General features: G+C 39.4%; 1 protein-coding gene and 1 non-coding gene across 2 annotated transcripts; both read left to right on the forward strand.

The window, feature by feature from the left end:
* The first annotated feature begins 39234 nt into the window (after positions 1-39234).
* Positions 39235-190380, forward strand: kek6 (kekkon 6). Its single transcript, XM_083136087.1, has 2 exons — positions 39235-40027; positions 182710-190380. The coding sequence occupies exon 2, from the start codon at positions 182880-182882 to the stop codon at positions 185064-185066; it is 2187 nt and encodes a 728-aa protein (XP_082992213.1). The 5' UTR covers positions 39235-40027; positions 182710-182879; the 3' UTR covers positions 185067-190380.
* Positions 190381-274561: 84181 nt separating this feature from the next.
* On the forward strand, positions 274562-274636 carry TRNAT-UGU (transfer RNA threonine (anticodon UGU)). The gene has a single exon. It is a non-coding gene; the product is annotated as a tRNA-Thr (tRNA).
* Positions 274637-288358: the final 13722 nt, after the last annotated feature.

Below are 288358 nucleotides of genomic sequence, written 5' to 3' on the forward strand. Positions count from 1 at the left end.
TTCTGCACACTGTGTATGAGACGAAAGCTGTGTAGTGTGGAATGTCGAAAAAGCTGTCAGATGCCACATACTTCACATCTGAACTGGTGGGAGACATTGGCATTGACCCCAGGCAAAATTGGTGGGGGGGTTGAGGGTCGAGAAACACATTGTAGTCGGGAAACGTTTTATTGACATGTTACAGTTCGTATGCTACATACTACACAACACCCCATACCAGAACACTGCACACCAAGATCTGTCGGTAAGACAAACAGGTTCACAAGAATGCTCAAAATGTCCGCCATGTGCACGGAAGCATGCAGCAACTCGCCGTTGCATACACTCCCGGATGCACTCGTGAATGCCTGGAGAATTCCGTATCATATCACATCCGTCCAGAATACGGACACGTAGTGTCTCAGCATCGTACACCGGTGTTGCATACACAAGAGCCTTTAAATGACCCCTCAAATAAAAGTCTAGTGGGTTGAGGTCTGGAGAGTGTGGAGGCCACAGAATGTGTCCACCCCTACCAATCCACCTACCACGGAAATATCAATGCAGAAACCGACGAACATTGACACCGAAATGGGCAGGAGCTGTGCCATGCATGAAGTACACGTGTCGTCGTATATCGAGTACCACTTGTTCCAATAGCACAGGTAAGATGTCCCGTAAGAATGCTTTGTATGTCCGTTAGTTAAGCCTGTGTGGGAACACACGGGGCCCCCAAGTAATCACCCACAATGCCAGCCCAGACATTGATCGTGAACCTGTGTTGATGACGTGATTGCACAATCGCATGCAGATTCGCGTCAGCCCATACATGCTGATTGTGGAAGGAGGCCTCATCAGTAAACAGCACAGTTGCACTGAAGTCAGGGTTTGCACATTGCTGGCGAAACCATTTACAGAACACTACTCGTGCGGGGAAATCGGCTGCTGACAGTGCCTGCATGCATTGTAAATGGTATGGGTACAACCGGTTGTCAGTAAACACTCTCCAGATAGTCATGTGGTCCACATTACGTCTGGTTGCTAATTGTCTTGTGCTGACACTCGGTTCACCTTCAACTGCATGCAGAATCGCCTCCTCCTTATGTGTTGTCTTCGTCCTTCTCTGCCTCCTCCTGTCACGTGTGGCAGGCGTGAGTGTTCCTTGTTCGCTCAGACGACGATGTATTGCCTGAAACATTCTTCTGTCTGGGCACTGTCGTTCTAGATATCTCAAACGGTACAAACGCTGAGCACGACTACTAATGCCATCTGCTGACCCATACATGAAATGGGCATCGGCCAATTCTGCATTTGAATACCTGTACACTTCACTGTACCTGCACCCACGTCCGTGATGAACACACAACAACTGACAGTACTTCCTCGATGCTGGCCAGGCAAGCAGTGACGTAATTCGCATGGCAAGCTCACTAAGTCTTCCTTTTCACACGGGAAGCCACTTGTGGTGAACCGCCGAACTGACGAGTTGTACCTTCCCCTCCCCCGTACGTTCATCCGGGGTTCACCAAAACGTCTACTACATTACATGCGGACTGCGTGTTCTGGTATGGGGTGTTGTGTAGTATGTAGCATACAAACTGTAACGTGTCAATAAAGCGTTTCCTGACTATGATGTGTTTCTCGACCCTCCCCCCCCTAATTTCACCCGAGGTCAACGCCAATGTCTCCCACCATGTTTTCCGCTAGTTAAGATGTGGGGTATGTGGCATCTGACAGCTTTTTCGACATTCCACATTTAACCGCTTTCACCTCATACACAGTGTGCAGCGTTTTCGAAAATGCGCTCTCATGCGTCAATGACGCTTTTCCGGACCCATGTTCATATAACATTATTTCATCCATCGTCTCCATGTAAGGAACATGTCCCCCAAGTATTGATATATATTTATGTTACACCCTGTATATTGTTCATAGTAATTACAAAGTTAATCCATTAGAGGTATATGTAAGTCTGTAACGGTTGCATATATCCAGGACATATTGGAGAGTTTATTATGTCAAAAATAGGCGCCAAACAGAAAAAGAGGACAGTTGTTCGCCTTAATGACTTCTGTGCTGTGATATGCAGTATGTGTTGTTTATTTAAAGACACAGACAAAACTGAGACTTACCCTTTGAGACCAAGTTGAAATGACAGAAGTTAATAAATTGAGAATGATATGACAGAGATTCTGCCATGTCTTATCTCGTGTCTATGCCATCCATATTATACAAGTACAGTAGAACCTTGTTAATCTGGACTACAGCGCCTTGAATAACGTAGTGTGGAAAACGACCCAAGAAACTGGTTCCCCGAGACGATGACAAGTAGATGGCAGTGCGATCGACCCAGGTGCTAATTTTGTTATGAAAGTAATGCGGCTTAGTTAGTTTTTGGAATATATTGTGTAGATTTGTTTGTCTAGAAAGGCGGTAAGTGAATTGATGGAAACAGTTATATTTGTGGAGTGATTTGCAGTCACGAATGGTATTAATTTGGAAAGAAAAGTAAAATAAAATTAATAAATAAATAGCATTCGTAACACAAGAAGAAACATCGCAAAGTGATTCCGGACGTCAGTTGTTGGATTGTGTACTAGAGTTTTATTTCTCTATGTTATTAGAATATAAATAGTATCCTGAGAGATATTTCATACCGAGGCGACAAACCACAAGTGTCGCTTTGAAGCGAGCAGTCCGTAACCAATGCAGCCTTTCGAACCGAAGGGACACAAGCTCTGACTGCACCGTTTCCTCAAGGAGATTTTACACCAAAGCGACACGCAACAAACGATACGGGGATTTCACACCAAAGCGACACGGGTCCTTCGGTCCAAGGCAACTTTCATACCGAAGCGACACATGTTGCTTGGAAACGAGCCAATCAAGAGTAACATTTCACATCGTAGCGGCATGACGGGAAGCACAGGCCAGCGTTCAGTTGGTGAAATCCTCAATCGATAAGTGTCACATGCCGCTTGCCGCTTTGGTGCCCAATCTCTCCAAAGCAAGACACTCATTGCATCGCGCATGCGCGAACAACAAACGACGGCAACATGTTGCAAGCTATTGAGGAAATGGCCCAGTTTGAGCGACGCACACGCGACAAAGCGACACGTGTGGCTTATCGTGTCGCCTAGATCTGTTGTTGTAATGTGCGGTTTATCATGTCGCCTATCTGTTGTTCGCAAGCAATGCTTGCTAATAGACTGAAGGCACCATGTCGCTTGTCACTTAGTTGGGAACTCCCCCTGTAGCGCGTAGCTTCGGTCTGAGCACCCTTCCTTTAAGGAGCTTTCCGACCGAAGTAACAAGTAGCACGCGAATACGCCATATGAACGTGTCGTTTGCTGTTTGGACCCTCATGTGCAATGAATGCTATTTTACAGTCTGGAAGTATGTGTGACAGTGTGAACATCTCGTGTCGCTTGTCCCATTGGTTTGAAAGTTGCCTTACACTCATGTCGATGGCACTAAGAAAGTTTTGTGCGGTTCCCCTTGTCGTTTCATGCAATCATCATTATCATCATCGCCGCGATTAGTTTAAAGCGGAAGAAAAGATACAGTAAATATCAAAAATACAAATGCTTCAGTGTGTATATCTTTAAAAGAAATGATGATAATAATAATGAACCTAATTCATACACAAAAATTTAGTTGCCAAGAACATTCCAAGCGTATTTTTTCTCCCGTATTATTAACGAAAGTATGACGATAACAGGACGTGGTCGGCTGTCTAGAATGTTCGTTAATATCTTCGCGACCACTGTACCAAATATCATAGCAATTATCACATTCATAGAAATGCTTCATGAAAAAGAATCAGACGTTGCAGCGAAAACTCCATTTACTTCCATTATAAGCAGTCGAACACCAAGCACCGGGGTCAACACCAGCGCCTCTAGCGGATCATTTTCGAGTGGAACCAACCAGAGAGCGCAGAACCATGCCGTTTTCCACACTACGTTATTCTAGGCGCTGTAATCTGGACTAATGGGGGGACAAGTTGACCGGTTTGACGAAATTCTGGATTAACTGAAATAACCTAAAAGCACAGTAGAAAGTGTATTAAAACTCCGTTTATAGCAACAAACATTTATTATGGTGTATTTAAATGGCATAGGCCTAAGTCCACTATACAGTACAGTAAAATGTAAAGCAATACAATGGAGTCCGTTACGGAGCAATATGACGAATACGATTGTTGACTTCTAGCCACATTTAAAACCTTGCATTCTGCTTCCCCCCCCCCCCCCTTTGCCTGGCTGGATTAAGCGAAGTCCGGCTTATTGGGGTCCAGTGGCGAAGCGTCCTAATATATTTGTCTATTACGGATTATTTTATTACTTATAATTTCATTAAACGACGCTTAATAAATAAAAACTGAAATTCTAGGTCTTCCGATAATTTCCGCAAGTTTGCAACCCTGCCTGGAACCGTATCTGCGCATTCAGCGAGGCCCGCCTGAGACTGAGAGTGCCTCAGCTGGTCCCATAACAACCTATTTAATTCTTGCGGGAAAACATAATTTCAGGGGCGCATTCGCCTGTAACGTACACGGAGAGGCCGGCCTCCGACTTCATCCGAAGAGTGCCGATCGTGTACGAGCGCGTGGCGAAGCAGGCAGTGGACGCACAGAGCTTGTTGAAGCAACGTTTCCATGGAAGATTCAGAGCTGTGCCGGGAGCGGAGCACACCCAGCTGCTAACACGTCGCGAAAATGTATTGCTAACACCTCTAAACCTGGCCTCCTAACCTATCAACGTAGGCATGATTAGAATTCTAACTGCTATTGCATGTAAGTTGGTTACCAGTATTAAGTTTGGTGCTTTCAGCTTTTTTGAAAAACCGCTTTTCGCGAAGTGTTAGCTGCTGCATGTGCCCCACACCAATCTCGATTCAGGGAGGGAAAGTATTTTATTTCTTTGAGGAAAGGGATATTGAGACGAAATTTCCTTTCATGATTAGTGACATAACTGAAAACGCGCTACTTGTAAAAGGGGTCAAAGTACAGTGCAAACGTATTGAGAATATCCACTTTACTTAAAATTTTCTGGTCTGGACACAGAAAGGTGTCCGTGTTCTCATTTAGCATTTCATCATTTTCTAAATCGTATTATAATTTTTTAAAAAAGTCGAGTGTTGTTATATGCATAAAAGAGTTAAAAATAAATAATTGAATGATGGATTTAGTTTATTTTACTTGGCTTTCTGCCATTTTTGTCTAATTGGGAAGATGAGGATGAGCGATGATATGATGACAATGACGAAGAGACGCTCACAAAGAACACCCATGCCCAGGCAGGGATTCGAACCTGAGGCCCTTGTCGTAGCACGCTGTTATAACCAATCCGCCGCGGAGGTCGGCATTAAAAAGAAATAAATACTAAGTGACGGTCAAGTGATCCATTTCTTTAATGCGAGAAACATTTACAATACTGTTATTGTAGTAGCAAATAATTTTTACAAGCAGCTTTAATATAACAAATGTAAGAGGCTAAGGCCTGACAAAACGGCTTTTTCATTTGGTGACTCGTGGTCAGAATATCGAGTCCCATCGTCACTGTTTTCTGACCGAGACAGAAGCGCCTTTATTCTCAGATATCTAATCGAGACTAGATTAAAATAGAGTCTGAACCAATGCCTCCAGAGGGAATCGAACCTTCTACTTCTTGATTATAAGGCGACAGGCTTAATCACTACATTATCCTTTACAATCCCTATCCCGGCTTTTTCGAACAGCAGTAGACGAGATTTAGGTAATGTGTTATCTTTTATTTTCTAGGGGCTATATTTTAACATACTACTTTAAAAAAAAAAAAATTCACAGCTCCCCTTCCCCCACAATCCCTGCTCTGTCCTGTGCCTACCCTTCCAGAGAGAGCACGCTTCGCCACTGTTGGGGTGTCTGGATTAACGAGGTGTTACTGTACTTCAAGGTTGCCACGTGTGTTGAATAAGACCTAGCATTGCACCTCCAAAAGTTGGATTCCTGATTGAGACATGGATTTTCCATAGTGCTTGATATTTTCATCACAAATCATCTTTTCAGTACTTTCACAATTAATATTGAATGGAAAAAAATGCAATAAAATTGATTGATTGATTAAAATTGTGGTACTTAGGCTATCTGTCCCCATCACATGTATGGGGCCAAACCCTTTACCATAAGAAAATCAATACATGGCTCTCAGGACAAATCTCCTTAACCCTGTTAATAACTGAGGCTGTAAAGGGGTACTCGGCACATACATGGGAAAAACACAGAATAACACCCAGCTCTACAAGGATTATACTAGCTGTACATACAGGCACCAGAGCCTTGTTGGCCTGCAAGACTGCAGCTACTGGAGTGTACTACGTGGAAGTGAGGTTGACTCTTGAGTGCCTTCTTGAAAGGTCGCTCCTTACTCTTGCACCCTTGGAATAAAATTACGAAGTACGCGTACCTTTACCATAGAGTCTGATTACTTGATAGTCCTGCTTGAATAGCACATGCTATGAAGTTACTTCGAATTGTGAAGGGACAGATTTGAATCCTGTCAACTGCAACAGGTTCGTGGAAAGTTATTCTTCCCACCTCCAAAACAATACAATAGTTACATTTGTAACATGAATATTTCACAAATGCAAACTCATTGTCAAGAAATACTAAAAAATATTTTATATGTTTGTTGCTATTGCCTAAAAAGGAGTAGAAGGTATGAATTTAATGGAAGGTTTCCCATTTGTTATTCAGATTGTAACTCTTGCACAAAAAGTTTTGAGAAGTTCATGTATATAGCTCAGATACTGTATATTTAAATATTTAAGGAAAATTTAAATATTAATTCCATAAAGATGGCTAACTTTCTTGCAGAATGAAAATTCCAGGCTAATAAGTTTCAGCAGGGGTGCCCATCCCCCCAAAGACTCTGGATACAGGCCCTCCCAAATTCGTTCATCATAATTCCCCCCAATTATTTTTATAAATATACAGTACCTGATTTTAATTTAGATGAACTAGCCTGTCAAGTGGTGCACAGTTATATCTTAAAATGTTGTAAATTTTTGACACGCACAAAGCTAGCACGTTGATTGGTTAGATAATTTGAAATGTCAAAATAAATTATTCATAAGCAGTGTTTTTGGACGGGGAAGAAATGTTGAAAAGCCTACAACTTAGTGATAAGTAGAGCCCGGATTTATAAGCACAATCAAACAGTAAAATAAGCAAGTTAATAAGCACAAAAAATGAAAATAATAAGCACCAAAATAAGCATAAACAAATACAGGAAAATCTGAAAAAATATTTGTTTATTAGATCTATTACCTTATTCAAAGCTGTTACAGTATGTAAGGAAGGTCATCCTGAGATGTTATTGTATGAAGCTCCTGCATCTGTCAGTGAAGAATGATTTGTACAGTGAAAATGTTCTTTCCACATCGCATGACATCACAGGCCGGCCGCGGTGGCTCAGTCGGTAACGCGTCTGACTACCATGCTAAAGGTCCCGGGTTCGATCCCCGGCCGGTTCAAATCCGGGAACTTTTCTAACGTTGGAAGCGGCCCCGGCGCCCACCCAGAGCCTGAGAGAAACCCTCGGGGGTAAAGGCGATCAGGGGCGTGGTGCTGATCACATCACCCCCACTCACGACCGGATCAAGAAAGTGTGGGGCGTTACCCCCTATACGCCTTCAAGGCGTGGTGCTAAGCACAGGGGAGCACTTTACTTTTTTTTACTTGTATGACATCACAGGCGCATGTGAAAAAACACCACAGTTCTTATTCGGTGAATTCCTCTTCAATGTCTGTTTCTTCACCAGAAATCTTTTTATAAATTTGAACCGGGATTTTTCAGTAATACCTGACTGATCTTGTCGGACACAATTTTAGCAACACTGAGTTTCTGAAGACAACGTTACTGAAATTTCATCAATCAGAGAAAGAGAATGTTGCAATGTATTATTTCGAGCTTTCAACTGTGTTATAATATCAGGTAATTTGGAAAAATGATTATGGATGGACTTTATCTTTTCTTGGATGCCGTTTCTCCCGTGCGGCTATTTAGAAGCATTGATCTCGTCGTCCCGATGCCATCGTGTGATTGAAATATGGCAGATTTGGGTAAAATATGCTATTTTAAACCAAAATCATAAAATAAGCAAGCATAACCGTTTCCTGCAGAAATAAGCATTTATAAGCACTTTCAACCTTAGTTAAATAGCTCATCGAGATCAAGGTATGTAATACGAAGTATAACCTTTCTTCTTACCATTAGAAGTCTGGAAAAGAATATGCATTTCGCTTATAAATCCGGGCACTAGTGATAAGATAGAAAAATCTAACTGAGCACCCCACTGGCGTACGCAAGGCTTTTTGGAATTGTAAATTGTATATTACATAGCTGCTTTCTGCGAGGAGACAGGACACAGTATAAAATATTTCGTTAATATATATTTTTTTACCTTCGTTTTAAATCTTGTTCAAATCAAAAATGGTAATCGGGGGTCGTTTTAATCTCTTTTATCATTTTGACTTCTACTGATTTCATTTGAAAAATTTGATTTTTTCAAAATTTCGGAAGGAGCTACAGTATTATCAGCCAGTGGGCACACCAAATATACGTGCTGCAGTTGTCTTAAAAAAACAAACAAAAAAAAACTGGTTTGCTCGTATGACTAATTCAATTATTGTTTCATCCATAGAACCGTAAACAGTGAAATTAGAATTTGGTGCCTCCTGCAACAAATTCTCCTCACATGCTAGAGTATTTCAGTCAAAATTATCAGAATTGTATCTCAAGTGCAAAATTCACTTCCTGTGACAAGTTACAAATGCACATTTTAAATTATATATTTTTCTGTCGTATCAGGTTATTTACAATGTGTTACTATGCAGTATATTTAGTACAATTATTACAGCACAAGGTATAGACAATACAGTAGTATTTCTAACAGAACCACATCGTTAAAATGATGCACCTATAGGTGGAAATCGCACGGGCACAGTCCTATGAATAGGCTGGATGGGGAATAAATTTGAAGCAAAATTCGGGCAATTTTCCCATTTCGATGCTCGATCTGTTGAAGCACTTTTTGGACTGTAGGGACAGCGATCTATTCACCTATTCATCTCCTGAAAATGTATGAAGATATTCAAAATTATCATCGTATGCAAATACGAAGGATTATTAAAAGTAATATTATTATTCAACACCAAGAATATTGTTCGTGTCAGGTAATGCAGCAGCCGACCTTGGTCGCAGAGTGGTTAGCACAGCGCACTACGCCGCCAGAGGTCCCGGGCTGGGCATGAGTGTTCTTTACGAGTGTCCCTTCATCAATGAGAACAACTACACCATTACATAGTGATGCAAAACTTAATCGGCTCCAGCTGCCGGAATACACAAATCAATCGTCGGCGCGAGCAAAAAATTACATCAATAACCACTATGCAACAAATAATACTACTTCACGCTGTTTTAAGTCCACTTTATGCACAGTAAGGCTATCGGGACTGGACCTACAGTTTAAAGTGGGATCCGAACCACTTGTGCCTCCACCGGGTATCGAACCCGGGAACCCTTGATTACAAGGCAATGACGCTACCACTGCGCCATGGGGGAGGCCACTACTTCACGCGCACGACCTTGCAATATAAAATACGCTTTCCACAATTAAAAAAGGACTCATCAGTCAAGTATTGACAAGTTAAATGGCGCGACGGGGCGGTCGGTTACACAAAAAATAGAGCACACTTTGACAATTTATACTAAATCATAAAGTAATGAAATGGAGCTTCTAACCCTGAATGCAGACAATTAAATTAGAACATCTGAACCTGCAATGACCCATTTTTATAACAATACCAAAAAATTAACAGACACGGAAGTAGAAGTTGAACGCGATAAGCTCAATCGCTGCATGGGTGGTCTTTAATTTGCACGGGTGTTAATTAATTTGCACGGGTTTTAATTAATTTGCACGTATTTAGAACTAATTCGCATGTACTTAGAGTACTTTACATTTATGTATTTGCATGTTTATAACTTTTTATGAATATATATTTATTTATTTTATGAAAAATATGTATATAAAAGGTAATTAGAGGTACTAAACGGTATGCATATGTTTTTATATTCATTACTGCAAAGTATGTAATGTATAAAATGTTAATATTAATGTTTATAATATTGAAAATAAGAGTTTATGGTTTATGAACCGCTATGAACGGTGGTAATGGTACGAAAGAACACGGTCCCGGTACTCGAACCCGCGATATGTAACGGTATTAATTAGTACTATGTAATAATGTATGTTATTGTAATAATGTATGTTATGAAACACGGTGGTTTCACACGCTAGACAGAATACTGTCTCCGAATCTCGACTCGGCGGTGAAGGTAGACGAGAAAGGAATTTAGGGAGTGTGCGTTCAAGGTCAAATGACGTCAGAACGTCAAAACAAAGGAAGAACCTGATTGACCAATCAGAGAACGCGTCGGTAGGTTTTCAGAACCGGTTTTTTCAAGGTTAACCAGTACGCAAGAACAGGGGAAAGCTATGCAATACTGTAGGGCAGGGGAGGGATTCAATCAGACAACAAAGGATGTCTGAGAATGCGCAGCAAGGGTCAAATCTCTGAAGCTATGCGGTTTCCGCCGCCAATTAATATTCCGCTCAGGTTTGCCTCCAAGGCACAGGACGCTTTAGCGCAGGTTTTTTTATCTGTACTATGAAGAAGGGAGAGCTATTAGGGACGGGGCCTACAGTTTTCACCATTTGCTTTTATCACGGGGTAACGAACCTAGGACCCTTTGATTATTGATTTAGGTAGTAAATGTATGTTACTGTGTGCTATTTAACTTAATTTTGAGTTTATTTTTTACCAAACTTTGACTTTATGTCAAACATTTTCACAGCTTATCCTTATCTTTACCTAAATAACACTATTTGTACTATTCAGGCAGCACTTTTATTAAATTTTGGACTCACAAAGACATTTTTTTCAACGTTTAACTTATTATTTTACAACTTTATATTAATTTTTTACCAAAATAACACTATTTGTACTAATCAGGCAACATTTTTTATTAAATTTTGGACTCACAAAGACATTTTTTCAACTTTTAACTTATTATTTTACAACTTTATGTTAATTTTTACCAAAATAACACTATTTGTACTATTCAGGCAACATTTTTTATTAAATTTTGTATTTACAAAGAGATTTTTTCAACTTTTAATTTATTATTTACAAGTTTATGCCTATTTTTTACTCAAATAACACAATTCTATCTGTTCAGGAAAGACTTTTAGTTACATTTTCGACACACAAAGTGTGTGTTCTCAACTTCTATCTGTTTATTTCACAAGTTTAGGCTTATTATTACCAAAATAACACAATTCAATCTGTTCAGGAAAGACTTTTAGTTATATTTTCGACACACAGAGTGTGTGATCTCAATTTCTATCTGTTTATTTCACAAGTTTAGGCTTATTATTACCAAAATAATACAATTGAATCTGTTCAGGAAAGACTTTTAGTCGCATTTTCGACACACAGAGTGTGTGATCTCAACTTCTATCTGTTTATTTCACAAGTTTAGGCTTATTATTACCAAAATAATACAATTCAATCTGTTCAGGAAAGACTTTTAGTCGCATTTTCGACACACAAAGTGTGTGTTCTCAACTTCTATCTGTTTATTTCACAAGTTTAGGCTTATTATTACCAAAATAATACAATTCAATCTGTTCAGGAAAGACTTTTAGTCGCATTTTCGACACACAAAGTGTGTGTTCTCAACTTCTATCTGTTTATTTCACAAGTTTAGGCTTATTATTACTCAAATAACACAATTCTATCTGTTCAGGAAAGATTTTTAGTTACATTTTCGACACACAAAGTGTGTGTTCTCAACTTTTATTTGTTTAATTTACAAGTTTAGCCTAATATTTACTCAAATGACACTATTTATATTATTCAGGCACCATTTTTATTACATTTTGGACTCTCAAAGACACACACACACACACACACACACACAGAGAGAGAGAGAGAGAGAGAGAGAGAGAGAGAGAGAGAGAGAGAGAGAGAGAGAGATTTTTTCCAAGTTTACAGGATTATTCTCTAGTTTACTCAAATAACACAATTTAGATGTGTTTTGAATTATATTTTGGATGCAAAAGTATGTTTTGACAAGTTCTACCCTTTTATTTTACAAGTTTAGGCTTATTATTACTCAAATAACACAATTTAATCCAGTCAGGAAGGATTTGTTATTATATTCTGGATGCACAAAGAGAGGTTTTCAACTTTTTTATTGATTTTTTGCAGGGTATGTATTAATTTTTATTTATTTTGTTTTGTATCATATATACATTTACAAATTTTTAACTTAGAGTTTAGTATTTATTTAATTTTTTTCAAAAACATTAAAAAAAGTACTTTTAGCTAAAATGTAAGCCACAGAATATATTATTATTATTATTATTATTAGGGTTTACTGATTTCCACTATGCTATTTTTGGTTCTGTATTTCTATATGTATTTATTTAGGGCAGGTTACGCCTGCCACGTAGGAAAGTTTGTTTATTTTAGAGTTTGCTGAGTATTTTGTTACTGCTATACTAGGTAAAAGTTTTCTAAATATACCAGATAGAGCTCTATATACTTTTGTTTTTTTTGCTATTTTGGAGATGATGCGATCAGCACCACTCTCCATCTGCTTTTTATTTTATGTACCCAATATTATTTTGAGGCTTAGTGAATTCTAGAGCCTATTTATGCAGGAGAGAGGACTTGAAAATTTTGATCTCAGACAACCCACAACTATTTGTCAGAGTATTTTAAAGGATATTTTATACTTATTATGTGCCACTAGAATATCAAAGCTTGCTTAATTTTTATGTCTGTAACGCTGTTATTGTATTTCTAGCTAAGGCTTACTGGATAAAGTACACGAAATGTTTAACATTTCAACTATTTGCTTTTATACGAGGGCAATTTTTTAGTGTAACGAAAATTATGATGTGTCTATAAAGACTGAAATCCCTTTACCGATGGGTCCATAACTGGACGCTTACCAACATTGTTTCTTTTTTAAATATAACCATTTATCAATATATTGACAATTCACAGGACAAGACGAAGTTCAAAGACAACTGACTATATGGACCATAGGTTCACTTGCTAAACTTTTTTCTATGCTAGAAGAATAATTTAGCCTTATAGCCTTTTTTAAGGTATTTTTGAAGTATTACTGGTTTTTTGGGTGCATCAACACTTGGGTTATTTCCATTTGGTTTATTATACGAAACTACAATCACTATCTGAACACTGAAATTCTATGATTGAAACTAAAAGCTCAGGCTGTAACTAGGGACTTAGTATGTATATCGATAATTTATAGGACAACACGATCTTTACAAAGGATTATAGGTGACGTAGGACCACACGCCAGAGGTTTGTTAATCTTCAAGAAGCATTTACAGCTAATATTACGAGGAAATGAGGTTGATTTTTTACTGTTTCACAAGAATGCTATTTTTTATACACCCAATATTTGCTTTTTCAAGTAACTACATGTACCAGAAGTACTTACAGGCCAACTCTAACTAGACTTCGATTTATATAAATGTGGCAAGAACTATATTTCTGAGGAAGTACGCAAAAGCAGATTACCCGATTAAAGTATCTGAAAAACAGATTTTTCTATGTAAGTATATTTTTTTTGACTGGATTATTTAACAGATCAAACAGGAGGACTGCAAAATTCATTAAATGTAGTTCTATAGTATAGGTGGTTTCAGAGATATAAAAAAAACAAATATAAGATTTCGCTTTTTTTTGCTTCTGAGGCTAATCGCGACGCTAAGGGTAAATGGCGAGGAAATGTAACGGAGGACAAACAGTCCCATATGGGCTGCATGTAAGTTAATACCACAGAGATATTACAGTAGGTGTAGGTTCTACCACCAGAACTTTTCTATCATAATAATACTGGTTATGCTGTACTGTTAGCTAAAGATGCTGATATTTGAGAAACTTAAAACTTTACTCACGACTTACTGTTGCACAAGATCCGATGACAAAATTTAAAAATTGTAATCGGCCAGACAGGGATTCGAACCCTGGACAGATAGGTTAAAAGCCTAACGCTATACCAACTAAGCTCTCTGGCACAAGGTATTATTTTTTTGAAAAGTTAGTTATGTTAAGAAATATATTGAAACACTTGAGAACACTCTTGGTCTGGTTCGACAGAGAAGGAGACAACATTTCCAAATTTTTACAGACTGGGTGTATTTTTCCACTATAGAGGCCTTCACTATATGTAATTCGAAACGCTAAAGTTCAGCTAGCTTCCAAAATTGAGGTAAAGATTGTGTTTGGCGAGATTAACAAGTTACAATTATATCCAGTTACGGACAAATAAAGCTAAAACTCTCAGATTTACTGTACTAGGCAAGTTTTAGTAACATTTTCTTCACTTTAGTACAAATACCAAAGAAATAGGTATATTTTATTTATAATTTGACAAAATGTACTAGTATTTAATTCACAAAGTTAGGTAAAAAACAGTATTTTTAAAAAATATTGTTACTGCCTTCAAATTTTATGTTATTTAGCCACTAACAACTGGTTTACACTGTTTGGCATCCTTTAAATAGGAAAAGAAGGAATTATTTGTTTAGTATTTTTACTACTTTATATTTATTTAAGAAAACAATTCTACAGTTTAACTTAATTTTAACAAATTGTTACTAATTTATATATCAAAGTTATGTTATTTAGAGTGTATGAAGGCGTATAAAGTTAATATTTGTACTTATCAGTGCAACTAACAATTATATTTTACACACAAAAGATGATGTTTACAGTTAAATTATTTGAATCAGAGAATAATATTTTACAGTAATTGATTCATTCAGCACTAGTCAGTACCTTTATGCATCAGAAAGTATTTTTAATTTTCTATTACGCATGCTATTTTGGGCTATTTTTAAAATGTATTTCTAAGGCAAACTGGTTTAATTTTCTGCTTATAATGCAAAGTTGACATAGTTTTCGCACAATTCATTGTACAATTTGTTATATTCTCTACTTACAATCCAAATATTATGCTTATTTAATGTATAACTAACTAACTCTCTAGCCTTCTTAAACCCGAAAGTTCATGGCTGCAGCAACACATGCCTTTCATCTGTCCCTGTCCTGAGGAAGATCTATATACTCCTTTCCTTCCCCACCAATTTCCTTTAGGTCCATCTCTACATTATCCCTCCATCTTTGTTTTGGTCTTCCTATTGGTCTTTTACCATCAGGTTTCCCATCAAGAATCCTGTATATTTTTCTTTCCTCTCCCATTTGTACCATATGATCTACACACCTAAGTCTTCTTGATTTAATCATTCTAATAATATCTGGACATGAATACAAATTATGTACTTCTAAATTATGTAACCTTCTCCATTCATCTGTCCCCTCATCTGTTTTAGGCCCAAATATTTTCCTAAGGATCTTATTTTCAAATACTCTCAATTTATGTTTTTTTTTTCAATGTAAGGGACCAAGTTTGTTTACTGTATTTAACTTTTATTTTTTGTAATTAACAAAAATTAAAAGCTTATACTGTAGTTATTATATTTTTTTCTATCAGCTTATTTTGAAATTAATATTATTAGGTATAGTCTTTGATTTATAACTATATTGCTTTTTTATCAATTTATCTAAGAGTACACGCAGACAAACATATGTGTACACAATTTTATGTACATAGATATGCCTTTTTTTCAATATTTTAGTATGAATATTGCACTTTAGCTATTCAACAAGGGTAGGAAAGGTAGGATTTCTGATAATTTGTTGCAGGATTTTGTTTTCCAAGTATAGATGAGAACTGAGCTGGGAGACTGTTTTGAACCTTTTCATTAGAGTTTGCATGTGAACTGTATGCAAATTGAGCACTATTGACTGTGCATGCTTCTAAGTTTTGCTGTTATTTTACATCAAGTCTGTGAGTCTGTAGACAGTTTTCCCTTTTCAAGTAGTTTTTATTGATTGTATTTGTATATGTTTTGGGGACTTAGCAGTTTTATGTTATGAGGCACTTTGTTGTAGAATATTTTTACCGGATTGTTTTGAGATATTGAGTGTCTGCTGTTTTACTTGTAATTATTTTCCTTCTTGTGTTGTGTATTTGACTATATTTTGTCCAACTTCGTAGTATTTAGAATAATTGTTATTGACTTGTAGATGTAGGGAGTAATAATCCTTTGCAAGATGCTCTATACTTTAGTCTGAACATTATTCTTAGTGTTCACTTTTGAAGCCTTAGTATTCTGGTAGTATTATTAATGTAGAGGTAAATTAGGCTGAAATGTAGGCATTTTTCTGATACATTATACTCACTTAGTTGTTTCAGCAGGTAGAAGTTGCATGATGGTTTACTGCTGATGATGTTAATTTGCTCTTCTTATGTACTACGTATGATGTAGCTTACTTGAGTAATTGGTATTTTCTACTGAAAAAAGGATTGCTTGTCTATTTTATTTCTATGTTGTTGAGTTTGTCCATAAGCAACCCATGTTTTTTACTCTATCCTATGTCTTGGAAGAATCTAGATATATTGTGTTTGCAGTTTTATGTTTCTCTAAGGTTTCAGCTATGTAGTTTTTTAAACTGTGCTATGGGTGTGACTATTGATTTCTCTTTCTGATTTGGTTTCTGTGTATTCCTCTTGCTGCTTGAATTTGACTTAGGTTGTTTGCTTTTTTTCTTAGATCTTTATTTGTTTATTTGTTCAGTATTTTTTATTTTTTAATATTCTATTACATAAAAAATTCAAAGTACATTGTTAAAGTCAAAGTGTGTTAAAAATCAATTTTTCAAAGTTAAAGTTTTAAAAATACAATTTTCTAAAATTAAAAGTTATAATAGTATATTTTTGTTAGTAGAAGTTTTTATACTAGAGTAAATTCTTTTGTTGTTAAAGAAAAATGTGTTAGTTAATGTAAAATTAAAGTAATTAAAAATCAATTTTTCAAAGTTAAAGTTTTAAAAATACAATTTTCTAAAATTAAAAGTTATAATAGTACATTTTTGCTAGTAGAAGTTTTTATACTAGAGTAAATTCTTTTGTTGTTAAAGAAAAATGTGTTAGTTAATGTAAAATTAAAGTAATTAAAATTCAAAAAAATAAAAAATACTGAACAAATAAACAAATAAAGATCTAAGAAAAAAAGCAAACAACCTAAGTCAAATTCAAGCAGCAAGAGGAATACACAGAAACCAAATCAGAAAGAGAAATCAATAGTCACACCCATAGCACAGTTTAAAAAACTACATAGCTGAAACCTTAGAGAAACATAAAACTGCAAACACAATATATCTAGATTCTTCCAAGACATAGGATAGAGTAAAAAACATGGGTTGCTTATGGACAAACTCAACAACATAGAAATAAAATAGACAAGCAATCCTTTTTTCAGTAGAAAATACCAATTACTCAAGTAAGCTACATCATACGTAGTACATAAGAAGAGCAAATTAACATCATCAGCAGTAAACCATCATGCAACTTCTACCTGCTGAAACAACTAAGTGAGTATAATGTATCAGAAAAATGCCTACATTTCAGCCTAATTTACCTCTACATTAATAATACTACCAGAATACTAAGGCTTCAAAAGTGAACACTAAGAATAATGTTCAGACTAAAGTATAGAGCATCTTGCAAAGGATTATTACTCCCTACATCTACAAGTCAATAACAATTATTCTAAATACTTCGAAGTTGGACAAAATATAGTCAAATACACAACACAAGAAGGAAAATAATTACAAGTAAAACAGCAGACACTCAATATCTCAAAACAATCCGGTAAAAATATTCTACAACAAAGTGCCTCATAACATAAAACTGCTAAGTCCCCAAAACATATACAAATACAATCAATAAAAACTACTTGAAAAGGGAAAACTGTCTACAGACTCACAGACTTGATGTAAAATAACAGCAAAACTTAGAAGCATGCACAGTCAATAGTGCTCAATTTGCATACAGTTCACATGCAAACTCTAATGAAAAGGTTCAAAACAGTCTCCCAGCTCAGTTCTCATCTATACTTGGAAAACAAAATCCTGCAACAAATTATCAGAAATCCTACCTTTCCTACCCTTGTTGAATAGCTAAAGTGCAATATTCATACTAAAATATTGAAAAAAAGGCATATCTATGTACATAAAATTGTGTACACATATGTTTGTCTGCGTGTACTCTTAGATAAATTGATAAAAAAGCAATATAGTTATAAATCAAAGACTATACCTAATAATATTAATTTCAAAATAAGCTGATAGAAAAAAATATAATAACTACAGTATAAGCTTTTAATTTTTGTTAATTACAAAAAATAAAAGTTAAATACAGTAAACAAACTTGGTCCCTTACATTAAAAAAAAAAACATAAATTGAGAGTATTTGAAAATAAGATCCTTAGGAAAATATTTGGGCCTAAAACAGATGAGGGGACAGATGAATGGAGAAGGTTACATAATTTAGAAGTACATAATTTGTATTCATGTCCAGATATTATTAGAATGATTAAATCAAGAAGACTTAGGTGTGTAGATCATATGGTACAAATGGGAGAGGAAAGAAAAATATACAGGATTCTTGATGGGAAACCTGATGGTAAAAGACCAATAGGAAGACCAAAACAAAGATGGAGGGATAATGTAGAGATGGACCTAAAGGAAATTGGTGGGGAAGGAAAGGAGTATATAGATCTTCCTCAGGACAGGGACAGATGAAAGGCATGTGTTGCTGCAGCCATGAACTTTCGGGTTTAAGAAGGCTAGAGAGTTAGTTAGTTATACATTAAATAAGCATAATATTTGGATTGTAAGTAGAGAATATAACAAATTGTACAATGAATTGTGCGAAAACTATGTCAACTTTGCATTATAAGCAGAAAATTAAACCAGTTTGCCTTAGAAATACATTTTAAAAATAGCCCAAAATAGCATGCGTAATAGAAAATTAAAAATACTTTCTGATGCATAAAGGTACTGACTAGTGCTGAATGAATCAATTACTGTAAAATATTATTCTCTGATTCAAATAATTTAACTGTAAACATCATCTTTTGTGTGTAAAATATAATTGTTAGTTGCACTGATAAGTACAAATATTAACTTTATACGCCTTCATACACTCTAAATAACATAACTTTGATATATAAATTAGTAACAATTTGTTAAAATTAAGTTAAACTGTAGAATTGTTTTCTTAAATAAATATAAAGTAGTAAAAATACTAAACAAATAATTCCTTCTTTTCCTATTTAAAGGATGCCAAACAGTGTAAACCAGTTGTTAGTGGCTAAATAACATAAAATTTGAAGGCAGTAACAATATTTTTTAAAAATACTGTTTTTTACCTAACTTTGTGAATTAAATACTAGTACATTTTGTCAAATTATAAATAAAATATACCTATTTCTTTGGTATTTGTACTAAAGTGAAGAAAATGTTACTAAAACTTGCCTAGTACAGTAAATCTGAGAGTTTTAGCTTTATTTGTCCGTAACTGGATATAATTGTAACTTGTTAATCTCGCCAAACACAATCTTTACCTCAATTTTGGAAGCTAGCTGAACTTTAGCGTTTCGAATTACATATAGTGAAGGCCTCTATAGTGGAAAAATACACCCAGTCTGTAAAAATTTGGAAATGTTGTCTCCTTCTCTGTCGAACCAGACCAAGAGTGTTCTCAAGTGTTTCAATATATTTCTTAACATAACTAACTTTTCAAAAAAATAATACCTTGTGCCAGAGAGCTTAGTTGGTATAGCGTTAGGCTTTTAACCTATCTGTCCAGGGTTCGAATCCCTGTCTGGCCGATTACAATTTTTAAATTTTGTCATCGGATCTTGTGCAACAGTAAGTCGTGAGTAAAGTTTTAAGTTTCTCAAATATCAGCATCTTTAGCTAACAGTACAGCATAACCAGTATTATTATGATAGAAAAGTTCTGGTGGTAGAACCTACACCTACTGTAATATCTCTGTGGTATTAACTTACATGCAGCCCATATGGGACTGTTTGTCCTCCGTTACATTTCCTCGCCATTTACCCTTAGCGTCGCGATTAGCCTCAGAAGCAAAAAAAAGCGAAATCTTATATTTGTTTTTTTTATATCTCTGAAACCACCTATACTATAGAACTACATTTAATGAATTTTGCAGTCCTCCTGTTTGATCTGTTAAATAATCCAGTCAAAAAAAATATACTTACATAGAAAAATCTGTTTTTCAGATACTTTAATCGGGTAATCTGCTTTTGCGTACTTCCTCAGAAATATAGTTCTTGCCACATTTATATAAATCGAAGTCTAGTTAGAGTTGGCCTGTAAGTACTTCTGGTACATGTAGTTACTTGAAAAAGCAAATATTGGGTGTATAAAAAATAGCATTCTTGTGAAACAGTAAAAAATCAACCTCATTTCCTCGTAATATTAGCTGTAAATGCTTCTTGAAGATTAACAAACCTCTGGCGTGTGGTCCTACGTCACCTATAATCCTTTGTAAAGATCGTGTTGTCCTATAAATTATCGATATACATACTAAGTCCCTAGTTACAGCCTGAGCTTTTAGTTTCAATCATAGAATTTCAGTGTTCAGATAGTGATTGTAGTTTCGTATAATAAACCAAATGGAAATAACCCAAGTGTTGATGCACCCAAAAAACCAGTAATACTTCAAAAATACCTTAAAAAAGGCTATAAGGCTAAATTATTCTTCTAGCATAGAAAAAAGTTTAGCAAGTGAACCTATGGTCCATATAGTCAGTTGTCTTTGAACTTCGTCTTGTCCTGTGAATTGTCAATATATTGATAAATGGTTATATTTAAAAAAGAAACAATGTTGGTAAGCGTCCAGTTATGGACCCATCGGTAAAGGGATTTCAGTCTTTATAGACACATCATAATTTTCGTTACACTAAAAAATTGCCCTCGTATAAAAGCAAATAGTTGAAATGTTAAACATTTCGTGTACTTTATCCAGTAAGCCTTAGCTAGAAATACAATAACAGCGTTACAGACATAAAAATTAAGCAAGCTTTGATATTCTAGTGGCACATAATAAGTATAAAATATCCTTTAAAATACTCTGACAAATAGTTGTGGGTTGTCTGAGATCAAAATTTTCAAGTCCTCTCTCCTGCATAAATAGGCTCTAGAATTCACTAAGCCTCAAAATAATATTGGGTACATAAAATAAAAAGCAGATGGAGAGTGGTGCTGATCGCATCATCTCCAAAATAGCAAAAAAAACAAAAGTATATAGAGCTCTATCTGGTATATTTAGAAAACTTTTACCTAGTATAGCAGTAACAAAATACTCAGCAAACTCTAAAATAAACAAACTTTCCTACGTGGCAGGCGTAACCTGCCCTAAATAAATACATATAGAAATACAGAACCAAAAATAGCATAGTGGAAATCAGTAAACCCTAATAATAATAATAATAATAATATATTCTGTGGCTTACATTTTAGCTAAAAGTACTTTTTTTAGTGTTTTTGAAAAAAATTAAATAAATACTAAACTCTAAGTTAAAAATTTGTAAATGTATATATGATACAAAACAAAATAAATAAAAATTAATACATACCCTGCAAAAAATCAATAAAAAAGTTGAAAACCTCTCTTTGTGCATCCAGAATATAATAACAAATCCTTCCTGACTGGATTAAATTGTGTTATTTGAGTAATAATAAGCCTAAACTTGTAAAATAAAAGGGTAGAACTTGTCAAAACATACTTTTGCATCCAAAATATAATTCAAAACACATCTAAATTGTGTTATTTGAGTAAACTAGAGAATAATCCTGTAAACTTGGAAAAAATCTCTCTCTCTCTCTCTCTCTCACTCTCTCTCTCTCTCTCTCTCTCTCTCTCTCTCTCTCTCTCTCTGTGTGTGTGTGTGTGTGTGTGTGTGTCTTTGAGAGTCCAAAATGTAATAAAAATGGTGCCTGAATAATATAAATAGTGTCATTTGAGTAAATATTAGGCTAAACTTGTAAATTAAACAAATAAAAGTTGAGAACACACACTTTGTGTGTCGAAAATGTAACTAAAAATCTTTCCTGAACAGATAGAATTGTGTTATTTGAGTAATAATAAGCCTAAACTTGTGAAATAAACAGATAGAAGTTGAGAACACACACTTTGTGTGTCGAAAATGCGACTAAAAGTCTTTCCTGAACAGATTGAATTGTATTATTTTGGTAATAATAAGCCTAAACTTGTGAAATAAACAGATAGAAGTTGAGATCACACACTCTGTGTGTCGAAAATGCGACTAAAAGTCTTTCCTGAACAGATTCAATTGTATTATTTTGGTAATAATAAGCCTAAACTTGTGAAATAAACAGATAGAAATTGAGATCACACACTCTGTGTGTCGAAAATATAACTAAAAGTCTTTCCTGAACAGATTGAATTGTGTTATTTTGGTAATAATAAGCCTAAACTTGTGAAATAAACAGATAGAAGTTGAGAACACACACTTTGTGTGTCGAAAATGTAACTAAAAGTCTTTCCTGAACAGATAGAATTGTGTTATTTGAGTAAAAAATAGGCATAAACTTGTAAATAATAAATTAAAAGTTGAAAAAATCTCTTTGTAAATACAAAATTTAATAAAAAATGTTGCCTGAATAGTACAAATAGTGTTATTTTGGTAAAAATTAACATAAAGTTCTAAAATAATAAGTTAAAAGTTGAAAAAATGTCTTTGTGAGTCCAAAATTTAATAAAAAATGTTGCCTGATTAGTACAAATAGTGTTATTTTGGTAAAAAATTAATATAAAGTTGTAAAATAATAAGTTAAACGTTGAAAAAAATGTCTTTGTGAGTCCAAAATTTAATAAAAGTGCTGCCTGAATAGTACAAATAGTGTTATTTAGGTAAAAATAAGGATAAGCTGTGAAAATGTTTGACATAAAGTCAAAGTTTGGTAAAAAATAAACTCAAAATTAAGTTAAATAGCACACAGTAACATACATTTACTACCTAAATCAATAATCAAAGGGTCCTAGGTTCGTTACCCCGTGATAAAAGCAAATGGTGAAAACTGTAGGCCCCGTCCCTAATAGCTCTCCCTTCTTCATAGTACAGATAAAAAAAACCTGCGCTAAAGCGTCCTGTGCCTTGGAGGCAAACCTGAGCGGAATATTAATTGGCGGCGGAAACCGCATAGCTTCAGAGATTTGACCCTTGCTGCGCATTCTCAGACATCCTTTGTTGTCTGATTGAATCCCTCCCCTGCCCTACAGTATTGCATAGCTTTCCCCTGTTCTTGCGTACTGGTTAACCTTGAAAAAACCGGTTCTGAAAACCTACCGACGCGTTCTCTGATTGGTCAATCAGGTTCTTCCTTTGTTTTGACGTTCTGACGTCATTTGACCTTGAACGCACACTCCCTAAATTCCTTTCTCGTCTACCTTCACCGCCGAGTCGAGATTCGGAGACAGTATTCTGTCTAGCGTGTGAAACCACCGTGTTTCATAACATACATTATTACAATAACATACATTATTACATAGTACTAATTAATACCGTTACATATCGCGGGTTCGAGTACCGGGACCGTGTTCTTTCGTACCATTACCACCGTTCATAGCGGTTCATAAACCATAAACTCTTATTTTCAATATTATAAACATTAATATTAACATTTTATACATTACATACTTTGCAGTAATGAATATAAAAACATATGCATACCGTTTAGTACCTCTAATTACCTTTTATATACATATTTTTCATAAAATAAATAAATATATATTCATAAAAAGTTATAAACATGCAAATATATAAATGTAAAGTACTCTAAGTACATGCGAATTAGTTCTAAATACGTGCAAATTAATTAAAACCCGTGCAAATTAATTAACACCCGTGCAAATTAAAGACCACCCATGCAGCGATTGAGCTTATCGCGTTCAACTTCTACTCACGGAAGTTAGGTTCGGGGTTTCTGAGTCACTTTGCAAATAAGTGAGACTTCGGCGTTAACAGTACGGTGTTGATACTAACAATGCACGTTTACATGGACATAGACCCTCTGAAGAATACTCTACCGGACTCTGCTACATTGCGTGGTCATTCATCTCTCCTGGACGCGGGACTTGCACACGGCTCCTTTGTAGCGAAATTGTTCTCCGAGGTCGATCGCGACGATATGGTGTACTTGCACCTCCTCAGTACTTCGGGCGTTCCTCTTGTCACTAGCGTCGGATGTACGTGGTCACGCGCCGGTCCGGAATCTCTCTAGTGTCGGGCATCAATTGGACGTCGATCTGGAATCATCTCTCTCTGGTAACGGGCTTCGATTGGGCGTCGATCTGGAGTCGTCCTTCCCTCTCTCTCTCTCTCTCTCTCTCTCTCTCTCTCTCTCTCTCTCTCTGGTAACGGGCTTCGGTTGGAACGTCGATCTGGAAACGTCCTTCGGGCATTGGGCAGTGTTTGGTGTTGGCTGGCTGGCTTCATCGGAAGATGGCGATGCATCGTTGCGGGGTCAGGGAAGTCGTGCCCTTCTCTACCTCCTTTAGCCGCCCATGATTATGTAGTCCACGCTTGGCAAAAGCAAATCACCGCGTAATACTTCACCAAAATAAGGCGCACACAGGTAACTCTCTATCTGCAATTCGCTCCCGGTACGCAAGAAAACAAAGTCCACGGACACAAAACAATAATCACGCGAGAGTGTAGCGCGGAGATGGTCTCTCTATGAAATCCGGGTAAATACTGTGTCTGGAATCGTAGTACTACATATTTATAAGAGATTCAAATTCGTCCGTTGAAAAGCACGCTAAAGTGGCTTGGCTTCGGTTTCCGAGGAGATGGAAATGACCTCTGTCCATTGTCTTGAAACGCGGTCACCAACGCGTCCTCGATCCTTGCAGGCTTGGGCTCCAGCTAATTTTCCTGGTCATCCGTGAAGAATGGGTTCGCCCACCCGCTGTGACTTCTAGCCCGGTCTCGACGAAAATAATCCTTCCATTTCTCCGTGTTGGTTCAAATATGTCATGTTCTAAGCCGAAATGACAGTTCGGTTGTCACTCAAGAAAAACCCGTCTCCCAACTCCCGACGCCTGGCTCGGATACAAATTTATCCACAAAATAAAATCAAACCTCACACTTTTATATTTGAACATAAAATGAATCAATAAACAAAAAATAATTTATATCGAACTGCGTTTCACATGTCACTGGATACCGTGACAACACTCTATGCTAACCACTCCAGCACGGTGGTTGGCTCATTAGCCTTGTGAAAAAAGTTATCGATTTGTAACCAAGAGCTGGTGTTTTGAGTCCACTTTATGTACAGTAAGGCTAATCGGGACTGGACCTACAGCTTACAGTGGGATCCGAACTTCTATGTGCCTCCACCGGGTATCGAACCCGGAACCCATTGATTACAAGGCGACGACGCTACCACTGCGCCATCGGGAGGCCCTTGTAATCTTGAGGTACCAGGTTTTATTCCCTGTGGTTCAGATTCCATTTTAAACCGTAGGTCCACTTCCGTTTAGCGTATCTGAGCACAATGTGGACCTTAAAGAAAACTTTACTGTCACGAGTCCCTAGAGCTTTAGGCCAGTGTCACTTTTTGTTTGTTGGGTTGCATGCATGCGTACAGGATAAACTTCAAGCGCTTATAGTGCTCCCAGGATGTGCTTTCGTGGTAAAGTTTGTTGTAAAACGTTGCATGTTGTTTGCATTTACCGCTGCACAACGTTTGCTGAATGTATGTTTCAACAGCCAGTACACACACACACAGCGTATAGAAACCATGTTTTTTCCCCCGGGTTGGGGGGGGGATGGCTACTGACTGCCTGTTTCTCTTGCCGTTAACTGAACTCGCCGCACTTGGCTAAATAAATGAAATATCACAAATTTGAAATCTGAATGAGAAAAAAAAACGTCAACAAACTTTTAGTTATCACTCCCTCAAGTTGCTGGCACCATTGTCAGATTTTTTTTTAAAGTTGGGATTTATTCAAATATTGGTCCTATTTCAGCAAACTTCATGTTACAACGATAAACATTAGTTTTGCTGAGGCCACAGAAACATAGCCTACGTGCCGATTCATTTCCATTTCTCGGACCTCAAAGTAAATAATACAGAGGAAAAAATAAGATGCGTCATTTATTATTATACACAAACTTATAAAACAAGATACCTTTAGTTTGATTAATTACATAAAAAACACAACATTGAATCATATTTCGGCCACAAGTCACGATCGGATTCTATTTATATTGCATGAACGTCTTATTCGCAAAATAAATCGAACAGGTGACTAAAGTTGATTTGCTATTTTACTCACGTGAGTGCTATTACGTCGAATCTATTGGCGGGAAGAGATCATAGCCGTGTCTATTGGACTTCAAGTACAGTAGTACAGGCCCGTACCCAGGGGAGAGGCCATGCCCCTCCTCAATCCATGAAATATTTAAATATGAGCCTATAAAAAGCTACAAAAATGGCGTCGACGATGTTGCAAATTTGTAAAAAATTCAATTTTGTTCTTACATAAATGAATGTGTTTGTTGTGTAGAAGTCTGTAGTCTGCAATATTGGATAGTTTAAGTTTTATAATCATTGATGCAAGGCTACCAGACATCCGATTTAGCGATTTAGTCGGGACGGTTCATTACTTTTAATCCCTGTCCCGAGTTTTGTCGAATTGCAGTCGTGATGCGAAAATGTCTCTTCTTTTTGTTAACACACATTTAGACATGTTCTTTATGTAATAATAATAGATAATACGCAACATTAAATTTATCAATATATTATTTTTTAAACAGAATTATCATGACTTTTCAATGGCGCAGGTGTAAAAAAAAAAGGAAAAGTGCTCCCCTGTGCTTAGCACTACGCCGTGAAGACGTATAGGGGGTGTAGGGGTAACGCCCACACTTTCTTGATCCGGTCGTAAGTGGGGGTGATGTGATCCGCCTTTACTCCCCAGGGTTTCCCCCAGGTACCAATGTCATTCGACGCTGGGTGGGCGCCGGGGCCGCTTCAAACGTTACAAACGTTCCCAGATTTGAACCGGCCAGGGATCGAACCAGGGATCTTTAGTATGGTACTCATACGCGTTACCGACTGAGCCACCGCAGGTGTAAGAAAATTAAAGGAAATTTGAAAACACAGTAAAACCTCGTCAATCCGGACTAATGGGGGATAAGTTAACCCGTTAAACAAATGTCCGGATTAACTTATATAATCTAAAAGAACAGTGGAAAGTGCATTAAACGTCGTTTATAGCAACAAAACACGTTTATTATGATGTATTTAAAGGACATAGGCATAAATATACTATACAGTACAGCTGTGGCGTACGCAAGGGGGGTTACCGGATTTATCCCCCCCCCCTTGAGCTTTTGAAATATTATAAAAAATAATGTGGAAAAAATGAAAATGGCCAATTTATCACAGTCAAATATCTGCAACAATACTACTACTACTACTACTACTACTACTACTACTACTACTAATAATAATAATAATAATAATTTGAATTATTATTCCCATGCAGCATTCCAAACACACGCGTCTTTAAGAGTGAATGCCTTGACTTGAGAATAAACACGAATTGTTGAAAATAAAATATGAGGGCAACTATGATTTAAAAGAGAAAAAAAGTTGTTTTGTACCTCAGCTGCAGCAATGTTCAATGAACATGTATTCTTTTCTCTGAGCAATGAGAATTAACTAAAGAAAATTCTTGGTTCGTTGTAAGCGGCTAATGCAGACAGAGGCTAGGCCGACAAGAATACATAGTCACCAGTCCACCCATGGAATTTCTGAATTCGAACGACAATAAGCTGAACTATTGTAAAATGTTTTGTTGGTAAGAATAGCAAGAAAATCCAGATGTGAATTATCGTACATGTGCATGGTAGACTTTGAGGGCGGTATTGGCGCGTTTCTCATAAATCTTTGCAATGTCGTTTGGGATCCGTCGATATGTCAAAACAATCTAAGTTCAATTTTACAAATTATTTTGCAAAAATTCCCGCTGTGATTCTCTCGAGAATTGTGAAAATTTCTTGCTTCGTCGCTGTGTGTCGACGTTATTGAGATATTATACTGATTTCGCAACCCCTTGAGAACTCTCAAGTGATGCTGCATCTACATCCACATTACTATATAAATAATGTTGAAGAAGTGCTTTGTGAATCACCTAGAAGTGATAAATGTGTTGGAATGTCTTTAAACTTACTTTTGAAAGCAAGAATAGACTCAGTGGAATTTAGCAACATGTATTCTACATCGCACCTCATCATCATCCTGGATCAGTTCCATAGGAAAAGGTAATGTAAATTTCCTCCTGCATATAGAACCGTGCCACGAAGGCACATGTATGGGTGGGGTCCCACACATTCTCGATCTCGGCTATTTTGGAGGTAATGTGATCAGCATCACACTCCGGCAGCCTCACAGGCTGTTGGCCTCCAACCAATTTCGGGAATCGAAGCCGGATCTCCCGAGTGGTTGTCAGACGCCCTATCGACCAGACCAAACGAAACAAAGAAACAAAAAAAAAAATGCTCCTAGAATTTGTTAAAATCGAAAGACTAGAAAGTAATATCGTTCTATTACTTTTATAAATATATTTATGTAGTATATTTCATCAGTGGTTGACTTGCCTTTTCTTTGGGAAATTCTCTTGTTGACTTCTAGCCACATTTAGCTAGCATTCTGCTTTTTTCCCCCCTTTTGCCTGTCCGGATTAAGCGAAGTCCGGATTAAAGAGGTTTTACTGTATTGTTAATGTACAGAACACAGAACTACTTGAATACTTCAGAGAATTGAATGTAAACAATAAGCACTAACCTGTACGCTGTGTGACACATTTGTCTGTAAGCGACTGTGACTGTGAGCTTGATTGTTGGGATGAGGGAAGGGGTGAATTTTTTCTGTTACTTTGGACCACAAGTTGCAACCCTACAATTGTACGTTTATCTCTAGCGTAATATTGTCATAGTATTGGTCAGGGGGTGTTCGTTCGATGGCGCAGATCGTATGCGCAGTTGTCCGTGGATGCATGACGTCATCGTCGAAACGCTCGGCACGGAAAAGGCTGGTTCCTTATGCAAATATTGAGATATTTGACAACGAATATCTTCTAAAATATAGTAGCAGGGGAAAAGTTACAATTTTTACTGTTAAGATTCATTCTTCCTAATCAATTTATCACAAAGTTGATTCAAATGTGTAAAATGGTTTTCAAGAAATCGTGTTACGAAGGAACCCCTGTTTTGTTCTCTCCAGGCTTCTAATGTAAGGGAGATTTAACTTAAGCGCGTTGGATTTATTTTTGCTCTATGTTTTGAAATAAGATTATTTTGTTCTTGTCAACTGAAATCATGCCTAAATGCTATGGAAAGCTGTGAAAACTATTATCAGAAAACTAACGGAAGAAATCTATGATATAAAAAATGCGGAATTGCCCATTTTTGTGAAAAAGGCATTGTGCGAGATCTAAAATCAGAACTTTTTAATATTGTATGTAAATGTAAGGGTGTAATAAACGTGACTGCTTCCCAGGCACCTATCTAAGGGGGGCTTAGGGGGCTCTAGCCCCCCCCAAAGTTTTCGGTTTACACGAGATAAATTGAGATTTTTTGTTTCTTGTGGTGTCAAATAAAATAATGTGACGTTAATTTAAGGAGATAAATAATTATCGAGGCAAGACGGAGAATATTCTATAACCCTGTTATTGGTAACAGCTCGTATCCAAGGTGGGAATCAGGGGGCTCAAGCCCTCCTTCAGAAAATTTTCAGTTTAAGCTAGATAAAAATAGGTTTTTGGCTTTTTGAATAATATGATGATAATTTGAGAGAGATAATTATCTAGGCAAGATGGAGAATATTCTATAAGCCTGTTATTGTTAATAGCGCGTATTCAAGGTAGGGATCAAGTGGCTCAAAGCCCCCCCCCGCTCCCCAAGGAAATTTTTCAGTTTACACTGATAAAATTAGGTTTTTGACTTCTTGAATAATGTGACGATAATTTAAGGAGAGGAATAATTACACTGAGGAACAAATTAAAACTTTTTGTTTTGCCGCTTCATGAAAATAGGTGATCTTTAATAAATCGGGTGCGCTGATTTAAAAAATCATAACAAAAATGCTGTATCACGTACCATTTCTGGCGGAAACCATTTTGAAAAATTTTCACCTCACATTAGAAGAAGGGTAAAATATAGCATATTGCTCCAAACTTTAATGTGATAGTGTGAATTTTAGTAATACATTGGGTTCATAGAATACCAAATATGATTGTAAATGATGTAGTTATGACATGCACTAAAATTTGCAGTTGCAGTAAAATAGTAATGATTAAAGAAAACAGTAAAAGTAACGCACCTTCAAAACGTATTTCTGTATGATTTCCGCTTGTAGCAGGCGTGTTGAACATCTGAGACTGTGCTCCAGCAGTAAACTGTTTTCCATTTCTGCGATTTGTTGGTGAAAGAGCTCACCCTGCTCGTCACTCACTGCACCCAGATTAGAGGGGAAAAGTGTAAATGGGAACACAGAAAGTGTACCTTGAAAGACATATTGTACCTCATTTTTTGTATGTTGCCAGCAAACGTTCTACAAGTTCAGAGTAATTGTGAGCCCTGTGGTTGCTAAGGAAATTGCGACACACACCCTTGAACGCACCCCATGCTGCTTTCTCACATTCACTTCACAGTTCTTCAAAATTGGGATCGTTCATTACCTCCCGGATTGGAGGGCCAACAAATATCCCATCTTTATTTTAGCATCGCTTACACCAGGAAATTTGCTTCGTAAGTACTCAAACCCTTTTCCTTTTTTGTTCATGGCCTTCACAAAGTTCTTCATTAACCCCAAGTTGATGTGCAGTGGGAGGGGGGGAGTAACACGTTGTTAGCGTCGATAAGAGGTTTGTGAGAGACACTTTTCTCTCCAGGTGTGCAACACTTTCTGGGAGGCCAGTGTTTAGTTTTGTAATGCATGTCCTTTGCTCTGCTGTCCCATAGACAGAGAAAACAACAGAATTTCGTGAAACCTGATTGCATCCCCAAAATAATTCCCAGTAACTTCAGATCAGCACAGATTTTCCGCTGGTGTTTGTCGTAGCTAACACTTGTGAGAATCAAAGCAATGTTTTCATATGTTTCCTTCAATTCACTCGCATGAGCAACTGGCACTCAAGGTTTCTCATTTCCATTATTCAGAAGGACCGCCTTCAAGCTAGTTTTTGACGCATCGATGAACAACCTCCATTCGCCTGATTTATAGTTTTCTCCTAACTCCTGCATTAATCCAGTGACATTGTTGCAGTATACCAGGGACCCATTCATAGAAAAAAAGGAAGAAAATATTAGTTGACGTTTTCTGAATGTAATACTTATCCCTGGTTCCAGCAGGTTCCACCCTTGCAGTCTTGAACCCAGCAGTTCCGCTTCTTTCTATGTAAGGTTCAAATCACGTATTAAATCATTTAATTCTGGCTGGGTGATAAGATGCTGTGTCTTCTGTGACTCTTGAAAGTCAGGATCATGTCCAAGAGAAGATATCGGTTCATGTGAGGAAGTTTATGTTTCCTCTTCCAAAGACCATTCCAATGGTGGCTTTGGAACAGGTAATGTCTTATCATGTTGCACTGGTCTTATCGCAGAAGATAAATTTGGACACTGTAGGATTTTTTGAATTTTCTTGAAAATCCCGTTACATTAGTTAAACAGAAGTAACAATCAGTAACGTGATCTTGAGGTTCGCGCCATACCATGGGAACAACGAAGGGCATGGATAGATGGGTACCATGCAGGGGGTGCTCGTTCGGCTGCGCAGATCGTATGCGCAGTTGTCCGTGGATACATGACGTCATCGGCGAGAAGCTCGGCACGGAAAAGGCTGGTTCCTTATGCAAATATTGAGATATTTGACAACGAATATCTTCTAAAATATAGTAGCAGGGGAAAAGTTACAACTTTTACTGTTAAGATTCATCCTTTCTAATCAATTTATCACAAAGTTGATTCAAATGTGTAAAATGGTTTTCAAGAAATCGTGTTACGAAGGAACCCCTGTTTTGTTCTCTCCAGGCTTCCAATGTAAGGGAGTTTTAACTTAAGCGCGTTGGATTTCTTTTTGCTGTATGTTTTAAAATAAGATTATTTTGTTCTTGTCAACTGAATTCATGCCTAAATGCTATGGGAAGCTGTGAAAACTATTATCAGAAAACTAACGGAAGAAATCTAAAATATCACAGCCTTTCCAGTCGGTAATTGCGTAAGTAAACGAAAAGACAAGATTGTTATAAAAAATGCGGGATTGCCCATTTTTGTGAAAAAGGCATTGTGCGAGATCTAAAATCAGAACTTTTTAATATTTCATGTAAATGTAAGGGTGTAATAAACGTGACTGCTTCCCGTAAAATATCACTGCACTCTCCACGTTTCTCTTCTGTCTTTTCTTTGGCGCCGTCAATAGCTTCAACACGTTATTTATATATATATATATATATATATATTTGTCACATATTTGTTTTAATTAGTATTCTGCTCGTTCCGCCACCTGAACGCAGCAGCTAGGGTTCAAAGGGCAGTGCAGTTACACCAGAAGAAGGCTCGGAAATGGCAGGCTTTAGAAGTTAACTCATCCAAATTAAATTAAAACAAGTATGTGCTCTCTCTAAATTTAAATCATAGTTCACAAATAATTTGATTAAAAGTTTTAAAAGAATCTGTTTTATTTAATAACGTATTAATTGGTGCATTCTTCTCCAGCATAGCTATAGGCAGTGACCACACTACAGGGGTGGGGGAGGAACGCCCCCCTATTCTCGTTCGACAATTTCTCTCTCTCTCTTATCTGCCCCCAGTAAAACGACAAAAATTAATAAATGAATGAATGCACTTTTAGCCAAAATATGCATTTTTGTGTCGTATGTAACGGAATAATAAACATGATTGCCCCGGAAAAATACGATTTACCCCTGCATCTTTTCTATTGCGTCGTCACTAGCTACAACATACTTATTTTGATTTCTATTGTTCCCACATATTTATTTTAATTTTAGTATTGTGAATCATATTCCACTGTGTTACCTCACGTAGCCACTCCCCCCTTCCCCCCACACACATGTACGATTTCAGTTGTAAGTTTTAGACTAAGCTTGTCAAATGTACACTTATATCTTTCTATTCTTGAGCCATTTAAAAAGAATCATTTCGCCCCTTCTTCTGGACGATGTTTTTCCACTGGAAGCCCCTTTGCAGATCGAGATCCGGGGCTATAGCCTTCCCAAGCCACCGTTCCCTCCAAATACTGTCCTGGCCTCATGAAAGAAAAATATATGTATTTATACGAAATTTGACTTGGCAGTTTCTTTTTTCGAACATGCATAAGTTTTAAATTTTAATAGCTTATAAATTTACACTAGCAATTTTGAGTAAAGGTTTTGCGTAACCCTAAAAGTACATTTAGAGACTGCAAGGTCAATTCTCGATATTTCAGATATATTAATAATTTTCATCAGAACGTCCAGTAATAATTATTTGTTACTTCAATAACCTCTTCGCAAATGTTTCTCGCATATTAAAACATAGATGCCATTTTATGTTTATTTCCTTGTAATGCTGACCTCCGTGGCGAAGTGGTTAACACAACGCTGCCAAGGACCCCCAGGTTCGAATCCCCGCCCGGGCATGGGTCTACTTTCCTTTCATCAATTTCATCATATCATCACGCATCCTCATCTTTGCGATTAGCCATATGTGACAGATAAGCGAAGTAAAATAAACTAAGTCTATTAATCAATTATGTTTTTAAACTCTTTAATTCTTTAGAATGCCACGTTTTTGTTAAAATTTAAATCGATTTGTAAAATGACGAAATTCTAAAGGAGAACACGCAACTTTCTTTGTAGCGCATCGGTCAGAAAGTTTCAGGAATGTGGATATTCAAAATACATTTTTTCACATGTACTTTGCCCCCTTTTAAATGTAGCGCGTTTTCAATTATGTTACTAATCATTAAAAGGATGCCTCAATACCATCTTGGAGGATGAAAATTAATATTTTCCCCCTCCTAAAAGTAATAATATACTTTCGCTCTCTGAATCTCCCATATAAATGCTAGGGGCCGTCTGCTTCAGCCGAGCTCAATGGCAGGCTTTAGAAGTTAACTCATCCAAATTAAATTAAAACAAGTATGTGCTCTCTCTAAATTTAAATCATAGTTCACAAATAATTTGATTAAAAGTTTTAAAAGTATCTGTTTTATTTAATAACGTATTAATTGGTGCATTCTTCTCCAGCATAGCTATAGGCAGTGACCACACTACAGGGGGGGCAGGAACGCCCCCCTATTCTCGTTCGACAATTTCTCTCTTATCTGCCCCAGTAAAACGACAAAAATAGATAAATTAATGAATTATTACCATCAATTTTAGCCAAAATATGCATTTTTGTGTCGTATGTAACTGAATAATAAACATGATTGCCCCGGGAAAATATGATTTACCCCTCCATATTTACTATTGCGACGTCACTAGCTACAACATATTTTGATTTCTATTGTTCCCACATATTTATTTTAATTTTAGTATTGTGAATCATATTTCACTATGTTACCTCACGTAGACACCCCCCACCCCCCCACACACACTTACGATTTCAATTTTAAGTTTTAGACTAAACTTGTCAAATGTCCACTTCTATCTTTGTATTCTTGAGACATTTAAAAAAATCATTTCGTCCCTTCTTCTGGACTATTTCATAGCAATGTTTTCCCACTGGAAGCCCCTTTGCAGATCGAGATCCGGGGCTATAGCCTTCCCAAGCCACCGTCCCCTCCAAATACTCTCTTGGCCTCATGAAAGAAAAATATATGTATTTCTACGAAATATTAATTTGACTTGGCAGTTTCTCTTTTCGAACATGCATAAGTTTTAAATTTTAATAGCTTATAAATTTACACTAGCAATTTTGAGTAAAGGTTTTGCGTAACGCTAAAAGTACATTTATAGACTTCAAGGTCAACTCTCGATATTTCAGATATATTAATAATTTTCATCACAATGTCTTGTAATAATTATTTGTTTTCAATATCCTCCTCGCAAATGTTTCTCGCATATTAAAACATAGATGCCATTTTCTGTTTATTTCCTTGTAATGCTGACCTCCGTGGCGAAATGATTAGTACAACGCTTTACGATGCCAAGGGCCCCCCAGGTTTGAATCCCCGCCCGGGCATGGGTTTACTTTCCTTTCTTCAATTTCATCATATCATCACGCATCCTCATCTTTGCGATTAGCCATATGTGACAGATAAGCGAAGTAAAATAAACTAAGTCAATTAATCAATTATTTTTTAAAACTCTTTAATTCTTCTTTAGCATGCCACGTTTTTTTGTTAAAATTATATTACGATTTGTAAAATGACGAAATTCTAAAGGAGAACACGCAACTTTCTTTGTAGCGCATCGGTCAGAAAGTTTCAGGAATATGGATTTTCAAAATACATTTTTTCACATGTACTTTGCCCCTTTTTAAAAGTAGCGCGTTTTCAATTATGTTACTAATCATTAAAAGGATGCCTCAATACCATCTTGGAGGATGACAATTATCATTTTCCCCCTCCTAAAAGTAATAATATACTTTCGCTCTCTGAATCTCCCATATAAATGCTAGGGGACGTCTGCTTCAGCCGAGCTCACCTCTTCTCCGGTGACGTCACGCGTTCGTGCAAGATCGGCAATCTTCGGATGGCTTTACCTAATCTCTCTGTACCTTGAGTATTGGTGGTCACATCTATACTCCAACAGCATTTCTCCGTGGCGGAGTGGTAGAAGCTCCCATCGATATCCAAAGTATCCCCAAAAGGTTTTTGTTTTATAAGGACATCGCTTTACAGGTATGCTACCAGTTATTACGACATGAGACAATTACACCATCTGTTAAAAAGTTGTATAGTAAAATCAATAGTTCAAAGAACACAGTACCACGAATAGTCAGGGATTTCAATACACATAATTGGCCACAAATATGGGAAAATGTCTCCGCCAAACACCTTTCAAAAGCTGGCCAATCAATATGGTACAAAGTGGTTCATCGTGTTATACAGTAGTGACAAGAGATAGGACATACCAATATGGAATCAGTGACTCTCCTAACTGTATATCATGCAACGTGCCAGACTCTTTAGCCCACAGGATAACGAAGTGTCGAAACTCCTCCACGGCATGTAACAAATTGAGAACAATGCTCAGTCGTATATGCCGCACCTCATTAACAAAGTTTACGGATACAGATATAGTTTTTCCTGATTTCAATTTTTTTCCACCAACAAAACAACGAACAGTACAATGGTTGATCACTGCATACTTATTATATATATTTCACAATGACGAGAGCAGTTTTCAGAAACAATTCAGTATCTTCTTGCAAGAACAATACGCAAAAATTCCTCTCCAAGCAAGGAAGAAACGGTATGCAAATTTCTTATTAGTGCTTTATACTTAATTTAGGTCAAACAAAAATGTAAAGGTTAACCAGATAGAAATACAAATTGTAATAGCAGTAATACACTTATGTCAACAACAATGTAATTCCATAACTTGTATATCAGAATGAGACAATAAAAAAAAAAGAGTGGTTAGCAAAGGGGGCTGCGACGCAAGGGGTTCCTTCCTGGTTCGAATCTCAGCCTGGGCATAGGTGTTGTGAGTGTGTACCTTCATCAATTTCATCCAAACCACTGTATCATCTTTTTTAGATGATAATTAACCTTTCATTACCATAAGAATATTCACAAACCATCTTATTAATTCACGCTCTGACCATTATTTGAGACACACCTGTATATAGTACAGCACTCGAGAATGTTTGTTAAGTATTTCGCTGTTTTCATGCACACAGCACCTCATTCGAAAATTCACATGCAAAATGAACTAAGGTTATGATATTGGTATAGGGGTGGCGGCGTGATGTTCGTTTAATAATGTACCGTTCCTATCTACCTGGTTTTATTGATCTGTAACCCTTTTACGAGGACAAGCGGCATGTTTTTCTTTTTCCCAGAGACACGGAATAGTTATTGCATGGAGTTTCCACACTGCAGATAGCATCATATTAACAGTGTTGCCAATGCTGAAGACAAAATTACACTAAGAGACACTCCATCCATCGGGCTTTAAAGCTTTAGTGGCAACATTTTGAATTCGAAAATTTCTTATCTCAAATTTCTCCATTTCATAACGGTAGTCAACGGCATCAAATTAATGATTCTCTGTTTTTCTTGAATGAGTGTTGTATATTATCCTTAATAATATTTTTACCCACTTACAGAAATAAATCATAGACAATTAAATACGAGGAATATGGGGAAAGGGAAGCTATTGATGTACTTTCTGTATTTTTAGTTATTTTAGGGTGACTAGATATTCTGAAACGAACAGCAGGACATCTCTGGATGCGTACGGGGGGGGGGGGGGGATGCAGCTATAATTAAAAGAGCACAGGTCAAGTGCACTCGCTCCCCTCTTCCCTCTTTGGCAAAGGAAAAGTCATGCTGTTTACATGTCTCCTGAATATTACACAATTATTTTTAAGCTGCAGAAAAACAGCAAATAGAGACACACAGAAAATATATTTTAAAAGAGTTGGTTGACACTGGCACGACATGCCAGACGAGGGGTGCCCACAGGGGAGTTTTATGGCGCAGGTTGCGCCATCGAGTTTTTTTTGGGGGGATTTTTTCCCTTCAAATATTATAAAATTCAACATTTATATCTTTTCCAAAATATATGTAAAAATTTTACACCTTAAATGCACCATATTTAATCCTTTAGATGAAGAAATGAAAGTGTTTAGGGCATTATCGAAGGGGAGATATTGAACTCGTACATATTAGGCCTCACGTGGGTCCTGTGGCGGATTCTGAATTAAACTTTGGGGGGGGGGGGCAGTATCCAACTCTAGGTCTTAGATTATGGTGAATACTTTAGTTAGAGGGGGATTGAGCATTAAATTGAAGGGGGTATCCAATTTTTGTGTATTACTATTGTCTTAGACTGTTGCGGGAATTCTGGTGTGGAGACTGAGAATTAATTTTTTTGGAGGAGGCAATATCCACTCTTCAATATTAACAGTGAGTCTAAAATTGGCATGACAATTTTGGTGGTATAGGATTGAGTATGAAATTTAAAGGGGGAGATTTCTCTTGATAAAGTGTTAAATCTTAGATTGTCAAGGGATTTCTGTAGTAGAGAGAGAGAGGGAGTTCGAACATTACATTTTGGAGACTGTATTTAGCGATAAGGCATCCACACGTTTTCGACCCCGAATGTGCCAAAGGAAAAGCTGGAAAGGGAAAGGACTAACGATCTCGGGATCTTAAGGAAGTATTGACACCCCATTAAATTAATATTCTTTAAAGGCTGCAAAGAAATGGATGTAAAAATTTCCCTGTTAGCTTCGCTCGCAATAATTTGTCGCTACGATGTGTATTTGGCGCTTTAATGAGATGAATATCAAGTTTTTATACTAAAGCTGCATTACAAGACAAGCGATATTATCGATTGATTTCGTGTTTTAAGTTCACTTTATGCACTCTAAGGCTAATCGGTACTGAACCTACAGTTTAAAGTGGGATCCACGCGATAATCTCGATTATGATGAACGATTTTAGGGGTCGTCTTGAGTGATGGCACCCCTGTTTAGGGAGGAGGGGGAGATCAATTATAATGTTCAGTAAAGCTAAGAAAAAGTTACTTTCGGTAGACACGCTGTCGTAATTAAATATTTTGTGGGGATTACGATGCGGTTTAAGGGCGCGAATGATATGATTGGGGGGGATGTGCCATTGGCCTTGGTGGGGGGGGGGGATGGGCATACCTGTGCCAGACCACCAGGGTTTGGGTCCTGGTCGAGCCTGCATTTGTACCTCACACATGAACATATTTTTACAACCACATTATGATCGTCATTACCATTAGCTTAACTGTCAAACAAACAAACCAACTGTATTGTTGAGAAAGCGGCGCAATTCTATCTCTGTTGGCAATGCTGTATTTAGCTCGAGAATAACCTGTGCTGCAACTTTGCGGCGGCACATCGAACTAACTTGGGAGCGGAGGAGGCTGCCGGTAGACAGCGCCACTGTCCGCGTGCGGAGAACGTTGTGCAGTTGCGGACGTACTTCGAACCGGCCCACGTGTCGGCTTCGCTACTCTCTTTCCGTAGCCCACCCAGTCTGACCCTAACCCCTCGACTTACTGCAGTGGATCCCTGAACTATGGCGGGATCGCGAAATATCGCCTCTTTCAGTTCGCGAAACTCCTTAATACCAGATAGAAACAGGGAATGATAAGCAACATGGGAGTGGATCCAGCCTAAAAAAAATCTGATTTGCGATACCATGGAAGTGAAGTGTTCTGTGTTTTTTGGCCTAATAGTACCAGACGTGTGATACACACAAGCCAGTGCATGTGTTTTTTCGTCCTGGGGCCTATAACCAGTTGTTTTTTTCAGTGCAATTTTTATTTTTGTGGCATTCAACACACTGATAATATTTACGTGTAAACGTAAGTCGTGAGTTCGCAGTTAATAAATGAAAAGTAACGTACGTTCTCGCAAGTGTTTTTCGAAGTTGTTTTCGAAAAATGAGTATGCTCCTTATGTCATTTTTTGATTTTTTGGTGGAGAAAAGTATGATTTTTATAGGATATACTTGATCCCTAATGAAAACAACATAGTCGGATTAAACGAAACAGCAATTTTGTGTTTGAAAAGTGTTTAAGTGAAAAGTGATGCACAGAAAAATGATATAATTTTCATTTTTTCTTCCATGCATAGTGAATACTATCTTCAGACTACGACAACCAAGATTCATGTTCTTTTTGTTGAATTACAACTTACAAATGATGCTCTGAAGAAGAAACTATTACACAGCATAATATCGTTCGAAAACAATCAAACCTCATTAAGAAAGGTAAGATTTTGTAGTTCATACAGCACGTTAGAATAATGAAAATGTAACGTACATTGCACATTTATAGAAGTCATTTTAGTTTGTTCGCACGAATGTTAACAAAATTAATGTTCTATATTCTATTTACGAGTATGGATTATTATCGGAACGAGACCTACAATTAAATAAGTAGGTTAGGATTCATTAACATTAATATAAATATTACCTGTCATATTGTACTACGCGAACACTTTTTGTAGCGAGCACACCCCTTTCTCCGTTGCAAAGATCTTGCATTATCTAAATGTGCAAGGGCAATAAAGATCACTGCTTGGAGGGAAACAGGTTTAATGCCCTTGCACCAAAAAATTAAGACGAGTAGGCAACTTGTAGAAAGTATATTACACTTCAAACTCTCCTGTTGAGTTTGCGTTCAGAAGGCAGTTCTTACTAGAACATTTTTGGAGAGAGATCTGAATGCTCAGTTATAAAGAGATTAATTAAGCATTGAACATGTGTTCATATGCTTCTTTAAAGTTCACGTTGTGCTCAAATAGGCTAATGTGACTTGATAAAATGGACTAATGAATGAATCACTGTGCAATGTGCCTCCACTGGAAATTGAAAAATGCTAGCCACTACACTCTCGGTAAAGTACACGCTTTATTTTGTCATACAGTATAGACCAAAAAGAAATGCAACCACAATACATAGACATGTATGTTCACACAATTGTCAGCCGCGAATCTACCGACTTCTGAAAAATAAAATTACAATTTCTTCATTTGTATAAAGTCTCTAGTTTTGTTCTAGCTCATAAATTTGCAAGTTCTGAATTAAAAATGAACTTAAATATATTCGTTACCTTACAAAAGTAACACATAACCGTCACAACTGGTGCTATATTTTCGATAACGTCATACTAACGCGAATGGCGAAAAAGTTAGCGTCTGCAACGTGGTTTGAACACGCTACCGCTCTAAAATTTAGTCAGTTTGTCCACTTTATGCTCTTATAGGTACACAGTTTAAAGTGGACTGTGTAAAGTTGCTGAACTGAGAAAGAAACTCAGGAACCTTTGATTACAAGGCGACAGCTTTAGCCACTCCGCTGTCGGACAGGTCGTGCGAGACCTCTCGAACCACAAGCGACAGCGTTAACCTAAAATGTGATTAACATACGTAACTGGTTTGATTGATTGATTTGCTTTATTTTACTTCACTTTTTGGCTAATTTGCGAAGATGGGGATGAGTGATGATGTGATGAAATTGATGCCCAGGCTGGGATTCGATCCCGGAACCCCTGGCGTCGTGGCGCGATGTTCAATACGTAATTGGCGTAGGAGCATACACACTAACGAATCTGGTCGAGAACAAGTTGTGCTCACGAGTATTCACGTCTCGTCTCTCTGAAAGATGAAAACTGACACTACTCCTGAAGTTTTTCCGCTCGGGTACTCGCTTCAAGTTGAGTTAGCTCCTCGGGACAGCGGGAATGGGCAACGTGAGCGAACTCCTTGACCGCAAGGGAATCGAACCACGGTCTCCCGCCTGAGCCATCGCGTTTTCGCCCTTGTCGATATTCGGGCTGGGAGTATCTTTTCAAGAAGATACACGTTCTTGTACGCAAACCATTTTCCGATAATATGAAGGTTACTCACAGTGTAACCAGGTTCGATTTTCTGTGTTTTCCCAGCACTGTTAGTTACTGGAATAAGTAACAGACTTACATCGGGATAGACAAGCAAAGGCGGATATGAGAGTCGATAAGCTGATCACGCGACACTCAATAAGAACCACATAGGTTTGTTATAAACACCCATCTGTTCGGAATTCTGTGCCGGATTGGATTTGTATTTGTTCTTTTTTAGACTAATCGCGACGATGAGAATGAGTGATAATTAGATTCAATTTATGAAAGGACACACACGAACTCAGAAACGTTTATGCCAAGGACGGGACGTGAATCCGAAATATTCGGTGACGCGACCAATCAAAGCATTCGACAGAGCTGGGTCTAAACGTGGTTACGCTAAAAGAGATTAGCGTCGTCGCCTTGTAATCAAGGGGTCCCGGTTTTGATACCCGGTGGAGGCACATACTGGTTCGGATTCCACTTTAAACTGTAGGTCGAATCCCGATTAGACTTACTGTGCAAAAAAACTCAAACTCAAAAGTGATTAGCCCAAGCTTTCCTATTCTCTTACCGCTCACGTACACAACACAGAACCTTCCTGTCCGGTGTACGTAAGAACGTTTTCGTGTCGTGGTGAAGTATAAATCCCGCCTTTATAGTGTTGACCCTCTCTGTGCGGTAGTTGATAAATAACTAATTACTCTTGATATCATTGTTAATTAGATATCGATTAGATGAACATAATATAGTTACTACGTGATTGAGCAACACGCTTTTGACGTCTCAGTGACGGAGTGCGTTCAGTGATAGACAGCTCGACACAAAATGTTCTGGGTTTGGATCCTACAATAAGGCAGGTGTGTATTTTTCCTCACGATTCATCCTCATCGTCGCGATTAGCCAAATGTGGCAGAAAAGCGACGCCAAGCATCAAGAAAGATTAAAAAATACCAATGCGCTTTCGAAAATAAAATATAAATAGTACAATCTGATATGCAGGCTATTATTCCACCTCTCTAGTTGTACAGCACAAGAAATTAGGGAGTTCAAAAGGTCTATTATGATGTAATAAAACGTACACTCGCCTACTTAATAATGCCGCAAGTCACTTCTTTATACATCATTCTTGTCAAAGGTGCAGTTCGACCGACGTTATTCAATTGTTTTTAAGTAGAATTTTCTATTTCTTCGTGTGATTAGTCTTTAATTATTCTTAGTGATAGTTTTTCTAATTAATAAGTAAAGGTTTGAGTGAAACATTTCAATGCCGGTTTCGGGACGGTTGTTGATCGCACCCGAATCCGAAACGATGGTGCAACACTGTTCCGGACCACGAACAAGCCACAAACGATCCCTAGCTGTCTATTTCAACAGACATTTCTCAACTTGGAAATGTAAGTAATAATATTAATAATAACAAAAAGCTATGCTTGGAAACATTCAATGCACCAAAACAAAATTTTGATGACTGTTTTAAGTGAGTTATAGATCTTATCCGCTTAAAAATAAATATAGTAAGTAGGCTATGTTAAAACTGAAAATTTGTTAATTTTCGCCTCTCCAAATGGTGCAACAGCCTTTTTGAAAGACAAAGCCTGCAAAACGGGTTTTCATTATGCGATGCGTGGTTAGCGCATCGAATAACGTCACCGGTGTTTTCTGGTTTTCGGGACAGGAGACCGCTACTTCTTTTGAAGTACCTTTAGCCTCCATGATGCTGGATCAACGCCGACATTTTTGGGCAATCGAGCTCGCGATCGTTCGTACCAAAGACGAGAGCGCTAAGCATTCGGCCACACGGTTAATCTATGACAATTTTAGCTTAGCTAAAAAGAATCTAGAATCCGCTCCAAGTCAGGACCATTTCCGAGAAATAGTAAACGAATCCCGGCGACAATTTCCGGACTCGAATCCGGATGACGTCTTAAAGATGGAGCTCAGTATCGGCATGGCATGCAACTGTGTTATGCTCCTTAACTTGTATGGAATTTGTGCACATCATTTCCTTGTAGTCTTACCGCTGATGACATTCGTTTTACAATTTTGGTTGAATTAATGTCAATGACAAGGCTGGTACAATCACAGCGACGCATCCAAGATGCATTTATAACTCAGCCTTGTAGTTTAATACGCAGGATTGCGTCACAGCGACAGCATTTGAAGTTTCAGACACAGTGGCGTACATACACAACACGCACGCAACAATATTTGCATAGGATATTTACCCCTACAAAAAAAAAACAAAAAAAAAAAACTTCAATGTACTGATTACAACAAATCTGTGCTAAATGCGTCTAGGAAATGTGACCGAATATACACTTCACGACTGCACATTAATATAATTTACGCACCAAAAAGTAGCCTACTGCATTGTGTGCGTTGCCATACCTCCTCGGTTGCCAAGTCTGCACACATCACCACCGAAGTTTCAGGGTTCGAGTCCTCCTGGCCTGGTTTGTTTCAGGGCCACTTTAACGATTTCACCTAATCATCATTTACCCTCATCGTTACAATTAGCTTCATATGGTAGAGACATGCCGTAAAATAAGTATAGTACAAATATTCAATTATGTTCTCATTATACTATAATGTAACATGCGATCTACAAACCTCATACATCATTGTCAAATTCGCTCCGCAAAATTATTGGTAATATGAGTATATTTTCATGCTGTAAACCTCAGGTGGCTTCGAGAATACATTTCTGTTATTTTTGTTATTTATGTTTTAAAAATCCTTAATTTGCTTTGCTTTTCTGCTACTTTTGGCTAATCACTACGATGGAGATGAATGGCGAGATTGTGAGCCGACCAATCAACGCGCTCGACCGTTAAGGCGGCGCAATTAAGTCTCGTTCGAGATTTCGGGAAATATTTCGGCTTGCTTCGCTATAAAACAGGAAACAAAGGGTATGAAAATGTTTTTCACTTACCCCAGAACTCACAGAAAGATCATTAAGAAGAGGGAGCTCGTTTAATTTGTTCCGTTCATCTATCTTTTTAACAAAATGAAACTGTCTTTCAAGAATGTGTTACTCAAGGAATTAATATTTAATTCTTCTGAAACACACTCCATTTTCTCTCCCTTCATTCACTCATATTTATTCGGGAAACACGAGAGCTTATACACCCGCATTCATCTCTCACTCTTCTTTTTCATCATCATCTTCTTCTTATGGTCCTGTCACTGCCACTGCTGCTGCTGCTACGACTACTAGGTCGCTTCGGTGGCCAAGGACGTCGAGTGGTCGACTCAAAATGTTGCCAATAAAGATTTTACCTTCTTGTCCTGCCCTTCATCAGTTTCACGTAATTATCATTACATTCCAATTGTCGAGATTAGCCAAAAGTGTCAGAGAAGCGATGTGAAATGAGGAAAGTGTTAAATATTTCCACTTTTATAATTGTACCGATTCTTCCTTATATTCCTGGTATTTATCAGTCACTGATTCGCATGTTCTTTTTCTTGCTATCCTTCTCTCTATCTCCCTCTCACCCCTTTTCATATTAGAATTGAGCAATTTCGTTTACAGGATTTCTTACCATATCGCCTGGAGGTCTAAAATAGCTTTGCCTGCATATTGATACAAATATAAGTCAATTTGATCAATCATCCTTCCGAAACGAGACAATTCATCAGTAAATGCTGCTGGGACTGTTTGAAACTGTGCGCTCGCATAATTTTTGACCTGTGGACCATTCAACAATTTGACCAGCGACCTATTTCCGCAGAATTACACTCATCTCCTCGGACCTTCTAGTGTTCTTAGCTTAGCTCCGACAAGCCTCGAGAATGCCATACTCGGTCTTTCTTTGGGTTGTATTATAATGATTGTTTTTCTTTTCTTTTTAAACCCAATACTAGCAGGCTTTCTTGTTCATTAACCATTATCCAAATCTGCACAACTTTTACATTTCAACCAACTCTAGTAAAAATTCTGAGATATTCCACAAGATATAGCTGTATTTGTACATTACAGTGCGAAGTTCTCGGGTATTCAAAGTTCTTCGGTAAAGAATTCGCAGAAACAAAGCTAAATAAGCAGGTTTGGCGAGAAATTTTGTACCACAACTTTCGTGTAAGAATTCTCGAGTGTTCTTTGTCAAGATTACTACTTTTCATATTCTGTATTTTGTCTGTTATCTAAACATTCCTCATGACTAGAGACCGGATGTTTAGGCACTAAAAACATATAAAATAGGCAGGCAAATAAGCACTTATAATTTTCAAAATAGGCAGTAAAGTAGGCATTAAAATACAAATATTCAATAAAAAAGGCAATGAAATTTAACTCAAAATAATGAAGATAGACATACAAAAAGAAATAGGTGTTTAAATAATATAGAAACATACCTGTACATTCTTTATAGTTGCTTAAAATAAACCAGGAGCTCATCATTAGAGACAGCAGTCCAATATTGTACTTAATAAATCACTGCAAACAGGAATTACGTCAGTCCAAAAATTTCCATTGTATAATTACTACACACAATAGTCTGACAAAAGAAATTGTTGGCTACTTCGAACCAGTACGCAGATTATTTAATATACACTTTATCACTGCACACAGGGTTATTTCAGTTAAAAAATTTACACTATATATTCCACACAGCAGTTCGGACTAAGAAACTGTTTAAATGCATTTTAAGTTTGTACTGTTCGGTTTGGCAGTCTCTGAATAAGAAGCACTAATTGTGGTTGCACGTCACAGCAAGGTATTTCTTCAGGTGATCAACCGACAAGTTATGTCTGCAATCGGACAACACATTTTTTAGAATCGAAAAAGATCTTTCAAACTCCACAGATGTTACCGAAGCATACTTAAAGCACGCGAGAACATTTGGATCTAACTCAGTTTGTATATTTTCACCTTTCAGAACTTGTTGAATTGCCCTTAATTTGTCCAAGTCCTTATTAGCTTCAATAACTCGTTGTTCTTTTTAAATTTCTTGGAAGCATCGGGAACTAATCCTGGGAACAGGAAATTGTATGGACAGAGTTTAGTCATGTCTCAATTTTAAAGAAAATGCCTAAAATAGGCAATATCTGGCATTTATGAAATAATATAAGCAATATCGTATGAAATAGGAAAAAAATAAATTGCCTTTAAATGAAGCTAATCCCTCCCCCCTGGCCTTCGCAACATTTGTTTTCATCATATCTCTAACAGGAAAGAATAGGCATTTTGCCTAACATCCGGTCTCTACTCATGCCTGACACTTCAACAGTGAGTTCATCTGTCTAGTATCTACTTGCGAATCAATTATTGCAGTCCGTTGTGAAATGGATAACATTCAATTCGATTAAATTCAGTATCACTTCGTTGCAGTAACTTATTTAAGGGGAGGGATTACATATCGTACCCAAATATTTTATAACTTTAAAGGAAATGCACAAAAATATTAATTTAGACATCCATTTAATATTTTTTCAAATATATTTTTGAAACTATACTTACGAAATATGAATTAATACAACTTTGTTGCGAAGTGGTAAGAAAACTTTACTATTCTTCCTAAAGAAGGGGAGGAAGACTTAGCCAGTGGATAGAGATTTATTGAAAAATAATGCCTCAATAAAAATTAATGGAAGTACCTCAACGCTAGTACTAACAAAACCTAGAAAATCAAACAAGCGATTCGTAAATTTGTTTAACATGTGTCATTATTAAAGTAAACAGTTTGCATGTTTTCGTGCTGAATGACAGTGCAGCGGTTACAGTTCTTATGCTAATGTTCCATTAAGATTTATTTTTATGTTTACAGATTAGAGCTAATTTAATTGTTTCAAAATTTGGAGTGAGTGTTGACTAAGAGCAATGGAAATGTTTATTTTGATTGTTAGTTAATACGAATAAAAAGAGTCGTACATGAAAATTTTCTGAAACCATTCTCACCGCCAAGCCTGAAAATCCACGATTAAATCGTGCAATATGTGGGTGGCAAATTAGAGAGGCTAAAAATGCCTTACTAATAGTTTCGTCGCCTGTTAAACTATTGCTAATATATAGACAATAGAGAAAGCAAACCACATGAAGATTCACGTCGAATGCTCTAGGAGGAATTGTAAGGAGAAATAGTTGTCAGAATTTTGAATATTATAGCGGTTTTTCGACAAGAGAGGAAATTTCACTGTCGTCGGGCAAAGGTCCAGTCGCCTTAAGGAAGAAGTGAGGGAAGGATAGAAGCGATGTGCAGAGGATGTAGTGATTCGGAGTCGAGGGATGGCGAAGGGTCTAGAGTGGATGCCAGCCTTCTCCGAGAGCTCTTGAGCCATGGGGTGAAGTATTAGCAAATAGTGGTCCGAGAGAGTCCCTATATTTCCTGTCAGTTTCGTTACTTAAGCCTCCCCGATGGCGCAGTGGTAGCGTCGTCGCCTTGTAATCAAGAGGTCCCGGGTTCGATACCCGGTGGAGGCACATAGTAGTTCGGGTCCCACTTTAAACTGTATGTCCAGTCCCGATTAGCCTTACTGTGCATAAAGTGGACTTAAAACACCAAACCAACCAACCAACAAGTTTCGTTCCTTGAGCCCAAAAAACGTATCCTGAATTTATAGCTTTAAAACTTTTAGAGTTGCTGAGAAAATTTTGAATGGTAAATATATTCATGTTCTACACCTTTGAATTGATGGTCTCTGGCTCATATTCCACAATGAAAGTTTCCGCAATGGTATATTTCACCTGTGATTGGAGTAATTAGGGCCCCTGTGTAGATAAATGGTTAATGCTCTTGCCTTCGGTGCGAGCGGTCCCGGGATCGATTCACGGTGGGAACTTCCAAAATTTCTGCGCTTACTTAGCGTCAAGAAGCCGCGGTAGTTCAGTCGTTAGGGCGTCTGACTACGATGCGAGACCCGGGTTCGATCCCCGGCGGGGGAGAACCGGGAATTTTCCACCTGTTCAAGCGGCTCCGACGCCCACCCAGCGTCGTATAAAGTGGTTACCTGGAGGAAATTCTGGGGGATAAAGGCGGCCAGGGGCGTGGTGCTGGTCACATCACCCCCACCTTCGGCCGTGATCAAGAAAGTGTGGGGCCCTATCCCCAGACCCCCTATACGCCTTCATGGCGTGGCGCAAAGCACAGGGGAGCACTTTACCTTTTACTTTACTTATTTACCTAGCATCGAGGGGACAATTAAGGAGCTACTTGAAAAGATGAAGTAACGGGTTCGGTTCTCGAAAGCAAGAAAACATCGGCGATAGGACCACGTGTCACCCAATGAAAAGTCCGCTCTGGCAGGCCCCAGGCCTTAGCGGCTGTTGCACAATGGTGGAGTAATACTTAAAATTACAGTTTGAGCAACGAATCTGTTCTAGTTCTGTAAAGAATCGAGCCAACCTTTGAATGTGACAGTCGGCAATATTTCGCTCTGAACGTAGAGAGGCATGCCTTATCTTTAAAGCTCTAAAAAGGCATTTTCTCACTGGCGCTATCCTTTCTATGATAGTGCTACACACATCCACCAAATTTCGTACCCCCATCATCTCTGCAAAGGTACGAAACGTTTGGATAACCTTTAATTATACTTTCATATCCAAACATTTCGCAGCGCGTTGATACATGGGGAATTCGGCATTTCCGGACTTATCAGTATGAAAGTTGCGATTTATAACTCGCGGTTGGCAAAAGGGTGAGATGGTCCCCCGATTCCCAGAAGTGAAGCATGTGGTTCGAATTCAACTTTAAAATCTAGGTTCAGTATCTGTCTGTTGTGCATAAATTGACAAAAATTTTGCCCAAAGGAATGATTTCTTGTACTTATGATCGTTACTGTGTAACAGCTAGGCTACAGTTAGAATTATAACGTGTACACTCATGGGCAGTAAAAATCAGGTGCCTGGATCCTGGAATATTCGCTTCTCTTAATAGCGTTATGTGCAGTGTTCGAAAAATCTTCATCAGAGCTAGGCGCCAGGAAACCACCTACTAGCATACTATAAGAAGTTGAGCATCACCGTATTCAAAACATTGCTAAATCATGTGAGAAAGCAGAAAAGTAGGGGGTGGGGGACAAAGAGTAAAGAATAGTTACTGATTCTATGAAATGTTGACAACGTTGATAAAAAAATCATAACACCATTAAGCCTTGTTTCCATGACATGAAAATCTCAATATGCTCACCAAAGCAGAAATTTATTTTATTTTAAAACATAAACTAAATGTAACGTTTCAACCTTCTAGCAAGGTCTTTTGTACTTGGTACAGAGTCTGAAGAAGACCATGCTAGAAGGTTGAAACGCTACGTTTATTTTATGTTTTAAAATAAAATAAATGTCTGCCTTGGACAGCATATTTAGTTTTTCAAAAAAGTAATTTGATAACTTACGCTGTACTGCAATTTCAACTTAGAATCTTCAAAATTTCGTACATGCAAACTTAAAAAACGGCAATATTACAGCAAAAGATCACAGTCGCCAGGCTGAAATTTTTAGTCGCCGTGGCGACTGGGATTTTTTGAGCCCTGGGTATCTGTGTTGCCTACCTCGACGGCTATGGCCGAACATTCTAGTGAAGACTTGCTATTGAAGTTTGTTCATCGCATGGGGGTTGGAGGTATGGACTCCACACAGCCGGGATCCCAGCCGTTGTGGAGGCGATGTGAGCAGCAGCCACGTTTACCATCAGATAACCATTTAATTAAAAACTCAGCGAACAAGGGACCCGCTTTACGAATGGACATATTCTGAGAAATCCCCACCTGAAATTACACACCCGAGGAATCGAACCCAGGTCTCCCGTGTGGCAGTCAAACGCCATGCCGACTGGACCACAGGCTCTTTTTTATTCTCTATGACCGTACATGGAAAATAAAATGAGTACGTCCTGAACTAGTACATGTAACTAGCATGCCTAACCCTGTTGCATTTGCACCACTAAGACACGTGGATTGTTGTCGTCGATGCGCTTTCGTCGAATGCTGTTGTGGAGGGAAGGATTACCTATAGGGAGAAAATTAGTTCCCTATGGCTAGCTACTTTTGACGGAATAACGATTTGATTTGCTATTTATCGCCGCTTTTCTGCCCCTTTTGGCTAATCGCGACGATGAGGATGGGCGATGATACGATAAATTTGATGAAGGAAAGCTCGTAAAGAACACTCATGCACAGGTAGAGACGTAGCGTGCTAACCACTCAGCCACGGAGGTCGGCTGAAGGAATCCGCACGCACCCAAAAAAGAATCTCCAAGCACAGGGTCAATGGCAATGTACTGTATGTGTCCGTACTAGTGCACTCGGATCGTGATAATGAAATAAAATTAAGTTGCGCATAACGGGATTAAAAATTATTTCGAGAATAATCTGGAACGAGGAAGCCGAAAAGTCAAGAGAGGAAACCCGGCAGAGCGAGATGGATTTTACCTCACGCACCCTTTTCTCCCTGCTCCCGCCGGGCTGCTCAATCTCAAATCCGCGTCTCATTTCCTGCAGAAACCAACTCATCGTACCTCATATGCCACATCATTAACGTCGCCTTTTTCGTCGGCACGGCACCGGAAAGAATTCAATTGGATTTTCTTGCGTAACTATCGGGTAGGAACTTTCGTGATTTTTTCCCCTTACTTTCTGTTTGCAGAGGAAAGAAAGGCGGCGGGTTTAGGGTCTGACGACCGAACTCCCGATTTCAGGTCCAGGGTCGAAATATATCCTAAAGGCAGCACTACACATTTCAGAGCATTCTCAGGATTGGACGTTTTCCTTCCCTTGGTCAGACCCAGCTCTGGGCAACGCGACGTATTTGTGAAAGAGCGCTCTCGTATGCACGCATGGACGTGAGAAGCGGTACTTTGGCGTTGTAAGAGGGACAGAAAGGAGGAGTGAACGAGGCAGTCGGTCGCGTTCGTGCAGTGGGAACCTCTCGCCATCTGATTTATGAGTAACATTGCAGTGTGACATTGTAATCATGGCAGGAGAAACTGGAGGTGTTTCCATGAAAAGGATGGAGCCTGCCTCACCCCTGCTCTGGTGGTTACGTGCCGTGAGGTGCAGCGTGCATTGCCCAGGCTTGAAGTCTCCCCCCTCTTCTCCCCTTCTTACTCTTTTTCTATCTTACGCTTTATTACACCCTTATTTTATATTTCTCTTTGTCTCTTTCTCTCTATCGGTTTTTCTCTATCTTTCTCTCTCTCACATTTATCTTTCTTCATTTTCTCTCACTTTTATTTATCTTTCTTCCTCTCTCACACTTTCCTCTTTCTTCTCTCTCTCTCTCATACACACACACTTTTATCTTTCTTTCTCTCTCTCTCTTTCACTTTCATCTTCCTTTTCTCTCTCTGACTTTTTATCATTCTCACTATCTCTCTCCCCCACTACGCTCCTTTGTACAAATAATGAATGTGCTGACATGGTCATAATTTCAGCCACGTTTGGCTAATCGCGACCATGCGGATGAGTGATGGTATGATGAAATTGACGAAGGGACAGTCACAAAAAACACGTTTGACCAGACCGGGATTCGAACCCGGTAGCTCTGGCTTCGTAGCGCGCTGTGCTAACCACTCCGCCACAGAGGCCGGCGGAAATGCTTTGCGAAAGAACAGAAGTGTCTCTCTCATGTAGTTATTAAACAGTGTCCACCATTCTGCATCGAGGACTTGCATTACTTGCGCAAAAACGCATAACGAGAAAAACTATGACGCTTTGATATCGCGTACAAAGAAATTGCTCAGATGACCAGTAAAGTGTATCAAGTAGACCGGCGTGCAAGAACGGAAGCACAACTCTCGCCCGGACACCATAACGCTCAGACGACTCCAGCAGGAAGCTTCCCGCTCTAATAACTTTCACAAGGAAATCGGAGCAGTGGGTGGGTGCATGTGTGCGCGTGATGTTGCGTGTGTGTTCAGTGAGGGAGTGGATGGAGGAGAAGTAATGAGGAAGAAATGCAAAGGAGAGATATAGTGATTGCACCAGAGAAAAAATAATAGGATGCTGATAGGACAGTAACAATTAACGCATCACTAAATAACATTAAAAATGCTTATTTGGGTTAAAATAATATATATTTATTGTTTCCTGGGGTATTCGCCTCCCCTGTTCCTCCCTCGTGTCTACACTGAACAAGAGAGAGGAGAGAAAAGGGGAAATAGAAAACGTAAGACAAAAATAGTAAGAGCGGAGAGAGAGAGGGAATGATAAAAAGTGAGAGCGAGCGAGAGAGAGATGAAAAGTATGTGTGTGTGTGTGTGTGTGTGTGTGTGTGTGTGTGTGTGTGAGAGAGAGAGAGAGAGAGAGAGAGAGAGAGAGAGAAATAAATAAAAAATGAGAATACTTAAGAGTGCAAGAAAGTGAGTAAGATTGGAGAGAGGTAGAGAGAATGATAAAAAGTGAGGGCGAGAGAGAAACAGAGCAACAGAAAACGTGAACGTAAGAGAGTGCAAGAAGGAGAGTAAAAAGGAAAGAGAGAGAGAGAGAGAGAGAGAGAGAGAGAGAGAGAGAGAGAGAGAGATAAAATCATAAAAAAATGAGAGAAAAGACAAAAAGTTAGATAGGGCAAGATAAAAGTGTGCGTTTTGGTGCGAGAGAGAAAGATAAAAAGTGACAGAGAGAGAAAGAAGGAAGGATAAAAAGTGTGTGTGTGTGTGTGTGTGAGAGAGAAAGAGAGAGAGAGGGAGAGAGAAAGAAAGATGAAAGTGTGTTTGTGGATGAGAAGGAAAGAAAAATGAGTTAGAGAGAGAGAGAGAGAGAGAGAGAGAGAAAGTGAGGTAGAGAGAAAGATAAATAATAAGAGCGAGGGGGATAGAAGGATAATATGTGTGTGTGTGTGAAAGAGAGAAACCGAAAGAGGAAAATATAAAATGAGAGTATACGAGAGTTTAAGAAAGAGAGAGGAAGAGCTGAGAGAGAGAGAGAGAGAGAGAGAGAGAGAGATAGAAATGAAGAATAATAAAAAGTGTGCGACAGAAAGAGAAACGGACAGAAAGTGAGAGGGTATAAGAGAGTAAGAAAGAAAAATAAAAAGGAGGGAGAAATGGATTGAGATAGAAGAGAGTGATAGAAAAAAAGAAAAGGGAGGGAGAAAAGAGAATGTGCGAAACGTTTGTGCGTAAGCGTGTGGCAGTGTGTGTGACCTCTTCATAGATCCATATGAATATGTGGATCCATATTTGTTGCTATGCAATAATGAAACACGGTGCAAAATATTTCTGTACTCTATCAGATATGCTGAAACTTAACTTATTGGCCTGTTGGTTGCCATATCCTACCAACTACCTTCGGTAATGCGTGGACAGAGGATCGAATCCCCATCACAGCTGCTATTTTGCTTTCTATACCGCCAAGATTACACCGAAGTAGCTCTGCAATTGACCTCGCAGTGCTGGGAGTCGACGCCGATTTATTCAGGTTTCCATTGGGAATCGAAGCAAGTGAGTGTGCCTTTCGGCTACAAGGGAAACCACTTAGACGTGCATCTTTCCCAATGACGAAGATTTTTAAGTACATGTCTTCATGAATATTTTAAGGCGTTTTCGAGCTTTTTCAGATTATTGTAGGAACTTGGGCCTTTTTGGGGAAGAGAATTTCAGATTATTCACATAACACACCCACCTACACACCCACACACACACACACACTCACGCACATATATGAATGCTAATTTAAGGATTGTATGCCTACCTTATCCTACGATCCTATGCTTATATAGATACAAATGAGGGCTTTCTAATGGCGTATTGGTAACACTGTCTCATGGAACCGTCTGGTTCGATGTTGGTGGAGGCACCTATTGGTTCAGATCACACTGTAAACTGTAGGTCCAGTCAAAATTAGCCTATCTGTGTATAAAGTGTGGACTTAAATCTCAAAACTCCAATATTGTTACAAAGTTTGAAAGTCGTAATGAAATCCCTTGCAAAACGACTTATGAACTCTCATTCTCTATCGATGGGAGTGTTAATTCAAAAAAATTGATGCAGGAGGTCAAAATCGTTTTGTGACAGGTTTAGGTAAATAGATGTGTATTACTACCACAATCTGTACGACTGGCACATTTTAAAAAGTAACGGGATTCTATCGTTCTGTCGTATTCAGGATTTAGATGCCCCTGCACATAGCGGTCATTAAAATGTTTTTAAGCCCAGGCGTGGCTTCGGTGCTGACTCAGCCATAATAATTTTAAATAACCAGTCAGATACAGTACCCGGTTATAACACACATACCATATGAACCTGGACATAGAGGTATATTCAAGACTATGTTCAGTTGAGGCTCGGCCGGACCATTGGCCGACGTCAGGGAAGCTTTTTGGAACTTTCCTGTCCTTTCGAAAAACCGCTATAATATCCCAAAATGTGAAAAAATTACATATTCTTAGAATTCCTTCTAGATCACTCACGTGAATCTTCTTGTATTTCGCTTTTGCTGTTGCCTAGATATTCTCAATAGTTTGGTGACTACTTGAGTCTATTAAACTACTGATGTCTAGCCAACTACGAAAGCAAAACTCAGGAAGATTCACGTGAAAGCTCTAGATATAATTCGGTAAAATTTTCGTATCCCCAAAACGTATTTCTTCAATTTTACAGGAGAAAGTACTTACCGAACTGACTTTCCATACATTTTTGAAAGGTCGTGAAAGTGTTTTTTTCCATCGGTTAATTAATTTCGCCGGTAAATCATGTATTTTTGAAGATTAATGTCTCTCCAATGCACGAAAGCTGTTGCTCTCTGATGATGTAACTCCCGGTCAGTGTTTCCAACCACACCGTTGTTTTCCAAGAACATGACAATTTGGAAGATGACAATTTTAACTATGTTTGCCTAACCTAACCGAATCTAACCTAACCTTGCCGTGCATGGTTCGTGGGGCTATTTATGAATGGTTCGTGAGGCTATCCGTGAATGGTTCGTAGAGCTATCCGTGCATGGTTCGTGGGTCTATTTATGAATGGTTTGTGTGGCTACGTGCATGGTTCGTGGGGCTATCCGTGCATGGTTCGTGGGTCTATCCGTGCATGGTTCGTGCGGTTTTCGAAACTGGAAAAAAATACAAAATAAGTAACACGAAAGTAGGTATTTTTTGATGAAGAAGGTTGCAACACTGCATAACCACTGATCATGGACAACGCTAGTCAAGATTTCTCCGCCATATTGCGTGTAACGCAAGCGAAAACGAACAAACAAGAATTACTCGATATGTCGAAAATTGAGATTATTTGCGTGAAAAAAAAAAACGAAATGGCACCTTCAAGAATCCTTAGGAATGCAGAATACGTAAGTACCAATGTGAAAAAGAAGAAGAAAAAGGAATTTCAGACGTTTGGCGGATACTGAAATTTTAATTAGAATTATAAGCATATGTATTTTTTTGAGATTTTGGTATATCACACCGGTTATTCGTAAGAAGAAAAAACAAACAAAAAAAAACATATGCCCTGGCGTTGGCCAAAGGTCCAGCCGAGCCTTAAGGATCGAACACAGACTGTCTGCCTCGAGTCCAGTCGCCTTACCTCCCAAGTCTAACCCCTTCCTTGTTTATTCCGCTCCATTCCCGCCCTCTCTGGCGGCGTCGGTTGTTGTATGAAGCGATTCTTATGCAGGGTGAACACGAAGACCGTAGCCGATTCTTTTTCGGCGGGTTCCAGTGAAATGGCCCGAGCGTTATGGATCGCCTGTTAAATTATTTTTATCTTCCTCAAGAAGCGGTCACGTTTGCGCTTTTAAACCTTGCGGAAAACTGGCGGAATGGCTAAGGAACATCGTAACGGCGCTGAGAGCAAGCTCCGGGCGCGCCGGATCGTAAATTCACCCGTTGAAACCCCGGAGAGGATGAAGGAAACGGTACAAGCAGGCTGCAGCCCGATAGCTTGGATTTGCGAACCAGCTCATCAACGCAAGATTTTTTTTCCAGATAAATGTCTTCTTCTCTTTGACAAAGTCCTCCCTCCGACACTTTTTAAAAACTTTGTATTCGGATGATGCTTTCCGGATTTATTCCGCATTGTCTGAGTGCAGTAAAACTCTTGCGTAGCTGAATGTTAAGCGCTTGCTGCAATCACGGCGGCGGTACCGGATTCGATACCCCGTAAGAACCACATTTTTTTATTATTATTGGGAAGGAACGGTATCGGGACGAGACGAAAAGAGACTTGTCACAGTCGTGATCCGTGAACGAGAAAGCATATCTTGTTCTTCTATCGATCTGCAAATGCCTGTCTTGTTCTCAGTATCGTCTCGATTCGCAAATTCTGCCCCATTCTCAGTCTAGTCTCCATTTGGAAATTCCTGCCTCGTTCTCAGTCTAATCTCCATTTGGAAATTCCTGTCTCGTTCTCAGTCTAATCTCCATTTGGAAATTCCTGTCTCGTTCTCAGTCTAGTCCCCATTTGGAAATTCCTGCCTCGTTCTTAGTCTAGTCTCCATTTGGAAATTCCTACCTCGTTCTGAGTCTAGTTTCCATTTGGAAATTCCTGTCTCGTTCTCAGTCTAGTCTCCACTTGGAAATTCCTGCCTCGTTCTCAGTCTAGTCTCCATTTGGAAATTCCTGTCTCGTTCTCAGTCTAGTCTCCATTTGGAAATTCATGCCTCATTCTCAGTCTAGTTTCCATTCGGAAATTCCTACCTCGTTCTGAGTTTAGTATCCATTTGGAAATTCCTGCCTCATTCTCAGTCTAGTCTCCATTTGGAAATTCCTACTTCGTTCTGAGTCTAATCTCCATTTGAAAATTCCTGCCTCGTTCTCAGTCTACACTCCATTTGGAAATTCCTGTGTCATTCTCAGTCTAGTTTCCATTTGGAAATTCCTGTCTCGTTCTCAGTCTAATCTCCATTTGGAAATTCCTGTCTCGTTCTCAATCTAGTCTCCATTTGGAAAATCGTGCCTAATTCTCAGTCTAGTCTCTATTTGGAAATTCCTGCCTCATTCTCAGTCTAGTCTCCATTTGGAAATTCCTACCTCGTTCTGAGTCTAATCTCCATTTAGAAATTCCTGTCTCGTTCTCGGTCTAGTCTCCATTTGGAAATTCCTGTCTCGTTCTCAGTCTAGTCTCCATTTGGAAATTCCTACCTCGTTCTGAGTCTAGTATCCATTTGGAAATTCCTACCTCGTTCTGAATCTAGTATCCATTTGGAAATTCCTGCCTCATTCTCAGTGTAGTCTCCATTTGGAAATTCCTGTCTCGTTCTCGGTCTAGTCTCCATTTGGAAATTCCTGCCTCGTTCTTAGTCTAGTCTCCATTTGAAAATTCCTGCCTCGTTCTGAGTCTAGTATCCATTTGGAAATTCCTACCTCGTTCTGAGTCTAGTATCCATTTGGAAATTCCTACCTCGTTCTGAGTCTAGTCTCCATTTGGAAATTCCTGCCTCGTTCTTAGTCTAGTCTCCATTTGGAAATTCCTACCTCGTTCTGAGTCTAGTATCCATTTGGAAATTCCTACCTCGTTCTGAGTCTAGTCTCCATTTGAAAATTCCTGTCTCGTTCACATGGCCATCTCGAGTCGCAAATTCCTGCCTCATTTTCAATGTCGTCTCCAATTGCAAATGCTTCAAATTTTAGATCCACTCGCGAGATGCATAAGTTTGTCTCATTGCAAACCTCTTATCAAGATTTAAATGCCTGTATCGTTCTCAGTCTCGTTGCGTCAGAATTTTGTCAAGAGATTTTTCTGATTGGAAAACATACCAACAAAACATCACCACTAAGGCCGGCCCTGTTTACCAGGCTTCTATCTTTGCATTTCGTTATTTTATTACCTATCTCCTTACTTACCTTTAGAGCCGAGGCTGTAAAGGGGCTCTCACCAGATATAAGGACAACATACAGCCCTATACTGACTGTAGATTCAGACGCCAGAGCTTCGTAGCCCTACAACATGTGCAGTTACTGGGGTGTACTATACTCTATTCCTGGAATATGTGGAGCAAGGCCGCGCATAAGAGCAGAGAAGGGTAGAAATCAAATGGGCAGTATATGTTGCTGCAAAGGCTGGTAACCGCAGTCGCTCTTCCCCCTCCACGCAATCCCGTTCACTCTCGCGTGATCATTGGTCGAGGCGTCTTGAGTCACTGCTTGCGCAGACACTTGTTTTCGTTAGATCACCCCAGAGATTCCCGGGATAGAGTATACGTTAAAGTGAGATTAACTTCTAAGTGCCTTCTGCGAAGGTTATCCCGGGTCCGAATCCCGCTCTTGGTGGTCTTTGTGAGTGTCCCTTCGTCAATCTCATCATATCGTTACTCATTCTCATCTTCGCCATTAGCCAAAATTAGCACAAAAGCTAAGTCAAATGAACTAAATAAGAAAAGTATATCTTAGCATAAAGTGGGCTTAAAAGAAAGATATTTGCGATCAGTCGGATCGAAGATTAGACTATGTAGGTTAAAAGATTGCGGAAAATATTCACCCATATCCTCATTCATTTTCCAGTGCTGAACGTGCCCGGATAGGTACCGAGTGCCGTCTCGTAGCTTATTGAGCACGCTCCCAGCTGGCAGATTTGAATCCTCGTTTCGGTGCCATGATGCAGTGATCTGTCCACTGAGGCGGACTATCTTCCATTCGCGGAAGCTTCGGCTGCAAACACCGGTCGTCAGTCCCCCTGAACACTCATTAGCGGCGACATTAATGCAATTAGTCCGTTCTGCACCTGGTGGGCAATCGGTGAGGCGTGTAGTTGCTCGCCTGCTCCGCCATCGGCAATACCCGACGCTTCGTTCGGATGCGTTCAACACCTCTCGCGTGCAAAAAAAGACACACATATGGTAAAATATGGAATTTATACGATTAGTTTACTGCTTGGGTACTATATTCAGTAAAGACAGCGCGTGTACACGTACGTATGGGGACAGATATGCATCCTGAGTGACTTACGGCTGTTCGAAATTGCTGTCGGAAAATAAGATTACTCGCTTAAACTTTTTCTCTAAACCCTGATTCGTTCACAATGGAGCCGGGGCAAGCTTGTATACGTTCATAAGCTCCCGCATGGCTAAATGGTTAGCGCTCTCGCATTTGGTGCGAGCGGTTCTGGGTTCGAGTCCCGATGCGAATGCCCGAATGTCTATATTGACCCAACAACTGGGGAGCTACTTGAAAAGAGGTAGTGGGCTCCAGTATCGGAAGCCAGAAAACAGAGGCAATGGGACTCAATGTACTGATCACGCATAACCCAATGAAAAAGCTGTTTGGATAGTCTTGGCCTTAAAAGGATATTGCTCCATGGAGTTTTTTGATACGGCTTGTGTGTGATCATAGTGATCTTAGTTTTAGTAATGAGTCCTATATTTTATATTATTTTCTTCAATTAGATGTAGCAGAGTGGTTAGCACAGCGCGATACGACGCCAGGGGTCCCGGGTTCATATGACGCCCCGGACAAGGATGTTCTTGTGAGTTCCCCTTCATAAATCCAATCATATTATCACTTATCCTCATCGTCGCGATTAGTCAAAAGTGGCAGACAACCAATGCTAAATAAAAATTTAAAAAATGAAAACAATGCTGTGTCCAAGGAAGAGTATTATTGCCACCAATATGCTTTTGGCAATGATGGTGTAGTCACTAACGCCTTCACCTTGTAATCGAGGGGTCCTGGGTTCTATTCTCGGCGGTGGCACATAGTACAGTGATTCAGATACCACCTTAAATTGTATGCCCATTCCCGATTAGCTTATCAGAACATAAAGTAGTCCCGAAGCAAATTTTGACTTCGACAATTGTGAAATATGATTTCTTCGGTTATGTCACATTACATGTTACAATTCGCAGTGCTCGCCTAAGTGGTCGATCATATCGACTGTTGGCTTAGAATGTACTGGGTTCCAATTCCGGGCAGGATTCTTCTACATCGTGTCAGACTCACCCGTAGTTATGAAAGTTATTGTGTATATTTTGAAAAAGCAAAGTTCTTGAAGTTATAAAATTAAAAATGGAACTCACATTAATTTCTCCTTCACTATAGTTAAGCTGCACCCTTCAGAGTATGCAACCCTACATATTTTAGTGTAGTTAGGGTTGCTGTTTTTTAAGAACGCGATTGAGGATCTCGTGTTTCTGTATTTGGACACCTGATGCTTTAATGTACTACTTTCTAGCGAATATGCACATTTTGAATTTTGAAATATACATTTTTACTTTCCCTTTATAAGTGATCTTCAATTTTTTCAAACTTTTTTTTTGAGGTGGAGAAGGGCCAATTTTTCATTACCAACAAGCCCCGTACCTTATTTGGCACATTCATTAGAATAGGAGTAAATTATAATATTAATTTGTCAAAGTCTATACATGCTGATACAATAATTCCAAGTATTTTCTAAAGTAATAATTTGTGACAGAAAATTTTTGCTGATTTTATAGACCTGTCATACCAACTTCTCAATACTGGCCCTATCATGTGAAGAAATAAGTTCGAAATATGTTTGTAAATGAATATCGATTCTGTAATTGGAAAGAAAACTGCTTCAGGATTACGTGTAACTGCCAAATACGAAACGACAAATAAAATATGGACTCCAATAGATGGGAAACTTTCGTTCTTAATATAGTGCAAATAAAACTACGAAATGTTCCACAGTATATTAAATTTCTCGATTAACTTACTGATTGTTGTACTGCAAATCATAGTATAGTAATCAGAACGTAAGGGAAAGAGGGAGAGATGAAAGTAGAGAGACAGAGAAAGAGAGAGAATGAAAGAGAGAGAATGAAAGATAGAAAGATAGGGTGAAGGATATATATTTAGAGAGTTCAAAGTATAGAGGCAGAGATATAATGGGAGAGAGAGAGAGAGAGAGAGAGAGAGAGAGAGAAATAAGATAGATATTCTTCAATTGGTGCGTTCTCTGGCCATAGGCTGAAGATCCCTGCTTTAAAACGTCACTCATACTTTTTTATCGGTAGAACATCATATCTCACGTCTTTGTTTAAACCTTGAAACGTTTTGTGCACTTTTCCCGCTACCTAAAATATATCTTCAACACAACCGCGACATCTTTGATTCCCCTTACTCCCTCTGGAACCTCATCATACGCTCCTTCACTTTTCCATCCCGTCTGCATACTTTCCTCTCCTCGACAGAGCACAGTAAAACATTGCTCCGGCTTAGAAATGACGTTTGAGATTTCCTAGTCTCTCGAAAGTTTAAAGCTTACATTTCGTCTTTGTTGGAACGTCCATGGTATTCGTCTCTTTCCAAAGACGACATCCCAACGCTTCGTTTGCATTCCAGTCGCCCTGCGAAGTCAATTATATCCTAAATAATGATGATCGATTTCAAGGAATTTCGAAACTGGTAACTCGGTTGTCTTTTACGCAGACCGTGAATGGTAAAGAACGACGATGCACAGGCTTTGTTGGTTGAGATGCTGTAACTTGGTTACTGGGGCATCTTGCACAGAGAGGGGGAATTTTAATTACAAAACTCTGGAGGGAGCTTCTTTCGCTAGAAGAATCCAAAGATTCCCCAGAAGCCATTCGTTAAACTGAAGAAACTTTGAGAACTGGTAAGGAAAGGCGAAAATGCAAGATGGGTCGGAAATTTAGGTTGGATTTTTAACTTCTTTGATGTTGGGCATTTCTCTGCAAGACTCAAAAAGCGTTGATTTTGGCCCTCTGCAGTGACTACTGGCCCTTCGCTTTGATTAAAGGGTCGCTGATACATCGCGTGATGAACGGTTCTCCTTATCAGAGGATGTTTTACGGCGGCATCTAATCAAAGGAGCTGCTGACTGCCTAATGGACCCTGCACGGACGCTTTCGTTTTCTCTCAATTTTAGCGTTTCCTTTCAGCATGGGCGTTGGCTCCAGTTGTGAAACGTTTACACAGTCTTATTACAGAGCCTTCATTACCACTGGCGTGCTCGGGATTTTCTAAGGGGGGTGGGGTTACGTATATTTTTGCCATCCTTTCCTTCCTTTGACGTTAAGTTTGTCAGAAATACTGGGCCAAAGGGGGTTATGACCTCCACTTTCCCTTGGACACGCCACTGTTCATTACACTGAAGGAACGCTGCTTTCACCTTAGATCAGACGTGTATCTATATTTTAAATACTATGCCTTTTCTGATCTCTTTAACTTTCTAAGGAGCTATGAAATACATTAATCGTAAATATTGTCAGAATCCCCCCCCCCAGCCGTTTCATTCCCTTGTAGAAGTTTACTTAAATTATTCAAATTTCAATCAATTTTGTACTTACGTTGATTTTTGATTGATTGATCTTCGGATGAGAGATAGCCTCGCTCCATCTTCGGATGAGAGAAGTTACGCTCCGTTTTCGGACGAGAGAAGTGGTCTTGGTCTAGCTAAGAACACGCTCCACTTTCGAGTGAGAGAAGTGACTATCAGTTTTCCTTTACCCTTATTTCCCACTTCATTCATTCTTTTAGTACCCCATCTCTTTAATCAGACTCGAATGTTTACCTCCAGCTTATGAATTTTAGGAAACCTTAATTGGAATATTATTTTAGGAGATAGTTTAGTAATGGGTTGGTTTTCAAATGTATTATGGTAATTTGAGTACGGACTAAGTTTATCAATTGTGTTGTACTTTTCTTTTGTAACCGTACTTTAAACTCATAACCTTTCTGTAATGGTCTAAGTTTCATTCTAAAACTTGTTGATGAATAAAGTTTGATATGTTAAAGCAAACCCTGGTGTAATCACTGTATCGCTCTGGCTTAATCTTTGGTGGGCCTTACAACGTGCAACATACACCCGAACCCTGAGTGTAAATGGAATCTCATGCCCCGACTAGTTAAAAGGTTAGCATTATAGGTAAACTTGAGACGACGGTAGTGAGAGAGTATGCCTGTCGGACCGAAGAGCAAGTAATTGACGCTCTCAACGTGGGCTGCCTTTTTAAAGACTGTTTCAAGTAATATGGCATCCAGAACGTGGTCCGGCATGTTTCAAGGATAGAAACAATACACATTTAGAGAAGTGAAGGTTTGTTGTTCTTCGTTGTGGAAGGCCATCACCTCATCGCGGCTAACCTCCGAATGTAGCCACCCATCATTGTATAGTCCCAACGCCCCCGACATCTGCTTCCATTAAACTTTCGTAAGTTGCCTACCGCAACAAGTTTTACCCATTGTGTGCTAACTTAACCAGCAGAAGGGCATGCACACTCAAAGCATCTCAGGCCAGAATGAAAACACGAAGCACTTTTTTGAAGGTGAACATATAAACATCTACATTTATTCCTAAAACATGCCAGCAATAAGTACAATGGGTCTGTTAAAATAAAACAGTTTTTGTAATCAGTCAGACCCCTAGGCAATGCATTGACTCGGCCACAAAATAATTACAATTTTAGAATATAAAGAGGTTGACTGACCTATATGTGGTCTGCCGGATGGCGTAGTGGTAACGTCATCACCTTATAATCAAGGGTTCCCGGGTTCGATACCTAGTGGAGGCACGGAGTGGCTTGGAGTGGCACGGAGTCCACTTTATACTGTAGGTTCAGTCCCGGTTACCCTCTCTGTGCATAAACTGGACTTAAAATCAAACTCAATGTCGTGAAAGTTGACCTATATTAACATCATCATCAAGTTTGGGAGTTCTTCCCTTATTCTTCGGAATACTGAACAGAATATGCTAGTTTCTAAGTTCAGAGTATGCAAATTTGACCTCGATTGTATATGACCTCCAGTAAATGTTAACGCTCTTACATCACAGATATCAGTGTGCGTACCCATCAGATTAGTATTGTGTTTACAAAATGTATCTGTTTAAAATCAAGGAAGTTCTCGTTTGCTATTTCTATGACATCAAAAGATTTTCTAACACTCAGTGTTTTTTTTTTTTTAGACTACTCCAATCATGTTGAATGACAACAAAATCCTTCACTTTCAGGAATTTTCTCTTTTTCTCAATTTTCTCTTTTTGTCTGCCGGCCCCGTGACGGCGTAGTTAGCACATGGCGCTACGACGCCAGGTGTCCCGGGTTCGAATCCCGGCCTGGGCATGGATGTTTGTGAGTGTCCATTCATCAATTTCATCATATCATCACTCATCCCCATCTTCACAAATTAGCCAAAACTGGCACAAAAAACGAAGTAAAATAAAGCAAATCAATCAATCAATCTCTTTTTGACTTTCCATTCACCAATCTGCCCTTATCTTTTCTTCTGTCTTTGTTTTTTTTTCTATTTGGACACTAACACTAAAAGATCCAGCTGCTCCACCAGCACCTCTGAATTCCATATCAGCCATAGTTCCTTACCACAAGATTTAGAAACAGAACCTTTGATTTGCTCTTGGCTAGATCCGTAACCAATTAGAGTGCTTCTTAACATTGTGGATCCCGGGCTTGAATTCCGCCCTGGGTATAGGTGTTCTTTGTGAGTGTTCCTTAATCATTTTCATCATATTATCTAACTCTCTAACCATCTTAAACCCGAAGGTTTATGGCTACAGCAATACAAGACTTCCATCTGCCCCTATCCTGGGCAAGACGAATCCAATCTTTTCCATCCTTACCGCGGGTTCGATTACCGGTGGAGGCACATAGTGGTTCGGATCCCACTTTAAACTGTAGGTCCAGCCAGTCCTGATTAGCCTTACTGTGCATAAAGTGGACTTAAAACACCAAACCAATCAATTTTCCATCCTTACCGATTTCCTTTAGGTCCGTCTCAACGTTGTCCCTACATCTTCGTCTTGGCCTTCCTACAGATCTCTTAACATCGGGTTTCCCAATAATAATCCTATGAACTCTTCTTTCCTCTGGCATGGCCTGCCCACCTAAATCTTCTTGATTTAATTATTCTAATAATATCTGGACATGTTCACACGTTTAGAGCAGTGAAAGTTTGTTATTCTTCGTTGTGGAAGGCCATCCCTCATTGCAGCTAACCTCCAAATGTAGTCACCCATCATTGTACATACAGTCCCATATACATTATGAATCATCATATCATCATTCATCCTTGTGTTTGCGATTAGCCAAAGTGGCAGAAAAGTGAAGTAAAATATACTAAATCAATTAGTCAATAAATCCTTTCACTGTGAAGAGGACTGGGCCCTTTTTGAATTCAGACCATCTTTGACCTCCCGATATCTGGTACAGATCATAACAGAATAGACGTCATTGGTCATATCCCAAAAACATTGTAGTTTGAACACTTTTCCAACATTAGCACGAATATATTTTTTTCTCCGAAGAGTGGGGTAGATCCTTCTAGTATAAACCCTTCAATTAGAAATATAATGTTCATAAAGTGACAGAAATAAAATACATTTATTACAAAATTGTTCAACTGTATGTGAGTCTGGAAATGTGCACAAATTTCTGTGGAGTACTTTGTATTTCCAACCAAACATCACCCTGCTGTGGGGCATATGTACATTTTGAAACCACAAAAGGAGGATCCAAGAAGAGGAATTTTTCCCACAATCTCCCGACAAATATCACCCTGATGTGCACAGATATAGGATCGACAAAGCAACGCTTAAATGTCTCACTGCTTATGAGCTGATGACGTCAAATCCCACCAGCTTTCTACATTATTGGCTACGGACGTCACTGCCCATCAGGTAATGTGAGCTTGACTAAGTAGATTTGCGATATGTGACCCTTTCACTTTGACCCCAGTTGAGAACGGCTTTTTCCTATGTAGGATTTTGTTGTATTCTTCCAACTGTAATGCGTTTCCACTGCATATATTTCTGCTAGTAAAAGACTTAGCTTTTGTTTGGACTTTCATAATGTGAAGAAGTTACTCTGAAACGAAAAATATTATGTACTTTATGATGAAATATTTAGAAAATGATTGCAACGAGAGTTTGTTTGGAAGGAAGGATAAAAAAAAAACAGATCGTCTTTTTGTTAAGTAATGTATAGTTATAGTTAAAAAGTTGATCGATGCATAAAATCCAATATGGCTAACGTTTTTCAAAATGGTGGATTTAAGTTAAAGTCTTTAATTGATTGATTGATTAATTTGGTTTATTTTACTTTTTTTGTCACAATTTCCAGGAGGGGTCGACAAACCAGCTCAACCCTCCTTCCGACGCCCATGATGTGATATAATTTCCCTGTCTTACTGAAAAGTTCTTACTAATATGCAACAACATTGCTTGAAATTTTCCCTGCCAAAAAACTAGAAAGAAGTCCTTAGGCAGCAGCAAACGGAGGTGATGCATCCGGCTTAAATCCATGGCAGAAAATAAATTACCTCTTTTTCCAAACCCGCCGACTAAATTCGTCCTCCCTCGGTGTAGATAAATTCAATTTGACAATCCTCCCAGTTTGTATTCGAAAGCTTTATTTTGGATAGCCGCGGGGCGACTGTATTGATTCTACCAGTCCTACACGCCCAACTTTCCTTCTTCTCCTTCGAACTCGAGATGTTAGTGATGACTTGATTCCCCCTCTATATGTGCGGAATGGGGCGCAGCACTTGGGGCATAAATGGTGGTTGAGTGAGGCGAGGGGGGATACGAAATCAGACCTAACAATAACATCTTGCTTTTAAGGGGTCCCCTCCCTCTTATTTTGGGAGCCGCCGAGCGCTGAGAAGCTACAACTGGACTTAATGGAGATTCTGTCACTTCAGACAGACGTTGTCTATTTAAATGAAGTAAGGATTTTTCTAGCTATAGCAAGAGGGGATGAGGTGTAGTCAGGAATTCTCTTGGTTAAACTCTGTTTATGAAATTTAGCTATTATGATTCTCGGCAGCGGATTTTGTTGCTGCAAACGGTTATGCGCCTGTCTTGCATATTGTGTCGTTTCTATACAGTTGAATATGAAAATGCGAGCCTCGAGGTCAACCGTCATCGTGCTTCCTTCTTCACCCCTTGCCCGGGCGTTGTCGCCAGTGATGCCAACCGTAGGGACATGTCCCTACGCGTAGGGACTTTTCACTATATTTTGCCCGCGTAGGGACAGATTTTGCCAAATGAGGGAAAACGTAGGGACTGTTTTCAATGTTGGAAAATAACTCTACAAATGCTTTGTTCCAGAGCAAACGTAATTTAATTAGAGTCAGAGATTAATAAGAATGCTCTGCCGAAATTTTATGAAACCGGAATCATTTGCTGACATGACCCACTTGTATCCTTCTGAACATGAAAATGAATGGATTAGTTTACCTGGATACTTTAGCGAGGAGGAGATAAAGGAACTAACTAAGAAATCTCCATCAGAGTTTTGAAACATGTTATCGGTTATCAAGAACTTTGAAGGCAAGTTCTTTTTTGAGAACATTTCCACTCTCGCGAAAATAGTGCTAACATTACCACATTCTAACGCGGAAACGGAAATAATATTTTCAATGTTAAGTGATACAAGAACCAAAAAGAGAAATAAAATGGGACCAGAATAGTTAAATTCTCTGCAAGAAATACACCATCACCAACCAACATCTATCTCTTCACAGCAGCAGAAAATAACATAATCAACAGTAAACGACTCAACGTTATTCATAAATTGTGGAATCATCGAGCAGAAAGATTTGGTCAGAAAAGTGTATATTTTATCTTCTGTTTTGCAAGTTCATGAGGGATGGTTTTTTAGTCGCTTTACTTGGCGTAGGGACATTTGGTCAGTTGCAGGTACATTTTGACTACCTCTGTAGGGAAATTGCCGAAAAGTGGTTGTCAACATTGGTTGTCGGATTTGTAGCTTCGTCTCAACACGAACGGTTGTTTGATGTCAGTGAGTCTGTAAAGTTGGCTGTTGTTATTACCAGTAGTAGACGAGTCGGTGTTGCACAGCGTAACCAACTAAACGTGTGAGTGCAGAGAGAGAGAGTCGAACAGTGTCGCGAAATAGACCGGGCCTACTCTGTCCCAGGCGTAACGGTAGAGAAGAGAAGAAAGTCAGTGGGCGGAGCAAAGCAGTGCGCGCTGCTGCAAATAGTTGGTAACTGCAGACGCGTTTTCCCCTCCATGCACCCACTTTCGCTTGCTCCAAAGACTCCTTGGACAGAGAATATGAAAAATATGACATCATTCCGGAGCCGTGATGGCTACTTTTCTGATACTGTCTTTCATATCTAATTGTAATGGTCAAATTATATGTCAAAGTAGCTGGTCTCCGTGGCGCAGTAGCCTCCCCGATGGCGCAGTGGTAGCGTCGTTGCCTTGTAATCAAGGGGTCCCGGGTTCGATACCCGGTGGCGGCACATAGTGGTTCGGATTCCACTTTAAAACTGCAGGTCCAGTCCCGATTAGCCTTACTGTGCATAAAGTGAACTTAAAACAGCAAATCAATCAATCAATCTATCAATCAATCCGTGGCGCAGTGGTTAACGTCAGGGGTTCGAATCCCGACCTGGGCATGGGTGTTCTTTGTAAGTGTCCCTTCATAAATGTCATCATATCATCACTCATCCCCATCATCGCGATTAGCCAAAAGTGGTAGAAATGCGAAGAAAAACAAACTAAATCAAATCAAATATGTTAATGTAAAGACAATCACAGTTTTCTTTCCGTGTGTTCCCTCCACCTATATAGCTAGTATTACAAAACTCAATTTGTATATAGTAAATAGCTTATTGTTTTGCATTGGACCATGTGCAAACATTTTTGCTTGAGAGAATATTGGCACAATGCTGGAAAAAAGTAATTCTGCGCTATAAATGTGGTACAGTATATGGTATTGACGATGGGAACCGAAATTTCCTTTTGTGTGTGTTGAAGTAGGGGAGGAGACGTTCTCGACACACCTCATAAACTCACGCCTTGTGTTATTGTACGGGAGCAGTCACCTGAAGACTAGGAAGTGATACTGTCTGGAAACGTAGCTGGCGACACCTGGAGGGGAAATAGACTATAGACAATTTCCAAACGCACGATAAGTGTCCCTTTTTACCTGAAATTGCGTCATAATGTAGTTTCTAACAGAAAAGACAGAAAAAAGCGGCCTTTATGTCATCCTACGCAGTGGTTTCGAAGAGCGCGTGTGGGGGAGGGGGAGGAAGTGGGAAAGATTCCAGTAGGAACTTCTCCAGCAATAAAAGCGAGGAAACTTGTGAAGCATCTTCGCTTTAACAGTTCGCGGTTCAATAGCCGGGCCTGAAGTCGAAGTCATTGATGTTCCTCCTCCACCCCCTGTCCTCCCCCTCTTCCCCGCTCCGCCTGAGGAGACGCGTGGGAGGTGCTTTCCTCTGCGGTGAATGCCGCTAGAAGCAAGACCAACCTAAAAAGCCTCCATCAGGACGGGAAGGTGGGTTGGGATGGTGATAATATTGAGCCGAAGGTTTTCCCTCTGAATTCCTTAACTGCTACGTATACGTTACATTAATCTTCTGTACATAATGCCAGTTGGCTTTCGCATTCCTTGCAGCGTTAGTGAGTCTGTGGACGTAAAGCAAATTTTATCGACTCCCCTCCTTTTTTTAGAGCAACGTAGGCCGATTTCACACTGAAGAATTAATTACCTTCACCACTAACCATACCTGTCCACCGAAGTGGCACGAGTAACTTCATCACCATCTTTTCTCACCAAAGTGACTGATACGTCACCACAAACTACACCCAGTCATCGAATTGGCACGAGATACTTCACCACAAACTACACCCAGTCACTGAAGGGGCACGAGATACTTCACCACAAACTACACCCAGTCACCGAAGTGGCACGATATACTTCACCACAAACTACACAGTCACCGAAGTGGAACGATATACTACACCACAAACTACACGGTCACCGAAGTGGAACGATATACTACAGCACAAACTACACCCAGTTACCGAAGTGGCACGAGATACTTCACCACAAACTACACCGTTACCGAAGTGGCACGAGATACTTCACCACAAACTACACCGTTACCGAAGTGGCACGAGATACTTCACCACAAACTAGACCCACATGCCAAAGTAGCACGAGATACTTAACCACAAAATACACCCAACCACCGAAGTCGTGTGTGATATTTCACCACAAACTACTCGTACCGAAGTGACAAGTTACACCCACCTCTCTCTCTCCACTTTCTTCTTCAGTCTGTTAGAAGCCACTCGCGGCACCTACTCAAGAAACAGATCGAGGTGACATGACTCACAGAATAGAAAGAAACAGCCCGGTGCGAGGAATATCCAAGCGATACGTTCAGCGTGTCGATGTGAAACGTTCCATTTGTTTCTTAAGGTTCGTTTCAAGGTGGTATGTCGCACTGATAACAATCTAAGTGAGAAAGTTTCGCTTAAGTTTCGATTGGATGTGTTGAATTTAAATGACAAATTGCGTAGAGTGCGAGTACTGGGTTCGAGTACGGAGTAACCCAATCTATGCAACTTTATAATTTTGGGAAATTATATTAAACTTCCGTACATACATTTAGACGTATGGATGTAAAATTTCAGTGATCAACAAAGTTTATGACTACGAAAGCGACCTAAAACTTCCTAGAATGTCTTTGAGGGTAATCAAATCAGAGAGGAGGCTCCTTTATAATATGCAGTAAGTTGTGGTTGATATAATTTAAGTCGCCTGTTTTGCTGACCGCTCAGAGAAGAGATGAAACCTTTTTGAGAATGGAATGGGGTGTCCGCGGCCTTAGTTAAAGCCACCATCCCAGGTTGTACCTTCAGTGAACGAGCAAAACCAAGGAAAAAGCTCTGTAGGGATGGTGGGCTCCCGAATGTATTCTCAAGTATTGTAACCACCATCACACATATGCTAATACGTGTTCATGTGTAGACCGTGTACAACACACGAGCCGTTAAGGCGAATGAAATGGAGAGAGGAATGAGATGAAAGAGGGAACAGATGCTGTGGAGAACCGTGGACCAGATGCGAGATCTTTGACCTGACTACTAATGCTCATGTGCAGTGCGCAATGAGCCGAGTAACAACCGCCGTCCTCGGTGGCCCTCCATGCGAACGGACCTAGGATACACTGTTAACAGTAGCCATTCGGAATTCACGCTTAACCTAGAGAACCAAGCAAAGAGAATTCTAGGAGGATCATGCGGCAGAGAGCTAGCAAGGGAGATAGAGAGAGAGAGAGAGAGAGAAAGAGAGAGAGAGAGAGAGAGAAAGAGAGAGAGAGAGAGAGAAAGAGAGAGAGAGAGGTTGGAAGAGAGATCATATCCGCATGGGATGTACGTGAGATGAATAGGAGTTGAGAGGCAAGACAGGACAGCAACCAGATGTGAATCCTGTTTTTGATAACCCTGTTCCTACGTCAGACAGGGAGATGAAGGAAAAGAAAATTGTTGATCTATGCCAAGATGGGATGCTGGAGCTGTGGTTATGGCATATTGTTACCAAGGTTACTGGTGCTTATAGAGAAAAGGTTCCTAATATGAGATTCGGTAGCGCCGTCCCCTTGTAATCAAGGGGTCCCGGGTTCGAGACCCGGTGGAGGTACAAGTGGTTCGGATCTCACTTTAAACTGTAGGTCCAGTCCTGATTAGCCTTGCTGTGCACAAAGTGGACTTAAAACACCAAATCAACCAACCAACCTAATATTAGATTCAGTTTTTTTAAAATTAATACGTAGCCGATAAGGAAATAAATGTATTTTTGGAATGTCAGCACTGTACACCATCTTTAGGAGATACTTCACAACAAACTACACCCAGTCACCGAAGTGGCTTAATAATGAATTCATTATTTTATATTACCGTAAAGCACTAGAAGAAAATAAGAAAAGGTCATTTTTCTTAAAGTATTCTAATATGAGAGAGTCCAAAAAGTTTCTAATAGCCTACTGGCTAATACTGTGTGATAGATAAGATAAAGTCCCCCTTGCATATAGCAACGTGCCATGAAGGCACATTTAGGGGGTAGGGCACCACACATTCTCGATAACGGCCATTTTGGAGGTTATGTGATCAGCACCACGCTCCGGCCGCGTTTACCCCCCAGGGTTGCCTCCAGGTATCCATTGATTTGAGGCTGGGTGAGCCCCAGAGCCGATTTATGCGGGGACAAGGCCGGAAAAATTCCGACCTCAGATCAACCACCCAGCTGAATGAATTTTATTAAGTCAATAGTCTTTTTGTACTTGTTACGCTTCAATTTGCAGTACTCAGGGCACAAAATTATATTTTTCCACACAAAGTCTTCATGAGCCCAGCAAGTTCACTAGGTGCAAACGCTACATAAAATTTGAAATCGACGTATTTTAAAACTACCCTCTGCCCACTCCGGACGGCTGCAAACTGACTTCTTTGTTTTCACCGTAGCCTGCACAACGGCTGAGGACGTGGTTCATATAGTCTACGGCATAATCCAACCCTTACCTTGGCCAGAATCAAGGTGTCTCATATTAGAGAACTATAGCATATTACGCACCTTTCCTCTATCCGCAACCCTTTCCGTGACAGTCCAATGATGAAAGCTTGTTGGATTATTTAATTAGTGTCGCTTAATTGCATATTCACGAGAAAATTGCTTCTGGTAGGAACTTGCTGAAGAGCAAACTTAAATCCGTACCCTATTCTGGAAAATTACGTTGCATCGTGCATAACCCCTTGATTCATCACCTGGCTTGTCTTTCAAGAAAGTAATGTCAGTTATAGTAATTTTAGGGTATATTTTGAATATTCTTTGGAAACCTTTCTTTCTCCTAGCTGACTTATTGGGTTGGCCACGACAGGGAGATGAGAAGATATGGGTTAAAAGCATAGGCGTGCGCAGACCCTCTGATTAGGGGGCAAAACCATGATGAGAGAAACCTAATTGTTTTGTTGTAATATGCTGGTGGGTACTAATCAAAGGCGTATGTCCGGACCCACCAAAAATTCTATTAGAATGAACTCCTGCAATCTTACGAAAATATCCCATGCTACAATGTAACGGGTGAACCACAAGAATCTAGATGATATCCTGCTAGATTTGCTGCTTGGGCTTGGACTAGTAGTGAGGTACTTTGTCACCAACTAGTTTTCTACTCACACGATGCTCGTTATTGGTAGACTTTTGTACCCACAACCAACACTCAAAATCCACAGATAAAAGAACAGATTTTCTGGCTTTTCCTTGCTAAATTCTTCATGTGACCAAACGTTCGCTTTGATTGGTTGTTACTACAGCGTCGAGCAGAGAAACAAGTTGCAATTAAAACATGACCTTGTCGCCAAAACTAGCCTTGCAGCCAACCTAGCAACTAACATTTCTGTCATGGTGCGCAGTCTAGCCCCAAGAGCATTCCAATAGGAAATCCAGTCCCGTGTGATTGGACTTTTAGTCCTCTTTCAATTGGTATGAGTTTTGAACACCTACACTAAGCCACTGACACAAACCTGTGCTGCGAGATTTTGCTCAACATAAGGCTACATCAGATAATCTAATGGATCGCTCTTAGAGAACACCCTTTCACACGAGCAACTTGTCAAAGGAAAAACAGGAAACATCTCCAGCACCTTACACAAATTTGTATATGTTGCAGTTGAAGTAGTATCAGACTCACTCAACCACCTAAGCCATTCCCCAGGAAATCGATTTTCACTTGCAGAGCTCTTTAGAGGAAGAGTCAGACTACAAGCCACCACTATGATGGACTTATTCTTTATTACAAGAATTCCTACTTACGTGACACCAATGTTCTCTGCCCCTCTTTATTTCCCCTGTCTGTGGTCCAGAGTCTGCACATAATTTACTAATTTTCCATGTATGAGCAATTTATTATGCAGCCATCTAGAGGCAACACAACTAACGAATAAAGTTTGTGGGAGTGTCAATAACACGAAATTTGCTACAGTAATCCTAATTAAATAGAAAATAATTAATCCCCCCCGTAGGTGCTTGGAACTTTTTATGGGCGTAAACATATTTCATTTTTCTTCAAGAGAGTAATTTTGTTTAATAATGGCGATAAGATTCCGATATGCTAATCAGTAGGGAGACATATTTATGGTAAATAAAAACTGAGGAGAGCGGTAAATAAAATGTTAGATCAGCGGTATATACCAGCGGTGGAAAAAAAAATTGGCACACACTTTTTCATCATGAGAGGAAACAACATACAAAAGCTATAAATTGATAAACTACTTCATTTTTATATACTATACACATACACAACTACTTAGCTGTCCAACCAAAAATGAAACATCAACACAAAATCACTTCATTTCTAAATTGCATATCTCAAGTGATTTATTCATTGTATGTTTTTAAAGGATATCCTTGCTGTCCATGAAATAAAATAATCACTACTGCACATACACAAATACATGTTGAAAATCAAATGATGATAAACACAATTCATTCATGACTGAACACAAATGACACCATTGTTTCCCTTGATGTGTTGGAACAGACTAATCTAATCGCTGCTACAGCTAGCACGTTTAATGAAACTGGAAGTTGAGTAGACATTCGGGGGAAGAAAGGAATGCAGCTAAACAGGGAGCGAAGTTTTCGAACTGAGATTATGTGCATGGGAAATCCCAATTTGCAGTGTCTTACTGATGTGATCGAAGATAAAACGTTCTTCAGCTGCAAGTGGTAGGAAACTTTAGGCAAACGTTTCTTTACAAATCGACAGTTTGCGCGCACAACCTCGATTGCCGGTCTTTGCGTGTTTTCTACTTAATTTATTATTAATTTTCGCGAAAATTCAATGTCCCTACTTAATCAGTAAGTGAAAGTATTTGGGGGGGTCAAGTGCCTTCCCTTGCCCCCCTTGCCACCCCATGCGCACGCCTATGGTTGAAAGGGACAAGGAAATACGAGGAAGCAGGAATGGCCTCTGTTAAAGATGCAATTCCAGCATTTGCCCGGGGAAACTGAAGAAAAGTAAAAAAAAGTCAAGATTGTTGGCTGAAGAATTTGAACGTACTACCTCCTCATTACCAGCCAGTCTCCTTCACCACTCACCTAGATTCGTTCCGAATAGCAAAAGAATGGGGACGGAACATAGATGAAATGTATTTATTTGTTATGGTGTAAAGACCCGTCCACTGACAATTTATCACATTTGTGCTGCTGGGAAAGACCTGAGAATCACAAATTCGACCTTTACGCGCGCGTTTCTCCATCTCTGCCATTCACTCCTTTCCATTCTCGTCTATGTGCAACACAGCCTGTTCTTTCAAAACTGTACAAGGGAGAGTCAAATTAAAACCTTCATTTGTTTTTGTTTCTTATATAGTACATTTCTGTATGAAGGGTTGCACAAGTTTGCTGCATTTTAGCACAGATCTATTGTTGATCTAAATATATTTTCAACTTTGAGTTAGTGCCTATACATCTTAAGAAGAATAAATCTTTGGGATCTACTTGCAGTCACTTATGAGTAGGGAGCGGAAGTTGATGACCTAAAAAAATAGGTATATGACCTATAGAATGTCCTAAAAAAATGGGAAAAAATGACGTAAAAATGCAAGAAATGACCATTAAATTTGTTAGTTTCAGGTTAAATACTGAAATGAAAAGGAAATTAAACAAAATGCAATCTTGCTTTAAAAAAAGCACCAAATGATACCACATACACATTCAATTAAAGTATGCAACGAGGATTTCCAATGGAAACAACCGAATAATTTTAAAACAATTTAATGAAGAAGTCGTTTCCCCCGACACAACAAAGACTGTCACCAGTTCAGCATTTTTTTGCTCGTAAATTGCAATCCTGAGAGATATATATAGGCCTATGATCATCTTGGTGAAAAGACTCAAGAAGATTACCAAAATGAAAGAAGTGACAAAATATGACGAAACAATACACCGAATATTGCGAAAAATGACGGAAAAATGCCGAAAATCGGGGGAAATTACTTAAATCCTGAAAATTGACAAAAAAAAAAAATGCAAAAAGAGTACTTTAAAATTACCTTTTTTTGGGTTCCAGTTGAAGTGTAATATTGTGTACATTTAATGGGCATCGTGTCCGATGTGTCAGAAAAAATATGAAATTTCATCAACTTCCACTCCCTACTTATGAGCCACTGCGAAGGCCTTTCCAGCCATCTGCCTGCGAACTGAGGGCATTGTCGAACTTTCTTCTCCATTAGTAAAGTTGCTGGTGTGGTAAGCATGCACAGAGATATTAAATTTTCATTTGCAAGAGAAATTTCTGTAAGTTTTAGGCTGACAGAGGGCAAGAAACCACTCCTCTTCACTGCTGCAAGTGTGGAGAAGAGGCGCCATCTTTGAAATGTCGAAAATGGCGTTTTGATTAGTGTTTCAGCCTTGAGGTCGTTTTGTACATAACAATTGATACCTCATTTACAATTCAATTGTATACAGTCTGTCCAACTATTTTTATTGGACTTTCAAGGTTTTAATTTGACTCTCTTAGTACTTTATATTACTAAAAATACGTTCAATTTTTCTCTTTTGAGACACCCTGTCTATTACTTTACAACATTTACAATGTTTACCTGCAATCACAGAGGCCATTTCGAAACAATCCCATAAACGAGTATATCATAGAAACAGATTTCGGCGTACAGAGATTAATTCTGAGTGACACTATATCAGGAACCATGCTGTATTTATGCTCCTGTAGCATTTTGAAAGCAAAGCACGCACAACGTGCCTTATCAACAGATTTTTAATTACATTCCGTCCAATCTCTTTTTTTCTTAATTCTCTTCGGATTCAAATTCCAATTTCTCTCTCTCTCTCTCTTTAACATTGGCATATTGGGTCGGGCTCCAGTCGCAATCAAAGTTCGAAATTACGTTCGAGTAAATTGGTTGCAATAAAAAAGGCAATATAATGCCTGTTACTGCACCGAGAAAATAATAATAATAAAAAAAAGGGTCAGTGGTAAATTTACGGCCCTGTACACTCAGTAAAATTGGAAGTTCAAACCTATTACACCCCCTACTGAGCTATTGCAAGTGACTCTTAACACGGAAGCGGTGTGTAAACATGTTTGGGATTTTGCAAAAATTCCGAATCAATTGCGCAAATCCTTATGATGTGATTTCGATCACGTTGTCGCTTAAACTGCAAAAAAATGTTCTTTGGAAAGCTTTTCGCTTCTTGGTTCATATCTTAATCATGCATTGGGTGGCCATAATTAAAGTTTACCTGCTCAGAACCCTCTGGATGAAACTTGGTGATGAAAAAAATAGTTTAAATTTTCATCACCAGGTGGAAATGTGGTGTTGAAATAACAACCATAAGTTCGACATGCACAACTTTATTTTTAGTTTATGTCAGTACAGAAGTGTTCAGAGTGCACTCCGTCAATGTGAATGACCCTTTCGAAGCCAGAGACAGCGCGATCAACGATTTAAGAGCAGGATCTAACTCACTGCGCCCAATATTTCAACGCCACATTTCCACCTGGTGGTGAAAAGTTGAACTATTTTTTCTCGTCATCATTCGCTTCTCCATGGTCTTCACAGACTCTCTACCAAGTTTCACCGAAATGCGTTGCTTCAAAAGGGCTTCGGGGGGGGGGGCTTTGAGTAGGGGAAATTACATTATAACTACTTGGTAGCCTATTTTGATGTGTGCATGTATCCTTCGCATAAGTGCTCGAAGCCTAAGGAGGTAGTTTGTAGATGCTTCATGTAATGTTTTTATTAAAAATCATCAAAACTTCCTAAAAGTCAAGCTACATATACCGTATTTGCTCGATCCTAAACGTTGTCTCGGAATCAATGGAGCAAAGCTGAGGATAACGGTAGAGTAGGGGAGATAACGAGTGGGCGGAGCAAAGCAGTACACGCTGCTGCAAACGGCTGTTAGCTGCAGCCGCGTTGCCCTCTCCTTTCCTTATCACGCGTTCATTAGTCGAGTCCCCTCAAGTCACTACTTTCGCAGAGGACTTGTTCTCGTTCTCTTGCTCCACAGATTCCCGGAACAGTGTAATAGAATCTTATTTGGGTCAGATTTCGTCTCCAAATTCAAGGTACGCAGTATATTCTATTTGCATGCATCTGTAAGCCTATTTGTAATGTAATTAGCTTAACAAGGATTTGCGTTATACACTGTCAATTTCCGCCGTCATCCAAGTATCGTAATAAAATGACCACAACTTGTTTAAAAAAATTAACGTCCATTACATAATTTTTGTTATTCAGTTTTCAGAAATACATTTATAGTGCCATGCAACTGTAATTTATATTCATTATTTATCTTCATGCATGATAGCAAGAAATTTGAATTAAAAAAATGGTAGCATCGCGTTTCTGTAATACCGTTTTTTACGGTTATAAATTGTAAATTTTTACGGCAGGTAAAGTCTACACTACTAAAATCTGAAGTTATGTTCATGTATGTAAATGAGTGTAAATGTACCGTTATATATAAGAAGCCTATTGTACAAATCATGTTATGCTTTCTGTATTTTATTGTAAAGTATCATATGTAAAAGCACAGATAAAGGTATATACACAATACACCTTAGTTATCTGTGGTAAAAGTCATCTTGCCCGATATTCCTAACCAGGCTTATAAGATTGCGCATGTGCCTAGGGCATTTTAGTGACTAATTTAAACATTACAACGACTGCGTTAACACCTAGCTTACTCGTATTCTTCTAACACAACAACAAAAACTAATTTCAGTAGCGACTTAGAACATATTATGGAGACGAACTCTTTATCATGGCGAGAGCTAACAAAACACATCTAAGCCTTGTATTAAAGTTGGGGCTGTAAATGAAAATCTACCACACAGATGGACAAGGCAAAAAAGTGAAAGCACACATTGTGTTATTCTGACTGAGTCCAGGCGGCAGAATCATTAGCCTACTTAAATTCAGTTTTCAGGCCTTACTACCTAATACAGAAAACCATTTGACGGTCTTTCATAAAGATATCCTTTACATCCAGGAGACTGAAATTTACACAGTGGTTCAAAGTTAAATCAAACATTAGTTTATGCTAATTAATACAAATAAGGGCCTCCTTGATGGCGCAGTGGTAGCGTCCTCGGCTTGTAATCAAGGAGTCTCGTGTTCGATACCCGGTGGAGGTACATTACATAGTGGTTCGGATCCCACTTTAAACTGTAGGTCCAGTCCCGATTAGCCTTACTGTGCACAAAGTGGACTTAAAAACACCAAATCAATTTATACAAATAAATAGCTTAGAGACTGCTTAATTTTTCATTACTATGTAGAGGGGAAACTTTCTTGATAAAAATATACAAGATATATTTCTTTAAAACCCAAATATTTGCCTTCTTCAAAACAAACAGGTAACCGCAGGTATCTACATATCGATTCAGCTGAACTTCTTTTCGAGTGTTGTAGCCTCCTATCCCAGATGGCGCAGTGGTAGCGTCGTCGCTTTGTAATCAAGGGGTCCCGAGTTCGATACCTGATGGACGCACATAGTGGTTCGGATCCTCCTTTAAACTGTAGGTCCAGCACCGATTAGCCTTACTGTGCATAAAATGGACTTTAAACACAACTCAATCAATCAACGTTCGCGTGTTGTGCTCACTGCGTCTCTCCCGCACTTCCAATTCGAATGTAAAATATCGAAAAATGTAACTCACATTGCTTCTAAGCTTTACTTTATAGCATTCAGCGTCCATCTCTTCAACTTTACTTCTAAGCAAGTCAACAGTCGAAACTTGTAATTGAGAAAAAGAGTTAAAATTGCTTGAAAGTGAATTTCCAGTTTCACATCTCCAGCCAAGAATTAAATGAAACAATAAAAAGAAAGATTAGTTTGCAAAATTCACTTGGTTAATGTGTACTAATTCTTCACATCGATTGATAAGAATTTATATATGTAATCTTCTGCATAAAAACAATCATTATTTTAATAACAAAAATTGTGCACATGTGACTTTAGCAATTGCTCTCCGAATGAAAGATTCATTCTTTCATATGTAACCTTCATATTTCTTTATTCAGTTTTCATCATCCCTTTGACATTTTCCTTTACGGTATTTTGACTTTTCTCCATTTCATCTATATTTTGTTTCCACTTGCAATACATTTCGGATATATTACTTTTTTTCCCTTATGCAAGCAGAAACTAGCAGTCCGTTCTACACGCACACAAAAAATGACTCGGAGAAGTTTAATTAAAACCGATCGATTGGATGCATACAGCCAGAAAAACAAGAGAAGAGAAAACAAGAGCTCACTAAATATAGATTTCACAACGAATGCAATATCGCTTTGTACACACAGTGTGTTCAATATACAAATAGAAATCACAACTGTCCCGGGAATAAGATGACAACTTCCAGGAACATTCTGAGGTCTCTCTAACTGCAAGAAAGTCAGTCGTACCTAGGTTTCCTGTTAGGGCAGTGGCTAACGCTGTGCCGGGTTCGATTCTCTTATTCGACTTTCGACTGTAGATCCATTTACGATTAATCTTATCTGAGCGTAAAATGGACTTAAACATTATTTTTTTGACAAAGGCGTAGTTTTATATGGTCGCAGTGGCACGCGAGGTCTCTACTGAAAACGCTTATAACGACAAGGAAAACAAGACAATAGCGCTTAAAATACACAGGAACTAATTTATACTAAGGCATTCCTAAAACCGAAGGTTTATTGCTGCAGTAACATATACCTTTCATTTCTCCCTACCGGGCTTCCCCGCTGGCGTAGTGATAACGTCGACTTATATTCAAAAGGTTCCGGGTTCGATTCCTGGTGAAGGCATATAGAGGCTCAGATCCCTCTTTAAACTGTGTGTCCAGTATCGATTAGCCTTCCTGTGCATGAACCGGACATAAAAGCAAACACAGGGCAAGATCAATTTACTCATGACCATCCTTATAAATTTCCTTCAGGTACATCTTCATATTGTCATTCAATCTTTATCTTGGACTTCCCGCAGGCCTCTTTCCATCAGGACTTGTCCACTAAATTCTTCTTGATGAAGATCAGGGGATGAATGTAGATTATGCACATCAGTATTATGTATCCTTCTCCACCATAATACACAGTGTTAAATGTTTAACCACCTTTTTTTTTTTGCGAGCAGTGGCGTGCCCAGGATTTTCGAAAGGTGGGGGGTTACGTATACTTTTTTTTTAAGGTAGTAAGTCATTTTGCCAACTTTTTCTCCCTTAGACGTTCGTTTTTTAATAATACTGGGCCAAAAGGAGGGGGTTATGACTCCCACCAACCCCCCTTAGGCACGTCACTGCGCACGAGCAAAGTAATAAGGTACGTCCACAGACGACTGTGGAAAGCTAGGAACACAACCGACCGTATGAACCACAAGACATTTCGTGTTGCATAAGTTTCAGGCATTGAAACTCCTCAAATGCACAGCAGAGGGAAACAATTTAACTGCGAGCATTAGGTATCGCTTGGTACTCAGAAGTAGCAGAACTGTGAACTGGTCTCAGCACCTCTCAATGATAGACGGGCAGCGCAGAAAAACGATTCTTGTTTTTGTTTAGTCCTTTCCATGTTCAGAAACCTAGAGCTATCATTGAAGACCCTCAACAGGATCTAGAAGACCACGATACGGTCATCCATATTATGTGACATCCCAGCGTGACACACCACAGCCAGATCCAACCTGCATAAACTACGGGTCTGAGGCACATCCAGTTGCTGAATCACTAAAACTAATTGCTATGAGCTCTAAACCTGGTCCACCTAACCTAACCACATATGCATTAGTAGAACTAAGCGGAATTGTACAGGGAGGTCACAAAGTGGGCGTACCCCCCTTTCCCCGTATTTTCGACACTACGATGGTTATGGCTGAATGCTGGATATGAACACATACCTGATGGTTTAAGTGTCCGGAACATCGGAACGGAGACAATATTTTCCGTAGCACGGCCGAACTCTGTGCCATATGTTGGCACACTTCGCGACGTTAGTGTGAATAAGACCATTTTCAGGGCGGTGACGTTCACCTGCGTACGAGCCGAAGGGCCTCCAAGAAGTCCCAAAGGTGGTTAATCAATGACACAGGTATGTGTTCATATCAAGTAATCCAACTATTACCATCGTAGTGTTGAAAATAAAGGAGGGAGGTTACGCCCACTTTGTGATCACCTTGTAGCGTATGTTAGGAGCGCCAGGTTTAGAGTTCTCAACCACGTAGCTAGATATTTTGACGCCCTAGCCAAACTTGTGCTTTGGTTCCCCACGCACTACCAAGCACCGACATTTTAAGTGCGTCCTTCGGTATTTTCTTCTTATGTCACGATTTGTGATACGTATTTACATCACACAAATTTTGAAATGAGGAAACAAAGAAAAAACATTACAAATAATATAGGTTATTTTATAAAGACTTGTATTTTGCATTTCTGATTAAAAAAAGTTTTACATATTTAAGAAAATTTCAGTTATGTTTTAGTTTAGTGTCTGAAGAACATCTTTGAAGAGGCACTATTACTACTGCTTTGGGAAACAGAAAATGCCAGCAGTGTGTTTCCAGAATATAAGCGTACAAATAAAAGAAGAAAGGGGGTTAAGAAGAGTAATTAAAATATATATTATTTTCGGTGTGCTGCATGTTCTCAGCAGGTAAAAAAATATTCAACTCTCCAAAAAAAATAACATCGTTACAAACTATGTATTATACTTTATTGTAAGTAAAATTTACAAAATATTTGTAAAACCCGACACATCTCAGAAAGATAAAAAGAACCATTGGTCGCATATTCTGACTACGTTTTCTTTATATAAAAAAAAGAATGACACCATCTGCCCACGGTGCGTAATCCTCCAGCCCACATCCCCTTAGCCTACCCCTCGCTGCAGGCCTGAACCACTGGAAGACACCACATTTGGCAACACTGCACTTCTCCTGACTGTACATAAACTGTTCATTACCGTACACAGCGTGAAATTCCTCGTGTGTGCAGCGTGGATGCAGCTCAGATTAAACGAGCTCCGAATTCACACACGCTCCCGCACGTCGCAGGAATTAGTGCGAACGTGGAAAGGGGTAGGCGGAGAGGGGAGGGGGTGGATGTGGGCGCTGTTACGGATGCAGGCTACGGCCGAGATGAGCCCGGCTTCACAACCCAAACGGATCGATGTACGGCACCGCAATAGGACAACGACTGTGGGACGTGCCAAGAACAGGGAGAATTAGAAACGCATCGGAGATCAATAGAGTATATTTTGTCACACGTGTGCAATATCCTCAGCCCACGAGTTCTCCCCTGTGATGAATGGGAATGTTGAAGCCCAAGGAATATTGGTCGTATCTTGATTGTGAGTTATTGGTCTCGACGACGCTGCGGTATAGCGTAAATCAAAAGTTCCGTATCGCTGTGTTCGGTTTTTCTTGTCTACCGTCTCTCTCTCTCTCGCTTTCTCGGTGGGTTACGATTACGTCTTGCCGTATCTTCGTCGTGGCATGCAGTCGTCGGAGGGTGAACATGGTGAGATTCTCGAGCGATGGTTTATATCGACGGGGAATCGGCTTATTATAGACGGGCGGATACGAACCCTAAAACAGACCGGCAAGTAGACACCAGAAGACGAACTGTGGCACTTTTCAATCCAGCCGCTTCAATCCAGGAAGGGGGGCAATAAACTTCACGGGGGGGATGTCATAGGCATCAAGTTATAATACCAATACCATTTTTAAATCGCCCTTTATGATATGTAATTAAGTGTAATAATTAACTATCATTTTAAGAATGAAATTATGAGAATCAATAATATACAGGGTGACGCATATTGTATCTACCAATTTCAAATGACGAAGGAAAGACTGAGTTCTTCTGGTAACTTTATATCGTAGAGTTCCACCAAGTAGAACGCGGAAATCGAACGAAGGGATGTTGCTCACCCTCACCAATTGTAGCCCTTGATGGTAGAGACGGCACTGAAAGGGCGAGGTGTGAATACCTAACTTAGCATTTAATAATCAATGTAAAACCCATGCTTTAGATTTAAACACGTCTGACTGAGCAATGAGAATAGCAGATGAGCGTGAAGGTGTAACCCCTGCTCGGTAATGAATCAAACTATAGCTCTAGCTCCTCCAGATGATTTCCAACAAAATACCTCGTGCTACTCCCCCTCAACTGGTTTTGTTCCTTTCGCCGACCTTCACTTACTTCTCTAAAGGTAAACGTCATTGCCGTTTCCTGCGTGAAGCTCTTTATTCAAGAACATTCTAGGAGCAAGTCCTAGCAGGTTCTTTATTCGTTACCGGGCGGGGAATGTTACGATATGGTTATGAAATAAAAATATGGGCATGTAATACAGTGTATAATGTGGACAATACAGACATCAATACACCTTGAAAATAACGTCCTCTAAATGTCATCCTTCTGATTGGATGCACTGTTGGAGGCGATGCGGGACGACGCGCGTTTCAACATATCCTGCGAAATATCCCGTATTTCACGGCGACTAACGGTTCACAACATTACCCGTAGCTCTCCAATCTCTAACCCACCTGAGAATGTCTCTGCAAGAGATGCATGACAATCATGCCGCAGAGTCCGGTGCCTGTTTTGATGAAGGCTTCCACCGCCACAATCCGCGTCTTCAACGGCCAACGCTCCATGGTATACTAATTGCCAGACTCCCAACTCTCCACGGATTCAAATGTGCCATACATGCGCATGTGCATTCTGGCAGGGTTGCCAACTCAAATTGGTGGATGCAATATGAGCCACCCTGTATTAATATAGCATCCAATAATTTACATTTACAGCAATCTGAGGCGTTTAGGCTTTCTACAGCATATCTGTGGATGACGTCATCAATGAAACTTTCTGTGGGTTTCTCGTCCCCCTCAGTTGACACCTTCACGCGAGCTTGAAGCGTACCCTGATCCATCATATTCCTTAATTTAGCATTTTACAAAACTGACGATAAATTAAATGTTTTCATTATTTTGACTTTTAATTGTAAATAGGACTGAATCAGTGCATATTACGATAAATCATTAAAATAGTACGTTCAATGTTAAATAATGGTGAATGAATGAAAGCCAGAATGAACATCGTTGCCAGATTTCTTAGCTAGTGTCCGAATGCTCTGCATAGTTACTGAGTATTTTTGGGGGAGATTTTTTAATTTCCCGGGATTCCCCCCCTCCGGGGCACCATCTGAATTCATCACTGAACTGTGGACACAGAAAGAGAAGGGAATCGGACATTGATATAAGAGAAGGAGGTAGTAAAATATGAAATATGTACCAAGTGTGGAAATGTGGGCATTAGGGCGTCTGACTGTCACTCGAGAGACGCGGGTACGATACCCGGGATGGGGTGGTTTTCAGGTGGGAATTTTTCAGGCAATGTCCGTGCTTGGAGTGGCTCTGGGTTTCACCCAGCCAACAATAAACTGGTACCTGGAGCACCCATGTAATTCCGATATCGATTTGCCTATTCGACGCTAACGTAAAATCTGGCTTTTCCGTTTCTTTCGTCCTCCTTCCCTTGTTATATTTTAATCTCTTTCTTTCTCTATATTGGTTTCTACATTTCTCTCTCTCTCTCTGACTGTCTCTCTTATCTTTTTTCTCTCTCCCTATGAGAGAAATAGGGAAATGTGAGCGAGGGAGGGGGAGAGATAAAAACCGGAAGGGAAGACTGGGACACATAAGAGCTCACACTCAGGGGTCCCGGGTTCGAATTTTGACTTGGGCATGGGTCTTTGTGAGTTTTCCTTCATCAATTTTATCATATCATCACTCATCCTCATCTTCGCGATTAGCCAAAAAGTGGCTGAAAAAAAATAAATCAATTAATCAAACAGAACCCACACACGAAAAACCGGGGTACTGTATGATCAGAACACCAAGAGACCGGAACACACAAGGACTGGACGCAAATAACAGTTCCGAGAGAGAGAGAGAGAGAGATAGATAGATAGATAGATAGATAGGGAGAGAGAGAGAGAGAGAGAGAGAGAGAGAGTGAGAGTGAGTCAGTCAGTCTTGTAATTGTCCCCAGTGTGAGGCAGTTTTGTTGCAATAATTAAGTAAAATGAATTGACAAATGCCACTTAACGCATGGATATATTAACAATTTAACTACAATCATCATAGTAATGAATAACAAGACATCAATAAAGTATGTGTAACCGAATTTTCTTCATTCCTTTCGGATTATGCATAACACAAAATAGCAGAATACAATTGCAAAATGTCTTTCAATTAAAGAACTGTTGCAGTGTTTTCTGTCTGTTCTTCTTCTCCTCTCTTTCTCTCCCTTTGTGTCACACACACACTCTCTTCCTCTTTTTCCGATGCTTTGTTGCTTCTATCTTTCCCCCTGTCTGAAACACACACATTCTCCCTCTTTTCCCCATGATTTCTCGCTTCTCTCTTTCCCTCTGTCTGAGATCACACACTCTCTCTTCCTCTTTTCCCCATGCTTTCTCGCTTCTCTCTATCCCTCTGTCTGAGACACACACACACTCTATCTTCCTCTTTTCCCCATGATTTCTCGCTTCTTTCTTTCCCTCTGTCTGACACACACACACACACACACTCTTCCTCTTTTCCCCATGATTTCTCGCTTCTCTTTCTCCCTGTCTGAGACACACACACACACACACTCTTCCTCTTTTTTTCACTCTATCCCCCCTCTCTCCCTTAGATATAGAGAGAGACACACACATTCTACCTCTCTCTGTCTGTCTCCTTTATCTTCTTCACTCGCTCTTTCTTCTTCAGAGAGAGAGAGAGAGAGAGAGAGAGAGAGAGAGAGAGAGAGAGAGAGAGAGAGACTCCCGTCTACCCATGTAATTGCCGCTACCACTATTAGGCGTGACCGCGTGGTCCTTTGGTAACTCGAACATCGTCCCTCGCCTCCTCCCGCTTTGAAGCCAGGCACCTCACCGCACGGCCAACCGCGTCCGCTACACCTTTCCAACAATGGGCACGCCCTCCGGTGACAGGGGAATGCAAACAGAAAGATAATTCATTTTCGGAACCCGAACGACCATGGCGATCCAATACAGTGAGAAGCGCCGCACATTGGTTGTGACAAACGCGAACCCAATGAAGAAGAAAATATCTCCCGGATGATCGATTCCGCACAATTGTGTCCGATTTGCATGATGGGAACAACAAAACCCGGACTTTCAATCCACATCAATTGACACTCTTCCTATTTGCACACCGAAGAGTGGAATATTCGAGTGGGCCCCCGGAAAACAAAGGCACAAGTCATTGCAAATCAAAATAGCCCCCCAACCCTCCTTTTATTTGCACGTAACAGTTGGTTGCCAATTTGACGCTTCATAAATATACATGGAGTGTAGCCGTCATGCACTGGGCATTGAAAATGTCTTATCGCTATTTAATGGCAAAATGGCCCAGTATTCATTGTTGTGAAACGGGGCATGAAATTATACTAATTGCAGGAAAGGAGGAATGAATATTATATCTATGCAAGCAGGTTCTTTATTGCAGGGTAAAAGAATAACAACTTAAAAAGTTAAAAAAACCAACTAAGTAGGCAACACTTCTTCACATTGCGGGACGCCAAACACGGCTCTTGAGCACACAGTGTTGCAAGGTGTTAGGAACATTTTTGCTAACATAAATGTTACGTAAATGTTTCCAAAAATCTTCTAGCCTTTTTAAACCCGAAGGTTTATGGCTGCAGCGACACAACCCTTCCATCTGTCCCTATCCTGGGCAAGATCGATCCAATCTTTTCCATTCTTACCGATTCCCTTTAGGTCCATCTCAACGTTGTTCCCCCATCATCGTCTTGGCCTTCCTACATATCTCTTACCATCATGTTCCCCAACAGAAACCCTGTAAACTCTTGTTTCCTCTCCTATTCGTGCCACATGACCTTCCCACCTAAGTCTTCTTGATTTAATTATTCTAATAATAAAAATCTAGCATTTTTTAAAGCAGAGAGTACTTAACACGAAAGCATTTCATGTAACATTTCGGTTAACATTTGCGATTCGATGCGAAGTGTGCAGAAGACATTACATAAGGGTCTGGTGTGGGACGCATCCAGCTTCCACCAAGCGCCAAAACGAAATGCTAGTAGCTCTAAACCTGCCTCTCCTAACCTAAACACATATGCATTATTAGACCTAAACGGAATTGTTAGGAGGGCTGGGTTTAGAGCTCTTAGCATTTAGTTTTGGCATTTGTTGCAAGTTGGGTGTGCTCCGCACGAGACAATTGTTTCATGTCATTGCAGGTATTAGTGGCAGACCATGGCCCAACGTCTAACCGTGCATGAAATTTTGTTCATGGCATTGTATCCACGTGGGACAATCTTAATTACCTTATCTTCATGCAAGATGGGGCCCCACCTCATTTTGCAATTCCTGTTAGTGAGTGGTTGGACACCCATTTTCCTTGACGTTGGTTGGGTCGTCGTGGCCCCCATGAATGACCAGCTAGGAGTCCCGACCTAACACCCTGCGACTTCTTTCTTTGGGATGGGCAAGAGAACAGGTCTGTCGCACCAAACCACAAACTGTTGATGCTTTAGAGGAGCGAATTCATGAAGTTCTCACGAACGTACCACCGGAGTACCTTGCAAAGACTATCGCACTGATGGACAATGGTGGTGCTCATGTTGATTTTTAAATTTGCATACAAATTGTACCATTGTAAGAAACAACATATCCAAATTTCATGGAAATCAAATAACAAATAAAAAAGTTATGCACAATTTACAATATGGAGTTACTTCTCATCCACCCTATACAGCACGAAAGGCTGATCGAACTACACAGTTTTCATTTAATTAATAAATTTAAAGAAAAGGAAATGTAATTTAAGAGAGGAAATTAATGAGATATCGTATAAACAAACAAAAAATCTCCATGTTTTTTGTAACATTAAGTAATTTGAACTTGAATTTAAAATATTGGGTGCGTCAGCACTTAGGCTATTTTGAACCCGTCACATTATAAGGGGTCCAGCCCCTTACCATAACTAAATTAGCATGATTGCAATGTCGTGTTACTAAAATACTAAAATATTCTGACTTTCGTTAAAAGCTGAGGCTGTAAAGGGGCACTCAGCACACACAAGGACAAAAAAACAGGACAAGCCACACAAAATTATACTGGCCATAGTGCCAGTCGCCAGAGCCTCGTTCGTCTGCAAAATGCAGTCCAGTGTGTACTGCGTGGAAGTGAGGTTGACATTTGAATGTACTACATGGAAGGTCGGTCACCCCTTACACCCCGTACCATTAAGTAACCACGAACCCCATCTATATATTGAGATATCTCTATCTATGATCCCGTGCTCGGTTTTTACAATGGATGATAGTCCGCGAACAACTTCCCCCACAATTCATTGCGCGAAATCACCCCCGATGTTATGGTTCCATAAGCGTTTCGAAGCGCGTTGTAAACACACTTGATAAGCATTGCGCTTACAATATTTGTGGCAGTAATTCAAGCTACAGATATAACGAATCTCAATCTATTCCTTTGCATTTTCCTTAGTCTAGTAATAACCAGTGTGTCTAAAAAGATACCACATTTAGTAGAGGCTACCTTCAGTGCCGGTGTTGGAGGGGAACAGCGGGATATCCCAGTACACCAGGTCACCTCCTACCAAGCAAGAACAAGAAAAAACAGATGAATTGCCTAAATATAGAATTTTGGTATGATATTTAGAGGTATATTAAATATGACTCCCCCATAAAATATTTCCGTCCTCTCTCTGCCTACCAAACGACTGTGGTGGCGACAGAAAAAAAATGAATGCGGAAGCAGAAGGGAAGGGTTTCTTTTTTTGGGGGGGGGGGGGCAGATTTGATATACCTCTACATACCATAGGAAAAATGCATATTTGAACAATTGGCGATCCCCAGTTAAGAGTACAGTCTGGGGCTTTTCACGACAGTGTTGCCATATGATGAGCAGCAGAAGGTTCCAAGATGCATTGAACGTCTGCTGCAGCACCCACCGAAACAAAAGTTAGGAAACCACGGTTACTAGTTAGTACAAGAGCATATACAGTACTCCAAGAATAATCAATGGCGCTAAAAAGAACCGCCAATTTTGAAAGCTGAACCTCATTCCAAAGTCCAATCGTTCATTGCCTTTTCGCAGCTTCAAGAATCATTCAAAACAAGGAAGCACACAGACACAATAAACGGCTTGACACCTACGGGAGCCTATTGACGAATTTTACCTTGACATTCTCCGCCCCCTTTACTCTTCCCAACATGTTTGTAGCGTGTTGCAACAAACAGCAGGCTGTTCTATCTAACCCCCCACATAGCGAGAAACAAGAAACGAATATCTTTGTAAGAAGATTTGGATTGTAAGGGTCGAAAATTATAACCTTACATTACCTACACTTACTGCTTATTTATTATTTTCTCTTCGAATGTTAACGACTTTTCTTTCTGACAAAGTCACACTTATTTGGGGAGTGATGACCTCAAAACTAAAAGCCCGTAAGGTCCCATACTGAACTCTCAAGCTGCGATCGACTTCAATAGAATAATTTGTTTATCTAACTTTCCTTTTTTGTTTGGCTGTCCCTTGCCCCCCTCCTGGTATTGCTGCTGCCCCAGTAATTTTTTTCTAACTTCTCTGGTTATTTTTTTGTTTATGGTTAAAAAAAAGTTTTTTGTTAATTAAAAGCATGCAGTTTTCTGTGTAACAATGTATTGTTTATTTTTACAAACTAGGAATGTGTTTTCATATCAATCAACATTTCCTCATGGATCATGTATTTGTTCTAGACACAAAATAATTTACACTAAATTTTAGATAACTCGCATGGTTTAATACAGTAAATATAGTTTTTCTTATAATTGCAGCATTCACTCCTCATCTACACCATTTAATTATCTAAACAAGGTTCAACCATTTATTATTTATTTATTTATTTATTTGTCTCTTATTTATTTGTGGCGGAGATTAATGCTCATGCCTTTTCTTACACTCAACCACATACAAAATGTTCATAATATACAACATATTCATAAATTGATTCATATATAAACATTAAAAATAACGATCATACAAATACCTTTCATGTCAAACCAACCGCGGTAAAAATATGTAATTCTAAGAAATACATAAAACATATTAATATATATACATGTACACACACTCATACATAGGTTTATATACATAACAGGCCACTACAAATATTTATTAAACATGTATTAATTACTTGACAAAAACAAAAAAATCACTCCATAAAACTTTATCTTCATCTTCTTTTGAAGATACCTAGGGAAATTGATTTTCTCATTTCATGTGAAAGTGCATTCCAGTCCCTAACCCCTGATACAGTAAAAGAGTTACTAAAAAATTCAGTTTTGTGACTTTTAATTGTTAGAACATTGGAACTTTGGGATCGTGTGTATGATATATCTGGGTTTCCTAACGGAAGCAATCTGTCGGTGAGATATAAAGGACTTCCTATAAAAATTCAGAGAAGAGGAAGAGGAAGGGATTATCTTCGAAGTGAAATGTAAAGAATGTCAGAGTGTGTACATAGGAGAAACGAAAAAGAGGCTGAAAGACAAGTTGAAACAACATAGGGATGATGCACGACTTAAGAGAGAGAGAAATGCGATATTTAAACACACGAGAGAAACAGGACATGACATAGAGTGGGATAAGGCTAAGCAGATAGGAAGGGAGAAGAGGATGCTAGTGAGAAAATGGAAGGAAGCCAAGGAAATAGAGAAGAAAGGTGAAGAAGACACAATGAACTGGAATGGGGGACTGAAGTTAAACAAAGAATGGAAGAAGGTGTTAGAAAGAGTGGAAAGGACAGGAGAGAAAGAGGAGAGAAGAAGGAAGAAGAATGAAGGAAAAAGAGCGTGAGATAAAAGAGTCCAACCACATTCTATGTGGAAGTTAATATGTTTAGCCTTTTAGGTGAAAGTACAGTTGACAAGGGAGAGCCACTTGCTTGAATGTTCCCGAACAACTTTCTAATAGTCTGGAGGGGAGTTATGTTTGTGTATATAAATCGTCCTGTTTTTGTATCTTGTTACATTTGTACTTGGTGCAGAGTCTGAAGAAGACCTTGCTATAAGGTTGAAACGTTACGTTTAATTTATGTTTTATAATAACATTAAATTACTGCCTTGGTCAGCATATTGATTAACTTATATAGCAACACTAGTTTTCTGTACCTCCGTCTTTCTTTCATTTTAATCCAGCCTAATTTATTATAATATTCAGTTAAGTGGTCATACTTCTTAAGGTTAAATGATACGATATATCTTATGCATGAATTCTGAATTTTTTGAATTCTCATTGCCAGCATTTCATTGCAATCAGCATATACACTATCGCAATAGTCAAGATGTGAGAGGACCAAAGCTTGTACAAGTCGTTCTTTAATAACAGGAGGAAGAAATGTTTTTGATTTTTATAATAGATGTAAGGAGGCATAGGCTTTCTTACATATATTATTAATGTGTTCAGACCAGATCAGGTTTGTATCTATAATCACCCATAGATTATTTAAAGATTTAGAAAATGGTATGCATGCACCGTTTAGTTGTACAGTTGGCATATTAGCCGAATTTATACGTGCTAAAAGCTGACGTGATGCAATTAATATGCATTGTGATTTATTGGAATTTATATATAACCCATGACGGGCAGCCCAATTATTAATAATTGTCAGTTCCATGTTCATCAGCTCAATTCCACGTGATAAATTCGACAATGAACTTGATATATAACACTGAAAATCATCAGCATACATGATGTGTAAGATTTCTTATGGTTATTGTTATATCGTTTACATACATTGAAAATAACAATGGACCCAATACACTACCCTGAGGAACACCAGAGTCTAAAGATTTCCAGTCAGATTTCCCAGACGATGATGCAACGCATTGACTTCTACCAGATAAGTACGATTTAACCTAATCAACTGCACCCAAAGAAAAATTAAAGTAGTATCCAAGTTTACTCAAAAGTATATCATGATCCACAGTCTGAAAGGCTTTACTAAAATCCAGTAACACTAATATAGGTATTTGGCGGTTATCCATCGCTTCACGGATATCATCTGTCACATGAACGTCGATAACAATCTATCAATCTACATGAATGAATTGTCATACATCTCACTGGACAAATTTCACAACAATGCTGTTACAAAATTAGCTATTGTCTAATTGAAAGAAAAATGGTTTAAAATGGTCGAAATTGACACTATGTCCCCAGATAAATGCATGCGTAAAATTGTAACAATGCACTTGAAATAGTTAGATCGATCCACATGCATAGATTATAGAAAAAAAAATGGAATTCCCAACAATGCAGCAGAAAACAAACCTATTATTAGCCGAGAAACAAAACGAGAAAACCAATTTTACGAGCTAATGCGATTATCTCGCTGTTTTGACAAGGTATTAAAACAATTTTAACGTCTGTTTATAAGCAGGCTCTCAATTTACATTGTGTAATAGAAATTAATATCTTTTTCACGGCTTTTAAAATCTACTGGGATTAATGAATGAATTACGAGGAAAGCCTGTCTAATTCATTGACATGCAATTACAATCCAAGCGATCACTCTTTTGTTTTTGGCAACAAAATCAGCTTCGCGTCCGTAAACATTTTAATTGTTGTTCGGTCAGCCGACATATACATCGGCATTCTTTGGTTTACACAATCGTGTCTAAGCTAGCATATAAAACTGAGGTAAATATGCAAAGGGCTTGCTTCTGCTAAAGATTAAAATAGTAATTTTGTAACTGTTGAAACCGTAATCAGCAATTTAAAGAGGGGGGAGCAATCTCTGTTCCCCCTAAAGCAGCTCAATGGGGTACATCAAGGCCCCCTCCCAGTCTCAACTCTCATTTAGAGTGAGTGATTTGTTGTTTTAAGTCCACTTTCGGCACAGAATGTCTAATCGGGACTGGACCTATACCCTGTCCTAGATATATCTGGAGCAGGCGAACGAAAACAAGTCTCCCCTGCGCAAGTAGTGACGCGAGACAGTCCCACCAATGAACACGTGAGAGGGAACTCGATTTCGTGGAGAGGGGAAAGCGACAGCAGTCACTAGCCTTCGCAGCAATGTGTACTGCTTTGCTCTGCCCACTCGATTTCCTCCACGGCCTTGCTCCAGAGTTAGCTGGGACAGGGTATACCTTTATACACTTTAAAGTGGGATGCGAACCACTGTGCCATCCATGTGCCTCCACCGGGTATCGAACTCGGGATCCCTTGATTACAAGGCGACGACGTTACCACTACACCATCGGGGAGGCCCTCTCATTTAGAGTTTTTGAATATTTTAATGGAATAATATATATATATATATATATATATATATATATATATATATATATATATATATATAAGTATACCAAGTTTTCTATTCCGAAGTCATATATTCCTTCAATAGATAATCTCAGTGAGGTTACCTATACGCAGGGCCGGATGAAGACGAATTTGGACATGTTAAGATTTTTTTTTCAGGTTAATATAGCAAAAGAAAACTGTTCAGCTTTCGGAAAATTCTCGTCTGTTTTCATCTGGGCCTATTTCAGGAATAGGCCTAATGCTGCAGCATCAATTGCACCCGCCTTAATCCGGCCCTGCTCATACGATATATAAAGCTGATCGGGGTAGCGCCTGAGGTAGGCAATACCAACTAGAGAATTGAGTAAGCAAACGAGGAAAATGTTTTTTGTAAACTTATTTTGAAAACAGAAATTTTTGGTGCAACGGGTAATCGAACCCTGTTCTTCCACGTGACAATGAGAATCCATTATTATTATTAGCATTTAACATTTTTTTAGAATTAGGGCCTCCTCGATGGGCAGTGGTAGCGTCGTCGTCTTATAATCAAGAGGTCTCGGGTTCGATTCCCGGTGGAGGCACATAGTAGTTCGGATTCCACTTTAAACTGTAGGTCCAGTCCCGATTAGGCTAACTGTGCAATCCAATCCAATTATTGAGAATTATCCATTGCCTATATTTCAATCACACTATCACTTCGTTTCGAGAGAGCATTTCTTAATGGATAATCTGCAATAAAGATAGCACGATAATACCATATTTCATTGCATCATCGTTGCAAATGTTATGGCAATTTTGATTTGCAAAAAGTGGGATACGAGCATTATTTATTTATTTATTATTATTTTTTATAACAACAGTTGTGCTGGTACCACCGGTACTTAAATTTCATTTATTAGTATGTCAACCGTCTTTGGTGCAAAATTAGGATGTGCAGAATACTCGTGAATATACGTCAAGATTGAATATTGCAAAATCGAGGCACATAATTTCTTCCCGACAGTTTAGCGAACATTTTACCGGCCTGAAGAAAAAAAATAATACTTTAGTTTTTATTGATTTGTGCATTATAGTCGAAATATTACACTTGAAAAAATTTACTACATTTTTGCGGAGTACATATTTACAAAATTTAATCGTCTGTGTCCGAAGATCATACGCCGCTATCATTGGTTTAGTTATCTGACGCGCCGATGCGACGATTACGCGATGAAAGGTTATAGGGAGGGCCATTCCATGTGAAATCAACAAATGAAGAGGCACTTTTCAACCTCACATATTTTGATTAATTTGAAATTGGGCACACTGAAAGGGTCACATAAGCTACGAGAATATGCAAAGTTGTGGACCCATATCTTTTGTTATTCCTAAATTACAGTGTTGCAAACTATGTGATTTTGACAATTGAGGACTAAAAGTGGTAAACGTTGTAAGTGCCAAAAGCGAAAGTATAGGGAAATCGCATCGTTCAGCACACTAGCCCGTACGAACGTTCACACTAGTGCCTTTTTACACGTCCTTTGAACTACTTAGAGGGCTATCAGCCACATTTCACAGTTTAACGTGGAAAACGGTGTTTGAATTCTTGTGGCACTTACAGCGTTTACCAATTTCAGTATTCAATTTCTTCCAACATCTTGTTAAATTTAAATTGCAATATTTCGGCAATCGGGGAACCTACGAAAGTGATTCGGACGGCGTTGGAAAGGTCTTGAAGGGCTCTTTCACATGAGATATTGCATGCCTACGTCAAGGTTAAAGAACAATTGAAGGTGGTGTAAAGAAAACTTTGGTAGCCATTTTCTCTAAAACCGGTCTTTTAATGATTTTTTTCCAAAAATTTATATGTCGTACATACACTATTATTCAATAGCTGTATAAAATTTGAAAATGGGACTGCAATGGGATGTGGTGTTATGTTAGATTTAGGGTAGAGTAGGTTAGGTAATGCTTGATAACATATTTTGATAAAGAAATTCCTGATATTCAAAAGTAAAAGTCTAACAGAAATGAAATACAATATTGTTTGAATTAACGTACATGAATCTAATGTTTAAATTCGTAGTTATTATAAATACAGGGTGATTCAAAAGTCCATTCCCAAAGGTAACTCCGTTATTAGTGTACATAGCAAAAAAAGTAAGTGTTTGAATGTTCAACGTATCATGCACCGTTTAGGCTGTACACTGGTGTATGTATGACATATATTTTTTTTTAAAAAAAAAGAATTAAAATACCGGTTTTAGAGAAAATGTCTACCAAAGTTTTCTTTACACCACCTTCAATTGTTTTTTATCCTGACATAGGCATACTACATTTCGTGTGAAAGAGCCCTTTAAGACCTTTCTAACGCCGTCCGATTCACTTCTATTGGTGCCATAATTGCTGAAATATTGCAATTTAAAGTTAACAAGATGTTGGAAAAAATGATCAAAATCACATAGTTTTCAACAATGTAATTTCGGAAATACAAAAGATATGTATCTACAACTTTGCATATTCTCCTACCTCAGGAGGCTCTTCCAGTATGCCTAATTTCAAATGAATCAAAAAATGTAAGGTTGAGGACCTTGTTGATTTCACATGGAATGACCCTACAGATATAAACCAATGTTTGGACTGAAAAAAAGGGTGCGACAATTACACGGTGAAATAGGATAATAAAAGACCATTGTCATTAAGATTCAAACAGCTCATATCAGACGTGAACGATGGAATTGTGGTCAGTTCGAGCTAAGAAACTTGAAATAAACTGTTGCTCGACTCTGTGAAAAGGAAACGATTTGCCTGGCGATAGGGGGGAAATCCATTTTTATTGTTTTTAATCATCCAATCGAGAAACTCTTGCCTGTTGCCAACTACGGCTCTTTACCGTTTGTCTTGTAAACGCCCTTGTTCGTGCTTTACGCCACACGAGCAAACGTCACAACTTAACCGTGACATAAACACAAGCATCTTGTAAAACGTTCGTCGAACTTTTATTTTGGGTCATGATGTCAAGAGCATACAAGTCTCAAATTGGTAATTCTGTTCCGCTAGGATAAGAAGTCCACAAGGCACGACGGTATCCGAAGATTCCCAAACCGTGAGAAAGTTCCTGTCCACAAAATGTCTACGCTAATTAAAAGAGTGGAATGCATTTTGCAATGTATATTTCGTGCTGATCTCGCACGATAAATCGTCGTTTTACCAGCCGTTGGCCTTCTTTATCGCTTCCGATCGTGGTTGGCAAGGGGGCGTTCGGCTCAACATGGCGGGCACGATATATGTCGACAAACCCATCTTCCACATAAACACCCCGGCGTGCATCAGAGATTAAAGGCAAAGTTGTACGCGGGGTAACACGCGACGTGGCAGGGTATGGCGTGCAGTCAATTAGCCTAAGAACTGATTGGTTGCTGAGATAGTGAGCGGTTCCGAGTGTTTGTGCGGTTGACCACGTGTGGCGCTCCAAGCAAAGGATACATGGTTGAGGAGCTTCTGGAGTCGCTGGCCAATACTACCAAAAAGACACGTCTTCACTCGAGTCCTCGGCGACACCAACCTCACATATATGGAGAACTGGGGAAAAGGATTTCTCAACCGTGGGACTTAGTCCCCGGTCTCACGTGACAGCTATCACGGTTCCCACACGAACTCTAAATGTATTTTTCCTGATATTCTTGATTGATTTATTTGATTTATTTTACTTCCCATTTCTACCACATTTGGCTAATCACAAAGATTAGATGGCGATAAAGATGAAATCGATGAATGGACGACACAATAAGAGCCCCTTAGGGGATTAACCCTCCGTCCCCCGCATCCTCGTAGTACCACAAACGTCCCGCGCGCGGGACTCAGTGCCACCCTATCAAAACCAACGTTACTTACATGAATTGTAGATGCAAATCGATGTTGAATTGCACTACCACTTACTGAAAATCAGGCGAAATATGTATGAACATAAACATGTCTAATTCGAAAATTTTTATTAGCTATTAAAGGAAATAAATAAGAGAAAGTATCTCATAGAATAACAAGCTTACACTCTTGAAGCAAATTCACCAAAACATTATTCTAAAAATAATAAAAAAAATGAAAAATAATGAAGGAACTAAAAAAAGAATTCACTGTTGACAAAATTTTCGAAGAATTTTTGAAACGAGTTGAAATCGTACAACTTATATGGACCAAGAAAGGAAATATTTGTTCCAAACTTCTCACTAACAAAATCTTACTGACTCGCAGAAAACGCAATGAACGTCTGAAACACAACTCGAAGAAATTTCCAAAATATTTTTAAAATGTTCAACTTTCAATATTTTTCTCCTGCTTTTTCAGATCTACGTAAAAAAACCCAACATACTGACTAATAAAACCAACTGAATGTTATCAATTTTCAATATCGTTATTTTGACAAAACTGTTATTTCGTATGGACACTGCAATGGTTCTGCATACAAATAATTTGCATTTCTAACAACGTAGTGTCGTTAATTTTTTTTTTTGCTGCACATCCATGGCTGGCGCGCCATAATTTAGGGTTCCCGCGCCCAGCACGGAGTGCCACCTGAGGGGAAGTAATCACTTTAGAGGTGTGCAAGCAACTGAAAGCACACCAGAAAAAAGGCGCAAACGCCTCTGTGTTTTCGCGGGAATAGTGTAGATAGGTTTCCTAGTTCTTTCCTGCCATTATTGCGCAATATTTAAAAAAAGGCCGTGTGGGTTAAGAAGGGACTGGCCGTGAGCCTTGCTAGTCTACAAAATACAGTCCAGGGTGTAATACGTGGAAGGGGGCGGGGGTTAACATTTGGGTCTCTCCTTGATACGAGATTTCTACGACTTTTCCAGAATACTCAATACCCAGCACATTACGATTTAAAATTTATTTTACAGTGCCTTTCTCCAATTTCCCTCATAGTTATGCCATACTCATTTTCTATGTTATCATCATTAGAGATGGGACAGCTTAGTCAGTACTCTGTGTGTTTTGGCCGTTATAGGCATATCAGTGTATCGGTAATATTACCAATCAAGTATATTTATAAATATTCTGTAATTTAGTACAATATTCCGCAATTTTATTACTATTTTTATGTGCATGTACATTTTTTGAAAATCTTGTCTACTGTTTTCAGTGGTTTTAAAACATCTACTGTGTTCAGATTAACGAACAGAAATAAATAAAAATTATTAAAATGGAAGAATGAAATGTAATATTTACAGCCACCATCTTTAGCTAAACACTCTGCATACATATTAATCATAATACTGCTCTAGAGATAGCTGGGACAGAGTGTAGCGTTCCTTTTCTGTCACTTTTGAATAATCGCGACGATGAGGATGAGTGATGAGATGAAATTGATAAGGGACACTCACGAAAAAACCCATGCACTGGCCGGAATTCGACCTCGGGACCCCTGCCATCGTAGCGCGTTGTGTAACGACTCCGAGGTCGGCCATTGAATTTAAATGGAAACCTTAAAAACAATAATCATTGTAAGTTTACTGCAAATCGTTATACATTTTAGGAACATTTTGTCTTCAATTTGAATTTAAAATATACCGCCAGGGTGCGCGATGCCTAGAATTTACAAGCCTCTTATGTTTTTAAAAGTAAGAATACAAAAAAACTTTTTCGATTGTTACTAAAAATTTCACGATGACTACAGCATTATTTATATAATTATGTGACGGTTATGAATATGCTAATTAGTATAATGTATGTACTAACTTTGAAGGAACATGAATCAATTGTTTGATGATTCGTGACTAAGATATATTTCAGTTACGAGTTTTTATAAGAAGTTATTTGCAATCGTAGTTATTCTACTGTACATGTACAGTCATCGGCAATACAAATGGGACACCTAGATCCTGAAATACTCGCTTCCCTGCAAGGCGTTATGTGTGTTGCCTAACTCGACGACGGAGGTTGAAGTTACCATTGGAAATTTGCTATAAAAACCCTCTTATCGCCGTAGAGTTAGGCAACACACATAACTCCTTGCAGAGAAGCAAGTGTTTCAGTTCTAGGTGTCCCATTCTTATTGCCGCTGACTGTACATTAGGTCTACTGAAGGTGATCAGTAGGAAACCATTAAGTCTCGGTAGATTTACGAGAGACACAGTAGAGTACAGTTGATAACAATAGATTCTGTCTACTGTAACCGGTAGAAATTTTCAGCACGGAAGACTGCACATCTCTGAAAACTCTCCATTTCATAGCAATCTTTGAAATCACTTTCTGTGAAAAATTGCGAGTACATTTTATCCAAATTCACGGTCATGAATCTCTGAGAACACTAAAAATCACAGTCAGGAGTCGTGGAGGAGAAAGAGGAGAAGCATGAATCGTGTAGAGTTTACATCATCACAGAAAACTCACAGAAGTTACATTTCGGTTACGAACGGCACATAAAGTGCTGCGTTTCCGCTCCACAGCGTGAACATCTTTTGCACGTCCGACTTCAAAGCGTTTCCGCCAGATGTAGTATTTCAGTGCGAGCTACTCCATTCTGTTAGGATAATCCCGTCAAATGCTAACTCGGGGGCTTAGGAAGGCAAAACTGTTTCCAGAGTTAAAATATGACCGGGGGCATTCTTCGCCAGCTTGACGCAAATTGGCAAAAACTGTCTTTTGCGCGGGATTGTTCTTTATGAGGCGAGGTCTCTCGAAAAGATAAAATGAGGACACCCTGTCACTGTTCAGATTCGGTGTAATTTCAAGCGGGATATCTGAGCTTGTTTACCTGTTGCGTACAGCGATGACGCAGTGGTAGCGTCGTCGCCTTGTAATGAAGGGGTCCTAGGTTCGATACCCGGTATAGGCACAAAGTCATTCGGATCCCACTTTAAACTGTAGGTCCAGTCCTGATTAGCTTTACTGTAAGTCAATCAATCAAACAAGCCTACAGCGTACCCTGTTCCCTAATTTCAATGATTCATTCTTTCTCTCAAATGCTCTTGTAATGATTCCATGTAAGGCTTAAAATTGATATTTGTTATTTATACCCTGTGCAAAGTATTTCTGGTGCATGGTCACGCATGGCGGCAGAGAAGGGGGGAATCGAGCGGGCAGAGCGAAGTAATATACGCTGCTGCGAAGGCTGTTAACTGCGGTCGCTTTCCACGCAATCCTGTTCCTCTCACGTGTTCATTGGTGGGGCCGTCTCGCGTCACTACTTGCGCAGAAACTTGTTTTCGTTTGCCTGCTCAAGAGATAGCTGGGACAGAGTGTAGCGTTTCTTTTCTGTCACTTTTGGATAATCGCGACGATGAGGATGAATGATGAGATGAAATTGATAAGGGACACTCACAAAAACACGCATGCACAGGCCGGAATTCGACCCCGGGATCCCTGCCGTTGAATTTAAATGGAAACCTTAAAAACAAGAATCATTGTAAGTTTACTGCAAATCGTATACATTTTAGGAACATTTTGTCTTCAATTTGAGTTCTTACCGCCAGGGAGCGCGATGCCTAGAATTTACAAGCCTCTTATGTTTTAAAAAGTAAAAATACAAAATACTTTTCCGTTTGTTACTGGAAATTTCACAATGACTACAGCATTATTTATATAATTATGTAACGGTTATGAATATGCTAATTAGTAGAATATATGGGTAATACTTCCGTATAGTGGAAACGGATTTCTTAATTTGTACAGAAGAAACTACTTACGGAAATCACTTTCTGTATCATCGTTTAAGTTCCTCAATGTGTTTTCTTTCGCCGTGTAATATTTTTTAGCGTGAAATCTTTTTGTTTCTATAAAAATATCTCTCCGACTAGCAATTCCTGTTGCTTCCATTTGCTTCTATACGTCAAGGATGGTCCGTGCGTTTCATGACGTAACCCCCTGTGAATGTTTCCAAACACGCCTTTTTGTTGCAAGATTTTTTATTTTTCGAAAATTCAAACTATGCTTGCCTAACCTAACCGAACCTAACCTAATCTTACCGGAAATTGTTTGTGGGGCTAACGCCAATGATTTTTGGGGCTAACGTGAATGGTTTGTGAAGCTAACGTCAATGGTTCGTGGGGCTAACGTCGATGCTTTGTGAGGCTAACGAGGTATTAGCATAACCACTGCATACACACTCCAAATTGACAAAACACTGCCACAACGCGCGATGAACCAGTACGCTATCGCCACATTGTGTGTTACAGAACCGGAAAAAGGAAAAACAGTGAGTACTCGTAAATTAAAAAAATAGACATTATTTTCGTTAGAAATTCATTATTACACCTAAAGAAATGTTCCGCAATGTAGAATTGTACGTTAGCAATGTAAAAATGTGCGAAAGAAATGATTTCTAGGTGTTTCCACTATGCGGAAGTAGTACCAACTTTCAAGGAACATGAACCAATTGTTTGATGATTCGTGACTAAAACATATTTCAGTTAGGAGTTTTTATAAATAAAAACTGGATCATTAGCAATTTCCCATCAATTGGAGTAGCCTATACAATATACGGCCAGGAAGCACGATGCCCCGAGTAAACAGTATTTACAAACATTTTATATTTTCAAAAGTGAAAATACGAAAAAAAGTTTCCGTTTTTCATTAAAAATTTCACGGTAATGGCAACATTACTTATATTATTTATGAATATTGTATCCAAATTAGTATGACATTTGTACTACAATCTGTCCCGGCAATCTCTGGAGCAAGCGAACGAAAATAAGTCTTCTGCGCAAGTAGGCACTCGAGAGCTCGACCAATGAACGTGTTAGAGGGGAAGTGAGTGCATGGAGGGGAACAAGCGGCTGCAGCTACAAGCCGTGTGCAACAGAGCGCACTGCTTTGTTCCTTCCACTCGCTTGCTCCCCTTCTCTGACGTTACGAACGACCTTGCTCCATAGATTCCCGAGATAGAGCGTAACGTAGAAGGAAAATGAGTAAATTGGGTGATTATTCGTGACTATAGTACCAGTTATGAGTTTGTATGAAGGAAATTGCGTTCTTGGTGTTTTTGGAGATGTGTGTACTTGTTAAAAGTGGAGATGATGTCATTGAGATAGTAGCAATGAAACCTTCATTATAGATAAATTATTAAATATTTCTGAAAAAATAGCATACTTGCAATAAATCAGAATTGTATATTTTCTTTTAGCTGTTTTTCGAATTCTCTGTGCGCTCGGTCGCCGAGATAAATAAATAATCATTAATAAAATATATTTTAAGACAGGCTTAGGAAATTCTGTAATCCTACCACCATAAATACATTGCAGAAACGATCATCGAAAATAACATGACTATCATGCACAGAAGAAGGTTGTACCAAAATATTTACTCAGTGGATAGTCAATATTTGGTGCTACACGTGCTGTTCCAACACGGAGGTTGTTTGTAGCCATATTTAGCAATGTTGCCATGTCTAGAATGCCAAATGATCGTATTCTGGATGAGAAATGCGATGAGAAATCTATACGAGTAGGTTTGAGTTTGGTTTGGTTTGAGTTGGTGTTTTAAGTCCACTTTATGCACAGTAAGGCTAATCGGGACTGGACCTACAGTTTAAAGTGGGATCCGAACCACTTGTGCCTCCACCGGGTATCGAACCCGGGACCCCTTGATTACAAGGTAATGACGCTACCACTGCGCCATGGGAGAGGCCCACGAGTAGGTTTGAAAGTAAAATACTATAATACTATATTTGAAGAAGGATTAGAAAACGAACTTTAAAAATACATTACAAATTTGGCGACTAGAACTATACTCTGTCCCGGGAATATGTGAAGCAAGCCAACGAGAATTAGTTCTCTGCGCAAGTAGTGCCAGTCGACAAATGAACGCGTGAGAGGGGAAGTAAGTAGATGGAGGCGAAACGCGGCTGCAGCTACCAGAAGTTTGCAGCAGCGTACACTGTTTTGTTCCGCCGATGGATCTAACTTTTGACCTACTGTTTTGGGAGGGGAGGGACTTGGTGCTTAACTCCGGGGGGGGGGGGGGTGAGAATACAAAAGTTTTCCATCTCGTAAGAATAGCATCCAGGGATATTTGCTAAATAACAGTTACATTTGCGAAATTACAAATATTACTCGCCGGACCCTGTGGCCGAGTGGTGTCAACCTCTGTGGCGAAGCAGTTAGCAGAGCGCGTTACAACGCCAGGGGTTCCGGGTTCGAGTCCCGGCCAAGGCATGGGTATTTGTGATTGTCTGTCCTGAGGAGTCCTGAAATAGAAATGAGAATGAAATGCTATGAGTGAATGAAGTGTGATAGGGGAAGCTTCCGCATAGGGGCTTTCCTTTTAAAAAGAAGAAAAGTGGTTAGCACATCGCGCTGCGACTCCAAGTGTCCCGGGTTCGAATTCCGATAGGGCTTGATTGTTTGTGAATGTCCATTCGTCAATTTCATCATTTCTTCACTCATCCCCATCTTCGCAAATTAGTCAAGAGGCACAAAACGCGAAATAAAATAAACAAAATCAATCAATCAATCAATCAAATATTACTCTCTATTTTTATTTTGTTCCTCAGGTCTCTTGAGGATAACAAAATTGCCCCTAACTTGTAAATATTAATAAGCCTGAATTTTTTTGGGGGGAGGGGTAAGTGCCCCTTTGCCCTCGCCAACTGATACCTATGGCTACGTTCACCCGCTTTCTTCTCTGTCGTTATGCGCGGCTTTGCTCACATACTCTTGGGGCAGCACATGTAGCTACATTTTAATTACATTTGCTAAAATACAGTTTACAGTGGTTATATACTGCGAAAAGTGGAGCAATGTACACCCAACAGCAAAAAAAAAACATTATGCGAATTGTCCATGACCATTTTAATTCGATCTTTCTTACGCAATGTAATGATAATGAATTGAAATAAGAGCTTCAATATTCAGAGGATAATATCTGCTTCGAATCAACAGAATTTCGTTTGTTTAAACAACACAGGATGTAGAATAATAAAGTAATGAAGGTAGCGATGGACAACTTGCCTACTATTATCTTTGCCGTTGACTGTACGTTTCACGGGTTGAATTATCTGCGTGATTGGACGGTTAAAGCAGAACTTGCGATCGAAAAGTTAGTACGAGTATTGACGTACGATCATTGCCGTGGAGTTAGCCAACACACATAACGCATCGCAGAGATGCCAGTATTTCAGGATCTGAGCATCCAATTTTTATTGCCGTTGACTGTACATAGTGTGAACTGAAACTGTTTTACCATCGGGATACGAAAAGGCATTCATACTGGCGAGAATAGCCATGAACTAGAAAACGAAATAAGGACACACTGAATGATGCGTGCTCACACATAGATAACGCGAACGTGGCAAGGTGAACAATAAATTTAATGCGACCATAAACAATAAAATACAATTCGGAGCATGACCTCGTGGTCTGCAACTCTGTGAATTAAAAACGGAATAAACATGCATGGGAGTCATTAGAAAAGCGCAAAGGAAAACTGATAAAAGTGTAAGAGGCATAACGACTCGTGGCAAACATAGAACGATGATTGCGAAAGTTTATTGATGTCAATAAAGGAAAGGTCCTAGAAAAACTAAGCAATACAATACTTTTCTTTGCAACGGTGTTTATATCAGATAATAACTCTGATGGTGAGTGAATATATATTTTTTGCTTCTTCCACTTAACGGTTAATGTCACGAAGTGTTCAGCTTACGTTCCGAGAGGAGACTTAAATCTATCCTCCTCAGGCGAACTGATTTATTATTCCTGTAATCGGAATAGAACCATACATATTTATTTGCCTCCAACAGAGAAAAATCTCCAATTACAGGAAAGCTTACATATTCTATTCAAATAATGAACATATAACAGTGTAGAGTACATACAAACACACGCACACACACACACACACCAGGGTGCGAAATCATTTAAGACTGGTGGGGGGGAGAAAGATTTTAATCTACAAACCCCCTCCCCACAAACATGCATATAAATTATATCATATACATATTTATAATGTTTTTAAAAGTATAAATAAATTACTAAATTAAATACTAAATCAAAAATATATTATTAATTACCCAAAAATAAATAAATTTGTTACTTTTAAATATATCAGATATTATAAAGTAGCATATGCGTCCTTTATTAACTGGTTAATTTATTAATTATGAATTACTTGAAGTGGTTTTATTATGTGTAAGTTTTTGCTTTATGTTAATATAAATTAATTAGATTTCATAGTTATTATTGTTTTGCATTCTTGTTTTACTTTTATTGTGCATATTGATGCAGATTTGTTAATGATCTCTTGAGAGAGAGAAAAAGCATTGAACACTCACAACTACACTAATTTGTGTATGTTTTCGATATTATTCTTAGTACAGTATATTTGAAATTAAAAGTAAAATTTGAAATAATTGTTTATCTTCTGTTTGTTGTAACAAGAACTCTGCCCCCGAAAATTTTTTGTGTTTTTTTGAGGCCAAGATTATTGTTGGGGGAAAATCCCCCCACCCGAGGATTTCGCACCCTGACATACACACAAACACATTTATACACACAAGATAATAAGTAAAGTAAAATATATACAACTGCAGGAATGGAACATATATACGTACATCTATATATACATACGAAATTTATTCATAATATTGAAAGGAAATAGTTAATAAAAAATATTTACCGTATATATAACATACGTAGTCACTATAGATAAATACCAAGAGAAGAATAAGAAAAATAGAAGGTTTGAAAATATAATAATGGAAAATAATGCACAGTAGAATGAACTCACATGTATCTAGTATGTTTCAAAAATTGATCTTAATGATCATATGTACGTGTGTGTATATGAACTTGAAAAGAGTAACGGACAAATAATACTATATATTCATGCTTCATTCTTAGTACCCGTTTGTCACCGCATAATCGTCGCACCCTGTATTTTTTTTCAGTACAAAAATTGGTTTATAACTTTTCATCGCGTAATCGTTGCATAGAACGAAATCAATGGTAGTTGCGGAGACAGAAGATTTACGGTTAACGCCCACTGAGACGCGGCAGCAGTACGCCCAATACAGGGAAACGCGCGAAACCGAAGCGCGGAATTTCCGTGCCAGAAGTCTGCACGTTGCGTTCTGTTGCCGCGTCTCAGTGGGTGTTAAGCTTAAGTTTGGCAAGTCCGTGATCCGTGACACCGTAGATAATTTTCTCAAGTGTAATATTTTGACTGTAATGCAGAAATCAAAAACAAATAATGTGTTAACTTTTTTTTGGACCGGAAATAATGTTCGCTAACTGTTACGAAGAAATAATGTGCGTCGATTTAGACTATTCAATTTTAAGTTAGTATTGCACACAAGACAGCTTACTTAGTAATAAATTATCTTTAATTACCAGTAATAGCGGCGCAATTTTTGTTAAAGTAAAAAGCTTCACATAATTGTCGCACCCCGCTTTTTTGCAAAGAAAGACAATAAATAAAAATGGCATAGGAATCTGCGACGATTTTACTGTGAAATGCGATATTAGTATTAGGTAAGGTTTTTCGGCCCGGGTTTGAACCCGCAACTTCTCACCCTCTTTGCACGTTCCTGAGTATAGTAATCATCGCTATGTAATCTAACACAATTTGGTTACTATCCTAAATCTTGTTACATAATTCATTGTGATATCAATGTGTACAGCAAGCGTCAAAAGTAGTAATTTCAGTGTTTATCCTGAAAGATAAGCAACCCAAATTACACAACAGTGAATCACATTGCATACCACATAAAGCTGACTGCATCTGTGAGATGTGTGAATGTGTGCGCGCGTGGTTGATGGAGCTTTTCTTTCCCGATGTAAAACGCACCATTCACCATCAGGGAACAGAGGAAGTTACGCCAAAATCCAACCATGTTTATCAAATTTGCTTGCGTCGACTGCATCTACATAAGCGTACAGAGCTTGGTTGCCCTTTGGATAAATCGATCCCGTGTTAATGATTGAAAGCGTTTTTCATTTATTAACAACTGCACGCGCATTATTGAATAGAGGAGGCTGATTGGCTTGACTGGCGTTGTGGCGGTGACATTGTGTTGCATCACGGTAGTAAAATATTGCTCTTATTTGCCCTGGGGCACGGGAAACAAGGCAGTGTTGAACAACGGCATATTTAAATACATATATGAATGCTGGTGCGTGCGCGTGTCAGATGATGGAACGTCAAAAACATGCAAACATAACCAGCTTTAGAAATTCAACTGGGATGTAATTTTGATTTTGTTATTTCCAGCAGCGAAAGTTATGATTTTGCACGAGCTCTTGATGAAAAATGAGTTTTTCACGTTGAGCCACGAGGTGGAAAACTCAGAACTTCCGCTGTTTCAAATGTCTAAGCGACGTGAGATTTCCGGGATTGGTTTTAGTGAGATTTGTCCTTGTAGAGAACAAACGTTTGGCGACAGAGTTTTGTTTATAATTAGAATCGTCATGTCATTTGTGCATTGTTGTGTACCCAATGAACAGCTTTTCACTTCTACCTCCATTCTATCAGATATTGTAGTACCAGCTTCAGTTAGCTAATCTTGAGCAATAGGCTATATTCAGTCATGTATTAAAGATCCTTTTCCAAAAAATATAAATATGCTGACCAAGGCAGTAATTTATTTTATTAAAAACATAAACTAAACGTAACGTTTCAACCTTCTAGCAAGGTCTTCATCAGACTCTGTATCAAGTACAAAAGTAACAAGATACCAAAAACAGGGCATTATATATACACAAAACATTACTCCCTCCAGACTATTAGAAAGTTGTTTTGGAACTTTCTAGCAGGTGGCTTTCACTATTGTGAACTGAACTTTCACCTAAAAGGCTAAAAATATATGCTTCCATATAGAATGTGGTTGGGCTTGAGTGCAATCGCAGAATAAACATAATGCATAATAATAGTGCTGTTCTTAATAAGCGCACATCACTAGCGTGTGCAACCCCAACCACATTCTATATGGAAGCATATATTTTTAGCCTTTTAGGTGAAAGTTCAGTTCACAATAGTGAAAGCCACCTGCTAGAAAGTTCCAAAACAACTTTCTAATAGTCTGGAGGGAGTAATGTTTTGTGTATATATAATGCCCTGTTTTTGGTATCTTGTTACTTTTGTACTTGATACAGAGTCTGATGAAGACCTTGCTAGAAGGTTGAAACGTTACGTTTAGTTTATGTTTTTAATAAAATAAATTACTGCCTTGGTCAGCATATTTATATTTTTTCATAATCATGGAAACAAGGCTTAATGGTGTTTTAATCCTTTTTCAGTATTTTATCCCCAGCTTTATATGCTTTTTGTACTCCCATCCATATTACACTTTCATAGTTTTCCGTTCAAACATTTTACACTGCTCTAATTCACTTGCCATTCTTTTCTTTCTTGCTACTTTTATTATAATCTGTGTTTCTGCCAACAACAACATATGATTCCTACATATGTAATTTTATACACCATGGCCGTACATAAGGGGAGGGTTTAACGGGTCCAAACCCCTATCATTGGCTTAGAAAACAAATTTGTATTAATTACATAATCAAATCAACAATTGCCTCCCCGATGGCGCAGTGGTTGCGAATCACGTAGTGATTCGGATTCCACTTTAAACTGTAGGTCAAGTCCTAATTAGCCTTACTGTGCATAAAGTGGACTTAAAAACACCAAATCAAATCAAATCCACAATTATCTCATTGTATTACTTGGAACAAACTTTAAAAAAATTATTGGTTTATGATGGATGGTCACATCTTCATCAATAATGCAATTTTCTTCAAAACCTGAGCATGTTTCAGATTTGTTACGAACAAAGTCCCCTGTAATTGTCAATAAATTGTATGTAGCCTGAAAAAGTGAGAATTCAGACATATTTTGATGGATTTTTCAAAAGTCGAAAACAGAAATATGAGTGCAATCGCACAATAAACATAATGCATAATAATAGTGCTGTTCTTAATAAGCGCACATCACTAGCGTGCGCAATTTTTTTCTTCGGAGGAGACTGGGATTGTAAAGGCGGATAGTACATATGCGGGAGGGATACACAATAAAGTATTTCGTAATTTCCAAAGTTGTTCAGAGACAAAAATGGCATTCGGGGGGTCATTTTAAGGAGTTTTTGCATTTATCATTTCGGTTTTCCCGAGGTCTTTACTGCTTTCATTTGAAAATTTTAATTTTCTCAAAATCTCGGAGACGGCTGTAGCCCCATCAACTCCCCTCTACGTACGCCAGTAATTTTTTTTATTTGAGATTGTTTAAAAGGAAATATATTATTGATTAATTGTAAACTGTTTAAAAATAATAGTAATAATAATTAGTAACTATTTTCAAATATATTCATTAACATCAAATAATAGTTATTACTAGGGAACGGAACTTTATGTGCTAAAAACTCAGAAATATATTTTTTTATGTGTCATAAATGTTAAAAATATGTGATAAAAACAGGAAAATATGTAACAAAAATAAAAAAGAAACATTTCGTAACAAAAACAAAATATTACATGCATTTTAAACACCTGAAACCAGTTTCTAAATGCTTACCTCTTAGCGAGCTATTTTTTGGGAAGAGTTGCAGTGGATCACAATAGTTTTTATCAAATTCTCTATTGTAAATCTGTGACGATTATCTCTAAAAAGCATCTTACATTGTGAGAAAGATCGCTCCACGTCACAAGAAACAATTCTTGCATATTTGAAGCACGAAATGCCACTAACGCTGAAGTTTTCCAAAGCTTCCTCTTCCTCTACTTCACCTTCCAAAACACGTGCAATTTGACACAAAGCTTGAAAACCTTGGTTTTTCCCAAACATTACTGTACATTTAGACATTAGCACTTGTGCGTTAGATCCAGTGGGGGTAATATTTTCCCCCAATAGGATCGTAGGCGGGCACCAGAAGTCTGCCAGCGAGCGTGTTCAAAGAAAAAACAAACCCAACACTCTCGATACGAAAGAGGTGCGGAGAATGAACATTTTTCCTTCGAGGATTTCGAGGTAGCTGAAGTCAAGGAGCGATTTTTTTGTATTTAAAATGAAAATTTGCAAAATATGTATTTACATACGGAAAACTGGAAAATATGTGTTTTTATGTAAAATAAAATTTGCTGTGTTGGCATATAAGGCTATGATCAGAATTTTGGCAAAAACGAGGGGTCTATATTATCACAGAAAAACATTTATTTACCTAAAGTTCCGTTTCATAGTTATTACTATTATTCTTAATAGTCTATAACTATTAAAGATTTACTATCGTTGCGATGTTGAAACTTGAACCCCACACTTTATTTCTCTATATGTACGGCCATAGTCCACACATCTTCACTCCGTTGGTGCATAACTCCTTCTATAATGCTAGCAGAAGAGTCAATGGAGAAGATTCGACAAGAAATGAACTCTAAAACAGTTAAGGATCGGTTTCCTTGGAAGCAAACGAGGGTGCACAAGAAAATGGTACTGCTCAATATTAGTCTCGACACGCACTGTGCCAATTCCGATCCCTGATTTCCATATGTCCCCCGGCTGTACCCTCTGTTGATCTTCGTTTTACAGGCCCCTTTCGGGCGAGGAACAGCTGTCGACAAGACGACTGCCAGGAGGACGAGATAATTCTTGCGAGCTCTGATTGTTTCCGTTCTCAGTTCGCTTGGATGGGGTGCGGAGGATTCAGGAACACCTGTGGTTGTTGACGTTGCGCATATGCTGATTATAGCCCCCTTGGCACTGTAGTTGGAACGTGGTGCTTCGGAACCATAGGTGTGCGTCGAGCATATGTGATGCATGTTGAATTTTTCATGATTAACACAGAAGCTGGGGGAGGAAAGGATACAACAAGAGATAAGAATATGGAAGGCGAGAACTACATACCATGATGGGGAGAGAGAGAGAGAGATAGATAGATAGAGAGAGAGAGAGAGAGAGAGAGAGAGAGAGAGAGAGAGAGAGGTAGGTAGGGAAGAGAGAAAAGAATGGACAAGTGAGAAGAGAGAGGGGGAGAGAGTGCCTATGAGAGAGAGAGTGAGAGGAGAGAACGCCTATAAGAAAGAAAGATGAGAGAGAAAGAGAGGGAAGAGAGAGAGAGAGAGAGTGAGGGAGTGCCTATGAGAGAGAGAGGTAGACTGGAGAGAGAGAGAGAGAGGATCGAGAAAGGGAGGGGGAGAGAGAGGGAGAGAAGAGAAAGATGGATAGATCGGGAAGAGAGAAATGAGAGAAGAGAGAGTAAATGAGGGAGAGCGAGAGAGAAAGAGATAGTGAGAGATAGGGAAGAGAGAGAGAGAGAGAGAGAGAGAGAGATGGCGACACAAGATGAGCTTTATTGGAAGTCTCTATCTCATTTTACTAAAACATGAAAGTTTTAAATTGCCGTAATTTGGAAAAGTATGTATTTTTCTCGCACAACATTTACGTGCATACTCAGGAGACATGAGAGAACAAATATTGCAAATTTGGTCAAAATCGAAAGTGGAGGGAGTGAGGCAGATTGTCCATGATTTGTACAAGGACAGACCCACACACATGCATACATTAATTTGTCGCCAGAATATAATTTATTCATATATTCTAATAAAGAATAATCGTACATACTTACGGTTCTATTTACAATTGAGCCCTTCATGAATATAAATTAGACAGTTTGTTATAGCGTTGAGATACATGATGCAGCGAATGAACGCCCATGGAGATCGTGTGAACCAAAAAGTACGGGTTATCTTGTCGATACTCGTGTACTGTGCCAGTTCGGAGGCTGAGTGCGTTAAATGGACGGCTTTCGATGTCACCACCGGAAGTCCTCATCGTCTCGATTCTCCTAAAATGTGGCAAAAGTGCGACGTAAAGATACAAATACGTGTGTACCATGATCAGCAGCACTCTCCATCTCGCCCGACGAGTTCCGAGTTCGAACCTTGGAAGGGGCGAGGATGTTTCTCTCATCTGCTGCACCCACCAAAGGATAAAGAGAAAGGCCACTGAGCAGCCGTGAAAAAATCTAGTTAGACATTGACTAAATGGGCTCTGAGCCTCTCCCAGGTACCCTGGGCGGTTAAGGAGACCGAAGCGTGGTGCTGATCACATATGCTCCAGCATGATCGAGATCGAGTTTGTTTTTATACAGAATAGGTAATCGGTACTGGACCTCCAGTTTAAAGTAGGATCCGAAGCACCGGGTATCGACGACGTTACCACTAGTCCATCGGGGAGGCCTCTATGTTCGAGAATGTGCTTTCATGACTCAATGTAATGCACAGAGGATAGCTTTACCTATTTTTAAAACCATGTAATTAACAGGACCTGGGATCAATTTTCGATGATGACCTCCGTGGTGGAGTGGTTAGCACAGCGCGCTACGACATCAGGAGTCTCGGGTTCGAATTACGGCTTGGGCATGGGTGTTCTTTGTGAGTGCCCCTTCATCAATTTCATCGTATCATAACTCGTCCTCATGGTCGCTGTTAGCCAAAAAGTTTCAGATAATAAACGTTAAATAATAATAATAATAATAAACAATTCTCAATACACCTTATAATCAAAGGGATCCGGGTTCGATACTCCTGTGGAGGCACATTGAAAAGTGGTACGGATCAAACTATAAATTGTAGGTCGAGTCCCGATTAGCTTACATGTAGATAAAGCGGACTTAAAACAAAAATTCAATTCAATTGGTATGGGGCTACAGCTCCATTTCAATTATCCTGAAAGTTAGACACCCTACTGCGCAGCCGCACCACAGCTGCACCCCCCTCTTCTCCCCCATTGCACAGACCGATAAGAAATAAACCATAAAACGCACCTTCGCCTGTTGCATCATATCAACCGCATTGTGTGCGTGTACCGTTCGATCTCAGGCACTCAAAAAATGTTACAAGAGAAAGAATATTGACATCTGATATTTGAGTGGTCCCTTGTCGCTTTTGCCTCTTCTCTGCCCCTCCCACCGGTCCCCCCGAAGTTGCCCCCCCTTCCCTTCGCATCCTCCTCGAGGCTGTGGAACTGTTTCCGAGAAAGTTCGTGAGTTGTTATGGCTCGTAAATCTAAAATGACGTTTATGCTCGGCCCGGAGCACGAAATCTATTCCGTACCATTGGTGTGTTGGCAATACTGCTTCGGAAACTCTCTCCAAAATGACGTAAGGCATCTCTATTACAGGACCTGTACATTAGGTAAAAAGTTTCTCCTCGCAGGGGCAAATTTGGCGTACACAAGTACTTGGGTAAACTTTCCTGAGTATGTTAGCACTAAAACATGCTAATGCCATCCTCCACAGTTGGTAACTTTCCTTCCTCTCCCTAGCCCCATTGGGCAAGATTCATCTCTTCGAAGATTTTTTTGGAAACAATTTCTCGAAGTTGAGTTGTTGCGTATTATCAAGAAAAGAACCTCATGCGAGTTCAGCTGAACAGTACACTCACTGGCAATAAAAATGGGATACCTAGATCCTGAAATATTCGCTTCCCTGTGTGGCGATAAGCGGATTTTAATAACACACTTTCAATGGCAACTTCTACCATTGCCTTAGAGTTAGGCGATACACATAACGCCTTGCATGGAAGCGAATGTGTAAGGATCTAGGTGTCCCATTTTTATTGCCGCTGACTGTACATAATGATGAGTTCTGGTCAAAATATGCTAAATGGTTTCTGGAAAATTTGTCACTTTCGAAAATAAAAATACGATTAATTCATGAAGATCTACAGGGTGTTCATAAAGTCCCGGTATCATTATAAAAAGACATAGGTCGGAAACTACATGCAATAGAACAATGCTGTTGATTGCAAAATGTGCTACCATTCTCCACGTTTATATGCCATACACCTTAATGTGTAAGGCGGTAATCCATTTCTGCCCATACACGCCCCAGCATATCACCAGTAACAGTTAGGATACTCTCCGTTATTCTTCTTCGAACAGTAGCAATATCTAGAACAGGAATGCGGTAAACACAATCTTTGACATACCCCCAGAAGAAATCCAAGGGTGTGATATCAGGAGAGCGTGGTAGCCAGGGAATAGGTCCATCACGGCCTATCCACCTGCCAGGGAAATGCCTATCCAGAAGACCTCGAACATCATTGGACCAATGAGGGGGTGCCCCACCTTGATGAAAAATTATGGTTGGCATATAAACGTGGAGAGTTGTAGCTCATTTCGCAAAAAACAGCATTGTTCTATGGCATGTAGTTTCCGACCTCTTGTCTTTTTGTAATGGTGCCGGAACTTTATGAACACTCTGTATATCTTGGGGGCTCCTGCGTAGGCATATGATTACCGTATAGCCTTTGGTGCGAGCTGTCACGGGTTCGATTCTTGGTGTGAGTCCCTAAAATTTCGACGCTGACCCAGCGTTGTGAGGACAACTGGGGAGCTACTTGAGAAGTAGAAGTAGCAGGCTTTAGTCTCGAAAGCCAGAAAACAGTGGCGACGGGACTCGATGCGCTGACCACGCGTCACCTAATGAAAAGTCGTTCTGGCAGGCCATGGCCATTAGAAGGATGTTGCGTCATGAAGTTTAGTTTATTTTCATATACCCTGGCATTGTCAGAAGACAATTATTGAATTCTTATTTTTAATATTAAGGCACTCACGGGGCGATACTTTACCCAATTTACCTCCTCACTTATTCTCTTTCACAGTGGCGGCGATTAGGGGGGGACAAGGGGTGCAGTTGGCCCCCTACTTTCTTGCCACTATGCTAAACCTTATCTACCAAGAGAAAGTAAACTTCTTTTGGCCCCCACCCCCAGTTTTGGAACCCAATCGTCGCCACTGCTCTTTCTCACGTTCTTTCCCGTGTTTTCACATTTACGAATATTTACGTTTTTACAGCCATTCTGATCTTAATTTAGAGCGTTTCTCCATTTGCTACTGTCTTCATCTCTCTGTCGATATTATAATTTACATTATTAGAGATATGTCTAATGTACTACATTCTGGGCCTATTAATATGAACATTTTCCTTCTATTACTAATTGAAAACCTATCTGTTGATTGCCGCACACGGTTGATCAACAAGCTTACTAGAAATCATGAGCAAGTAGGTTATAAATATATATATATATATATTTTTTTTACAATTTCAGCTTCATCAACAACTTTCTTGGAAAACATTATAAGAAATTTTACCTATACTCTATCCCGGGAATCTTTGGAGCAAGGGCGCGCATAAGGGTAGGGAAGGGCAGAGCGAAGCAGTACACACTGCTGCAAGGGCTGGTGGCTGCAGTTATTTTCCCCCTCCAAGCAATCCTATTCCCTCGCACTTGTTCATTGTTCTCGAGTCACTACTTGCGCAGAGACTTGCTTTCGTTCGCTCGCTCCAGAGATTCTATAGACAGAGTATAAATATCTCCCGACTTCCGTGGAGGAGTGGATAGCATATCGCGCTGCGATGCCAGGGCTCCTGGGTTTGAATTTCGACTTGGGCATGGTGTTCTTTGTGAGTGTCCCTTCATCAATTTCATCATATCATCACTCATTATGATCGTTGCGATTAGCTGAAAGTGTCAGAAAAGCGACCTTAATAACAAAAATCAAATCAAATAAATACGAATTAACTGGATCTCGGTGCTTTAATGTTCAACACTGTTATGTATGTTCGTGTGTCTTTTATCTAATTGAAGTGTGATAAGTAGACCTCACAATTTAGTTTTTTAACCTATTTTTTCCTGTACAGATATGTAAGAAATAATACGTTATGTCAGCGTTTAGTTAAAATACGAAACGACTGATGAAGTTTTATAGTGCCTAAAGAAAACTATTTTGCTTGTTAGAACCTGTTTTAGGTTTATGCGCCTAAATCAAGCATTTTTTTAAGGATTTTATATATAAAGGTTTTACAGGATTTTTATGTCACGCAGAGGCATTTGCTTTGTTTGATCATGAAAAATAATAATGACGAACGTGTTTAAAACGTACTCTCTGTCGATTTCCCTTCCTCCAAGTCCATGGTGATTTTTCAAAGCTCTAAACAAAGCACAATGTCTAGTGCTACCGTTACCTGTACAATCCAAAGTGGTCTGATCTGTGTGGTCTTGCTCACTTTCGCGTCACTTTGGTGCTTTGTGGCATTCACGCCTTGCAAACTAACATTTTAGCATTGAAGTTTGCACCACTGACTATGTTTTTGTTGAAAGATTATTTTCAGCATATAAGATGATCCTCAACGACAAAATTGAGGAGTTTGACTGCGGATAACATTTTGCCTAAATATACGGCGAAGAGTGGATTTAAATAGCAAATTTCCAATGGTAAATTCTGTCATCGCCATAGGGTTAGGCAACACACATAACGTTATGCGAGATAGTGCGTATTTCAGGATATAGGTGTCCCATTTTCATTGCCGGTGACTATACCTAATCAGCATTTTTCAGGAATTTGGAACATTTTAAGTTTTTTTGAACCTACTTCAAGATTTTTCGAGCCAAACTTAAGATATTTAGGACCTATTTTAGGATTTTTAGAACCCAGTTTAGGGTTTTTCGAATCTATTTTAGAATTTTTAGAGCCTATTTTAGTAGCCTAAAAGCACACTTTTTAGAACCTAAGAATCCGAGGTCTAGTTAAAAGGCACCCAAACGTCAACCTCTTTTCAACATCGTACATTCTGGAAACTGCATCCTTCCAGGCCAATGTGGTCCAGTAGTCAGAATAACCGTCTCTGGAGTTGTGTGTCCCTATAGAACAGCTTATACAAAAAAACACAGAGATGTAAATTTTCAAATATATATATATTTTACTTTCTTGTTTTATGCAAGCTTTACTGGAGTTAAAAAATCAATATATTCTTAGGAACATGCCTGACTTAAAAAGAGTCATTCAACTGATGTATTGGAGTGCATCTCGACTGAAAGGAATCCTCTCTTGAATCAAATGATGCACTTTGGCGTTTCTTTCATGACATACAAAAATGCACCCAAATGCATCAAATGTGAATCGGATTCTTTAAAGAAGCCATAAAACACACTTTAGTGCATCAATCGATGCATTCTGGTGCATCAATTGATATGATGCGTTTAATTTTCTGTGTGTACTATGATGGCGCACTTCGTCGTTCATGTAGAGCTTGGCTTTTATATGCGAGAGGTGACTAACACAGAAATGAATGGCAAGACACAACACTTGAGTTTTAAACCCATAGAAACTGGATCAGCATGGCTAACGAAAAGGTACACCTGTCTCTGTATGGTAGCTGAGTTGTGCAAAGAATCGTTATGGTCGTGACTGTACAACAGAGTCGGACTCGCGACTCGCTCCAATACGTTCTTCCTATGGATCGTACATCTGCCTCTCTCCCTGACTGCTCGCAACCTGCTGACCAATGACCTCTCTGCTCCCAGATATTTATCCCGATCGAATATACTAATAATTCCGAATAAGTTACCTGTAGTCTCTTCCTTGATTGCAATTATTTACACCTGTTTTCAACGATGGCGATCAAGGAAACTCGGCAATGTCTGACAAGGCATTCCTCAGATGTTTTTAGATATTTCCTGTCTGGAAAAGTGATGGCTAAATGTATGGGATTTGGAGTTCTTTGTACTTAATATTTTCGATGATTTTATAGACTGTTACGATATTTACGAAAGCGTGTGCATTTTAGTGCATATTTAATAACATTTTGACGCCATCTTGAAGGTATTGCTTTCCTTTTTGCTTTAATTAATATGTATACTTTTCTATTTGTATGTCCTGGGAAAACGATTACATCAGGAGATTAAAAAATAAAAACTAACTCTATAGCCTTCTTAAACCTGAAAGTTTATGGCTGCAGTAACACAAGCCTTCTATCTGTTCCTATCCTGGGCAAGACCAATCCAATCTTTTCCATCCTTACTGATTTCCTTTACGTCCATCTCAACATTATCCCTCCATCTTCGACTTGGCATTCCTACAGGTCTCTTACCATCAGGTTTCCCAGCAAGAATCCTGTAAACTCTTCTTTCCTCTACCATTGAAATTTAAATTCTAAATTAACTCTTTAAACATTTTTATCCACTTCATCACCAATTATAATTCTCATGGCTATTATAGAGTAGAAATACGCGACGTAAATCTCTTGAGATTGACAAGACACAATAAATGACATCCTTTCAGCACTGCCCGAAGGGACGTTCTTACCGATATACATCTCCACCGCGTCCAGCAACTTTCCTCGCCGAACTTTTCCCCTTTTCACGAAGATATTTTCCTCAACTTTCCGCTCGTCTGGGGCATATCCGGATAAAGCTTGGGAGTCGAGATTTGTCAGCTACGTAAGACGATTACGAAGCCTCTTGGGGGGAAAGACCGGAGCGGGACAGAAAGTCCGTGGGTGTCGAACGGACAGGCGAGGGATAGAGCGTCATTGACGATGCTGAGGGTGGCATTCATTATTCCTACACTTCCTGGGGACGCTTGAAAACGCTACGAGGATGTAGGAGGAGAGGGTTGAAACTTGCAACTGCAATGAATATAACAGAACTGAGCATTCTGAAAAAAAATTCAAGACTGGTTAAAAGAAGTAGAGTTGCTGTTTGTGATCGCGTTCTAAGGGTGAGGGAGGGGGGGGGGGAGGGTCGATGCTTTGACAGAGAAAACAAAATCAGCAACTTAGGCCGTGTCCGAAAGTTGCAACAGAGCTTCCGGGTTCGAATCCCGGCCTGGGCACGGATCTTTGTGAGTGTCCATTCATCAATTCTATCACATCATCATTCATCCCCATCTTCGCAAATTAGCCAAAAGTGACACAAGAAGCGAAGTAAAATAAAGCAAATCAATCAATCAAGCAACCGAAGGGTGCAAGGCCGGACTTGAATCGAACATACCCCGAGAATGATCTTGCAGTGCGGTCTTGAAGTCGTGAACTGGAAGTGAAAGTCTTTGGAATTACACTTCGACTGCAGCGCCAAACACGATCAGTAGATAGAACTGAGGATACGTTGTTTTTCCCGAGTTTTGAACAATTGTTTCTCACTAAAGACTAAAGAAATGACATAGCGCAAATTGTTCTTATGTGTAAAATATGCTGGATTTCCACTTCCCTGATTTCAAACTAATGAACAACAAGTCCACGAGTCAAGTACTCAAGCCTGCAACGATGCGTGCTCCGCGCTGTGGTCTCGATTGCTTGTTTAATTGGCGCTTTCGAACTGCACTAGGTGACGTACCTAAGAGCAGTGACAGGGGTGTAAGGGGTGACCCTTTTCGAAGACACCCAAATGTCAACATCCCTTCCACGTAGTACACCTTGGACTGCATTTGGAAGATTAGCGAGGCTCTGTTATCAGTACGCACGGCCAGTATAATCCTCCGTGGGGGTCGTGTTGTGTCGTCTCTAAATGTTTTTAATTGTACTTTCATCCATTTCATCTCACATCATTCATCATCTTCGCGATTAACCAAAAATGGTACCTCCCTGAATAGGCCCTGATGTAGTGCAGTGGGTAGGGCGCCTGACTTCTACGCGAGAGGCTCTGATTCGATTCTCGGAGTGGGTAACCCTGCAGGAAGCGGCTCTGGTATTCACACAGACTCTAATAAATGTGAACCTGAGTGGTACAATCCGGGGGAAGGGTAGAAACGGCCTGAGCGTGGTGCTGATCACATCACCTCTACGAAATGGCCGAGGTTATGAAGATATAAAGTTCACCCCTTGTTGCAATGTGCTTACTTAAATAGTATGGAAAAATGCGCTTTTGGACTAAGGAGCACATATTTATCTAGTTTTTCTGGTTTGCCTGAGGGGAGCTGAGGGGCTGGGGGCGTCTAACCGTCTTTGGCGCAGTCACTGCTTAAGAGCTTGGCAAGTTTCCATAGGTCTAAATGCAATCATTTTGCATGACATATGATATTGTTCTTAACAAATACGGATATAATAAAAATGGAAAATAGAATAAGCTGATATGCAACGTAATAAACGAACCTAACTATATGAGATAAATATGCAAATAAGAAAAAACTTCAAGATAAACACAATAACGAATATGGAAGAATGAAGGAAGTAAGAATATCTGCAATGGAAAATAACAATGAAGAAAGACTTAGTGATATAAATCACACCAGAAAGACTGAGAACTAAAAGGGACATGAACATAGAATGGGAAATCGATGGAAAGGAGAGAAAAAGGAAGCTCCGAATTATTCCGCTTTCGATTGATCGCAGTTTGTAAATATCTCTTTATTTTTTAAAAAATATTTTTATTGGGCTGCGAGAAAATTCCTCACGAATACGGTTTATAGGGAGACCTCATGCAACACGCAATCCAGTTTTGTTAATATTGATGCATGCTTCATTTCACGATATGTTTCGCCACGATAGAAACACATGCGTACGGAGGAGAAAGGGATCGATACTGTCAACATGTCTACTCCTGGGGTATTTACAATGTATGCTTTAAACACCATTTTGATTCATGACAACACATATTCCATTACATTGTTCCTAAGTTAGTTACCATGGTGAAGGACTTAAGAATAATACGAAGTACGTCACCGCTAAGAGTTTTGAGTTGTTTTTTTATGTCAACTTTATGCACGGAAAGGCTAATTGGGACTGGGCCTACAGTTTAAAGTGGGATCCGAACCACTACGCGCTTCCACCGGGTATTCAACTAGGGGCTCCTTGATTACAAGGCGGCGATAATACCACTACGCCATCGGGGCGGCCTCGAGGAACCATCATGTTACTCCACTGGAGTACGATTTTTTTCGGAGGGGGCTGGAATTGTAGAAGTGTATATCACATATCTACTTTCAATGTAGAGGTGGTACAAATAATAAAATATTTAGCAAATACTGTTTTTAGCTTTCGTTTTTAGTTGTTCAAAAACAAGAAATATTAATGGGGGGTCACCTTAAGAGGGAATTGCATTTACCACTTCGGCTTTTCCGGAGTTCGTTACTGCATTTATTTGATTTTTTTTTTATATCTCAAAATTTCTAGAGACACCCAAATGTCAACCTCCCTTCCACGTAGTACATCCTGGACTGAATTTTGCAGACTAACGAGGCTCCGGCGTCTGGACTCAAGGCCAGTCTATTCCTCCGTGGGGCTCTTCTTCTGTCGTCCATATGTTTGTGATTGTCCTTTCATCTATTTCATCTTTTCATCATTCATCCTCATCTTCACGATTAGCAAAAAGTGGCAGAAAGCAAAGTAAAACAAACCAGATCAATCAATAAACGAATCAAAATTTCGGTAGGCGTTGCAGCTCCATCAGCTCCCCCTGCGTTGTTAGAGGAATATATCCTAATGTGGCTTTCTGTGTATTATAACCAGCAGAAGGCATCATAGAGAAGATAGGACATGGAGTGCTGCGGAGAGAAGATTTCGCTCGAGCGCCAAATAGTTCGCACGGACGACGCTAGATAGCGTACCGAATCGAGAGCTTCTTTGCTCGAGCGAAAAAAACGCTCGAACAGGCAAAACGAGCGGTATTCACTCGAAGCCTGTTAGTACATGTATAACCGAAATTTGTCTGTGGTAGTGGACCCTCAAATATGGATCGTGAAGTGAAAGAAAGACGCAGTGAAATTGAAACTTATGTAAACATAGTCTTGTGGGGAAGAAACTACAAAGGCGGACATATCACATGTGTCTACGATTATTGCCACATTAAAATGTATACGCTCGAGGGTGGGAGACTCGAACGAGCACGAGCGAGCGATAGTGGTCCCATCAGGTCATATATATCATATAATAGGACATATCAGATAGCTTACACAGGCCTCCTATGGCGTATTGGTGACATCTTCACCTTTTAATCAAGGGTCCCGGGTTTGATACTCAGCTCTGGCACTCGTTGTTTCGGATTCCACTGTAAACTGTAGGTCCATTTCCATTTCGCCGAACTGTGCATGAATTTGACTTAAAACTAAAAAAACTCAAACTCGGAGAGCTAGCTTAGAGTAGCTAGCTTAGAGCTAGCTTAGAGTAACAATGTGAATAAATGAATGATGAAGGATTTGAGTAGAGAGCAGAAGTTGAAAAAGAGTAAAGGAAACTTCGGGCTTAGGAAAAGAGTAGAAAAGTTTTATCTGAGAGGGTTCAGATCTTGAGGAGGAAGGATAAGGAACGGAAAATGGTACAAAATCGAACTCTTGAGATAAGATTGTGAATGAGGAAGTACTTTGAAGATTTGGTGACAGAAGGAGCGCAGTACTCTTGTGAGAAGGAGAGCTGGAAAAGAAGTGATTTTTTAGTAGACTTATTGGCTCTCTGCTCTCGCATTGTACGGTTTTCCTCTTCACGATGACCCAATCACTTGGATCCCAATAGTAAGATTTTCGAATTTCAAATTACGAGATCAAATAAAATCAATTTCCTGCATTAAAACCGTTAAATGTCAATGTAAACAGTTCTATTTCATGAAAATAAAACTTTCAGTTTGAATCCTTGTAGTTAGCTAATCCAAATTATATTCAGATATACCAGATTGAATATCATCCCGGGATGTAGCTTCCTGAAGAGCAAATGGAGAGTTACTTGCGAGCAATATATTACTGCGTTGATTTTACTTATATTGCATAACCTGAATTTGAACATGTTTTACGTATGGTAGAAAGTAAATTAACTAATCAATGTCTGTACGGGTCAAAAACGACAAGGAAGATAAAGAAATACGTATACATGAAATTGAAAGTAATATTAGAGGTTTTTGACCTCAATTTTCTACGTCATAATTCAAATGATGTTCCCGGGTTCACGTTCAAATTCAGGTTATGCAGTATAAGTAAACGAACGCAGAAAAATGTTGCTCGCAAGTAACTTTCCATTTGCTCTTCAGGAAACTGCATCCCGGGATGATATTCAATCTGGTATATCTGAATATAATTTGGATTACCTAACTACAATGATTCAAATTGAAAGTTTTAATTTCATGACATAGAACTGTTTACATTGACATTTAACGTTTTTAATGCTGGAAATTAATTCTATTTGATCTCGTATTTTGAAGTTCGAAAATCTTGCTATTGGGATCCAAGTGATTGGGTCATCGTGGAGAGGAAAACCTTACTGCGAAAGCAGTGTCAATATTTAATGTTGTGGAAGTTTTTGAGAATGAAACAAGGGAGGAGAGTTACAGACATGGTCATACACAAAAAACTCGAAGTGCATCAAGTCAAAACTGGTCATCCACAATTATACATAATTTTGGTTCCCTTGAAATTGCATGTCTGAACTTCTCAATTGATGCATCTTAGTGCATCACACCGAACAACAGTTCAACAAAGTACTTTTCATATGCATTTCTGTGTGTAATTTGATGCACAAAAGTGCATCTTTAGTAGTCTATGAACTTTAATGCAATGTGTCAATTGGACAGATTTTGTGTTTAGGGAGCACGAGAGGAGGAGGACATTTTTGTCTGCGGCGAATGCAAGAGAAGAAAACAAATGACTATCCACTTTAGTTCTTGAATTGATCGCGGTGTTTCTCATCTCGGTATGACCGTACCTGATTCGAAGACACCTGAAAGATCACAGGCTTTCAGAACAACGAATTTTCATTCTCTCGAACCAATCACACATGCACCAGCGGATGGAGGCGGGGGGGGGGGGAGACGAGACTCCATGGCGACTGCGAAGATCTCCATCCTCTGTTCTCTGCGTCCAAGTGCTTCCTACAGATGTGGAGCAAGGTATTTTCTCGACGTTATAGATTTTCTGTCTCATTTTCGAGCTTTCCCGGCCGACACCCTATTTCGGCTTTTGGTGTTCTTCCTGCCGACGTTACGTCAGCCTTCCCGAGGCCAATTGGCCCCGGTCTCCCGTGGGACGCATTTTGCCAGGACCTGCCTCTGACAATTACGGGAGATTCCTTTAAGTTGACGGAGCATTGGACGGGAGCATTCTTCAAAGCGGCTCTGTATACGGCAGTAGACGACGCAGCGTTTAGAGTTCCCTGTATAGCAAGAAGCAGTGTCACCAATTTCATATCTTCCTTTATTTTTGGGTTGGAGCGTGAGTACGATAAACCGTAAACATACGTTTTTGCGTTATTTTCTTTTTCGACTATACTCTGTCGACTTTCGTGGCGGAGTGATTAGCATAGCGCGCTACTACGCCAAGGGTCTCGCGTTCGATTCCAGACTTAGCCATGGGTATTCTTTGTGAGAGTCCCTTCATCAGTTTTCGTCATATCATCACTCATTCTCATCGTCGCGATTAGCCGAAAGTGGCTGAATCAAAATCGACTATACTCTCTCTCGGGAATCTATGGAGCAAGTTTCTGCGCAAGTATTGACTCAACACTGCTCGACCAATGAACGCGTGAGGGGAAGTGAGTGCATGGAGAGGAATACGCGGATGCAGCTGCCAGTCGTTTGCAGCAGCGGGCACTGCGTTGTTCCGCCCCCTCGCTTTCTCCCCCTCCTCTGCCGTTATGTGCGGCCTTGTTCCACAGATTTCCGAGACAGAGTGTAATATCCAAAGAGGAATATATGTACAGTCACCAGCACTGAAAATGAAACACATACTTCTTGAAGCACTTACATTCTTTTGTGATGTTATGTGTGTTGCCTAACCCTACAGCGATGAAGTACTTCAATGGTAAATTCCGCCGGAACAGTCACGCCATGCATGGAAGCGAATATTTAAGGATCTAGGTATCCCATTTTTATTGGCGATGACTGTACATTAAGAGTTTTTGAAAATAAACTTTTGAGAATACAACCAAATCAATCTATAAAAAAACAGAAACTGCAGGAAGAGTAGAAGAATAAAAAAATCACATTGGCTGGCCAGTGCTAGAGTACTTGAAAATGTGCATCGTGAAAAATGCAGTGAAATGAAGACAATAGCAGAAAACAGGCATAAAGGGAGAAATACAGCAATGTATACGCATAAACCATTTCCACAGCCTGTTTTCCGTAAAAACATAGACACTGGAAACACAGGAACAAAAGAATAAAGATGAAGAAAAGAAGGAAAATATGAGGTGAGCAGGGAAATAACGTGAGGAGAGGGTTAAAATTTTTCAAGATAAAAATTAAAGTCTGAACAAACAAACCTTAAGGTTGGGCATTTTAAGAGGACCACTTAAAATGAACTTTAAAAACACTTCGCCAAAGTTCTTTGGAGGTAGGGAGTAAAAGACAGGGGCGGAGATAGGCACAAAGTTCGGGGAGTGGAGAGAGACAATCTGAGCTCTGAGAACGTCAGGTTCAAAGAATATGCTGTTATATAGTTCACAACTACCCTCACAACTACCCTGTTTTACTCAAATTGGGGACAAACCACCGCATTAGAAAAAAAGAAGCGCGGCTAACTTGTTTAAGGAGACGCTGCGGTGTGCACAAGGTGCATAATTGATAGCCTCCGGTAGATGGGGTTAGTAGCGGATTTCAAGTCCTGACGCAGAGTATGCCGAGTCCCATAACCGTGTTTTCCCCAAACATCCCTCACTCCAGAAGGGATGCTGTTTGTTCTTGCAAATAATGTATTGATTTTTCATACGGCCTAGAAGGCAAAGGTTGGAGATGGATGTGGGGCGAGGGGGGACTGGGGGGAGGAAACCCGATGTTATATATTTTCCCCTCCAAAGTGCGGTGAGGGTCTCCTCCGTACGTTTTTTGTTTTCTTAGGGAAGGATGCAAAGAAGTGGTTCAGCCTTCGTCTGTTACGCTGCTTGATCATATTAAAAGATTGAATTCTGCGTGCTCTAGGGGAGGGGAGTAGGAGGGGTAGACAAATAAGGTCTCGGGAAAGTGGGTCAATTTTCCTCAGACTTCATATCCGAGCGTCATTTAAAGCCAAGTTGGACCCGATCTTCTTTGCCGAGAGGGAGAAGAAAAGCACAAAAACATCCCTTGAGTTTTATGGGGTTCCTGTCAAGTGTTCGCCATTTAAATGTAAAAAAAATATAGGAGTTCAGAATGCAAGTACTATTTGCAATTTCCGCTGCTCTCGCCAAATAATATTTCTGAGTCGGTTCTTCAAAAATGTTTATATGCTCTAGTTACACTGCGGGAGCTACGGTGGTGCAGTCGGTAGAGCGTCTGACTGCCACGCGGAAAATTCGGGTTTGATTTCTGGGGTAGGCGGCTAACCGAGATCGTGAATGTGTGGAACCCCTACCACCAGCTCCCTCCTGTGTTCCTTTATGGCATGTTGCAATGTGGAGGGAAAGTCTTTACCTAAGTTGTCCTGTAAGTTATGCACCCACAGAGAAACTAGAGTATATAATTAGCATGCGTTCCATATGTGTTCATTTTGAAGTAGCACAAAATGCATATATCGTTGACGCCGAAGTAAGTGTTTGGATGGACGAGTATAAAGTTGACGAGCACTTTTCTGCACCAATGCGAATGCACCTAGTAGTATCTCTCATTATAATGCATTTGATGCTCAGTTTCATGCAACTTTGCTGAGTCCAAATGTGTGAAAAGTTTATTTTAACTCCACTCTGTGCACAGATGGGCTAATCGGGACTGGATCTAGAATCTAAAGTTGAATAACTGTATCGAACTCGGGACCTTTAATTGCAAGACGACAGCCTTACCACTAAATCATCGGTGAGACCCGCTCCAGGCCATAGAGTCGGAGCCACAACGTGTAATCCGTTTTAGAGTTCTTAGCAAATACAGTACCTTTGAAAAATAGATATTGATGTCCAATCCATTTTATGAGCAAAGGAATGGGGCTATAAGGTTTCAAGAGGGTCGAAATCATTGAAATATTCGAACTGGAGTCCCGAGCGGAAATTGAGAATTAGAATTAGAGCCACGCTTTCGGCAGTAACGTTTCAGTACCTTATTTGAAGAAGAAAAAACAAAAAAAAAAAAACAGCATTTCTATTACTTTTCATCGCTTATCTGCCTGTCTGTGATAATTATAACGACGTGGACGAGTGATAATTTGGAAGGAAAGATGGAAAGAAACCATTAAAGAAGGAAGAAAAGAAGGAAGCAAGAGTAAATGATGGTTTGACAAGCAGGAAGAAACTTCAATACCATATCTAGGATCTGAAACTGTAACCTTTTATGCTGTCATTTCGTCAATGAGGATGTTAAGTACAAAAATCCATTTGATAAGTTCTTACATTGCATTATACGAGATATCGACAGATCTTGTGATTTGTCGTTATACACGTGTATATTCTCAGAGATCATTCGCAATATTATTTGTTTGTGTTATGAGGAAGGATAGGCTACATTGTATGGTTTAACAAGATGACAACGAAATGAGCGGAGGGACACTTTACGTACATGTTGCTATTGTAGAGAATTTCGCATTCATACCCATGTTTCACAGCGCATTATGCCTCGAGTCTTTGTGATAAGAATTTTTCAGTGTGTTACGTAGGCATCCACTAATTTTCAATCGCGTCATTCACCATGCTCTGAGCTCTTTAGTCTTTACACAGAGAAGCCATTATGAATATGAATGGTCGGCACGGCACAGCACAGCACGGCACGGCTCTTTTCGGAACAGCACGGCACGACTCTGCTCGGGACAGCACCGCACGGCTCTGCTCGGAACGGCACGGCACGATTCTACTCGGCACAGCACGGCACGACTCTGCTCGGAACAGCACCGCACGGCTCTGCTCGGAACAGCACGGCACGACTCTGCTCGGCACAGCACGGCACGGCTATGCTCGGAACAGCACGGCACGGCTATGCTCGGAACAGCACGGCACGGCTCTGCTCGGAACGGCACGGCACGGCTCTGCTCAGAACGGCAAACCTCGGCTCGACGTAATCGACAAACCAGCATCGATCTAAATGATTTTAAGGAAAGAAAGTGTGCCTAACCGAGACTGGCGATAGTAATGCTTTACTTCCCATTTGTTATTTCCTTTAAATCATTTTGACCGATGTCGCTATGTGCTGTGGGGTGACCTTTCATAATGGATTTCCTGTTTGACCTTAAAATATATAATTTAAAACGAGAGTATTAGGTAACAATAATAATAATAATAATAGATAATAATAATAATAATATTCGCAAGAGCGTTACATTTGCTGCAGCCCGAGTTTGGAAAGTTGGTGTTCACAGCATACCCTCCCAGCCTTATTTCGTCAGACGAATCCATTGAGCGATGTATTTTCAGGCCCTTAGCCGACATATTTACTCAGAAAGTCGACGAAAATGTCACGGAAAATTGTGGTCCCCATCTAAGTCAGTACTAAATTATAAACCCTCCTATATATATATATAAAAAAAAACATTTAAAAATTCCACAAGGAGCAAGTTAGACAAGTGACATATAACATGATTAATAAGTTGAAAATACATAGAAGGCTCCGTACCAAACCTTGGAGGGTTCACCTATGAACAAAAATAGTGAGTGCATATGAAGCAGATTACATACATATAGTAAAGAGGCGTCTTCTTGATAAATATTACATAGTAGTTGAAGAGGCACTGAATCTTGAAAACATTGACACATTACACAACGATGTTCTTGAAACACCGCACGTAGTGTTATAAATCATTTGGTTTATAAGTGTCTGGCTCACTTTTTCTTGAGGGGAAGCACCAAGGGAAGGAGTGACGAGAGTTTTTTTTTTTTTTTTTTTTTTTTTTTTTTTTTTTTTAAGGGGAGTCGAACCATGAGGTAGTAGGTCCAAAGTCCGAATTTCTAGAGAGAGCGGCGCTGCCTCTGTAGTGCGGGTTGAAGTCGTGGACAGCTTCACTGGTACTGAGACATCACTGTAATTTGAGAAGGAACATATTAACAGAGTATAGATTCTTACATACATTATTATTCCACAATACTCTCGTAGATAGGGGGTTCCCTGGGGGCTTCATATGTGGGAGCCCTCATCGGAACGGTCCGCGGAACAGACTTCCGAGCTCTCAGAGTTCGCCGGTGAACTCGCCACCATATCCACAAGATGAGTGTAAATAAGGCACATGATATTAAGGTCAACCAAACATAAACGATCACATCTATGTGTGAGACAGAATGGTTCATGTTACCACGTTGGTGATTGATTTTGCAGGCAGGTGTGTTCTGTAGCTCAATAGGACATTCATAGTTAGATCTGTTAGTCAAATTATAGTCTACCCAATGAATGGGCAAGATTTGGGAGATCTGTGCTTTGGTCGGGTCAGGAAGTATACAAGGGAATTGGGCATTGAAACAAGAGTGCATTATACATAGATTGCATTGGCAACCTAATTGAATAACGAGAGTACCAAAGAGGTTTTGACGTTGGAAACTAAAGAGTATGCTCTCGCACTTGACGTTGATGTCGACGTCAGAAGGCGATAACAATAGATATGTGGATACGTTGAACAGTATTGGGGTAGTGAATTTAGGATTAGTAGTGCAAGTTAAGGGGCAATATTGAACATGTCCCTTGACATCATTTAATATAGTTGATAGGAGGCATTTGTTACGAACAGTATACATGTCTCGAAAAGGGGTTATAAAGCACAGTGTGTCTTGAGAAATAGCGCAGAGTGGATTATAGAGACTTTTATCCTTTACGTTGTAAACGACATGAGTAGGAGAAATAGCTACTTGACAAGTTTTGTCATAGTACTGAAAGGGTAGAGGGTTGAGATGGTATGTAACTAATGTGGCATGTTTATGCACTAGAGGAACTTTAAACGCCAGCAAGGTTGTAGTGGTACTGATTGTACATTCGACAATGGGGATGTTATAATATTGGCCTAGATTGATGAGGGGAATCGCTAAGGTGTAGTTGAAGTTAATGATCTTTTGATTTAGGTGGGTGAGATGTTGTCCCAACAATTGAAAGGATAGTAACGCAGGATGCAGGACTTTATTTTGGCAGGTTGATACTAGAAGATGAAATATTTCCGGTAAGTCCTTTAATGTCCAGTTACGAATATTTATCCAATCTCTGGCAGGAAATTTTTGGATCCTATGTTGTATTTCAGTTATATCTGGCTCTCTTAAGAAGAGTGTTCTTAAATGTGTCTTCTTGGCCCTGAAGTAACTCCAACCTTGTAATGAGGGATCAGTGTTAATAGAAGTATTTCCCAATGTATTGGGTAAGTTTTCCCAATCTAAATAAATTGATGTTATTGGATTATATTGAAAGCGATAGATTAGAGGTACGGAAGTTTCATACAGAATAGGGGAATCGACTTGATTAAGATGAAACCCAGAAGTAATAAAAGTTCTTATTGTTAATCCGTCAGCTTTTGATGTCATCCCTAATGTTACTGCGAACAGAACGGTTAGTCATGCCGTCATTGTGAGATGTACAGGATTGCGTCTCGGGTTATGTCTACGTGGTAAGGGTGTAGGTACTGTCCTTGAGTTATTAGGGAGGTGAATTCTAGGGATTTCGTCATTAATAAAAAGAACAGGGTTACTGTGAGCGTATGTGAGTCTATGAGGAGTTGGATTTGTCTTATTACCACAATTTACATAACGTTTAGCTAGCCAGAATATTAGCACACTAAACAGTAAGAAGACTAATGACATAAGGATGTAAAAAAAAATGTCGTCTAAGAGTTCTATAGCGGGGTCTAGGGCGGTAGTATTCTGAATTTGACTAAGAGCTATGAGTTGGGTAGCTTGCAAGCGATATTTTCGTATTGTCCATCCAATTAGAATGGTAAGCCCTATGTTCCAAATTATTAATAAAGATGTTTTGTAGTGGTGTTTTCCTGTAAGAGGGGGTAAAGCAGTCGTATCGATATTTTCTAAGATATCATTATATACGTCAGTATTTTCGGTTTGGGTAGAGATTTTTAAGAAAGGGATTTTCTCGGGCCATGTAGTATCCAGGCAGTCATTTAAATGTTTAAATTCGGCAGCCTTTGTTCCGGTAAATAATACATCGATTTTCATAGTGGGAATTTTTCCCCAAGATGCAGGCAAAATGTGATAAATTTCCATATTATCCTTTGATTGGCTAGAACAAGGGAAGGTTCTAGGGATGAAAGTCTCACTAGTTACTGACAGGGAACAATGACATGGTAAAGTGATCTCTAGTGCTCCGGGTTCGTTAGCGTAAGTGGTGAAGTTAAATATCTCGTTGTTACATTCTCCTGTTATCTCATGCGGTGGATTAGTAATGACGTAGTGGTCTTGAGCTATTTCCGTGATTATGACGTTAGTTCCGTCGTAGCACTGAAACATACAGTGCCCTGCTAGCTCTTGAATCGTTGCGCCTTGTCTTATCTTTTGTGCACAGGAGTTTCCAAGTGTGGCATCGTGGCCATAACGAGGTATGTAGCACATAGGGGAGTTATGGGGGTCACAAGTTGATAGAAATGTTCCTGATAAGAGCCTTATGGATGCGGAACTTGTTGCCGAAAATAAAGGTGGGTGAATAATACTGCATGTGCTGTTTCCCCATCTAAAGGGAACTGTTAGAAATTCTTCTAATACAGGGTTTTCACCAATTTTAATAATAGGGATCTTCAAAGTAACAGCAATTTTTCTTGATGAAAACAAACAGTGGGCCAGTGGCATAGTGTAATATTTCATAAGTTGGGCCGAAGGAATAGCTAATTGATAACCATGTTTCTCTAGAGTGAATTGTAGCCGTTTTAAGTCTCTTTTGAGGATCTGAGGTTTAATTAAATTCAATGGAATTTTGTTTGTGAAACATGCTGTCCTTAACTCGTGCAATTCGGTGTTTCTTGTGTTTAATATTACTATTTGATGCAAAATTACTGAACGCAAGGCAATTAAGTGTAATTTATAGATGGTTACTTCTTCTTGCTTGGTGAGTTCTGAAAGAGTGTTTTTAAATGACGTTCGTAGGATATTTATCTGATTTTCCATCTCTACAAGTGTATTATTAGTCTGAGATACTATGTCGTGAATCTGAGCCTTTAGTAAGTGTACTGTTTGATGTTCTCCCTTCAAGCTCGAAGTGATTTTATAGATTTCTGAATTTAAGGTGCGTTCATTTACTAGGACGTCTTGGAATTGCTGCTGGCTGATGATTCCACAGCACCAATTCGCAAAATCTCCTATAAAATTAAGTCCTAGTCCTCTTTTTGTCTTAGCATAGTCGTCAATTGGGACAGGAAAATCCATCCATGTCGTATTTAAGTGTTCTTGTAGTAATTTCTGGTAAGTACTTACCAATTGTTCTAGTGCGTTAAATACCTGGTCTTCATTTCTGTCTGCTACCTGATTGAATTTCTCTCCATTGGTTAGTTCACTCAGCGTCTTGTCCAAGGTAAGTGAAGGTGTTATTTCCTGCGTGTACGTCAAGGGTACACTGCCTTCGTAGAGGGTTACCCTAGGAAGTTTCTTCCAGTAGGCTCCTGGCATGAGCCTAATTGTAGGGCTGGACCATGCCCATCCCAGCAACATGAACAGAGATATTAATCTCATTATTGGGTCTGAAACTAAAAAGAGTTTGAGTGCCACTATTCTCATTAATTAGCTCCCCCACAAGAGTGCTTCGCCCCGAAGCCAGTGGGATTATAACCTAAACTAGTAATGAATGAACATACAACCAAAATAACAAAAACATATGGCATGACATAGATAATATGAAATTAATATAAGCTAAAAAAAAAATATATATATATATATAAGAAAAAGATTGCAATATACTAGCTGTACATCGTAGTCTTAGTCGTTGGGTTTATTCTTCGAAGAGACCCACTCGAGGTTCCAAGTAGAGGGGCCAAAAGTGCAATGTGCCCCCGAGGTCGTCAAATTATGTATGAAGGGTCCATAAATCTCCAGCGGCGACAATCATCATCTGGACGTGGAGTCGCAAGGTCTGGGAGAAATGGAAAAGCCAGTCTTCTCGGGATTGGAGAGAGTTAAGGCATCCTAGTCCAGCTCGTAAGAACGAGACAACGTCAAAAATTGTAAAGAAAAAATTAGGAGAATCCCGAGGTAAGACAAGATCCATAACATTGGTCCCAAGATCCACATAACTGTTGAAAGGTGCGACAAACGCAGTGGGTAATTCATGATTTAGAAAGTTAAAAATTAAGACCTCTGTCTCCTCGTCAAAGTCAGGTGGGGTCAAAGCTAATTGTATATCTACTGCATCAGTCATATCGACAGAATACGGGAATGGAAGAATATCCGTCAAGTCCGTAGACTCGAACTCGAAAGTGGAAGAGATGACCTCAACCTCTTCATCTAAGTCCATCATTTCCGAAGGAGATCTTGGAAATGGTATTGTGGACATATCAGATATACTGATAGCGTCATCGTCACTAAGGGTACTGTCCTGTGGAAGATCCATGTTAATACGCGTAGAAATCTAGCGTTTTGTTAGAGACCTGGAAATCACAGTCGAATGTCCAGTCTAGGTTATACCTGTCGTGGCAACGTTGCACAAAATTATGCAGTCTCCCAAAAGCAGCAATTAAAAATTCTTCTTTCTCAGTAAAAGTTGCACTGCAAGCATTTACATATTTTACAAAAAGCAGTAATTCAGTATGGACAACTTCTTCGCATACAGAATCACGTATATTGCCAACTGCTGGAATATTGAAAATATCTGATCCTAATCTCTCAGTCCATAAATCGACGTTAATGGCCATTATAAAATATCTATTAATATACTGTATTTATTTGTCACGTTCATGAAGTCAGTAATTCCTTAGTTCGTTAGATCATAAGTGCATTATTTAATTCTTTCATGCGGTCATGAGTTTATATGTTGATTTGGTCTTTCGTTTCCCGGGGATTCAATTCGCGATGAGCGAACTGTACAACACACGTGACTGGCAACCGTTCAGGACGCTGCTTGACTTAAAAATTCGTCCAACTGCTTCATAAATTCCAATATTTCTAGATTGGTCTTATTCTCAGTATTAATGGGGAATTGCCTGTAAATTCCCGCCTTGATGTGCATACGCACGAAACATCTAACGGCGTCCGTGCATTCACGAAAAAATTTGTCTGCTGTTTGTGTCTGGTAAAGTTGTAACATATATTGATTTATTTTTGCGACCTTTGTCGGTTCTAGAACTAGTGTGGCGGGTACGTTTAATTGAGATGCTATTTCGTCAACTACAGCCTGAAATTGAGGTCCTTGTGCTGTGATCGGCAATTCTATGTTGTCTACTACAATGTTCGCGTACGACATTAGATTGTTGAGGACAATGCCCCTATGATGACGGCGTTGGTGTATAAAAATAGGATATATAAAACGCAACCCGAATTACGCACTGGTTGATTTAGATAATATCTTTACGACTCGTTCACTTGGTTATGCAAGCGAAAGCAATATGCATAGCTGCAAAAAAAATGAATAATGCTGTAAGGCAACCAATGGTGAAGGCCAAGGCTCAGTTGTAGATATCGGCACGCGCAGAAAAAAAATGGAATTTTAATCCATACCTTTCAATGTCTAATTTTATGGTTTGCTTGGTTTCCAATTACGTATCAAGGGATCGAAGTCGAATCTGCAAGGAAATAATAATAATGCAATTTTGTCATGGAGAAAAAAAAAATAAGACAAGAATGTTGAAGTGTCATTTTTTTTATAAACTTTTAATTGTGGGAGCCGCTTAGAAGCAAAACTCCGTTTGTGAGCGGGAAGTTGATAAGATAAGCCGTCGGCTGCAGTCCGGCGACGAGGGAAGAGTGTGAATGCGGAACTGGGGGCACGTTGCCTCCCGTATTCAAGAGCGGATGCAGAGAACGAATGTGTTATATGCTGGTGGTTTGTCGACAATAAGTTCCGTTTGTCTGTCCGTTCCATTTTATATATATACAGGGCGATTCACCAAAAAAAAAAGGGACTAATTTGTAAAGGAAGAAGGAGGTGATAGCTCATGGGTTAATGGTTGAATTTGTAGTCTTTTTACACAGTACCGTGTGCACTTGTGTCTAATCTGTATGATGTGGCCCACGAGGCCAAAATTTCTTTAATCTTGATATGTTGACACGTAGAACCTTGTTGCCTTTGAGTTTTTCAACGTCATAAACATTACTACCTCTAACTCGGATGATTTTGAAAGGTCCTTCGAATTTTCTGCGTAATTTATCCGGAAAACCTTTCTTCTTAGCGGGCATGAAAACCATAACTAAGTCATTGACCTGGTAAGAAGGGGACACTCTAGTTGCATCAAAGCGTTGCTTTCCTTGTTGGTGACGTTTTTCGTGCATTTCCCTTGTGATTTTCTGCACTGATTTTAGATGTTCACGGAAGTTTTCGGAAAAAGGATCTATGGGGTTTGCATTCAAACCGATTTCTAGGGGAAACTGGGGTTTCCGCCCAAACAGTATCTCATATGGGGACATCCCTATACCTTCTAGGGGACTGCAGTTATAAGCGTAGACACAGAGGTTGAGATAAGGTACCCAATCATTTTGATGTTTATTAATGTACTTGCTGATCATGGTGGCCATAGTGTGATTTAATTTCTCAGCCTTTCCGTTGGTTTGTGGGTGGTATCCGCTTGTATTTAGATGTTTGATTTTGAGTTCTTTGAGTACATTTTCCACGAGGGTTGCTTGATATATGGACCCACGGTCAGTCAAGATGGACTTAATTGGTCCGTAAACAGTGTAAATTCTGTTTATAAAAAATTTCGCCACTGCCTTGGCGGAAATGCTCTTCAAGGGTTGTGCTACGACCCAGGATGATAACATATCGATTGCAAAAATAATGAATTTGAACCCTTGAGATGAGCTGATTGGTCCAAAGACGTCACTAGCCCAGTTTTCGCAAATATTGCCTAAAGGAATAGGGTGTAAAAACCCTTGTTTCCTTCCCGTTGGTGAATTCTTTTCCTGGCATAATGGGCATGACCGTACGTATTGTAACACATCTTGCCGTGCTGTTTTCCAGTAGTACCTTTCGTAAACTTTCTTCAGGCACTTTTGCTGTCCTGTATGACCTCCAGTGTAGGCGGAGTCATGGATGTCGGATAATACGTCAGCAATCATGTTATCAGGTATTACTAAGAGTTTACGATCCTTATTTGTGCGATATAATACTCCATGTTCTAGTACAAAATATCGCACAGATAAATGATTTGGGTCCTTCTCCTTTAATTCAATTAATGCTTTAATTTCTGGGTCTTGCATTTGGCGTGTTCTTACGTCTTTTTGTCTATCGTTGATTGGATGTCTTGTTTCTTCGTCGATCAAGTCAACAATATCTCCAAAGTCGATGTTATCTCTTTCCTCATCGGTAAGCTCTGATGATGGGGCTCTACTCAAACAATCGGGGATACAGTGGAGTCGACCTGGTCGGTGTTTGATAGTAAAACGGAACTGGGAAAGACGGATCGCCCATCTTGCAAGACGACCATTCAAATCGCGAGCTGTGCGGAGCCAGCAAGCCCCGGAACTATCAACTACTGCTGTAAAAAAAGTGTCAGTGAGATATTGCCTATAATGTAAAATGGAAAATACTAGGCAATACACCTCTTTTTCACAGATGCTGTAGTTGACCTGTGCACCTGTAAACAGTCGTGAGCAGTAACTTATCGGCTTAATTATGGTTTTCTCGCTATTAAGAGGGTCTTCAACAGTGTGACAAAGTACTGAGCCAAACCCTAATGTCGATGAGTCGCAATGTAATTCTATGGGCAATTTGGGATCGAAGTGATGAAGTACAGGGGCTGTCGTTAGGCATTCCTTGAGTTTATTGAATGCAGCAAGCTCTGTCTCTCCTATGTGAAATTTAATTCCTTTTCTAGTGAGATCAGTCAGTGGTTTTGCTATCAGACTGAAATTTCTGATAAATCTCCTGAAATAATTGCAACATCCTATGAACGATCGTACAGCCTTCACCGTCATGGGGACAGGAAGATCTATTATAGCACTGACTTTCTTAGGGTCAACCGCTACTCCGTTTCTTCCAATGATATGTCCTAAGATTTCTGTTTCTGGAAAACCGAACCTACATTTGGAAGGCTTTGCCTTTAAGTTTGACCTTTCAAGGGCGGCAAACATTCGATCAAGTCTTTCGAGATGTTGAGGCCAGTTTTCACTAAATATTATAATGTCATCAAGGAATACACAGAGACTATTCCACTTAAGTCCAGCAAATACCTTATCCACGCACCTTTGAAAAGCAGCAGGAGCGATTTTAAGGCCGAAAGGTAAGCGTTTAAACTGAAAGAGACCACTATCTGTTACGAAGGCTGTTTTATGTCTATCCTCCTCTGCTATTTCCAGTTGAAAATATGCAGAAAAAAGATCACAATGTGAAATATATTTCACTCCACTCAAATAATGTATAATATCTGAAATAAGTGGAATAGGGTATACCTGGTCAATTATTTTCTCATTTAAAGAACGATAGTCGATACAGAGCCTTGTACTACCTTCTTTTTTACTTACAAGCAGGATAGGAGAACCATACGAAGATTCACTCTCCTCTATAATGTCTAATTTTAACATTTTTTGAATTTCTTCATTTATAAACTCGCGTTGTTTTGGGGACACCCTGTATGGTGTTCGACGTACTGGTGTATCGTCGGAAAGTGGTATTGTAACCTTGTAGACATTTGTAACTCCTAGCTGCTCAGGAGATGCAGCGAAACAGTGTTTATATTTCTCCAATAGCTGTAATAGTTCCTGACGTTGTTGTTGAGTTAGGTCAGGTGAAATTCCTACGTCTGTCTCTAGGTTAAATTCTTTGCTAACCGCTTGAAAGGAAGTTTTCAAATCTTCGTCCCGTATCGCGTCTACTTGGTGATATAAAGGCGTATCAGGTCCTGACGAGATATTTAGTACTTCATGCAAAATTCCAACCACAAATTTTGCTGGAAAAGTGACAGGAAAATGGTTCATGTTAATAATTGGAATTACGTTCGTCGTACTGGTGTTCAAAAGTAGTCGCGGAATGAGGCAACGAAATTTGTCGTAAACTCCTTCATGAACCTCAAAAATATAATCCCGCTGAGGTGGGACAAAAGGTGAAAAACAAATGTAAAGTCCGGTATAGCGATAAGGTTCTAAAATAATTGTCTGAGCCGAAGAGACCTTCAATTTCCTGTTGACCGAGTTCCGACTGTGCTCTTCCTCAGTATCGTTAGCGAAAGGAAGTTGAGTCAAGATATCGCTATCAGTTGTGTCAATGGTATTATGCAGCAATGCATTCCGGTCTCCATAAGGATTCTCGACCGTCATATTAGCTTCCCTGTGTGTCGGGGGGACTTGGTCTTTCTGAATGCATTTACTTTGGACTTCGTCGCGGTTAGCCTTGGTGCAAAAAGTAACGAATTTCTTAGGAGGTACAAATGTAACCGGTACTTCGATAGTACTACGCAAAAAAACGTTTTTTGGGGTCTGTTCGCAAGCTGGAGCACCTTTCAGCGAGCTTTTTGTTTTATGTCCGATGTTAAAACACCCACCTTCTGACTCTAAAGTTATATTAGTGCCGTGCATTTTGTTGTTAATCGCACGCTCCGATTCTGATTGGGGATACCCATGGTGTTCCTGCGTGAAGTAAACAAATTTTGCTGATTTCCTGCGCAGCTGCAAACCTCTTGGAGACAGTGAGTGTACAAATTGATTGAAGAAATCTGCTCCGAGAATGATACGGTTACGTAAAGAACTGTTTGTACATACTGCAAATGGCATTGTAATTTTATGCCTTCCTATCCAATAATAAAATTTGCATACTGGAGTGCATTTTGAAGCAACTCCCGCTAAGGTTGTTAACGTAACTGTACCTGTTTTCCTACTATGCAGAGAAAGTGTTGGGGGAATCAAACCTATGTACATAAGACTACAAGTACTTCCTGTATCTATGAGAGCTGAAACATTTTTGTTAAATATTCTGACGTTGATTGTAGGGCGATTTCGCAAATCATTGTTATCGTCCTGAAGATATGATGAACATGTTACAGAGTCTATAGGTTTGTCAATAAGGGGATTTTGATGACTTGGGCGTAAACGACCCCTGGACCGTTTCCCCATTATTCGTTTGGGTTTTCCTGATATGGAGATGGTGACCGGCGCCGTTGCGTGTTTGGAAATTGACTTCGTGGAAAAGACTGTTGATTACGTTCCCCAAAGTTTCGTCCTCTGTTTGAAAATTGGCCCCTTCCTCTTCCTGAAGGGTACGAACCACGATTAGGACAAGTGTAACTGTAGTGATGTGGGGATCCGCAAGAATAGCATCGCCTATCGGTAGTGCGTCCATTTCGCGGTGTGGGACGTCCTCTGAATGATGCTCTGCCTCTGGCCTGATTATTTCCCCGTGAAGAATTTGAGTCTCGACTGTCCCATGACTGTTGTTGTTTGGGTGAACGTTCCTGATCTAAAGTGTTCACATATCTAGTTTGATTTCCCGACCTAGCCTGGGAAGTCTGAGGCTGCTCGTAATGACCTTTTACTACTTGGGCGTAAGTTCGCTCAGCGAGGTTCGCTTGACGCTTAGCACGCTCTAGAAGACGTAAATTGGATAAAAGGTCTTCGAGAGTTTGTGACTTCATTGTAACTAAAGTTTCTGCATCGCGAGCATGCAATCCATTGCATACGAAATTGATTTTTCCTTCAATATTCATGTTTGGGTCAGCTCGTTGGCACAATTTGAGAATATCATAGAAATAGTTCTCGATTGATTCGGTGGGGTTTTTCTTTCGCGCTGCAAGCTCCAGATAGGCTTGACCTACTGGCAAAAGAGGTTGAAATGCCTTTGTGAGGGTTTCCTCTATTTGGGAGAATCGTTCTAGGCCCTCTAGTGAAGTGTGATTTAAGTCCCAATACGCTAGCGCACTTTTCTTGAGGTAAGCAGGCAAAAACACAATTTTCTGCGTATCTGTCCATCCCAGGATTATAGCAACTCTGTTGTACGTTTTGAAAAAGTCTGTAATGTTTTCCCCTGGATCTGCACTAAATACGTCTGGTTGTATGGAGGGCACTCTAGGGTGAGATTGCATAGTTTGTGTGAAAATCTCATTTGGATGCGGTTGGTCCGGCATAGTGAGGCCTCGATCGCAATCACTAGGGAGTGGTGTATGTATAGCTTCGTCAGCACAAGAGGGTAAGTGGCACCTCACGGAATCTGATAGGAGGGGTTTTTGATCACCAGAAGCCTGTTGACGTGTTACAACCATGTAATTGGGCAATGACGATCACAGATAGTCCTTTTTAGCAATAGAGGATTACTCCAAAGGACAATCATGGACTTTATACAGCTTCGAAGAATGAGAAAAAGTACAAAAAGAGAGCATCCAATATCTTTGAACCTTACTGAATCGACAGAAGCGAGGGAAAAGGATCAAAGCGCACCTCCACCATTAAATGTAACTGTTACTGCCTGGCAGACACAGTTACTCGGGAGTGTGACTCAGAAGAGGTTTTTAAGATGTGGATTGACACTCGCTTTTCTACGATTCAGAATATTTATTCTAAAACTAAGCCTAAGGATTACATTTTATGCACTCTTAATATTAACTAAATATATATGTAAGACCTGACTTAGAAGAGTAATCTAAGGCGCCAACAACAGACAAATAAAGTCCTTCATACCTTTTGGTCTAGCCACAGCCAACGATCTCTCGATAGGTCAGCAGTTCCCCGTGCCTGCAATCCTCAGACACAACAGGATCTTTATTTTATGTTTAAGTGGTTTTTATAGTATTATCTGTCTACTCGTCAAGCTGCCCTACCGTGTGGCCTTCCTAGAGCTTCCTTATCATTGTGACTATTTTCGCCTAAGTTCATTTATTGGCACGTGGACTCACTTGGTCAGTTGGCAACCTTTCAGCTTGTTGGCAGCTGTCAGGCAAGGCCGACCTTTGGAATGTTTCCAATGTCACACGTGTCTTTGTAGACCTTGTTCAGTGCCAAGTCTTGGCACTAGCCCAATGCTAAGTCACAGGTTCCGTTCTCTTGGCTGTAAACACTTCCTATTTACGACCTTTCACATTGCAGAGCAGCTGACAAGAGACACGTCATATGTTGTTGATTATTGGAAGGGTTAGGTATCTGTTGGCATCGAGCCAACCGCTGGCTGTTGCTCATGTGCTCGTTACAATTGAACAGTAATTGAATTTGAATTTGACTCCGGCAGGTGGTTCTGTCACGGCCCCATTCAAGTGATGTCATACCCCGACATGGCTTGCATTGTGGTTCCTTGAAACACTCAACGTGCGACTCGAACTGTAGTCGTTTCCTTCTCATTACATCGAGTAACAAGGTTGTGCAACTTGGCTCCAGCCAAGCAAATTCCTTAGTTTGACTTTCTCTACTACTATTGTTTAAAGCGGTGCTCATTCAACGTACTCCTTACTCACTTTTCTTTACTATTTCAGCTGCTTGTTGCCAGCACTGATTTTTTCCTTTATTCTCTCCATCTCATTCTATCGTACCGGTACCAGCATTCCTATACTTATTCTCCATTCGTATTTCATCCCCTCAGTCTAGCCTATTGCTCACCACACAATCCACTATCAAGGTCCCACGAAGCCCTAGCTCCAAAGTTTCTTTCAAAGTACACTTGATATATATATTTTTTGGAAATGTATACCTTTTATGAAGGCAATCCATCGAACAACAATGTGTTCGTATCCCGGGTGATAAAAGTTGGATGGAAAAAAATCGTAGCTGTAATATTCAAGTGCTCTTGAATTTACAATTGGTAAGACATTAAAAACTTTTCTGCGGTTAGAGATTTAAGGTACGAATTTGTGGTTCTAAAACGTGAGAAATAATTATTTTTATGTACTAAGACAGTTATAGTAGCCTGCACCTTTTCTAAACGTGGTATGTATGTATTTGTCGCATAGAGTTTCTTCGCAAAACATACGAAAGTTGTTTTTCTGATTGTATCAGCTGAAATAAACACTTTAAACAAATTTGCACACTGAGCAGACAATTTGGAGTGTCCTGGAGAAAAAGTCGAAATGCAGCTTGCTACACCTGTGACACGACCGCAGCTATCAAACTATATTACGTCGCGCAGATTAGCTCTGGATATACAAATTGTCACATGCTGACCACCACAGGTGCCAATCCAATAAACTGAACCGCAACTGACCATTGTTACAGGTGTCCCCATTTGCTCTGATTTAACTAAATTTTATTCACCAGGATCTGTGAACCTAAAGAAAACAATTAAAATAAGTATTCGTTACTAAGCAAATATTAAGGAACTTGTAAGAAAAATTGAAAAATATGAGTGTTAATGTGGAATAACATCACCAAAGCCGCCCGCAGATTTTTTCTCTGGGGGGGGGGGCAGTAGTGCTTAAAGTGGGTCAAACGTGGGATAATGCTTCCCCCCAGTTAAGTTCCCATGAACTAGGATAATTTGAATAGGCACATAATGTGCTGTCTTTCACGGCACCCCTCGTCTATGTATTCACTCTACAATTTCAAAATTTCAATTAGATGAAGCCTTTCCAGGTATCTCAGGTCCACTTCCCCCCCTGCCCCACCCCCTGCGCTCGCCCCTTGATCATCACCGAACTCCTTGGGTCCCGGCCTGAGCATGGGTGTTCTTTGTGAGTCTCATCAATCATCATTATCGTCGCGATTAGCCACAAGAGGCAGAAAAGGGAAGTAAAATAATGAAACTTCAAAGAAACCTATCAGGTTCATAAGTTTTAATAGAAAACTAGGGGTTTCTCTGATGGCGTAGTGGTAACGTCGTCGCCTTGAACTCAAAGGGTCCCGGGTTCGATACTCGGTGGAGGCACATTGCACAGTGGTTCGGATCCTACTTTAAACTGTAGGCCTAGTCCAGATTAGCCATTCTGTGCATCAAGTGGATTCAAAACAACAACAATTCATCGAAATCTAGAAGAAAGACTTCGAGCTCTGCTAAACACTTTTTCCTGTTTTTTTGAATATTCTATCTCAGTTAAGTTGCTATTACTAATTATATTTCCAACAACATATCTATTATTGAGAGTCCCAATGATACCACGTATGTTGATAATTTGAAAAGCAGAAACCATCATTTTTTTTACGACCATGCCGAGTCGCATTTACGATTGACAAACGTACTCTTTTTAATAATAATATGCAGTAACTTGTATGAAAATAACAGTCGATGGGATATAACAGCTATCGGTACATCTACACGCTCTTTCAAGTTCAGATATAGGACTAGAACACAGGACCAAACGACGCAGCAAAATCGAGTTAGGATGGATCCACAATGTTGTTAGTTGGCGATAGTCATTTTTTTCCTCGATCTGTCTGGACCCATTGGGCTAAAAGGGATAAAAAGAATAGTGTATCGATTCCTACTTGTCATTGGAAATGAAATTAAAGCCCTTTAAAAAGCGGATTTCTACATCGTTGAATTCAGCGATAAGGGAGCTTTGCACAGAGGGTCTTCTCTTTGTTATAATTCGGTCCTCCAATTGCTCTCCTGAAGCGACCAAGGCTATGCAACGACAAAGAAGGATTATTCACAAAAATGGAAATGGCTTGATATTTTTTTCCTCGTTACATCCTCCCTTTGAAATAGGTACCCAACTTCCATCAAATACGCTACACGGTACAGCAGTGATTATATTTTGCTACCTGTTTTTTCAACTCTTTATTACGCGAAATAACCCAAGCTGCATGAACTTTCGTAACATAGGGAGATGTAGTTCCTTCTGTTGCTATATGGTTAGTATTGTAAATTCATCCGATTAATATAAAGGGTAACCATATTTCTAAATCTCTAAGGCAGGGGTTCCCAAACTTTTTCGTTTCAAGGCGCCAGTTGTGTTTCAAGATTTTTCCGCTGCGTCCCAATCAGAATGTAGGCCTATCTAACACTTGCAACGCTCTGTTAGCGTGGTTAGGTTGCTTGCCTTAAGTTAAAAAATAAACACATATTTCAAATTCAGAAACATTTGTACATGTAAAAAGAACGAAATAAGCACATATTTGGAACAATCATATCTAAAATCGCCCGACCCTGTGGCCGAGCGGTTAGCACATCGCGCTGCGACGCCAAGGGTCCCGGGTTCGAATCCTGGTCGGGCTTGGTTGTTTGTGAATGTCCATTCATCAATTTCATCCTTTCATCACTCATCCTCATCTTCGCAAATTAGCCAAGAGGCACAAAACGCGAAGTAAAATAAACTAAATCAATCAATCAATCATATCTAAAATCATGTGTTCAGTAACAAGTCAGTGTCATTTCAGTGAAAATATTGGAACATTTCGCGGCGCCCCTGCAAGCCCCAGGGCGCCGCGGCGCACACTTTGGGAACCACTGCTCTAAGGTTAAATACTAAATTGACTGATTTCGTTTATTTTTGCTTTTATGTCACTTTTGGCTAATTTGCGAAGATGAGGTTGAGTGATGATGGCATGATGAATTTCAGGAATGGACACTCACAAACATTCATGCCCAGGCCGGGATTCAAACCCGGTTTCCCTTGCGTCGTAGCGCGGTGTGCTAGCCACCACGGGGCCGGCTTAAATTCTTAATGAGGTGGGTGTTATATATAGGGTGATTCTACGTTATGTAGAGATAACTTGAATATATAACGGAATTTGATTTCGCCAATGCTATCTGTTGTCACTGAATGTGCAGAGTAAACTAATGTCCACAACTGCCCATGATCTTAGAAAAGGGGAGGGGGGTATGTATACTTTTTAGTAGCCTTTATGTTGTCATCATTTCCTGCCTTTGACGTTCTTTTTTAGGAATATTGGGCCAAAGGGAAGTATACAACCCCCACCAATACCCCTTTGGCACGCCACTGGCCCACAATGTATAAATTGGCACATATTTAGTTAACAACAGGATTGAGTTGGTGTTTTAAGTTCACTCTATGCACTGTAAGGCTAATTGGGACTGGACATACAGTTTAAAGTTGGATCCGAACCACTATGTGCCTTCACCGGGTATCGAAACCGGCACCGCTTGATTACAAGGCGACGACGCTATTGGGGAGGCCAGTTCACAAGATGAATTGCGTGTACATTGAGTTTTATTAGTTAAATCTACGTAAGGATAATGACATTGGTTTTTGGTATTTGGAAATTTCTGAAATTTTTCCCCTCGGAAATCGCGATATTAGGGTGAATAAGAAGAAAACGAATGACAGTCACAAGTGAACGCTCATGTTCACATCGGGAATCGAATATTGAACCTCTGGTGACGAGATTGTGAATCGGCCACTCAACGTACTCAGCCATCTAGGAGGTAAATCTTTCTTTTATATGCGTAAGTGTAATACCTTAGTATGCACCGTTCGCCTCCTACGACCACTGGAGAAAATGCCTTCCATCGAAGACAGAAGAACTTGATAAATCGACTCATGTCCAGCCTCTTGTCGGACTCATGCGATACCCGTTAAAAATTCCATTGTGTTGCATTGTAGCAATGAATGCTTCGATGTCACTCGCATATTAAGCATGGTATGTGGTGAGGATGATTTTCGCAGGCTGGGTGAACCCCAGAGCCACTCAAGCTGAAGCTTGCACGGAGCAGTTCCACTGTTTCCTCCTCTACTTATTGTTGGTTGTTGACTTCCTCTTAAGATACACCCCTTCCCTTAAATCCGGAGTAACACTGGCGTAGGGGGGAAGGCGATGGGGCTACAGCCCCTCCTGAAATTTTGAAAAATCAAAATTTTCAAAAGAAAGCAGTAAAGAACACGAGAAAATCCAAAGTGATAAATGAAACCCCGATTACAATTTCTTTGTTTTTGAACAACATGTAAGGCGAAGGTTAAAAATTTTAATTTGAAATATTTTATATTGTATCCCCTTCCCTCTAGAAATCAGCTATGTAATATTCACCTTCACAATTCCAGCCAACCCCCCCCGGAAAATAATCCTACGTACACCAGCAGTTGACGCTTTCGTTTTGGGTGCAGTCGGTTCTGGGTTCGATTCCCGGTTGGAGTCACTAAAATTTGGGTGTTGACCCAGCGACGTGAGGACAGTGCGACAGTGCCAGAAAAACCACGGGTCGCTCAATGAAAATGAGGCTGGCAAAGCCCGGGCCCTCATATGGCTATATATATATATATATATATATATATATATATATATATATATATATATATATGTGTGTGTGTGTGTGTGTGTGTGTGTAAAACTATATAAACGGGCCAAAATATGTACTATTGGTAAACTATTGCTATACAAGTTTATGCCTTATTTCATTTATCTATCCCATGGTCTTCGTGCACGCTTTTCCTCCCCTCCCTCAATTTCTCGACTAGCAACAGCTGTTTGTAATTCCAAACTCTTCCTATATCGAGACGTAATCGTATTTGGAGCGATTTCCAAACCTCCTGCGATGAAGGTTGACATACTCGATCACTTATCCTTGTCACGGAGTAATCAAACGGGGAATCTCCCTCATAGAGGAAGCAGGAAAACCTGTTTCCGACGTTGGCTTTCGGCCCCCACCACTAGGGTGCCTCGCGGTCGGTTTGGTGGTTGTTCGCCGGCGTTGACAGCCAGGAATTCCCTTGCAATGTAGTCCGTGACTATTTGAAGATTTCGCAGTGAAATTCCCCATCACGTAAGATGCGTGATAACTAAATCTCTGTGCAAGACAACCTAAATTTCTTTATGGTATGACCGACTAACTCAATTATTTCTTTGTCGTCGTATGATTTATTTTTTGTAGATTCAATTGATTCTTATGTAAAAATTATCACAAAAAATATAGCAATTTAGCCATTAACGTACTACAACTCAAGACTATTAGAAGGAAGGCTGGGGCCATACCTGATCACGTGGTCCTTGACGTAAGGCGTGACGTAACGGGCGGACAGATCGCTCCGCGCCACGGTTTCGCAGCGGAATCAATGCAGAAATTATGAACAAAAAAGAGCCGTCATTATTCCCAGAAGCTAGCTGGGACTGAATATACATGTTCACTTAGGATCCGAGATAATGTATGTCTTCAGAATTGGATTATACAGCTATTAACATATGTATTGAATCGGTAGTTTTTAGGTCGTGACATTTCTCTCTGAAACCTAAAGTTTCATGTAAAATTGAAGTTAATATGCCTGGTCATGCGTTTTGTTAAATAAAGAAAGGCAGAAAGCCAAAATTATGGATAAGTTGAATATGTAAAAGAAAACAACCTCATCTATTGCTCTCTTTTAGTAGTGAGAGAGGAGCTGTTTTCACTTAACTTCTTCAAATTTGGTAACTTTGCTTCGACTATTGATATTTATTTCATCATTAATTTTCCTTATTCAGATTACAGTTGTGAGTCTTATGAATCTTTGAACTACACAGGGAGGAATGTGAGGAATTTCCGTGTGTATTATGTCACAAACACTTTAAACAACTTTCGACTGAACGAAAACTTGAGACATAGAACTGAAGAAAGTCGAGGCTCACTTTATATATATATATATATATATATATATATATATATATATATATATATATATATATAATCAGTGGGATGTCGAACAGGGGTGCCAACAGGCGGGTATGTGAAAGCTGGTTGCGTCCACTTAACTTTGGGGGGGGGGGGGGGCGATTGTGATGAAAATTTGACTGAATAAATAATAGAACAATGGAGGATGGAAGTTGAACTACGTTGTCATTTAAGCATCACTCGTATATAAATAGCAAGTTGTGTATTTCCAAGGGAATTATAACAGTTACTATGTATTATTAGTGTTGTTAACGAGACTAGACACGAGAAGAGATGGAATTTTCACGCGACGAGACATACCAGTGTCGCCTCTCGGCAATACGGTATATCTATTTGAGGTGCACAATATCCAGCTATTACATATTAAACCTTAAATTTTTATCATGAATTCTGATGTGGAATTACCCTTGGTTGGGGAAGTTTCCAACTCTGTAGTAAGGAAATTGAGCACTAGGATGGGAGATAGCCAAGTCTTGAGTATTAATTACTGTTGCGCTTAGACTGTTGTGGGAATTTTGGTGTGGCGATTGAAAATTAAATTATTTGGAGGAGGTCGAGATTCAACTCTTCAATACCAACAGTGAACCTAAAATTGACATAGGAATCTTGGTGGGGCAGGATATTAAATTGGGGATATATGCTTGCAGTTTTTATCTTACTATACCCGTGAGAGCGTTTATTATAAATTACAATATTATTATAAATTACAATATTATTATTTTTTATTCTAATAATTGTAACCCAATTGAAGTGTATGGTAACCTGATGTTGTGTAATGAGACTACTGGTATCGCAATCCACTAACAAGTCTTGTTAGATGCGATGAGTTCAGTTATATATTGTCACCCGCTGTTTTTATTTTTTCATCGGAGATTACGACACGTCGCAGCACCTCACTGAAGGCATTGTAAACTGCAGCACCCCACAACCCACCAGGGTGAGAAATCATTGAAAACTGGTTAGGGGGAGAAACTTCTTAACCTAAAACCCCCCTCCCCACAAACATATGTGTGAATTATACGATGTACATATTTTTCAATGTTATTAAAAGTAAAAATAAATTACTCAATTAAAATAATTATTGTGATTATTAATTAGAAATTAATTTGTTACTTTCATACATATCAGATAGTGTAAAGCAGCTAACTAATTCCTTTACTAACCGGTTAAAGATGTTAATAAATTATGGCAGTTGAAGTGGTTTTATTATGTGTAAGTTTTTGTTTACTTTGTGCACTACGTTAATATAAATCAATTAGATTTCATAGTTATTATTGTTTTGCATTCTTGTTTTACTTTTATTGTGCGTATTGATGTAGATTTGTTAGTGATCTCTTGAGAGAGAAAGCATTCAACACTCACAGCCACACTAATTTGTGTGTGTTTTCGATATTATTCTTAGTAAAGTATATTTGAAATTAAAAGTAATTGCTTATCTTTTCTTTGTTATAACAAAAACTGTCCCCCCCCTCGGGAAATTTTTGGTGGGGGGATTTTTGAGGCCAAGATTATTGGTGGGGGAAATCCCCCTCGTCCACTCCAAGATTTCGCACCCTGAACCCAACAATCCAGAAATACAAGAAAAAAGGAGCGAACAGAACAAAACAGATCAGCCCTTCCACATTTCGGTAAGACTGCAGAATATGGGCTGCTTAGGAGGAACGCGGTTCATAATTTTTTGGTAATGTTTTCTAGTTAGTAATCGGGAAAAGTAAGCTTGAAGGTGCGGAAATTTTTTTTCTTTGAAAAAAACGAGAAATACGTATCCAGGTTGGTGCTCTTGGAAGGAAAAAGTGACATGGTGGCACACATTCCTGCCCAAATCTAGTGAAAGCAAAAAATGCCTACGTTGTTAGGTAGCTAGGTTTAGTTCTCTTAGCCTGAATATTAATTTTTCATTGTATTTATGCTATTGGAACCCAACCTAACAGGCCTAACCTAACCTTGTAGTAAGCATTCCTCGTCTGAAATAATGAAAGAAACTGTGCGTGTGTGGGTGGAATCGGGGGCGACAAATCAACTCGAATTCAGCGAAACAAAGGGTCTCACTTATCGCACAACACTTGTGCAACCTTGTGTTCTGACGTCACTGGAAAAAGCATTTTCATTTTAGGCAAGCTTGGTTTAGTTGTCTTAGCCCAAAGAATAATTTTTCATTGTATTTATGCTAATGGAACCTAACCTAACAGGCCTAAAATAACCTCGTAGGCATTCCTCATCTGACGTCGGAACACAAGGTAGCAAAACTCTTGTGCGGAGAGGAAGACCCCGAAACAAATGACAGCAACTGTGCGTAAACAATATGGACGCGAACGAATGGAGAAATGCATTGCTTTTAGCAGCAGGAAAAACCTTTTTTACGCGCAATAATATAATAGTAATCGGAAGAGTAACACCGGAAAATGGAAGTAGAAGGTACGTACTTTCAGGGGATATAAATTTTGTTCGTCTATTTAGAGGAAAAAAGCAGCCCATGTTCTGCAGTGAGACCCACATTTCTTTCCGTATGGGGTAAAGACTCAGCTGGGTTTTGTCCGCCCATGACGTCACACCCGCGGCAGTCGCGAAAAGAGGCGTGTCTGACCCCAGCCTTTCCTTCTAGTAGTCTTGACTACAACTCTCTCGAGCCCAGTGGTTCTCAAACTGTGATACGCGTACACCCATGGGTACAGAAACGACTTTGCAACGTCCCCCGGTTGTACACCAGTCATCACAAAGTTAGTCCGCTACTCCTTTAGTCGGGAACATGAGAATCTGCAAATCAGCAGGGCTTGCTGGGTAGAAAAGAAACACAACACTGTTTTCAAAGTTAAAACTCAGTTTTATAATCGCGTATATTTCATAATCACTTACCAGTAAAACACTAGAACATTCAATACTAACGTTGGTCAATTCCCTCACATATAGCGAAAGTCAAAGAACATAATTAATTGCTTACTTTCAACTTATCGGCAAGAAGAAAACTCGGAAACCCAAAATCTATACTTGAATTCCCTCCGTTTCCAAGTTCTTATTGATTCTTTACCTTCACCTGTTTTTCAATCTCAGTCTGTCGTCAGGTGAGAAACATTCAGGTTGGTTCACTTCCTCTGCTGAGATGAGAAAGTGACGTCAACACGAACAGATTTTGACGTATTTATAAACATATATATAAGTTCCAACTACAACTCTATCAATCTAACTATAATTGTCTGTGACAATTTGCACATTATTTGAAGTAACAAGCCTTTTAAAAATCTTAACTTCTTACAAATATAAAACCTTCAACTCTCAGGTTCGTTACAACTTGAAGGGGTTTCGCGATCAGCTTGGAAGAGAAATGTTGAGAAATCCCACATGACAACATTTGTGCTGCAGGTCTGTAGAGCAGACTTCATAGCTTTAACGCTCAACAGGGGAAAAAACGGGCTGATTCTCTCACTGATATTCTTGTCTTTGTTTCATATGTTTTGAAATAAAATACTCTTTGAAATCTATAATAGACTAAATTTGGAGCCGAATAACGGCTTGAAAGTTTCAAGTCCACGACCGGACATGTGTCAGGCTATGCAGGCACTTCCTTTTCACTAGAAACGCTGAGGATTTACAATAAAAACTCCAAAATTTTTCTTGACAGTTTGTTTACAAACTTATATTTGTTCCTTACTTTTCTCATTAATTCTGGAAAGATATGTGAAAATTAAACTTCTTAGCATACAGGTGTTTCACATTTTTATTTTTGTAACTAATCATAAAGATTGAAAACGTAGGAACACTCAATAATAATAAACATAGGATTCTAATGTTTATTTGCTTACCATCTTTCCACGTACAGCCCGAATGCCATTTTCCTTCATTGCAGACACGCCTCTAACATATCAAAAACACCCTACCAATCAGGCAGCCAAAGACATCCCCCAAAATTCAATATTCGAAGAAAACCTATGTGAGAAAGAAGTTTTAGAACAGCTGGTCTAACCCATACTGTTGACCGCTCGGCGGAGACTTTGGTTACATTTATAAGGAAATGGTCATTTGCAACAAATGGTTCGAATCTCTGGTTTCTAGGAACTCGGAGCAAGGATGATATGCTCATAGTAGGCAGATTATATGATTTTGGTTACAAGCCGGTAAGCAACGAAAAGATGGTGTCTTACATTCGCTTCTGATGATTTTCTTGAGAATAGTAAATTTGTTCTACACCTAGTTCTCCATGCGTGCTACAAATTTACAGGAAAATTATTTTGTAGTATTAATTTGGGATAATTTTTAATCTTGTTTGGGGGAGCCACAGTTGCAACTGGTGGGGCCAGAGCGCCCCTTGTTCCTCCCCTAACGACGTCCCTTGTCGTCGGTGAGATTAATGAATGAAAAGCCAAATTTTCTATTCAACATTTGATATATGGGATCTCATCGTGAATTGAATGGTAACATTAGCGATATTCCCTTCATTTTATTGTTGTGAAATAGAGAAACTCTTTTGGGGGAAGGACACAAAATAGAAACATTTTTCTGATTCTAACTCCAGGAAAAATGACTGCCGCACTGCCAGAAGTTAACATGAAATTTACAGAATTCTGCAGTTGCAACTTAACAGTTTGCCTGTTAATTTACAAGAACGGTACCGAACCGTTTTTTTTTATTTGAATATTTTATCCTGCATAATGAATATCAAATAAAGTCTCGTGTACCCTAAATGTACGAGGGGAGGTCAGTAAATAGATCACAAACTGATGCGGAAAGCTGAAAATAGTGGTGAGATCTTTCTAAAGATGTCATTAGGTGGCAGTACAATCCTGCTTGATGATATTCAGTTAGTAGTCGCTATATAGCAGACGCACTTATGGGCAGCTAAGTTCAAAAATGGCGACCGTATTCGAGGAGTATGAGTGAGAAGAGCAGCGTGCCACTTGTGCGTTTTTTGTGAGCAAAAGTACTTCCAGCAAAGGGTATTCACAAGGAAATGTTTCCTGTTTGCGGTGAGAAGTGTTTGTCGCGTAAAGCAGTGCACGCACAACTGAGTCAGTAAGGACAGAAGGACAGTCCAACGTTTCGCGGATGATGATGTTGAACGTGAGGTGCGAATGTAGCTGGGAAAGCAGCACAGATACTTTTATGCAACAGGTTTTGGGGCACTGATAAAGCGATGGGATAAGTGCATCAGTGTTGAGAGAGATTATGTTGAAAACTAAAAACGGTTTTCAAGTCAGTATCTCACATAGTATTTTTTAAATAAACGTTTGTGACCTACTTACTGACTTACCCTCGTATTTTGAAACTGAATCATTAAAATTGCATTAATTAGAGTAACTCAGTAATGACCGTTAATACTTTAGAAACGGTCATGGTCTTTTTTTTTACGGTAATTGGTTCACAACTGAAATTGACGGTCTTAGACCGTGAACGTTTTACAGCGTTCTGCAATGTCCCGAAAGAGAAGATAAGTTTTCAACAGCTCTGATAATATAATCAACCACTCATCTACGAGTATATATCTCCAGGGGTGGGAGGGGGGGGGTGAATGCATTCCATCTACTTGTTCCCTTAGCTATTATTGGATCGAAATATTCCCTTCATTTCCACAACCTTAGCAATCCCCATCCATACATGGCCGACTTGACAGTTGACAGGCAGATAGGCAGGCAAGACTACAAGAACTAACACTGTAAAATAATAAGCATAATTTAGCGATCCTCACAGATCTCGGGCGAGATCCGAAAATGCATATCTCTGAAACCGCGAAGATGGAGAGTGTGTTGGGAGTCTAGTTTCGAGCACGGTTAATATCGCCGGAATAACATGTAATTTACTTCAAGTGTAGAGAGACTCCATTGATACTGTCACGAAGCTATTACTGGGAGTCGCAAAACAACTTCCAGACAAGAGTATTAATTTAGACAGACGCTGGAGACAAAATGAGCGAATTAATTGCCGAGAATTCCATGTCTTCATAGAAGACTTAAGAGACAGAGAGAGAGAGAGAGAGAGAGAGAGAGAGAGAGAGAGAGAGAGAGAGAGCGAGCGAGCGAGAGAGAGAGACAGAGAGAGAGAGAGAGAGAGAGAGAGAAAACTTAGGGAGAAGAGACAGTGTAAAATAGGGCTCAGCAAGTCACTAATTACTGTTCACCACTGGAAGATGTTTTCGAGACTCGAGTAAGGATCGTTTCCATATAGCAATTGTACACAGTCAAAAGTTGCGATTACTATTTTGAATGAGTAATTGTAATGCAGTTACATTCTAACTCTAAACAACCATGGTGGAGTATTTTCTGACGACACGCAACGTAAGCTAGTTACATAATATCTTGCCAGACAGTTTATGCTCTTTACTAGCCTTTCATGCATTCTCATTCTCCAAGAGCTTTCAAGGGGTCTGCAAGGTGTGTTATAACTAGACCTCGGATTCTTAGGTTCTAAAAAGTGTGCTTTTAGGCTACTAAAATAGGCTCTAAAAATTCTAAAATAGGTTCGAGAAACCCTAAAATGGGTTCTAAAAATCCTAAAATAGGTCCTAAAAATCTTAAATTAGGCTCGAAAAATCTTGAAGTAGGTTCAAAAAAACTTAAAATAGTTCAAAATTCCTGAAAAATGCTGATTAGGTATAGTCACCGGCAATGAAAATGGGACACCTATATCCTGAAATACGCATAACGTTATGTGTGTTGCCTAACCCTATGGCGATGACAGAACTTATTATTGGAAATTTGCTATTTAAATCCACTCTTCGCCGTATATTTAGGCAAAATGTTATCCGCAGTCAAACTCCTCAATTTTGTCGTTGAGGATCATCTTACATGCTGAAAATAATATTTCAACAAAAACATAGTCAGTGGTGCAAACTTCAATGCTAAAATGTTAGTTTGCAAGGCGTGAATTCCACAAAGCACCAAAGTGACGCGAAAGTGAGCAAGACCACACAGATCAGACCACTTTGGATTGTACAGGTAACGGTAGCACTAGACATTTTGATTTGCTTAGAGCTTTGAAAATTCACCATTGACTTGGAGGAAGGGAAATCGACAAAGAGTACGTTTCAAACACGTTCGTCATTGAATTTTTTCGTGACCAAACAAAGCAAATGCCTCTGTGTGACATAAAAATTCTGTAAAACCTTTAAAATATATATAAAAACCTTTAAAAATGCTTGATTTAGGCACAAAAAAACTAAAATAGGTTCTAACAAGCAAAATAGGTATTTTTAGGCACTATAAAACTTTATCAGTTGTTGCGTTTTTTAACAAAACGCTGACATAACTTATTATTTCTTACATACCTGTAAAGGAAACAAAAAATAGGTTAAAATCCTAAAATCCGAGGTATAGCTTATAACCAAAAAATTAATGAAAGTCGAACATTTTTTAAAAAAAAGTGTTTATTTTCACATTTTTTCATCTGAACTGAAAATGTATTTAATTAGCTAGAAAAATCCGTTTAGTATTTGAAAAAGCCGGTTCGTTTAGGAAAAAAAATAACTTTAAAATATTATCTTCTGTTTCAGCACCACTGAAAAATATTTGAACTTTGTAGGACTTTTTTTTATGGTAAACACTAGTAAGCTGAAGTACATATGTAAATTGTTATCGGTATACTCCATTAACAGGAGAATAAGATTAATAATTAATAGATTTTGAAAAATATACATTTTAAAAAAATATATTTGGGGTCTATAGTAGGTAACTTATTTCAGCCATGATAGTTAAGGGTTAAGATTAGCAACTGAAATTCAATCTTGGTCAACCTCCCCGTTTTTGTGGAAGAGCGCTCTCGTGGAGTGTAGCACGAGCAGTGGCATTGTAGTGTTGTAAGAGGGGGCGGGAGGCTTCGTCAGTCGCGTTCCTGTATTGGGAAGACCTTTCGTCATCTAAATCGTGAGTAAGAATGCATTGCAATCATGGAGGAAGAAACATTCCAGACAGCCCAGATAGAAAGCTTGTTCTGTCAAGTGAAGAAGCTTGCATCAGGCTTGAATAAAGGCAACTAGTTACCGCGTGTCAAAGTTACCCCAAGCTTGTCACAGAAACAAACTTGCAGCATGCTTGTATCAAGCTTGCCGTATCCAACTGGCTTTGTCAAGCTACAAGCAAGCTACCTGAAGCTTGCCACAAACTTCCGTGCTATCTAAGAGGAGGTGGTTTCGTGGAAAAGAAGGGCCCCTTCCCCCGCGAATGGCTCCCCCACCCCGTCTCTGCTGCTTACTGGCCTTGAGGTGCAGTGTGCAGGCGGGGATCTCGCACCGCACGGAGCTCTCGCTGGTCTCCACAATCGCACGCGAGTTGCTTAAGCGTGCTGTAATTGAAATTCTCTTGCTTTTTAATCGTCACGATAAAGGAACGAACGACAGGTATTATAGACAAAATCCAAGATATCCGCCTTAATGTTTCTCTACATTTGTATTCTGCGAATGTCTCCACTTTTGGTTGCATCAGATCCGGTGGAAAATTTAGAATTCAATCCTCAGATCCATCTCGCATCCCTACAAAAGGCCTCGAGATGGAAACAAAATCCAATCAGTTTTCTCGCAGACATCCAGTACGAAACTGAAAAAAAAACATACCCTTTCACAGTCAGCAGACGGGAAACCAAAATAATGACATATAGTCTCAGTGCAATTTTTATTATATGAAAAGATTCTGAACTAAGAAACTTTGACTGAATTGAATTAGGTTATTTTTTACGTTGCTTTTCTTCTACTTTTTGGCTAATTGCAATCACAAGAATGAGCGAAGATGTGTCAAAATTGATGAAGGGACACTCACAAAAGAACACCCATGCCTTCCATTCATTATCCTTCCACTGAAAGAACGAAGTCAATGCAAAACAAAACTATATGACTTGAGAAAAGTTGTTGTGTACCAATTGGCTAATTCGTAACTCAGATTTCCATAGATATACAGGGTAATTCAAAATGATCCATCCGATTTTAAATTACCATTATTAGGTATTTACATCTCAACAATCGCAAGTGATACACACATAACAGGAAAAACTCATAATACATATTTCATACCACTTTGCTAGATGCTACCACTGACTATGTGGTTCTTCCAACATGCCGGTAAACGGAAATAACGAGGGAAAATCCCTTGTGCGGGGTCTGTTGGCCTACCAGGCCACCCGATATTACTCTGTGTGACTTTTATTATTGGGCTACATTAAAGATGCCCACAACTATGGACGAACTAAATAATCACATTCTTACTGTCTTGGTGCTACAACTGACATGCTGGGGTGGCACGAACTGGACTATCTTCTCGACGTTGCTTGTGGTACTAAGGGAAGTTACAGAGACCTTACAAGGTATGATATGAAATTTTATGACTTTTCTTTTATATTGACGTATCACTCTGCATTGCGACGTTGCAAATCGGATCGATCATTTTGTATTACCTCGTATTATGCTTATAATTCATAAAATTTGGAGACGCAATTTAACCGTAGCACCTTAATTGATTGGCGCAGCTTTATCACACGCGAAACGTCCATCATCGTGAACAACCAATACGAATTCTCAGAAGTTATGTTCCATTTGCATTGAGTCATACGCTAATCCACTAATCAGAACTGTTGATTTTTTTTGTACCGACTGACTGATATTGTGTTGTGGAGTATCGTTGCCTTGGCTCCTATATGATGATTTGCCCCTTTTCTTGGCGTTGGGGTATTATCTGATTGTCTCTAACCTCTAGGCCTGTCGCTTGAGGTGGTTTCTATAGGAGCTTCCTTTAAGCTTCCTTTTTAAAAATAGACTGTAGTGTTATAACAAGTCACCTTGATTTGTGTATAGGACAGCCTACTCATTATTATTACAGATTAAAGCTTTTTTATGCGTAAGTGTGCTAATATATTGACTACAAAATTATTTCGTTTTGAATTGTGCACAACGTAAATACTTTTCCGGGCCTACTCATAATAATATCACACACAAACAAATTAAATATTAGGCACAGAATTAACATAATCGCAATAATCTCTAAATATATGAATTAGTCAATAGTGCTGCCACCTTTTTGTACCACAGCGTCCACGTGACGACCATCCATCACTTTCTGCAATGACGATTTTGTAAAGCAGGGTATTCATATGGAGTAGTTATTTATGCAAGCAGCGAAGAAAGAGACTGTCACGTCATGCAGTCACGTGAACGAAAGACAAAAGTGCGTTACGTGTTCGAGATGGGGGGTGCCCCCGTTTCTCCTCATTACGGAATGTTTGTAAAAATAGACGCAAACAAGCACAGCGATATGCAAATGCGCTTCATGGTGCCATCCGCGTGTCACAATTTTTCTCATATAATTTGCATGATATTCGGCGGCTGGGAGTGAAGAAATGAATAACATTATTTCGCATCCTCCACGCCACGCCACTTCGCAAGGCTAATGAATGCGACAATTACCCCGTTCCTGGCGCCTTCTGACGTGGTAAATACGCATTTATGTATGGGACAACGCTGGCAACCACGTTAAAATGAATACACCGGAGTCATTTTTATTTCCTGTAACGTAGTACCTTCTCTCTCCACTAGATGACACTTGCGCGCGCGCAATTTTTTTCTATTATTTTCTTTAAAAAAGACCAGTGTGCGCCTGTGCGTGTACGGCTTTTAATTGATTAATGGGAAAACTAAGGCCGGAAACGTGGCAAAGTTCCAAAACAAAAGATTACATTCCTGGACCCTGGAACGACTGAATACTCTCGCGTATAAGATCGTTAGCGACGACAAAAAGCGCTTAGCTTTTGTTTCATATTCTCCTTGCAACACTGTTTCTTTGATGTTTAAAATACGCATGTGCATTAATTAAAACGCCTGTTATTTTTCTTCTGCGCAAGTAATGTAGCAAATCTTTACTCACCTCAAACTTTCATTTTCAAAGTTTCATTTTGTGCAATGTTCCAGTAAGTTACTAAAATCACTGTTTAAATCTCTACATCAATCCTGTATGCTACGTTGTGAACAATTGTTGAACCACAATTTCTATCAACGTGATATTAAAAAACCAATAAACGTAATGATAGTTATTACATTTTGGCGACGTTGCGTTAAACTTCACTAATCCCTTCTTTTGACACTTGAAAATAGAAGACTTTGAGTCCAAGATTGAAGAAAAGAAAACTGTCTTGTAGATTAATGAGATTTTAAAGTGCTGTCATCGCAGATAGGCCTAGAGGAGAATTGATTGCAAGGGAAGTACCGAAAAGGAACGTAGTGGAACAAATGGGTTCCTTTGATCTCAACACACAACAACCGGAGACAATATTCCCTTTTGGGAAGTGATTCAAGTTTCTTATTATTTCTCCGGAAGAACTCTTGACATCCCAATTCTGATTCCTTTTTTCGTTTATATACACATGGATGTATGGCATCCTTGAATTTCAATGCAGTACTATGATGTTTGTCGAAAGCTTCTTTTCTTCAAAGAAATCTATTTGAATTGAGAGGGTTGTCGCAAGAAGAGCCTATCCAAGGATGTTCAGCACAGATACAGGACTACGTCCACACTTCATTATTTAATTTATCTATTGCAGTTTTTATCAGTCCACCACAGTTGTTACAATTAAATGATAGCAGAGACTTCTGTCTTGTCCTATATTCAGGAATCTTGTTAGCAATAGCTCTCAAGAAATAGCCACTATCAGAGAGCATTTCCTGCACAAATACACGTATTTGTTTCTATCTTTTTCTTAAATAGAGTTTGTAAATTAAGAGATTCCAACCACTACTCACAATTACATGTTACATAACTGACACAAGTATTGAGAAGAAGAGGAAGTAAATGTACAGATAGACTGTGTTGGTATGGATTGTGTTTTGTCAATGTAATTGTTTTAGAAATTGTAATATGGAGTTGTAATAATGTTGAAGATACCGTTTTTGCCAAAATAACGATTAGTACAAGAACGACTTTGAGTTTTTATCAGCAGTAATCTGTTAAATAGTTTCTCGATTGATTTTATTTTTTCCGTATGACAGTGAGCTGAAGAGCTCACTATATTTTTTCTCTTTGTTGCAGCCAATGAGAGCTTGAAAAATTGGACCAAAACGTCAAACAATCAACTGACTACCTCTGCACCAGTGGACGTAAGAGTCCATTGTTTAAAACAACTTACGTCTGACTACCATGCGAGAGACCTGAGTTCGATCCCGGCGGGGAGAACCGGAATTTTTCCACCTGTTCAAGCGGCTCCGGCGCCCACCCAGCGTCGTATAAAGTGGATACCTAGAGGAAACTGTGGGAGGAGGGGGGTAAAAGCAGCCAGGGTCGTGGTGCTGATCACATCACCCCAGCCTTCGGCCGTGATCAAGAAATTGTGGGGCTCTAACTCCACAACCCCTATCCGACTGTACAGTTGTAACATGTAAATCCCTGAAAGTTTTCGATTTGTTAAGATAATAATAATAACAACAACAAAACTGAGTTCTTTTCAGTACATGTAAACCTGAAACCAATTAGGAAGATAGTGGGCAACGTATCAACGAAATTATTGTCACTAGCTTCATAAAAAAAATAATTATGGACTAAAACTGACGCATCTTGCGCTTCATCTGGTGTACTTTAGAGGCCTCGAGCTTTGAAAGCAGAAGCGACTGCCGCAAGAAGATTAAAGTGTACGTGGAAGAGAGTGTCGGAAGAACCAGAGAGAGAAGGGGGCGCTCTTGGTGAAAGCCCCTGGAGCTTCCAAGTCCAGAAAGGCGAATCGATACCTTTCTCCAGCAAATATAGGAGACATTTTCAATTACGTCTTTTAATCTTCTCCAGTTTCCTTTTTAACTCAGTGAGCGTAAAGTAATTGAACTTTGCGCCTCCCCCACTTCCAATCCTGGACCCTTCTACTTTTTTTTTTCAGGATCCCAAAATTGCTAATGTAATAAAATGACGTTCATATAGTTGATGGAGAAGACGACTGGAAAGGGGAAAAAAAGTTACTAATTTTATTGAGGGGGTGGAAAAAAGACTGCCTTATCATTATATATAATTTCCTTTTTTTTAATTTCGAAAAATTGGGAAAGGGTTGAGAGGAAGAAAGAGAGAGAGAGAAAGGAAGTTTGCTTTCTAAGGGCAACCGCGCGGAACTTTCACCTCGTTCTTTGTTCTCGCGTAGCCAATAACGTGAGAGACAAAGGAAGGACCCTGCAGACGAAAAAGGGGATGGGGTATAACCCTTTTTATTCAAAGAGTTAGGTTGTTGTTTGATGTCCGCTTTATGCACAAATAGGCTAATAGGGACTGGATCTACAGTTTGAAGTGGGATGCGATCCACTATTGGCTCCACCGGGTATCGAACCCGGGACCCGTTGATTACAAGGTGACGACGTAACCACTACGTAGCCTAATATTTTTCATCCAAAAAGTTACATATTAATAGCAATGCAAGTAGTGTGTACTGGCGTGTAAAAATATGATACATGTTATCTCTAATTAGTGGTTACGAGTTTGTGATGTTTTCTCTGTGATGAGATAATGAGAAGAGCTCGAAGTTATGAAAATTTATTGTGTTTCTGAATTATCTCGATGCTATAATAAAGCAATGCAATGGCAATTATTTATTGCATTCATTTATAGATATGCATTGATAGAGAGAGAGAGAGAGAGAGAGAGAGAGAGAGAGAGAGAGAGAGATATGTATAGATAGACAGTGTGGGAGGAGGAAAACAATCTGTTTGCCTGATTGATATGTTTTTATTTTACTTCGCTTCTTTGCCAGTTTTGGCTTATCGCGAAGATGAGGATGAATTGTGATAAGATGAAATGAGAATTACAAACATGGACAGCAGACAATACAGATCCTACTGAGGTTTATACTGGCTGTAGGCTCAAATGCCAGAGCCTCGTTACAATATGTTTGAAAAAAATAAAATAACTTGCCGATTGTTTCTTCAGGCCGACATACTTTGCGGTGGTTAGCACAGCGCGCTAAGATGCTAGGGGTCCTGGGTTCGAATCTAGGCCTAGGGATTGTTTCTTTGTAAGTGTCCCTCCATCAATTTCATCATACAATTGCACATCATCAATTAGCAATTAGCAATGGGTAATTGGCAATTAGCAATTAGTAATTGGCAATTTGGCAATTAGCCAAAAATGGCAGAAAAGAGAAATAAAATAAACCAAATCAATCAATATAAGAAATAAAGAAGCAAGAATTATAAGATCATTGTTTTATAAGATCACACGATGTGCGATCGACAGCGTAAAAGAAACGTTCACACCAAAGCGACAAGCAAACGTATATCACTTGAAGATTTCACCAATCGAATACAGACTTGTAGGGTGTGTCATGCTGCTACGACGTGAAACGTTGCTGTTGATTGGTTCGTTCCCAAGTGAGGTGTCGCTTGCCACTTCGGCAAGAGTGTGAAAGATCCCAAAGAGACGTGACTTCCAAGATAATACTTGAGGAATCTAGTCCCGATGCGATTCACACTAGATGGCAGCTGCGGCACAATTCCTTTAATCTTGAGCTTTGTTATAGAAGATATCTAATGTTGGTATGAAATCTTGAAACGGGCACTAAACTTTACACAATTTGTATCCCATGCTGGTAGACAACCTATATAACGGTTGAAATCAAGATGTAGTATGACGTGCAAGATTGTCCGTCGAGTATAAGTTCATATGTTAAGTCAAGTCTACAACAATGTTAAGTCGACTGAATGTGAAAAAGTTCCTCCCCAAAATTTGACGAAACCGGGTCCCGAGAGACTACATCTTGGTGTGAGAGTAGTGACACGCACTGACGTATGCCGGACTCCTTTTTTCGGGAGGGTCTGGAATTATAAATGTGGATAGAGATGCTTTTGGGGGGGTTGCATATACAATAAGATATTTCGTAGTTTTAGAATTTGCCTTTCTCAAAATGGCAATCGGGGGGTATTTTAAAGAGGCTTTACATTTACCACTCTCATTTTTGCCCGAGTCCTTCACTGCTTTAATTTGAAAATGTTGATTTTCTCAAAATTTCGGACATGACAGTAGCCTTTTCAGACCCCTTCTCATCTCCGTACGCCAGAGGTGACACGAGCTGTGAGGTCGGTTGATTGATTGATTGTTAGATTATTTTACGTCGTTTTTCTGCCAGTTCTGACTAATCGCGTCGGTGAGAGTGAGTGATGGTATGATGCAGGGACACACAAGGAACACGCGAGCCCATTCCGGGATTCTAACCCAGAACCCCTGGTATCGTAGCGCGGCAGGAGTTATGGACAGTGTGTGAATTAAGCTTTTTGCTCACTCAGTGTCGTATTTGTGATTTATTTCCGGGGGGGGGGGGTAAGGTATGCAAAAGTTGCATATTTTACCAGTCAGTAATATCTACTATTGCCTTCAGTACTATAGGTTTCGCCACGAAAACAGTCCAGTCAAGGTCGGAGTTTTCCCCTTTCCTCCTCCACACCCCCGGACTTCCAGGGTTGCCACACCTCTTCTAAGCTAACATTTCGCGCGTTGTACGTATGCGGTTGAAATTGTTGCTTATTGGCAGTACACTAGGTGGGTGGCGTGACCTTGACTGGACTGTTTTCGTGGTGAGAGCTCTAAGTACCTAGGACATTGAATCTTATGACAACATTTACACGTAATTTATAAACTCAAGTATTTTTACATACACTAAAAAGAACTATTGAACTAGCAACACCGAGAAAACTTGACCAAATATATATTGCGCGTTCAGTTCAATGACTGCGTGCGGCGAGAAATGTTCTCTAGGTACCTCCACGAAATCAGCCCTTGCCTTGGCGGTAGGCTTTCGTAGTTTATTTGACAATGGACAGAGCAACTGTGTTACTCTGGGAGATTTTTGTAAAACCTCTGCACCCGAAGACAATAAACTAATAAATAATGATATATTTAAAAATAGAACTTCTAATGCAAAGTGTGATGCAATTGTTTTAAAGGTTAATTTAGCTGTTTTCTCGAATGATTTTTCAGTGGTGTTTTTCCATAATTCAGAAATGGTAAACTACGTATAGCTTTCAATTTATTTTTCTTTGGCGGGGATAAAAACTTCCCTGGCAGGGATTACAACATTTTTCTTCTGCCGGGGTTTAGAAATTATTGTGGGGGATTCCCCGGCATCTTCCCCCGTTAATTCGCACACTGGTTATGGAGTAGGGATACCTGAGTTTACCTTCTCGATTCAGTTGTCGGAGCGTAAGGTAAGCCAATGTCAACTAACAAATGGGTTGGAGCGAATATAAAACTGATTCCATTCAGAACTTGAGCTGGAATTTATTAGAATTTGTAGAATGACCGAGCGCATTAAGTGGTCGACTTTCGATGTAAACGGGTTAAATCCCAGCCTGGACAAGAATGTTTGTTGTGAGTGTCCCTTCACCAATTCCATCTAATCCACTCAACCTCATCATCGCGAGTAGCCAAAAGTTGCATAAAACCGAAGTAAAATGAGAAAGATGCGCGCGCACTCCAGTATCGTTCCACGCGGCTCTTGTTTTCCTTGTTCGTTTACAACAAAACCTGATCCATTAAGAGAAACACATTTATAATGCACGCAAGATATAGCTTTCATTAAACACACCAACCTACATAAAATGTACACCAAAACAATAATTTTGCACCAAAATGTTCATTATGCAGAGCACAAAGCTTTGTTCCCTTTTCACGCCTCTTTAAATTTAAGCACCGCAATGAATGCGCCATGTTGGATCCAACTGTTCATCGTGGATCCAAACTTCTTGTATTCGTATTGTTGTCACTTCTTTAAGATTGTACCAATGAATCATCAAAGCCTGAACGCATAAATAAATTCGTGGTAAAAACTGGATTTTTATTGTTGTGTAGTGGTAAAATCACCCACTTCACTTAGCTAGTCAAGTTAATGTAAGAAAGCCTGAGCTCACAGTAGATAACTTAGTAGGTCCACTAGATCTTGAAGTCATAAAACAACATATGTAGTAAGAACTTATTGCCATAAGTAAATTATTGATACCTGTTCTAAGGAAATATTTTAGTCGAGTCAGATGATTTTAACGCCCAATTTATTATAACAGAGGCGATTCCCTTGCTAACAATTTTGATTTTAAGATAGATCCAAATATTTCAATTATGCATTTAATTAATAAACAATTCACTGATTCCACCAATAACAATTAAACAGTTAAATATTAATAACAACTTGCAACTTGACCTATGTGTGGTTTTATGTTTCCTTGTAGGTATACGGTTGAGGTAATGAACGTATCATTAAAGAGTACAGAACGTTAGCAAAACCGGACAGAACCTATTGTGGCATTACGCATCATAAAAAAGGTAAACTATGTAAGTTTTGAATCATTAAATCCCCCTGTATATGTAGTGATTATTAATCCTATATTGTCAATAATTCCACTTATTACTTCTTAGATAAGCTAATGCACTAATGGTCGAGCTGGTTGCTTTGCCCGCACACGAGGCTCCCAATATTAGCAAGTGACGTAAGAACATGTGACCTGACTGTTACCAGGTATACAGGGTGTCCATAAATTAAGTATCTATTTTGCTGAAATAGTGATTTTCTCGCAATGTTTTTCATGGCATATGTTCGTTACACATTACTTTCAACATGTGCACTATCCACGTCACGACACAATTCCCATCTGTCGGCAGTGGCGCGAGAAACGTTCTAGAGCATTGGCGGTGTTATGGTGGCAGCAGCTTGTGTAATGCGGTGTCCGAGCTCCTCCAATGTGGTAATGGGTCGGTGCACATGGTGAAATCTAAGTAAAATCACTATTTCAACAAAATTGATACTTAATTTATGGACACTCTGTATAGTCAAGTTATTTACCGTAATATGACGCACGGCTATAAAAGCGGGTGATAAGATATTTGGAAAGACATAGCAAACAATGTCGAACGTCATAGCGGCACCAATTTCCCACCAACACCTGAAACGAGCCTTAAACGGATCGCGGGCCACCATTTATTCAACTTCCGCAAACATCCCTTCTTCTGCAAGCTGAAATCAACTGAAAACAACAGACAACCACCAATTCTTATCGAAAAATACAAAAATTCCTTTCTCTCAGTGGAGTACTCTTCGATGATGGAGCTTCAATATTCCTTCTCAATTCTTTCCTTCCCTCCAAGCGACAGGCATAAGATAAACATTCTTCACGAGAAAAATGCCGGAAAATTCAAAGGGAAGTCCTCGCCAAACGTAGAGGAAACGCTATCAATATCTCATTTTTTTCGAAAACGTCAGTCTATTCCTATTTAATATGGTCCCATCACGGTGCCATCGTAAGGAGCTATTGATTGATGCTTCAAGGTAAGCATTATTTTTGACTGGGGCAGATATTCCGAAAAAAGAAAATCTTCAGTTTGTTTTTTGCCGGCATCGATCATTCTGGCAATGAGCTTCAGTGCGAAGCCTCTTGTCAAACTCTTGCATGATTTATGAACTAACGTATCCGCATTATGGCCGCGAATTTTTATACAATCTCTACGTGTTCCGAAACGAAAGGAAAAAGGGCGGTTTCTCAGAGCCATCTAGCGAGCAAAACTGTTAACAAGCGTCTGTTTTATGCAGCGTGGTGGAAAAGAAGAAAAGGAATTGACGTCTGCAATGCGACGTTTTGCAGTGGAGGCGTGTGTAAACAAAATGCACGCACAAAAGGTACGCGAAGCATGCATAATTGCGCTGCAGCTCGTGTTGCCAAAATGTGTCGTAAGCGAGACGAACGTGTTACGTAATATCAACAGCGATGTAATGGGGCATTCGGAACGTAACTTCATCGCGCGCTGAACTGTGGGTAGCAATTCGTCAACAGCATAATTTTTTCATGCAATACTCGCTGTTTGAACGTACTTTTCGAACTTCTTCTTTAATATATACCCTAAATTAATTTGACTGACGATAATAAATCTTCACGAATCTAATGTGTTCACACTCGTAACTTTATTGCAATGGCATGCATTTGAAACATTATTATTTGTCTGCAATTTATGTGAGAGACCTACTTCTTGATATGGAATGGCTTGCTATTTTTGACGCTGTAAAACGTAACTGAAGTAAATTTATTTAACTTAAAATGCAAATAAAAAATATGATGTTAACTAAAATAGAACTTTGACATATCACAGTTACAAAATATTATGTCATAATTATTTATAACTTTCTGTTACATAGAAAAATCAAGTATAACCGAATATTTTTTTATTCGAAGTCTCCATTGCTCTTTTATTGTCTCCTCTGCGGCTGTAGGTGTTGTGTTGCCAAAAAAGTTGCTTTGTTTCAAGTCCACTTTGTGCACAGATAGACTAACCGGGACCGAACCTACAGTTGAAAGTGAAATCCGATCCACTGTGCAGTGTTCCGTCGCAGAGAATCGAACCCGTGACACCTGCATTAGCAGACGACGGCGCCACAGCAACGCCATGGTATGGGGAAGGGAGGGGGTGCGTTAAGTTCGTCGTCTGACGATCCCGCTACCGAAAGATCCTGATTCTAGTCCCGAACTTGCCATAGGTGTTCCTTTGTAAGTGACCATCCATCAATTTCTCCCAGCTATCTTGCATCTCCATCGTCACGATTACCCAAAAAAACGAAGAATAGCGGTCCAAAATATGAAAAAAAATACTCGTACATTGCGCTTTTCAACATCATTCCATTTTGCGTTTTTTCCCTATTAAAATATCTAGTCTGTTTACTAGTCGTAGGCAAGATCTCAAATTTCACTTTTGTAATTAAAACATACTATTGCTGTTCTTAAATTATTCGTATTCCCGCGAAGCCAAATGGTTAGCTCTCTTGTCTTGGGTGCGAGCGGTCCTGAATTCGATTCCAGGGGGCTCTCAAAATTTCGGCTTTGACCCAGCACCGTGAGGACAATTGGGAAGCTAATTGAAAAGAAGTAGCGGGCTCCGGTTTCCAAAACCTGAAAACAGCGACGGTGGAACTCGATTGATTGATTGAGTTGGTGTCATAAGGCCACTTTATACACAGTAAGGCTAATCGGGACTGGACCTACATATTATAGTGGGATCCGAACAACTATGTGCCTCCACCGGATATCGAACCCAGGACACCTTGCTTTCAAGGCTACGACGCTACAACTGCGCCATCGGGGAGGCCGATTGGGACTCGATGCGCAGATCACGCGTCACCCAATGGAAAACAAAAGCCCCTCTTGCAGGCCTTCGCACTTGGTCTTAATCCGTAATTAACTACTTAACGGTGGCTCCTATCGAAAAACCTAAGATAACATTAAATATAGAACACATATGAAGCTTTCATTTGAGAAAATGGTCGTTGAAATCGGACGATTAGTTTCAGAGATATAATCGTTTCCTTTTCAAATGTCAACATCCGCCATCTTGGATTGGCCGCCATTTCTATTAGCTACCACTTTGAGATGGCAATCATGGTTTTTTGGTATCCTTACACACCCATATAACTGTGACATAAAGGAAAATTAGAACCCTCAAGTTATACCAAATTTTTGGCTGCCCCATAGACTATAGATTGTTGTTGAGCATGTATTTTAGTTTACAATTCAACCTCATCGTCGCTATTATATTTTTTTCAGTTCGAATGTGCGGTTCAAGGACATCCATCCAGCTCCGCGCTTCCCTCTTCCTCACTTTCACTCCTATGCATTCCCCGTGCAACACCCAATGAACAGGCAGAAGGCGTGTGTTGGCTCTGTTTGGAGGGGAACAGGCGACTGCGTGGGGAGACGATGCCGTGACCTTGAAGCGCAGTTTGGAAATGAAAGCAGTATAGTGAAAAGTGGCAGCAGTCAGACGCTAGGATACAATATCTGTTCCTCCAGAACGTCACTTGAAATAATTATTATGGTATCCTACACAGAAAATATGCATAATTATGTACGAATTGCTGTAACTGCAACTGAAATAACATGCATCAAATTCCCAATTGTTCCAGCATTAAGTTGCTCTCGCACGTAGGCCTTGGACAAAACTCTTTGTCACGGAGCGCCACTGGACACGAATCAAAATGCTTTGTTTGAAGGCATGCAGGGGGCGCAAAGTTTGATGAGATTTTTGTCCTAGGAAAGAAAAAACGAGCAAGTTCCCCAAGAAAAAAAAAAGATTAATTTGTGACACAGGGAAGCCTGGTTTTCCTCAACTTTTATTCAGAGGGAAAAGCTAGCCCAACTCCATGGCTTATTAGGCCCCCTTCTTACTTCTCAAACTTCATTCCGAACAGGACGTGCCCCGACTACGTGCCTTATTAGGCGGAAAACGAAGAAGAAATGAATAAACGAATTTTGTGTCGGTGCTATGGTGTATAATGAGCCCAAGGTCTCTTTCTGAATTCCAAAACCGAACAGCACATAAGGTAACGCATAGGCAAAGAGTATAACCTTTGTTGAAGTACGTTCAGAAATAATGGAGTTGTCTACTATAGCGTGAATTACAAACACAGTAATTTACGGACGGTAATGAAATTGGATTTGTGTAAGAAAAAGGTCCTTTTAGTAAAAAATATAAACAAGAGGCTCCTTGAAGTTTAGAGTTTTAATTTTTCAGTTATGTATAAACTTTGCTATACTCTGTCCCAGGAATCTCTGAAGCGAAAGCAAAGTCTCTGCTCGAGAGGGCTTCACCGATGAACAAGTGCGAGGGAAACGGGATTGCAGTTCCCAGCCTTTGATTCGCTTCGCCCACTCGCATTCTCCCCGGTGTGCTCGGCCTTGCACCAGAGATTCCCGGGTTAGAGAATAGATTTTATTTTAACTCCGCCCAAGTTTAATTCCTCATGGATATACCAATGTAAAAACGCGGACCTCCGTGCCGGTGTGGTTAGTACTAAGGATGGTCAGATCCGGATCCTCGTTTTGCCATCCCACATGAGCGCTTCTTTGGAAAGTAAGAATGTGTTTATAACATATTGTTACCTGCTAATATACATATATATACAGGGTGTCTCATCTAACATTGCGACCTGAAATATTTTCTTGAACAACAACAAATATTAAAAAACTGCTTTCGCAGATATATATGTATGATAGGGGTTCATGAAATTAGTGGACACAATACGTTCAGCTACGTAAGGAAGTACGATTTTCAACACAAACTTTTTTTAAAATGAAAATCCCATTTTATTTTCTGCTCATTTGAAATACGGAAAATTAATTAAGAATGGCGTTTGTTACATTGAAATACGTCAAATAATTCTCAAGTTATTGTAACGTTAAGTTGACGCTTGAAACAAACATTCTCACAAGTTGATTCGTGTGTCGTAACATGCATATCCCCATTTTGACGCCATTCGGGTATCGTAACAACATGTTACTCTTCTGAATACTATGCGTTGTGCTTAGGAAAGTTGTTACGTTCCAACAACTGCGGGTTACAAAAAAATGTGTAGTTTGTACATAAGTAAATTATTTGAGTTAACAAATAACTGTTAATTAATGAATATAAATTTTAAACATTCCGCCATCAGTTACATACAAAAATGTTAGTACATTAACATCTTTCTAATTTTTAATTGGCGTTTATTTATTTAGGTAATAATATTTAGTACATTGGAACAATCAACTCTTCTCGTTTGGTCATGAGAAATCTTTTCAACTACATTTTTTCCTTCAAATAGATTTATCAAATTTATCAAATAAAGCAAGGTCGTAACAAAGTGCACTAATTAACAAGATGTTTGTGATAGTAAACGTACGTCAGAACTTTTGCTGAGAAAATAGTATTTTTAGACTCTGAAAAGGCCGGGATGATACTTATTTGTGTAGAAAGTAGGAAAAATGCAGCACATGCGTGCAGGCTGTATGCGCGACGGCATTTGCGCTCGGCTCTGCCGACAGGCATAGCGAAGGATGCACCTTCACGCTCAACTTCAGGTTACAATTATTGAGAACTACTTGACGTATTTCAGTGTAACAAACGCCATTCTTAATGACTTTTCTCGTACTTTCAAATGCTAAATTCATGAGCCCCTCTTATACCTATATATCTGCGAAAGCAGTTTTTCAATATTTGTTGTTGTTCACGAAATATTTCAGGTCGCAATGTTAGGTGAGACACCCTGTGTGTATATATATATATTTTCGGATCCGGATCCGTTTCGCCATCCCTAGTTAGTACAGCGTGATACGACGCCAGAGTATTCACATTGGGCATGGGTGTTCTTTGTGAGTGTATCTTCAACAGTTTCATGTCATCACTCATCCCCATCTTCGCGATTAGCAGAAAGCGAAGTAAAACAAACTTATAAATCCAATATAAGAACAGTAGGCACAGAGATAGCTGATTCGATTTCCGGAAGATCACGTAGTTGTTGTGATTACACTTATAAATTGAATACCCGATTAGCCTTCCTATGCACAAAGTGGACTTACATTTTGCAAAATTTTACTGTATTATATGTACTATACTGGTATGATAGACACTTCATTGTACACCAATCTAGTGCAGTCGCATATATTTCTCGTAAGTAATCGCCTCATTCATGATCAATGGGATCGTTGCAACTCAGAATTGTCCGTGACTGTACACTTTCATGCTTATTTTATATCTAGTAAACCATCCTTTGAAGTGGCGGCGATTGGGTTCCAATACCGGGGGTGGGGGTGAAGACAATATATTTCCCTTTGTAGATAAGCCTTAGGAAAGTGCGGGGGCAAAAGTGGCGAAAAGTGGGGGGCAACTGCCCCCCCGTCGCCCCCCAATCGCCGCCACTGAGCCTTTGTATAAGTTGTGCAGGGGTGACACTCAAACGTCAACCTCACTTCCACGTGGTACACCCTGGACTACATTTTACAGACTAGCAAGGCTCTGGCGTCTTGACTCACAGTCTATGGGACTTGTGTTGTTTGCTGTTCATATCTGTTTGTGATTGTCCCTTCATATATCACTCATCTTGACTATTAAGCAAAAGTAGTTGAAATGCGAAGTAAAATAACCCAAATCAATCAATAAATTGTGCAGGAATGATATTTTGTAATGTTTTTTTTTTCTGGGAAATTTTAACATATTCTCATTATCCTATGCATTCTGAAAACATTCCGGTTTGTATCCGAAGCGACCCGATGCACTCGCAATACATGCTTCAAAAACGTTCCCCCCCTATGTACACACTCACAACACTCTGGAAATATTATCTCCGCAAGTGTACTTCTCATACTGAAACACATTTCGCAACGCAAAAACAGCTTACTTTGGAAAATTTTTAACGGCAAACTTCGATCTCCTCTGTGGCTTTCACAATTCAAAATACGCATTCCAAACATTAAAACGCGACCCAAGCATGGAACCTTCTATGTGAGCAAAGCGCCAACAAATATCATGAAAAGGTCACCAATTTGGAGAATGAGTGCGGTCTACAATGCTATGGAGAAAGATAATAAAAGTGTCGATTTGTTCACAATGTCATATTCCCAATTCAATAAAACAGTTATGAATACATTGGCTAGAAAAATAGATGGAAATATGTTATGAAACTCTACAGTATTGTTATTCTATGTATTGTATAAGAAATTGTACTGTTACAATATGAACTCTGTAAATTGGTGTAAACCTGTTGAGTTCAATAATAAATAAATAAATAAATCTGATGTGGTCGTAATGAGCATTCTGGGATTCGAACCCGCATCCTCTAGAGACAGGCTCGGCTGTCGCAGCGCCTCATCCAGCCGGTTCGGCACCTCCTCTTTAAGGCTGGAACGGGGAACATGGAAGCCGAAAACGTAGCCTCCCCCCTCCCCCTTAACCCCCTCCGTTTCGAGATCGCACTTCTCGGACACAGCGACAGAGGGCAGGAGAGACGCAAGTGAAAACTGATTTCCCCCAATTTTAATTTTAGATCAGCTTCATTCCTTCGATTTCCTTTACATTCGACACGGGGAAGCCAAAATCTCTGACCCACTCTCTGCTTTCTCCACGGCTTATTGGGTCTTCGTGCAGGAGAAAGCCTTTCTCTGCCGGGGGAGGGGGCGAGCCTCGGCAGACATAAGTATCTTGGTTCTGCACCGTTTTATGGCGAATTCCGAGGATGACATATAACGAACCGGAAGTTACGAAGTCCTAGATATGGATTGTGAGGTCTCTTTGAAACGTGACTCACCATCGGAACATTTTATGGACGGTTTCAGAAGAGTTCGGAAAAGCATGAGCAGTATGCAGTGAACCAAAGTCACACTATACAAGGGAGCCTCCTCCCCTTTGAAAAGAAAGAGCCCGTGCAAAGGGATGCAATGTTTTGGAAAGTGAAGAAAAAATGGTAACTTCGGTACTTCACATAAATGTTTACATTTCGTGAAAGTTGTTCATGTATGCATATTTTATGCTAATTGTTACGACATGCGGTCTACATAGGTATATTGACCTCCTTGATAGCTGTGCGCGGTGTGATGATGTCATCTACGAAAAATCTGTATTTGCATTTTTGTTATCTAGTGGCGTTTTTCAGCCATTTTGGATAATCGCGACGATGATGATGAGTGAATATATGGTGAAATTGATGTAGGAACGCTTAACCATGCTCACACTGCGAATTGAACCAAAGAACTTCTGTGGTAAGATCGTGGTATGATTAGAAATCGACCAATTAATGGACTCGATCACCGAGTCTGCCCTATGAAGTATCTGGGTTTGAGTCCTATTTCATTGCATTTAATTTCTTCTCTCATCTATTTAATCTAATTGTCATTCTTTCTCATCCTGTTCCTTGTTTGGAACAATTCGTCTCTATCATAATTGTCCTTATTTCGTCCAGAATGTCTCTTATCGGTTTTCATAGTGTTTCGTCTACTCTCATTGTTTTCTTTTAAGTCCAACATTATTATTTAATAAAAACACACGAATCTGATATTAAAGGTGACGAACACGAAACAAAGCTCCGAATAATAATTGCCCATTGACAGAGATTAATCGGAGCTGATCGCTATAAAATTTTGCATCCTCTTTCGAACTCTTCAACCTCTAATTGCAACAGTCAAGTAATGAACACGAAAAAAAGCCAAAGGAAAATGAATACAAAAAAACATCATTATTGTTAAGATATAGATAATTGACTCTTGATATAAGTAATTGACTACTATAGTCAAGCAACCATCACGATTCAAAGCTAAAGAAAGCAAATAGAAAACACTGATCTTCAGCTTTCTTTACCTATATATCGTGATGATTACTTGAGTGTTGTAGTTACTCTGGAGAGTCAGCCACTGAAACATAAAGATAATTTTTTCCTATTAGGTATCAGTGATTGACACTCCAGGGTACTACAACACTCAAGCAACCATCACGATACAAAGCTAAAGAAAGCAACGATCCATTAGGTATCAGTGATTGACTCTCCAGAGTAACTACAACACTCAAGCAACCATCACGATACAGAGCTAAAGAAAGCAACGATCCATTAGGTATCAGTGATTGACTCTCCAGAGTAACTACAACACTCAAGCAACCATCACGATACAAAGCTAAAGAAAGCAACGATCCATTAGGTATCAGTAATTGACTCTCCAAAATAACTACAGCACTCAAGCAACCATCACGATACAAAGCTAAAGAAAGCAACGATCCATTAGTTATCAGTGATTGACTCTTTAGAGTAGAGTAACTACAACACTCAAGCAATCATCACGATACAAAGCTAAGAAAAGCAACGATCCATTAGGTATCAGTGATTGACTCTCCAGAGTAACTACAACACTCAAGCAACCATCACGATACAGAGCTAAAGAAAGCAACGATCCATTAGGTATCAGTGATTGACTCTCCAGAGTAACTACAACACTCAAGCAACCATCACGATACAAAGCTAAGAAAAGCAACGATCCATTAGGTATCAGTGATTGACTCTCCAGAGTAACTACAACACTCAAGCAACCATCACGATACAAAGCTAAGAAAAGCAACGATCCATCAGGTATCAGTGATTGACTCTCCAGAGTAACTACAACACTCAAGCAACCATCACGATACAAAGCTAAGAAAAGCAACGATCCATTAGGTATCAGTGATTGACTCTCCAGAGTAACTACAACACTCAAGCAACCATCACGATACAGAGCTAAAGAAAGCAACGATCCATTAGGTATCAGTGATTGACTCTCCAGAGTAACGACAACACTCAAGCAACCATCACGATACAAAGCTAAAGAAAGCAACGATCCATTAGGTATCAGTAATTGACTCTCCAAAATAACTACAGCACTCAAGCAACCATCACGATACAAAGCTAAAGAAAGCAACGATCCATCAGGTATCAGTGATTGACTCTCCAGAGTAACTACAACACTCAAGCAACCATCACGATACAAAGCTAAAGAAAGCAACGATCCATTAGGTATCAGTAATTGACTCTCCAAAATAACTACAGCACTCAAGCAACCATCACGATACAAAGCTAAAGAAAGCAACCATCCATTAGTTATCAGTGATTGACTCTCCAGAGTAACTACAACACTCAAGCAACCATCACGATACAAAGCTAAAGAAAGCATCGATCCATCAGGTATCAGTGATTGACTCTCCAGAGTAACTACAACACTCAAGCAACCATCACGATACAAAGCTAAAGAAAGCAACGATCCATTAGGTATCAGTGATTGACTCTCCAGAGTAACTACAACACTCAAGCAACCATCACGATACAAAGCTAAAGAAAGCAACGATCCATTAGGTATCAGTGATTGACTCTCCAGAGTAACTACAACACTCAAGCAACCATCACGATACAAAGCTAAAGAAAGCAACCATCCATTAGTTATCAGTGATTGACTCTCCAGAGTAACTACAACACTCAAGCAACCATCACGATACAAAGCTAAAGAAAGCAACGATCCATTAGGTATCAGTGATTGACTCTCCAGAGTAACTACAACACTCAAGCAACCATCACGATACAAAGCTAAAGAAAGCAACGATCCATTAGGTATCAGTGATTGACTCTCCAGAGTAACTACAACACTCAAGCAACCATCACGATACAAAGCTAAAGAAAGCAACGATCCATTAGTTATCAGTGATTGACTCTCCAGAGTAACTACAACACTCAAGCAACCATCACGATACAAAGCTAAAGAAAGCAACGATCCATTAGGTATCAGTGATTGACTCTCCAGAGTAACTACAACACTCAAGCAACCATCACGATACAAAGCTAAAGAAAGCAACGATCCATTAGGTATCAGTGATTGACTCTCCAGAGTAACTACAACACTCAAGCAACCATCACGATACAAAGCTAAAGAAAGCAACGATCCATTAGGTATCAGTGATTGACTCTCCAGAGTAACTACAACACTCAAGCAACCATCACGATACAAAGCTAAAGAAAGCAACGATCCATTAGTTATCAGTGATTGACTCTCCAGAGTAACTACAACACTCAAGCAACCATCACGATACAAAGCTAAAGAAAGCAACGATCCATTAGGTATCAGTGATTGACTCTCCAGAGTAACTACAACACTCAAGCAACCATCACGATACAAAGCTAAAGAAAGCAACGATCCATTAGTTATCAGTGATTGACTCTCCAGAGTAACTACAACACTCAAGCAACCATCACGATACAAAGCTAAAGAAAGCAACGATCCATTAGGTATCAGTGATTGACTCTCCAGAGTAACTACAACACTCAAGCAACCATCACGATACAAAGCTAAAGAAAGCAACGATCCATTAGTTATCAGTGATTGACTCTCCAGAGTAACTACAACACTCAAGCAACCATCACGATACAAAGCTAAAGAAAGCAACGATCCATTAGTTATCAGTGATTGACTCTCCAGAGTAACTACAACACTCAAGCAACCATCACGATACAAAGCTAAAGAAAGCAACGATCCATTAGGTATCAGTGATTGACTCTCCAGAGTAACTACAACACTCAAGCAACCATCACGATACAAAGCTAAAGAAAGCAACGATCCATTAGTTATCAGTGATTGACTCTCCAGAGTAACTACAACACTCAAGCAACCATCACGATACAAAGCTAAAGAAAGCAACGATCCATTAGGTATCAGTGATTGACTCTCCAGAGTAACTACAACACTCAAGCAATCATCACGATACAAAGCTAAAGAAAGCAACGATCCATTAGGTATCAGTGATTGACTCTCCAGAGTAACTACAACACTCAAGCAACCATCACGATACAAAGCTAAAGAAAGCAACGATCCATTAGGTATCAGTGATTGACTCTCCAGAGTAACTACAACACTCAAGCAACCATCACGATACAAAGCTAAAGAAAGCAACGATCCATTAGGTATCAGTGATTGACTCTCCAGAGTAACTACAACACTCAAGCAACCATCACGATACAAAGCTAAAGAAAGCAACGATCCATTAGGTATCAGTGATTGACTCTCCAGAGTAACTACAACACTCAAGCAACCATCACGATACAAAGCTAAAGAAAGCAACGATCCATCAGGTATCAGTGATTGACTCTCCAGAGTAACTACAACACTCAAGCAACCATTACGATACAAAGCTAAAGAAAGCAACGATCCATTAGGTATCAGTGATTGACTCTCCAGAGTAACTACAACACTCAAGCAACCATCACGATACAAAGCTAAAGAAAGCATCGATCCATCAGGTATCAGTGATTGACTCTCCAGAGTAACTACAACACTCAAGCAACCATCACGATACAAAGCTAAAGAAAGCAACCATCCATTAGTTATCAGTGATTGACTCTCCAGAGTAACTACAACACTCAAGCAACCATCACGATACAAAGCTAAAGAAAGCAACGATCCATTAGGTATCAGTGATTGACTCTCCAGAGTAACTACAACACTCAAGCAACCATCACGATACAAAGCTAAAGAAAGCAACGATCCATTAGGTATCAGTGATTGACTCTCCAGAGTAACTACAACACTCAAGCAACCATCACGATACAAAGCTAAAGAAAGCAACGATCCATTAGTTATCAGTGATTGACTCTCCAGAGTAACTACAACACTCAAGCAACCATCACGATACAAAGCTAAAGAAAGCAACGATCCATTAGGTATCAGTGATTGACTCTCCAGAGTAACTACAACACTCAAGCAACCATCACGATACAAAGCTAAAGAAAGCAACGATCCATTAGGTATCAGTGATTGACTCTCCAGAGTAACTACAACACTCAAGCAACCATCACGATACAAAGCTAAAGAAAGCAACGATCCATTAGGTATCAGTGATTGACTCTCCAGAGTAACTACAACACTCAAGCAACCATCACGATACAAAGCTAAAGAAAGCAACGATCCATTAGTTATCAGTGATTGACTCTCCAGAGTAACTACAACACTCAAGCAACCATCACGATACAAAGCTAAAGAAAGCAACGATCCATTAGGTATCAGTGATTGACTCTCCAGAGTAACTACAACACTCAAGCAACCATCACGATACAAAGCTAAAGAAAGCAACGATCCATTAGGTATCAGTGATTGACTCTCCAGAGTAACTACAACACTCAAGCAACCATCACGATACAAAGCTAAAGAAAGCAACGATCCATTAGTTATCAGTGATTGACTCTCCAGAGTAACTACAACACTCAAGCAACCATCACGATACAAAGCTAAAGAAAGCAACGATCCATTAGGTATCAGTGATTGACTCTCCAGAGTAACTACAACACTCAAGCAACCATCACGATACAAAGCTAAAGAAAGCAACGATCCATTAGGTATCAGTGATTGACTCTCCAGAGTAACTACAACACTCAAGCAACCATCACGATACAAAGCTAAAGAAAGCAACGATCCATTAGTTATCAGTGATTGACTCTCCAGAGTAACTACAACACTCAAGCAACCATCACGATACAAAGCTAAAGAAAGCAACGATCCATTAGGTATCAGTGATTGACTCTCCAGAGTAACTACAACACTCAAGCAACCATCACGATACAAAGCTAAAGAAAGCAACGATCCATTAGTTATCAGTGATTGACTCTCCAGAGTAACTACAACACTCAAGCAACCATCACGATACAAAGCTAAAGAAAGCAACGATCCATTAGTTATCAGTGATTGACTCTCCAGAGTAACTACAACACTCAAGCAACCATCACGATACAAAGCTAAAGAAAGCAACGATCCATTAGGTATCAGTGATTGACTCTCCAGAGTAACTACAACACTCAAGCAACCATCACGATACAAAGCTAAAGAAAGCAACGATCGATTAGTTATCAGTGATTGAATCTCCAGACTAACTACATCACTCAAGCAACCATCACGATACAAAGCTAAAGAAAGCAACGATCCATTAGTTATCAGTGATTGACTCTCCAGAGTAACTACAACACTCAAGCAACCATCACGATACAAAGCTAAAGAAAGCAACGATCCATTAGGTATCAGTGATTGACTCTCCAGAGTAACTACAACACTCAAGCAATCATCACGATACAAAGCTAAAGAAAGCAACGATCCATTAGTTATCAGTGATTGACTCTCCAGAGTATCAACAAGTAGTAGAAGTGAACACAAACAAATGAGAATCCTTTTGATGTCAGCGATTTACTTCTGGAGTCTAGTCAAGCAATTATCACGCTACAAAGACCAAGGGAGTGAGTACAAGCGAACTACATAATTCCTAAGATATCAGTGATTGACTTTTCGAACTCGTTGCGGAACCATCAGTAAGAGACTTGCCCCAACGTTTTGGCATTCCTCCCCCGCCCACCTCCCTCGCAGATGGTGTTTCATCTCCTGTGTGCTTTGCCTTGTATCTGCATAACTACACCAAGCTTCCTCCGCAGCCTTCTTCATCCTATTTATACAGCCCTAGTTCTTGATTCGCAGAGCGCTCTTTCTTTCTCTCTCTCTCTCTCTCTCTCTCTCTCTCTCTTGTTCTCTCGCTTCCTTTCAAACTCATCAAAATTCCAAGGAAGTTTCAGACACTTCGGAAGACAGCGACATGCCTCTGCTAGATTGCGAGAGATTTTGAATTATATGCTTATTATTCCTCGTCAGGTATTGCACAAGCGAAAGGAACACTGCGGAGAAAATGCATTAAGAGGCTGAGCGGAGATATTGCTAGGAGACAGATGGGCCAGACAAGTAGGCACTACGTTATCGCTTATGGGAATAAATCCGTACATCATATAACTTGCTGTTGTACGAGCGGTATGATGAGAAAATGTGCCCATTTCTAAGATATTTACGTATAAATTCATAACGAAAGCCAGGAAGGGGGAATTTGGTAAGAAAACAAGTACTTGCGAGTTTGCATGGTACTTAGATGAGACGAGACTCGTTTCAAGAATGTTGATACCTGTCTCATTCTTGATCTCGTCTCCAGTTGCAAGTACCTCCCTCGGTCTCTGTCCCGAAAGGAAAGTGTCGAGCTTGTTTCGGTCTCGTCTCCAGTCTCAAGATAATAAGAAAAAGTACAGATGCACGATGCACATAGCGGGCCTTGGAAGTTGGTTTCCATATATTCTCGAAGTTGGTTGTAGGTGAAGTGATCATCTTCTTAGGTTGTTCCAAGATGCCCATTGACGAGAAGTTGGATAGATTAAAAAATGTAAATAATTATTATTAAACTAAACTAAAAAAAACAACGTTTTACGCACATAAGCTACCTATAAATTATTAGGTACCCAGTTAAAATTTTCGGAGACGAAATTTTCAAGACCTCACCGATGGCGTAAGGGTAACGTCGTCGCCTTATAAACAAGGAATCCCGGATACGATACACGGTGGAGGCACATAGTGATTCGGGTCTAACTTTAAAGATGAAACTGTCTCTGTATAAAGTCAACTTAAAAGCAATCTCAACGAGACGAAATTCTCGGACAGTTAGTCTAGATTTTACAGACATATGTCTCATAGTAATTATAATTAAGCCTTGTTTCCATATTAAAACCAAACTAAACTAAACTAAACTAAACTAAAGTTCTTCGTCTGAGGAAGACCCTGATACGGGGTCGAAACGTTACGTGTTAAGTGTTTTTATCTTAATAAACTACCTTGGTCAGCAACTTTTTGGTTTTACATATGTCTCGTTCTCGGTCTCTCGAAGTCTCTGATTTCATTCGTGACGAGACTGAGACTTTTTTTTTATATTGGCCAGGAAGACCCATTAAGGAATCATAGAAACCTAGCCTACGAAATGAAACCAAGAGAAATGGTATATTAGTGCATATCGGCAGATCGGTTAATTTGAAAGTAATATTATCTACTGAAATTCTTTAATGTGGTTTTTAATTTCAATTTCAATTTTCCTGTATTAAGGAATTTATTTATCCTGGAAGGAGTTCAATGTGACAATTGGTTGCTGAACTTACATACATTTGTTATATCTCTGGTGTAGTGCAAAGAAGAATTGTCAATTTGTAATATATATATATAACACTTGTTAGTAAAAAGCTGTTAATGATAAATGAACTTGATATCATTTTTTGCCATTCATGACTGAAGTATTAGAGAACATAAAACTTTGTAAGACAACCTCGAATGAGCCTTGTACATTTCTTTTTTGTTAGGATATCAATATTTGGAAGGTAATGAGATTCAAGAATCGTTAGCTTTAATTGATAAACGAATTGGTTTAGTTATTATTCATTAATTGACCCTCAATAACAGGATGATCAGGAAGAAATATAATATGAAGTTCATATCTGTATAAAAATACAGAAGGCACAGTGGCGTACGCAAGGGGAGGGGGTTGATGGAGGTCCAGTATTCCTAAAAGAGGAACTTCGAAGGTAAGAAAAGATGAGAAAACGAGTGCTCATCACTAAAAAGTATATGTAACGCACTCCTTTCGAAAATTCTGGGCACGCCACTGAGATGGGAAATGATTTTGATCACCATGAGAAAGACAATAATTCTGATTTTTCCCTGTTATTTTTTTGCTAGAATCTTCCATTTGTAAATATATAACATCTCTCTAACGCAAATATAATTATTTACAAAGTGATAAAGAGAAATAACTATTTGGATAATGAGCCAATGTGCGACTCTAATACCTTTCCCTAGAGCGATTTCTTGAGTTGGTAAGTTGAATAATGTCATATGTTGCCGTATCACAGATTACTGAGACTTCCATTGTTCTGTCTTTCCAGGTGCACTTTTCGTCAGAACTTTCGGCTCAATGCCATTTCCACGAACTCAGAAGGTCCTGGTGCTCATCTCTAGGAGAAACAGGAGGAAGAAGCGCTACGGATGATGTGGCGGTGGGTCGGAGGGCGGACCCAGCCCAGGAGACGAGAGCTGGGGGGTGCTGCAGGCTAATATGGCTGCCGGCCTGCTGAGGGGTCGGTCACGCGCAGGGGAGGGCTGGCACTGCTGGTGGACGCTTGTTTTCGTCACCATCTCCGGGTGTCTCGTGTTGGTGATGGCTACACCCGACTGGTCTGACTACTGCCCCTCAAGCTGCCGGTGCAAGTGGATTTCGGGGAAGAAGACTGCTCTGTGTCAGTCAGCGGGGTTCACCACCGTCCCCAACACGTTGAATTCGGACATCCAGGTCTTGGATCTTACGGGGAACGCCATTCCGTTTCTGACGAAGGACGCCTTCAGGTCGGTCGGGCTCAACAACTTGCAGAAGGTCTTCATCCGGCGGTCCGGCTTGAAGGAGGTGCACCGGGATGCGTTCAGGGACCTGAAGATCCTCATAGAGGTCGATCTGTCGGACAACTCCATCTCCACCATCCAACCGGACACTTTCACTGGGAACGACAGGCTCCGGATACTGTATCTTAACGGGAATCCCTTGACCGAGCTTCGAGATGCCCAATTCCCTCCCCTTCCACATCTCAGGACTCTTGAGATGCAGAACTGTCAATTGAGACGCATATACCGCGACGCCTTCATCCACCTGTCGACTCTAGAGTCCCTTAACCTGAACAGCAACAGGCTGAAACATGTATCTGAGGCGGTGTTTCTTCCAATAGTGAAGTTGAAGACTTTATCCCTTGACAGCAATCCGTGGAGGTGCGACTGCAAGCTCAGGGGTTTTAGGAATTGGATCCTGGCCAGCAATCTCTACTCGATCTCCCTGACGTGCACCGAACCTGACAGAGTTGCTGGTCGTCTGTGGGAGAACGTGGCGGCGAAGGACTACTCGTGCAGTCCTCAGATGGAGATCAGTGACAAGATGGTGCAGGGGGAGGTGGGAGGAAACGCCACCTTCAGTTGTTTTGTCCGGGGGGATCCGGAACCGGAAGTCCGGTGGTTCTTCAACGGGAAACTTCTGGGGAACGGAACAGTGTTTCAAGACCAAGTGCTCTTACTAGAAGAGGAAGGTTATCTGGAGAAGTGGACCAACCTCACGATTTCCAACCTGACCGAGCAGGATGCCGGGGACTACTCGTGCTTCGCGAGAAACTCTGGGGGCATAGTGAGCCGAAACATTACACTTCTCCTCCCTGAAGTTGTTATAGCCACGACTCTCAGCAAGGCGGAATCCTGGCTGTTGTGGGCGGGGATAGTGGCGGGGGGTGTTGTTACGTTTTTCGTGCTAATCGTCGCCGTGCTGTGTTGTTGCATATGCGGGAGGAGGAGAAAGAAGAGGAAGCGGAAATCGAAGATGAAGAGCAGCGTGAGCTACACGGAGCAGGAGAAGAAGCTGCTTGACGTCAGCATCACCGAGAGACCTTCCGGAGCCGGCAGCTTCGAAGGGATGTCTCAGACTGAGATGGAACTCCTGGACGTGGGTAGGGACCAGACATCGGATCACTGTGAGCAGATGCATGTGACTATCGAAAGGCACGTCGAGGAACAGAATGTTCCTTGTTCTTCCTCTGCTGTAGTGTCTAGTGTTCCCGCAACGGCAGCCGTTTCTTCCGGGAACTATTCGGCGAATCCTGGCGCTTTTCCTCCAAGAGGGACGCTAGCCCCACCTCCAGAGTTCTCGTCGACTCTTCCAACAGGTACTTTTGGAAATATTTTCATTTCTGTGTCAGTGACTCAAGAACCCGACGTTCCACCTGACGGACAACGTTATCCTGACTTGCTCGATATCCCTCACAGGACTAAGGCCTCGTCCACGGTGGCCGCCGCGGCCATCAGCGTGGCCACGGGGCCGGACCTCCCATCATCTCACACCCCATACTATCATCAGGATCTTCACTGCCCAGCTCCATTCCAGCAACCGTACACGCAGCAATACCCTGCGATAGCCGATCAAAGGTGCGTAGAGGACACCGCACGCCTGTCGTACGCAACGCTGCCTCGCAGGCAGAAACACAAAGACGAATGTGACTCTAGAATAGATCCTGTTGTGAGGGTGGGACCACAGTATGACAACATGGGACCCAGAATAACCGCTGATGGCAGCTCGAAGTTGTCATTGCACGGCAAGGACCTGGAGCTACACCTGACAGAGGACGAAGGGAGCGATCCACACCTCACAGACATCCCTCCCCCACCTCCCCCTCCGCTCTGTTCCCCATTGCCTCCAGAGTATGTGTCTTTGTGAAAGGAGATCATTGTTAGGCCACATTTTTAAATTTGAGCAAGGTAAAGAATTGACACAATTGTTTTTTCAAGGTAACAAAAAGCCCAAATGTTAATTTGATCATGTTGTTGGTGTTGCAACAAAACATACGCCAGTTTTAAATTCACTGATACAGTTGTCTGGGCGATGTCAAATGCAGATAGAGCTAAAAATGTGTTTAAAAATAAAGTGGCAAGGATTACGATGCAATTGTTTGAATAGACTGGAGTAATGTTGCAGATGAATATACAGAGCATTTCAAAATGATTAATCGAATTTCAGATGATCTTATTTCTATATTTGTAAACCATATTCTGAGAATGAAAGCGGGAATCTTAGTTTTTCAAGGTTACCGCAAGAAGTCTGCACAGATGTGCATGCTTACTTGTTCTCAATAGGGAAGAAGTAGGCGACTGTTAGATTGGTTGCAGCGGATCCCATGACTAGTTGGCCGCCTAGGTCACCGGATCTTACCCTGTGCAACTTCTTTTGAGGATACTGTGTACGTTGTCACTGCTTCCCACAACTATGCATAAGTTTAAAAAAACGCATCTTAACTGCTGCGGAGTCAGTGAGAACGGACGTGCAGGAGCGAGTATGGCACGAATTTCTCTACCACCTTCTTGTTGTTCGTGTAACTAAAGGAAGTCACATGGAGCAAGTTATGATATGAATTGTGATGAGATTTTCTTCAGATTGACCTATCACGTACCACTGTGACCTAGTCAACTCAAAATAGTCGATCATTTGATCCGATGAATCATTTTGAAATACGCTGTAGAACCGAAGAGAATATTAATACAATGTATTCAGTTACGACCTTAATCCCGATGTGAAATTCGTTCCTTAATACTTCACAAAAACGTCTGCTTAAATTGCTACAAATCAGAGAGAACCTTTAATCAGGTGACATAACAACCCAGAGATTTCTGGGAACACACTAGTCTACACCTTGTACGATATTAAGAAGCAAGTATAACGAAAAGTAGTGGTTGATTATGCAAGACATGAAGCGGAGGAATTAGAGTCCAAGTGAGAAAATTTAGTTAAGTTTGAAAGAGCCTTAATACTAAAATATGAATACTAAAACAATCACGTTTTAATATTGTTTATTTCCTTGGACGACTATTGAAGTTTGTCTCTTACATTAAGAGAACAACGGGCGAAAATTGCTTGGTTATTATTCGCACTGAAAAGAGAGGAAAAATTGAGAATGATGAATAAGTGTGAGGGAAATGTATTAATCATAATTACCCAGTAACATTACAAGAAGAGGTACATAGAGAAGAATTTAATCACAATAGAATACTTTCTGCTTCAATGTGCATACTTTCTACTTTCGATTACTGCACCTTTATATGTTTCAATGCAACCACTAAAATTCTTGTTTTATATTTTTTGTATGTTAAGAATACATTCCCTGAACCTCTTTATGTCATCACTAGGACTAGAATTTTTATGACCTAAAAATTACCAAAACATGCAAAGTAAAATATGCTCTTATGACTTACATTTTACAAAATATGCACTATAATTTGAAAAATATACCCTTATAACTGGACTGTTTCAAACATCAATATCTAACATATGCTGAGATATTTTCACGTACGTGCTTTTTTTTAGTTCACTTTATGGGCCCTGAATTGCAATGCACAATGAATACTTTCTGTAAATTTTCAAATAAAAAAAAAAGATTTTGCTGCAGTAAAAAAAATTGAGTGAACATGGGAGTAAGGACGAATCCACTTCGAAAATGACTGTTTATTTCTTGAAAAGGCGAAAATATGCTGAATATGATGGAAAATCCATCAAAATATGCTCTATCACGTAAAAATGGCCAGATATGCCAAAATATGTCCTTAAAAAGCACCTTAATTTATCTTAATTAGCTTCTTCATAATATGAATTTCTATATCTTTAGGGAACACATCACCCTTACCCAAAAAAATATGATAAGTGTTGAAAATCATAGCCCTAGTCATCACTATTCTACCATCAATGACATGTTTTCTAGAATTTCAACGATTTCAGCCATATATTTAATGGGAACATAATTCAAAGTTAATGGAAACATGGTCCCTACATGAAGTTTCACAAGACGTAACGTATACATGTGAAAATTTCGAGAATACATCACAGGTCCTATGCAATTTCATTTTTAACACTTTAGTTTTGCAATCAGATCCTCTGGCTATTCCTACATTCGTGGAGTTGTGGCATGTAGGCAAACCAAAATTTAGTTTCGTCGACCTAATTATTTTTTAGGTCTAATGATTCCAGTATTCATATTACCTTTAAAATTTGTTGAATAAATTACTAAATATGACAGTGACAGACATGAGCAGAATTACTGTATAAGACTAAAAACAATCATATTACCTTTAAAATTTGTTGAATAAATTACACATAAAAATGACAGTGGCAGACATGAGCAGAATTAGTGCTAAGACTGTAAAACAATCTACATGTTCGATCTTTTAAATATTCAAGGCAGCTAAAGTGCATAATATCGGGAAACAATGGATTGTTTTATTGCAACACCAACAATAACTGTTAAACTTTATGAATAAGTAATAAGAACTGATTCAGAAATGCACCTACTGTATTCATATGTAAGCTCAGTAAAACGTCACTTTCGCAAAAATTGTGGTGGTGGGTAATAAATCAACACGTTCCAGTGTTCTAGGTCTACACTTAATTTTAATTTGTTGTTTGTTATCTAATTTTCTAACTAGCATGGTTAGAGCATCGTATATTAAATTGTTATTTATTAATGACCACTTAGGTGCCTTTCTGAAACTAACCTATGACCCTTTGAATTGGCTTTAGCATATGCTTCTATTGTATTATCTTTATGTTCGCTCCATCTAGAAACAATCATTTTTAATACGTGGAGTGACGGAGGTTTTATTTACTAAATTTGTATGTAAAAAATAAACAATGTAACATTCGTATACGAACTGAGAAACAATGATATATCTAGCGAACTGAAGGAAACTTGGTATGTATAATACTTCAAAACAAATTTGTTTGCTAAACATTTACGATCAATTACACACTGGTTGATTACTGTTCAAAAAAATTATAATAGTTTGGACACCAGATGTTCTTTTAAACAAAAAATACAATTGTTTGCACAATAGATGATGATGTTCGGAAAATATGATTTGTTACCAAAAGTAAGTAATTGGGTATTTTTTGTTCACAAAATATGCTTTACTTTAAATCTTAACACATTATTGTAAGAAGAGGGACTTGAGGCGTTTTTTATGTTATTGAAATTTTGTTTGCAGTAAATTTTGCGTTATATGATTATTGAATGAATTGCTATTATTTATGATTTGTTATTGTTGTTTGTGGTGCTTAACAATGCTAATTATGGCTACAAGGTGTCTAGAATTTTCGGGAAGCGGGGAGGATGCCAGTGTAAATATTGAAGTGTCTTTTCCATCTCCGCTAGACTCAAGCTTTGAGTAAATTTGAGAAATTGTTTTAGAACATATTCAATGTCATCGCAAATTCATTGTTGGTTTAATTTTACGTATGTACTGATTTTTTATGAAAATCAAAGGGAATAATTCCTGACCATAAATTTACGAAAATCTGTTCTGCTTCCAACGGCATATGTTTTGTATGAAATTAACTTTTACTGCAGGAACGCATAGATAACTCAAATTCCAATCTGAGATCCGTCATTGTGTAACGTATTACAGTAAAAACTAAAAAATTAATAACTAACATCGCATATGGTTACATAAAAACATTGAAATTGAACGTTCATTGGCTTCTTATTCATGACTGCGTTTGCACAAAACTGATAGGCATTTTACTCACATACTCACATGTGTTCTAATCCGCCATGAGTTCTGATGGAAATTTGTAGCTATATAGGATACATATTTGAAGTGTGTACACACACACACACACCTGCTTCCGGACTATACATTTCATACCATTCCATGAATATATTCTTCCAGCAATCTTCGTGGACGAAACTGTCCGGTGGCCATGACAAGGTGTTAAATTACAGGCGCAGAGGATTATTCACGCGCATGCGCGCAACTTTACACACTGCGGTTACGAGCTAAACACACCCAAAGATCGAAACTGATGCGCACGAAAATGAATCTGGGGCATCGCGATACACTCGTGTAAAGTGAAACACGTTGGGAACTCTAAAATGAGCAGGCACTTCAATCCTATAGGTGGAGGTCTTTATGGGCCAAGGAAACGGTTCCAAATGTTGACTTGACCAAGCCCCCATTAAAACCTCCTCGGTTTGAAAAGGTTGCTCATGCTGCTACTCCCGAGTCAGACTTGTCAAGATTGAAGGGTAAACAAACGCATGCGTGCGTAAACACGTACAATTCAAATATGGCCAAAGCAATAACGGCGTGTTATTTATCGACACCAAACCAGAAAACTATAATGAAAATTGAATGGAAATAAACCACTGACAACAATTTAAGGGATGAAAAATAGGATTAGAACGTTGAAATTGCGTATCGAATCTGATGAACGTATCGGAGAAGAATCTCACAAGAACTCAATTAGGAATATCTGTTCGCATCCATATTTAATCCTTTCGTCTTCACCAATATCCTCTTTCCATACGACTATTTTTCTACTGTGACAGCTCCAGGTCCTTCTTTACCTCACTATTACCATATTTGTTTTTTGGCTATTGTACTATAAACAGCAAATATTACATTTTGTCCACTTTCTTACTTTTTTTTACCACTTTCTTATTATCATGCTTCAGTGCTTAGTGTGGTGTGATGCAAGACCAGAAATTCACGGTTCGAAATCGGGGTACACAACCGCGCTTAACCTGAACAAGCAGAAAAAAACTACACTCAAACAAATTTCACATCTATGTTTGTTTTCTTAACACACGCATGCTGAATATACACTCTGAAACACTCCGTGATATTGTTCGTTGCATAACTTTCCAAAAATAACGGAAAAAGTTTTAAAATCTTCGTTTTCGGAAAAACGGAAAGGACATAATAGACCCGCACTTGCTCCCCCGTTAGCCGAACGGGCGGGCGCTTTCCTGGAAACAATTTGTCACCAGATTACGTCGCGAGTGCCTCAGGAAGCGACAGATAATCCACATTAGAGTTAAGTTGAACAATGAAAATTTTGTAAACGACTTCTCCAAAACGCGCCTCTTTTCACCGTAGCCCGGAAGCCTATATTTCATACTCATTTCCCAGATGTTTGCATATTCAACAGTCCCGAAAGAACTGGAGGAAAGGGAATAAAGCAGAGGAAACGGGATAGAGAGATAGAGAGAGAGAGAGAGAGAGAGAGAGAGAGAGAGAGAGAGAGAGGGGAAAAAAAGAGAACGTCACGTAACTGAAGCGTGCTAAGATAAAAGGGACTCTGCTCTAGAGGGAGGCGAAACGCCGCACTTAATTTTCCTCCCTGATGCTGTGATGAAATGACGCTGAAGAGAAGAGACGAGATAAGGCAAGTCTTCACGTGAAGAGCCGGAATGGTAGAAACGGAGAACACAATGTCCCTGCTCGGCAGGAAGCTAATTTCTTTGTTTGTCTCGTTGTGCAGTTTGTTTCCTCAGCCGGGTGCGTTTCGATATTGTTTTTCCTAAGCACGTGGAGCCTAGTGGCATCATGGTTCTTCAAGATCTTCCAGCCTATCTAGCAGTCTTAAGGATCCTCTATGACAGGGTATTCAGTAATGTAGTAAGGGGAGATGACTGAGAGACCAGGTACGGTTTGTTTTTCACCTTATTTTCATTAATCGTACGTTTTTTAAAATTGGGCCAATAGGGATTACAATACCCATTTGTCTACCTCAGGAATGACTGTTTACGAAAATACCTTCCATTTCAAAAGAATCATGTAGTTCTTCCAAATTCCTACGAAGAAGTCAATTCGCATACAAATATTCGCTACACATTTAAAAACTTAACAGTTTTGCTGGCTATACTTCACTGACATCAAAGATAAAATAATTTAACATATATTTTACACACATTACGGCCGTAGTGACAAAAAATATTTTGTTAAGAGACAATCGGTCAATCGTAAATCATCTATATCTAATTAGGAAGCGAGTAACACACGCTTCGCTCATGCTCCATCGTAAACTACGCCATCGACCCTCCTCCACTTGTTTACCTAAAGTTTGCTTCTTTGTTTTCCATCACACAACCGCTATTTCCGACAACAATATCTCACTGACGACAGAAAACTAACTAGTCAGTTAAGTGTCGTGAACTTCTCATCCACTTCACATTCCATCACTATCTTTATTATTTGTTCATTTCTCGAGTAGTTGATAAGTCAGTGGCCTATTCGACATGGTCACACATTGATTGTCTAAATTGTGGCTTCCATCTTGTCAAGCACATAAAACAAAACAGCAGGTTCACATAAACTGTGAAGATATCAGCTTAATAAAGAAGTACTGAATGTAATAAGGATTATTCGAACATTTATTATTGCTCGCAGCCAATAACGTTTTAGGTAGATCGACTTGATATTGTTTGACAGTGCCTTTGCAAATAATTCAATGACTTGAAATCCATGATATCGTACCAGAATTCTTGACAATCGGTGCGTGAATTTTTCTTTCATGGCGGAAAATTAGTTCCAGTTCTTTCTTTTAACAATATGTATAGTTTGTGCAACACGCTCGGAAAATATGATTTATATCTGCTTAACATTTGTAATTTTAATTCAATCTTATAATTTGTTTCTATTAAGCAAGTTATCACGATTATCTTTGTTTCATGGTTAAAAAATACTCAAATCATACTGAGTAGGAATTTTCAGTGAAGCATTTCGGATTGGAATTTCAGCTAAGGCTTTAACAAATCTCATATGGTTAAGCATTCTGAGTTACCTTAAAAACAATGCAATTTTCAAGAAATAACATGCAGAAATGCCTTAAATTAACATAAAGGGAGAAAAACATTTTCCATTGTAACTTAAACAAAGTAATATTATTACAAATGCAGTTCTTTCTTGTTTCATGAAATATAAATATGAACGATAACAGGAATTTGCTAGAGAATGGTTTTGTTATTGTCATAACTCATGCATTGTAAATTTTACATGTGATGTTTTCTACAGTGCAAGGCCATGTACAATATTTCTCCAATGCTTTCTGTAAGAAAAGGGCTTCTAAATAGTTTCACCTTGTTTACTGAACAGAAATTTATTATTTTTAAAGATTAAAATGTACACTTTAGGGAGCATCACATGTGTTATGTAGAAATTTGTGATGAGGAAACATTCTCTGGAGCCCCTGACTGCCCTCACACACGAAAACAAATTGTACATACATGCAGTATATTCTATTGGTGAAAGCAAATACGTTGTATAAACTTCAATATATTGTTGAAAACACGAGAGCGAGGGGAACCTTTACAACATTAACATGTTCCTTTGTCATACCCGTGTTTCGATTGAAGGAAAAAATGTTAACAATTGTTAAACGACAACAATACTTGTTCATAAAAATGAGGTCAACAAACGAGTAATATTTCGCGGTTCTATTTATCATGACATTTTTCATTGTTCTATAGAATTACATACAGTTTTCCAGGAATGCTTTATTACCTTCTCTGCATATTTCATGATCATGTAAATTTCAGTTTTTGATTGACGAAGATGGAGAGGATATGAATTTGCTGTGGTGGTTTGAAACCACAGCCTTTCTAGTATTAACTGCATTTTCTATGTAGTGTAAAACGAGTTGGAAAAATATGCGCAAGTAAAATAACATGACATTCAGTGAATAAGTGCAGTTGGGATTATTCTATGAAAAGTCTCCAGTGGCAGATGTGAAAGTGAGATGAATGTCACATTATGATTAGGGCATGGTGTGAAAAAAAGAAGAAAGGAGTGGTCTTTCTTGTGAGAGTCAAAGTTCTCACATTAAAAAATGAAAATAAAAGGGCATATCTGCTGTTCTCATAAACTGTATTTCCCCGTTTTCATTAAATTTAGATATTCTTCCTAAATAAGGTGTTGTTTCTTATTTTCCAGCTTTAGTACTGTGTGCTTCCGTATGTATATTACATCTACGTGTGTGTGTGTAAGTTCTTTTCAGGATATATGTTATGTACGAGGGATGTAATCATAAAATTATTTCTAAAAGTTACAATCAGTGTCGGTAAGTATACTTCAGTTCATGTTATCCTTGTCGATGTCAATAGGTGAGTTTCGTGTGACGTCAGGTTGCGCAAAGCCCCCATGTTTACGGCCAATTTTATTTGTCGTTTTCAAGGAAATATCCACCGTGTAGCTTTCGTTACATCTGCACTAAGTGCACACTTGTTTTAAATCACGAATGTTAGTATCTCCCGCCCGCCCGCTTGATTTCCGTATGCTTACAAGAACTGGCCTCAATCATGGCTGCTCGAAACCACAATGCAACGTTTTGTGACGTAGAAAGACCTATGGAACTATTGTTCTTCTTCATCTAGAATATCGTTTAACATATTAGACATATTGATATATAAAAGTATTAAAAAGAAATACTTTTAACAACAGATGATAAACTTGGTTAAAGTAAAAACTTCATAATGACACCATTGTGTTGGTGCTTGTCAATTGTTTTTGCTTTTGGAACATAATCGTATTGTCAGGACCTTGAATTCAGGATGTATAAAGCTCAGGATTCCGGGTGCAATAACCATAACATTTGAATTATTATACAAATTATATTCTATACAAATTTTGAAGTTAACAATTTAACTGTCTTAAAGTTAAGACTGAATCACACAAGACTAGATTTGCTGCTCGGACATGGACTAGCGGTGCGGTGCTTTCCCTTCTGCTAGTTCTCGTCTCACACGATACTTAACAGTACTTAGTAAACTTTTGTTCCCACAAGGCATTGCGCAGATCAGACAAGCTGAAAAGATGGACGAGCTCAGGCCCGTACCCAAGGGGGGAGGGGCCCAAGGGGGCCATGCCCCCCTCGAGCCATGAAATATTTTAATGCGAACCTATAAAAAGCTACAAAAAAACAAGTACAGTTTTTCACATTTTTCAAGAATTTCAATTTTCTTCTTGCATAAATGAATAGGTTGTTTCTGGAGAGAGGTAGACTCCAGAAGTCTGCACTGTAGTATATTCAGCAATTTTAGTTTTATAACCATTTATGCAAAGTGATACCAAACATCTCAATTTGGTCGGGACAGTCCACTATTTGTAATCCCTGTCCTGGTTTTCTTTGAACTACAGAGTTGACGGGAAAATGTGCTTTTTTGGTTAATTCACATTCAGAGATGTTCTTCATTATAAGAACATTCCGAATACAAGTCATTTAACTTATAAATATATTACTTTGTAGTCATAGATTATCTTTATTACGAATCAAATCAATCATGGCTGTTCAATGGTGGTGGTATAAGAAAATTGAAAACATTGTTAATTTGTGAATATTGTATTATTCAAATACTTTTGAGAATGGAATGTAAGCAATAAGCATCGAGCTGTACGCCAGGTAAGCAACTGTATTTTTTATTGTCGAGTCAGGGAGAGAAGGGGGGGGAGCTATCACTGAGTTGATTACTTTGGTCCAAATTATTGCAAAACTACAATTGTACATTCAGCTGCAATACTGCCGGACCGCGAATTTTCTTTTTCCAGTCAACTTGTGAATGCGGTTTCATTTCTTTCTCTCTGATTGGCTGTTCGAAAGTTACGGTGCTGTGATTGTGAGAATGTCTTATTTCCTATTTTTAGCGCAAATTTGCTGCTTTCTAATCTAATCTAACCTTACCTAACTTAACCTAACGTACAGCGCAAACAAGATATTCTCACAATCACAGCACCGTAACTTTCCAACAGCCAATCAGAGACCAAGAAATGAAACCGCATTCACAAGTTGACTGGAAAAATAAAATGCGCTGCCGGACCATGTGGCTGAGTGGTTAGCACATCGCACTGCGACGCCAGGGGTCCCGCGTTCGAATCCCGCTTGGCATGGTTGTTTGTGAATGTCCATTCATCAATGTCATCACTCATTCCGATCTTCGCAAATTAGCCAAGAGGCACAAAACGCGAAGTAAAATAAAATCAATCAATCAATCAAACCAGCTGTAATACTACCTTAGCGTTGGTGGTCACATCCATGGTATGAATTCCCATGGCGGAGGGGGATCTCACACCTTCCCACCAACGATCCTGTTCTATTAAAATTCACCCCATAATACAAATTTTCCGAGGGGAAGAGTTTGTGTTATAAGAATAAAAATAAGCTATTAGTTTTGACTTCATAGATACTTTACTAAGAATAATATCAGAAACGCATGCAAAGAAGGAAGAACAAAGAATAATGTCTGTGTGTGTGTGTGTGTGTGTGTGTGTGTGTGTGTGTGTGTGTGTGTAAATGTTGCATACATCTCTCTTTACAGATGGTAACAGCATGTGGTTAAAACGCACTTCTATAGTCATAGACAGTGGTGGCCATTTAGGGGGGGGGAGAGATGCAGTTCCCCCCCACCTTTTGCCACTTTTGCTCCCGCACTATGCTAAACTTTATCTACCAAGATAAACTGAATTGATAAATTGTCCTTTGCAATCGAATTTGCAGATGTGAACAATAACACACACTGCTTCAATGAAGATGGTGTGGAATGCACAACCGACTGTCCTTTTATTAGCCACATTTCTTGAATGCTAAGTTTTATTTTCGTCGGATTCAACGGAAAAGATTAGATACATAAAATTTCTTCATTGTTTAAGTATGCGAGCCTCATCTAGGCAGGGGGGGGGGTGCAAATTCGGAACAGGGGGTGCGAAAATCTATTCTCGTCCTGGCGCTGAAATCTCGAGCTACAGCTCTGAAAAGGAAATATTTTCTTTAGAGAGACCATTAACAGATTTACACCATTTATAGAAAGCAATAATTAAATAAAATATGTTTCGGGCTTGGCGCCCCCCTAAAAAAAATCCTGGGTACGGGCCTGGACGAGCTACTGCTGTTATTTCCCTTACAATTGCCAATGTTAAATGTTTAAGAAAGAAAAGAGCATGGACTAGTACTTGGCTCGATACAAGAAATGGTAATGAAGGTGTGCTCAACTTGCTCTTCAACGAACAAAAAATTCGCACAACCAACAGACAAAAAATGATTTCCCTTGTCAAACTCACAGACTATCATCTCATGACCAAATGTTTGCTCTGATTGGTTGTTACCACATATCAAGCAGAGAAACAAGTTGCAATTAGAACACGGTGTAGTCGCCAAAACTAGGCTGGTAGCTAATCCAGCACCAACTAGGGTATTGCAATAAGAAATAGCTCCTTGCGATTCGGCCTTTACTGTAAAAGTAACTGTTACTTCTATTGCAAAGAGTAACTCTTTTAGAGTTACAGCTACTTACTTTTTAAAAGTAAGTAGTTACAGTTAGAATTTCTCAAAGAAAGTAACTGTTACTTCCAAACAATGCTCTACTTTAGCGAAATCAACTTTGATTATTACCAGCGCTGCCTTATCTAAATGGGGGTATCGGACTTGAACCCAACCTTCAAATTTCTTTGAAACAAAATAGAAGTAGGGCGTGTATCATCATCTACTTTTAAATCTCTACACTTAGAAACTTAACAAGACAAACTATAAGCTTATGTCTTATTTTAAACAATTTGACAAATGTTGAAACATCTATCATTGAAAAAAACCACAAGTCCTTGTTCAGGCTCTCTCCCCCGTCTGCAACATAGGAAGCAAACATCGGAAAGCCCCAAGGGAGACGGAAAGAGATAAATGAAACCAGTAGCGTGCGATGACGTAAAGGTTGCTCCTCCTAAAGTCTCAAGATACTTCTTCCCCAACTCAACAAGACCTGGAGGAAAATTCCCCCTCCCTCCAGGGAATACAGAGGGGCAAAAAAGTTACATTTTAATCGGGAAAAGCCCTTCAGAGGAAGACAAGACAGAAAATAATTACGAACCAAACTTTCCCCCCAGAAACTTCCTTTTTTTGTATTTTTTTTTCGGATGAAGAAAGGAAATTAGGGAGCTGTTTCTGAAAGTCCAAACAACGTGCTAATCCTTTTCTTCTTCATCTATGTGCCTGGAAGGCTTCTTGCTTGTAAATATGAAATTAAATATTCCAAAGGGGTACCTTCCCCTATGCCATTAGTTTTTGGCCTGTTCCCATCACGCTTACTTTATTTCCATGCCCAAGGATGCAGGATAATGGATGTAACTGCTTTCTCTTGAACTTTCACTACTTTCTCAGAGGCTTTCGAAATTGGAAGTTCACTGAAATAAATCACATACAGACATTGGTCCCCGTTTTTTTTTTTTTTAAATTGAACCATTAACTCTTTTCCACCGTTCACAACATGCATTGTTGTCACACCTAAAATATTAGACTGACGAAATGTAGCTAAGAAAACAATAACAAATCATACTTTTTTTTTTTTGCTGGTATAACTTGAAGTGCGTGTGTCTTACAGTAACAAAGGTTTTCATAAACGTATTTTTTTATAAACCAAAAACAATAATTTGTCATTAAATTCAAGAGGGCCTGTCGTTGTTTACTTATATCTTTGTTTATTTTTATTTTTGCGTGCTCGAAATATACACACATGCTCATGGGAATCCGGAAGGGGGGGGCAAGGGGGGCCGTTCCCTCCCTGGAAAATGAAAGTCAACCAAAAATTATGTATTTCACACATATAATTTCATTTTAGCCACAATAATATGTGTTAATTATTGCATTAACACAATAAATTCAAATTTAAGCAATGTTATTAGGGAACTACACTCTTTTGGGGGAAATGTGACTTGTTTGCCCCCCTGGGAAAAATACTCTCATGTTTCGAAGATATTTCGCATTTATATTAAGTAATGACACATTTTTTTAAAATAATTTATGCGCCGAAAGTACTTCTAAAATGTTATGTTTCAGGAGACAAAAAGAAACACAAATATATTCCGCTTAACATGCATGCGGGTTTTGATGTGTTGTGCGGTTGGCAATACTGTGGATTTTCTCAGTGTCTGCGATGTAAGCAGCTCGGCGGTTGAGGAAGATTGGCACGGAAGATTCTGTGCTCAGTTCCCGCGCGGATTGATACATAAAACCTGCTGCAAACTTAGCCTGACGCGCGGCTTAGATTCATTGCATCCCTTGAGGCTACGATGAATAGTTTGTGTCCAGACAGACACTAGTATCTGGAAACGCCCTACACCGATCTATCCCCGCGGCGAGCTGGAGAAAAGAAAGGTTTGTGCGCTGGATGGTTGTAGGAGGGGGAGAAAAGTAGGCATTACGCTTATGGGAGTATTATCTTACTTGTTCTCTTGGAAACGTCAAAGTCAGATGGCGTAGAAAAAAACACATTACCGGAAAGAGGCAGGTTGAAGATTTTGTTTGTTGTGGGGGAAAAGTCTAAACTTCAATTTGATTAGCAGTAACTTGAAGTTGTTTCTCCATAAGGAATACATGAGATTCTGTAAATACTTAGTGATCATACTTTTTGCAGATTGAATGTAGCTTAATAATCAACTTTGCCTTTCACTTGCAACATGAGGAGATTTGATTGATTGATTTGGTGTTTTAAGTCTACTTTATGCACATTAAGGCTAATCGGGACTGGGCCTAAAGTTTAAAGTGGGATCCGAAGCACTATGTGCCTCCACCGGGTATCGAACCCGGGACCCCTTGATTACAAGGCGAAGACGCTACCACTGCGCCATCGGGGTGGCCCGCAACATGAGGAGAAATTCATACTCTTTTGTACAATGTCTTTTATTATTATTATTATAAAAAAGGTAAAGTGCTCCCCTGTGCTTAGCACCACGCTATGAAGGCGTATAGGGGTGTGGGGGTAACGCCCCACACTTTCTTGATCCGGTCATGAGTGGGGGTGATGTGATCAGCATCACGCCCCCGACCTCCTTTACCCCCCAGGGTTTCCCCCAGGTACCCATGTCATTCGACGCTGGGTGGGCGCCGGGGCCGCATCCAACGTTAAAAAAGTTCCCGGATTTGAACCGGCCCGTTTCAATGCATAACTGGTGAGAAACTGCCACTCTTCGCTTTAAAGGTTTATACAGGTTGAAGAATCGTATCCTGTGCGTACGGATATTGAGATATACAAAATATCCATAGCTATCCAGCAAGGACAAACAAAAGTTCTACAATGGTTGGTGGCTTTCTGACACTTTGCAGTCAATGATCTGGGGTTTAATTCCCCGTCGAGACACATGTCTAGTAGTACTGATCACATTTTTAACGGCAGGTCCAGTTCCGATTAACCTGTGAGCATATATGTGTTATTTTATGTCGCTTTTCTGCCACTTTTGACCAACCGCGACAATGAAGATTAGATGAAATTGATAAAAGAACACTCACAAATATAATCCATGCGAAAGGCGGGACCAGAGAACTTAGAAAGGAGGAGTTTAACGTCAGCACTTAAAAGAAAGTTTGATAATTCATTGTCTTTGTAACAAAAATAAACCCCATTTTGTATTTGAATTTTGCATCACAATGAATGTCATGTAAGCCTAAGGCGAGTCGCTTTCTTAATGAAAATTACAATTATTCACAATTTCTAATAATTAAATATTTACATATCTAACACTTTTTCGTTTTTAGTGCATATAAATTCTTTCCTTGCTTATGAGTGTACCACTTTCGCTCAACGGGATACACCTCGAGAGGTAGATAAGCAAGTTAAAATAATGTAATTACAATGGGACCACCTTATTTGACTTGTGTCAAATAGCAGTGATGTATAAAAAAAATCACAAGGTTATGCATTATGCAATTTTTTTTCAGTAGTAAGTGCTATCGCCTCCTCATGAATACATAATTTACTTTTTTAAATAGAAAATAGGAGTAATGGGCCTCAGAGGGAATTATATACCCCCAACCTCTTTCTGGACACGCCTCTGACTATGTCCCAGCATTGAAGATCACACAATCGATATAGGAAGAATAGAGGGGCAATTTTCTTGGCATCTCATTCTGGAATATATTACACTTTTTTAGGTCACCCTTTGCCAGTCAATTGTTTTCTACAGACGAAGCAACATACGACCCTTTTGATTCTATCGAAATGCCGCCGCCTCCCCGTCCCAATATCTGGCGATAAGGCATCGATAGATTGGAAGGGCCGAACCGTGTAAGGGCCTCGACATAAAGGGCGAGGGCGATAGGAGCCTTATCGTGGGGGTTGAAAATCGAGGGTGGCTTGGGAAAAGGACTACGGGGAGGGGGTTGATACTTTACTCTCCGGGACTTGGCATTCTTGTACGCGCGAATTCCCGGATCCTGTCCTAAATCTTCCTAAGCACTTTGGGGATGGCAGAAAGGGACTCTGGAATTCGGGGATGCGGACAAAGTACTCCACCCCTCCTTGGTTTGGGGAGGGAATGTGTGAATAGCGTTTGGTCGCTCAAACACAATCTTCGCTCATGCCAATTACAGAAAGAGGGGGATCAAGAAGTTAATAAAATCCTCGAACAAGTTCGATCTGCCATCACGGCTCCGGATGCACGGACTTATGTACCGATAAAGCCCACCCATAAGCAAGGTATCTCCGGAGGAATAAAACCGTCACGTGTCACTTTATCCCCCCTGAAACATCTCTTACAAGAGACCGTTGATGTAAATCATAATACATACTACCTCTGTTACAGTTCCTAAGACATAGATGTGAAATTACATGGATCAGTTATTGACTAACATAGACAAAGTAAACTACTGCTCGAATGTGATACCTGCTATTCTTTAAGTCTTTTATCCAGTAAGTTCTATCCTTGTGGGTCTAATAGTTTTTGAGATTATGTAAAGAAAATCCGGCTTTTGACTCTTCATTGCCTGACAATTAGAGTGACTTTCTCCAGGATTTTTTTTTTGCTTTGGAAATCATCCTCAGCCCACGAAATAACCGGCTTATAATATTATATAACTGATGATAAACTAACGATTTTCAGGATTTTCTCCTTTATGAACAATCGACTACTCCTTCTCTGGTCTTAAAACAATTGTTCTTAAAAAGATACATAAAAATACTTGAGATAGTAGCGCCCAATTTCTAAACTTAAAAAAAATCACAAATTACAAAGAGATAATATCTTATACGACAATTAATAAGAAGTAGCATATCACACATGCATCGTTTCCTCACCACTATTCGGGTCGTATTTTGGAATTTGCTCCACGATACATTGCCCGAATTCACGCCTGCAGTCATGTTTCCGACAGAAGTCTCTCAACGTGTACTAAATAGACTTGATAAGCATTAGGCTTACAGGCTTTGTGTCTGTGATTCAAAGTGCAAATCCCAAAGATTACGTGATAAAAGGCGGTAATTTTCTACTAAACAGACTGTGAGAAGGAAAGCGCTTTAGTCGACTGAGAATTCTACGTGTAACCCGTAAATTATTCACAGGAATGTTCCATGTTTCAAAAACAACAAATTGTCTCAAATAACTTTCAATTCTTCTTTGGGCGATATGGTATATTTAGTGAAATAAGAAATAGATATGATGAAAGAACTGTACACGGTTACATGTATAGTGTGCACGAATGCGCTGATACACAAATAAAATATGAAACCATTCTTTTACACTAAAGCTTAAAGGATCACCTGTTATATGTTAATCACAAGACCAGACATCAACCACATGCGTTGAAAATTGTCAAGATGTAAGGGCTACAACTTCGCCCACAAAAAACGTAGTACTTGCTTTTTGTTTCGACCTTGAAAATCACTGCAATCAAACATAGAATCGAAACTCTGCGAAGGGGTGATTTTTCCTTCACAATAAAAATCAATGACTCTCGCATACACACAACGGCATTCCTTGAATAAAAATAAATCTTATTTTAAATGCTTGTTCCAATGAAGCCACCAAAAATGATTCAACACGCCCTCGTCTTCTTTAAACATTGTTTATTATTGTCATGAATGCAGTATTCGTTTTACCAGACGCATGCGGTGGGTTGACGCACCAACACACTGTCGTCAAATCTAGTAAGTCACGTTACCAACAATTCATTGTGCTTGTTTCCCTGCAAGTTTGGTTCGGTATGGTGAGCTACGTGATGTGATGCACCCGTTGGAAATCGTTTTAGCAAACGTTAACGCCAGAAAGCACGGAAGCAAAAATGGTTATTTCTAGACACAATATAACAACCTGGAAGTAAATAAAGTTAGTTTTTACATGTTGAATAACGGGACTGGAAATCTTCGTTTGCTGACTTTGTGATGTAAACAGGCAGTGTACGGTGAGTAGTATCCTACGCTTAAAAATTTGATTCGTTTACTAAAATTGAACATGCACTGTAGGATACAGTGTTTATTTTGTGTGTGTATGTGTTCTGCTGTGTACATATTATATAAACACTATTTTAAAGGAAACTGCTTAAACTGCGAGACAATATTTTGGCGAAAGATCTGATAACATTTATAGCTGAATATTCTTCGTGTCTTCTTTTTTTATTACGCAGATTGGGAGAGTGCTCGCAGCAATAAATCTGACAAATGTCGAACACCAAAATTTGCTTCTGTCATAAAATGAAGTAGGTCTAGGCTTCCGGCCTGGGCATGGAAGTTTGTAAACGTCTTCATCAATTTCATCATATCATCACTCATCCCCATCTTCGCAAAGAATTAGCCAAAAGTGGCACAAAAAGCGAAGTAAAATAAAGCAAATCATCTTTTAGTGATGGAAAGAGAAATAGGGCCAGGCGATTTCAGAGTTCAATTATTCTGCCGGCCTGCAAAAATTACTGTCTTGTCCATTTGACGGTGCCTCAACCTCTGATCTGGTTCTTGCAACCAACAGTAGCATAACGAATCGTAAAAAGGTACTGTGCATATGTATGAATACATTTCGTTTTATATATTTTCGTGTTTTGTTATCTTTGTTCACTGTGGTGCACATTTGAGATACATATCTCGGTTTTTACGGAATTGAAAAAGTATGAATGTTGACATTTGTAATAGAGGTATGGACAGAATTTCATCAATTTGGGGGGGGGGGGGGCAAAAATAATGTTTACGTACAAACGAAATTCACGAGTCTCGTCAATGATTGTAGTAAGGTAAAGGTAAAGTTTTCCGTGCATATAGCACCGTGCCATGAAGGCACATTTAGGATTGATTGATTCATTGAGTTGTTGTTTTAAGTCCACTTTATTCACAATAAGGCTAATCGGGACTGGACCTACAGTTTAAAGTGGAATCCGAACCAATATGTGCCTCCACCGGGTATCGAACCCAGGACCGCACATTTAGGGGATGTGGGTGTAGCGCCCCATACATTCTTGATCTCGGCCATTTTGGAGGTGATGTGATCAGCACCATGTTGCTGCCGCCTTTACATCCCAGGGTTGTACTTATTAATCATAAAAATAAAAGCCCAATAAATAATATTATTAGCCCACTATTATAATTTATTTATAATGTATCAATTGATATGGGGCTGAGTGAGCCCCAGAGCCACTTTATGCGGGGACAAGGCTGGAAAAATTCCGAACTGAGATCACCCACCCCAGGAATCGAACCCAGGTTTCCCACGTGGCAGTCAGACGCCGTACCGAGTACCCTACTGTAGTTGATATTAAATATTTTCTTCTTTTTAATGATGATGTAGGCAGAAATAACACGTATGGAACACGAAACTGACAGCTTGTTGTGTCCTTGCACAATAGCACAAGATATTCACATCACGTCGAGCATAAACTCTGAAAACTTTATCAAGATACACACGCGAGTTTCCATGGAAGAGCATCGCTCAAATATTCCGCTGTGCAATATTTAAACTGAAGAAAGCGAAAATGCGAAGAAGCTGTACATAAAACAAGACGGCTATTCAAAGCGCTAATTGGCAAGACGTGGAACCAACAGATTACTGAGAACAAGGCGCATCAATATACAATGAACACGTCGGTGTTCCATGCAGGCGCCTCTTGAAGTCAAACCAAACTTGTCTTCGGTCCGCAAGAGGCACTCAGTCAACTTCACGTACTCACTTCTTCAACCTGAGCTTTCATTATTGATCTTGCAGCAAAGCAGTCCCTTTCAGCTGCAAATGAGCACGTCGAATGTATTAATTGTGACGTGTATCCGTCAAAGTTATTAATTATCGATGCGTTAATGTGTCCCGTGATTTTAGCTTTGTGCATCAATTCTTGCTCGAGTAATTATGATTCCTGTTTTAAGGTTTTAATCAACGAAACTAGACGCAAGATACTCTAGGCCATGTCTGTTCTGTTATCAGTGCATCACGAACCACAATGATAGAAATATCACAAGTTAGTGGGTATTATTTGTGCATAAGGTTGACTTTCAATCTTAAAATTTTGAGTCATCTTTAATACTAGATGTACAGAGTGCCCCACAACGAAATACGCTATGTTAGCAGTAAAATGATAATGTAAATTCCACATTGATATTTGGTAGTTGGAGGGGCGTGCTCCTCATTAATGTAATTGATTGTAATTTTGTAATACTATGGATTTTTGTTGGAGGTTTCTAAATAAAATCGACTTTTTGGCGGTTATTGGGTTTAGAACTGACGACGGTGCTACTAGGTTCAAACCGGAAATTCTTGTGAATTCAAATACATGTTCAATAAGATTGTTAATTAACGTGAAAGAGGGGATAGATTAATGCTACGAAATTGAAACGCCGATGCGCACGCACACACATACACACACACATACATAAAGGTTCTCCCTCTCGTAAAAGTAAATACAATTTTTCACAAATGTTACCAGATATTATTCCATATCCAAAATTGAATAATTTTTACTTAGACGTGGCGTAGTAATTAGCACAGAGCGCTGCGAGTCCAGGGGCACCGGGTTTGACTCCCGATCTGGGCATGGATGTTACTGAGTGTCCCTTCATCATTCTCACCACTCATTCTCATCTTCGCGATTAGCCAAAAATGGCAGAAATGGGAAGTAAAATATACCAAATCAATAATTTTTATGTGGACGCACTGTATTTCCGGAGAACGAACCTTAGATTCGCCGAACTTATGGAACAAAGTTATTCAAAGTTTGTTTTGAGTCCACTTTATGTTGAGATAGGCTAAGTGGCGCTGGACCTATAATCTAAAGTGAGATCTGATCCAATCCGCAACGTGTCTTCACAGGGGATCGAGCGCGGGACCTCTAGATTACAAGGCGACGGCGTTACAACTACTCTACCGGAGAGCCTCTAATAAACTTAAGAGAAGCGTTTGAAAATATATATTTCCCAGAATGATTACATCTGGAAAGTTTCCTCCTTCACACCGCTCTAACTTTCCTATTCTTGGAAATGAAGTTAAATTGAAGCCCCCCCCCTACATCCACCTCCCCTGCCATCCAAATTGAGCTCGCGTTCTGGGTCATTGTTTTTCAGCGGACGAATCTTCCGCGGGGAATTGATGAGGCAGTCAGCGCGCTGGCTCCATGGCCCTAGGAACTCTAAGTACCTCATCGGTATTCTCTTGACAAATCACACCGCGTTCACACTTGACGTCACAGAACGTGGATTTTATTCAAAACATGCTATGTCTGTTCAAATTGGACCCGGAAGCTTACAGAATCTTTAGAACAGTGCCATAGTAATGGGCAAACGTAAGCTTAGGTTCAACACGGACAGAAAGGAAAGTTGCATTAATATGAGTTTCAGTAGTATTTATATTTCCAACGAACTTAATATCCATAGTTGTGTGGTACTTTGGAAGATTTCGACAATCGGTATATGTATGGAACCACATAATTATTATGAACAAATACCACTGTTTGCAGTAAGTTAACCACGTTTGAAGATGAAAAATTTCATGTAGTCAGCAGCGAGAAAAATGGCAAGAAACGTTTTCGCATGTAGATTGATTCTCAAGCTATTCTTGTCTTCCGTGGTCTAACAGTAAGTCTTCCGTGGTCTAACAGTAAGTCTTCCGTGGTCTAACAGCAAGTCTTCCGTGGTCTAACAGCAAGTCTTCCGTGCTCTAACAGTAAGTCTTCCGTGGTCTGTCACGTGCCAGTGCCGACAACACAATGAATGTTGCAAGGAGGAATGGTTTCTCGGAATCGACGAGAGATGGCATCACGCTATATAAAAGGAGCAAAGGCAATTGTAAAAACTTGGAGCGGAGAAGAGGGATTACATATAGTCTAGTAAATTGAGAAATATATAAAAGAAGAGTCTAAATACTATAGAAGAAGTAAATAGAATGGTGTATATAGTCAATTAAAATAATTAAGAATATTGTCGCATACGAAACGTTTAGGGAAGTTATTAAGTAAGATAACGAATTCAGAAATGTATCTTTATATCTCTGACGAGGAGAACATCGTCACTTTTTTGTTTGTTTGTCCCCGGTGGCGCTGTGTCAAATTAGACGCCCCGAAGCACTTTTCGGTTGCGCTTTTTCTTAGTCGCACTGGGCCATTGGCAGCGCTTGTTATTAGCGATCCTGGTTATTCCCCTTTGGTCGTCAAATAGGAGTTGGCGATATTGTCAGTTTAGTCGACCCTACTCTTTCTACAAGTATAGCTTGTATTGTTTGACAAAGAAGCGGGGGGAAAGCGAGCACATAAATAAGATTACGCTTTAAAGGAAGATAATAAATTAAACGAAGGAAAGAAGAAGAAGCCTTTTCGATTATCAAAGAAGAAGAAGCCTTTTGATAATAAAAGAAGAAGCCTTTTCCATATTAAAAGAAGAAGAAGCCGTTTCCATATTAAAAGAAGAAGAAGCTGTTTCCATAATAAAAGAAGAAGAAGCCGTTTCCATAATAAAAGAAGAAGAAGCCATTAAAAAGAAGAAGAAACCTTTTCGATTATACATATATATATATATATATATATATATATATATATATATATATATATATATATATATTCTCTGTATTTTGTCAAGTTCTCAGAATATAGATCCGCATTTTACTATATCCTCTTGGCTATAAAACGCTTTCTTATTTGGAATTCTCAAACAAAGAACCTATCCCCCTGAGATAAGATATCTGTAGCCGTGGTAAATAACATTTAAGTACGTACCCACGAGGGGCGTAGCATTAGTGGCGCCCATAAAGTGGAGCTTTACCTTACCCACGAATGAGAGGTAGCATTAGTGGCGACCAACGTTGCGGCTAGCAGAATTGTGAATAAGAAAGCAAAGAGAGAGAAAGCCAAGATGGAGAAAGCAAATAAATTCGAGGACGAAAACGGAGAAACTATAGTGAAGGAAAAACAAGAGAAAATAGAAAAAATGACCGTGATGGAAATGTTCCAGAAGTTATCGATGCAGATGGATGAGAATACCAGAAGATTAGAAAGAAAGTTAGACGAGATGTTTGACAAAAGGGAAGGAAAAATAGAGGAAACAATGCTGTCGATCAAGAGTACGAGTTTAGATATGAATAGAAGAAGCGAAGATGAGGTTTCCGAGATTAGAGAAGAAAATGAACAAAGAAATGAAAGTTCGGAAAGGAAAATTGGGGAAAGCGATTCTCAGATAGAAGTGGCTGTTTCAAGAACAAAAGAAAATGACAGCAAGACAGAAGTAGATGTTTCCAGAATAGAAGAAAACGAAAACAAGATAGAATTAGCCGTTTCCAGAATAGCAGAAAACGAAGACGAGATAGAAAAAGCGAAGGTCCTGATGGAAGATAGAAGTTGGAAGATGAAAGAAGAAAGTTCCAATGACGAGCATGAAAGCAAGATAGAAGAAGTAGCTATAAAGTTACGAGAAGAAAACACTCAGGAACTTAAAGAGGTCAAACGAGAGGAAGATGAGAAAATAGAAGAAGAAAGAGGAATAGAAAGAGATGAAAAATTTAGTTGTCAATATAATGATAAAGAAATCCATGTCAAAATGAAGATGAAAGAAGAAATTCCCAGTGACGAGTCTCTGACGAAGGAAGAAAAGAAGCATACGCCTAACCGAAGATGTAAACAAAGAAAGAAGAAAAGTAAAATGATATTTAGATATATTCACGTAAAGACATGGAAGAAGAAGAAGAGAAAGAAATTAAAAATAGAAAGGAACCTGAAGAAAGTTAAGAATATGCAAAAAAGGGTCGACATAGATGAAATGGAGTTTGAAGCTACTTCGCCAAAGAGAAGAAAGAAGAAGACGAAACGGAAAAGACAAAGAGAACATGCATTTGATGAAGATGTAGAACAGAAGAAATCTTGGCAGGAACCAGATTGGAAGAAGAGAGAAATGAAAGTAATTTCTTTATTAGAAGAAAGTTGGAAGAGGAGGAAGAAGGATCTTGAGAAGAATAGAAAATAAAATAGAAGAAAGAAAAGAAAAAGAGGAAGAGAAGAAGAAAACAAGATGATGACAAGCAAAGAGTATTCGAAAGAATCGGAAGAAACAAATAAGACTGACTAGTGCAAAGGAAGGAGATGTTATGATTTATAGACTGACAAGCAGACGTTTCTAAAATTATTAAAGTTCTCTGAAAAGGTTCCAATTTACCAGAAGAAAAATTCGTGGAATTATTAGTGATCTATTTGAAGGAAGAGAATTTTAGTTCTTTAATGGTAGTTCCTGTAAGAAGATATATAGATATGAGAGTCATCGTTGGAGGAAAATCTATTCTGCAAGTTATATCTAAAGAAAGAATAATGAATGCTAATTTATGTCACCACTCCATTGAACAATGAGACGGATAGTGAAAGATCAAACCTGTAAAAGAAGAGATGCCAAAGAAAGTAATATGGAAAATGGATGTAAACTTTTCAATTGTACGAACAGAAGAGAAAGAAGAGAACAGTTAGGCATAGAAGGAAGTTAATTATGAAGAAAACTCTCAGAAAAAAGGAGAAGATGATATGAAAGAAGATCAAATAGTATCAGTAAAATAAATTCTTTGTAAGCTTAAACGACTAAAGGTCATCGTGTATTTAGAAAGGTGTAAAAGAAATGGGTTGTAATCCCAAAAGTTAAAGAAGAATCGGTTGTATTCCGAGAAAAGGGTTGTAATCCCAGAAAATAAATATATCTAGATACATGCTGATATGAAATTAAGGCTTATGTGAAGAATTATTGTAGCTGATGGAAACACTTAGATAGATAGAGAAGAGAGAGAGTTCTTTGAAACTGAAAAATCTGAGCTAACTGATAATCTGTAGAGAGATTGCTGAGAGAAGAAAAGGGTGAAACGAAAATTACTATTTTGGCAGGACATCGTCAGGTAAAGACTATCTCGGAGAGATTAGACTAGCAGATTTGCAGGAGGGGAACTATTAAAGAATTATATCTTGTATCTAAAAATAACTTAAGAGGTCACGAATATTTCCGGAACGTGGTGATAAGATATCTAGAAACGAAAATAGAAAGAAGAAAGAAATAGAGAGATGAGGAAAAAATGCTGCATGTCAGGAGAAATAATTGCACAGAGTAAATGAGAAGAGTGAAACGAGATGTAGGGAAAGTGGAAAAATTTATCTATTTCAAATGAATTTTCCAATATATATAAATTTTTCATCCTCAAGGAGGGAGATTTGTGTCACGTGCCAGTGCCGACAACACAATGAATGTTGCAAGGAGGAATGGTTTCTCGGAATCGACGAGAGATGGCATCACGCTATATAAAAGGAGCAAAGGCAATTGTAAAAACTTGGAGCGGAGAAGAGGGATTACATATAGTCTAGTAAATTGAGAAATATATAAAAGAAGAGTCTAAATACTATAGAAGAAGTAAATAGAATGGTGTATATAGTCAATTAAAATAATTAAGAATATTGTCGCATACGAAACGTTTAGGGAAGTTATTAAGTAAGATAACGAATTCAGAAATGTATCTTTATATCTCTGACGAGGAGAACATCGTCACTTTTTTGTTTGTTTGTCCCCGGTGGCGCTGTGTCAAATTAGACGCCCCGAAGCACTTTTCGGTTGCGCTTTTTCTTAGTCGCACTGGGCCATTGGCAGCGCTTGTTATTAGCGATCCTGGTTATTACCCTTTGGTCGTCAAATAGGAGTTGGCGATATTGTCAGTTTAGTCGACCCTACTCTTTCTACAAGTATAGCTTGTATTGTTTGACAAAGAAGCGGGGGGAAAGCGAGCACATAAATAAGATTACGCTTTAAAGGAAGATAATAAATTAAACGAAGGAAAGAAGAAGAAGCCTTTTCGATTATCAAAGAAGAAGAAGCCTTTTGATAATAAAAGAAGAAGCCTTTTCCATATTAAAAGAAGAAGAAGCCGTTTCCATATTAAAAGAAGAAGAAGCTGTTTCCATAATAAAAGAAGAAGAAGCCGTTTCCATAATAAAAGAAGAAGAAGTTTTTTCCATATTAAAAGAAGAAGAAGCCATTAAAAAGAAGAAGCCTTTTCGATTATACATATATATATATATATATATACATATATATATATATATATATATATATTTATATATATATATTCTCTGTATTTTGTCAAGTTCTCAGAATATAGATCCGCATTTTACTATATCCTCTTGGCTATAAAACACTTTCTTATTTGGAATTCTCAAACAAAGAACCTATCCCCCTGAGATAAGATATCTGTAGCCGTGGTAAATAACATTTAAGTACGTACCCACGAGGGGCGTAGCATTAGTCGCGCCCATAACGTGGAGCTTTACCTTACTCACGAATGAGAGGTAGCAGGTCTAATAGTAAGTCTTCGTGCTCTAACAGTAAGTCTTTCATGGTCTAACAGTAAGTCTTCCGTGCTCTGACAGTAAGTCTTCCGTGCTCTAACAGTAAGTCTTCCGTTTTCTAACAGTAAGTCTTCCTTGGTCTAACAGTAAATCTTCCGTGGTCTAACAGTAAGTCTTCCGTGGTCTAACAGTAAGTCTTCCTTGGTCTAACAGCAAGTCTTCCGTGGTCTAATAGTAAGTCTTCCGTGCTCTAACAGTAAGTCTTCCTTGGTCTAACAGTAAATCTTCCGTGGTCTAACAGTAAGTCTTCCGTGGCCTAACAATAAGTCTTCCTAATAATATTAGATTTAGAATAGTTATAAAGTTCAATACTATGCAACATTCTGCACTATCCTTTAGGTCCGAGTGTTATTATAAGGACAAAAAAACTATAAAAACCAGCCGACCTACACGGCGGAGTGGTTACATCAGGCATCCCGGGCTCGAATCCTGATCTGGGCTGGATAAATTTTGTCAGTTTCCCTTCATCAGTTTCATCACATCATCCGTCATTCTCATCTTCGCGATTAACCAGAAGCGGCAGAAAAGCGAAGTAAAATAAACCAAATCAATCAATCTATAAAAACAAAAACAAAAAGGTTAATTTTTATTTGACAATACTTCCATACAAAGAAAACTGCCTTTTTATACTCAACGCTTATCTTTCAGTGTCAACTGAAACTGCTCACGTGGCACACAAAAAACTGCCCTGGCTATTCCTCTCTTTCGGCGAGACCCGATTCGTACCTAAAGCGCCCCCTATGCGTGACAACAGGCCATAACTCTTCAGCGCCACCTATAATGCGGACCTGCCTCGGTTTCATGTCCGCGTTTGCATGAAGCCTCTTTGTTTCAATTACCCGCCGGGATTCCGCGATGTGAGTTATTCGGCGGGGCGCCCACACTTTCCGAAAATTACACCCCGTATAAAACGGCCGGGGCGGAAAATGAGGCTGGAGTGTTAACAGAAGCGAGTCCGTCTAAAAGGCGAACGCCGCCACACCTTGTCGATGGAGAGGCAGGCCCTTTGCGTGGCTGGTAATCTTCTCTCGCGAGGATGTTTGCATCTGGCACCACTGAAGTGAACAATTAGAAGTCCGCAAACAATGTTCGTTTCGGGGAAAGAAGGCAAAAGTGATGATGATAGACATGAAAGTGAGCTGAAATGGAGTACGAAGAGAAATAACAAGTAAAGAGAGAGAGAGAAACAAAGACAGAAAGAGAGATAGAAAAACACAGTACATATATAAAATAAAGAAAGAGAGAGAGAAAGAGAGAGAAAAAGAGAGAGAGAGAGAAAATAAAGAGAAAATGAGATAGAAAAACAACGAGAGGGGAAATACATATATGGAAAAAATAGGACAGAGAGAGAGAGAGAGAGAGAGAGAGAGAGAGAGAGAGAGAGAGAGAGAGTGAGAAAGAGACACAGAGAAAGAGAGAACAAGCTAGAAAGAGAAATAAAGATATATGAAGGGGAAAAGATAGAAACAGGGATAGGGAAAAATGACAAAGAAGGAGCAAGAAAGACAGAAATAACTCGTAGAGAAAGAGGAAGAGAAAATAAATAATGAAAGAGAGAGAGAGAGAGAGAGAGAGAGAGAGAGAGGAAAGAAGAAATACAGAAACAAAAGGGAAAAAGTCAGATATGGTTATTTATTGATTTGGTATATTTCACATCGCTTTTCTGTCACTTTTGGCTAATTGCGACGATGATGTGATGAAATCGATGAAGGGACACTCACAAAGAACACCCACGCACAGTTCGGGGCCCCTGAGGTCGTAGCGGGTTATGCTAAGGTCGGTAGATTAAATAGAGGATAATCACTATCTGGAAATAGGGATATTGTGATCGTAGGTCCCCATTTCATTCATTTACTATATACACAGGGTGTCCGAAATATGCCTACACCTTTCAAGTGAATGTAGTGTGTTACTGTACAATGTAGGTGGAAATTGTGAACGGAATATTAAACTTGAAACTTCATTTTTTCATTTCACATAAGAGTCACGCGCCCGAACGTACGTCATTATTAGCCAAGATGGTGCTGAACATGCAGCAGCAAGTGACAGTTGCAGCGTGGGCAATTCTATAACAGAATAATCGTGAGACTGCCGAGACGTGATATTAAGTAACATTGTTGCCGTAGGCTGTGGTAAAGTTGAGAAAAATACTTCTTACATCAAACTGTTGTTTAGTTCAAGTCCATTGCTGTGCTCACGGCTCCCACGATCATTCTGGTATGCAATTAATTGCCCATGCTGCAACTGTAAGTTGCTGCTGCATGTTCGCCGCCATCTTGGCTAATGATGTAAACTAGGGCGCGTGACTCTTATCTGAAATGAAAAAAATGAAGTTTCAAGTTTAATATACCGTTCACCATTTCCTTCTACATTGCACAGTAACACATTACATTTGCTTCAAAGGTGTAGTAATGACTCACCCTCTTTATCGAATTGAATTGAATTGAATTTAAAATTTTGGGTGCGTCAGCACTAAGGCAATTTTGCACCCGTCACATTATACGGGGTCCAGCCCCTTATCGTTACAAATAGCAACTCTATCGTTGCAGAACTAAAATCATAAAATATTAAAATGTTCTGACTTTCGTTAAAAGCTGAGGCTGTAAAGGGGCACTCAGCACACATAAGGACAAAATAACAGGACAACATGAACAAAATTATACTGGCCACGGGGCCAGTCGCCAGAGCATCGTTAGTCTTTAGTCCAGGGTGCACTACGTGGAAGTGAGGTTGACTTTTGGGCGCCTACGTGTGGAAGGTACCCCTTACACCCCAACCCTCTTTATATATATATATATATATATATAACTCTCTAGCCTTCTTAAACCCGAAGGTTCATGGCTGCAGCAACACAGGCCCTCCATCCCTACCGATTTCCTTTAGGTCCATTTCAACGTTTTCCCTCCATCTTCGCCTTGGCCTTCCTACAGGTCTCTTACCATCAAGTTTCCCAACAAGAATCCTGTAAACTCCTCTTTCCTCTCCCATTCGTGCCACATTGTCTGCCCACCTAAGTCTTCTTGATTTAATTATTCTAATAATATCTGGACATGAATACAAATTATGTAGTTCTAAATTATGTAACCTTCTCCACTCACCTGTCTCCTCGTCCCTTTTAGGTACAAATATTCATATATATATATATGAATGTATGTATGTATATGTATGTATGTTACTTACTCAACGGTAACGAGCCATATGTTAACGGCTACACAAATCACATTCCATCAATCCTGACTCAGTAGACAAGATCCACAAGTCTTTAATTAAATCTCGCATGCTATTATTTCCGTAAAAACTCCAATCCACCGCGCAAAGAAAAAAATGCCCGGTGATAGCTGTAATTGAATTTCACTCTTGCCAATCGAAGCTGCTGTGCGGCCTGGAATTTCCGTCCGTCTCCAACAGGCATGGAGATAACGAGATGAATATCTGAACCGAGCGGACGTGTGCGCAAATGTGGAAACCCGAAAGCTGAATATATATTGTTTGCGTTTAATGACAATGATCAATGTGTTTAGGTAGCTATATATCATGAATACCGCAGAATTACCTCACGTCCCAGTGACAGAAGTCAATCAAACGGTTACCTGGCGGAGTGACAGGGTACAGGAATTGAAATACAGTGCCATGATTATCTTTTATGACACCCCCCCCCCCCCATAGTTTGCTTCTATATAGGAAGCAAATTACGTGCGAACATCGTACCATGCAGTGGATAGTATGACTGGGCCCCACTTTTCTTAGAGCCATAGAACTACGTATCTACTAGTGAGAGCAAAATACATTAGTAAATAATTATAAATTATAAGCAAATGTATCTTTTCAATTTCATGTTTATTACAACCAGTGTGGTATTTAAGCAATTTCCAGTGGGGGGGGGATTCTACTGACTGTTCAGGGACAGCATGAGATAATGACTTCATGCCACGTAACATATCCCCCCATGGATAAAATTTAGCAAGCACATTGGGGGACACAAGTATCCAGAGGGGGAAATCTCCCCCATCCCCCCTACAAATACCACCATGATTACAACCAAAGCATTAATAAGTAAAAAGTACTAATTACTAATAACAAGAATTCTAACATCACTAACGTTTATATACATAAATAACCAGTAAATAACCTTGGCTTCTTGGCAAACTAAATTGAGTGTTCACCCCCCGGTATATGTTGTATAGTCATAGGAAATACTTAACCTTCAAACGGTAAGGTGCGGGTCGGATCCGACCCCAGCGGAAGTTGCTTGGTCACTGTTTCCCCCTCCCGTATTTGCTGGTGACATAGCTTCAGGTAACCTTCACCTTACTCATGAGGAAGGCGTCTGAGCGACTGCACGTCCTAGGTACGTCACTGTCCGGTTTTATTCTTATTTATATTAGCCCTTGTCGCTGTCTGGGTCGGATCCGACCCCACCTTACCATTCACGCTAGACATTATCCCTGTAATTTCTCTTCTTTTTTTGCCAGTTTGTCCTAATTGTTGTGCACCATGGCGTTCAGGAAGTTTATCTGCACTGCGGATGAGATTAGAGCTGAGTTGCAAGGACAAGAAGAGTACTCCGAAGGAGACTGGGATGATGAAATAAGTGAAGACATCTCCGAGTCAGAAGATGAAACATTAGCGAACAGTGACGATTGTGAACATATGTTTGATTGTGTTGATGGGGACGTTTCAGACTGGGAGGATCGTGATTCTCAAGTTGCAGTGGTAGAAAATAATGATAGACAATTTGAACTAGGTAAAGATGGCGAAACAGTTTGGAGCGACAAGCCGCTGCGTTCAAAATTTTCAAAGACACCACCTTCGAATATCATCACTCATTTGCCTGGACTCAAAGGAAATGCACGTGGAATTACTGATTAATTCAAATTATTTTCCTTATTTATTAGTGATGAAATCATCGAAACAATTGTATGCCATACTAATGAAGAAATAGAAATGCCCAAACTCAAGTACAATTCAAGTCAGTGATTTATATCTCCTACTGATCCGATGGAAATCAGAGCTCTGATCGGACTCTTGTACATGAGTGCTCTACTAAAAAATTCTGGTTTGAGACTTAGTGACATGTTTTCTCCCTAATATGGCCCTTCAGTATAACGCTGCACAATGTCCCAAAAGAGATTTGCCTTCCTTCTGCAAAATTTAAGATTTGATGACAAGGCCTCCAGGAATACACGAAAATCTACGGACAAATTTGCTGCGTTGAGAGAAGTGTGGAATGCTCTTGAAAATAATTGTGGAAAGTATTACAGTTCTTCTGAGTACGTCACAGTGGATGAGACTTTGCTAAGTTTCCGGGGCAGATGTCCTTTCAGGATGTATATTCCATCGAAGCATGATAAATATGGCCTGAAAATTATCTCCCTCTGTGATGCGAGAACCTTTTATTTTCTTGGAGGCATTTCATACATCGGTAAAGAGCAAGCAAAGAAGAAGTGGGATTTGTCTCTGCCAGCGCAGTATGTTCTACGACTAACAGAATCACTGAAAGGGAGCAACAGAAATGTGACTACTGACAACTGGTTTTTCTCATATGAGCACTTCTTGAAAGGCAAGTAACCTTTGTGGGCACTTTGCGTAAAAATAAACTGCAGCTCCAGTTGGGTCTTCTCGGTTCATATATCAAGATAACAAAATGTTGGTTTCTTACACTCCAAAGAAGAAGAAAAATGTGCTACTAATTTATTCAATGCACTTCGCTGGAACCATGACGAATCGAAGAAATCCGAAGGAACGGAATTCTACAACATGACTAAGGGGGGTGTTAATGTCTTGGACAAGCTGTGCCATGACAAAAGCACTAAGAGAAAAAAGCAGAAGATGGCCAATGAGGTACTTTTATGGAATTCTAGATATTGCACCAGTAAACAGTGTTATGCTTCACAAATGCAATGTAAACACGGCTTCTCAACCTAATGATGAACGCTCCACCTTCCTAAAGCGACTTGCATTTGCCTTGACTACACCTCTGATGAAGAAAAGAAAGGAAAACCAACATTCCGAAGGAGCTTCGCAGAACAGTCATTCAGTTGATGGGCATAGAACATGAAAGCGACAAAGAAGCAAGAAAATCAAAAGTACCAGAAGCCCAGAAAAGGAAATGAATTCTGTAGGATATGCGATCGTTGCTTGTGTGGTGAGCATAAAGTAGTATTGTGCCCTTCTTGTGCTAATGACTGTAGTGATAAAAAAAAAAAAAAATGTGTTAAGTTTGTTTTACAAACTGTGTTAATGACTACTTTTCCACCACTAATGTACTCATTCGTAGTGATAATTGTTTGTAGTTTGAAAAGAAATAAATCTAGACTACACTACACTTTATTTGTTCAAATGCTGAAACTACAATTTCGTGTTCTGTTTATATGGATGTAGTTTTACTAATTTTGCATTTAGTTTTTCAAGATTTTTATATGCATTTGTAATTAATTTTTAAGACAATCTCGTTTCACTTTACAGTTGTTTTAAATCCGTTCATTCTGTAAATGAGATAAAGAAAAGTTGCTAGTTTTGGAAATCAGTGGGAATTAGTGGACGCGGAAAGGCAAATACCTTTCTTTTTTAGAAAATTTTGTAATCAAATAGTATTAAAGGTCTTATGACTAAAGTAATTTTAAATCTAAACAAGTTATCATGCTTTACCTTCCTTTTTTTGAACACCAAATTGACAAAATTTCAGATGGGTCGGATGCGACCCAATCTTACCGTTTATGTTCTGAGAATTCACCTTACCGACGAAGGGTTAACTGCAATAGAACTTTCCCCCAGCGTGTGTGTAGCTTCGCTACCCAAGACTAAGTGGTCGAGCGATTCTCCTGGCTCGGACACGAGGCCTCGAGATTACGTAGCATGACGTCAGAGCATGTGATGTAACGTTGCCAATTTTAACGTACAGCTATGAAATGGGAGGGGGGGGGGTGATACTTTTTATCGTCGGTTTTGCGCAGCGCAGTGGCGTGTCCAAAGTGTGGGGGAGGGTGTTGGTGGGGGTCATAACCCTCTTTTGGGCGAGTATAGCTAAAAGAAAAGAACGTCAAAGGTAAGAAAAGATAGAAAAAGGAGAACTGACTACTAAAAAGGTTTACACACCCCCACCTTTTCGAAAATCCTTGGCACACCACTGGCGTAGCTATTTGTGTTTTGGTTGCAGCGAGATAGCCAACGTTGTGTGTGTGTGCGTGCGCGCGCGCGCGCGTGTGTGGTTTCTTTGGGAGATATCAGACCGAAGTGACAAGCCTCACGTGATGAATGTCGCTTGGGAACGTGCCAATCAACAGCGACGTTTCACAATGTAATGACATAACAGGCTGCACAAGCCTGAGTTCGGTTAGTGAAATCCTCAAGCAACACGTGTCGCTTTGGTGTGAAATCTTCCTCTCAGAGTTTCGAACTTGTCTTTGCAGCGTGTGTGGAATTTCAAAACCATCCAGTAGACATGGACAGCTCTTAGAAACTCTCAGACCGCAGCGAAAAGCTGGAGGGTTCACGTAGAAGCGACAAGCGACATGTGTCCCTTCAGTCTATAAGAAAGCATTCACAACGAACAACAGACTAAGGCAACATGATGCACTGTATCGAGAAAACGGCCTTTTCCGAGCGACAAGCGACACGTGCAGCTTATCGTGTAGCTTCCATTCAAAGGTTTCATTGATTACGTGCCGCTTGTCGCTTTGGTCTGAAACCTTCCTAACAAGAGGATGTGTGGGGATAATCTTCTATGTGAGATAATGAATTCAGGCAGAGCCTCCCAACCTAACCCGTTTTGTAATTTGTTGACTCGTTTTTCTTCCACCCTTAACTGTTTCACAAAGAAACATCAACGCTCAGATCAGGATCCGAACGCGAAACTTTCGGTTGTAGTATCATGAGGCGACCACGCAACCTGTTCGGCCTGATTAGTACTCTAAAATCGCACGCAGAAAGGTCGACCAACACTGGATTAAACTTGCTGTATTTTGTGCAAAGGGGCAGATAGGAACACAGCACGTTCTCCTCTCTCCCATCCCGACCGCCTTAACTAAGAGGAGACCGTTGTAAGGGAACGCAGGCGAAAGTGTTCTTGCGGGTTTTCAATCTCGGCTTCTAATTCTCCGGCAACTCCCTGAGTGCTGCTAGCTTGATCCTACGGAAAGGCATTTTGCTGGGCGACCTAAGGGCATGATTTCGAACGCCGTGTTTTGCTGACGCAGAAATTCCCCGCCGCACATAACAGCGGCGTTTCTTAGCAGCCGTAGGAGGCAAAGCCTTTTGAGGTGTAGCTATTTGCAACGCTGCGTCGTCTTGCCGTGCCTTGTTTTGCGTAAGACAAGGACGGAGTCACGTTCCTGTGTCCACCGGCTACTTTATACAACGCCGCTGACTGTTAGCTTAGATCGGGATCACCAAAACTACAGCCCGTCTAGTGTATATTAAACTAAACTATTTTGTATTGAGGGATTAGCTTTAGTATAAGCATAGAGTATGTAAGAGAAAGTTTGATCACTCTGCTAGTAGAGTAAGATTATGTTCGCAACATTTCCAGCCGACGGCATGAGTTTACTAGCGAGCATCGGTAGTTGTAGCGTGGCAGAGTGGTTATCCCACCGTTCTACGACGACAAGGGACCCGGGTTCGAATACCGGCTTCGACATGAGCGTCCTTTGTGACTGTCCCTTCATCAATTTCATCACATCCTCATCGTCGCGATGAGCCAAAAGTGGCAGAAAAGCAAAGTAAAATGAACCAAAACAATCAATCAAATCGAGAGTTGTAGGGATAGGGCTAGGTAGGGATAGGTTGAGATGACGTCATCGGCTCATCAATCGATTGGAGGGTTCGAAGGCTGAGGTCTGCCAAGCTGAACAGATAGAGATGTTACGAAAGTAATAACACTGTATGCACATGCTTTGCCGGGGCACGGCGCTAGTGTCGGTAAGTTAAGGCAAACTCTGGATCTTGGCTTGCCTACTGCATAGATGCATGCATGCATAAAAGAAAAGCGGGTGTCACTTCTATACCACGTTGTACTGGACTGGCAGTTTGCATACTAGCGAGGCTCTGGCGTCTGTATTCACAGCCAGGGCTCGTGTCGTGTCGTCCATATATGTTTGTGATTGTCCTTTCATACATCTCATCGTATCACGAGTCATTCTTGCCGTCGCGATTAGGCAAAAGTGGCAGAATTGCGAAGTAAAATAAAATTTAAAAAAATATTTTAAAAAAAGTTTACGTTTCAACACTGGCTAGTAGTTCGTACTATTTTGAACATAATATTGACATAATTTATGTTCATAGCTCTGGCAGTTACGGAAATACCGATAACAGCAAGTAGCGGACACACATGACCAGCCCTACTGTCGGACTTAAAATACGGTGGGAATACCATAAGCACGGACTCGCAGTGACAGACCTCAGTTTCCAACGTGTTGAGGTGTGCAGTGTTGCCACGTTCCACGTACATCTTTGCTCCGTTGAATAAAATTCTGTATATAATCTGTTTCGCAATGTGAATTGACAGTGATAATGTATTTTAGAAGCAGATGCAAAGGGCTTCAAAACAAGACCAATATTGGATTTGTGGTACTACCCAATCACCACCAGTAAAATTTCATCACGATCGGACAAGCCGTTATTTATTTATAGAATTTCAAATAGAGCGATTGTTTGCAAAAGTAAAAAAAAAAAAAAAAAGTGGCACTTTTTTTGTTCACACGACGATAAAAATAGAAAGCATGCGCGAGAAAAAGTTTGGTTAGCATAGTTTAATGCAGAATTGAATAGCCTAAATTTTGATGTAACTCGTTTTTATGTAGGTGTACTGGTAAATTTTTAATTGGAGTCCAAACTCGAGTATCTATAATTTACATTCCAGCTTTCTTGGTTCGTTTCCTAGTATTGCTTGTCGAGAAACCGACCGGACTGTCAGCCGCGTACGATGGAATTGCAATCAGCATAGACGCTGCAACGTTTCCATCAAGGCCATGCAAGCACCCTTCAGCATGTAGTTAACCAATCACGAGCCGTGGTTTTGCGATACCTGCTCTACTTCATCAGTGCCGTCTGGCAGTTGTGTTTCTAATCAGAGATTAGCAAGGCACTGTTGCAAATTTAGTTATTTTGGAACCAGATCTGGCTCCTTTGCACACTCGTTTGGCTTCTAAAATTTCGAAATGCTGCAAGGAGCTTTCCAGCTCCACGCGCAACGTAAATTCAGCTCCAAATCGAGCCCTTTTAGTATTACACTCTCAATAAATTCGTATCCACAATATGTTTCTCATGATATCTAACACTTGGTTACGAAATACTTAAGGATCACATGTGTTAAAGGAGTGGCTTACCGAGATCTTTGTTGTAGGGAGTAGGCTCTAACAAAGGGAAGACCGGGGTGGGGGAGTGTTGCTTCGGTTCTTCAGGTAACAGGTGCAGGATCCACGCAAATCGACTATATTTTTGCCATAATGACACTTTGGTTAGTTTACGTCACTTTTCTACCTGTATAACGCCGCGGTGGTTTAGTCAGTAGGGCGTCTGACTGCCACGCGGGAAACCCAGGTTCGATTCCCAGGGTAGATGATCTAAGGTAGGAATTTTCCGGCTTTGTCCTCGCAGGTCCGGAGCTCACCCAGCCTTAAATCAGTGGGTACCTGGGAGCAACCCTGGGAGGTAAATGCGGCAGGAGCGTGCTGCTGATCACATCACCTCCAAATTGGCGAGATCGAGAATGTGTGGGACCCTACCTTCCATCGCCTGAATGTGCCTTCGTGCACGGGAGCCTTTCCTTTCTACCTGCCGGGTAAATTGCGACGGAACGACTAATGTTATGTACGAACTATAATGCATGTTATTGGTTTTAAAACGTCGATTCAAATGCGAGTATTCAACATTAAGCTGTTAACTGGGAGCACCAGCCCCGGCGCCGTTTCTGGCTCTGGCCCCCAATAGACCAAGAAGGTATTCATAATCCGATTAACTTTTGCCCTGAATATGCATTTTACATGTGATATTTAGAGGTACGTATATTGTCTGTGTCGCTCCTCGTCCTGCTTCCCTAGCCATATTTTTTATTAGCGCTGGGGTTGATGACATGATATTGCCCCCGGAAATCTTTCATTTTCGACTTCATACTGACATTGATAGGAGTGGTACCTCCTGATCTAGACTTTAAAGTTACCTAAAATTACCTTATGAGGCAGTTTCTCTCGCTTCAAAAATATAGCTCCTTGAAAGTCATTAGTTCTCAGCTCTTTTAACAGCATCCGGTTTGGCAACACTGGCAAGGGACTTGTTGTACGTATGGCGTACGGCTGTGCTGCCCTGCCAAGACATTATCACGTGACATGCCTCTCTACGGAAGGAAAGCATACGAGGCAGTTTTCCGCGTGACGCGATGGATTGGAGTGGTGTTGTTTCGAAAGTGTGCGACGAAGGGATTGAAAGCGGCAATTTTTGTGCGTGGAAAATGTCTTAGATATCTGTTATTTACTTATTTGGTGAGGAATATTTTACGTAGTTCAACAATTCTGGTAAAAGTTAGAACTTGAGCTTGCACCTGCTTGCCACATTGAGAGTTACTTCCACCATTCCATTTGAAAGGAACTGGAACAAGGTAAAGTACTTCGCTTTTTATTATTACTCACCCTGCTGCACTACTAGTATTGTTATTATTGCGTGATAGAGCGACTCGACGATAGCATAGTGGATAATGCTGTGGCAACATGTTAATAGGGATCGCACGTACGATTACCCTACAAGGGCATATTTAAGCGGTACGCACGGCACTTATTACTGGATCTGTTCCGATTACCTTCATGCGCATAAAACTGGACGTGTAAAAAGCTTGGTTTAGCACAGTATGCGTCTCTTTGAAGTCCACTTTTTGTTCAGAGAGGTTAGTCGGAACTGGACCAACATTTTAAAGTGAGATTACAATCACTGTGCAATGTGCCTCCATCGGATATCGACGAAAGCAAAGTGGATAATGCATTCGTATTGTTAATAGTGATAGCGGGCACTGTTTCCGAATGGGGTAATGTTTAAGTGGTCCACGTAGCACTAATTCTGGGTCTATCGCGATTACCCTACGGTACATGTGCATTAATTGGACTCTTAAAATGTTTGTTTTTAGTTCAATAATCAACTTTATGCTCACATAGGCTAGTAGGGAGACAGTGGGGGTGTTGGGATCAGTTAACCCCGCTTTTGCCACTTACACTACAGCCTCTTAATGCTAACCTTGTCTATTAAGAGAAACTAAACTATCCTTGCCACCAAGTTTTGACACCCGATCGCCGTTACTGGACTGTATGTCCAGTCTCGATTAGCCTACCTGCATAAAGTGGACTTAAAACAACAATTCAAACAATCAATATTTTGCGTGTTTTATGTATGATTGCGGTGGTTATTGTTGGAGATCACATTCTGTAATGTTATTTATCAAGCTGGAGTGAAGAAAGTTAAAAACAAATGCATTATTAAACACATCCTGCCAAAGAAATAAATCACATTCGTTCAATATATAACAGTGTTCCACTTTTTCCGTTTACTGGCCGCATGTTTATACAGGGTGGGCCATACTGATGGGACACATTTCAAATGCATATGTCGAGCATGTAGGAAGTAACATTTATTACCAAATATATGGAAAACATTGCCAAAGGACAGGAGTTTCGCACTGTGTTCAGTGTTTGAAGATTACATCCCTGAGATGGACACCACCTTGACGAGAACATTTATTAATACGAACAGCATGACACCGTCAGTCACCACTGAGCGGTACAACACGACGCTATGATCATTCTTCATACCTGAAATGAGACTGCTTGGCCTAAGGGACATGTCGCTGCAGAAGGATGGTGCCACTAGTCATACAGCAGTTGTGTCAATGAAAATCCTACAACGAGACTTCCCGGGACGGCTCATCTCGAGATTCGGGGATGTCCATTAGCCATCCAGATCCCCGGATCTAACTCCACCGGACTACTTCCTGCGGGTTTACCTAAAGGACAAGGTGTAGGGGAAAGTGGGGCACTTTGCAACATGGGCACGTTGCAACAGTGCTTTTTCTGTTATGTAGGATGGCTCTACTGCGTTGCGCTTACTGTCGTTCCAACACACGTTGGTAGGTGTCTCTGATGAACCGTTCGTTACACCAGTTTTTGAGATGTTGTCAGAGTGGAGGAAGAAACAAGAATTTTGAGGACGGTGAGTAATTTGAAGAATCTCTTACAATTTTTAATACGCAATTCCTATAAATGACCACAGCATGCGACATGTGGTCAATTGAAAGCATGTTTATTGAAGGTGTGGAAAGTGATATTGCTTTTTATGTTATGCAATTTTTGTGGAGGCAAGAATAGCTTTCGTAATCAAACATGTCGGTGAGGCAAGTTGCAACAGATGTTGCAACTAACCCCACAATGTTGCAAACTGACCCATGACAGACCAGCGCTTGAATAAGATATTGAATGTAATTGTTCAGTTAAGTTTGATATAAGTGCTCCTTCATCGAGGTTTGTAAACGGAATGAGTGGTATTGAATGGTTCAGGGGATTCCTACAGAGAAACAAAGATCTTTCGGTGCGCTTTCCTGAATCAACTTCTTTAGCACGAATGTCCAGTTTCAACAAAGAAAATGTGCGCATGTTTTTTGACAAAGTTTCCGAAGTTCTGTCCAGAAACAATTATTCATCCTCAAGAATTTGGAACATGGATGAAACTGGTGTCACAACTGTCATGAAACCAAATAAGGTTGTAGCTCGAAAAGGAACAAAACAGATTGTCATAGTGAGCAGTGCAGAAAGAGGTGAACTTGTGACAGTTGCAGTGGCAGTTAGTGCTCAAGGGACTTTTATACCTCCAATGCTAATATTTCCACGTAAGAACTTTCGGGACCATTTCATTCGAGATGGCCCAACAGACTGCATTGGAGCAGCTACTGGTTCAGGTTGGATGATTGAGGAAACGTTTGTCCAATTCATTCGACACTTCATTTCTCAGGTGGATCCTAACGAAAACTCCCCTGTGCTTCTTTTCATCGATAATCACTCTTCCCATCTCAGCTGTGAAGCTTTAGATGAATGTAAAAATAATAATATTACCCTTTTGTCATTTCCTCCACACTGTTCGCATCGACTACAACCGTTAGATGTCAGTGTTTTTGGTCCATTTAAGAAAGTGTGTGGCCGAGCAATTGATTCTTGGCATAAGAATAATCCAGGAAAAACTCTTACAATCTACGACATACCACAGATAGTTAAAACAGCATTTTTGAATACAATTACCCCTACCAACATAACATCAGGTTTTTTTCAAACAGGAATATTTTCCTTCAATTCTGAGGTATTCGAAGAAAGCGACTTTGCGTCGTGTTTCGTTTCAGATCGACCAAATCCAGCAGGACAGATAGTAGGCCTTCCGTATCTGATAGTGATGACATAGTCCAAACTGCCAGGTGCGATGCACTGCCAACTAAATCATCTTCAGGTGATGTTCAAAATGAACATTTGCTTTCGAGCAAATTGAAATGCCGGGTCCAAGTGTCACACAAATGTCTTCAGTAGTGAGTAGACCTAAAGTTTCCTTCTCTCCTGAAAATGTTCGTCCATACCCAAAGGCTGAACCCAGGAAAACGACGAATCGTAAACGTAAACGAAGTGCCATTCTAACAGACACACCTGAAAAAAGGCTTTGGAAGATGCAAAAAAGAGTAGTGCAAAGGAAAAGGGCAAGAAGAAAATTATGTGCAAGAAAACATTATTCCAAAGTTCTTGCAAAGAATATCACTGTTTAGTGTGTGGAGAATCCTACAAAGAAGAAGAAGACTGGGTGCAGTGCAAGCAATGCAAAATGTGGTCCCATTGGCTGTGCGCGGAGAGAAATCCTTATTATGTGTGCATTGATTGCAAATAGTGTCATTCAGACAACGCATAATCCCTGTTGCTACGTACCCCAAACACTGTTGCAACTTACCCCATGCATGGGGCACATAACAACACTCGGACTTGCTTTAAATTAACAGACTTTTCTCACTTGAGGTTCAAAATTAAAATTTCATATTTGTTTCTTAAGTAGCCAAAAGATGTACCATTTCATAGCAACTTGTTCCAACTGTAACAGTTTTTGAATAAAAAAAATTAAACTGAAAAGTGTTGCAAAGTCCCCCACCTTCCCCTACATCACAAGGACCATTACCATCAATGAACTGAAGGACAACATCCGAAGGGAGATAGCGGCCATCCCAGCCGAAACCCTGCGCAAAACTATACTGAACATGATTGTTAGAGCCAAAGATTGTTCTCGTCAAGGTGGTGTCCATCTCAGGGATGTAATCTTCAAACACTGAACACAGTGTAAAACTCCCGTCCTTTGGCAGTGTTTTCCATATATTTGGTAATAAATGTTGCTTCCTACATGCTCCACACATGCATTTGAAATGTGTCCCATCCCTTTATATGCATTGCACCTGCAATTTTTAAAAAATGTCAAATTGTATACTGCAGAATGGGCTCCGTAAATATTTACCCAAGTATACATTTAGTAACATAATTTGTATTTCTCTGTTTTTATTTCAATGTTGTCGGCGCGGTTAACCTGAAGACCATGGAACTGGTTCCCAACGGGTGGTGCTCGCAACACATCTACGGCACCAATTAACCTTTTTTTCTTCTATTTTTGTGTTTAGTTTATAACGTTTTATGTAGGTGATTGTCTTTTTCATTCCACTATAGAAATGCCTTTTGCAGTTTTCATAACTCGGTGTCAGATTTATGTACTTTGATATTTGTTGTTTGCCGGTGTTGAATTAAAGCTTACATTCCATAAACGACGACGTACGATATTTTAAAGAAATAAAATAATAATTTTCGAGGGTGTACACCCTGTCACAGTCTGTGTTGCACTTACAGTCACGAGCATAAAAGTGTGTTCTGATTTAAGATAGGAAATTGATATTCTCAGAGCTTTTAATTCTCACTGGCGGTTTTAGGATTCGTGAACGACGGGTACGATAAACAAGACAGTGACCCCCTGTACTTATACAGAATGAAAATCTATTACAGAGTTTCACACCGTCTTTTATATATTACAATACCTTTACCAATTGACGTGTACAAAATATTACCATCCACATTACACTATAAGCAGACCAAATCTGAGGAGAAAAGTTAATGAGATGCATAATATTTTTTTTGTAAACATCTTCCACATTAGCTACCGTGTTAACCATGAACATTACGATTTTCGGTCCTAAGTATACATACCAACATAAAAAAAAACTAGAAACCACAAAGAAGAAATCGGAAAATCCAGGGTTCCGAAGAGTATAATTACATGTCTAATCCTAATATTCCATCTTCTTTGGGGGACTATAAAAGAGAATTTGTTTCTTGCTTTTAGAATCATTACGACGACCGAAAGTATGAGAAATGGGTTAAACTATAGAATTAGGTACGACTACTTCACTCGCCCAAAACGTATTATTTGGTTACCTTTTTTTGTCAGGGGCGAAATGTTACGTGTTCTCATTGTCTCTCAATAACTTAACTTCACGGACGAAAGGTTGGTTAACTCACTTTCGTTTTGTTGTTAGCCGTACCTAATACTATACGTAGTTTTACCACGAAATGACCAATTCTTGCAGCAATATTTTATTGTGATTTCAAAAAAAAACCCAGGAGAGAAGGAAAGACAAAAACAACACTAAACCTGACATAATTAATGTTATCCAAAATTGAAGTGCCAATATCTCTAGTTTCGAAACTCGAATCGCAAATTTTTTTTCACTATGATACTGTTCGGGAAAAGTGTACAAAAATTATTCGCTAGCAGTAGGTCGTTTTTCAATGATTTCAATAACTCGAATGATTTCGAACGTTTCAGACAATTATTCATGAAGTAAGGCTGACGCAAGGTAGCTTTTTCCAGTTCTCTCTGCCTTTTCCTATTTTCTGCCCCTGACAGTTTTTTCTTTGTTGTACTCATTTTCATTGGATGCGAAAACGGAAAACCAGATAGAAAAATTCGGAAATATGCAAACTGTTAAGACCATACTCTTCCAATGCATGCGATTCACTCACTACCAGACCACAACTGAGTATCCGAAGGGAAGCAATACTACGAACTATTTTTAAAAAAATATTTATCGTGCCGCTTATTTTTGCGGATTATTAAAATGTTCAAAAAAGTCCAGCAGACCTTCCGAAAAGCCGCCTGCCGCGTTCTGAAGTAGTGAACGGAAAAAGAAACACCGACAATTTAATTCGTAAAGGTGAGAATGGATCTTATAAGCGGGGCCGGGTTTCTTGTGTTCTTAGCGATAAACGCGAAATGTAACGGAGCGATGCAGCAAGTAGTATATGCACGATTTATCACAAATGTAACTGATTTATGGCTGTAATTTTGTCGCGAATTTTCGCGAAAGTTGACCGTTTCTGCGAACATTTTCATTTTTATGATAAAAACGAAAAAATGGCAATTTTTACAAATTTCTTTTTAAGAAATATATTCGATTTGAAGATATTGGCTGCAACAGACATGAGAAGAAGTATGAAGGAGCAAAATGTTGTCACTTGTTGTTTCATGAATGAAAATAAATGAGAGAGATTGTTTTGTACACTCCACTTTTTCTAAAATATAAATATAACTGAGTAAGGCTGATTTACAGAAGGTGTACTTTATTAATTACTATTTTTAAGCTTAGTTTGGCATATATGTTGCAAAGATTATGCCTTGTATAAAATTATTCATTGATTTAGTAACATTATGTATAAGTGCATGCCATTAACAATTACCACGAAATTACTGCCATATTTTTAACTATAAACAAGATATTTTATATATTTTTCACGAAATTTTTGAAAAATTTACACCAAAGAAACCCGATCCTGCTTATAAGGGATTGTTGATGTTAGAGGACAGGTTGCGCTCGATTGTTGACAGTTGATTGAAGCAGCAAGCAAAAGGAACAATGTTTTGCCATTTTTCCTCTTACAAAGTGTTTCCGTCGGAACTTTGCAACGTGGAAGTTGCATGGCAACAAATATGCGCAAGAATAAGAACAAGTTTACCCCAAAGGATGCATTCAGTAAATAAAATCCGGCTACGTTCTGCCTTCATGTCACCCCGGCGTCCGTGAAACAACAGGGGGTACGGCCGTACCATCGTACTCCCCCCCCCCCTGGAGTCGCCGGTGGTAATTTTGGTGCAAAACTTATGGAAATTCTAGAAGAAAAAAGTTGAAACATAGTCAGTAGATTAGGAGGGATCAAAGTGGGTAGAATCCAATCTTGTAATCGCGTTACAAATGCCTTAATTCTAGAAATTTTTATATCTGCTCGAAAACTTGTTGTTAAAGGTACAGGAATTTTGAATAAATTGAATTCCGGTCCAGGAGAGAAAATCAGCAAGCGTGAATGGGTTTTGGACCGTATTGAACCTTTTTATCTGTAAAGTATTTCAATTCGGTCCAGGAACCTCTTTTCCGGATGAATTAAAAAAAAACCTTCCAGGAACCTTTCTTTCCAAATCAATTTAAATACGGTGCAGTAACCTTTTTTCAATGAAACAATACGGAACTTGGACCGAATTTAAATTGTGCGAGAAAAAAAAGTTCCGCTCCTGTTACGGAACCCAATAGAACCCATTAGAATTTGTGGGTTCCTGGATTTTGAACAAACCTACTCACTTTAAACCTACCATTGGGAAATTCTGGAAAATGCACTTGTTGATGCATAGTAAAGATACTCGTATTTTTAGTTTCAGTTCACCACTGCGCTGTAATGTAGTAAAAAGTAGCAGAAGCTGTGTCTGACCTCCACGAGAGAGAGAAAAGCACTATGCCAAATGAAGTCACTCAGACGTAGGATAAAACCCTTGCCTTGTAGTTTGCCACGGGCGGAATCTGCTTCTAGAAATGATGGCAGATATGTTTTCGCATGTATGTGTCTACCTGTGATGAATGCAGGGCGTGGTCTCGTTCGTCATTTGCTTTCTCTCCCTTTACCGCAACGGCCGGAGGATAAATCTTCGTTTCCTCTCGGCAACTCATTCCATTTTTTGGGGCGTGTGGTTTCAATTTTCGTGCATTGTTCATATCATTCATGTTGTACGTTGAAAAGGAAATATTTTTTCCGTGCATCAACGAAGTCAGATTTATTTTCCAATTTTTTTTTACGGTAGATTTAAAAGATTGCTATCTTGAAACACGTTGATCGGTTTCGCTCAAATGCAATACTAGACATGTTCTTAAAGGTATCTTGCTGTTATAAAAGTTTATGCTCAGAAGCACTACATGTACTGCAGCTGTTGTGGTCATGGTGAGTTGTCCCTTTGTCCCTCCTTTCCTAAACCATGTAATACCCTTTAGCATCACGCTGCAGTTTAACGTTTTTATGTTCTTGAATTGTTAATGTACTTCAACCTTTCTCTTCGAAATATATTAATTATGTCACATGCAACTTTATTTAGAATGAAAATACCTTATTTAAAAGAGTTAAACTTCGTTCATCGATAGGGCCTCCCCGATGGCGCAGTGTCGTTGCCTTGTAATCAAGGGGTCCCGGGTTCGATTCCCGGTGAAGGCACAAGTGGTTCGGATCCCATTTTAAACTGTAGGTCCAGTCCCGATTAAACTTTAAATGGACTTAAACCAACAAATCAATCATTCATCAAAACCGTCATAACCGGTGACGTCACATTTCTAACTCTATAGGGCAAATAAATGGACCAGCTTCCACATACATACCTATCAACAAATTATGGAGATGCCAACGACATTGTGATTCGAAGAACATTTTTCGCGTTTTTAGCAGTACGCGAGTAAACGTGAGAGGTTTTGTGGGGAAACTTTCGTGTTAACTGTACAACGTTACTTGTGATTGATTGTAATAATACTTGTGATTTTGTTGATTCTGACTGAAGTAATATGAGAATTGTTCTTGTTTCTTTGGGCATTAACTGGCTAAACCAGTTGTTCCCAAAGTGTGCGCCGCGGCGCTTTGGGGCACCGTGGACTTTGGGGCACCGTGCCTGGCTTACAGGGGCGCCGCGAAATGTTCCAATATTTTCACTGAAATTATATGATTGTTTCAAATATGCGCTTACTTAGTACTCTTTACATATAAAATGTTTCTGAATTTAAAATATATGCTTATTTTTTAACTTAAGGCAAGCAACCTAACCACGCTAAATGAGCGTTGCAAGTGTTAGAAAGGCCTACATTCTGACTGGGGCGCCGCGGAATAATCTTGAAACACTAATGGCCGCGTGCACCAACGCCGATTATTTCGAAGTTCAGATGAACGAGATCAATTTTAATCCACTCTAAATGAACTTGGTTTAAAGATTTGCATTGCACCAACGAAAAACGACGTTCACGAGATTCCGTTCAAATGATCCGAGATTAATTTGTAAGGTTATACCTGATTGGTTGGCTAAAACAAATGACAATCAAGGACCCCACAGAGTAGTGTGATGTGTTAAAGTATCAACGTGTGGGAGAAGAAAGTAATTCAGGCCGCAAACTTACCTGAATTTGAGAAATGTACTGGTCAACCTTGTCGACGAGTACAAGGATGTAGTAGGGTGTAAAGAAATAATAATCTTAAAAAAGAACTGACGGCACAAGACAAAATGATAAGGAGAAAGCATGGAACCTTCTTCTACGGGACTTCAATGCCTTACGAAATGCATTCGCGAGAGAACAGCGTACGCTCACATGGTATGGTACGCTCGCCCGCTCAATAAAGATATTTTATTATTATTATTACTGTATTGTGGTAAATATTTGAATTTTTCATTTCTTAATTCTTATATATTTATATTGTCGTGTCGTGTAAATAGCCAGTAACATGTATTTTCGTAAATTTATACAATCATATTTCCTCTGTTGTATTTACCTTGCACATGCATATGTTTTGTGTTCTGGGATAGAAAGTACAATATTTAGAAACATTTCGACTTCGTGCAACAGAGCCACAAATTATTATTATTATTTTGGCAGTTTTTAGTTTACTTTACACATTTCTCGAATTATCGGCATTGTACATCCAACATCTCTAGCGTTTGCACGCCCTCGATATCACTTTCCGCTCTTTTTATATTCAAAAACAACTGCTTGCAGTCGAAGCGTCAGTATCGTGAACCAGGATCAGACACCAAAACGGTGGCGAATGGCCGATCAGAAGATAAACTCGTTTTGATGTTCCTAGATCGCGATCAAGTGTTGAACCGTCTTGGTGCAATGGAATTTTCCAATGATCCTTTCCCGATCCGAGTTTAAAATTTGATCTTCGTTCGTGCACGCGGCCATAAGGGCGCCTTGGAACGAAAAAGTTTGGAAACCCCTGAACTAAACTAAAGAAAAGGATATAAACCTGCATATTGTTTGTAAACTCATGTATGAGGAATACCTACAGTTCAGGTTTGATTACAACTTAAGTTATATGCATTCACAAACATTTAAATCTCAATGCAATTAAAAACAATAATAATTTCTAGACTGATTCATTAAGATGGAGTAGGACCACGTTTCGTGAAATGGTAACAAGTCTACCATGTATTATTCGTCAAAGGTGTCAGATCCATTTTTTTTTTTTTAAAGCGTTCTAGTACAATTGTCGTTTTCCTTTCTTAAAATTAAATTCTAAGACTACAAATTCGTGATCAATAAAACATGAACGATTCAAGTCCTAGCTTTGGGATGACTGTTGTTTTGTGCGAGTGTATTTTCATCAAGTTCATCTAATCGTTACTCATTCTCATTGTGACAATTAGTCAAAATTGGTAGAAAAGCGACGTAAAATAACAAAAATACAAATACTAAAGAATTATGATAAATGTGAAGGCGGGGAGTGTAAGTTTTTTCCGGTTGCGAAAGAATTTAGAAATGCGGACTTGGAAAGAATCTGTGCTTGTCAAGAGCAGCTAGCGACAGCTATAACAGCACCAAACGTGACCTGTCTAACATACTGACGTATGTATGTAATAGCAGAAATAAACAAAACTTGACCTACCTAACCTATTCACAAGTTTATTCCTGTTGATTGATGCATAGGTGAGTAGGTTAGGCAGGTCAAGTTTGAAGTTGTAAGCATGTATCTCCTATCCGCTGATGTTTTTCTTGTTTTATTTATCTTTTCTGCCACTTTGACTAAACGCGATGATGAGAATGAATGATGAGTAGATAAAATTGATGAAGATGGCAAGATCGTAAGCCGACCGCCCACCGTTCTTGGCCATCGTGGCAGCAGGAGAAGATAGGAAATGGAAGAAGTGGCTGTTAGTAGTAGGAAACGGGGCACGAACAAACACCCCCCCCCCAAAAAAAAATTCAACAATTTCATAGTGAGCTCTCTTAGTGTAATTTAACTGAAAATCATGATACTAATAATACTTGGAAATTAACATAAATTATGTACAGTCAGAGAAAAAATTACCTGGGCCACGGGACGTAGAATTTCGTAACGTCTTAAAGCCTGTTGTTTATGCAACCCAAACAACAAAATATTCGCTTAAGTTTGCCTGGTGATTCTGAGTTCTCGGGTAGGATTGAGCTTTGATAGCATGAGTCACATGACTCGTGCCCCAGCCACAACAAACAGCTGGGTGCTCGGAGGCCTCCAGAAGATAATTTCAGGAACTGGTTTCTTGACAAGAGCTACTCGTAAGGAAATACTATTCTTTCGAGTGATATTAGAGTCATTGTCAAGAAGGTTCGCTGAAATGATTGTTCTCATCACAGACCACATGCCACACGTTAATTGTTTAAGTCCAGTTCATGCACTGGACCTACAGATTAAAATGGGATCCGAACCAAATGCCTCTCTATTTGGTATTGAATTCGGAAGCCTTTCATTACATGGCGAAGACGTTACCACTACGACATCAGAGAGGCAATGGAACCCCTTGAGAAAGAGATAAGCGAAAATTTGTACGTGACAAACCATATTTGCCCGTAAATTTTAAAAATAAGACAATATTTTGTACTGACAGTTTCGAACCGTGGGAGAGGCATATATTTTTTTGTACCATCGTCCATTTCACGAGTTTATAATTCTTCCTCACCGACACGATTAACGCGAGTGGTAGAAGAAAAGCGAAATAAAATAACTGAAACAGAAATAAAAGGAAAAAGCGAAATAAATTTTATTCATAATATTCTGCAGTCACTTGAGTTGTATTCACGGGATGCTATCTTTAAAGAAAGCCGTGGTCTCTTCCTTGTCTTTTTCGCTTCCTTTGTGCTCTTGCTTCCCGTTGTCACGATTGGTCTAAAACTAATTAATGCGACGTTAATTAAACAATCCAAACAACGAAACAATGCACAATCAACTGCACAAAACAACATTCCAAATGTTTTCGAATCGGAAAACAATTGAGATGCTGTAAAATGACTTAAGATGCAGTAATAAAGTGGGAATTTGGTACCGTATAGAATTAAATCGGTGGAGATGTTCGATTTGATTGGATGTTTGTTATTTAGATTTGCTATTCTTTCACTTTTGGCAAATAGCGACGATGAAGATGAGTGATGGTATGATGAAATTGATGAAGGGACAATGACCAAGGACACCCACGCCCAAGTCGAGATTCTAACCAGGGACCCATGGCATCGTAGCGCGCTGTGCTAACCACTCGTCCATGGAGTGGACATTATACCATATTTTGTGTGCTCAATTGGGATCAATCAATGGAATGAATAGCATATTATATGATTAATAAATTCATATCATAATACCACGTCATATTATTCGGCACGAAGTAACATCAGAGACATTCAATCTTGCATTTTTGCCTTTCAACTAATTCTTTGAATTCAGGTTAATCACAACAATAAGATAAATTATGAAGCAAATGACAGTGAACGTGGGATATTGACAGTTATTACGAATTACCTGACAGAAACAACATTAAGCAGGCTCGGTGGTCAAGCTCATTAAGTGATTGACATTCGATATCGTCGCCAAAGTTCCCGGGTTTGAGTACCGTCCTTGTTGGGGGTGTTTGACTATTTCGTCATCAATTTCATGTAATGGTCACTCGTCCTTATTATCGCGATCATCGAACAGGGAATAAAAATTATAAAAATAAATACGATGGAAGAGTACTTATTTCATCTCTCACGAAATCTCCTACAAAACCGGAATATATAAAATACATGTATATTCATTCACATACATTTTCGATTTCTATATTTCGTAACAATCCCTAAGATTGTATGTTTATTTTATTAAGTCTCTCTGAACGCTTCATGTTGACCAGGGCATTCACTTGTTTTTCTCAGCTGTCTCAAGCCTCTTAGGCATGTTTACAATGCATTGTGTTGTGCCATGCAAACCTCCTGAGCATTCAGGAACAGGTAATACTTCTGGTTATGGTGTCAGCGGTTTGCATGGTAGCAATTATGATAATCACACGATTCGGCGATTCGGCATCGAGGAAGAGTTCGATGGCCAGGGAATATAGAGGTGAGACAAGCTGGGAGGTGACTGACTTTGGGGATTGAGTGGAGAGAGAGAAGGTGGTCAGCAAGTCAGTAGGTGAGGAGTAGAACAACGCTCTGGTCGACAAATAGGAGAGAAGCTTACAGAGGACTTCGCTATTTTCATTCAGCTAAAGACTTCAGATAGACAGGTAATTATCCTACACCCAGCCATGATACAGGTTCAACGGTTCACAAAATCCAACGAGTGACCATTGTCTTTTCAGTAGTTTAATTCCTTTGTGTAATTTGTACCTTTCGCATGCCAAGCGATAACTCGTCATGTCAATGACGAGTGGTCTCATCAAGAGGATGAATGATGAGTAGTTTACATCACCCCATCAATTAACTGGTTAACCTGCTAGATACTCTTAAGATCCCACGAACTTTAAGGTTCGTTACGATTTAACTAATCGAGACCGAGAACGGGAGAGCAATTTTCAATTCGACAAACCGAGAGACGGAGACACTGTCAAGTCTCGTTTCTCCTTGGCACCTCCGTAATCGAGTTGTTCTGTTTGTCATTGGCTTTGTATTGGCAATTATTGTCATTATTCTTCCCCTCCAGGTAAACCATAACGATGAATTATGATGAAATGAAGCAGATAAAAGGGCAAGAACAAGAAAGTCATGCCTGTTCGGGACTCCAACCCAGAACCTTATGTAACGAGATTTGAAATTCTGGAGAAGGCGTCCGTGTTTCGCTTGGTTTTCTCTTTCCTCTACTTCTCTTATATTATCATACATGTATAATAAAAATGGATCTGATACGATATGTTGCGATTCATAATTGTGCTGGTTAGATGCTACAGATGTGAACTCCAACCTGCAATATATTATTCCCTTTTGTTTCGTATGTGGTTGAACATGAAATTTTCTTACACTGTGACAATTTCTTTCTTAGTTTTGGTTTGGTGGACAGATATGCTAATCTGGACTGGATCTTCAGTTTAAAGTGGGATACTAACCACTATCTGCATGTGCATGCACCGTGTATCAAACCCGGGATCCACTGTTTACAAGGCGACGACGTTATCACTACGCCATCGAGGAGACCCCATGACAAAATGTTATTCACTCGATCTCTACCATAATTTATTTCAGCATTTACATTTTCGTTTTCTTCTTCTTTTTTCCTTTTGTTAACTACTCTTATACAACTCTTTTTGCGTCTTCGAATTTCTTGTTGTTTCAGGAAAAAATAATACATGCAGGCTGTATAAAAATCCCCCGTTCAAATAGATAAAACGTTCACTCTCGAGAACTAATTTACATGTTTATCACTAACGTAACCATTAGGAAACTATTGAAATGTTAACTGATATAACTGCAGATGAAACAATACTTACAGCCACTAACGAAATATCTATTCTTGTGTAGCCTCACAGATAACAAGTATCTGGTGAGTCATTCACTCTTGCTGACTACGGGCGAAGGTCACTGAACTAAAGGGTGGTGGCAAGCAAGAAGGCTTCTGCTCTACCAAAGACGAGGTCACGTGTTCCAGTTATCAATGGCGTACGAAATAAGGAGGAACACAGCTATCTGACGTATGTTTTGGTCCCGTCATTGTACGTAGAACACTTTATCGTCGTGGCCTTGAAGTTCCCTCAGGGCACTCCTACGTAAAGCTTCCCAATTGAGTGGAGGAAAAGTGGGTGCGTATAGAGGTCCTTCAACTTTCGTATTCTTGTTCATTTCAGAACGCGTGCTGTATCGTCGACTTAATCCAATCTATCCGTTGTAGGTTTTAGGTTCTGCTTCTATTCGGTTATTTCACATTGTCTTACTGCTTATGTTATTCGCGACGAAGATTCTGGAGTCGATAATATGGACAATAACGGGATTATGTTGGTTGATTGATTTGGTGTCTTAAGTCCACTTTATGTCCTGTTAGGCTAATCGTGAATGGACCTTCAGTTTAAAGGGGGATCCGAACCACTATGTTCCTCCACCGAGTTCGAACCCGCGATCCCTTAATTACAAGGCGCCCACGATCCCACTGCGCCATCGGGGATTGTGTTCGAAACGAATGAATCAAATTTGAGTGATATGATATGCAAACATTGTAAGACTATTGAAAGAAAAGTTATGGGAACCTGCCAGTTTTTCTACTGCAGACAGGAAACCATAAACATGGAAGAGAAGCTTATATTCTATGAAACCTGACGCTATGTGCTCAAATACTGGATAAATATAATCCATAGAGGCATAGCAACGTTAAACAACCTATTATATGATACATATAGGTTTAAAAAGGTCGAAATACAAAGATTGTGTGCGCCTCACTGATGGCGTAGTGGTAAGGCCTTGTAATCAAGGGGTCTCGGGTACGATACCAGGTGATAGCACATAGTGGTTCGGATCCCACTTTAAACTGTATGCAGTTCAGATTAGTCTATCTGTGCCGGTGACTAAGTCGGTAACGCGTCTGACTGCCATGCTATAGGCCCCGGGTTCGATCCCCGGCCGGTTCAAGCCCGGGAACTTTTCTAAAGTTGGAAGAGGTCCCGGCGCCCACCCAGCGTCGAATGACATTTGTACCTGGGGGTAAAGGCGGTCAGGGGCGTGATGCTGATCACATCACCCCCACTCACGAACGAATCAAGAAAGTGTGGGGCGTTACCCCCACACCTCCTATACGCCTTCATGGCGTAGCGCTAAGCACAGGTGAGCACTTTACCTTTCTTTTTTTTTTTTTTTGCATAAAGTGGACTTACAACAAAATTTAAACTTACGATAAAGATTATGATAAGGTATTAAAGAATTGGGTCTAACACATTTTTTTATTGTTTACCAATGACATTGTTAACTAATATTTTTAATTTCAGTTTCAAGATGAAATCGGCTACGAAATAAAAGGAGTGGGTTCATATTTCTGTTACGAAATTCCACTTTTGTAGTAGACCTGTGCCACACTAAGTTGTGACAATAAACAAATCTGAGACACTTTCAAAGTATTAAATTGCTATCTACGTATTTGGGAAAAATCTTTCAATATAATACTTTTTTGGACGCGTCAAATCATAGTATTTAATTCCTGTTTTAGCAGCTTTAAGAAACCTGATTTTTTTGGGGGGGGGTTACAAATGCCATTTCTGCTCCCGTCAAGTTATCCCTATGACGAACAGGAATTCAAAGTAAAAGACTGTCCCGACTAAATCGGGAGACACGTCTGATAGATTTACAATTGGGAAAATCATAATTAAGCGTGTAGTTGAAAACAACCTATTTTCATATATTGCATGCAGCTCTACTTTTTCTGCAATGTGGATCAAGAACTGGGGACGTGGAGAAGCACAACATTCCACGTAACCAATAGTCACGTGACCCTCTTTGCTTTCCTGTCATGTTGACCTTCGCGTGGAACACATTTCTCGGTGTTAAGACAGGCAAAATCACCCGATCATCGAAGGGTGCAATATGTGTTGCCTACCCTCCTGTATTACTTGCTCCTATTAAAGCCTTATAGGGAAGAACTTTTTTCCATGACTGTACTTCTAAATTATGTAACCTTCTCCATTCACTTGTTTCTTCATCCCTTTAAGGCTAAAATATTTTCCTAAGCATGTTATTTCCAAATACTCTCAATGTCAATGCAAGGGATCAAGTTTTCGCATCCACAGGCAAAATTACTGTTATTATATATTTTAACTTTTAGTTTCTTAGATATTAAACGCGAAGACAGAGAAAAATAACATGCATTAAGCCTTCTTTTTTCATTTCCTCTTTAATATCATTTTCATTTGTAAGTATTACTTAAATCTGGGAACTAGATCAAACAAGTTAGTTTCGGCCTGTACTTTTCTCTTTACTAACTTTCTTACTTGCTTTTAAAAAATATTTTAGCATTATTCTTAATTGTATTTACATCATCTGCATATTCTAACATTGAAATTTAAGCTCTTGCGTAAAACAAATTTTCAGTTTTTTACACTTGGGAAATCAGCTAAAATCATGATTTTCAGTTAAATTACACTAAGAGAGCTCACTATGAAATTGTTAATTTTTTTTTTTTTGGGGGGGGGGGTGTTTGATCGTGCTCCGTTTCCTACTACTGCTGTTTATCCTCTTCAATTCAAATGCCGGTTGTCAGAAAGGACGTTTATGAAGTAATGGAAGTCTAGGTCTTTCCTGATTATAACAACCTCGCAAGAGAGCAATTATGATTACAATGCGCAGCTCTGGAAGACGTAGATGCTTGTTTTTATAAAAGCATCCTCTCCGTCGTTGATGTCTGTTTTCACATAATGGGAGATGATTTCTAACGGGCCAATTGCTCAAAAAGGAACGATTAAAAAAAAAAAAAAAAAAAATGCTTATATCTTTCTTCCTAGACACAAGAGTCTAAATCTGCTTGTTTGAGCTGGGACGGAACCCATGGGAACAGAAGCAGAAATATTCTTCTTTTCGTCATTTCTTTTTGAATAAAAAAAGATCCTCTTGCTTTTATGAAGCAAATTTAGCAGCGTCTTGCTCAGATCTTCTTTCTTTCACTGTTCACTCCAGCATTGCAAGATTCAGAAACGAAAACAAGGACTGAAAAATAAGGGAAAGAGGTAGTTTTACCACAAGAACAACACGGAGAGAGGCTGCTGGATTGCCTAACGCGTTCATAAAGATCCGGACATCAAAGTTCATAGAAGTAAGTTGCCTCCAGTAAATTGATCAAGTTGGAACTTTCGTGGAAAATATTCCACGCATAATTATTGCTTTTGCCTCTAAGAGCGAAGTGCTTAAGATGTAACAAGGCTTAATATTTCATCAGTTCATCGTTCATTGTACATGATTTCTCACGCACGCAGGAAAAATAAATATTTACGTGTTTTACCAACAAGTCTTGAATGTAGTTTTGCTAATTGCTAATTGAAGGAATTGTTCAATTAACTAAATCGATGTGTTCACATGTTACTATATCAGGCTTGAGGATTTGATTCCAAAAACAGTTTTGTAATTCTTACAATTTAATAAATCAGACTTAATTTACATATATTTCTGAAAAGCACGTAAAATGTTCTAAGCTTTTAAACTACCAGTTTTTTGTGCAACAAATGTTGAAGTAAATTGGAAATCTTTCCTAACGTAACAGTAGTACGTAGAGGAAGGATACAGATCTTGTTCGTGAAATGCTGGTTACTACTTCTGACTATTCGATGTAATAAAAGTAATTAAATTTTATTCAGTTTTGACGAAATCGTTTTAAGTCATGATGCAATGAAAGAATACAATAATGTACTGAAAATTATTGAATTTTATTGTGTAATTCAAATAAATGTAAGGGGTAGAAGGGGGTGTTCTTTTCTGAGTGCACCCACGTGCAAATCACTCTTCCACGTAGTACACCATGGATTGCTTTTGCAGATTAACGAGGCTCTGGCGCCTGGACCTACAGCCAGGATAATGCTCTGTAGGAATTGTGTTGCGTCTATGTGTGTTTGTGATTATGTCTTCATCCATCTCATCGAATAGTCCACGCTTTTACTTCGTTAACGTCGAAGAACTGAAGAAAGCCGCCGCCACAAACGTGGGTGGGGATAAATAGCGGGCGAGTTGTTTTCGTCCAATCGCACTCAACCTTCAGCCAATGGGCGCAGCTGTCATTCTGCTCGTCTACTCCACGTGGAGTCTCAGTCACATGACTGCCGATACGCTGTTGCCGTACTTTGCAACTTCAATGTGGAGACCGTGGAAAGGTGCTTGTGCACGGAGGGACAAGGTGGAGTAGAGTAGATGTGGAGAGTTGATGTGTGACTACATTGTGCGTTGAATGTGATTGTTGTAGCTGGTGTTATTGTGTGTGTTCGGTGCACGTTATGACGGATCAGCATTTAAGAGTTGGTTCTGTTATAGCTTATGCAATGTTTCTGGAATTTTAATTCTAAGCACCACACACTAATGCACAGAAATGGGAGAAGGAAATGATTACAGAAGAAATGCATTAAATGCTGAAGACATAATTTCTAGGATTGAAATAAACCTCAAGAATATGCACAGAAACACATCTGTAGGAAGGATATAAATATAACGAATCGTTTCTGCAACTCTTGGCAAATCTCAAGTGTTATCAGCAAATCTTTAAATTGTAGATGAAGTCAAAATAGGTTTCTTAATTTCGTATTTATATCGTCCTGTGGAGATGAATATTACGCTTGAGTTGAAAGTTAATTGAGAAAGGTTATCAAAATTGTTGAACGATAAGTGATACTTAAAATCTTAATGAGTGCTAGAATAAAACTATCTAAACATATCTATTTAAGGATTAACATATGATCACTCTGTGTAAATCTTAAGACAAACAGCATTTCGCGAAGTGAAAGTCAAAAGATTTGTTTCAATTTGACTTCTCAAGAATGGAGTAACACAATCATGGAAATTTTCGCGACTTCTTTGTGTGTGTGTGTACCGACATAATTCTCCACTTGGAGGGTTATCGGACTTCAGCCACCCCGTAATATTACCATAGTTTTACAAATTTAAATACGAACTTAGCGAATTTTTATTCACTTTATGAATTATGCATGGCATGGTCGTTACATATTTATCCAACTTTAAAAACGAGTTACAGAATGTGGAGGGATTTTGAAACACCAATTGATATGGAATTTTGTGTTGGCCAACAAGGACTTTAAAGTGCATAAAGGAAATGCTTGATGTAAAATATATTTGTTGCACAATTTAAGTGCGTCTGATCCTGAAAACGTTAAACGTTTTATATATAATACTGTATTATGTATTTTGTGATAGTCTAGTGTAATTATTCCCAGAATGAGCACGATGGTAAAAAGTATTTAGCTTCCACATTTTATCTTCCCAGGATATTTGCAAAATAATGTGAAATGCAAACATGGTATTCAGATAATCGGAAAGTATTTCCACACCAATCTTTAGAATGATTACAAGATTTTCATAGTTTTATTTCTATAATCACTGGACTATTAAAATACACTTCCAATATCCTACTAGAAAGGAAACAACAGCAGAATTAATACCAAGTATAAATATATAAATAATTTACATTGTGGTCTATGATATAATCCAGAAGTAGTAACATGTTTCATAATTTCACGAACTTAATGTACGTAGTTTGAATAATTTAATAACAATAATTGTGATATACTCAGTGGCAAATAATAAGACTAATCGAAGTACAGAGACTATTCTAAGGCAAGGGATGATAATGTTTAGGGACTGCTTTATAAAAGAAAATTATAAGTCAATAAAACTAAGAATAATTCGAAAGAATTTATGCAACAACAATGTTGATAGTACGAGTACATAAGCGAACATAGAATTTCCCCTTTTCTCTTGCAATAAATATGCCCAACTTTGCATTAACTTGTATGGTGGAAAGGAGTAAACAACGTAAGCTTCACTGACGATACTCACCAGCTTTCTTTCTGAGGTTATTAAAGAAGGTGATCTAGAAAATCCAGGCCCTGCAAGAGTCTGACACTTGATCTACAGGGTGGGCCGAAAGTCACAATTGCATATTATTATTGCGAAAGAAAATACGGCAAACAAAGAATAGACTGACTGCATTGAACTTAAGAAGACACTTAAGAAGCGAAATAGGACAAGAATATCGAACCCGGACTCTTTCTTGTAATAATATCAATATATGAAGACGTATAAACTGTACAGTCACGTCCACTTCTGGGTTGTAACGACCCTATTGAAGAAGCACTGAATTAAGGCATCAAACAATGTCTGACCACCAAGCGCCTTGTGACTAGACAACCCAACCAGCATTGTAATTCTGTGGCTTGTATACCAATCCCGGGTATACATCTTGGGAAATTGAGCAGTGATGCCAAAGACAAATGCGAGATGAAGATTGTCGGACGTAATGCCTCGTATACTCGACATGGAATAATACTCGGTCCAAGGTACGTTCCTTTATTTAATGTTGTTTGGGAACGAACCTGACGGACTGGGTTTATATTTTTACTCCTTGCATCACAATAAGTTCTATATTTTAAAATTATATTAATGCTTTGAACGAAAATAATACCTAGAACAATATCCAACACACGTTCACACCACTCTTGGCACACACATGCACGTGGAAACACACACACAAAACTAAGTTTTAACTTCCAAGTCAATGTCAAAATAACAGTAAACGGAGAAGCATGATGTGTGAAACATGGGATATTTCACAGAAAGAATGCATCTATTTTTGACATACGTGGTTTCTATCAATAGACAATGAAACAATTATCAGTGAAATTAAGATGAATTTGCTTTTTCAGGTGTTGAGGAAGGAAACAGACTGACTGTAAAAAAGATAATGTGGTGTTATTTGATAGTGTGTTGGTTAGCGTGTAGATCTTTCATCATCAAGGCCTGGGTTCGATCCCCACCATGGGCAAAGAATTGTATTATTTTCTAGCAGTGAACAAGTATATTATATTGTTTTGTAAGCCATTTTAACGAAAGGATACACATCAAATTTAATATTTTAATCTGTCCTTTCATTCTTCTAATATGTTCTCTATCACAAGGGATATAGAGATTCTCTATCTTGGTGAAGGATATCTTCTCAATGGTTCCGTAGCTACGATTCTCCAGTCCCTTCCACCCACTTATCTTATTTATTTACTTTCTTCATATCTACTCACGAAATACCATGAATCTAACGAAAACACACAGATATAGTTAGAACAAGAAACACACTTCGCATCGAAGGTTCCAGGCTCGAGTTCTGGATTGTTTGCTAGGGTTATTATTCCTGTGTGCCTATTTATCATCTTCGTGTAAAATACATTCCTCACTATTCCCGCTATTAACCTAGGGAGATACCAAAGCTACTCAAATAACAAAAGTACAGAAAATGCAAGACACACCTGCCAAGCCACCTTGGGAAATAGCAATATGAAAATAAACTTTCGTTTTAGTCGACTATTTGCAAAACGCTTCGTGTTGTCCCGTTTGGAGTGTTGGTTATCGTGTCGGACTAGCATGCGAGTTCGAGCCCAGCGGAAGATAACTTTCTCTGCCTTAATTTCATCCAACCTTATTTATAAAACTGACGTTTCTTCAAAACCTTTTGAATTACATGCCACTTCGTATGTTGGTAATCTGAAAGCAGCAAAGACTAAAATTTCTTGTTCCGAAGCGACGATGTATTTTTGTAAATGTTGAAAAAACACAGTTATTTATTAGCGAAAAGCAGCCACGTTATCATTTAAATCGCTTCCTAGTTATTAGTGCTAATATGGCAGTAGCTACATTATGTCAACACACCAACTTTCACGTTGCCCGTAAAATGATTACCTTTCCACGTTTCAAAATCGTGAGTGCTCTCTGAAGTAAATACTTTGACACTTCCGTTTGCATGTTCGAAACCAAAGTAATACGATATCCTTTTATTCCCAGCAAATTACATTGAGACCATTAATAACGGTTTTTGCAGTGTGATGTTGATATCATATATTGAAAGAATAGAAATTGAGAATTTGGCTTCAATGAATGATCATACCCTGATGTGAAGCGTAAGATGCACGATAAGAAAGTCTGAATGTTGCATTGAAAACTGCAGAGAACAATGACTGACTTATGAACAGTAAAAGGTTTTTCTATGCAACAATGGGATTTTAGTTATTACTATAAATAAGTAAGGGAGAAGAACACAGGTTGGTTTGATGAACTAAATTGTAAACTAAAAGTTTTAATTAAAGAAACAAAACCGTTCACGATTTAAAATATAACAATCGATTTCAAGCACATTTCACCAACTGAAAGGGTATTTTCAAAATTAAAAATATTTGGATAACCGACAAATCCAAACTTGACGTTCAGCCCGTAAAGCAGTTGATAATTACAGAAATATAATTTTACTTGAGTGCCCTTAATTTTGTGTTTTGATTGTGGAAATAATGTGTTACAATGACTAGGAGTATGTTTTAGGGAGTGTTTATAATGCCTTGAGTACGGCATGAGAATACTAAAGTCATTTTTAGTTTCCAAATCAAATAAAAAAATATTCATTGTAATATTTGAAAAGGAAAGCCTTTGTTCCTCTGCAGCTGTTCATGATAGAAATTAAATTGCAAAACAAGTTACCAAATTAACAAATATTTCTCTTACATATATGTGGTATGTGCTCGTATCCTTTATATAGGATGAGGAAGGAAGCAGACATAAAAGGTAGAAAAATGCTGTTCATGGGTAACCTGTCCAGCTCTTGCCAGAAAACCTGATCAGCATACTGAACTAAGCCATCACATGAGATACGACTTCAATAATAAGATCCGTTTCCGTGGCCAAATAACTCTAAAAAAGGTAATAAAATTGTCAGTGTTAGGGGACTGAGTAATAATTGCTTGCTATCTTACATTATACTCTGTATGCCTAGTGTGGTTTGCCTGTCTCTAAAGAGTAAGCTGAAGACAAACCTCTGTCGGTTGCAACGCGTGGAATGTTTTGTTCCAGCTTACAAATCACATGAAATACCTTCGTTCGCTTCAGTGTGCTGGTTCTGAATGCACAAGGTCACGGTCGACTGAGAAGCAGGTACCACAGAGAACCTTCTGTAACTTTGCGAGGTTCCTTCGCAACCCTGATAAAGCGCATGCTTCGTGTAGTCCTGGCACGTTTTGCATAACTGGATAACTAGCAGTGAGTTTGGACTATGGATATTTTTTAATTCAAAGAAAAGTAATGATGTGCAGAAAAAAAAAATCTGTATGTTTCGATTTTGTGCTCAAATGTTGCAGTGAACATAACTGTGTGACACACAACAACAATTACATTAGCCAGTCATTTCCGAAAAAAGGGCATCAAACATTAGAAACTTAGCATGCGTTACTCACGAGACTAATATATTGCCCGACTGTCAGAAGGCCCGGTGGTGTGGTGGTAGCGTGTTAGTTTGACACGTAGGAGGTACTGGGTTCGATTTCCGTTTGGTTGCCTCCCATTTTATTCTATACTCGAGCAACTATTTATTTCATTTTATTTATTGCGCACATTCTTATTTTATTTGCTGTACGAATTGTTGAATTTTGAATTGAATTTTGTTTTCCAAACTTTTACGATAATTACATGTGAATAGTATTATATTTATTTCTGGATCATTTTCTCGAAAGAAATGTATACTTTTCTCCAGGCACAACCTTTTTTGAATAAAACACGTGGACAATTTAATATGTAAATGTTTCTAAAATGATGAGAAAAATGGAAAACTATCGTAAAAAATCATTTCCATAAATAAAATTGAAAACGGTAAAATAGATATTTCCACCCAAAAAGAAAGTAAAAATATATATTTCACCTTTATATCAATAAATAATTAAATAAAATGCAAAAATTAATTGCTCGAGTTATTTAAAAAAAATTGGGCAGTAGAATGGGAATTGAACCCAAAACCTTCGGGACGTGAAACTTATTCGCTACTACGGGCCACCTGGCCATTTAAAAGTCATACAATAGCTTCGCCTCATCAAGCCACTTGGAAAGCGTCGAAACCTTCAAGCGCTTTCCTTGGATTTTTTCTTCTTTTAAGTATACTTTATGCACAGTAAGAAAGCTAATACCGGACTGGACCTACAGTGTAAAGTGGGATCCCAACCAATTGCGTCTAAATCGGGTATCAAACTTTTCCTCGGAAATTACTGGCTAACGTGCGATATTATCAATACTCGTTTCGGTCATTGACGTTTGTGTTTGTCCCAATGATAATAAAGGAAACATAGAGACAATTGACATGTGCGACAACTGAGAAAAATGTGAAAAACTGGGGATACTAACGAGTAGATGTATTCCTTTAATTTAATAATAATAAAAAAGACTACAGGGTACCCTACCAGTATACAAAGTCCCGTCCCAAACCGTAGCCTCTCCTTCTTAGATGAAATCAACAGATATTCGCAGTTTATGATTTGTGTGCCTTTTCCTGAAAAACTTAGATATTTTATTTTAATTTACAATTTTAGTTCATTATTAGTTCTTCTACCTTGTTTATTTATATTAATAACTAAATTCCTTTTACTGTATAGTATGAAAATACATTTCACTGTTCATAAGTCATGCATTGTAAACTATTAAAAAATAATGCATTGTTATCTGCAGTTTTCAATGCAACATTCAGGCTTTCTGATCGTGCATCTTACGCTTCACATCAGGGTATGATCATTCATTGAAGCCAAATTCTCAATTTCTATTCTTTCAATATATGATATCAACATCACACTGCAAAAACCGTTATTAATGGTCTCAATGTAATTTGCTGGGAATAAAAGGATATCGTATTACTTTGGTTTCGAACATGCAAACGGAAGTGTCAAAGTATTTACTTCAGACAGCACTCACGATTTTAAAACGTGGAAAGGTAATCATTTTACGGGCAACGTGAAAGTTGGTGTGTTGACAGAATGTAGCTACTGCCATATTAGCTTCGATAACTAGGAAGCGATCTTAATGATAACGTGGCTGCATGCTTTTCGCTAATAAATAACTGTTTTTTTTTCAACATATACACAAATACAGTAAGGTTGTTCGCTTTATATCCGAGCATTTTTGACGGGTACTCACCTTAAGAGATACCGAGCCGTCACCACCGATCATGTTCTATTGAACCCCCAGCATTGTGGACTATCGCCCGGCATCGCAGATTCCATTGCAGCAAGCTCCGGCGCAGGACAGGCATGGGAATTCTGTCCCACTCCTCCCTGCAAGCTTTCCATAGACCATCCAGGGTGCGCGGGCGGCGAGGTTGAAGACGTCGTTTCAACAGTCCAAATGCGCAAAAATCCATTGCACTGGCATCTGGGCTTTTCAAAGGAATGTCTTCAAACGGAATGACACGAATTCCTAATTCCTCTGCCATTTCCTGATAAAAACGTAGTGATGTTCTGACGGTATGACTCGAAGCCTTGTTCATATGGATCATCACCTGGTTCGCGTCCATTCCATACAATTGTGGGATGTCTCTCCGATAGATAGGTGTCAGAATGGAGTCTTGGAAGTATCTGGCATTCAGCTTCCAAGTTTTTGTCCACCTTGCGTATCATCAACTTACCCTCATATCAGAATCTCGTCACAACCATAAAGCCACGAGGGAAACTTTCCTGCACTGACGAACAAAGTTTCTGCGCCCCTTTACGTCAATGTTACGGTATGTGATCGCCCGAATGTGACCACCAGCAGTGAGATGGATATATGATTCATCCATTGTGACAACTTTCTTCCATTTGGAACCAGCCAGGTACTTTTCATACAGTTTCCTGCAGTTCGTCTGACGTTCGGCAATGTGACGCGGTAGAAGGTGCTGTACACGGTCCTTCCGCACACACTTCAACCTGAAGCGCTTGCCAATAGTTTTGTTCACAGTTGACGGTGCGAGGTGAAATCTGTGGGCCATATCACGTTGAGTCGGGGGATTTTCTTGGCACGCCAATCGACGGATCCCCCTTAGCACTACGGGTGACACTTTGCTTGCAGCCCTTCTCCTGGTGGTTTTCGTGGGTGAATGTTTCGCAAGGAGAGCCTGTTGTGTGTAACGGGTCACAATAGCTGTCGCAGTAGTCACCCCGAGTGTTAACCCATTCTCCCGACACTGTTTCACAATGCGTATGTATGAAAACTTAGCATGGAAAAGGGCCATTACGTAACCCTCCCAATACCGGTTGATTTTTGGCGCCATTTGATAACAATCACTACCAACACTCACGCGCCTACAAGGTCAGACACAACACTGCTCCCGCCAGCAGACCCATAGTTCCAGCATAATACGTCAGGGGGCAGCACCGAATCGAAAATGGTCGGATATAAAGCGAACAACCTCTGTACATCGTCGCTTCGGAACAAGAAATTTTAATCTTTGCTGCTTTCAGATTACCAACATACGAAGTGGCATGTAATTCAAAAGGTTTTGAAGAAACATCAGTTTTATAAATAAGGTTGGATGAAATTAAGGCAAAGAAAATTATCTTCCGCTGGGCTCGAACTCGCATGCTAGTCCGACACGATAACCAGCACTCCAAACGAGACAACACGAAACATTTTGCAAATAGTCGACTAAAACGGAAGTTTATTTTCATATTGTTATTTTCCAAGGTGCCTTGGCAGGTGTGTCTTGCATTTTCTGTACTTTTGTTATTTGAGTAGCTTTGGTATCTTCCTAGGTTAATAGCGGGAATAGTGAGGAATGTATTTTACACGAAGATGATAAATAGGCACACAGAAATAATCACCCTAGCAAACAATCCAGAACTCGAGCCTGGAACCTTCGATGCGAAGTGTGTTCCTTGTTCTAACTATATCTGTGTGTTTTCGTTAGATTCATGGTATTTCGTGAGTAGATATGAAGAAAATAAATAAATATGTTAAGTGGGTAGAAGGGACTGGAGAATCGTAGCTACGGAACCATTGAGAAGATATCCTTCGCCAAGATAGAGAATATCTATATCCCTTGTGATAGAGAACATATTAGAAGAATGAAAGGACAGATTAAAATATTAAATTTGATGTTTATCCTTTCGTTAAAATGGCTTAGAAAACAATATAATGTACTTGTCCACTGCTAGAAAAGAATAAAATTATTTTCCCATGGTGGGGATTGAACCCAGGCCTTGCTGATGAAAACTCTGCACGCTAACCAACACACTATCAATAACACCACATTATCTTTTTTACAGTCAGTCTGTTTCCCTCCTCAACACCTGAAAAAGCAAATTCATCTTAATTTCACTGATAATTGTTTCATTCATTGTCTATTGATAGAAACCACGTATGTCAAAAATAGATGCATTCTTTCTGTGAAATATCCCATGTTTCGCACATCATGCTTCTCCGTTTACTGTTATTTGGACCAGATGCGTATATTCGGTGCTATCTAGGCTATCTGCGAAGCCCAGACTCGGAGAATAAAATTCAGAAAAAATATCTATCAGAAAATGTGCATAAAATTGTTCATTTCAATAAGAAGATGAACCTGATTTCTTAGAAGTTGGAAACATTGCCCGCTTTCTTTGAATTCGCGAGACGCCTGGCCCAGCTGGCCGGCAACTACACGGGGGTGACGGGTAAGCTTGACAGGGCTCCGATGAATGTTGCAAACCTATTTTTCCCACCACGTAATTTCCCCAGGATCGGGGAAATGTGGAGTCAAACTGTTACAGGAGAGAGAACGGGGTTGCATATGGCGGGGAAAAAACCCTCTGAACTTCCTCAACAGTTTGGGTCAATGTTGCAAACCAATTTTTCCCAGCATGAAATCTTCCCAGGAATGGGGTATTTTGAAGCCAAATTATCGCGGTGAAGGGGAAAGTGTCATGTGACAAGAACATAATTGAACGCTTGCAGAGGAGTTGAAAATAAGGCCGTTGACCTTCAAACAACTAGAGATACAGTGGGGAGTAGAAAATTGTTTGCTGAGTGGGAATGGTTTACCGAAATAACAAGGACCAGTGCCAGTCTAGATCGCTTGGAGTGGTCTTGGCGCGTGGAATTTATTTAGAGGCAGCGTTTGAATACAGTAGTGAGTGGATTGTATTTTTGTGAATGATATGTGCTGTGTTGTGTAGTGAACTGAAATGAGGGACTTAATTAACAAGCTGTCTTTTCGGCTTACGAATGACGATAAGCTCCAAATCGTTGTGGATTTTTCTTGTATGTCCACTTTATGAACAGATAAGCTAATGGGGATGGGACCTACAGTTAAAGTGGTATCTAAACCACCATGCATCGAACCCGAACCTGGGACGTTATTACTGCGCCAACAAGGAGTACCCGAACTTAAAATCGTGAAAATAGGTAGGTTGAAATTTTATTTTTATTCTCGTATATAGGCCTACATAATATTTGACAATAGGGGCCTCTCATTTATGCAAATAAGAATGAAATTCTTAAAATCCTTTCCTTACTAACAGTGTATATTTCCATGTTTCATTTATGAGGTATATATTTTTAATCACAGAGTCACATCACTTCAACCCGCCACCCCAAATATTCGAACACTATGATATGGTGCGATAGCCCAGGTTCTTAACCCAGTATACGCCACTGATTTGGACATTGACTTGGAAGTTAAAACGTAGCTTTGCGTCTGTGTTTTCACGTTCATGTGTGTGACAAGAGTGGTGTGAACGTGTGTTGGATATTGTTCTACTAGGTATTATTTTCGTTCAAAGCATTAATATAATTTTAAAATATAGAACTTAGTGTGATACAAGGAGCAAAATATAAACCCAGTCCGTCAGGTTCGTTCCCAAACAACATTAAATAAAGGAACGTAACGTGACATTCCGTATACGAGACATTACGACCAACAATCTTGATCTCGTATTTCTCTTTGGCATCACTGCTCAATTTCTCAAGATGTATACCCGGGATTGGTATACAAGCCACAGAATTGCAATGCTGGTTGGGTTGTCTAGTCGCAAGGCGCTTGGTGGTCAGATATCGATTGATGGCTTGTTTCAGTGCTTCTTCAATAAGGTCGTTACAACCCAGAAGTGTCCATGAATGTACCATAGACAAAATAGAACGCACATTGGTCTATATATATACATTTTAATACATTTAATGAACAATGATTGTTTGCAATTTATTTGTAAGTGGTTCCAGTCCCAATTAGCCTTTCTGTGCATAAAATGGACTTAAAATACCAATTTAATCAATCAATCGTTTGTAAGAAATTGTCCAGCAGAAAGTAATCGTCAAAGTAACGTATACTTCTCAAGTACCAGTAACTGTAATTGAGCTATTTTTAAAATTAACGATTGTTATTTAACTCAATTACTCTTTAAATCAAGTAACTTAAGTTGGTTGCTTTTGAAAGGTAACTTTACCAACCATGGACGTCAGCAGGATTTTTCTCAGGGAGGGGTAAGCAAGGTATATTTTCAAGAGGGGGAAGATGAGGTGTATTCCCCCCCATAATAGCGTTACCCCCTCAAAAAGCATGTCTTCAGTTTGAAGTTATCATGCTCCTGCGACGCCCTTATAATAAACAAAAATTACTTTAACTGAAATGAAATTAGATGTGCGAAATCTTACATTTATGTTGATATTCATTTTCCAGGGGCGGGCGTGAACTTCCTTGCCCGCCCCCCCCGTTCGACGTCCATGTTCAGAACACTGGAATTGACAATTTACAGCATTTGAAGCAGTCTCCAGTGTTGACACTTACGCACGTGTGGCGGGTCCGCAGTTGACTCCTCGACCGCGCTTGACCTGTAGAGTTGTTGAGCTTGTATTTCCTTTGCAGTCGGTTTTGAAGGTCCAAGTAATTACACCTGACGGTCCCTGCTCTCTCTCGGGTTCGATTTCGTGGGCAGAATGATCACCGCCCAGGGACGCACCGGAGTTTATTTATTCAGACCCTTTCCCGCATCCCAGGAGGGTCACGTGTTAGCTTTCCCACCAATCACCACGTCCAGAAACGGGAGGCCGATCAACCTCTCCACGGTTTGGGGGTCCTCCTCCTAACTAGCCAAACTAATCGAAGAACATCAATTTCTGTTTATCAGTCCCTCCCTAGCTTGTTCCTCCCGAACGGACTGGACGCGGAAACGGATTCTGGACTTGGACAGCTCTGACGGAGGAGCAGGGGTTGCAACGACTGGGCACGGAATTCCAAAATACGCTGAACCCATTTTACGTGCTTCACATAAAGTTGCATTAGTTTGGGAAAATGCGCTGCGCGGAAGGTTTAATGGTTTGTAGCTGCCTGTAGCAAATACAAAGCACAAACACTGTCTTGGGAATCTGTCGAGCAAGACCGCGTATAACGGTAGAGAAGGGGAGATAGCGAGTGGACGGAGCAGAACAGTGCGCGCTGCTGCAAACGGCTGGTAGTGGCAGTCTCGTTTTCCCCTCCATGCGTTCATTGGGCGAGCCCTCTCGAGTCGCTACTTCCTCACAGACTTGTTGTCATTCTTTTGCCCAAGAGATTACCTAGATAGAGTGATTATTTTTTGGTATTTTCTTGTGATGGGAATAAGAAGATAGTGATATTTAACTGTTCCACATGAACCAACTTTTATGTAATCCACTAATGGATACAAATTGGAATCTCATCGTTTTAATATTCATGGGAAATTTCTCTCTGCTCAAACACTACCTCCGAAACAGACAACAAAAGGTTGTACTTTCCGGAACCTCCTCTTCTTATCGAGGTGTATCTTGTGGTGTACCCCAAGGCAGTGTTCTTGGACCTCTGCTCTTCATCCTCTACCTTGATGTTCTTCCGGAATATCTTTCTGACTCTTGTAAAAACCTTCTATTGTTCGCCGATGATTGAAAAATATACAGTAAAATATCAAATTTAAATAACATGGCACTTTTGCAAAAGAACTTAGATTTCCTAATAAAGTGGTGTGAAATATGAAACCTGAAACTTAATCCTCAGAAATGTACCACCATGACCTTCTCCTTAAAGAAAAATACATTTAATACGCAATATTTCATAGAAAACACTTGCGTTCAAAGGGTTGCGGCACAGAAGGTCTTAGGCGTCATATTTGATGAGAAACTCTCCTTTTCTGACCACATCTCTGCAGTCACTAAGGGTTCCATGCGTATGCTGGGTCTCCTCTATCGTTTTACTGAAATAAACAACATGTCTGCTCTCGGCACTGTTTACAAATCTTTCGTTTTACCTAAACTTGAATACTGTTCTCCGATCTGGTCTATGGCATGCACCTCAAAATTAGATCGACTAAATTCTGTTCTAAATTTTTTCCTGGCCATTGTTCGCCACCGAATTCCATCCACAAAACATTTACAAAAGTCCATCCTTCTGAAAATGCTAAATATCCATACCCCTCATGATAGACACATACTTGCAGACCATATTTTCCTCCATAAAATAACCAATGGGAACATAAGACGTGACCGCCTTCTTCAAGAAATTCACTTTCGAGTACCGTCCCACACCACAAGGAGCACTCAGCTTTTCACATATCAGAAACCCAGATTAAGCCTAATACAGCGATCTCTCATCCACAGACTACCCGGCCAATACAACACTCCACCAAACCAAGTTGATATTTTTGAAAACCAGTCACGTTTTAAAAAGCTACTGTGTAACAACATATAGGCCACTTTATCGCATATGTAGATGTATGTATGCACAAACGTGAAGTATGAAGGGAAAAATTATATATTTTACTTTATGTTGTTATTATTTATTGTTACTTCCATTGTTATTTTTTGTTATTTCCATTGTTATTACATTCCAATGTAAAATTGCCAAAGCTGTATTTTGAATTCTGTGGTAAATAAATAAATAAATAAATAATTTTCTCTTACAAAGATATTATAAAGAAAGAAATGATATATATTATCTTAACTTTTAAAATGTGATCCTGTTCAATGAATGTAACTATAATTGGATAATTTTCTATGTATGTTGTTTAAAGATTGTAACTGGAATCCCAGTATAACAATTGAAGGGGTCGGGTGTAAAACATGGCGAGTGACATTTTAGTAATTTTGAGTTACAAAGTAAAATGTGTCATCCTTCAATTTTCAGAGTGAAATTGCCATGTCATACAATTTGCATTGGACTGTGTGAAGCCTTCTGAAATTGGTAAACACAACACGAAAACAATTTATCTACAATATAGCTTCTATAACTGTCTTGAATGAATAAACAAACTTTTTGGGTGCATCGGTACATATGGCCATTTTGAGCCCTTTGATGTATAAGGGGGGAAATCCTCTTACCTATAATCCTTACTTGAAAGTTTAAAAATTGGTGTAAAGAGCCCCTTGAGAAGAAGAAAGTTAAAAGTGTTCGGATCTAACTTTAAACTGTAGGTCCAGCCCAGATTAGCCTGTCTGTGCATAATGTGGACTCAAAAGAAAACATAAAAAAGATACATGTAATACAGAGAGAGAATTAGGAATAGGCTGAATGAAAAACCTAGAAGGAAGTAAAACAGAACTCATAAAGAAAGAACAAGAACTTGAAAGCCGCAGAGAAAACGACAGAGGAAAAAAGTAGGAACAAGAAGCAGAAATAGGTAGGAAGAGGGGGAGAGAAGAAGAATGTGGCATAAATAGATTCAAAGATAAGGATAGAGGAAGAAGAAATTCCACCCGCGTTACCACAGCAACCTCGTTGCAAAAGACGCGACATTCCTGTCATGCGTGAGTCTCCGGAACACTGACTCCATGGCGACAGCCGCTGGCAATATTGGAAAGCCCTGATTGTCGTGTCGCCGGTGCCACGCAGGGACCTCGTGAGGGGATTAGGCAGGGAGTTAATTGAACAGGAAGTTGATGGTGGCTACGTGGGAGGATGCGATCAAAGATAGGAACTGGAGGACTTCCCCATCTCATGCAGCGAAGTAGAATCAAGATCTCGCACCTGACGTCCCTCTGGGATAAATGAACGACTGATTAGCATACCCTGGATATATACAATAAAGAGAGAGAGAGAGAGTTAGTTAGTTAGTTAGTTGCGGTATTAACAACATCAGTATGATTGTTAGGCCACGTTCAGTTATTTTTTTGTTACCACATTTCGGATGGGCCTGTTTTTTGTTGACCTTTACAATGGATCTATGGCAGTGGTTCTCAAACTGTGGTTCGCGTGCCCCCAGGGGTACATAAACGACTTGAAGGGGGTACGCGATCAGCTCGGAACAGAAATGTCGAGAATATCCACATACGTGAGAACGATTTTTCATCAGTGGTGTATCTAAAAATCATGTACCGAAATATACTCAACTTGGAGCCGAATCTCCGCTTGAAAGTTTCAAGTGCACAACCAGACATCAATAAATCGTGTCAAGCTATACTTCTCAGTACAAACTCTGGGTATTTACAAAAAAACCCTCCAAAATTATGCTTGACAGTTTTAGAATCTTATTTTTGATCTTTAATTTTTTTCAATAACTGGAAAAAATGTATGAGTATTAAGCTTTTTTATGTAGTTCTTAGCATACCTGTGTTTCACATATTTATTTTTGTAATTATCATAAAGGAAATAAAATAATAAACGTAAGGTTCATCTGGTGTTTATTTGTTACCAACTTTCCACATACAGCCCGAATGCCATTTTGCTCTATTGGAGATACACGCCTCCAACTTATAAAAGACGCCCCACCAATCAGACAGGCAAAAAATTCCCCAAAACCCACTATTCAGAGAAAACTTATGATGGAGGTACATTAGACAGTTACAATGAGAAAAAAGTTTGAGAACAGCTGGTCTATGGCCCTCAAGCCCCCATTAAATCCAAACCAACGCATTGTCGTCGTCAGACAATTTTGTTAGGGTAGGATCAAGAGTGTACGAAATATTTCAAGATGGGCTCCTGGTTCTTTTGTTTTACGCTTTGTTTTTCTTTCTCTCTTTCTATTTGTCTTCTTACTTTTGTCTTCCTTGCTCCATTTCCTATTTTCTGTTTCCTTCTTTTCTTTCTCGGTTTCTTTTTCCTCTATTTATTCTTGTGTCTCTGTCTAGCTTTATTTTCCCGTTTGCTCTATTTTTTCCTTTCTGGTTGTTCTTGTTCTTCTTTTCTCTCTTTTCTGACTGTTTCTCTTTCGTTCTCCTCTATTTATTTTCTTCTCCGTTTCTCTTTCTATGTTCTTATGTTTTTCTTTCTTGGTCTATTTATTTCTCGTTCGCGTCTTTCTCTCTTTTTTCATTTCTACTCCGATTCTCCTTTTTTGCTCAATACACCTTTTCCACTGTTTATTTATACCTTTCTTCTCTGTTTCTTTTTCTTGCTGTTCTTCTTTTCCACTTTTTCTTTCTGTTTCATTTTCTTTTCCGTTTCTCCTTTTTGCTCTTTCTTTTCTTTTTATCCCTTTTTCTCTTCCTCTATCTCTGTTTTTGAATTTTTATTTTCCTTCCTCAGTTCTCTTTTTCTCTCACTATCGGTTCTCTCCTTCTTTACTTCTATATCAATCTCCCTCTCTGCCTGTGTCGGATTCTTTCTGTATGAAAGAATGCAAATGATAATATAAATATAAATTATGTGTTGCATGGAATACTTGTACAGCACTGTCTCTATACCAGGGTAAATAGCAACATGCTGTTTTTCCAGAGCTTGTCGGTGTTATATCAGCATACCATCTAAACTACCACATTTGATCCTTTCCTATGCAGAATTCTTACTTATTGTATGATTTCTTCTTGCTTTTAAGCACATGCATTGTGTATAAAACTAGGTAGCCCTTAGTACCGATTAATGTCAATTTGGAACATGACATTTTACAAAATTCGAATTTCAATATTAAAATAGTATCATTATCAAGCTCTCGATGATGGACAGGTTAACCTAGCACGATACGAAGCTACAAGTCGAACGTTCAAATTATGGACAAGACACGAATGTTTCTACTTCGTTCAGTTCATCCTCATCACGTGGACCTCCCTGATGACGTAGTGGTAACGTTGTCGCCGCGTAATCAAGAGGTTCCTATTTCAATCAGCCTGTATGAGTTTAAGCGAATTTCTTCCAGAGTATTCGAAATTAATGTTTGCCATAGATTATTCGTACAGATGCTTTAATTTCTGATTACAATGTACGAAATGTCAGAATCGACTGGGGCGACACACTCAATAGTATGATTTAATATTTATGAATATGATAAAGTAATATATTGAATATTATATTTTATATTTGAAATCTTCCGCAACAAAAAGGAAAATAGTGATAAAGGGGTAATCGGGCCATGTTCTTTCATGCTTGGATCTGCACCAGGATCAGCTAAGAATCCGCCCAACCAGCCACCCACACACGCTCCAAGAGACGGGAATCCCGAAGAACTCTTCTGGATGCAAGATGACTCCTCGGCTTCTCGTTCCACGCGGGCGGGAGCGAGGGTGCTGACCCATAACGACAACAATGACGCCCGGAGAGACGCCGTCGGTACGCCTCGATGATGCTGCGAAGGAGCAAAACCTCGGAGTCTCGGATTTCTTCCCCCGTCCCCAGCGACTCTCGCTCAATTCTACCTGTCACAAACTGGTTATCTCGGAAGGCGTAAGATGTCACTCAGCCACCGCGTTTATATCTTTTTCTCACTCGGCTTGTCTCCATTTTCGTCTTGCCGGCTTCCCCCAGAAGCAGCCAACCTCGAAGTTGATATCTCGTGTTTCTACCGTGTTGTACACTGGCGTGGCGGCGGAGGTGAGACAACTGACAGAGAAGAACTTGTAAGGAAAATTTATGCAACAGGCTTTTGTCTGAATTTTGCAACGTTTTCTCACGTCTCCTTACCCTGCCTGTCTTCTGTTTCATCAAACGGCTGTGTTTGCAGCGCACGGAGTAACAAATCTAAAATCTTGTTCAAGATTCTTGTTGAGGTTTTCTAGTATAGCAGGATTGGGTCAAACTTTCTGCAAGTATCCATTACGTGAAACGATTAGGACGAATCAGTGGCCCTGGAAGTGACCTAGCCAGCTCTCGGCCTGAGTATGGGCGTATTGTTATGATTGTTGATCATGAATTTTATCGAATCATCAGGGGTGTAAGGGGGTGACTCTTCCACGTAGTACACCCAATTGTCAACCTCACTTCCACTTATGTTAGTACACCCTGGACTGCATTTGGCAGTCTAACTAGGCTCTGGCGTCTGGACCTACGGCACAGTATAATCCTCTGTAGCGCTATGTGTGTGTTGTCCCGTGTTTTGTCAGTGTGCCTGCTGAGTGTCCCTTTACAGCCTCAGCTTTTAACCTAAGTCAGAATATTTTAGTCCTCCCGACATCACAATTATATTATACTAGTTACATTTAAGTTATGGTAAGGGGCTGGACTTCGTATAAATTGACAGGAGCAAGATAGTATAAGTGCTGACGCTCCCAAAATTTTAAATTCATTTCGTGTTCACTCATCCGGGTACAAATCCCGGCCTGGGCATGTGTGTTCTCTGTGAGCGTCCCTTCATCAAATTCATAATCTCATCCTCTTCGTCGCGACTAGTCAAAAGTGGTAGAAAAGCGACGCTAAAAATCAAATCAAATCATCACTCATCCGAATCGTCGCAATTAGACAAAAAGTGGCATACAAGCGCTGCTTAATAACAAAAGTACAAAATTGTGAGTGGCCTGCAATAGTCATGAGCAGAGCTGAAGATAAGATATGGTATAACACAACAGACAGGCCTGCTTCATACAATTCAAGGACTGGCCTCCTCGAAGGCGCAGTGGTAGCGTTGTTGCATTGTAATCAAGGGGTCCCGGGTTCGATACCCGGTGGAGGCACAAAGTGGTTCGGATCCCACTTTAAACTGTAGGTGCAGTCCCGATTAGCTTTACTGTGCATAAAGTGGACTTAAATCACAAACTCAATGAACAATGCAAGGGCTTACGTATTTGGATAAATCACATTTCCCTGATAACCACATCTTTACGTTCCAATATACCCCATGACACCTGCGCGCTTTTTCTAATATTACATCTATTACAACAGGAATATTAAATTTTAACATGGAAGAGAAAACTATGGTTTCTTATCACATATAGTTGCATGTTATGCCAATCATTTTTTTCCCATGACTACATGGCCCATAGAAAAGTATCATAGTTCATTTAGCCCATAGCCTACTCAAACGCTTCCGCCGCGAGAATTAAAAATTGGACACTCTTGGGCATTCCCAATAGAGAAGGTAACCTATAAAGTAAACATTGCCTCTGTGGTGGACAGACCCATGGGCTACCCGATTCGTTGTATTCTAGCGGAAAGAAGGAATTTTGAATTCACATGCATTGATTTTCCAAACTAACTGCGATTAAGCATAGGAAGACTAGAATAGAGGTTTGCTGATGGAGGCGAAAAGTACTAACTACAGTACTTTTCCACCTATTTATTCACTGCCTTTATATGAAAGTAGTAATCTGAGTGTGTCAAAATCCAGATTCGCGATCGCAGTTATGGTTGGGTCTTCAGTCAAAGTAAACAAAAGCCCGTCCGTTAACTGGTACTGTATGATTGCATTTATACGTTTAACATGGTTGGTTTTATTGCAAAGGTAAACCCGTATACAAAACTCACAAGGTAGAACGCTACAGGCTCCCTCTTGACTTCGATGTGTCTGCCAATATTATTTGAACGTCGACTAGCGATCCTGTGGTTTTAGTGGACAGCTTCATTTAAAATATCAGTGTACGAGGTTTTAATTAACGCGATCGTGTATGACACTTCTTCACTTACCATGTTTAAAATAAAGTCTACCTCATATAATGCTATGAAATTAGCTCAAAAATAGAACCATATTTTCGAGCTATACTTCACAACGACGTTTCACGTTACAAAGTGTGTCCGCTATACCTCATAGATTCTTATGTACATAATGTTAGCATTATATACACATACAAATACTTTAATGCGGGGTTACTAGAAAAGTTTTTACTGTGTGATTGTGAACAATTGGAAAGTGCTTGAACGTCAATGCCAGGTTAGGTTGCCCACTAGTATACTATGAAAGTGGCTTTTGACAGTTTCCTATCTTCAAAGAATTCAGTCGCTGTGCATTGTCAACGAATAGAGAGAGAGAAAGATGGACACGATGCACGCTATTAAGAAAACTGGACAGTGTGAGTGACAGGTAAGTGACATCTGCAGCTTGTCCTGCCACTGCGGTACGAAAGGTTACATTTCTTTCAGAAGGTTTATTTCGAAATGACACATGTCTCTTGTCGCTGAAGGGAGCTCTCAGAGCGAAGCGACACGCGACACGAGCTCCTTGAAAACCAAACTTCAGAAATAAATGCAACCTTTCGAGCTTGTCGCTTGCGTATTCAAACAAATTGGATCGGGCCACATCGCTTGTCACTTAGGTCTGAAACCTTACTTAGGCGACTGATATTTATGTTGGATTTTGACGTATAAGCAACATCCAATAAGTCAACGTACCTAGGTATATCAGGTTATTTTCGGTCATAATTTTAATTTCATTGACAGAATATCACGACGAGAGTGAACCGTGTAGTAACAAGCTTTTAAATAACGAGCGAGACAAGCTGCGGTGAGAATTCACTCCCAGGGGTGGGAGAAGCCATCTTTGCATCGAATATAATTTCCTCTCATGCAAGAGATAGAAAGAAAAAAAATCGACGAGATAGAAGAAGATGAAAAAGAAGAGAGGGGTAAGAGGGAGGAGAGAGTTGAACAAAACTGAAAAGTTGAGTTTCCACAAAATCCGTCTTTATTTAGAGGGGACGCTTCAAACTCATATTCAGGACAGACTAATGACGCAGCAGCCATCAGAAGTGCTGGGCCAGAAACTTCTCCCATTGGACCAGAAATCAATTATGAATTTTCCCTTATATTTTCCTGTATCGTGTCAGAAATTTGCCTGGAAGGGAGTTTGAGAAAGTTCTGAACGAACTCTTGTCTCCCCTTGAAGGCACTTTCCTCCCAAATGATCAGTATCATCTCTTATTTCCTGTCTCTTTTCAGTGTTTAACGAAAATGAAGCTTCCTCTCTTTTCCTCATTGTGGGTTTGTATATATTTGCCAGAGAGAGGAATGTTTGGGAAAAAAAGTATGAAGCGTTCTGAAGCTATATAATCGTTGTTCAATGTGGCAGGGTATGTCCTTCATTGAGTTTGAGTTTGAATTCACGTTTTAAGTGCACTTTATGCACAGAAAGGCTAATCGGGTTTGGACTTACTGTTTATAGTGGGATCCGAACCACTGTGCAATGTGCCTTCACCAGATATCGAACCAGGGATCTCTTGATTACAAGACGACGACGTTACCACTAATCTATCGGGGAGGTCCAGGTATGTTCTTCACGCCCAGATAATGTGTATTTCTCTTTTAATTGTTTGGTATATGTAGCGACTGTTTAAAGTCAGTATTTTTTTTTTCAGATAATATTTGCAATCTTTATATATATATTTTCAACAGATTTTTGTACCTGCTCATGACAATTGGCGCTTGCCAAATGTGTGTCAAGGGGAGACAAGAGTTCGTTCAGAACTTTCTCAAACTCCCTTCCAGGCAAATTTCTGACACGATACAGGAAAATATAAGGGAAAACTCCGTGATGAAATGGTTAACGTACCGCGTTACAAGTAGGGACGCCAGGGGGGTTCGAGTTCGAATCCTGGCCTGGGTATGAGTGCTCCTGTGAGTGTACCTTCATCAGTTTTACCAAATCATCACGCATCCTCATCTTCGCGATTGGCCAAAAGGGGCAGAAAATGAAGTAAAACAAATCAATGAATGAATCAACCAATAAGCAGGAAAATGACGTAAAGTAACCAAAGTAGAAATATAAATTATGTTATTGATTTACTGTCATTTGTAGTCTGACGGAACATCTTGGAGACCGACTGCATTACTGCGAAAACATATGGGAAATGTGTAAACTCATATCAAGGAACAGAGTTTTGTGTACAAAAAATGTTAGATATATAAATATACACATTGTGTCCCATAATTTTCCGGACTAGGATGTTTAAACAGGAACCGCACTCGCAATGATACTCTTAGGTGTATATTATTCAAAATACATTCCTTGTGCATCAATACACTGAATGCAACGCTCGTACTGCTGTCAAAGCACTTCTGGAAGTCTTCGACGGGAATAGTGTTGGGATGCAACAGCATCGAACTGGATCCCTTTCAGCCGCAATAGGGGGGGTGATAAAGCAGAAAAATCCCTATGGCGACCAAGAACTGATGGACAACTACAGACCAGTGACTTGGTGCATTGTCAATCATAGGGGCCATGTACCGTGTAGTCGGTATTGTGGACGTACCCGTCGTATTCGTGCCCACAGACAGTTCAAAACATCCAGGTAGAACTCCCCCGTGACCGTCTGTCCGTTGGGAACAAATTTTCTATGAATGATACCCATGAAGTAGAAGAACGTGATGAGCATCGTCTTGATACCAACGGACGGGACTTCTGTATGCGAACTATTATGGGTTCTGGACATCCTTGGTTCTTCCAAACCGAACTCTGGCGCTTTGTTAACGGCTCATATTGGAAACACCACGTTTTGTCACCGGTCCAGATAGTTCTCAGGAGATTGGAATCCTAGTCTGCAGTCCTAATCAGGTCTCGGCATTGTCGAACCCTTTTGTTTTTCTGGTCATTTCCGACATGGTGATCTAGGGTGGTGTAGCTTGTGATACTGTAACGTTTAAGAAGATCCTTCCCCAACGTTCAAATTTACCAGCAAGATAGACAGAGCATCAGGGTAATTGGAGAAGGGGTGTTTTTCCAAATCATGCAATATGTAAATGCGCTACGAAATCAGTACGGAAAATTATGGGGCACACTGTGTATATTTAGTTATTTTAATGAAATATGTTATTGATTGTGAACTTATAACTGTGAAAATTGATAATTTTTATTATGTAAGTGGCTCACCTAGCTAAATAAGATGCATTAGGCTTACATCTAATTAATTGCGATGCAAAATTCAAATACAAAATGTGCTTTATTTTTTTTATAACCAAAACAATGGCTTAATGACTATTGAAAGATATCAAACTGTTCGATACCCAAAGTGAACACTTTTTACTCTTTGCATCCCAGTTTAAACTGTAGGTCCAGTCCTGATTAGCCTTTCTGTGCATAAAGTAGGCTTAAAACAACATTCTCATTCACTTTTTCATTTGAACACACCGCACTTGTGTGTGTGTGTGTGTGTGTGTGTGTGTGTGTGTGTGTGTGTATACAGCTGATATAAAAGGATCTCATAGCATGCGAAATGTTTTACCAACCGCCTGGGACAGCAATTTCAAAACAATCTAAAGAATGCAAATTGTCTCTTTATTAGTTTCATTTGCATAGCAAAAGCTTAAACCTTTCTTTTATCAGTTAACAATTGACTCTTCACACAATAAAGTTGCGACAATGTAAAATGTATTTGGGGTTCCTGACGAGAACGACAATGCGACAGGTTTTTGGAATCCCTGACGTGCCCGAGAACAAGAATGAACGGCATTGTTGGAAACCAAATTCTCACATAAAAACGTGCGAGTCTTTTTTTTAATCATTAAACACACCTATGATGAAAGCAAATCCACAGACCTTCATTTTTTTTCTAAAAATTGCGTGACCGACGTTATTCAACTCTTAAACGCACACCTACGTAGAGGAGAAAAACGTCAGATGCCACGTTCAATGAATTACTGGTCTAAATAAATTATTAACGTTCTGAGCGTACAGAGCAGCTTCCAATACTGCGAACGTAGCACTCTCTCCCCCTCTTGCCCGTTCTCATTAAAAATTGAAAACTGCCCTCACGAGATGGTAACATGGAAATGGTTCCGTTTCATTACGTGAGGATGCAAACAATGAGACCACGTGTGTGGAGGTTTCGTAAGAGCTCACGTGGAATTACCGCAGCATATTAATGCTTTGCCCATTCCAAGTCTTTAGGGAATCAATTTAGAGTCCCTGCTCGGGCGCCACAGGAGGAAGTCAATTTAATAACGAAAGTAAAGCTGTGCTTAGGACCGTGTGCGTAATAGCACATGTGGTGGTTGTAAGGCCTCGTATTTCCTCGACCTCTTTGATACTATTTCTATAGAGTTTTGACCTTGGGTACTCTAGTAGTGTACTTATTGGTATGAAGGCGCCGGTGCTATTATTTAGCATGATCAGCGAATATGTGGCTTCGATTCTAAGAACCAGCTGACGAAGCAAGTACAAACTCAGTTTCCATAAACCATAAAACAGCAAATACTAATAACATGTAATCGCATTTGACTCTCGAAACATACCTCTCACACATCCCCAATTTCCCATTTGAAAAATCGTGTTGTTCCAGGTTCGATACCCGGTGGAGGCACATAGTGGTTCGGATCCCACTTTAAGCTGTAGGCCCAGTCCCGATTAGCCTTACTGTGCATAAAGCGGACTTAAAACCCCAAATCAATCAATCAATCAATCAATCAAATCGTGCAGTTACATAAGTCTAAAAGTAGGCTTTGTATGTAAACATAACTATCAGACACGTTCATGTTGTCAGGCTTTTGTTTTTCTATTGTATGCTTCCTAGATTACAGTTTATGATGTCCAAAACAGAAGATAGAATAAATTAAAACTGATTTTTGTAAAGAATGATTGGACGTTTGTGATTGGGTCTTTAGTCAACAGCTGACGAAGTGAAGAGAATTTCCCTCCCATTTACAAAAGTGTCTTTACCAGTGGCGTAGCATGAGCATTTCGGGTGGGAACGCCAAGTCCAAAGGAAGGCTACGCCCCTTTGCCTAATAGTTTACTTATGGGATTATTCGATATAAGTATTGTCTATTTCAAAGTACATTTTCATTGTGTTTTGTTGCCTGAAGTCGACCGGCTTCCGATAAAACATGATCCATGCATATTTAAAAGCTACCTCACAATGCAACAAAGGTTTGGAACACTTGAGTTTTATAGCTTTTTTTAAATTAGGTTGTTCAATTCAGAACACCATACGCCATTCGGAGTCTTTTGCCCACATGTGTAACAAAACAATATTTTGTTTCTCTCAGCACACCCAATGAGACATTTTGGCATGACGCAAGTCATTAAAACACCTACCAGAATCATAAGCGCATCTAGAACAATAGTAAACGCATTATTATTGTGGATGATCTAACTATTGATTGATTTGGTTTATTTTTATTTCGCTTTTCTGCCACTTTTGGCTAATCGCGAAGATGAATATTGTAAGTGATGAAGTTGAAGGGACACTCACAAAGAGTGCCCATGCTAACCACTCCGCCACAGAGGTTGCGGATGATCCACCTATCGTACACTCTACTGACGCAACAGTGCCGATTAGTAATTCAGACTATTGTCTGCCATGCATCACGTTGCGTCATAAGAAACCTGATGAACATTTTAAAATAATTTCGTCCAGAGATCATTCGATGTTAAGAGTTTTCAAACAAATGCTCAACAGTTCCATTGGAAAAATATAAAGGATTTACGTAGATATTAACGAACAAATAAACTTTCTTAATTATATATTTGTTGTTTTGCGGGTTAAGTGGTAGAGCAGCCACAGGCTGAACTTCGTCCGTGAATAAATAATCTCTGTTTCTAACCTTTCATACCGCGAGGAGGGCCTCCTCGATATAGCAGTGGTAGCGTCGTCGCCTTGTAATGAAGGGGTTTTGGGTTCGATATTCGGTGGAGGCACATAGTGGTTCGGATCCCACTTTAAACTGTAGGTCCAGTCCCGATTAGCCTTACTGTGCATAAAGTGGACTTAAAATACGAAATCAATCAATCAATCAACCAATCAATCATACCGCGAGGACTGAAAACTCTGACGAAAACTTTTTTTAATGCACATTACTGTTCGTGCGATAAATTACAAAAATAAGTTATATATTTGACTTTGGTAAAGATACGTGAGTCATATTACGTATTGTAGGATGATACAGAACTAATGCGAAGGAACGGGTAGGTTTGTTGTCTGCATCGGGAGGCAGGAAGGTTCACAAGAGCCCTAGAAACAATCAAGTTGTTGCGTACGCCGGCGTTCGAGAGAGCATTTCGCACGTGCTGTAGAGATCCAAGCTTTCCCTCCAGGCAGGCAGAGTCCTGTACGCCAAACCTACCCGACTTCCAGCCAGCAAAGGCATAGAAAAATGCTATAACGAGAGCTGTTTGGTGGAGCCTTGTAGGTGTACCGAGATAAAGAGCAGCTCAAACACATTTACATATAATTAGTAATGTTTTACTTTTTACTTTCGGAATTCACACATTTTTTACCCATTTTAAATCGGGGAACGCCGGGCGTATTGGCGTTCAATAACGCTACGCCACTGGTCTTTATGGAACTTCTCGAGCAAAAACCAGATACAGAAATAGCTAGACAACCAGTCAGGTAGACTTTCTAACTCTAGCTAGAAATATACAATTTAGTGACTGGCGAGAAGAAATATAACAAATTCAATCTTTGTGGATCTCACCTGCATTGAAAGGTTTAGCGCAACAACGATCTAGGTCCAGAGGGATCCGAACCACTGTGCGATGTGTCTCCACCCTGGGTCGAACCAGGTCGGGTTAAGGCGGTGCGACGTCTGATACCCGCGCAGGAGATCCGGTTTCGAAAGTAGGTGGAGGATATCTCAGACGGGAACTCTTTTCGACAGTGTCCCTGCATAAAACGCTTCTGGAGATCACACAGCCTCTAATCAGTGGATATTTCTAGCACTTAAGTAAAAAATACAATTCTACAAGAGAGAGTTTTATATTCTTTCAATAGCAACCATTACAGACATGATATAAATGTTGGATGAACACTGTTCAGAATCTTTACACATGCCAAATGTAACATACTTATAATGTTTTCTTTAATTGATTCAGTGCGTGTTTATCGTAACCCCGCTGCACTTTTCGATTACGCTTCGGAGGAAGGAATAGAAAATCGTAGTAGGCGGCCGGAGCATGGTGCTGATCATACCACCTTAACAGTGGCCTAGATCGTGAATTTTTGGAGCCTTGTCTTTATGGTAGATGTAATGTACAGGGAGAACTTTACCCTTCTTCTCTTACTACTACTATACTACTAGGTACAACAATAATACTGTTAATGATAATCCAAGATAAATGATGCTTTTTCTATATATCGTTTTTGGTGTCATCTAAGAATCGATTTTACACGATTTGTATTTTGTGACTTGAAAGCTAAAGAAGGAAGAAGAAAAGGGAACCACAATTCTAAACAATTCTTGAAGATAAGTTCACACCCAGGAAAGAAACAGTGTGTCACGAGCCGGAGCCTAAATTAACAAGTGCAAGGGCAAAATAACCACAACATACTCGTGTATATAGCTTCCATCCAGTTCCAAAGATTGCCTCGAAATCCTTCCCAAGATTCCAGCTCGCCCCGTGCATTAGAACTGTCAACAGAAAACTGAAGTTAGTGTGCTTGAAACTCGGGCGGAAACGTTACTTCCAGACGGTCCAGCTTACTCTAGTTCAATTGAAGCGGAACCGTTTTATGTTCGAACACCCTCCCCTCCCCACCGTTCCTCTATTGTTTTATCCCAGCACTCTTAACCTCATTGAACCTAGGAGAGCGAAACCTTTCGACATGCCGGGATAGATCGAGCAGAAACCAAAGTTAATAAGCCACAGGGTGCTCAGCGACAGTGTTGCCAGTGCTTACTTGGCAATTTTCGTTTTTTCGACCTCAGTTTCGAAGAAAAAATGTGCTGATTTTGAATGATTTCTCTAGCATTGTGTTTCTGCGCGATTCTTTTCGTGATTCGATAATTGGACAAAAATGGAAATTCTGAAATTTCCACCCCCTCCACTTTTATCTATTCTAGTCTATTGGGAGATTGATTATAGGATTTCGATGTTTTTTTTTTTTAAGCAGACTTTTTTCTGCAATGTGGCAGAGTTGTAGACAGTTTATCATGAAAGCAGTTATATAACATCCAGAGGCGCAGTAGGATAGTCGGTATGACGTCTGACTGTCACGCGAGAGATTCGGGTTCGATTCACGATCTAAGGTCAGTCCGGCCTTGCCCTTGCATAAAGCGAATCTGGGGTTCATGTTGATCACATCACCTCCACATACCCTCTATGTGTATTGTGTACCTTCTAGGTGCAATATGCAGTCAATTTTTTCTCACACCCGATCCAACATATCAGGAGTGACTGAGCTAATGGCAGGTGTGATTCGATGTCGCAGATTATCGAGATCCTGCGGTAGGGATGGTACATACAAAAACGTAATCCCACAAGAAGAATTCACATGGGGCTAAAATCGACTGGCTGAAGTCAAACTGAGGCACGCAAGACTCTTCCTCCGCCTGTTTCACCGCCATGCAGCTGTAGCAGTGGCGCCTCTGTAGGCTGCGGCGTAACGTTAAAAAAAATGATTTATTACAGGTTTTTACATCGTTTCTTTATAGTGATTTTTAAAAATCTTTCACGAACTTCGTAATTCCCGTGTAGATATATATTGTCTAGATTCAAGAGACTAGGATGCTTGTGGATTAAAGTGTGTGTTTTCTGTTAATTGAACATTCCTTGGTTGTTATCTATACAGGCAGGATTTTAAAGGGAAGTCCTTTTTTATTTTTCAACATGGATCATGGAATATATAACAACAGTTTTGATAATTATCTTCCACAAGCAAGATTAAATGGTTTTGACTTCCCTTTTTTTCCTTTTTCAGTCCACATTCCTCTTTATTCCCTTTTTAAAAACATTTTCCTTTTTGGTCCCTTTATTGACTAGTTTTTCAGCCTACATTCCTTTCCCCCCCTTTTTTTAAAAAAAACATCTTCTTTGGTACCTTTATTGACAAGATATCAAATATTTCGTACAGTTTTTCCCTGAACAAAACATTTCAACAATTGTCTATTTGGTGCAGTTTAGAGGAAAGAAGGAACAATTGCGTTCTACCTTACCTTCACTCCATGAGTGTTGGGAGAACCTTGCAGCGATTGTTGAAACACTGCGATCTGCATTTAGACTTTTATTTTGAAGTTTTTTAGAATAGTTTTAACTTAACTGTGTGAGAGTGACGACAGTATTCGTCGTCAGTGAAATGGCAAAGCCAGGTACAAGTGGCAGTAAGCTATGGAATGCGGTAAGCTGTTGCAAGGAAGATTTCATCGAAACGGATGGTAGGATTATTCGCTGTACTTTACCTTCAAACAAAGGAAATGAAAATGGAATATAGTTTTTTTCTGCACTACTATAGTCCTTTTCCCCACCTTTTTTGGCAATCATTTTCCCTTTTCTTGTTCTTTTTAGAGGAACATTTTCCCCTTTAAAATCTGGTCTTATCTATATGCTTGTTCTTCGGGGGGATTGTCCAAAAATTTATATGAAGTCTTTTTGCGTTACAATTTAATTGTGCGAGAAGTTAGGCGATACTAGTGTATGATGATCCATACAAGGTCGAACTATTTCAGTTGCGAATTCAGACACACTTGCCGCAGCTGATCAACTGATTCGGGACAATATTCGCATTACAATCAGCACTACCTATGCAGATCTCATTTGCAAGCACCCGAAGCCGGTCATCATGGAGAGACAAAGTGCGCTTTCTGCCAGTACGAGGTTATTTACCATCCATCAAATATTGGAGGGGTGGAGAAGAGTAGGGAAGCCTCTTATCGAGGATAAATATTACAACAGTGTCAGGAATTAAAAACAAAACAAAGCCGTCTCTTAAATTCATGACCCGGAGATGTACCGGTACCCCTTACCACAACTGAGGATTTAATACAAGAACATATGGAATATACTGACTGTGTTTAGTCGCCATACCCTTGTTGGCCTACAGCAGTGGTTCTCAAACTGTGGTACGCGTACCCCCAGGGGTACAACATTTTTTGCTGCAGGTGTGTAGAGCACACTTCATTGTTTCAGACTTATAGCTTTAACGCACAGGAGGAATATAAGGTTCTTTTTGTCACTGACGCTCTTCGTTTCGTATGTTTTGAAATAAAATTCTCGTTGTAAATCTCTACCCATTTCATTCTTCAACTCGAAAACCGACAAACATTTATTAAAGTGTAAAACCGTCACGAGTACGACTAGGTATATTGTTGGTGAAGTTTATAAACATGATGCAATAAAGTTTTTGATCCCTTTCTCCACTACATACATATTTACGTGAGAGTGGTTTTTCATTCACTATAAACCTAAAAAAACAAGTACCGAAATAGACTAAATTTGGAGCCGAATCTCCGCTTGAAAGTTTCAAGTGCACAACCAGACATCAAGAAACTGTGGCAGGCTATGCAGGCACATCATTAGAAATTTATAACAAAATTCCAATATTTGCCTGACACTTTGTTTATAAACTTATTTTTGTTCTTCATATTTTTTCAATAACTCCGGAAAAAAATGTATGGACATTATTTTTTTAAATATATTTCTTAGCATAGGTGTTTGATATTTTAATTTTTGTAACTGAGCATAAAGATTCTTGAACGTAGGAACACCCAATTAAATAATAAACATAGGATTCTGATATTTATTTGTTTACAGCTTTTCACATACAGCCCGAACGCCATTTTCCTCTATTGCAGATACACGCCTCCAACATATCAAAAACGCCCCACTAATCAGGCATCTAAAAAAATTCCCAAAACCCACTATTCGGAGAAAACGTATGGGGGGGGGGGGTACATTAGAATGTCAGTTACGACTAAAGGGTACAATGAGACCCGCTGGCCTACAATATGTGCTGTTCCGTTGTTCTCTGACCTAAAATTAACGTCCGAATTAATTTAATTCTATCTTTTATACCTGGCAATTTTCTTACACCTTCACGTTTGAGTATCAGTTACTGCTTCAATTGCTTGATTTTGAAAATATGGATACATAAGCACACAGGCTCTTTTTACCAGTCACACAATACTGGGACAAGCTCCGTAACTGGGGCAAACTGAGGACAGATCCTTAATAAGACAATAAATTGTGTCTGTTCAGAACTTCCTAAATCAATTGCTAAAACCAATACTGTCGCAGACTACTAGCAACAACTAAAATTATATTCTCTCTGAGGATGAGATCTCCATACCTTGCTAAAAGCTGAGGCTGTAAATGGGCAAAGCATATACATAAGACGAACACGATCGCACAGGCCGTAAGTCGAGGCGCCAGAGCCTCGTAAGCATTTACCGGGGTGTACTATGAGGAATTACTGCTTCAAATTTACCCAAATTTCTTTCCTAATTAACAATAAGCAACAAGTAACAATTGTACAACTTTACTATCCAATAAACTAATCTCCATTTCCAACCCAAATATATTTTAAACATAGTTTCCTGTGACTGATGATCTTGTTAATAAAAATTCAGGCTTCACATATTGATCATCCATGAATTTAATGTAATCATCATGCAATCTTGTCGTAACATATGAGAAGTATAAATTAACATGTCAAGTTTTCAACACTTCGTTTAAAACAAAAAACATCAGAAATCTACACTTTTATGTGGTAATTATGAAAATATAACAGTCCTTGGCAACCTTGCAAACAATACTGAAGCAAACACGACCGAGAACCTTCGACAATCTGTGAATCATTTTTGGTTGCCAAGGAGATCACCCTGAGAGCATGGGGACATGTCATATAATCTCATTCCCCATTTCTACGGACTTATGTCGTGGCTTCCCAGCCTATTTCGGAAAGGTCAAACGTGTCCCGGAAGATTTTTTTTTGGGGGGGGGAGGGGGTTAATGTTGGGAAATCATGGATATTTTCTCCGGTCGTGGGGAACACGAGCACATTCCAGAGATGGTCTGGAACTCATCTCCCGAGGATGGGGGGGGGGGGGGGAGAATCTGTAGGCGTTGAAAGAAAAATCTTTCCGAAAGGTCAGTTCCGAGAACGCTAGTTTTGCACAGAATTCAGAACCCCTGGTGCCGTCTCAAGGTTTTCATAATGTAGGGTCAAATCATTACAAACAAATGAGGTTTTCAACTCGACCATTTCAGATTTTCATAAAATTTGTTAGGATGGTAGAGGACATAAAGTAACGTACAAATGTAAAATTTTAGCCCTCAGTGATACACGGTGTTCCTACAGCAGGGTTGCCAACTTCATTAAAAATGTCAAATTTATGCTTACAAGGTTAAGAAAAAAATCATAACTTTTCTTCAATGGTATAACTTTCATCCTGGGCTTATTTTTAAGCTAAGGGAGCATAGGTTTCATAAAAAATATTTTCATATAAAAATATAGAAATTTTAACTTGGTCACATGGTGTGACCTTTGACCTTGAATATCTTAAAAACATATCTTCAATTTTAGTGGAAATGAGGTATGTTGTAGAGTTAAATGTTATCTTTGTTAGGTGTAAGTTTCATTTTGGGATGGCATTGGGATCAGGAGTAAAAAAAAAAATATGACAGTAGAATATGCTGCATTCAGTGAATACCTTACCGGCTAGTAAACTAATGCCGTATTGGGAATTATTTGGAACAACAAAAATGAAACCAAATGCCTCTATAGTAAAATAGTGTGAAGAATCCAATTTTGAAGAGTTTACTACACTCTGACCTGTAGGATTGTCGCCATCTTAAAAAAATGGCGCCAAAATTCATCTTGAAAATTAAATAAAATAATGTCTCGAAAACTGTGAATTGCACACAAAAAGTGAAGATAACCAAGTTAGAGCAGAAAATTTGCTAAATTATGGTTATTGTTTGATAGAGCTACTTTGAATCGTAATTGAATTAGAAACCTCCAATTATTTACTAAGTTTTTAGAATTCACGTAAAAGTTGATTTCTGACACAAATAAGAGCAAACATGTAACAAACTATGTGATTTACGTCCCAAAGTCACTTGACCAAATTCATAGCTCATGATTTCCTCTAGAGAATTGTTATTTTTTCGTCTGAACCCCTTAATTTCCTTCCGCACTCACTTCAGCATCTCTTTTTCAAAACCCATGTTCAACCGAAACCAATAATTCCTACAGTGTCATATTATGTCATGTTGCGACCGCTGTTATTGTACAACAGGATTCTGCCCTGAAGGAAAAGCCGCATTTACTTCCCTGTATTGGAGGCAGTCCCTATAAAAATCAGCGGCCGTTATATTTCCTTCATCAGCATTGTTGTTAAGAATGGTTTCTTCTTTTGTTTCAAGTACTGTTGGTGTTTTTCGATAATTGCCCATAGCTCAGTGCGAGTTGCTTTATCTTTTTTTTGCATTGTTGATAAACGGTTCTGTTGTATTTCACTACATACTTCAACGAAACTGTAAGGTGTATCTGAATATTTACATTCTATGACAACTTCCTTGGAGTGGTCATGATGGACGTCCATCCCTGGAAATCGGATGGCATTCTAAAGTTATACATTTCACACATATAATTTAATTTCAGTGACAGTAATTTATATTTTTATAAGAGCGTTCCAGGAAAATGGTAACTTCAAACTGAAGGAGTGGTTTCTTAAAAAGCAACGCTATTAAGGTGGGGTATTCTTCGTTTGCCCACCTTGAACCCCCCCCCCCGGATGAAAAATACTTTGTTTGCCTCTCCCTGGTAAACATCCTCCGGTCGCCCATGTATGTCATTGGCCTACCTTGATCAAGGCGTTCATACCAAATTTCCAAACAAGTCCTCGTTGTGTTAAAATCAAGTGCAAAATGAAGGCAGTCGCTAGTATTCTTCAGTTTCATTGGCATATTATCATAGATGCCTACTAAAAGTTGATTGGTATTTGATTTAGTGGCTAAAACATGCATACATGTTTCATGTTCTCTTTATTTCCAACATCGCAGCCCTACATTTCACCCCCTCAGCACACCTAGACGATTAATTCTGGCGCCGCCGCTGTGAATATGTCTTGCATTTTGCAGATTTGAAGAGAGTTAGTGCTTTTTGTGGACAAAAGAATGTGGGGTATCAAGGAAAGAAAAACGAACACTTCCAGCATATTCTTCTGCTTGGGTTCAACAGAGGAGCATAGGCATCGGAGGAGAACTCCAAGTACCGCAATGGGGCCTCCCCCATGGCGCAGTGGTAGCGTCCTTGCCTTGTAATCAAGGGGTCCCGGGTTCGATACCCGGTGGAGGCACAAGTGGTTCGGATCCCACTTTAAACTGTAGGTCCAGTCCCGATTAGCCTTACTGTGCATAAAGTGGACTTAAAACACCAACTCAACAACAACAACAAGTACCGCAATGTTGCTGTACCAAAACCAAACATTACGAACTTATTCATCAACCCAATAGAAAGAGCCAATGAAATTAACACATAATTTCATTTACATCACTCATTACGTTTACGCGACGGGGAAGATGTATTGACAGAAATAAAATTTTACGGTGCGTCAACAGTTGGGTCAGTTGAACCCATCATGTTATACGAAGCCGAGCCTCTTACGTAACTGAAAATATTACTTACGTATCTCTGAGGACATAAATGTTAAAAGGTGATCCTGTAAAGGGACACTCAGCACATATATGGACAAAACACACGGCAATACACACAGACATACAGAGGTTTACATTGGCTGTAGATCTATACGTCATAGCTTCGTTAGCCTACAAGTCTGCAGTTGCCAGGGGAGACCGGTGGAGTTGTCCATAGGGGCGAGTTAACAAAGTCCATTTTATTCCTACCAGCCAAGAGTTGGCAACATTGCAGGTTACTGTGAATATGTGTCATCTCTAGAACCAACTCACAACTAAGAAGTTGAGTTTCTTGTTCACAAAGTTTCTACTGCATGACAAATAACATCAATTCTTACTTGCGAAGTAAATTTTCTCAACTCTATATTCTTTCTTATACGTTTTCAAAGTAAGTAAGCACATAGTTTATGCTAAAGCTGTCCAGAAGACTATAGTAATTTGTACCGATACTACATTGGGATACTTTGCTAAACTGCAATATTTAGCAGTGGCATGACCACAAAGTCCAATATGGCGATCGGGGTGAGTTGACAATAGAAAGGAAGGGTCTAGTTGACAATACTGTAGGCCTATTGAGAAAATTGTTCATCAGAAACATCTTAGCATATAGACACATTGTTTGTAATAATATATATTAGTTTAGGATTATAGGACAGTATATTGCATTTGTATTTGTGATATAACAATAAAAATAAACACTGGGTAAAAAATTCAGTAAACACTTTTGTAAACTTTTTTTTTAAGTTTGGAACATTTATGTCTCATGTTATACTGTTCATTTGAAAACATTTTTGTAATCCGTAATTTTTAAGGCAGTATATTGTTTGAAATAAAATATTCCAGACAATGTATGGGGTAGAATTACACATATTGTCAACTGACCCCGCACATATAGTCAACTCACCCCATATACGGGGTGCATTGACAATACTGACACGCTTCGAAAAAACAAGCAATAACTTTACAAGTTTTAGCATCATGGTGTAATAAAAATTCACAGTGGTCAAGGAAACTACAGATATTGCTCGTAGCATTTCATCAATAGTAGATAGTAATTTTTAAGAGCTGCAGAAATTTAAACATAAAGACATGCTAAACTTACCCTGGTTTCCCCTACTGTGTGGAAGCGGGGCTGACTTTTGGGTGGATTGTCGACAGTTCGCCCCTCCCCTTCTTACACCCCGCGACCTGGAAGATGAAATTACCACGAATAGTGGAGGCGGATGTGGCTTTTGCTCAATGTATCATATCAGTATTGTTTTTGTGACAGCCGAGAAAATGTAATGGGAATGCTTAGTTAGGGTGAGCGACGCAGGGATTTGAACCAGAGATGTTCGGAACACGAGTAGGTCAACGTAAACACATCATTTAGATAAATGGAGATCAGGGTTCGGTTCTGGCACTGAAGGAAGGTTGGTGACTTCTGGTAGTCATACTTTACACTCTGTCCCTGGAAACTGTGGAGCAAGCCCGCGCATAACGGAAGAGAAGGAGAGAAAGCGAGTTGGCGGAACAAAGCAGCGGACGCTGCTGCAAACGGCTGGTAGGTACACTTGCTTCCCCTCTCACGAGTCTATTGGTTGAACCTTCTAGGTGTCCTACTTGCGCAGAGGACTTGTTTTCCTTCGATTACTCAGAGATTCTTGGGACGGAGTGTAGTGCAAGGTTAGGCAAAGGGTAAAACTCTCTTGCTTTCTCGGAACAACAGACGACGTGAGTAGATCACGAAGCCATGATTTTTTTTCTGCAGTCCACGCAGTGGCGGCGATTGGGTTCCAAATCGGGGGGGGGGGGCAAGGACAGTCTACAGGTTTAGCATAGTGCGGGGCAAAAGTAGCAAAAAGTGGGGGGGGGCGACAACCGTCACCCCCGCACGCTCCCTAAATCGGCGCCACTGACTGTCCACATTATGATAATCCGGAGAGGCCATATGTTGCAAAGAAGCCGAATATCAATGTCATTATGTTGTAACGCAGATAACATATCATACAGCACTAGTATGGTAACCAGAAATGTACGTTCAAATCACACCGTAAGATGGCAGTTCAGTCTATTTCTTTTCTTTCTTTCATATACAACATTGTCGTCACTCTACTTTATAGTTAGACTTATGGCGTTATGTTTGAAAAACGTTAGTCAAAATTCAGTTAATCTGTTTAAGTTATGCGCTATGTGGTACATGGGTTTATACATTTCAATGCAAAGTTTTTGCATCTATATGGGCAATGCCATATGTTCCATTAGCTACAAGTATAAGTCTCGTATGACATCATCATTTTTATATACAAAGTTTTTGACTGTTTGGACTGGACATTTCTGTGGTATTGCCCGTATATTGTTTATTCCATATCTGTTAAAAATTTACCTCGGAATTGGATAAAGGTATTTTTTGTTGACGCGAGACCCACTTGGTTATAAAATTAGGTTTTGGTATAAGAATTGCTAGGTATGAGGTGTATGTTCTTATCTCACCTACGTATATTTATGGTATAATTATGGAATATTGCTAATGGACAATTATGTGATCTTATTCGTCGGGTACCAGGGCCGAGATTTATTTTGGGAAAGGGGGGCAGGAGCGGTTTAAGGGCCGGGCGGAGTAATGCCAAATTGGCTATTTGTTTTTAAAATAATTCTTTTTCGGTAGAAAGGAATTAATTGAAGTTACTGCTGCAAGATACTGTTATTTATTACTGTAGGTATTAAACAAACGCATACCTACAATAAATGTGTTCTTTAACAGTAGCACTTAACATATTTAAAAAAATAACTTATTTATTCAAATCGTAAATTTAACACATGATCAAAAAATTTAATGGAGGAATCTGGAAAGTAGGGGACGCCAAAGATCCACTACCCGGTGAAAGGGGGGTTGGTATTCGGAAGAGATGGAAATAGAAATTCGAGATATTATGGAAACAGACGAAACAAAATCATGAATATTGCCTACTTCTGAAATGCTCCTCTTCAGGCAGCTCTCTGCTACGTTATCAAATGTATTCAAGACTGTCCTGCTTCAAAGGAAATGACGGTGGGATGTGCCACAGATTCGAAGTACATGCTGTTCTCTCAGTGAGGTGAGATTATTGGCCATTGAGTTGCGTGGTCGGCTCAAAGAGGATTTCCGACCAAGGAATAGCCGAAATCAGTGAATCGCTTTTGCGGAATCAATGTACCTGAGAGAGAGCGAGCGAGGGAGACGGGGGGAGGGGGAGAAAGCAGCTGTCCATGCTAATCCGCCAGCTTAGCAGACGCTGGATTTTAGCGGATGCCTTGAATTGGCGGCTACACAAAGTCGAAACAGCCGGTGCATCCGAAACGAGACAATGGCTCGCCTCTGCGGAAAATGTAGTCGCTACCGAGCGAATTTTTCCTGGAATTTTTATCCTGGAAACGAAAGGCAGGCTCTGTAGCTCAGACGGTAGAGCAACAATGGCACTGTGTGACAGACGCCTTGGTTCGAGTCCTGGCAGAGTCTGCACTTTTTCGCTTAAATTTCTACATAGTATGTCTGTGTCTGTGTGCCAAAAAATCCAAAGTGAAACCTGCTTGTTGTGTACAAGGAACGGAAACAAACAATAACTTTTTTAAATTGTGTCACAATTTGTCATCACTCAACGACAACCAAAGCCCGTCGACCTAGAAACCTGAAAGTTTACGGGTGCCTATTAGTAGGGTGGAATTAGCTAAAATTTTGCTCCAACCCGGAATTAAATACTACATAAAAGATTTTTTGCAGAAATTTTCTTCAATGTTAGGACAACGCAAATCCAAAATGCCAAAGAATGCAAGCTTGGGGAAATCATTCTACATACGAGGGTAGATCAATAAGTATCTGCTTTTTTGTTGTAATTTTCTTTAGGTTGGCCACAATGATTTTTGTGCTGGTATGTCAGTGGAGTGTTTATTTGTCATTGACTTAGTGTATATTTGACCTTTACAATATTATATACCAAATTAAAACAGCGATCACTAAAATTTTGTTCCAACCCGGAATAAAATATTACAGAAATTTTTTTTTGTAGGAATGTCCCCAAATGTTCGGACAACTCAAATCCAAAATGACAAATGGTCAATAATTATCTACACTCTTGCCGTTATTTTCTGTAAGTTGTCCACACTGCTTTCTACGGAGGCCTGTCAACGAATTGTGCATTTGTCATTGATTTAGTGTATTTTTTAGATTCACAATTATTGTCTTGTTTTCTTGTAGTGTTTACAGGATAAAAATGGCCGCGCCACCCTCCATTTATACTAAAGAACAGTGATCATCAGTAATATCTTTTTTGTGGTCTGAAGAAGTGTCACGGACCGAAATTTGTCGAAGACTTCCGTCAGAATATAGAAGAGTAATGTTGCAGATGACTTGCCACTTCATCGATAGTTACTCGTGGGTCAGAATCATGGCACGGACTTGCTAAATGTTGTCGTGAATAGTGGATGTGAATGGCCATTCTGCAGCTCCTTCGCGCTTAACACTTTTCCGACCATTTTTGAACTTCTCAATCCATTCGAACACACTTTGTCGTTAGCACTTCCCAGATTTCCGTCCCTGGTAATCTCATCTCTGCCAGCTGTAGTACTCTGTCTACAAGTTCTCAACTTTTTCCACTTGTTAAGTCACACATCTTGGGGTTCTGATCGCATTGTTCTCTTTCGACTTTATTGTTCACTCATAATGTCGATTGTGGATGTGTTGTGCATTCCACTGCCAGTTTTCTCAACTTCGCATCCTCAAAACTATTCGTCGTGCTGGTATTCATCTGTGTTCCGGTGCATTTCGTTCCGGACCAATCGTCTACTTGTTGATGGAGGTATCGGAGCCTTCGTTATCTCTACAAAGACAACTTTTTCTTCATTATTGCCAGCATCTGCGCTCGATGCCATCCCATCCATCTTAGCACAGTCTCTATCGAGAGAGAGTTGACTGTGCACCGTCTACATCCTCGTGCCACAAGGCCACTGTGTTCGTGCAGATGCGCTCAGCACTTGATGTTGATAGCGATCTGCCTGGAGCCCCTCCGCTTTCCTGTCTCTCTCTACTTAGGAATTACTTGCCGTTAACCTGGCTCATAACTGCTCTTCCAAAGGGGCAGGGAAACCTAAGGGTTTTTCAGTTTCGTTCACAATACCCCAATGTTATTGTTTCTTGTACGGATGAGTCCATATCGGTTGAATCACTGGGTTGTGTCTTGTTGTCAACTCGCAAGGTTACAGCTTTGCTTTACATTCTACTTGTTCCATCTACATGGCAGAACTCTGAGCAATACTAAAGGCGTGTTACTTTGCTGAATTTCACACCTTGAAGAAATTCCTCATTTATTCGGATTCCTTCAGGGTGCTCTAGAGTCTGGAACAACTTTCTTCCGGACACCCTACAGTGAAGTGAATTTTTTGATGGTTAGCATCCTTCTCTATAAGTGTGGTCATCAAAGGAAACGAAGCACATTATGGTGCTGCCAAAGTCTGCTGATGGAGAGACAACAAAGTGTTTCCACTTTGCATCGGCGAGGAACCTTCAGAATCTATTCAGTTCTTTCCTCCCTGGGATTTGGCAGGATGGGGTAACGGGGAAGAAGCTCCACCCTGTCACACCCATCATTGGTGAATATCGTTCCTCACACGCTCCCTCCGGCAGAGAAAGGATAATACTAAATCGACTTCTCATTGGACACGGCCGTCTCATCCATAGTCATTTGCTGGATCCTCTATTCTTCCGTGTATTTAATGTTATTTTAAATGTTCAGCACATTCTTATGAAAGGTGCAGGTTTTAATGTCCTCAAACATTTCATCTCCATCACCCAGAACAATTCGTTATCATAGTTTACCCGAATACATACAAGTATAACAGTAGAAAAAAAATCAACTAGCAAGTGAGACCCAGTAATACGGGGTTGGACACAAAGAGAGAATCTTAACCAGGCTACAACCGTTCAACCACCGGTAACACACAGTCTGTTTCCTGTAGTACGCTTAACATTTGAGGGTAGAATCAAAAAGTTTTCGAACCCATTAAAATATCATCCACGACTATTTCGATAAATAACAGTTTCATTTTAAAAATTATTAAAAAAAAACTCGTTACCTCAGGTTCCAGGAGGTTAACAAAATTACCATTAACTTGTAAATTCTCATAAACCTAAAAATTTTGGTGGCGAAGGTCAAGCGCCCCTTCCCCCGCCATCGCCAATTTACGCCTATGCTTATAGACATTTATATTTCCTTATAGACTTCAAACATTTCAAAACATTCAGATTACAAAGTACCAGCATAAAAGCTTCCACTATATATTTATTTTATACAGGCTGCCCAATTTCAGCTCATCCAATAAGTCACAATCACGCTCCGTCTGTCGGTTGTGAGGAGTACACCATGTCCTTAACTATTCCCCACAAGTCAAAATCGCATGGCACCCTCAACCTATCAGTGATCACGAAATATCACTATCACCGAACCCTTTCGACCATTGTTTCCTCATTCCGTCATTAGTTTCATGTGTAATGTGGCTTACGCGCCACCCTGTACTTCTACAATACGAATTTTACGCTCTATTATACCTTCATACATTGAAATGTAACACATTTCAGCTACTGACACAATATATGGATACGTAATAACCTCCTGATAAGGTTTTGTGGCAAAAAGGATTTTACATAATATTCATGACAAAGCCTATTTAGTACCTCTTATTGTTCTTTAGATATCTACTTTCACCCAAGGCGTACGGTTTTGGAATTCTGTCTATTATTTACCCTAAAGTAAAAAAACAACACTCCAAAAGATAATTTCTGTAATAATTACTTCTGGGTTCGATCCTAATTCCACCCTACTATATGAAATAAGTACCAACTAAGAAGAGATTTCCCAAAATTCAGTCCCATAAAGGCGAAAAATAGGTATTTAAATTTTTAAATTTTCGCTTCCAGCCCAAACCCCTTGATCTTGAAACTTTAAATTACTTACAAAATTATCAACAGATGGCAGTGTGTGTGTTAAACATTTCGATATGGTTGAATTTTCGGAAGAACTGCATACATCGTTTAATTTATGCAGTTCTTCTCTTTAGTACCAAGTTTGGTATTAAAATATAAAATATGCAAATGCATTACAACAAGAACATAGCCGCAGGTGAGTTATCAGTACAATGTAATACAACAGTTTGTAACTGTTACGGAAATATATATTTATTATCATAGAGGACTAATGAAATACGGTAGTAATCTACATCTATTTTCTTGTCGGTGTTGTGTATTGATACACTTATTTTTCACTCTTGGTACACGTGGTTACAAGCTTAGAAGAATGAGAAATACATTGGTATAAAAATTATAGCTTTATCGTAAATCAGCCATGTTGGTTGAATTCTGTCTTTTGCAAATACGTTGTATAAAATAATAACTGGTGGAGTACTGAGGGGAGTGTACACTATCTTCTAATAGGTTATGTAGTGGAACTTATAGTCAAGGAAGTTCGGGGTGGCTAATCTAAAGTTGGAATTTTTCCGGACTTGTCCTAGCATAAAGCGACCCTGGCGCTCACCCAGACTGAAATCAATGGGTACCTGGGGGCAACCCTGGAGGGTAAAGGCGCCCGGAACGTGGTGCTAATCACACCATCTCCAAAATTATCGAGCTCGAGAGTGTATGGAGCCATACCCCTACATACCCTAAAATGTACTTTCATGGCACGGTGCTATATCGACTGATTCATTGATTTGGTGTTTTAAGTCCACTTCATGCAGAGTGAGGTTAATTGGGGACTGGACCTACAGTTTAAAGTGGGAGCCTCCACTGGGTATCGAACACGAGACCCCTTGATTACAAAGCGATGACGATACCACTACTCCATCGGGAGGCCTTCGGTGATACATGCTCATGAAATTTTGCCTTCGCCAGGACAGTTGTTTTTTTACAAATTTTAGCGATCTTCACGAAAGCTAAATAATCAATATGTGCTGTTCTATCTCTATTATTATAGCGTCTTTGTAGTAATAACAATAACAATATTAATTAATTTGCGTATTACTAATATACATATATATTAACGTATTAATTATAAATATTTATTATTTCTAGTCACTTCGTACCCTCCATGAAACATATTTCTGTATTCGTGCCTGATCATAGCCGGTTGGAGCGTGGCGCTGTTCATCCCAGGAACGCCTTTACTTTTACAACCACCGTGTACGCCATTGTTCCAAGCTTGTCTGTATCTTTCTGGAAGATACAGAGAAGGAGAGATACCTTCCTTATCCACGGCACAGGAAACAGGATCTCTTCCCTCAGGGTGATTCTTGCGCTCCCCTTTCCCTGTAAGCATCCCTCTCTAAGTGCGGGCGCCGCTCTTTGAACCCTGAGAGTCGCATTCATTATCCCGTTTGCCACTACTTTCTCCCCCGGTAGAAAGTCAAGAAGGCGAAACCGCCGATTCAAAAGGGGCTTGCAGGGATCTTCCATCCCCTTTCACTGAGCCCCGACAAGCGCTTCTGAGATGCGGTACATACCATTCCTTTTCGCGCGACTTTACTTCAGTGTTTGTATTCGCACGTGGCAAGCGGCGCGAATGAAAACTAATGTGAGGTCCTAAATTCTCTTTTTACGTGCCAGGAAGGTGGTGTATTTGCAGAGAGACATTGGAGGTAAAACTGAAGTTTGTTCAGAAAATAATGCTGGAAAGTAGGTTTGTTTCTTCTTTAGTTTCACTTCGCCATTTATTTAATCTAATATTCATATAACATTATGGAAATTTAGTATTATGTTATTTTGCCACTTACCACTAAGTTATCCCACAAGCCCCTTGCGAGTGTAGGTGCCATGGCCTCATTTGTCTGCAATATTACAGTCCGTGGAAGTGAGATTACCATTACATCCGAGCATTAAATTTACACTAACACTAAATTTACTATTAAAGGAACACACACACCAACATTCAATAAACAAGATAGAATTTGCACAGAAAATAAGCAATTCAAAGGCAGTTCTTATCTGGAAGAAGTGGATATTTAAAACGAAGGATTCGAACTTCAGTGACTTTGGTGCGAACTGTCACGAATTCGGACACGTTTCTATTTTGACATCGTGATAATTATTATATAGAAAAGAAGATAACAGCAACGAAGGGATTCACGTGTCACCCGCTTACAAGCCCCTCTACAGACCCAGGATATTCAAATGGCTCTTGTGCCACGGAGTTAGTTAAATGAATATAAATTTATATTCTCTTACCGTTGTAAGAACAAAGTGATTGTAAACAAAATCACGTGACTTCTTAGAAATCCTCTTGGTTGTTGCCGGGTTCGAATCACGGTGAAGGCATTTTAAATTAGTAGACTTAAAAACACTTTACTCTTTCTTTCCTCAGTTTCATTATTCATCATCATTGTCGCTATTAACTCAAGAGGTAGAAAAAGAGACGTAAAAAGCGAAATACAAGGCTAAGTCATTAAGTAACAGAAATTTTATTCTAAACTTCATGGAGATTTATGCACAACGAAAATGTGTATTTCGGAACTCAAAATGGTTTCTTGGCAACACGCCATAAAGGTGTCGTGACGATCGAGCAGTATGCGCATGCGCAGTAGCTCGTACGACATGGCAACTCCATTGTTGACTTGCACCGGAGAAGAGCAAGGAAATATTATTCGTATTTTGTAGTCAGAGAGAGCGAAACCTTCTGAAATCTACAGCAGAATGAAGGTTCAGTACGGAGACAATTGTTTAAGTCAGGGAAGAGTGTATCAGTGGGTGGAAAGATCCGTTTTCAAAAACGGAAGACGAAATGTCAGTGATGAACACCGGAGTGGGAGGTCAGTTTGCGTGGCAACTGAGGCGGTGAAACAGAAGAATCGATCAGCAAATCCGTTAATTTAGTTCGCTCTCCCCTGGCTTAAACAATTGTCTCCGTACTGAACCTTCATTCTTATGTAGATTTCACTCCCTCTAAGTAGAAAATACGAATAACATTGCCTTGCTCTTCTACGGTGCAAATCAACAGCGGAGCGGCCGTGGTGTACGAGCTACTGCGCATGCGCATACTGCTCGATCGTCACGACACCTTTATGGCGTGTTGATAAGGGACCATTTTGAGTCCCGAGATACAAATTTTTGTTGTGCATAAATTTCCATGAAGTTTAGAATAAAACTCCTGTTATTTAATGACTTAACCTCGTAGAAAAAGAAAGACTATTCCAGCCACTATTTAAGGAAAGAACCCCGGCTCTAAAATCATTTTTCGTCGATTTAAAATATTAACTGAATATTGTTTCCAGTCTTCCCAATAGGTTATTAATTTCACTCTTTAATTAAGTATAGATTTTCTTAATTAAAGAAAATAGTGGATAGTTAATGTCACTTAAAATTAATGCTGACAAAGATAATTTAACTTTTACTTAATTCAGAATTAATAGATGTACAAAGGAGAACCTCGCATGCTTCAATCGAGGGACAAAGGAGAAACGAACGCAAAAAAACACGATCCCGGAAGTTATAATACCTGTAACTTTTTATCAAACAAGCAATTAAAAGTAAGTTAACGGTAAGTTATAATAGTGGATTTGTGTCTTACTTCATAAAGTATATTCCCGGGTTGCTTTATGACCATATTAATTAATAATATATTTCGCAAATTTGTGGGAACCTATATTTGATGTGGAATTTACTTTAACGGGTGTTTCATGGTTTCATATTCCAACATATAGAAATGCTCGTTATTTGTGACACAGAAAACTGAATTTTGTTGTACAAATATGATTAATATGTGGCCTGAAGATGGCTCTAAAACTTAATGACTATAAAATCATGTACAGAGCTGAGTTTTCAAGACCTCATTCCTTATCAGTGGGTAATTATACATAAAGAAATGTTTCTGGCTATACCCTGCAGTGAGATAAAATTTTGCAGTGTTTTGAAATGAATGAAAAACACGCTAACATTTGTCATCGGCAAAATTAAGAGGTTATATGTCTTGAAAAGTACCGGTGGTAGTCTTTCAGTAAGATGTATGAGCTTTAATGTACACGGAAAGTGACTTGCATTGAAGTCTCTCAAAGGAAAATCTATATTGTGCTGAATTGATTTTAAAGAGTTAACGTTGCGGAAAATGGGCAGATGATTTAACTAACTGTAGTGGCGTATTTAACGGGAGGGGCACGGGGAATGTGGCCTTTTCAAGATGGGTGACTAAGTATAGATACCATTATATTACAACGAGCAGGAAATGTCCGGGCAATCCCTTTACAGATAGTAAATCAATAAAATAAGGACTAGCACCAATACATTAATCTGGACTATGTGTACTGGATACTTAAATAAGTCGACACCGGAAATCAACTCCGGGACCCGTTGCTTACAAGGCAATAACGTTAACTGATGACGCAAAGCGAGTGTGTTTTAGGTCGAACATTTGCATTGTTTTGTGACAGTTTCCAAGAGGAAATGAATTATCAATGTTATATCTATCTCTCTGTATTAATTATTAATATAAATAAACGTGGAAGTGCTTCAATTTCACATGAAAAAACAACTAACGTTATTATCTTATGAAAGAACGAGATCATTTCCCAGTGGAGGCACAGTCACCCGCAATTCAAGTGGGACACCTAGATCCTGAAATACTTGCTTCCCTGCAAAGCGTTATGTGCGTTGCCTAACTCTACGGCGGTAGTAGAAGTTGCCATTGAATATTTGCTATTAAAATCCACTTATCGTCGTATAGTTAGGCAACACACATAACGGTTTGCAGGGAAGCAAGTATTTCAGGATCTAGGTGTCACATTCCTATCGACAGTGACTGTACTTTGTACGAGGGTTCGCATTCCACTTTGAAGGCCCGGTTCCGATTAGTTTATCTAGCCGCAAATTGGACATAAAACGAACCCTTGTAATTGTCTTGATATCAAGGTGACTACTCACCGGGAATTCCTCTAATTCCGGGAATTATGTGTGAATTATTTGCTCCGGAAATTATGCGTGAATTCTACGTGAATTTTTCTCCTTAGACGTGAAAAATGGCAGCTTTTATTAAGCCAAATCCCATTGAATTTATACATATTTATTAATGCCATTAGAGGCAGGTTTTTCGCAGTTTAGCTTATATTTCTTTCGAGGAAGGAAAAGAAACTAAAGCTACGTGGAAAATAAAACAGAATTATCTCAATGTGTTTGCTTTGTTAGTGTCCTTTGCAGTCTGACAAAACGAAGATTATTGCAAGATAAGATATCTTTTTAGGTTGATCAGGTAAATTAGAGTTTGAAATTCTTATATAATTAACAACTTTCCGTACATTAATATATCCCGTAACATTTGTGACTTGTGTTTGTAGATGTATTTCGATTCTGAGTATGTGAAATGGTAAATGTAAACTTCCACCTTAAATATTATACCGGGTGGTCCAAAAGTCCCGGAACGGTCACATATCGTGAGGAATACACATCGAATCGGAAAACAAAAAAAATACGTGTTTAATAAGTGAAAGAAAGCTATTCAACGATAACACACTTGATTCCCCACCCCCGCCCCCTGTAAAATGTTAAATGGAAACCCCATTTTGTTTTGTAGAATCGGAAAGAGGACTTCATTCCGTGTCCAACGAGTTATCAACCATCCTCCTAGTTCAGTTAGGAACGGAGATATGGCGATTTTAAATGTCAAAGGGACGTATCTCTGCCCCTAATTGAGCTAGAGTGAAAGCGATTACAGATTCGGAATCTGCACGTCAAGACCTTTCAATAGAGTATATGGAAGGGGTCTACCATATACGAAAATTTAAAATCGCCATATCTCCGTTCCTAATTAAGCTAGGAGGATGGTTGATAGCTTGATGGACTCGGAATGAAGTCATCTTTCCGATTCTACAATACAAAATGGGATTTCCATGTGAAATTTCACAGTTGCACCCCGCCCCACCCCCAGGGGGCGGGAGTGGGGAATCAGGTGTTATATCATTGAATAGCTTTCTTTCACTTATTAAACATGTATTTTTTCGTTTTCCGATTCGATGTGTATTTCTCACGATATGTGACCGTTCCGGGATTTTTGGACCACCCGGTATATGTGTAAACATGCACGGTATATATGTATGCATACATAAAGTTATGAATTGATGTGAAGTTTTGGATAAATTGGATTTACACAGACCCTTTACATTGGTAATATATTTGAACATGTGTGTAGGTGGTGAGAGGCGGCAATAAGTAAGGCTAAAGTAGAGAAATCATATGCTTGCAGACTTGACTTTTTGGAAAGTTTGCCTTGATAACCGGGAATTATACTTGAATTTTATCAAGGTCCTGAAGTGGACACCCTGGGATATATGTATAAAATATATTTGATTCCGTATTTAATACCTAGAGAAATATGCACATTACATTTCCAAATATGCAACCA

Source organism: Lepisma saccharinum, chromosome 1, assembly GCF_977018435.1.
Source record: "Lepisma saccharinum chromosome 1, izLepSacc3.1, whole genome shotgun sequence".
In the NCBI taxonomy this organism is placed as follows: Eukaryota; Metazoa; Arthropoda; class Insecta; order Zygentoma; family Lepismatidae; genus Lepisma; species Lepisma saccharinum.

Bases quoted from the DNA above. Each gene is read 5' to 3' on its own strand.
- kek6 (XM_083136087.1), top strand. From the start codon at position 182,880: ATGGCTGCCGGCCTGCTGAGGGGTCGGTCACGCGCAGGGGAGGGCTGG.